Source organism: Mus musculus, chromosome 7 (assembly GCF_000001635.26).
Source record: "Mus musculus strain C57BL/6J chromosome 7, GRCm38.p6 C57BL/6J".
Classification (NCBI taxonomy): Eukaryota; Metazoa; Chordata; class Mammalia; order Rodentia; family Muridae; genus Mus; species Mus musculus.
The window spans coordinates 101,592,905-101,808,823 of record NC_000073.6 but is presented as its reverse complement, the minus strand read 5'-3'; the positions used below and the strand labels follow the sequence as shown (position 1 = coordinate 101,808,823).

Genomic DNA, 215,919 nt, shown 5'->3' with positions numbered 1-215,919 from the left:
AGGAGATACTCTTCTACAATACAAGTCCTGTGGATCAAATTCAGGTCATCAGGCCTGGTGATTGCAAGCACCCTTACTCACTAAAGCTGTCTTACCTCCCTTCCTGGGACATCTTTACTTTTCAAATTAGCTGTCTACCCATTTATTGGATTTTATTACCGTACACGCTCTTATCTATGTTTAATCTAGTTCAAGTTGGATTTCTGTCACTTCCAAACCAACGAATTCAAATAAAGAGTTGCTGTGGCGTTTAGGGATGCAAATGCAGAACCTAAACCATGGAACTGGATCTGTTGGTGGTGTGGATGGGATGCACTGAGGCCCTTCCATCAGAGCTAGGAAGTGAGCCATCCCTGTCAGGAGACAAAGAAGCAGCTAGGACAATGCTGCACACTGTCGTTTGGACTTGACCTCAGCCTTCCTCTCTTCTCTAGGGCAACTCTGAGGATTAAAGTGGAAAATGGTAAAATATTAGAGTGCACTTTGTGGAAACCTCAGAAGAGTTCTTGAAGAGAAGGACAAAGAGAAGGACAAAGGACAAAGCATTGTGAGGTCAAGGGAAGCAGAGAGTTCATGCACCGTGGTGGTCTGAATAAGGACGGCCCCCATAGGCTCATATATATGAATACTTAGTCACCAGGAGTGAATTGTTTGAAAGGATTAGAAGGATTATGAGATGTGGCTTGTTGGAGGAAGTGTGTCACTGGGGAAGGGCTTTGAGGTTTCAGATGCCCATGCCAGGTTCAGAGTCTCTCTCTCTGCCTACAGATCAGGATGGAAAACTCTCAGCTACTTCTCCAGCACCATGCCTATCTTCATGCCACCATGCTCCCTGCTATGATGGTAATAGACTAACATCTGAACTGTAAGCTAGTCCCAGTTAGATGCCTTTTATAAGAGTTTCCATGGCCATGATGTGTCGTCACAGCAATAGAACAGTGACTACAACATGCACTTGAGGCCATCCTGGGGTGTGTGGCAAGACAGAGTGGGGAGGGAAAGAGAGAGAGGAGAGGGCCAGGGAACAGGATCATTTGTGGTTCTGGGAAGGAACCCTCTCCTGGGCTGAAATCTGAGGTTGCTCAAGGAGAATGACAAGAGACACATGAGTCACAGAGTCACATAGTTTATAGATTAGCCAGAGTCAAATTCCTTGCCCCACGCTAGAGTGAAGTGTGGGTTAGGAACTGGAGATGTCTGAGACAATCTGGAGGGATGAGGGAAGGTGACCCTCTCTCTCAGCACGTTGGAGCTTTGGCCCGATGGAATGGAAGAGTTGACATTTCTTATTTCTCTTTTTAAAAAGAATTACTTATTTAGTATTTATTTGCCTGCATTTCTGTGCACTATGTGTATATAAAAGCCAAAAGAGGCCAGAAGAGGGCATTTGTCCCCTGGAGTGCTGGCAAAAGGCAGTTATAAGTTGCCATATGGGTGCTATGAACTGAACCCTGGGCCTCTGCAAGTACTCTTAAAAGCTGAGCCACCTTTCTAGCCCCAACAGTTATTATTCTTTGCTGGCATCTGAGTTAGGGAAAATTCTTGTCTCAGAAACCAGGTGTAGTGGCTATTCCTGGTTGTCAACTTGACTATATTTGGAATGAACTACAATCCAGAATTGGAAGACTCACCAGTGACCCTTATCTGGAGGCTTGGAGATCCTTATCTGGATCTTGGTATGGAGATCTTGAGCCATAATGGCTAAGGATTCCAGAAGATTAAATCTCCGAGTTTAAGGAACACACCTTTAATCTGGGCTACACCTTCTGCTGGAGACAATATAAGGACATTGGAAGAAGGAAGTCTAGCTCTTGCTCCTTTGCCTGCTTGCTGTGTGAGACTGAGTAACTGCTAGATCCAATGGACATATGTCTGCATAGGTTAGAACCCCACTCCTGGTACCAAGTTCTGTCTTAGTTAGGGTTTTACTGCTGTGAACATACACCATGACCAAGGCAAGTCTTATAAAAAAACAACATTTAATTGAGTCTGGCTTACAGGTTCAGAGGTTCAGTCCATTATCATCAAGGTGGGAGCATGGCAGTATCCAGGCAGGCATGGTGCAGGAGGAGCTGAGAGTTCTATGTCTTAATCCAAAGGCTGCTAGTGGAAGACTGACTTCTAGGCATCTAGGATGAGGATCTTATACCCATACCCACAGTGACACACCCATTCCAACCAGGTCACACCTATTCCAACAAGGCCACACCTTCAGATGGTGCCACTCCCTGGTCCAAGGATATACAAACCATCACACCAGGTATTCACTTTCTGGACTTCCCTCAGAAGTGGAGCTGACAGTGGATCTTGTGTCAGCCATCTGTGCAAGTGAGCCCAGAGTAAGCCCAGGAGCCTGTGGCTGAGGGAGTCAGAACTTTCCAGGCATGACAGCATACACTTCTCAAAGATTTATTTTATTATTTTATGTGTATGAATGTTTTGTCTGCATGTAAGTATGTGGACCACATGTGTGTTGGGTACCCAAGGACGTCAACAAAGGGCATCGGATCCTGGAGTTATGGATCGTTGTGTATTGTCATGTGGGTTCTGGGACTTGAATCCAGAATTTAGAAAATAAGATAAAATATTATTATTATTTATTTATTTTGAGATGGGGTCTCATTATATAACTCTGGCAGGCTTGGAACTCATATATAGTCCAGCCTGACCTCAAACAGCAGAGATCAACTGCCCCTGCCTCCTGACTACTAGGATTAAAGGCATCTAAATGACACTATGCTCAGCTACATCAATTTGTGTGTGTGTATGTATGTGCATATGTTTGTACATGTGTATGTGTGTGCATGTATGTATATGTGTGTATGTATGTGTGTGTATGTATACTTGTGTGTGTACATGTGTATGTGTGTGCATGTATGAATATGTGTATGTATACTTGTGTGTGTACATGTGTGTGTGTGTGCATGTATGTATATGTGTGTATTTATACTTGTGTGTGTACATGTGTATGTATGTGTGTGTATATATATGTGTGTATGTATACTTGTGTGTGTAGATGTGTATGTGTGTGCATGTATGTATATGTGTGTATGTATACTTGTGTGTGTACATGTGTGTGTACAAGTGCAACAAGTGCTCTGAAACACTGAGCCACCTCTCCGGCCGGTGACACATGCTCTTAATCCTAGCAGTAACAGGCAGATCTCTTTGAGTTCAAGGCCAGTCGGGTCTACATAGCAAATTCAGGTCAGGCAAGGCTATCTAGTGAGATCCTCAAACAAACAAAGTTAGACTGACTGCATGGACACAGACACATTAACTGGATAGCCAGACTCTGTGCGTCCATTCTATTAACAACTGCAGGTGGCAGGCACTCTGCCAACTCCCTGCTCTCTGATCTTTTCTCTATTTATTTATTTATTTATTTATTTATTTATTTATTTATTTTTTTATATTTGAATTGCTTCAGTAAAAGTATTGTAGCTTCATCTTCCCAGGGCTCGGAGACTGCCTTGGAAGCAAAGGAAGAAAGACTAAGATTGGGGTGGACCAGAGCCAAGCTTGCTTTCTGGCATGACAGGGCAGGGACACTCATGTACTCACAGCGGCCATGGTTGCCTGAACAAGATCTGCACAAGATCAAGCCAGTAAACATGGTAGCGTGGAACAAGTCAGTACACATAAGTCCCCAGTCCTAACTGAGGAGCACTTGATGGCTTCTGAGGGAGGGTATGGCTGCTGGCAGGCCAACCACACTCCAATGGATAACCCTACATGTGGACAGCACAAAGTGGAGTCTGTGAATTATTAACTAAAATGAAAAAGAGAAGATGAAATGGGAGGGTGGGTCTGGGAGGAGCTAAGGGTAAATGTGATCAAAATACATTGCATAAAATTCCCCAAGAATTATTAAAAATATTTTATTTAAAAAAAGATTGCAGCTTGATACAGTTAGTCTGTCAAATCATTGACAAACTTCATCAAACACACCAAATTCCAGCATCATAGCATCTTCTCTTCTCACCTCTCTCCCTCTCCCCTTCTCCCTTCCCTCCTTCCCTCCCTTCCTATCATTCTTTCCTCTCTGGACTGATAGACACAGAGGTGAGCTTTAGAACTCTCCTAGGTCCTTCTCATTCCAATCAAATTGATAAGCAAGATTAATCATCACAACATGTCACTGTGATTTGCTGTTCTTGATTGAGACAGGGTCTCATGTATTCCAGGCTGGCCTTGAACTCACTGTGTAGTCAAGGACACTGCTGAACTTCTTTTTAAATACTTTTTTTTGGGGCGGGGTGTTTCGAGACAGGGTTTCTTGTTTAGCCTTGGCTGTCCTGGAACTCACTCTGTAGACCAGGCTGGCCTCAAACTCAGAAATCTGCCTGCCTCTGCCTCCTAAGTGCTGGGATTAAAGACATGTGCCACCACTGCCCGGCTTAAATACATTAAAAAAAAAAAGAGACTTATTTATGTATTTTATGCGTAGGGTGTTTTGTCTGCACGTATACACACCAGAAGGCGGCTCTGGATCCCATGGAACTACAGTTATTGACAGTTACAGGTGCTGGGAATTGAACTCAGGACCTTTGGAAGAGTAGCCAGTGTTCTTAACTACTGAACCTTCATCTCTCCAGTTTTCAGCCTCTAGACCTGGAACTTGGGATCCACCTGCTTCCACCTTCCAAATGCTGGACTTACAAGCATGGAACTCTGTGTCTGTCTTCTCATTGTGGTTTCAAATTGCATTTCCCTTAGGCTAAACCTTAAGTGTATTTCCTGTGATGATGGGCCACTTATCTTCTTTGAATAAAGTGTATTCAGAACCTTTGTTCATTTTAAAAGTCAGGTTGTCCTTTTATTGTTGAGTTGTAATTTTTTTCAAGAAATATACTTTTTTAGATATTTCTTTCAGTCTGTGGGTTGATGATAACTTTTTTTCTGAGACAGAGTCTCACTATGTAGCTCTGGCTGTCCTGGAATTCACTATGTAGACCAGGGTGGCCTCGAACACCCAGAGATCCCTCTGCCCCTGCCATTTGAGTACTGGGATTAAAGATAAGTGCCACTATGCCTGGCTCACTTTCTTAATAATGCTATCTTTTGTTTAATATTTTGAGTATGGTCTTATGCTGCCCAGACAAGGCAGGCATTCTGCCAACTGAATTATACTCCTGTCCTGGAGAGAGTTCTTTACAAATGGTTATTTGTGTGTGTGTGTGTGTGAACGCACACGTGCATGTGCAGATTTAGGTTCAGGTGTTTGAAGAATCCAGAAGAGGGCATCAGATCCCCTGGAACTGTTGTTACAGGTGGTGCTAGGAATTAAACTCAAGAGTAGCCACCACTTATTTATTTGATGTATGTGTGTACACTGCAGCTGTCTTTAGACACACCAGAAGAGGGCATCAGATCCCATTACAGATGGTTGTGAGCCACCATGTGGTTGCTGGGAATTGAACTCAGGATCTCTGGAAGAGTAGTCAGTGCTCTTAACCTCTGAGCCATCTCTCCAGCCCCCAGCCACCACTCTTAATTGGTGAATATTCTCTCTGGCCCAAGTTTTTAAATTTTGATGAAGTTCAATTTCTTTCCTTAAAAAAAATTGTGTGTCTCTGTTTGTGTTTTCTTGTAGCACAGGCTGCTATTTAGCCTCACTGTGTTGTAGAGTATCAGTTCTCAACCTGTGGGTCAAGACTCCTTTGGGGGGGTTAAATAATCCTTTCACAGGGTTCACACATCAGATATTCTGCATATCTGATATTTATTAACAGTTGCAAAAGTATAGTTATGAAGTAGTAACAAAATACCTTCATGGTTGAGGGTCACCACAACATGAGGGACTGCATTAAAGGGTTGCAGTGTTAGGAAAGCTGAAAACCACTGCTTAGAGAATGACCTTGAACTCCTGATCTTCCTCCCTCCACCTCAGTGCTGTGATGAGAGGAAAGCAGCATTATGCCTACTTATAGCAAACCCAGGCTTTGCGCATTCAGGGCGATTGCCCTGACTGAGCTACACCCACAGCCGTTCCTCCTCCTCCTCTAGCTCCTCCTCTTCCTCTTCTTTCATTTTTTCCCCCCAAAGCTTGAGACAATTTTATGAGCATTTAAAAGATAAACCTCGGCGGGGGGAGGGGAGGGTGTAGGGGGCTTTGGGGATAGCATTCGAAATGTATATGAAGAAAATATCTAATAAAAAAATTAAATAGAAAAAAGAAAAAGATAAACCTCAGGGTAGGCAAATTGTAAATCTCAGCATCTGCCTGTAGGAGGAGAATGGGGAAGAGAAGGAATAAAAGCTATAGCATCTGAGTTAAGCTGGCACGGAGTCAGCCACAGGTGACTGGGCAGCCTGTGGGAGTGAGGGGCTCTAGGAAAGGAGCAAGGTGGTCCAAGTTCCAGGAATACATGCTTGGGCTCTGGCCAGGACCAGAGAGGGGGGGAGAGAGAAGAGGAGGAGGAGAAGGGAAGAGAAGAGAAGAGAAGAGAAGAGAAGAGAAGAGAAGAGAAGAGAAGAGGAGAGGAGACTCAGCAGAATTTGTGTTGGTGTGGGGAGAACCCACCTCCATGCTTCAGATTTGATATCCATGTCTAAGGCCATGGAAACTACATCTTTTAAAAATTATGGTTTATATACATATACATACAAACAGAGTCACCATTTAGACCACTCTAAAGTGTATTCCACTGGCCATTGGTGGTGGCATAAACTTTTAACCCTAGCACCTGGGCAGCAGAGGTAGGAAGCTCTCTCTGGGTTAAAGGCCAGTTAGGGTTTCTATTCCTATGAAGAGACCCATGTCCGTGATAACTCTTATAATGGAAAACATTTAATTGCAGCTGGCTTATAATTTCAGAGATTTAGTCCATCACAGTCATGGTGGGAAGCATGGTAGTGTCCAGGTACACATAGTGATTGAGAGGTCTACATCTGGATGGGCAGGCAGCAGGAAGAGACTAAAGCACTAGGTCTGGCTTGAGCATCTGAGACCTCAAAGCCCAGCCTCCAGTGACACATTTCCTCCAACAAGGCCAAACCTCCTAAAAGTGCCCCTCCTCATAGACTGAAGGGGCTGTTTTGTTCAAACCATCAAAATTACTTAGTATCATTTCATGCATTCACCATGTGGCAGGACATTATTTCTATCTAGTTCTGGAAGATCTTACATCCTTTAAACCATTGCTTCTGATTTTTCCTGTTTGCTGGTACCTGACAACCACTAACCTACCCGCTGTCTCTATTCTGGGTGTTTATGCAAATGGAATAATGGAATATGCCTTCTTTTGTGTCTGCATTCTTTCACTCAGCATGAGACTTTCAAGATTAGCTCATGTTGTAGCATGTGTTCATATAGTGTCACTTTTTATGACTGCATAATACTCATGACACATATGCTACACTTTGTACTTTGGTCAGTACACTTTGTACTGTGGGTTGTTTCTAAGAACTGCTGTTATAAATCATGTATAAGTTTTTGTTTGAATGCCTGCACTCTTTCACATTTCCACTAGTAATTATTAGGATTCCAACATCTAGATTCTTATCAATTGCCATTCTTTAAGTTTTACTTTAAAAATTAGAGTTTTCTTAACGAGTATGAATAGGATTATACTCATTGCATCCATTTGCATTTTGGTTTTGATTGTGCATTTGGTTTGCATTTCTCTCAGGCATAGTGATACTGTAGTACATTTTTGTTGGTGGTTGTCCTTTTGCATATCTTTGTGTACCTTTGTGTATATAGCTTTGTATATGAGTATGTGTCTTCATTACTTTTCTATTGCTGTGAAGAGATACCATGACCAAGACAACTTATAAATTGAGGGCTTGCTTACAGTTCCAGAGGGTGAATCCATGACCATCGTGGTGGAACTGTGGCAGCAGGAAAGTATGGCACTGGAACAGTAGCTGTGAGCTAATGTCCTGATCTTCAAGTTGGAGGAGGAGGGATGGGGGTGGGGTGGGGGGGAGGGGAACAGAGCATGTTAGGAATGGCTTAGGCTTCTGATATCTCAGAGCTTACTTTCAGCAGGCACACCTCCTAATCCTTCCCACACAGTTCCACCAACTGGAGAACAAACATTTGTGCCCATGAGAGGCATTCAAGACACCAGTGTGTAGTTGCTTGTAAGAGCCAGAGGGTAACATCAGCTGTTTCAGCTGTCTTTCTCTACCTCATTTTTGAGACAAGCTTTCTTTCTTTCTTTCTCTTTCTTTCTTTCTTTCTTTCTTTCTTTCTTTCTTTCTTTCTTTCTTTCTTTCTTTCTTTCTCCCTTTCTTCCTTTCTTTAAAGATTTATTTATTATTATACATAAGTACACTGTAGCTGACTTCAGACAAAGCAGAACAAGAAGAGGGCATCAGTTCTCATTACAGGTGGTTGTGAGCCACCATGTGGTTTCTGGGATTTGAACGCAGGATCTTCGGAAGAGCAGTCAGTGCTCTTACCCGCTGAGCCACCTCACCAGCCCAAAACAGAGTTTCTTACTGAAACCTGTGCTAGAATGAATGGCTGGCCAACAAGCCCTAGGAAAATACTAATACTCTTTTGTTGTTGTTGTTGTTGCTGCTGTTGGTTTAGTTTTGTTTTGTTTTTCTTTTCTGAGACAGGGTTTCTCTGCATAGCCATGGCTATCCTGAAACTTGATCTGTAAACCAGACTGCCCTCAAACTCATAAAACTCAAGAGATCTGCCTGCCTCTGCCTCCCAAGTGCTGGGGTTAAAGGAGTGTGCTACCACCCAGCTACAGCTTCAATCTTACAGTTAGGCCTTTCATCTATTGTGAGTTAATTTTTGTGTATGTTGTAAGAAACAAATCGAGATTCTTTCTTTGCACATGGATATCCAGCTGTCCCAATATTATTTTTGTTCTTTTGAATTGTAATTCATAAGTGTTGATTTAACATTGGACACTATGTGTGGGCAGCAGATGCTGTAACGGTATTTATGTCTGGATATGGGTATGGCCCTTTGTTGACTAGCAGCATGGGAAAATTAGGTAACTTTATGAAGACTGGATTTGGATATAGCATTTACTGTTGCTATGGTTACTGTAATAGAGGAGAAGAGCCAATAGAATCAATATATAATTATAAAGGGGGCTTATTAGATTGGCTTACACAATCAGAGGCTGGATAGTCCCACAACAGCCATCTGCAAGCCAGAGATCTAGGGAACCCAGTAGCTGCTCGGCCCAGGATTTGGAAGCCTCAGAGCGAGAAGGACCAATGAGGTAGCCCTGTCTGAGGCTGGAGGCCTGGAAACACCATGTGAGCTGCAGTCAGCTGTCTGTAGACAATAGCGGGGGCAGAGAACATGCAGTCTTAAGAAGAATTGGATTTGCTCTGGCAAGCAACCTCCTACTTATTGACTAATTGATTAATTGATGATTGGTTTATTGGTGCTAGGGATTCGGTATCCTATGACATCTCATACACTCTAAGCCAGTGCACTAACACTAAACTATATCTCTAGCCCTTGAAATGTCCATTTTCTCTTTTTCCCTCCTTCCTTCTTTAAAAATCTCTTATTTTGAAGTGCTGGATCCCTGGGGCTGGAGTTACAGACAAGTGGTTGTGAGCTATCCAACCTGGGTGTTGGGGGAATTGAACTTGGATCTCCAGACCCTTTAATCCTCTATAAATATATTATATATCAATATATTTATATGTATGTGTATGCACGTTTACCTGCTGGTATGTGTATGTATCCCATTTGTGCCTGGTGCCTGTGAAGACCAGAAGAGGGAGTCAGATCCCCTAGAATCGAGTGACAGACATCTGTAAGCTGCCACATAGGAGCTGGAAACTGAATCTTGGTCTTCTGGTAGAGTGGGAAGTGCTCTTAACTACTGAGCCACCTCTCTCTCCAGACTCCATTTTTTCCTTCAAAAAAATTTTTAACGTCAAGACATTACATTTCATCAGTTCTTTTTCTATTGGAAGTAAGAGGATCATGTGGGTTTCCTCCCTCTACCGCCTGTCAGTGTGGTATAGTGCACTGATAGATTCTTCTGTGAATTATCCTTGCACTCCAGAGATAAATCCTGCTTATAATAACATGTGATCCTTTTATAATATGCTACTGAATTTGATTTGCTAGTGTTTTGTTGAGGATTTCGGGCATCAGGTTCATAGGAGATGCTGACTGGAGCTTTATTCTGGTGTCTTGTCTTGCCTTTGGTCTCAGACTAGGAGAACACCTTCCTTTCAAGTTTTTGGCACTTTAGGACTCTTATTCTTCTTTAACTCTTTGGTGGAGTCACTAGTGAAGCTATCCTGACTAGGGATTTTGTACGGACATTTATTTTATCTTATCTTTTATGTGCATTCATTTTATCTGCCTGCCTGGATGTTTGTGTGAGGGTATTAGATCTCTTGGAACTGGAGTTACAGAGGAGGAGGAATTGTCCCAGGTCTAAGGCAAACCCTATGTGAGTTATCAAATGGGTGCTGGGAATTGAACCTGGCTCCTCTGGAAAAGGAACCGGTGTTCCTAACCACTGAGCCACCTCTTCAGTCCCTTGTCAGGACAGTTTTTGATTACTGATTTAGTCTTTTTCCTAGTTGCCATGGTTTAAAAGTTGATAATGACCTTATAATTTGCAAGTTGGGCACACCAAGGTTGTGGCATTGGGAAGTGCTGTGGACCCATGGGAAGCCCTTAGACCGTAGTCTTTTTCCAGATGTCAGTACTCACTCTAATATGTACCATGCCACCATCTGCCACTCTCACCAGAACGGCTTGTGCTATGCTTAGAGCTCCAACACAGAGTGAATAAACTTTTTTTTTTTTTTTTTTTTTTTTTTGGTTTTTGGAGACAGGGTTTCTCTGTACAGCCCTGGCTGTCCTGGAACTCACTTTGTAGACCAGGCTGTCCTCGAACTCAGAAATCCGCCTGCCTCTGCCTCCTGAGTGAATAAACTTTTTACAGAAGTGCCTCAGGGATTTTGATAATGAGAAATAGACTTATAGATTCATGATAGGTCTGCTTATGTTCCCCCCTCTGTTTATGTTTTCTTCCCCTCCTCAAATTTGATCTTAACAGATTTTAATTATCGTTTAAAATTTTATGTGTATGAGTGTTTTGCCTAAATGTATGTCTGTGCACCACATGGGTGCCTGGTGCTCCAAGAAGTCAGAAAAAGGCATCAGATCCCTGGAACTGAAGTTAAAGATGATGTTGAGCTACTGTGTGGGTGCTGGAATTGAACCCAGGTTCTCCGGAAGATTAAAAAGTGCTTTTAACTGTTGAGCCATCTCTAAGACCCCATCCATCTTGACAGGTTTTAAATTTCTAGGGATTTATTAATTTTCTTTTTTTTTTTTTTTTTTTTTTTAAGATTTATTTATTTATTATATGTAAGTTCACTGTAGCTGTCTTCAGACACTCCAGAAGAGGGAGTCAGATCTTGTTACAGATGGTTGTGAGCCACCATGTGGTTGCTGAGATTTGAACTCCGGACCTTCGGAAGAGCAGTCGGATGCTCTTACCCACTGAGCCATCTCACCAGCCCTATTAATTTTCTTTACGCTATCCATTTATTGGGGATATAGTTGTTCAGACTAGAAATACCCCACTTTCATTTTTGACTATAGGGCTGGTTTTGTTTGCTTGTTTGAGACATTTTCTCTGTAAACTCCTGACTGTCCAGGCTGACCCTGACCTCAGAGCTCTGCCCGCCTCTGCCTCCTGAGTGCTGGGATCAAAGGCCTGCACCACCACCCCGCTGACTTTAGTAATTTGAGCCTTCAGTCTTGTTGATCTTTTTTAGGAGCCTTTTTCTTTCTTTTTGGCTTTTTCATTTTCATACCACCCTCGTTTATGTTCTAATCTTTACTGTTTCCTTCCTTCTGGCAGCCCTGGGTTTAGTTTCCTTTGCTCGTTTCTTAAACTGCAAATTAGGGTTGTTTGTTTTTTGACAGGGCTTCTGTGTGTAACCCTGGCTGTCCTGGAACTCACTCTGTCTTAAACTTACAGGGATCTGCCTGCCTCTGCTTCCCAAGTGCTGGGATTAAAGATGTGCACCACCACCAGGTAGGGTTGATTTTTTTGAGACAGGTGCTCACCATATAGCCTGGCTGTCCTGCCTCTGGAGCTGGAATTAAGGTGCCACTATACTCAGCTCTTCATTTTTAAACTTAAAACAAAAACAAAAACATTTGCTGCTGCTGCTGCTGTTGTATGCATTCTGTCACTAGTATGTATAGATCCAAGGACCATTGTTGGAACTGGGTTTCCCCTTCCACAGTGACTAAACTTAAAAACCATCAGATTTGCCAGGACCACCTTTACTGACGTTGCTGCTGTTGTTGTTTAAAGCACACTGGGCTTATTAGCCCACTGCCTCCTGGTTAAATTTCTGACCAAAAATAAATCAATCTGCCCCAAGTGTTCTCTTTGGATCCTTACACACGAGCTACTTCTCCCTTTCAGAAGTTTGAGGGTAACATGTCCCGTTTTGCATCTCTGTTGCTATGATAAACATCATGACAGGAAACAAATGGAAAGAAACGGTTTGCTTCGAGCCCCAGGTCACAGTCCATCATCAGGGAAGCTGGAGGTGGGAAGCAGAGTGGAGACCTGGAGGGATTGCTGCTCACTCCCTACAACTTTCCTATGATCCAGTACCACCTTCCCACGGTTAGCACTGCCCACAACGGGCCAGTCCCTCTCACATCAACCATCAAACCAGAAAACACCCCGCAGCCCAATCAGATGGAGGCAAGACCTCACTTGGATCCCCTCTCCCCACTTGACACTGATTTGTGTCAAGTTGAGACAAAGTATAATTAGTTTTCAATGTTTACCTTACTTGCTAGGATTAAAGGTGTTCACTGAACTTTCCAGACATTTAAATTCATGTCTTTCCTCAAATTTGGGAAGTTTTCAGCTATTATGTTTTCTCTGTCTCTGTATCTCAATTTCTTTTTAGACAGGACTGAATGTAGCTCAGGGTGGCCTTGAACTCATGTAGTTGAGTGCACCTGGTTCTCCTGAGAGCGGGAATCACAGGTGTTCAGTATCACACTCTATTTATGTAGTTGGGTCAGGTCTTGAATCTTGACCTTCCTGCCTCAGCCTCTTGGCTACTGGGATTAAAGGCATGTGTTACCTGGAACTCCTGTGCACACTTGTGTGTGAGTGTGTGCATGTGTATATGAGTAAGTGTGTCTTTCATCCAGGAACTGAAATAGCAAAGGCAGGGTAGAAACCTCAGGCTGGGATTAAATAATCGCTACAACAGACTCGTCCTTCTGGAAGTGTAATAATTCCCAAGTAAACCTCTTGTACAAGCTGCCCTGCTCTTGGAACTTTATCACAACAACAGAAAAGTAATCAATACAATGGTACGATAAAGAGGTATATATATATATATATATTTTTTTTTTTTTTGTATACTGAGCTTTTATTTAGTCAGTCACCAAGTTAAGCTTTTACAACTGCCTTTGGGTTTTCTAAATGCACAATTGCACATCAGAATTTACTTTCCACAATTTGTTCCCATTTGGTATTCTCCTCTAGCTGCTTTCACAGTGATGTCCTGCCTTGTTCAGCCTTGAGAGGCAGCCAGCACTTACAAGTCAAACACTTTAGTTTCTTGGTGGTCGATCATATACATACAAATATGTTTTCTTGAACTTAGGGTTTTTATCAAATCCCACTCAAAACAACATACACTGATACATGTTTTATCTTTCACTTAAAGACCTTAATTTTAAAGTTGTTCTAAACTTAAAGTTGCAAACAGAATATAAAGAATTTCTGTACACTTTCCTGCAGATTTCCAAACAGTAATTGCAGCTTCTCCTCCTGTGTACATCACAAACTAAGATTCCTGGAACATCTCAAATTGTCTTTATATTTTCTAAAAATGAGGGCATTCTCTTCAACAATAATCGTAATTGTAAAGGTGAAACAGATATTCTCCTTCCAGAGGACTAGCTAGCACTCGCTGGTTTGATGGTATTGCTGACGCTGACTGCAGGTGCACAGCCTCATGAGAACAGTGCTTACAGTTCCGTTTACTTACTTGGAACTTCTACATAGTCAGAGGTGACACTGGGAGGATCTTTTGATCAGTCTTATCAAGTCTGAGCTCATTCCTTCCTTCCGCAGGGTCTCATGTAGGTCAGCTGGCCTCACAGTCACTACCCAGGGATGATTCTTCAGCCTCCACCTCCCAAGTGCTGGGACTACAAGAACGAGCCACCATGGACCACACCAACTACCTTTTTAAAAGACAAAGACTCATATAGTTCAGGCTGGCCTTGAACTCGTAGCTGAGGATGACTCTGGACTCCCAATCCCCCTGTAGCCATCTCCCAAGTGGTTTGTATAGAATGGACCATTAAGCCAGATTGATCTTTTTGGATTGGTCTAAAGCATTTAGAACTCATCCTCTAGTATTTGGGAGGGCAGTGATGCCTACGTGTGTGTATCTACACATATCATGCACACATATACACACATAGATGTATTTTAATTTACTCTATATTGTTGTAGTTACTTTTCTGTGTTAGTGTAGAACACTAACCAAAAGCAGCTTGGGTGAGTAGAGAGTTTATGGCTTATTGCGTACAGAAGTCCACTGAGGGAAGCCATCAGGAACTGAGCCAAGGCACTGAGGAACAGCGTCCAGGCTCTCCAATCCACTTTGACCACTAGCTAAGCCCACCTGCCCAGGGATAGCACTGCCCATACAAGGCTGGGCTCAAGTGGAAACTTAAGGGTTCTTTGGAAAGTCAGTTGTGTTGGATGGTGTTTTGCAGGAGCAAACATGAGAAGGAGTGTTTTCCTGGAGTGGACACAGGTGAAAGGCTAAGGCAGACTTGTGAAGAAACATTTTGCTGAAGCAGACAGATGAAAGGATGTTCTGCTAAAGAAAACACGTGAAAGGACATGTAATGAAGGATTCTTCACTAACGACACACATGTATTGATCAGCCTTACATGGCATAGTTGAGCTGCATCTGTCGGGACTCCATAGACAAAAACGCACCAAAAACCTGGTGGTGTGTCTTGCTGCTTCTGAGGACGCGGGCTGATTGGCACAGTGATGTCGGCTGAGACAGATGCACTTGCTAAGGCAAGACCGCTGGAGGACATGTGATGTTTGGAGGGAGCACAAAAAGGACTCGACGGACTGTGATGGAGGCTGAGCTTGGCTTGGTTACATAGCTAAACACTTCTTAGTCTCTTCCATCTTCACAGATCTCCACTTCGCTGAGAGGCACAGCAGAGAACTTCTCCTGGCGTTCCTCCAGGTCCCTCCTGCTGACTTGTGCTGAGGCTGAGGCCTGGCTGTCTCTGCTGGGCATTGCTACCGCTGCTGACCTGTGAACTGAACTGCTGATTTCCTGACAACGCAGATGGCAGTTGCTCCAAAGAACCATTTCTAAACCCGTCCACTTCCCCCGTAGTCTTTCTTTCCCACTACTTCCGGTGGGTGGTGGGCTACAAGTGAGGTTAAAACATTTAAGAACCATCATTAAAAGTAGTTTTTGTTTTTTTGTTTTTTTAAATTAAAGTATACTGGGCCCTCTTTCCTAAATTTGCCTTTAAAAAATGCCCACAGTCTTGCCCACCAGCCAACCAAATAGGACAGTTTCCTCAACTGAGTCCCTATTTTCCCAGGTGACGTGTCAAGCTGAAACTAATTGATTATATATATATATATTCCAAATCACAAGTTTAGTCCTGGGCTGGGGAGATGGCATAACTGGTAAAGGGCCTGCTCCACGAGCACCTACATGGAAAGCTCAGGGTGGCGCTCACTTGTACCCGGCACGAGAAGCATGGGAGTTGCTAGCTCAGCCTCTGACCCAGGCAAGTCCTGTCTCACAGACTACCAGCCAGTGGATGGTGCAGCAGGTGGAGCAGGTCCCCTGGCTCCAGACCGCCACAGCACGCCATGGCGTATGTGCCCTCCCCATCTCCATACACTAAGATGTAATACCACTAATACTGTGACATACTAACAACAAACGCACGGTGAATCCCGAGCCTGAGGCTGACCCCTGCCTGACCTTTACACACGCCCTCTCCACAGCACGAACACAGACTCACACCAGTGTAGCTTTGTGGTAGTGGGGAGGCAGAGGCAGGTGGATCTGTGTGGATTCAAGGCTAGCCTGGTCTACACAAAAAGATCCTAGCTCAAAAAAAAAAAAAAACAAAAAAAACAAAAAAAACAAAAAACAAAAAACATGCCCACAGCCAACAAAAACAAAACCAGTTTTTTGTTTATTATTTTTTTGAGGGTGGTGGTGGTGATGGACAGAGCCTCACACAGGTTAAGCAATTGCTCTATGACTAAGTTACCACCCTCCCCCAACAACAACACAACCAAGCCACATCTTCCGCGTCTTCATATTTGTTGCTGTGCAAGTCTAGAAATGATTTCCCCTCTCAGAACTACCTGTCATTTCTTACTCATCTTGTGTTTTCATTATTTGGCCTTTTCTTGACTCCCTTTTCCCTTGGCAGCTTCAGCAAATTTTACCTATTTAACTTACACTTTTAGCTGACCCACAAAGACCGGCCTGCTTCAGCCTCCTCAGCGCTGGGATCCTAGGAGTGGGTCACCGTATCTGGCTAGTTAAATTTTTAAAAATCGTTTTCTTAGGTGGAACAACAATATGAACTAACAGTGCCCCCAGAGCTCGTGTCTCTAGCTGCATATGTAGCAGAAGATGGCCTAGTTGGCCATCATTGGGAAGAGAGGCCCCTTGGTCTTGCAAACTTTATATGCCTCAGTACAGGGGAACACCAGGGCCAAGAAGTGAGAGTGGTTGGGTAGGGGAGCAGGGTGGGGAGGGTGGAGGGTATAGGGGACTTTCAGGATAACATTTGGAATGTAAATGAAGAAAATATCTAATAAAAAATTGAAAAAAAAAGAGTATCATTAATTTTTAATTTTATTTTAATGTGTTTGAGATCAGGTGTACCATGTATGCAGGAGCCCACAGAGGCCAGAAGGTGTTGGATCCCCTGGAACTGGAGCTACAGCTGTGCTCTGCCCAATGGGTGCTGAGAACTGACTCTAGGTCCTCTACGTAGGAGAGCAATCAGCACTCTGCCCAACCATCAATCCAGCCCCCAAGGTGTTATTTTTCCTCCTCACTAACTCTAAATCTAAAATAATCACCACATACTTTAAACTCACCCTCCTCCTGCCAGAGGCCCCTATCCCAACTGCAGGGATGACAGGTTTGTGCAAGCCCTGCTCAGCCATCTCTCTTTTGCACCACATCCAGGGGATGACAGGGCCTATATAAGTAGCCAGCTGTCACCTTGCTTTGCTTACGCAGTTCTCAGTCCTGGTTGGGTCCCACCTCCTGACTTCATGTTCCCAACAAGTCAAAGAATGCAGAGCAAATAAACAACTGTGTCCTGTCTTAGGGCCTCCCACCTAAATATTCCTGGAGCATCTGTTACACGCTGGACCAGGGCGGGCTCCCTGAATGTTGAGCCAGGCAGGTCAGCATGTCCTCCTGCAGCTTGTGTTCTAGTGCAGACCGATACCAGGACAAGTGGTACATGCACGCTGAGCAAAGCCCAGGAAGGGAGGGACTCAGGCACTGGACTAGTCCAGCATAACCAATGGGGTCCGGCCTCTTGATGGAGGCGACAACCCAAGTACCTCAGAGCCCAAGGACCTATTCTCCCCATCTTACAATCGGGAAGGTGGCTATGGGGTCTTCAGTCATAAAAATGATCTAGTTTTGAGTTAAATGGCAGCTGTCCCTGGCCACAGTTGAGGATCCAACAGGAAGGAGGCCTAGGGGATGGGCACTGACCCATTGACTTAAGTCTTTAGCGCAGCGGTTCTCAATCTTCCTGATGCTGTGACCCTTCTATATAGTGGTGACCCCCAAACACAAAATTATTTTTGTTGCTACCTCATAACTGTAATTTTGCTACTGTTGTGAATCATAATGCGAGCGTCTGTGTTTTCTTTCTTTTTTTTTTTTTTTGGCAGTTCTGCAACTTTGACATGAACAGGTTAGTTCTCATCCACATTGACCGTCTGTAGATTTTTGAATGTGGTAACAGGCACGTAAGTTACCAGCGTGTAAAGCTTGTTCCTTATTCCCTTGGCTCAGACGGCTTTATTGAGCCTGGTGTCAATGCACACATCTGGTGTCCCCATTTCCTTCATGGCAAACTTCCGAATTTCTTTGAGTGCCCGAGGAGCACGCTTCTTGAAGCCCACTCCATGGATGCACTTGTGAATGTTGATGGTGTATTCTCGGGTCACCACCTCGTTGATGGCAGAACGGCCATTCTTCTTCTCGCCACCCTTCTTTGCGGGAGCCATTCTGCTGGGCCCAAGTAGGAAACCCTCGCATCCGTGTTTTCTATGGACCTAGTGAAAGACTTGTTTGACCCCGAAAGGAATTGCTACCCACAGGTTGAGAACCACTGCTCTATGACAAACACAGGAGAAGGAAAGAAAGAGAAACAGGCAAGAAGAAGCAGAAAAGGATAGTAAGGTTCTAAGGCCACATGTGCTGGAGGTGGTCCAGTGGTTAAGAGCACTTACTGCTCTAGGTGGACCCAGGTTCGAACCCAACACCTACATGGTGGCACAACACTGAAACTCTAGTTCCAGGGTATCCACCACCCTCTTCTGGCCTCCTGAGGCACTGCACACATATGGCCAACAGACACACTCACACACATAATTCTTTAGAGCATCAAGAAGCCATTGGTTCACACAATAACAGGAAACAGGAAGGCCTTGGAGAAATGGGAGCTGTGGTGTGGAGGCTGTGAGTTGGCCCAGGACAGTCTACAGTGGCAGAACATGGAGGTGCAAGCAACGCCAAAGCATGAAGGAGCTCACATAGGCCCCACGTGGCTGCACGGAGCAACACACTTCCTACTACATCATAACCACAGAATACATGGGCATACATTCTGAGTAAATGAATGAGGTGAAAGGTTTCTTTGGAACAGAACACCAATTATTAAACACAGATGGATAAGGAACAACAAATCTGCACAAGTAAAACAGGAAATTCAACAGTAAAATGTCTCAGCTGAGATGGACACTTACTCTAAAAAATATAAGCACGTGGCATTTACACAGCTTTAAGTATCTTCCCAGAACATTATCATTACTTTAAAAGTATTATTACTGTCATGTATATGTCTGTGTGGGGCAGGAAGTCATGTCACCACGTGTGTGGTCAGAGAACCATTTTTTTTTTTGAGGTCCGTTCTCTACCTTCATTTTTATATGGGTTCAAGGAATTAACTCAAGTCATCAGGCTGGGTAAAAAGTGCCATAACCTGCTGGGCCATGGTAAAGGATTGCTGTTTTTTAAGACAAGGTCTCACTCTGCAGTCCTGGCTGGCCCGCAGCTCTCTCTGCAGACCAGGCCAGTCTCGACTTTATAGAGATGTATCCACTTGACTCTTGGAGATTGGGTTTTACTATGTAGCCTAGGCTGGCCTGGAACTTAGTATGCAGCACAAAGTAGCCTCAAACTTGTGACAATCCTACCTCAACCTCCCAATTGCTGGGAGTCCAGGCACAAACCAGTAAGTAGTCTGGCTTGATTTTAGTTCTAGGAAAAAATTATATTTATACACTTATTTATTTTTGTGGCACTGGGAATCAACCCGGGCCTCTGTGCATGCTAGCCAAGGTCTAATACTACACCCCAGCGTGAAACTTTCAATTTTACAGTAGGGGACCTTTTTCCAGACAATTCGAGCTTTGGGGTTACTGCCACGTGCTGTGAGGGAGGCAGCAGGGCATTGGTCTCTGTGGTCACCTTGCCAAAAACGCAGACCCCCAGACTCATCAGTGAGAGCATTAGATAGAGCTCGGCTGAAGGATATTCTACAAAAGAACTGGCCTGGACTCTTCAAAAGTGTCACGATCACCGAAGAGCAGGGAAGACACAGAAACTGCCTTGGGCGACACAGGGGAAGGCGATGGAAAGTAGAATGCACTGTGGGATGTCCAGGCTGGTGAAAGCCACAGCCTGCAGATGGGGCAGGAGTGTGTGGCAATGCTACTTTCCTGGTCCTGTCACTCCCCATGCGTCTATGCTGTGTGACAGGAGAGGCTGAGTTAAAGGTATAAGAGGTTTACTTTTTTTTTTCTTCATAATTTTCTGTAAGCCTAGAGAATTTCAAAGTAAAAAGAGGATACAGTTTTGAGGTAGTAAGGAGCAGGCAGCCTCTTAGGGGTGAGGTGGTGTCACTCAGAGCTGTGAGCATCTTGTCATGACAATCTATGAGTCATGGCACTGACTTCAGCCCTGTCTAAACATCTTGACAGAGGCTGGCTAACACACAGGAGGGCTCTACTCAGTCCTGTAGTGGTGATGGCTTCTGCAGATGATGCAGAGTGACTTGCCAGGCCCTGCTGTGTCCTGCTGTCCTTTATGGGTATGCTAGGCCCATGGAATTGCTACCTGGCTGGGACGGCAGTTAAGAGACAGGGCTAAGGCAGACCCGTGCCCACCTGTGTGGAGCCTGACTCCAGCCTTGCTCCCACAGCACCTTCTGTTATCTAGACTGCCAGCCTGCTGAATGAGCCCCATCTCAGAGCTGAGGTGTTCACCTGGGACCATGGTCCCACCCCAGAGGAAGGCAGGAAGAGGGACCAGTCAGACCTATGGGTGCTCTACACTGGCTCAGTCACAAGCCTTGACTCTGACAGTTGTAGGGCATGGGAAAGAGGTAGCTGTAGAATAAACTACAGAGCTACCTGTGCTTGGGGCTCCTGGCTTCCCCCCACTGCCACGGGGCCATCCTGAGGATGAGCCGCATCAGCACAAGCAGAGGTGGTGCACCACTGCCTGAGTCCTATCTTCTTCAGCCAGACTTGTTCTCCGCTGCATGTTTCTGAGCTTCTGGCCACACGTCAATGCTCTAGTGAGGACATGGAGTGGAGTGCACACTGAAGTGCAGACCAGGCTTCCTGTTCCTTGCCTTGGAGATCATAACAGACTATGAACCTCACAACCAAGAAAGGCAGGAGAGGGTGCTAGGCCTTGGAAAGGCATGAGGGCAAGGTGGATTGGTTGCCATGCCACAGCAAGGGGCCTTTATTAGATGTTCAGGGCACAGACAGGTGGATGCTAGATGGTGTAGCACACCTTCTCAGGGTGGAGTGGTGCCTGGATGTCCAGTTTGCGGGTCTTGCTGTCCTTATCAATGATCTCCAGTCGCAATGTAGGTGGACGCTTCTCAGCCTGGGGTGAGGGCAGCTCAGGGCTCTTGAGGAGGTGCTTGTCCGAATCCTCCACAGTGATACGCAGGGTGCAACCCCCTGGTAGCAGGTCCTGCTCATAGGCTGCCGCCAGTTGGTTTACCACACGCCGCTCTACCTGCAGGTGGTAGAAGATGACATGGCCATTATGCCTTGGCCTGTACCTGACCTGTGGCTGGAGCCAGGAGCTGGAGCTGGCCTCTGTCATGTGTTTGGGCGAGCCAGCATCTCGGAGTCTTAGTTCTTACTTGCAAACTGGGCTAAACAGCTACAAGCTCACAGGCTACTGCTAAAGGCTTCATGATGGTAGTTTTTGAGGCTCTCAGCCCAGGTTCTTCAAATGAGGGTTCATACTAACTCATCCAGTTTAAGAGACTATTTTTAAAAATTAATTTATTTATTCACTTTACATTCTGATCATCCTCCCCGACTCTGTCCCTCCTCTCCTCTCCTCTCCTCTCAGTCCCTTACAATTCCCTCCATTCCCCATTCCCCTTAGTTTCTCTCTCTCTCTCTTTTAAATGTACATTGGTGTTTTGATTGTATGTACCTGTGTGAGGGGTCAGATCCCTGGAACAGGAGTTACAGACAGTTGTGAACTGGCATGTGGGTGCTGGGAATAGAACCTGGGTTCTCAGGAAGAGCAGCCAGTGCTCCTAACCATTAAACATCTCTCCAACGCCCCCTCCCCACCACTTAGTTTTAATTGATTATCTTTTTTTTTTTTTTTTAGTTCTGAAAGGACTTCTGTTGGTATGGATAATTCTAGCAGCTAAACTACAGGGAGACTGGCTGAGCCTGAAAGGTAAGTTTGTGGTCACCAAGGAGAAAGGTATAAAGGTACCATGCTTGTTTCAGGCTTCTGTGCTCACCTCATGCTTAATGGAGCGGGCACCATAGTGGACGTTGTAGCCATCAACCAACACATCTGCCACCTCGCGGTCCCACAGTAGTGTGATGTTGTGCCTCTGCTTGGCCTGAGGTGGGTCAGAGAGAGGTCTGTCTGCATGTGGCCCAGTGCCTTCCAGCTCTAGGCACATTGGTCCAGGAGGGCCTTGAGACTGTGCCCCTTGGACAGCCGGACCCACATCACCTTGGGGTCGTTCTTTGAGTTCCAGATATCTTATCCCACCCATGGGCAGTCAGTTCTCTTACTTATCCCACCCATGGGCAGTCAGTTCTCTTACTTATCCCCACCCATGGGCAGCTCTCTTACTCTCTTGGCCCAGAAGTTCAGTTCCTTGTTGACCAGCTGGATGAGCTCTGAGTGGCAGAAAGGGAGGAAGTAGACGATCTCATTGATCCGTCCCAGAAACTCGTCTCTCCGGAAGTGAGCCTGCAGAGCCAGGTTAAGGGGCAGGTGTCAGTGATGTTAGGCAGGGACTTCCATATTTCATGTGTGGTTCCTCTGTCCTAAAGCCCCCACAGGAGGTCAGAAGAAAAACTCACTTTCAAGATGGGTCGGATCACATTCTCTTTAAAGTTCTTGGAGATGGTGATCTTGTCACTCATCTGGACATCCCCTGTGAAGACAGATCATAAAGTACTTACCTGCTACACTCAGAGAACTCTGGGCTGTGTTGGCTCTATGGAAGAGCCACGGGCTTTCTGCTGAGTGCATGCAGCCAGTCTAAGGTTCCTGGGCCTAGTATTGACCTCCTCAATAACTAGACACTTCTGAGGCCCTTTGGCTCACAGATGCCTGAAGCCACAACCTCAGGAGAGAATTGTTTGAGACAGGAGAAGATTCAGGATGAAGGCCTGAGCTCTGACTTAGCAAAGAGGCTCCAGGGCTCATCCTGAGGAGAAAGGCAGATGCAGCCTCTCTCTGATGCCATCTCTGAAACCTCATGTGAGGCCTTGCCCACTTCTATAATTTCTGACCTAGTATTTCTTCAGAGTCTGTTGAGTGTGTATCTCTCTAGTCCCATGACTGTGTGTGTGTGTGTGTGAGTTTCCGAAGCCCTCCTGTAAACCAGTAGGCCTGGGATTTACTGAGGGAGGAACATAATCTCTTGTCCTCGATACTCTCTGGTATGATGCCTGTTTCTGCTCTAAGAAGCTCAACTCCATTTCTGCCTCTAAGTATGCTAGTGGTCACATGACCTCCCTGAAACAGTCCAGGCCATACACCATACCAAGGTTTTCAGCGATTCGATTTCGGCTCATCTCCAAAGCTTCCTGTCTGAGCTGCAATGCATGCTGGGCGATCTCATCACTGGCTACATTGGAAGTCATGATGAAGATGGCATCCTTGCAGTCAATGGTCTTCCCTTTGCCATCTGTCAGGCGGCCCTGGTGAGGATGAGGGATGGTAATGTTTAGGAAGCTGGCAGCTGGACAAGCTCCACCAGACAGCTGTTTTCCAATGCTCTATGCTGATGCCCCTCACTCTAAGCTCTCTGGGCATGGGACTCACGTCCTAACAATAATAGCTTCACTGACTGATGCCTCCATGTGAGGTGGACCTGCTTTGGTCCTCAGGGCACCTAGCATCCCAGGGGCTTCCAGTAGTCAGATTTCCCACCAAGCACACTTCCTTTGGAGACCTACTCTGGGCTGGGACTTGTTGAGCCTTGTCATGATCCTGGTCTAGAGGGTCAGTGAGACCAGAAAACAATGACAATGATGAAGGGAAGCCTGGGTCGCTTGCTGTACCCGTGCAGGGTAGGATGTCTTAGAGGACCATTATGAGGAATAGAAGCTGTCACTGGTGAAGTGCTTTATGAAAGCCTGCTGGGCAAATGGTCAGACAGGTGTTATTCCTGTGGCCTAGTCAGACAGCACTCACTTCTACATCTTGGTTTTTGTTTTTTTTTTCTTGAGAAAGGTCTTACTATGTAGCTGAGAGTGTCCTGGGACTATGTAGACGAGCTGGCCACAAACTCACAAAGATCAACTTGCTTCTGCCTCCCAAGTGCTGGGATTCAAAGCTTTTACCACTATGCCCAGATTTTTTTTTTTCTTTTCTTGATCTATAGCATTATACCATGCAGGTGGGGTGCCTGCAGAGGTAATAGGACAGTACCATATCCTCTCGAGGTGGATTAATAGGTGGTTGTAAGTCACATGACATAGCTGCTAGGCTTTAACTGTAAGAAGCACTTTTAACCACTGAGCCATTGTCTCCTAGCTTGCTTTTTATCTACCTATCTATCTATCTATCTATCTATCTATCTATCTATCTATCTATCTATCTATCTATCTATCTATCTACCTACCTACCTACCTACCTACCTACCTACCTATCTATCTACCTACATATCTACCTACGCACATGCCTATTTATTTTCTGAGACAGGGTCTCATGTAGGCCAGCCTAGCTTCATACTTATTGTGTAACTCTTGAACTCTAGATCATCCTGCCTCTGCTTCCTTAGTGCTGGGACTATAGGTGTGTGCTACCATGTTCAGCCTATCTATCTTTAGAGCCATTCTTCATCCTGGCAAAGGGGGTGATGGCAAGGTTCCTTCTTTAAACACTTTAGGATGTTTCACGGAGTGACACCGAGGAAGCATCCCTTCTGGAGCAGGTATACAGCAGAATGAGAAAAGCAACAGCAGGAACAGAAGAGCAAGTGCAGTGCTCTAAAGTAACCAGGTCAAGGGGGACATCCCTGGGCACATAGCAAGCCTCAAGGGCATCTAGGCATGACAATGGACACATGTGACATGTTGAGCAGGGTCTCACTGAGAGGAATCAATGGACTGGCAGGTGTACACAGGCAGGGTACCACTGTCACCACAGTGCCTCCTCCATCCATCTCCAGAATGGAACAGCCCTGGGTAGAGGCCCGTGTCTGGCCTCGGTGTCCAGCACTCACTTGCTGACTGCTTAGATCTTTCCAATTACAGAGAACTCAAGCTCAGAGACTAGCTGCATGTTCATAGTCTTATAGCTAGAATACAGGACAACAGAGACAACCTGACCCCAGAGCTATGCCTTGCCCTCTGCACCAGGCTAGAGAGCATTCCAAGGGTACCTCATTATACCTGGCTTTCCTTCTAGGCCAAATTTAATTTGTATCCTTTATTCTTTCCTCCTAACCAGAGGTAGGAGAGATGGAGAGGGATAGAATCCCTGCCTGGGGTTGTCTGAGTCAGAGCTAGAGAACCTGGCCCTGGGGACAGATCACTGAACCATGGTGGGCTCCTGCCCCAGTTTAAGCCTGTCACCGTGCTTATGTCAAACTTCTGTTCCCTTTGCCTGATGACCCCAGGCTCAGTCAGGGCTTGTCTTTGCCTCTAAAGTCCATGTTCTGACAAGCACCAGAGTGCTAGGCATGGCTCCAGGCTTCTTTTGCTTAGCGTTTGGTCTAGGCCTCCAAGAAAGCATTAATTCCAAGGGGGCGTGGCACCCCACATCTTGGAGTTGGTCACCCTGCTGTCCCTGGTTTGGGGTGGGAAAAGGGAAGAAGGCTCAGCTCTTGCGCTGTTAACCCCCAGCTCTTTGCTTTGCTGACTGGCTCTCACACAGCCACATCAGAGGGGGTCAGCTTGAACTTGGGGTTGTCTGGGTGCTCATGTGACATGACCCAAGCATGTGTACACGGCACTTTGTGTGCTCCACACTGGCCTTCTGAGCTAATTCCTGAGGGCTGAGTTCATACATTGCTGTCCTGGACATAGTAATAACCTAGCAGTAATTGCAGTGTGAGACCAGAGCTCTGCTCATAACTGGGCCTCAGGACGGTCCACCAAGGGCCAGGGGAACAGGTACACTGCACAACTGATCCCAAGGGTGACTTTTAACATTCACATCTTAGTTTTCTTGTTAAGACATCCCAAAGACAGAACTGTCCTTGTCACTTATCCTGGCTGGGATGCAAATCTCACCCTTGACTTATGAGCTCTATCAGCCCTGCCTGTACTTAGGGTTAGAATTCTTATGAGTCTTTGAAGGGAAGAAGAGGGGGGTAGTGCCTGAGGGACCAGGCTTTTTCTGGGACTTCTATGTTGGGCTACAGACTCTCTTTCCTGGAGATGACCCAGTGTTCATGGTACTTTGGTGACAGCTAGAGAGTTTTTGATTTTCTCCATGCAGGGTTGGGAGGTCAGGCCTGGCAGGGTCCAGGGACTTCTGTCACCCCACACGCTGGATCACGTGCCCTTATAACCATTGTATTTGTTACTTTCCCCCCTTCCTCAGGGGCCCTGTCTACCAGCTCATCACTAACACACAGGGAGTGGCCCGTCTGCCTTGTACAATGCCTCAAGAATGAACACGTGTGCTACACTCTGTGGATCGCCTGTCGCTGTGGTGACTCCTCCTTGTACCTTTGATCTATGCTGGGCTTGCAGGCTAATCCCTCACTGCTTCTGGGCCACAGAATCCTCTTTAGATTGACAGGGGACATTCCTCTGGAAGCTTCTGTTAGCCTTTGAGCTGAAGGAATCATGAATTGTGACTTTTGGCCAGACTATTCCTAAATATTCCTAAATTGGAGCATCTCTGGGCTGGTCCATAGAAATCACATTCTCAGCACTGCCCCAGGGGTCCCTTCCTCCTTCTGCATCTGCTGCTTGGCCTGCAGATTTCCTTGCTTTAGCTCACGGCTCAGCCACTTGATTACTCAGGCTAGACATTGGCTCATGGTGCCAATACCTCTCTCCTCAAAGATGTCTAGGGCTCATGAAATTTGCTTTGGACCAGGTTGCTGCAGCTACAGATGGATTCTTCAGTTGAGTCTTCACTGGGTCTCCTCCTGTGAGGTCCCTCCTTTGCATAACTGCCTTCAGGGTCTTTGTAAAGTGAAAATCTGACACTGCTGCTTAAAGGTATTTCAAATATTTCTTATCCCCTGTAGGATAAATCTATATTCTTTGCCTGCTTTAAATATTATTTGGTGTACGTGTGTGTGTGTGTGTGTGTGTGTGTGTGTGTGTGTGTGACCAAGGATGGAACCTGGAACCATAGCATGCTCTGAGCTCTCCCCCTCGCCATCTCATCTGTACTGCTCTGCTCTCACTTTCTGAATGGCAGCCCTGGTAAAGAGCTGTAGACCCTGGAGCCTTGGTGCTGTCAATGTTCTTCTTCCAGCCCTGTGCCTGCCTCATAAGCACATGGTGGGCAGTGCACATCTTTAAACCCAGCACTGTGGAGACAGAAGCAGGTGGGTTTCTGAGTTTGAGGCTAGCCTGGTCTACAGAGAGTTCTAGGACAGCCAGGGCTACACAGGGAAGCCCTGTCTCAAAAATCAAATCAAATCAAATCAAATCAAATCAAATCAAATCAAATCAAATCAAATCAAGCAAACAAACAAGCAAACAAACAATCAGGTAAAATAAGAATCTGCAGTTAGTCAACCAAGCGTTTTCCAGCTTGGGCTTGGGGAATGGCTGGAGCGAGTGCGCCAGTCCAGAGCCCATCCTTAGCAAGCATGTGTGCTAAAATCTGAGTAAACTCAGACTGCAGCTTTGGTCAGTGGGATCAAGAGCTTCACAGACTAGCAGACTGGGCTGTGTGCTGCAGGAAGAAATTAGCATCAGCTTCCTAGAGGTCTCTAGTGGAACGGTGTGGCAGGACAGGGAGGTCACTGGCGTGCTCCAGTGGTCAGGTTGTCAGCAGCAGCTTTACTTTTTTCGGGGCCAAGGGGGACACCACAGTAATCTGTGGGAAGGCCACAGGCCAAACAGGCTGCCAGCTCAGCTCCCTAAGCAGAGCTCTCCCTCGAGTGCTTCCCTGCAGACTGGCCTCCTCTGGCCCTAGATGCCCCTGTAAGCTTTGGACTGGCCTGTAGTTTAAGCACCTTTAACTCAGCGTTCCTCTGAGGATGGGATGAATTGACTCATATGTGTTTCTTAGAATGGTGTGTGGTAGTGCCCAAAGTGCAAAACCTCCAGTTCTTATCTCTGTGTTTCTACCTGCTTCCTAGGTAGGTAGGGGTGGCTGTTGTCCACAGCCGAGCACCTGCATCTCCCCAAGTGGCCCTGAGAGGGAGGCTCAGAACACATGCATGACTGAATGGGAGCTCTGGAGGACAGGCCTTTCCTTCTGCAAGTCAGCTAACTGGGAAGATGGCAGCTAACTGGGGAAAAGGCAAAAAACACTGGGCCTGCTGGGAGGCTTGCAGCTGGTGGGGACAGTTGGATCCTGTCACTTGGCATCTACATTTTTATTTGCTCTGGGAGAGCCTCTCCCCATGCCTCATGTGACATGGGAAGCAAACAAGTCCTCAATTTCCCAAAACTGGAGGAGACAAAGACAAAAGTGGGCCAAACCCCACCTGGTACCTGGCGCAGCTAGTACAACCCTTAGCGAAGAGGTCCTCATCTCCACTCAGTCCTTGGTTCTCACATTCTAATGGCAGGGCAGCGACCCCAGGCCAGGCAGAGGCTATTCTCTGCTTGAGGCTAAGTTACCTCAGGTTCAAGGAGACAAGGTATAGAGGAGAGCTGGCTCTGGGACCACATGCATCCACACTCAGATCCTGTGTTCTACACTGAAGCTCTGCAGCTGTGCAGTTATCATTTATACCTTCTCTGAACTGTGGCATTTTCCCTTCTTCCTGATTATCACAGTGACCAGCAATGCTGTCTGTTAAATCTTTTATTTTTTGATTTTATGAGCATTGGTATTTTGCCTGCATGTATGTCAGATCTTGGAGTTACAGACAGCTGTGAGCTGCCTTGTGGGTGCTGGAAATTGAACCTGGGTCTTCTAGAAGAGCAGCCAGTGCCCTTAACTGCTGAGCCATCTCTCTAGCCCCTTCTGTTAAATCTTTACTGGAGGTAGATATTAAATGGACAGAGAAAAGCGAGTTGTCATCTGTAGCCCACCTTGACCAGTGGAGGGACTGCCCAATTTGTCAGGAGATGGGCATTATGAACCGCAGTAATACCATTTCATCAGTAATGATATGGTTTCCATTTAAAACAAGTTAGCGCAGACCAGTAGTGCTTGCAGTTAAGGGCACTGGCTTCTTGTCCAGAGGACCTAGGTTTAATTTCTAGCACCCACATGGTAGTTACCATCTATAACTCCAGCCCTGAGGGATCTGATGGCCTCTTCTGGTCTCTGTGGGCACCACACACATGGTATACACATGCAGGCCAAACACCATATACATAAAATGATATGTCCTTCTTTGTCCCTGGAGGCCTTTGATGTCTAGAGACGGGCTTGCTAAGGTTAAAAAGCCAGTTAGGAGCAGGGTTAGAACTAAGTTCTTGTCTCCCTCCTTGCTTGCCCCACTGCACCTCTACACGGGCCTACAAGGCCAGCAAGTCTAGCTGCTTTCAAGGGCTGCTCTTACTCACCTCATCAAACAGCTGCAGCATGATGGTGAGCACATCTGGATGGGCCTTGTCCACCTCATCAAAGAGGACTACTGCATTTGGGCACTGTTTCAGTTTCTTGGTCAGCTGGCCACCCTCTTCATGGCCGATGTAGCCTGGTGGAGAACCGATAAACTTGGCTACCTGGTGGAAGGCAAGAAGATGTTAGAAATGTCTGTTTGTCTTTATATGCCCCAGTACAGGGGAATGCCAGGGCCAAGAAGTGGGAGTGGGTGGGTAGGGGAGCAGGGCGGAGGGAGGGTATAGGGAACTTTCAGGATAGCATTTGAAATGTAATTGAAGAAAATATCTAATAAAAAAATATAAAAAAGATTTATTTGTGTATTTAGCCATTGAAAACAAATAAAAAAACCAAACAAACCAACCCAACCCCCTCCCCCAAAGAAATGTCTGTTTGTGTTTTTAGCCTACAATATGGGGCCAGTGTGGGAAAGATGGCTGTACACAGTTACTAAGAGGGCCAGTCTCATCAGTCAGGGATCCTGCCACTATGGGGGAGCAGATGGATCAGTTGCTTCGGAAATGTTGTGCAGAACATATCGTTGTGACCCTATTGTGTATCTACACCCCTCTCTGCCCTCAGGACAGATCCCAGGGTTGCTGAAGAATTATTGGAAGCCAAAGGTTCAAGTGACAAGACATACAAAAAACCCCAAGTAGTGATGATTTCAGGCCCTCTGAGACACACTTCCCCGAAGACTATCTCACCTCATGTCGCTCCTGGAACTCAGACATGTCGAGCCGGATGAAGCCCTGAATGGAAATAAAGTTTGTCAATATGAGACAGGAGGCAGGGAAAGGGCCCAGGCCAGACCCCTCAACTATCCTAGGCCTTCAGATGTGCCACATTATCAAACTCCACATTCTCCCTAGTCTTTGCCTTCTCTTACCCACTTTCCCACAGGATACTTTTATTTTCTACCTTAATAAGGCCAAATCACACCTCTGCCCTTATGAAAACGTTCAGACTGTCCCTTCTTCCTGGCAGCTTCTACAGGTCTTGTTATCACATTATCTACAGCTCCCACCCTACCCCCATTCCCAGAGGTTCCATGTGTGCCCAGCAATGAAGCCTTTGTCCTCAAGAAGTGGCAGCTTGGCAGTTTGAGTGGAGCCGGCAGGCATGGCCAAGGTCAGCACCACCAGTAGGGATGGTGAGGACATGAAGGGTGGGTCTCCACAGTGCTCCTCAGCTGTGCAAGGCTATGTCCCCTTGACTCTTCTTTATAGCTAGCACACAGCTATTATTTTACATTTTTCTTAGAAGGCATCTATGATGAGCCTATAGGTCTTCTTTTTCTACCATGGTCATGCGGATGATTGCCCAGAAAGCCCCTTAGGGAGAAGGCACAGTTAGTGCCAGGGAAAGAGGAACTGGAGTGTGTGATTTAACACAGACAGAGAAGCCCTTCTCGGTCATGGATTCCTGAAGCTATGAGGGCATTGTGGCTAACAAAAATTTCTGCTTCTCTCTCCTTACTGAGCTCTGGTGAAATGCATAAGCACTGTTGCTCCCAATAGGTGAGGCTGACATGGTACCAGCCATTCAGAAAGAGGCACCCACAGCTGAATTCTAGCCAGGCTACATTTCAGGTAGCTACACAATGAAGGAGACTGTGTTGTCTGCCCTGTCATTGCACAGGTATAGGCTGGAGGGATGAGTTAGCCCAGGAGCCAGGTGACAGGACCCAGTTCTTCCACTGACTGTGTGGTTTTAGCCCTCAAGCCAGGATCTCCCTGTGTAACATCAGGCTCTTGGTATGAAGAAAGACTTAAGCCAATAGGTAGGAAAGACATTAGAAAGGCTGTTAGCAAGGGTGTATGGTAGGCAATGGTGCTCTCAGTTAGTGGGTATAAGCAGCACTTCCAAGAGTCTATCAGCAGCTCATTTAGAGAAGTTTCTGGAAAGGAACAGGACAACTATGGGAAAGCTCAGAGGTAGCAAAAATCTGGAAGAGTCACAGACACATGTCTGGTAACAGTGGACATCTGCTGTGTTTATAACATGCCTTGCAATGTTCTGAGGAAGCTATTAAATGGCATAGAGTGAGCACAGCCTGTGGTAAGCTGGAGATGAAGAAACAAACCACACACTGCAGTTATCTTGTTCAAGGCTTTGCTGATAAGTTTTTGGTCATGACAAGTACTGCCTTTCATTTTCCCTGTCAATAGCTAGGTTCTCAGTAGTCTTCATTTGAAAGGTTCACAGTTTTGTGCTCAGGAGGGACCCGTAGGACCCAGAGGGTATAGAGTGGTGCTTTCTTATGACAAGTGACCTCACCCCAGTTTTTCTAGAGTCTATTCTAGAGTCTTGTTAAGCAGCTTGGACAAGTTTTTGGGCTTGATATTCTTGGTTGGAATCTTTTTGGTTTCATATGACTTTAATTTGGATACAAAGAGAAAACAGAAACTATGGTCACATCCAACATGTCCTGAGTGTGCATTATGGGTAATATGTAATACTAGGAGTAATGGAGTTTACCATTTTATACCATTGTCTTAGTAATCCAACGGGAGAGAAGCATTATAGAACCTACTACTTAGAAAATGGATGAAAACAGAGTCTCAGTCAATTCTACACAGAAGGAGACTCAAATAATTGCTCTTAATCTGCCATCATAGTGCCACTAAAACTTGAAAATCTTTTGGGCTCCAGTACCTGGCCTTATGGTGATGTCACAGGACAAAAGGTCCTTTCTCAAGGATTACTAACCCTGATGAGAGTTAGCGAGGCTGTCCAGTTGGGGGAACAGTACAGAAGCTGAGGGGAAGAAACCCAGGAAGTTCACAAATGGGTCTGGGAAGAAACTGTGTGGATACCCATAATGCCTTGTGAGGTGGTAAGCATCAATGTCTCTTAACAACCGTGATCAAGGATCAGAGAGGCAGACCCAAACAGGCCCCGACTCCCAGGCCAGTGCTTGGTTTATCTCATGGGCCCCCTTGGGAGGCACAGGAACGAAGTTCCCACTTGGGATGGGCCTTCGTGACACTGGACTCACACCTGATACTTTCTGCACTTTACTGACTGTCCTGGAGGTGTCAGGAACACTGGCTTGTCAGCTTAACAGTCCAAGGTTCTCTTGGATTCTGATGGCTTGCTTCAACCATGAGTGTCCCATGGCTAGGCAAAGTCTATGGAAACATTCTCTATAATGGTTGGCCCAGGGGGTGGGACCGATAAGGGGCTTTATAGAAGAATCACACATGATTCATTAAGTGTTTTCTGGGGGCCAGTTATGCATCTCATCTTCCTCTGAGAAACAGACGAGTCAACATGTTTCTAATCTCACCCCTAGAGCAGCTGAGAATAATGGTACTGACAGAAAAGTGGAAGGCTAGACTCTGGGCTCACGCCTCCTCCTAACAAATGACCTTGGGCAAGCCTCCTGCGACTCTAGGGCTTCAGCTCTCTCAACTAAAAAGCAGATGAAGTCAGCACTGCTTCTCATAGGATCAAGGAAGAGCGTACAGCAGGTGAGCACTGCTGGGATAGGCTAAGGAGAGTAGTGTCTATGACAGTGTGTGGGAGCCTGAGTAAGCCAATGCTCACAATCTCAGGAGAGGGATTGGAGGCAGGAAAGCTGATTTTTTTTTTGTGGGGAAGGACCACTTTAGGGCCAGGAAAAAACAGAAATGGAACTCCAGACAAGGGTCCATGGCTCTCGGGCTTAGGGCCCCATAGCACACTGCCACACAGCAGATGCAGGAAGGAGTGGGTGCTGCTTGTCTTAGGGAGGTGTGTACTGATTTCCATCCCACCCTGGAGACACACTGTGGTGGTGGTGGTGGGGTTTCTGTCCCCATTTAGATGTACCAACTAAAAGGTACCTGCATCAACAGTCTTTCTACAGCAGATACTCTCCTCCCACATCCACTGTGTATGAAGACATATTAAGACAGCATGGATAAGGAGATTATAATTTGTAATTAAATATTAACCTTTCTGACAGTATTAAAATTAAACCACTCAGAATTCTTCATCCCTAATCAGGTGGTTCCTGCCTGTAACTGCATCTTTCCTAATAGTCTTGCTAGTTTATGGCCCTTTCCAGAGTGCTAATTGTTTCAATCGCTGCCAACCTGATGAATTGTCTAAAGCCGCTATTTCGGTTGGAGCACATTAGCATGCCACACACTTCTTCTTGCCTGCTTGCCTGCCTGTCTAGTGGGTCTGCAGTGGGTCTGGCAGAGGTTGCACACAGCTGCTGGCAGAGACAGGTAAATTTAAGAGTTTTCTGCCAGTTGCTCCACAGCAGGGCTCAGGCAACCTGGGCTACTCTGCGTCTATGGATCCAAGGATCCTCAGGGAGGTGGCAAGGGAACAGGAGGCTACAAGGGGACGGGAGTTCAGGACTCTGCTCCTGGGCTATTTAGCTGGCAGGGCCTAAGCAACCCTTCCATGCCTCTGGGTGTGGGTGTGGGGAAGCGGGGAGGTGGCCATGAAACCTGGCAAGCACACTGGAGTCTTAGGGGCAAATAGGGGAACTTACTTAGCTTTAACTGAGTATTTTGTAGTGTCACCAAGGATTGCTTTCTCAAAAGCATCTCCTGTCATCCAAGGCCTTTAAAAGCAGGTGTGGATAAACATAGCTGGGGAGACTGCAAGGCTCTGGGCTCTGGTTAGAGGCAGAGTGAAAGCCTAGTTGAGGACATATGCTCGGTGGGGAAGCAGTTGACACCACGCCTGCTTGTTTCTCCAGAAGCCAGCGGTTCCTGGTAGCGCAGCCCTACCACACTGGGATACCTAGCTAGCCTGAGCTCCTGCAGAGAGCCCTCAGTAAACACTGAATTAGCTGTGAGTACATCCAGCTAATCCAGGACAGGGTGCTCAGCAATGTGCAGATGAATCTCATCTAGTTCTCCCAAGAGCCCTGACTCAGGCAGGCTAAAGATGATCATTGCTATTTCACAGCTGAAGAAACTGAGGCATGAAAAAGTTAGTTCTTAGAGCAATCTCTGGCTAGAGCAGAGGTCTGCTTCTGGGGCCAGGGTCCAGCTTTCTGATCGTCTGCTGCTTAGGTTTCAGGACAAGCATGAGTGGCTTACAGACTAGACCCTGGTCCTAATTCCTTACCTTTTTGGCATCTTTGTGCATATACTTTGCTGTCTGCTTGGCCAGCTCGGTTTTCCCTAGGAATAAGGTAGATGAGTTGGGTCAGTCCAGTTGACAATCTGTGGAGTAAAAGGACACTAGGGACAGCTATGGTGGTGCCCATCTTTGATCCCAGCAACTGGGAGGCAGAGGCAGGAGGATTTACATGGTGAGTTCCATAACAGTCAGGGCTATGTAAAGAGACCTTGTCTCAAAACAGTTAAAAACAACACTGGGATGTATGGACACTGATGAGCACTCCCTTTATGGATAGGAAGCTGAGGTCCAGAAACTTTTCTAAGGTGAAAATGAAACAACAACCAGTGCACTTCCAGTTTCCCTGTGATGAAGCCAAGGGCTTTCTCTGAAGCAGCACTCTAGGAGTGGAGGCAGGCAGTAGGACTCGTAACCCAACTAATCCTTTGAAATTTAGCACAAACTTCATCTCTTCTAGGAGTGCCTCCACTTCCTGCCTCATTCCCTACATCCCTCTTAAACACTTCACAGCTCTGGAACCTCAGGCCAGGAAAAGGCTAAAAGACAGAGGACTTGCCACTGGTTCCACAGATCTTGTGACAAAGAGAACAACCCCAAAGTGGTAGTTTGTTGGAAGGGCCATCTGGAATGATGGTAAAGCTACTATGTGGTACACAGAGCTTCTTTGTCAGGTCCATAAAGGCGCCGGGAGGTAAAAAGGTAGTGGCTATATCATGAAAGACCTATCAAGACCATGGAAGGAGGTAGGGGTGGAGGAAGGCAGAGGACACCTCAGCTGATATAGCCCGACCGAGTAGAAGGGTATCCGTGCCCCTTACTGCCCCGTGCACAGGAGTTCCCCAAGTCTACTGAAGGTAGGCTGCCTGAGTATAGCTGGTGTGCCAGCCAGTGAAGGTGGCTCTTTCCCAGAGGTGAGCCTATGGGATGCACAGGGGTAACATGGGACATGACTAAGAAGCTAAGGTCTAATTTCTTAGTGACTCTGTGATCTAGGGCAGCTGTTCCTGGAGCTGTCAGATCAGGCCAGAGGCTTCTCCAGCTCTGCTTCCCCAGTGGCTGATCTGCCCATGATTACCTATTCCAGACGATCCCAAGAAGAGGAAGACTAGAGGGTGCTCCTCATCGTACCAGCCGTTCTCCTTCCTCCGGATCGCTACAGCCAAACACACAACATGGGATGGGGAGGGAGACAGATAAATCAATGACACAAAAGGCAGGATAATTATCACTAAGTATACAATATGTTTTACTGCTCTGCGCCCACTCAAAGTCCTCACTACCATTAGTGCTGCCTAATCTGATTAGCTGGCAAGGCCCCTAGAGACACCTAATCAGGTTAGCATGGATTTGGAAAGCTGCCCAGAGCAGATTTCGGATAAAGTTTTCCAGGATGAGCACTCAGCGTTGCCAGGGAAACCAAAAGGCGGGTGGATGGTGAATGGAGGTGAGGGGGGTGGGGGACTGGTGAAGGAGAATCTGAGAGGGACGTTAACTCTCGCTGGTCACCCCTCTCCTCACCTGGAAAACTAGTAGAGAATGATACCCTGATACCTAGGGAGGTGTAAGAGGTGTGCTCTTTCCCATTTGGGGAAACCAAGGTCTGTTCTGATGTGTGGTTTAAGAAGTAGAACAGAGCCAAGAGCATTTTCTGGAAGCCCATCAAGGGCAGTGTACAGCCTGGGCTCTATCTCCTCTATGGCTTCTGGAGGGCTTGGGGTGAGGGGAGGGCAGATTTGTACTAGCTTTCTTGAGGCTCTTCTTTACAAAGTAAGTGGTCAAGGGCTATGCATGAAGGTGAAGATATCCAGTCTCAGCTACGGAGTGGATGAGGCAGAATCATGAGAAGAGTCACACATTGGACACCCTGGATACTAGGTATAACTAGAAGTCACTAACAATGTATTTAAGACCCACAGAAACACTGAAGGGAAAGTATTTGTAACTCCATCATCTGGGACAGGCAAGAGGCAACAGACAGAGACTTGTTAAGTTACATAGTTGGTAGATAGTATGTAAGAGTTGCTTCTTTCCCAAAACTTACTTTTACAAAACACAAAACAAGCAAACAAACAACCCCAAACCAACCAACCAGCCCCCCCAGCCCCATACAGCCGCTTTAAAGAAGAGAGTGCCAATTTGGGTGGCACTAATGGAAACACAGTGGTTAGGAGCAGGAAGAGGACAGAGCACTGTGCAATGTCAGGGTCTGTCTGCAAATGGAACAGTGTGTCTGGTCTGGTCTGGTCCCCAGAGTGTCACAGGACAGTAAGAAGGATATATGTCAGAGGACAAGGCCTGGAAACAAACTTAATGGAGAAGGAGTCAACAGTCCTAGGGATTGCCTGCCAATCTGGAGGAGGCAAGCTCCCAAATGTTATGCTGTTGGGCTTCAAAGCAGCCACAGGACTGATGACAGATCACAGGGCTGACAATCTGGAGAGGTGGCAGGCCCAAAGTGGTGGGGAGAAGAACTAACATAAGTGATAGGTAGGAGCAGGCTGAGCCTGGGCCACCCCATGCCTGCCTTCTTCCTCACCTTTTAGAAGCAGATGGAAACAGTGCAAGCTCAAGGACAGAGCAGCCACCTGTGCTGCCAGGAGTTGCTCCCTAAGAAGAGCTCGGGGAAATGGCTGATTCTCTCCTGGGCTGAATCTGGATCTTCTCTAACTAACTAGCTGGGGTTCTCTGAAAGGGCTGGTTAGGAGGGATACTCAGTCAGACACCTCATGGGCCTGAACACAGGGATAAAGGAGGAAACTCCAAGCCTGTTTGCCAATGGAAACAAGGAGTTAGGGAGAGAGTATTTGGGAACAGGTACAAGTAGTAAATTTTGGCAGAAGGTAAGACTTGGTGGTTGCTATGTGTAAACAAGTGTGTATGTGTACAGGCAGGGCTAACAGAGGCTCAGCCGAGAAGAGCCATATTCTTCCAAAGAGATGAAAATCTATGTTGAGAACAGAGGAAGCCTGAAGCAGGCTTAGGCTTTGAATATCTGGAAAGGCAGAGGTGAAGCCAGCATCACTCTGACAGGTGGAATGGCCCCTCAGGCAGGGTATCGCGTTTTTGAGGTTCTGCTCTTGGCTGTTCTTTTGGGGTAGTGTCCTAGCCCATTGAGAGCTGCACATAGCTGGGCTGTGCAGCACAAAAAAACACCATGGAGAATGTGGAATTGAATTACGCCTGGGGCCATCTTTCCCCTTCCTTTCTAATAATGCACCTGGGAAAGAGCTCTTTATAATGCCAGGCAGACTCCACTGCACAGCTGTCCCTGGTCAATTCTGCCAGACCCAGGGCAGGAGTCTGGGGTGGGCCTGCTCTGGGGTCCCTGCGAAACAGGCGAAATGCCAACCATTAAACAATTATAACTCTGGATATTTCTAATAATATCTGAAGAGAAAAACGGCCAAGCAGATGGAGTCCGACAGAATGAAAAATGAAGGCAGCTAGGAAAACCTGGGGAAGGCGAGCCCCAGGGTGTGTGGCTGGTCAGGGCTGAAGACTGAGGCGGGGGAGCCCGGAGAGCCCTGTCAGTCCAGGGTAAAGGTTAGGCCGATGGAGGCTGGAGGGGGCCCACATGCATGTGGCTATAAGTTCTGATGCTCTTACCGTGGCTCAGCAAATGTGCAACTTACTTTACTAGCACTTTATAAAGAATCTCTGTATCAGTAACGTCACATTGCCTCATTATGGTTATAATTATAGTTATATAAGGCAAGATGGGCAGGGAACTTGATTCCTGTTTTATAGATGAGAATATGTACGTAGACATTAGAAAACCTGCTCAGGTCCACAGGAACAGCCAGAAAAGCAGGGCTTTAATCCTACATTGTGTCAGGAGCATGGCAAAGGAGGGCAGCTCTGGAAGCCCCAATCCTGTCCTCACTCCTGACCTTGGCTCTCCAGTGTCAGGGGCCTTCTGCAAGTGCAGCTCAGCACCTCGCCCCCACAGATCCAGCTCTGCAAGTTCCAACTCTGCTCTTCTGCTCCCACACGCTGCACTAGCGCACATCTCGGCAGTCCCTCACCAGATGCTTCTCTTAGCCACGTCTGTTACTGCAGGACCACTGGGGGAAAAGGCTCTGTAGCAAGTCTTCATGATCAATTCCATCATAATGGCCCGAGCCTATCAGTTCTCTGGTTACGTATTCATTTATAGAGCAGTGTGGTGGAGATGATGTCTTAAGAGGAGCTTGCTTGGAGTCTTGTCTTCTGCCACTTCCTCCTTGGTTAAGTAAAATACCTATTCCTTTTTCGTCCTGGTTTCTTTACTTCTAAAATGGACAGAGGTTCATGTACTGTCAGCTCCCCATGGAGACAGGGCAATGATTGGGGTGAAAGTAATGGAAATCACCGTGGCAACAATGATGGCACTCAGTGTCTGTCTGTCCGCATTTCACATTTACATTTTTTTTAAAAATGTTTTTCAAGACAGTGTTTCTTGGGGAGCCCAGGCTGGCGGAACTCAGAAATCAGCTCGCCTCTGTCACTTGAGTGCTAGAATTACAGGTGTGAGTCACCACTACCTGGTTCAGTGTCAGCTTTTTAAATATCTCCTTAAACACTGTAATAATGCCAAGTGGTATACAATGCCTCTGTTTCACACAGGAGGAAACTAGGAACTAGCCAAGGGAAATCAATAAAGGGATTTCTTCTACCTGTGCCCTTATATGGGGCAGGAGGCTACAGGTACTAGGCACTAGTTTTTTACCGATCCCTGAGGCTAGCCTCTCACTGGTTTAATGTTTGACGACTAAATTAATTATTTTTTAAAAAGTGAAATACTACATTATCTTTTTTTTCAAATCTTAAGAAATTATTATATGTAGGTTTCTTTTAACCAGTTTTTAAAATTTATTTTATTGTGTATTTATCTCATTTACATTTTCAATGCTATCCCAAAAGTCCCCCACACGCTCCCCCACCCACTCCCCCTAACCAGTTTTTAAAATCTATTTGGAACACTAAACATGATATAAGTAGAAAAAAAATCTCTTATGAAGTCCTCTATGAAAGGAAATTATGATACGTTCCGGATTAGACAGAAACTGTTCCACCTCCAAGGGAGAACATACAGTGTAACTGGTGGCTGTGGCTTCATAGAATGATTGGGTAGTGCTCCTTCTAATTCTTGGTCTTCTTGGGGTTACACAAAGGCAGGCTGATTTTTATCCCCCTTTACAGAGGACAGTGTGTCTGGAAGAGACTCAGTGCTGCAGGTCGTTTCTGCCCCTCTGGGGAAAGGCTGCTGCTGGCCTCTTCGGAGCCCACTGGGGAACCTTCTGCATCTTCTCTGCAAACAAGCACTTGCTGCGTACTTGCCATGCACTGATGTAAGATGAGGGCTCCAGATGGGTGGATGTGCTGGGAGGATGCAGAACATTTGTACCTGGATGCTTGAAGCACAAGGTGTAACAGGGCGTTCTGGGAAGGCCTTGGTATGTGAAAAAAGCAAAGAGTGAAAAGAACTGCCTCTTCTCAACCCAGAGCTCTGCTTCTATCCAGCTGAAGCCCAGGGGCAGCCTGGCTCACAGTTCCTGATAAGTTCTTTTATTTTTAAATTTATTTTTACTTATGGGTGCATGCCATGCATGCAAGAAGCTGGAGGACATATGAGGGTGTCAGACCCTTGAAACTGGAGTTATAGGCAGTGTGAGCCACCCAATGTGGGTGCTGAGATCTGAACTCAGGACCTCTGGAAGAGTCACCAGTGCTCTTAAGTGCTGAGTCACCTGTCCACAGACCTTCCTGGTAAGTCCTTTTTTTTGGGGGTGGGGGTGGGATTTTTTTCTTTTTTGAGACAGGGTTTCTCTGTGTAGCCCTGGCTGTCCTGAAACTAACTCGGTAGACCAGGCTGGCCTTGAACTCAGAAATCTGCCTGCTTCTGCCTCCCTAGTGCTGGGATTAAAGGCATGCGCCACCACTGCCTGGCTCTTGGTAAATTCTAACGGTCTTGTGTGAGAAGAATTTATTCAATGCTGTGGCATCTCCAGGGGAACCAGCCATTTGGAGCAATGCTTGAGGTTGAAAGTCACCTTGTATTAACTAGTAGTGTCAAATGAGCTCTTGTAGCCAGATGGTGGGTGTGAACACCTTTAATCCCAGCACTCTGGAGGCAGAGACAGGTGGATCTCTGTGAGTTCAAGGTCAGCCTGGTCTACAGAGTGAGTTCTAGGACAGCCAGGGCTACACAGAGAAATCCTGTTTTGAAAAAAAAAAAAACAAAAAACCAAAACCAACCAACCAAACCACAACACACACACACACACATACACACACATACACACACACACACACACACACACACACACACAGAGAGAGAGAGAGCAAACAAACAAAGAAAAGAAAAGGAAAGGAAAGAAAAGAAAAAAGAAAAAAGGGCTGCCTTCATTTACCTCTGTACAGCTTTACTCAACCTTTGTACAGCTGGGGCCCAACCCTAGGAAACAGAGTTAACAGGAGTAGGTCCTGATCTCTGAGAGAAAATCACACAAACACAGCAGATACCAAACCACTCATGTAATGAGAGGTGTTCACAAGAAGCCCAGGGAACGGGCCTGAGAATGGGAAGCTATTCTGGGAAGGGCACGTGGGCAGGCCCTGCTGCGGAAGTGCAGTGGAAGGAGAGTTGTGTGAGGCAGGGCAGCGGATTCAGAGAATCTGCTGGAACCTGGGGCAATGTCTGTGAGGCCCATGTCCTTACACAGACACAGTTCTGAAGCTCCCAGGCATGTGCAGGCTCATCTATTGCCCACCCAGGAGATCAAAGGTGAAGGAATATGATGTAATTAACGACCTCATTGAGTTCCCTTTCAGTATGTTGTGAGCTACCAGAGGACAAGTGGTCATAGCACCTAAGTGAATTTTATAAACTACTTCAATGGGGATAACACAAACATGTCTGGCCTCTCACAACGAACCTCAATTGCTCCTGAATTGGGTTAGGCAGTGGTAGGGCTGGGGTCGAACCATGTTACAGGAAGGCCTGAAGAACTATAGGCTGATAGGGTGGCAGTGGCAGACTCAGATAGGAAGGCAAAGGTAGGCTGTTGTGGTTGGTGTGAATGTAGCGAGCAGGGGCAGCAACGCAGGCTGGCAGCCACCATGGCAGTAGGTCCTTTATGCCATGTTAGGACAAGGACCATTCGAAGGCTTCAACAAGGCAGTAATATTAGATTTGTGCTTTCTTTTCTCTTTTTACAGATTTATTTATGTGCACTGGTGTTTTGCCTGTATGTATATCTGTGTGAGGGTGTCAGATCCTCTCTAACTGGAGTTACAGACAGTTGTGAGCTGCCAAGGGGGTACCAGGAATTGAACTGGGGACCTCTGGAAGAGCAGCCAGTGCTCTTAAACACTGAGCCATCTGTGTTCTAAAGATCACTGCCCCAGCAGGAATACTAAGGGAAGGAAAGGAGGCCACTGCATGGCCAGTATCAGCATGTGATGGTTGGTTCTGTCAGCTTGACAGGTTCTAGACTCACCTAGGGGACAAGACTCTGGCCATGCCTGTGTGAGAGATCATCTACACTAGGTTAACTGTAGTGGGAAGACCCACCTCATCTGGGTGGCACCATTTCATGGGCAAGGGTCTCAGACTCAATAAAAGGAAGAAGTGAGCTAATACCAGCATTAACTACTCTATTCTGCCAAATGTATGAAGGTCCTGTCACCAAGATACCCTGCTATTATGAACTATATTCTTGAACTGTGAGTCCAAATAAAACCTTTTTTCTTTACATTTGCTTCTTGTAAGATATTTTCTCGCAGTAGTGAGGTAAGTAAATGTACAGGAAAAAGAAGAGAGACTAGGTTTGAGAACCACAGAAGATAATGACAGAACTTGATACCTGAACTGTATGGGGTGAAAGGAAGGATGGCAGAGCCAAGGAAATGTGCATGTTTCTATCTAGGAGTGCTGTGACTGGAGGCCTAGTTCTGCACATGCTAACCAGACAGCCTTTTTGAGGTGAGTGGAACTTGTACTTGGCTCCCAGAAAGTCTGACAGCTTGGACTGACATCTTTCATCACTTGCCCAAGACCAGCTCTGGGTTCTGGAAGGAGAAACTCACTTTCCAATACCCTTGTGATAGGTAGGCTGGCCTTGTGGGTCACGTGACCCTAACAGCCGAGCACAGCCATGGAGATCTGGTTTGTGGGCTGGTGCTTTAGCTCCTCCATTTGTAAGGCAGTAACTGTGCGCCATTCTTGCTAGAAGCCCCGCAGCTGGGGATCACACTGATAAATTCACTGTATTACTTTGCACAAATCAATATCCCAGCACTTACCAGGGGTTGATGTGACCGAAATTGGTTTCAGCCAATTCGTGAGGGTAATAAATGGCCATTTATCAAATCAATTCATTCTGTAGCACTTCTCTGGCTGCCCATCCTCATGGTACCCATGGGGTGCCAGGCTCTGTCCCCTCTAGGTAGTCCCTAACACACATGCAACACTAGTTTGGAGACTCCAGAGAAGCCTGACATAGCCTCTCCATCTGCCCCACCCTCCTGTGCCTGCTGGGGTTCCAGGGCACCGAGGTTCTGGGCATTGCCTGCTTACCACAGGTTCAGACCTAGAACGTGCCCGTGCTTTGACTAGGCCACTAGGCTGCTCATTCCTTCTTTTGGGGACCCAGAAGCTTTTGGGAGCTGGTCACAGGAATGAACACAGCGCAGGACAGTCTCCGTGTGAGCCCAGCTGCAGGGCTCCTCAGCAAGGCAGATACACAACAAATGAAAGCAAAAAAAAAAAAAAAAAAAAAAAAAAAAAAAAAAAAAGGCACAGCCCTAGACAATGTGAACCCCCAAAGGCACTATTTTGTGTAGGGTCACTAGAGCCTTGGCAGGGCCAATCTTTATACAATGGGGCAGGAGTGGGACTTCTGGCAGCCAGTTTACCACTTACCTAATGCAGAGCTTAGAAGACAGAAGAGGGTCTTTGAGGGAGGGGAGTTTCGCAGGATGCTTATTCTGATAGTTGTTAGAGGCAGAGAGCAGCGGATCACCCAGTCTGAGCCAGTTGCAAGGGATGGGATGACGCTAAGCCAGGCATCAGAGGTCAGCTCAGTGCTGGGGAACAGGCAAGCTGGGATTGGGTGCCCAGTTACAAGTGAAAGAAAATGGCTCTGGGTTTGACCTCAAAAGTACAGGGCCCAACCCAAGACAACATTTTGAGAATAAGGACTAGGTTGTATGTTGTGTGGCACAGATAGGAAAACATGAGCTTCCAAGTCAAGTTGATGTTGGTACCTTGATATAAAGGCAAGGAAGATGATGACAAAGAAGCTGGGGTGCACAGAGGAAAATGTAAAACACTTTCTGGGAAGCTTTTTGGCTTTTGGACTTGAGGGGCTGCTGAGAAGTGGAGGCCAGAGGTTAGGAGAATGCCTTTGGAAACAGGTATCTAAGAAACTGAGCCGTTCTGAGGGCAGCTATAGTCCAGACCAAGTGGATCTGAGACTTCAACAAGTAGTATATTCTGTTAGGCCTTCAGCTGGTATTCCCACCTCGTAGGTGGCAGCTGGAGACCAATATATATAACTAGAACCCAAGAGCATCCAGGTGCAGATTGGGCCCAAGTAGTGGCTCTTCCCAACATGTGCGTGACTCTGACTTGTAGATGGAATGGCAGCTTTGGTCCCTAAGTTCTATTCATGTGCTGAAAGTCAGGCCCTGAGTGAGGGGCTGGCTCGTGATCGCTCATGCTCCACGAGGATGTTGGAGGTAAGACAGCCTGGTGAGCCGAGCAGACACTGGGGAGCATGCAAGGGATGGGATGCTTAGGACTAGAGGGACCAGTCAGAAGGACTGGCAAAGACAGTTCAAAATAGAGGGTTTTCAACTCTAGCCGAGTGGCAGATAGCCTAAAGGGCCTGTTAAAAACATAAAAAATAGGCTCTGACTCTGCAGGAAGGTAAGTGAAGCCTAAAACTGTGGCCACTGGCCCAGAGAACATCCTTGGAGAGACACTTGTCTCAAGGGGAGACCTCCTTAGACAACTGTTTCCCTGCCTCAAGTCACCCTGAAACAGGTCTGAGTGGTAGAACAAGGTGAGGCTCCTGCCTTCAGTGGTACCCACTGTACACATCTGTTGAAAGAGAGCTGCGCTTGGCAGGGGGCCCTAGGATGGCAATAAGCCCTTCACCAGTGGGGAAGAAGGCATTTCTTGGGATGTTTTCTGTAAGATCCAGCCATGCAGCTATTGGCAAACCATTCTCAAAGTTTGGGAGTGAGTGCTGGCCTGGCTGGGATATAGAAACTGAAGTTCTGTTCTAGCTCAGCTCCCACCCCTCTGACCAGATGAAGACAGCAGTGGTATTTGATGGTGCCCACCTCACAGCACTGCTCTAAGGACTAAAAGACCTAAAATATGCATGAGCATAATAAGACAGTGGAGGCACTGTACTCACAGGCAGTTCTCAGCAAACAGTAACTCTGAATAGAGAGTGCATCTCTCTGGCTGTGGGGCAGCAAGATGTGCACATCAAGACAGCAGCTACGCCCGCCCCTCCTGACTGGCACTGAGGACAGGACTCACCAGCACCGACGGTGGCGATGGCACTCTCCTGGCCAATGATGTGCTCCTTCAGTCGCTGCTCCAGTGGGAAGCGGCGCCGCTCCTCTGCCTCCCGCTTCCTCTGCTTCTCCATGTACTGAGGGAAAAAGAGCAACAGTTCAGGGGCGCTGGCCTCAGCAGGACCTTGGTTTAATCTGTTTCTCAGTAGAGGGGAAAGCAGATGTTGGCGCTCTGAGGGTCCTGCCCTGCCTTATGACCACTGGAGAGCTATTTCAGGTCACCCCTACCCCTCTGCTTGGGAGGAGCATGAGTGGCAGGGCCTCACCACAAACAGTTCTTGGGCAGAACCAGCTACTGTTCTCATGGCTTGAGAGTGTTAAGTGCTTACTGTGTCTTTCACTAAAAACACTACTGGACAAGAGTTTGCTAAATGTCTGAGTGCCCATCCGCACTCCAGAGTGCTTCCTACGGGCAAGCTCTAGCTGTTTCTGGCATGGACTCTGGCCCAGCATCATCATCTGGTATATGTAAAAATATAGACACAAAAAAGGAGAGAATTAACAGCTAGTCAGGGTGCTGTAGACACACAGAAAGGGGAAGATACACAAATACAGAAGGAATGCTTGGGTGGGGCTTTCCAAGACACCAGAGACTGTAAGAAAATGGAGGATGGGTGACCACGTGGTTGGGGCTCTGGGTGAGCCTGATGAGGACATATTTACTGAGACAAAAGCAGACAGATCCTAAACTGAGCAGCAGATGCCAGGCCTTCAGGTGGCTTTTCTACCTAGGCCACAGTAACTCGGGCATCTTTCTTGGAAGAGAGCTGCCAAGGTAAGGCCCTGTCACAAAAGTTGTGTTTGCAGATTGTTCTTGCGGGCAGAGTGGATGAAAAATACCTGCTGCTTGGGTAGTGTTTTCCTGTTATAGTAGTGACCTTGACAGAAGTTAAAAAAAATAAATAGCAAACAATCCAATTTTGGCTGTTGCTATCAGTCTGTAACTGAAAGCTCCCATCAGTCCTCGGTTTCATATGGAGCAATAATTCGGCGCCGATCCCAGTGGAGTGACGCTTGCCGGCTGGAATCCAGAGTGTCACTGTGCAGCTCCCTCAGGCGCCACATACATCACCTGGCTCTGCCAACTCCAGCCATATATCTGCCTCTTCCTCCTCCCTGTCCACAAGCCCATTCAGCACTCAGGCCCACTGGGCTGGAAGGTGCTGACGACAAGTCTCAGTCTCTCTCTCTCTCTCTCTGCTTTCTCTGTCTCTCTCTCTCTCATACACACTCACTGGGAATGGTGCCAACTTGTTGGACAGACCCTGAAGGAAACTGAAGTTGAAGCTGGCTTGCCAGTTTGCTGGGCACATTTACACACTGCTGTGTGCCAGGCACTGGACTCAGCACTTCATTCAATGTCTCAATTTTTAGAGTCACCTCCCATCTGAAGCTGGGCTCTTCTGGCTCATAGTGAATCAATTATATGGCAGAATGAACAAGCTTCTCTATAGACAGACATGAACTCCAATGACCTCATCCATTTAAGAGCTAGAGACTGAAGTAGTAAGAACCTCCCAGGAACTTAAGTTTCCTCACCACAGCATGGAGATAGCGCTCATACCCACTCTCTAGGATGCTTGAGGAGGAATGAGAGAAACATCTGGCAGAGCCTGGCACGCAGGAAATGTGGGTTGGTAATAAGTGCTACTCCGGTGACTCAGATGTCTTCCAAATGCCTACCCTCATGAAATGCTGAGCATACTTCTCTCTCTTCCTTTCCTTTTCCTTCCAGGAGTGGCAACTGAGCCTAGGGTCCTTGCTCATGCTAGGCAAGCACTTTAACCTATATGTCAGCCCTTGGATAAATACTACTTCCCACCAGTTGGATCTCTGTGAGTTCAAGGCTAGCCTGGTCTATGAGTGAGTTCCAGGACAGTCAGGGCTACATAGAAAAACTCTGTATCAAAACAAACCACACACACACACACAACTACCTCCCTTTACTCCATTTGGTATCCAATTGGCTAATCTGTTTTTTTGGGGGTGGGATGGGGTAAAGTACAGAACTCCTTTTATTTAATTCAATCACAGGCAGAGATCCATAGACTAAAAGAAGAGGTATTATATCTTGAGTGCCAGAGAAAGCCAGTAACCAAGTCCACTTGGATGCCCACTGCCTTGGAAACACCTCCTAAGGGGTCCTCTCTTGGCACCTCAGTCTGCAGGTGCTGTCTCCACAGGGTCCATTTTCTGGAGACACCTTGACTTCTTGAGGCAGCCCTCTCTGGCCACTAGTTTTCCTTACATGGCATGGAATTCTGTCTCTGCAATATTTCCATCTATGGGGCCTCGTAGCACACACCTCTCCTGTTGTGCCAGGCAAAGCCTAATGAGACTTTGTATTCTACTTTGTTGAGTGAGGTATGACCATCATGGTCCCCCGAGTATTCTCCAGAAAACATTTCTTCTTCCTGTAACTCTTCTTTGGGGTCAAGATATTATGTTGCTTAGAGGTCTCATATATTTCTTGGACAAAGGGCAAGTGTTCTAATGACTATGGTGTGTGCATTGGGGAGGAGTCTGAAAGGAACTGGCTGGCTTCGGGAGCTTCCTGATGGTGTTGGGAAAGGTTCCATTAGAACTAACCTCTAAAATACAGCCAGATCCTCGCAATCCTCAAGTCTCAAATAGTTATTAATCAGAAAAATCTCTGAAACAGTAGCAGATTCCGTTGGTAAAAATGTACAGGAGGGCTGGCAAGATGGGTCAACAGTTTAAAGTGTTTGCTTGCGTTGCAGATCTGAGAACCTGACTTCAACTTCCAGATCCTGTAGCTAGGGGAGAGCACAGACTTCTGAAAGTTGTTCTTTGACTTCCGAAACACACATGTGCATCATGGAATACATATGTATCATACATGCACATACTGGGTATTAAATGAGGTCAAATGTAGTGCTTTCTGTTGTTTTGCCAAAGTGTAGAAGAAATCATCTTTTCGCTTGTACTGTTTTACACTACTAGGGATTGACCACTGGGTCTTTTCCATACTGGGCATGAGTCACTTTTTTTTTTTTTTTTTTGTTTTTGGAGACAGGGTTTCTCTGTATAGCCCTGGCTGTCCTGGAACTCACTTGTAGACCAGGCTGGCTTTGAACTCAGAAATCCGCCTGCCTCTGCCTCCCAAGTGCTGGGATTAAAGGCGTGTGCCACCACTGCCCGGCATGAGTCACTTTTTTTTTTTTTAATCAGATCTTATTACGGATGGTTGTGAGCCCTCTGGCCAGCCCCATGAGTCACTTTTTTTTTTCTTTTCAAGACAGGGTTTCTCTGTGTAGCCCTGGCTGTCCTGGCACTCACTTTGTAGACCAGGCTGGCCTCAAACTCAGAAATCCACCTGCCTCTGCCTCCCAAGTGCTGGGATTTAAGGCGTGCGCCACCACTGCCTGGCATGAGTCACTTTTTAAAGCAATTGTCCTGAGTCCAGCCTTGTGGAAAGCTAGTCCGTAGGAAAAACCAAACCAAACCAAACCAAGCCAAAAACTAGAGAAGGAAAACACGTGCTTTGTATTTGTCCAACCTGGGGGAGAGGAGGGGCTCAGAAGGGCTCTACGCTGCTGTTGCGCTTGGCTCTTGGAAGGCATATGGGGAAAGGCTACAGGACTGAGTTCAAGGCTCTGCTTTAGTGGGGTTCCACTTATCTCGAAGACATGGCAGGTAACAGGCAAAGGGCTGGATTGAGAGGTCCTGTAAGGGGGCAGCAGGTGTGGTGTGAAGGGGCAGCAGGTGTGGTGTAAAGGGGCAGCAGGTGTGGGGAGTGGCCATCCTCTTAATAAAAGCCTGGACCGATTAACTTCAGATGCTCTCACCTGGGGCTGGCAGTGGCCAGCTCCCATGCTGCATGTTGGCTGGCTGATGGAAGCTCCTGGTTTCCATCAGTCTTGATTTAATATGGCACTCCTTCTGGCTCTGAGTGCATTTACAGGAAAGGGCTGGGAGGCCTAGCTAAGCCGGCCTCCCTCAGAGATGAGTGGCGCAGCAAGGGAGGGCTTTGGGTAGAAGGTGTATGACATGCATCTTGATTACTGGGCAGCCTTAGGTATTGACAATGAAGCTGGAAAGGAGAGAGCCACTGTGGTGCTGGTGGTAGGTGGCCAGAATAAGTCCTTGAGCAAGAGTGGGGCTGTGAGGTGGAGAGGAACAGAAAGGTCAAGCAACTTTGCAAACTCCTGTATCCTCAGGTGTGCCTTATACTTCTGACCTTAAGTCCTGGTCAGGATGTCTGACTCCCTGAACTGTGGTGATAAGAAGAACTATGTAGGAAGGCCAACAAAGAGGACTAGCGGGTACAGAGACTGGGGTAGGAGTGACGACAGCACAAGAATCCAGGGTATCCAACACAAAGAAATTGCCTTATTGAAGCACCTCACATACACATGTAGCAGATGTGCAGCTTGGTCTTCATGCAGGTTCCCCAACAGCTGGAACGGGGGCTTACTCCGACTCTGTTGCTTGCCTGTGGAGCCTGTTCCCCTAACTGGGCTGTCTTGTCTGGCCTCAGTGGGAGAGGATGTACCTAGTCCTGTAGTCACTTTGAGGTACCAGAGTGGACTGGTTTCCCAGGAGGGACTTCCTCATTCTCAAGAGGTGAAGGGGAGAGGCCATGTGAGGGGGGACTGGGAGCAGATGTGGGAGCTTCGATCCGGATGTAAAGTGAATAAATTAACGGAAATAAAAAAGGAGCTATGGATGCCAACCAAATGGAACAGGAGACTATGGGGTGAGAGACGTAGGAAGGGATTTGAAAGCTTCTTGAACTAGCTCATAAAATACACTCTACATGAAGAGGGCTGGCCATAGGGCACCTACCAGAATCCATTCCCCACCTTTCCAGGCCCCTGTATTTGTGCTAGAGACACACGCACCTTTAATTCCAGCACTTAGGAGGCAGAGGCAGGCGGATGGATCTCTGTGAATTTGAGGCTAGCCTGGTCTACAAAGAGAGTTCCAGGAAAGCATAACAGCTCACACCTCCCTATGTCAACCCAGAGGCCGCCTGTCCCTAGTTGGGACGGGGCCTTCTTTTGCAGGCTCCAGGGTCATCCTGCAAGGGGTGGTTTCAACCGCTGCCAACAGACCTGGCTTAAAATTTTAAACTTTTGTGATTTTGACCTTGTGATGTACCTGTAAATAGCTGGGTTAGTTCAGAGACCGGGCCAGAGAGAAAGTTAAGATGGGAAGCAAGTGGCTAGGAAAGAGTTGGATGCTCTCAGATTCATTGACAATCCCCTGACTCCTGATCTTCCATCCACTGGACAAGGTTAACTGCCAGGTCTTCCCACTGCCACTCACTGCTTAGTCTTGTCTGATGTGGGGGTCAGTGATTTGATCTTCATAGGTCTAGGAAGGCTGACCATGTCACTGTCTCGGAGGAGGAAAGTGAATCCAAGCCAGGTCAGCTGGTGGCAGGAGACAAATCACTAACCCAGAAAGGCTGCCTCTGAGTCTGAACTTTCTACCTGGGGATGAGAAGCCCCATCTTCACTGAGTTTAAGGTCTATGGAGATGAGACTGAAAACACAAATTTGCTCTATTTGCTTCTACTACTGGGCTACACAGTAAAATAAACACCAGAGGGTATTCTGGCCAGAAATATCCAGTGAATTGAATCAGAAGGAGTCAGTAGAACATTCTACAAAATAGCAGCCTGTACCTGTGACAATGGCAAGATCGTGGAAAACGAGGGGAGGCTGAGAAACCAGTCCCTTTCAGAGGAACATGACGACTGAATCCAACTTAGAGCCCAGGCTGTCTTTCCTTGTAAAGAGAATAGCGGGGAGCTGGGGAATCGCAATACCACAAGAAGGTTATTTAGTATCAATGACTTTTGATATTTTGATTTTGGTAAACTATGCTCACATATGTAAAAACATGTGGGCTGAGTGTGTTGCTTGCCGCTACTGTACATGCTCAGTGCTCCTGAGGCTCCGAGCTCAGTTCCTAACTACAAGGGAAAAAAAGCAAACTCCAAAATTAAAAACAAAACCGGGCGATAATGGCGCATACATTTATTTAGTCCCAGCACTCTGGAAACAAGAGGCAGGTGGATCTCTGAATTCTGAGTTCAAGGCCAGCCTGGTCTACAAAGCAAGTTCCAAGACAGATAAGACTACACAGAGAAACCCTGATGGAACCCCCACTCCCAAATCTCGTTTTAAAACAAACAAGTAACAAAATCCCCATACACAGGAGAGTAAAAAAAAAATCACCGTGAGTATAACCTTAAAATATTTACTTTGTGTATAATTACATTAATTCTGTTTGTCCATCCATTCATAAACATAACCACTGTGTTAAAATGTCAACAGTTGGGCATCTAATTGAAAAGATTATTGGAACTTGTTACATGATTTCTGTAACTGGAACAAAACAAAGGGGAAAAGGTTAGCAATGGGCAGGCCTCTGAGATGATTTCTTTACCAGGAGCATTTGTTGGAGAAAGCATACAAGCTGTCTCTGATATGCATTCCTTCCTTATACAGATCTATTTTATCAACAAGTTCTTGAAGGTGGGAGGAGAGAACTCATAGAAGCTTGCTCCCAGGAAGTGCTCAGCACCTACGTGGCCACAGTGGGCTACAGAGACAGCACGCAGGTACCCGTGCTGAGGTGCAGCACAGGACATGGCACACTGGGCAGGGCACTGGCAGGAAGATGTGCCCTTCCTGCCCCAGGGGTGCTCCACCCAGAACTCCTGCTGTTTCACTCAGGTCTGCTGGGAGCACCCAGGCTCTCAGCCTGGAATGTGGGCCCAGGGGATCACCGCATCCCCAGCTACCCTGAAGCAAATGAAAAAATATAGAGCCAGAGCTTATGCTTGTGATGCTGCCACTGGGATATGCAAATAAAATATATAGGACGGGCCTATCTGCCTAATATTCCTGCCAATTCATTCTCTGGGTGTGATTAAAATGAGCAATAAATTCCTCGTGAGTCTCAGTGGAGTGAGGATCTGGAGAGGAGCTGCGGCTGGCATGCACGCATCCCCCTCAGCTGAATATTCATCATGGGATAGCTCCCCATATTTTTGTTTTATCTGCCATCATGTGCACAGAGATATATTTCTACCTCTCTCCCATCCCTTAGATAGGACATGAAGATGGGTCTAGGCGTTAGGTATTAAACTCTCTATGTACTGAAATCATTCAAAGTGAGGTCTAGGCTAACCCTCTATGAAGCCTGCCCTGCTCATCCTGCCAGGAGGAGGGCAAGCTTTCCTACAGTGCCCTAACCCCTGTGCGCCCCTCTGAGGCCCCTGTCATGTTTTGTTTGTTTGCTTGTTTGCTTTTTTTTTTTTTTAAATGCTTGTGTCTCCCACAGTAGGACAGCAAGCTAGGGTCAGTGGCTGGGTCTCTCTCACTTTGGATCTTCCTAGGAGGTAAAATAAACCAAGGCCTGGGGAATGTTGAGACCTAGAGAACCTGAGAAGTCATTTCAGGAAAATCATTTCGTCCAATTAAGGTGACAGATTCTGAGAGTCAATGATATATTTTAAGAGGAGGAATAAAGTAAAAAAAAAAAATCGGGCTTATGGATAATTTTAAACATGTGCGAATCACTAATAGTATGGGGAGGGCGAGCTTTCAGAATCACCTTCTGGTCAGGCAGGTGACACAAATGCCTGGCAGATGAGGACACAATACAGACATGGCAGCAGAGCCTGTCCTTTAGCCCGTCACCATCCCATTTGCCATCCGGTAATAGATGGAGAAAATTCAATGCCATGAGTCCCGTGTCACATTTGTGGAAGTCTGGGTTGGCATATAAGACATGGTTGCCAGTAGGTTTAGGCAGAAAGGGCACCTATGTAAAGAGATATAGCTATGGTCTGGAAAGAGTTACTACAGAACCACAGAGGCACACTTAAGACCCTCACCAACAACCTGGCTTCTGTGTGTCACATCTTCCTTCCTTGCCTAGTCGGGCTTCCCAGGACAGGTATTAAGAGCAGCTGCATGAGTTTGTTACAGGAATAGAGAAAGGAAATGCATGCACACATTGTGCCTCGATGGTCAGTAACGGTAGGAACGACATAGGAATAGCACGTATACACAGGCAGGTTAGCATACTTTTATGGGAGACTGGGCTGGGAGTTGACCTCTCTTCCAGGAAGCCTTTCTTGACTAGTCATACCACTGATTCATCTGCCTGTCCTCTTGCCAGGCAGTGAGCTCCTGGAGTGACTTACTCATCTGTTTTCAGCTATCTAGCCCACAGTCCAGCACAGAGCTGTCATTTATAAGTAGGTGAAATAACATGAATTCACCCCATCTTACTCCCAAACCTTCCATAAGCAGACTTATGATGCTAACACTCTTCCAAGGCGGAAGAGGCGTGGGTATTGGTGGAGTGCAGTACAGGAGGAACAGAATGGGCGCAAGATAAGATCACAGTAGTGACACTGTGCTGGACAGTTTGTGTCAACTGGACAGGTCATCTGAGAGGAGGGATCTCAATTAAGAAAATGCCTTCATAAGATTGGGCTATAGGGGGCTGGAGGGATGGCTCAGCGGTAAAGAGCACTGACTGCTCTTCCAAGGGTCCTGAGTTCAATTCTCAGCAACCACATGGTGGCTCACAAACATCTGTAATGGGATCCGATGACCTCTTCCGGTGTGTCTGAAGACAGCTACAGTGAACTCGTCATATATATAAAATAAATAAAACCTTAAAAAAAAGATTGGGCTATAGGCAAGCCTGTAAGGCATTTTTATAATTAATGATTGATGAGGGAGGGCCCAGCTCATTGTGGGCAGTGCCATACTTGGGCTGGTGTTTCTGGGTCTTTAAGAAAGCAGGCTGGGCCAGGCAGTAAGCATGGCCTGTGTATCAGCTCCTGGCTTAGGATTCTTGTCCTGTGTGAGTTCCTGCCCTCATTGCTTTTGATGGAACTGTGAACAAAATAAACCCATTCCTTCCCATGTTGATTTTGGTCACTACAGTGTTTTTCATTACAGCTACAGAAACCCTAAGACACTCACAAAAGTCACAGCCAGGAGGGACCTATTGCCAGACACAACCTGAGGCCAGGATCTCAGTGGCCTCCAAGTCTGAGTCACTGCAACTGACATAGGGCCTGAACTCTGAGGGGCAGCTCGGCTTACTAACTGGCAGTTGGCAATGGAGGCTAAGGCAGTGCTTTTCCCACAAAAATCTGCTGTAAAGAGCTAGATCTTGCAGTTTGGTGAAAACAAGCAGAAGAGAAAGGAGAGATGGAACAACCTACTCAAAGGCAACGCAGACAGCAGAGCAATGAGGAGGTGGAGAGTTCTTGGCCTTCAGGGTGATGGGGTCTCAAGTGGCTGAGAGCACAGAGCTGACACCAGAGAACAGACTTCCGGATGTGCAACTAGGGAACCTGGCTGCCTCTAAGTGGTATTCTGCCTCCCCGCAGAAGCAAGCCCTTCTGCTGTGGAAGAGCTCTGCCCTTGAATGTCTCCTCCTCACACTGAGAGCCACTCCTGCACTTTGGAGTGAGCAGTCTTTCCTTGTTAGCCAGATACTCCCATTGCCTTCCACTTTTTCAAGGCATTCTGGCCACCATACTGCCATCCTTGACAGACGGATTCTGAAGGCTCAACATTCGCTGAGCATGTACAGCCAACCTTGGAGCTTGAGCAGGGTCTGCCTTGCACAGGTGAATCTAGCCAGTAGGTTGATCACTCTGGTTCTAGCCTTGGTACTAGGCTAATACTGTGGCCACCTCCCTGAGGTAACCACACTTTGTTAAGTGGCTTTCAGTGGCTCTAACTACCTGTGCTGACACTAGATGCTTGTTCATTTTGAAAGAAATCTTTGCACAACCAGCCCCTGTCCTATGTCAGACCACCTGACACCCCACAGGTGTTCTTGGCAATGCAGTGTTGTCCTTCGTCTAAGAGGAGATGAGGGATACAGTGCGGAGGCTATTTGGAACCCACAGGGATGTTTCATCAGAGCATGTGGGGAAGTTGACTTGAATGGTGGTGCAGCTGTTCCAGGGCGTGCACAGTTCTAGGGCATGCAATCTGCACGCAGGGAGGGAAACAACAGACCCTTGAATTTGGTAGCACTTTTTGGTCCAAGGACCAATCTGAATGGGCTATGAAAAGCTAGCCACCATTCCTTAGCCCATCCTTTCTCTTGAGGAAATTCTCCTACGACAAGGAGTAAGTGAGGTTGATCACAGTGGTCCCAGCTCTCCTTGTCTTCAAGTATGGTAGGGCTATTTCTCTTGCCCCCTTTGATTTGATGGGATCCTACGGTTAGTTCTGCCAGTCCGTAGCAGGAAGGAAAGGGTCTTACTTCCAGGCTGAGTGGAGTGCTGCCACGTCGAGCAGATTCTCTCCTCCCACCTTAACGTGGGCTTTAGAGATCCAATTCAGGTTACCGGGCTTGGGAGGTGAGTGCTTACCTTGTCAGCTCTCAACAGAGGATGCTTTCCCTCTAGTAAGCAACCAGCAAATGGGGCTGAGGTAGGGGGAGGGACAGTGTGCTCTAAAGGTGGGGTCTGAGTGCCCTTGTTGAGCAGAGCTACCCCTATCCCCGAGCAACACTGCACATCAGCAAAAGGCAAAGCAAGCCTTTGTTGTTGAAAGCACTGACATTTTGGATGATTACAAGCAGCACAGTCCAGCTTACCCTGATGGATGTGCACTCATATGGCCAGCTGAGTCTTAGGACTCTGCAGTTCAGTGTTCTCTCCTGGAGCTCCATAGAGGTTTCAGTGAGGAAAGCACTTGTCCCAAGGTCACACAGGCAGAGTGACAGAGCCGGGATAAGAACCCAAGCCCTTGGTCTCAGACAGGCAGAGGATCTGCCAGTAGGCTGGACTTGTCACACTGGATTATCTCTTTGGACAAGACCTCAGTGTTAGAAAGAGCAAAGACAAGGGATCAGAAGCCTGGATTCCAGGCCAGGTCCTGCCTTGTGGTCAAGCACATTAGTTTCAGTTTTGATGCAAACTCAATGTGGGACCTACAGCATGTCACATCATAACCCTGGCTCCAGTATCTACAGGAGTAAAACAAGCCAGCAGATTCATGCTTCAGAAATTTATACTCATTCTATGACAGCGCCCTTTCTGCAGCTGGCAGGACGGAAGAGTGTGTGTGATGCATGGGTGAGACTTGGGACCATCTTCCCTTCAACCAGATCAGGGCCACTTCCCTCTGACTCATTTGTCTTGCTTTCCTAAGATTTCCCATCACAGATCTGATGACTGTCTAGGTTCCTGCCATGTCTGAGATTTCTGACTCTGGCTCTTGGATTCTACCCAAATGTGCCTAAATGCTAAGTTCTGTTGCTGCAGAAGGTAAGGGCCTTAGTCGTATTTTTTAGGGAGTTTGAAAGTTTGGTTGAGAAAATAGCATTAGGATGGAAGCATCTCTTACTTAGATTGTGTGCCAGGCTCTGGCATGTGGTGAAGGAGCTATGATGAGAAAGGATGTTGTTGGAGGCTGTAGGGTATGTGAGGCCTAAGGAACTCAAAACTTCATTTGGCTGGTAACTTCTGCTGAAAAAAAGCTGGGAGGCCATCACCTTAAAAATGAACATGACAGCTAGGCAGTGGTGATGCACACCTTTAATTCTAGCAATTGGGAGGCAGAGGCAGGTAGATCTCTGTGAATCTGAGGCTATTCTTGTCTACAGAGTGAGTTGCAGGATAGCCAGGGATACACAGAGAAACTCTCTCAAGAAACCAGAAAAAAAAAAAAAAGTTAATTTACAAATGGCTTGGGCCTCTCCTTCTCCACAGTCATGACCGGAAACTTTGTTCTTGGTAAGGCCAGGGGTAAGTGCAAATTCAGATAGACAATAATCAAGGGTTGGCTTGGTGATGCATGCATGCAATCCTAGCACTTGGGTTATCTTAAGGCACTTCAGCTTATCTGCAGGCTAGAAAAAGAACAAAGGATAAAGACTGACATGTATTCCAGGGTCATTCCTGCATAGAACCTACTATCTATCCTGTGGCTAACTGCATTTGCTTGGAGTGCCATGTAGTAAGACTAGTTGCCAGAAAATAAAAGATCACCTAAGAAGGTGTGGAACCTGAAGTAATTGAAAAAGTAGAAGGTCATGGGGCTGGAGAGATGGCTCAGCAGTTAAGAGCATTGGCTGTTCTTGCAGGGGACTTGGTTTCTATTCCCAGCACCCACATAGCTGCTACCAATAGTCTGAACTTTGGTTCCAGGGTATCTAATGCCCTTTGCAGCCTCTTTGGGGCACTGCATGCATATGGTACATAGCATACACACAGGTAAAATACTCATAGACCAAATTAAAAAAAAAAGGATAGAAGGTTAAATGATGCATGGAGTCCCCACAGCCTCCTCTCTATTCACCTTGGTCTCAGAAGTTTTCAGAAGCTTCATAACCTCCCCTTCCCGGGCATAATCCAGGGGTGTGTGTCCCATCTCATTCCTCTGAAGGGGGTTGGCTCCTGGCAGAAAAAGAAGGATAAATGGTCAGAGGTTATATGAATGATTAGTGGGTCCTCAGTGTTTACCTACAGGTGGCTTGGGCACCTCAATTTCAGTATGAATCTCCATGGACATTTATGAGATTGCAGAAGGAATGCAGGAAAAACATATCAAGTTACTCTGGAATGAGAGAATAAGTGGTTCTTCCTAATGAAGATCAAGATAGTAGGGCCTTCTACTACTACGACTATTACTACTACAACACACATACATACACACATACACACACACACACACACACACACACACACACACACCCATATAAAACATAACAAAATCCTGCAAATAAATTCATAAATTCATATACCCAACACAATGCCAGCACATGCATTCATATATATATTTATATACATTCACTGAAATGTTCCCATTTTCCAATATAACTGCATACAGAGGAACCCTGATTCACAGAGTCATATAAAAGGGTTCCTTTCCAACACAGAACAGCCTGAATAGGAACTTCAAGGTTTTATTCTGGTTCTTTTCTCCTTATCTTTTATATGTCTCTTTTGAGACAGTCTTCTTATACAGCCCTGGCACTTGTTATATAGAGTAAGCTTGCCTCAAACTCAAAGCAAGCCTCCTCTGTCAGCCTCCTTAGTGTGTGTGTGTGTGTGTGTTATAGGTGTGACTTACCACACCCAGCTCTTCCCTCTTTCCTGCCAACCTGAGTCAGCCAAGTCCTCTGGAAGTCATGGGCATCTCAGGACCTTGCCCTGCTTTCTGATAAAGAGGGTGTGTTCAGAGGACAAAGAGCTTGGGTATGAGAAAAAGGCTGGCTGAGAGCTACTTGACTGCCTTCTAATGCTGGCACACATCAGCCAGTATACGGTGTGTACTTGGCAAGATTCTTCTCACTCTCCGTGCTGCCAGACTCTCCTTCCCACAGCCCATCTCTGGGTAACTCTCTTCCCAACCCTAACCCTAATCAATGCCAGCTATCTTGCAAACTCCGAGCAGGCCTTGCCTCATAGGCACACGTTCCAATGTCATCTATAGCTGTGGTACTAAGTACTCAGCATTTCCTGTATTCCTTTCTTACTAGAGAAATGTATATAAGTTAGGGGGAGTTTAGAGTGGTCACTGCCATTAGAGCATAATGAGGACCCACTAGCGTGGGTACGGATCACTGTGGACAGGAACAAAAGCCAGTTTTTCCACATCTGCCTCACATTATAAAACTCCCCAGTGAAGTTCTGCTTCTTCAGATACCACAGCTTAGCAATGATAGTAAACATTCAGTAAGTGCTTGCATGTTTCGGGGGAGGAGGTGGGGCATTGGGAACTTTTAAATAAGAAAAACTAAGTCAGGCGTGGTGGCATATACCTTTAATGCCAGCACTTGGGTGGCTGAGACAGAAGATCCAGGGCACCCAAAGCTACACACTGAGATACTGTCTCAACAAAAACAAAACAATAATTACAACAACTTCTCCCCCCTCCCCCAGCAAAGATTATATATGATTTTGGTTTTGATTAGGAATAAATATTAATATTATTTTATTAATAGAATTCATATACCATAAATTACTGCCTCCTCTTTTTTTTTTTAACCAGTGCTGGGAGTAGGGCCTCACACATTCTAGGCAAGTGCTCTACTACTGAACGACATTCCCAGGACCCTAAGATCCTGGTGCCTGGTACTTGAAGAGGCTAGGAGAGGGTGCCACTAGAGTTGTGAGCCACAGCATGGATGCTAGGAATCAAACCCTCCCCTGCCCCAAATCCATTGTTTTAAAGCATATCATTTGGTGTTTAATCTCAGGTTGTATAACTATTACTAATATCTAATTTATCCCGTTTCCATGAAGAAAGCCCGTACCAAATATCAACTTCCCCCAAAACAAAACAAAAACAACAAAATAAACAAAGAACAAGACAAAACGGAAAGCCCAACAACCAACCCCTTCTCCCCCCAATGCTTGACTTTCTCCCTTCGTGGGTATTTCATATAACTAGGATTGTGTGATGTGTGGCCAATTATGTGTGGATTCTTTCATGGCACAATATTTTCAAGCTTCCTTCATGTGGTAGCATGGCTGGATAATATTCTGTTCTGTGAAGATACCATGTGTTATCTATTTCATAAACAGTACAAGTCTCTTGTATTTGTGTTTGCCTTTTGTTTTCCTGAGATTCTGTCTTGTTTTCTTGAGATACTGACTTGCTGTATAGCTCAGGCTGATCCTGAACTCTTCCTCATATAGCTCTCTGGGTGCTTAAAAGGTACGGGCTACTAAGTGGCCACACCTACCCACTCTCTCTCAAAATGGCCTTGAATACCAAGGCTCTACCGTTCCTGCTTCAGATGACTGGGACTAGCTGTGCACAACATGATGCCCAAGTCTGGTTTGTGTGCTTCACGGCTCTCTAGTCGGTGCCCTGGAGTGACAGGAACAAGAGGCTGCTGGACACTGCATGTGTTCTTGGCTTGACACTTAGCATGGTTTTCTTTTTTCATCTAACATTTTCAACCCTGGGGAATCAAAATCTCCAATACAGACATGGAAACTGGACTCAAGCGCAACCATTAGTTGCAGGCCTATTGTTCTGAGCCAGGAGTCCACCCTGGTCCCAGTTTTCCTAAATTCAACTCTCTAACACCTCAACAGAGGTGTTAGGTGAGCCGCTGCTGAAACCCCTCCAGGGAGGGGGAGTGTCTCCGGAGGTGCAAGGAGAGATCTTCCTACCTCAGCACCAACCCATAAGGCTGCCCTCTCCTGCAAAGCTCAGTGCAGTGAGTATGTGAATGTTTACCATCACTACTGTTTCTAGTCTTTTAAGACCTAGGATGCTCAAATGGAGCCTCATTCTTTCTCTTAGATCAGCTGACACTCATGGACACTGCAGTGGCACAGCAGCAGCTGCTGTGTGTGTAGGACGGGAACTGGCAAGGCCAATGGACAGTTTCTTCCTTATATACTCTGTGTGTGTGTGTGTGTGTGTGTGTGTGTGTGTATGTGTATGTGTGTGTGTGTAGGGAGGGAAGGAGGGAGCTGCCTATAGAGGTCAGAGGCATGGGAGCTGGTATTGAGTGGTTGTGAGCTGTCTGGCACGTCTGCTTTTAACCCTTGAGCTCTCTAGCCCTTTCTCCCAATGCTTATCTTGTTTTTGGCTTTTAGAGACAGCTAACCTTAAATCATTACATAGCCCACCTTATCCTTGAACTTGATTGAGCCTTGTTATCCTGAGTGCTGGGCATCTGTTTTGTTGTGGTGGTTTTAGCCCCTCCTTACTGTTCTGTGGTAATCTGTGATAACTTGCCCATGAGTTTTTTAAGACCTTTTCTCAAATCCTTACCTCAGTCATGTGACCAGTCTTTCTCTGTTTTTAAGAAGCAGGTCTCCTTTGAGTCTAACATAGATTCGGTTCTCCAAGAGCTATGGGGACACGAGCACATGACAGCACAGGTAGAAGCTGACCGCTGTGTTGAAGGATGGGCAGACAGACAACCATAGAACTCAAGAAGGACAAGACCGTGTGGATTTATTTTCTTAGCATGGTCCTGCTTCCTGGGTACTGGGTACTGAATGGGATTGGCAAGGTCTGAGGAGCCAGTGCCAGACAGCATTCCTCTCAGCCCTATAGCACGGCTTCCCAGGAGCCTCAAGGGAGTAATGGAGAAGCCTCCCCTGTCTCTCGATGCCAGGAGGGGAGTTCTGCTATCAAGGATGTGCTCTGTGCAATGGGGACTAGGAGATCTCCAGGAGGGGAAAGAACTAGAGAAAGGCAGGGGGGAGTAGGTGGGTGGGAGTCTGGGAGGCTGGAGGCGGGGGTGGGGGGGGGGATGAGAGTAGGTGAGAAGGCAGTGGAAGAAAGAAGAGAGTGTGAGATTAGCTGCTCCAAACAAGTGCTGTCAGTGATCTATATTTGCTTACAGAATGAAAAATGTGTGCCATAAACATTGGCCACTGAGTAATTTCTAGCAGGAGTCATGTCACTTCTTATAAAGCATGGGGTGGGGACAGGTGGGACATCTCTGCACCTGGGCCAGCCAGCACAGGGGCTCCCTTTACAGTGCTAGGCCTTGGCTCCAGTCCAGAAGACTCTTGGGTCAGGCTACTCACCAGGAGAAACCAGTCGGGTTCTCCAAGGTTCTCGAGCCTCAGGGCAGCACATGTGCCCCCACTTTAGGAAGGCTGAGGCGGGGGCACCTGGATAATGTCCATCCAATATTACTCCCCCAGCCTCATACCCTCCCTCTGACTTGACTAATTGCTCTAATAATTGATAGAACCTGACTTCTACCACTGATCGATTTCACCTTCACGACCAACGGCCACAAACCATTACACTCCAATAAATAACCATGCTGGGCCTCACCCGGCTGCCCTCTCCGGGAGCATCAGGATGGCCCGTGCCCTGGCCTGACCTCCCCTTGCCTCCCACCCAGGGCCCCTCCAGGCCAAGCAGCTGGTCTACAGGGTCAGGCCTCTGGGAGCAAGTGAGAGGGCTGGGAGGAGGTGGGAGCGCTAATCGCAGGCCATCCGTCACCTCCCACTGGCTGTCTGGGGCTGGGGCAAACACCTGGAGCACCCTAGGCAGTATGGTGCAGGACCCCTCCTTCCTCTCCTGCTCCAGATTAGTTGTCCCAGCTTATAATATTTGATAAATAGCAGCCCAGCTTCCTGGCAGCGCGGCTGCGCCTGCCCGCTACAGCTGTGGAAGGTCACTCATTGGGGAAATATGTTTCTGTCAGTGGTATTGAAAAAAGTTTAGTGGAGTGACAGGCCTCAATTTTTCAAATTTTATTAACTCCATCCTCTTAACCATTTGTCTTGAATTCCTTCAGATTCTGGGGGATCTGTCAATAGGAATCGGGCCCAGAAAGTAGGGTAGGGGTGGTTGGTCATGCATGGTGCTGGTGCTGGTTGGTACAGCTGTGGCTGGCTGAGATCTCTTCACCCAGGTGAAGATAGTGAAAGGGGTGTTGGTGAGAGAGGCCTGGTTCACTGGTGCCTAGGGAGTAGCTCTTCTTTGCTCTAGAATCCACCTTTGATTTAACATAATCACACATGCTCTGAATGGGAAAGACCCTCATATGAGCTCTTCCAATTCCCAAGAATTTCCCTCTCCTGCATCTGGAATAGGGAGTCCCCTGGCTCCACTGACTCCATCTTCTAAGTCTGAATCTGTCATCTTTTCCAGAAAGGTTTCCTGACTGCCCTCCCAAAGGCTGTTTTAGGATGGGCTAGTACTCAGCAAAAGGTGGGTACCACCATCTGTGCTCCCATAGCCTTCAGCCTGTCTTCCTGCAAGGATCCCCCCCACTGAAGGCTATCGTTACACACTGCCTCCACTTTGCTAACACCAGGAGAGGGCCCAGCACAGATGCACTTACTTGCCAGGAAAACCTGTCTTCTCAGGAGCTATATTTTGATGCTGACTGAAGAGAGCTGTTCGGTCTGCTGGAGGAGCCTTTCTGATGGCAAGTGTGTGATCATGCCCTTGTTCATGTAAGCAAGAGCCCCTAGACTCTTGGCTGGTCTTGACCCATCTTCACAGAAGTGAGAAGAGGAGAAGCACTTCCCCCCACTAGCTGGAGCAGGAGTATCATCTGTGGCTGGTTGCTACGTCTGCTGGTGGCTGCTGTACTACTGCCAACTGCTATGGATTTTATGAGGACTGAGTAAGACAGAAAGTTTGAATTCAGTTGAACAAAACATGACTGTGATCTCTGTAAAAGCTTTCTTATCTACTCTTCCTTTTCACATTTACCTCTGCCCCTGGCTCCTTTCGTCCTGACTTTCACAATGTTGGCAGTCTCATTACTATCTTCAGTGAGCGGTTTTGGTGACGATTAGAGATGTCCTCTATGACTAGGGGTGCCCATGTAGACTAGAATTTCTGGTAGTGAGCTCTCTATCAAGGAAGCTTTCAGAAAGATGGTGAGACAGTTATGTGCCTTCCCTGCCACTCTCTGACATGGTATCTGAACAGTTCCTTCAGCCCAGAGCCTTGTTCCTGCTCTTCCTGATTACCAAGGTCCTACATTCTTCAAGGCCAGTGGCCAGGAATCTACTTTCTGGGCTCTTGCTCTCCTGTGGCCTGCTACATATCATTTGTCACAGCCAGTCTCCTTAACTCCTGAGGCCAGACAGAGGCAGGATTTTGAGACTTGAGAGTGACAAAGGAGGAACAGTGAGGGGAACAAGAGAGTTCCATCTCCTGAGGCCTCATCTGGAGTGCCCCCTATTCACCACACGATGACCACTGCAACGCGCACACACAATGCAAACTCTTATAGGTAGGCATATATGTATATACACACACACACACACACACACACACACACATATATACATATATATACACACACACACACATACATACATACACACACACACACCCTTTAGTCAAGAGTAGCTTATAAGGCATGTGCTCCATATTGCATTTTCTACTGGCTACACATGGGTTTAATCCTTAGCAATTCAGTGAAGAAAGCAGAAGAGGTATTGTTTCCTCCCACTTTACAGACAGTCTGGTCTTCTGGAAGAGTGAGAGCAGGGGCTAACATTTGCTGGGCACACAGTCTCGTATTGTGCCTGAATAATTCATGATTTGAAGAGAAAACAGGCTCAGAGTTGAAATAATTTGCCTCTGGTCATATGGGAGGCAAACAGGGAAGCTAAGATTTAAAATAGGGATTCAAATCTCTTTCATAAATGTTTGAAAATTTTAAAAGTGTCACCAAAGGCCTGATGACTCAAAGACAGAAAGACATCTTTTTTCCCTTCCCTTCCAATGTGCTGAGATGCTTCAGGCCCCAGCAAGAGAGCTGAGTTTCTCAACGTGAGTTGGGGACAGACATTTCTGTAGAAATGCTGGTATGGCCCAGCATTTCCTTTCTTCCCATTCAGGGTTCCTGTTCTGGGCTAGGGAAATGGTGAACCACAATAACTCAACTTCCTTGACATCACCCAGAACCTCTCCTCGCTGCCCTGCATCATGGCCAGCCAGAGGGGCTCCACTGTCTTCTGGAGTTTGGGAGACTTTCCTCATGGCCTCCATCAGAAACTCCATTAAGTCCCATTTAACAAACAGGCCAAAGACTGGCACACAGTGGAAGCAGCAGGAGATCGACAGATGAGAGAGAAACTGATAACATTGGGCAGAGGATGAGGAGACGAACTGGTCCCCTTCCCTATGCACCACTGGTCTGGGAGAAGAGAAACTACAGTCCCAGCTGAGAGGAACAGAAGGCAAACTCAGCCCTCGGGTTCAGCAGGTTAAGGAACCTGCCACCAAGCTTGCTTATTAGCGTTTGAGCCCAGGGACTCATATGATGAAGGAGAGAACTAATTCCCACAAGTTGTCCTCTGTCCTCCATAAATATGTTGTGGCATGTGTATATATGTGTGCAAATGTGCATACATACACACTGCAAATAAATAAATGTAGTAAAATAAATAGTCTTTGAGTCATTTCCTTTTCTGAGTGATAAAAGCAATCGTCTGATCGTAAACTTTCCACAGGGTGCTTCATTTGCAGAAGCAAACCTATCAGGAGAGAGCTTTGTGAACCTCTAGAAAGAGGCGGTGACAGCTGGGCATCTGATGGGTCTCATCTGCATCGGGATTACCTGTGAGCTCAGTCAGGTAGTTAGGGCAAAGGGTGACTTCATCAGACATTTGATGGGATGTCTCTGGAAAAGCTTGTGGTCACAATGGAGTGTGGGCTGGATGCCAGTAACATATAGAATGTCAGTCAGGGACTAATTGGCACCCAGACCCAAGGGGGGTGGGGTAAAAGACAGAGCAGAAAAGTCTCCAGTGACAGTAAGCAGGTTTAGTCGTGTTCAGCATGTTTATTTCTGCTATGGACATCACGGGGCTGGGCTAACTCACTAAATCTGCAGATGTAATTAGGGTGGGAAGGGTACCAAATACTTCCGACAGAAGACTGACACTAAAGAGGTAAAGTATAAACGAGGAGTCATAGGTTTTGGAAGAGAGACAAGACACAGAGACTGTTCTGGGAAGTACAACTGGTGTAGAAAAGGCTTTAGAAGCCACAGGAGAAAAATGGCTCAAAGAACTGCTTGGTGGTTTGATCTGGAGGAAAAAAAAAAGAGTTCAGAGACCATGCTTGCTATAGTGCAGAAATGGGAGGCTAATAATAAGACCCTTGGCTACATTCCATGGCTGACCTGCTACGCATCAGAAAGTATGAAGAATAGAATATGGCCTAGCTAAATTCCATAGCACCAGAAGTGCTCATGCCCTGAATGGACAGCTACTTGCTAGGTGTACACTGATATGTCATAGTTTACTATTTTGTTTAGATTTTTATTTTATGTAGATGGGTATTTTGTTTGCATGTATGTCTATGTACCACATGTTTTCCTGGTGCCTATGTAGGTCAGAAGAGGTTGTCAGATCTCTTGGAAGTGGAGTTACAGATGGTTGTGAGCCACCATGTGGGTGTTGGAATTCAAACCCTGTCTTTCTCTCTGCAAGAGCAGCAGGTACTGATCCACCTCTCCAGCCAGGTCCTACTTTTCAATACTAACTAACATTAACGATTCACTCATTCACTCTAAGGCACTTTCTGAGAGTCCTTTTTATGTCTGTCACTGTGCTAGGTAGGTATGAGGGACACAGAAGTGAGTAAGATGATGTTTCTGCTCCTAAGGAGCTCCTGATCCTGCAAGGTGGAGAGTGGGCACCCTATCTTCTACAGTAGCCTGTGCCTTGATTGCAGGACTCAGTACAAGGAAGTCTAGCTTCAGTTCAGATTAAGTTGAAGAGTTCTGTTGCAAATTCACACACATCTGGCTGCTAGATTCCCCAAGTAGCTTAATCAGGACCAAATCACCCACGGAAACTAACCATCTTGTCTGTGGGACTAGGAGCATACAGTGAAACCAGATTGGTGAATTTTGTGCCTGATGTTTTACTCTTAGAGTTTGAGCTGTGGTCTTTGGCTGGGACTTGTTTGTGTACCTGCAGCTTGTCTTACAAGTTGCCGTGGTGTCAGGGTGAAGTGATTTAGCCAGCAGGGCTCCCCACCTCTCCATTTCTTACCCACCCTATGGGGACTGCTTCAGCACAGACATAAACATGCTCCTGCCGTTACCTTATTGCACTCGTCACACGGGGAGGCTAGAAGGCTTGATTCAGGGATATGATTGGATTTTAAATCCCAGTCTCACAGGATTTTAATTACTGGTCTGGGGCAGCAGGGATAGGCGCAGGCTGCCTTTGGATGGAGGAGGTCGATACACCAGTCCACAACATATTGAGCCACAATGCCTGCAGACTCTATTGCTCTATTTAATCATCTTTTGCAAAATTTACAGTGGAACAGAAGGGATCAATACGGAATTTATCACATTCTCTTGTAAATATGAGCCAGGAAAGAGTCCCAGGCAGTTTGTTACTGAGTAGGAGGGAACAGGTCTGTGTACAGCTGGGCATTAGGAGATGAGACAAAATCCATACTTCTTGGCATAAGCTACAGACACTCAGCCAAGTTTCTCTTAACCCTGAAGGCAAGTTCAAAGTGAAGAACACTGATCCATTCAACCAACCCATCAGCCAACCAACATTCTGGTACTCACTTTACCCCGTAGAAACTCTGGGGCTGTTGACTGTGGAATTTGGCTCATGAGAACTTAATCAAAATATAATACAATGATCCTGCTACTTATGAGGATGGACCTGGTGCAAGCTCCCGAGTGGTCTGGTGCCCTTCTTACACACGCGGGAAATGTAGATGATGGCTCAACCTTTTAGAGTTAGCTAGGTATTAGAAGAGATGAAAGCCTTGGCATGCAGTGAGACTTCAGTGAGTGACAGCTGCTGTTAGGTTTCCTTAATTGCCATTACAAAGCAACCTGACCTACACAAGTGCCCCTGTGAATATGTGTGGGTTTGGGGTGAGTGTCCCCTGGCTATATTACTTTCACAGCAGGCAGACAGGGGACAGGGTGGTCTTCCTTGGTTAGTAACCTGGCCAGTGCTACGGGTGGCAGCAGGATCGGAGGAGCCAAGAGGAGGGGTGCAAGGAGGAGGTGTATGGGGATTTGGTTTTCAAATATAATCTTTAAAACCAGTACTTTTATTTTTTGAGACAGGGTTTCTCTGTATCGCCCTGGCTGTCCTTGAATTCATTCTGTACACTAGACTCAAGGTCTGCTCTACATACTTCCCTGTCACATGACAGTAAGGCCTCAAACTCAGAGATCTTCCTGCCTCTGCCTCCAGAGCACTAGCACTAAAGTTAAAGGTATGCACCACCACCTGCCACTAAAACTATTGAACATTTTAAGCTTACAGAGGGTGCGGAATGGATTTCTTCATGTAAGCATACCAGGGAAAACCCGAGAGACAATGTAAGGAGCTGCCTCTTGAAGGACAAGCAGATCTGGATAGCAGGAGAAGTAGGGAAAAGTGAATGAGGAGGTATAGAGATGAAAGACTGCTAGAACATGAGTGGTTCCAAGGCCCTGCAGACAGCTCCTGGTTCCCAGGCAGCCTCCTAGGGCCCAGCAGGTACTAGCTCCAGGCTCAAAGCAAACCACCATCCCTGCATCTTCTCTTAGAGATAGTGTGGCAGAACACTCATGGTGAATTGCAGAGTGCAAGGATGCTGGGTGAGGCATCTGAGTTGCCCTGAAGGTTTTAGAGCATGGGAGCAAACAGTTTTGCAGGGCAGAGCCTGGGTTGAAGGAGATCCTAAAGAAGGGAGGCCAACAATACGGCTGCTATAGTGCTCTTGTTATAAAGTCTGAACTAGGGGGAGGGGGTGACAGTGGAGAGATGGCCCTGAAAGGAAATTCTCAGACAGACAGGGCTTGTTAAGCACTGAAGTAGTAGGCATTAGACTTCCTTACAGAGCCTTCCTGTTGAAGCTGGTGGATGGTGACAATGCCATCCAAACATGGAGTGTGGAGGACAATAGGAGGAGGGCAGGTTTGGACTCACCAGATATGAGTTGTTTACAGAATACTAACACAGCAGAGCTCCTGGCAACATGAAAATGTCTGGTCTGTGCTGAGAAAAATATATAGGCCAGTGTGGTCAGGAAAGGAGGTGCACAACCAAAGAAATGAGCGGCCAAACCCATGGCACATATGGAGTCAGCCAAGGCAAAGGAAAGCAGCCTGCCTCAGACTCTGCTCACGGCAAACCTGTGAGGCTCTCTCTGTACATGCAGATAAAGCTTTCACTAGCACACAATGGCACCAGGGGCCAGAAGCCCAGCTCATTCTTTTATTTGGGGCAAGTTTTCTGAAGTTGTGGGTTTCAGAGTAGCCCTATTCCTCCTCCTCCCCATAATCCAGCATACTTCCTCTAAAGGTGTCAGCAGGTTCTGGATACAGCAGAGCTCAGAGCAGACTACACAAGAGCCTTGAGTCCCCTCCCCTTCCCTCCCCCTCTTGCCAAGGACAGCTGAGACTGAGGAAGCCAAGCTCAGGTCTAGGCTAAATTCAGCAGTTGTAATTATACTGCTGACGTCTGGGGCAGAGCCACAGTCTGCAGGAGGCAGCAGCTTTTGTTCATGAACTAAGACCACAGCATCTTCAAACATGCTAATCACATGTCTGCTTCCATCTAACAACATTGGAGGAGGCTGAGGAAAGGGCACACAATGCCCACACATCTGGCTAATTCAGTTAGAAGGCCAATCAATCTTGATGGGTTGTCTATAAAACAGTGCTCCACCCCAAAGGGCACAGTTGACCAGATGTTTAAGCATCTGCTGACCAATCCCAGTTGAATGTCCACAGCAGCAAAGACAACTTATCAAGAGAAGGTTTCCACTCAAGTCTGTGCCCAAAAAGTCAGTCTAGACTTCTGCTTTGACAACTATCAGCAGTTAGGACAATGGCTGAAGCTGGCTGTGGGGGCTTATGGCTATCATCTTAACACTGGGAAGACTGAGGCAGGACTGTTGTTGTAAGTCTGAACCCACCTGGGTTTGACAACAATACATTGTCTCAAACAACAACCAAGTTACACCCCCAAAAGAAAACAAACAAAACAGCAGTGAGTGAGCCTCCAGATGAAGGCACACTTCTGTTCTACACTTTAGGAAGACAGGAGCTTGACTTTGCAAACAGTGTAGAAATAGCTGTGTGGGATTTTTCTTATTAACTTATCAGTATGAAGAGTCACAAATGCGGAAGAGGTGTAGTATCAAATGTTCTAAGCCTCCCATCAAGACTGAAGGAATTACTCATCTTCCTCATAAAACTGCTGCATTTTTCCAACATAGAGGCTGCTGCCAACAACTCTTTCAGTTTATGCTCCCTTCCTTTATCCTCAGCAGTTGTCAGTTGTTCACAAATAAACACAGGAGCTCAGGGGGAGAGAGGGGAGGAGAGACAGGAGGGTGGAGAACAGGTGCAGACATCAGCAGGACCACTTTGATGGAACTCCTTCCATGGGTTATATTATTTTTCTCAAAAGTGCTTTTCTCAGCCGGGCAGTGGTGGAGCACGCCTTTAAACCCAGCACTTGGGAGGCAGAGGCAGGTGGATTTCTGAGTTCAAGGCCAGCCTGGTCTACAGAGTGAGTTCCAGGACAGCCAGGGCTACACAGAGAAACCCTGTCTCGAAAACAACCCCCCCCAAACAAACAAACAAAACAAAACAACAACTAACAAGCAGAATCATACACCATCTCAGAGCTCTATTTGCAGTTTTCTTCAAAAGATTGATTGGGGGGTTGGAGAGATGGCTCAGAGGTTCTGAGTTCAATTCCCAGCAAAACAAAAAAGTGCTTTTCTCTAATGAGTTCTGAGAACTTTACCAAGTCTGCCTCACAATTGAGACTGCATGATGCACCAGATTTGTGGCACCGAATAAAGGACAAATTAAAAATGACACCTTCTAGCTTCACTGAGCAGCCAAGCACATACAGATAAATAATGGCCAGGAGAATGAATGGAAATATGCAACTGACAGGGGTGGGGAGGTAGGGGGCATCTCCAGAACCTGGGATAAGGGAGGCACTCAAGAATTAATGGGGGTGATCTTAGCTGTGACTCACTACACCGGGGATATGGAACCTGAAGAGGCCACCTCCTGTTTACAGGCAGAACCCCAGTGGAGCGATAGAGACACCAAGTTACTCAGAAAACTTTCAACTCGAAATTTATTCTGCCTACAAGAAATGCAGGCATGAGGGATGGAGCAGAGCTGAGGGAATGATCAACCAGCCAAACCTGAGACCCATTCCATGGGCAAGCACCAACCCCTGATATTATTAATGATACTCTGTTATGCTTGCAGACAGGGGCATGCTGGGCTCCACCCAATAGTTGACTCAGACAGATAAGGACACCCACGGCCAAAGAGTGGATAGAGCTGGGGAACTCTTATGGAAGAATTGGGGCCTGAAGGGAATAGGAACTCCATAGGAAGACCAACAGAGTTAACTAGCCTGGACCCTTGGGGCTCTCAGAGACTGAACCACCAACCACAGAACAAATACAGGCTGGACCTAAGCCTCCCAGCACACATATAGTAGATGTACAGCTCTGTCTTCATGAGGGTCCTGAACAACTGGAACAGGGGCTATTCCAAAAGCTGCTGCCTCTATGAGGGATATGTTCTCCTAGCTGGGCTGCCTTGTCTGGCCTCAGTGGGAGAGGAAGCACCTAGCCTCTCACAGACTTTTAAGTACCAGGGTTGGGGGATACTCAGGGGGGTTCCCTACCTGCTCAGAGGATTGGATGGAGGAGGATAGAAGGGGAGGGGGCATGGAGAAGGTCTGTGGGAGGGGGTGACCGGGAGGGGGCAGTGAGCAGGATGCAAAGTGAATAAGTTAAAATTTAATTAATTAATTGAAAAAAATTAAAAGACAGCAGGGTATTTTGGTGTCTACCATGATCCCAGCACTCAGAAGGCCGAGACAGGAGAATTACTATGAGTTTGAAACTAATCCTGGTTATATAGTGAGTGTCAGGCCAACTGGTACAGCATGGTAAGAAATGGCCACGCTATGAACAGATAGTTCCCAAAAGAAGATCAAAATGGTTCTTAAATCTATGAAATGATGTTCAAATCCATTTGTAATAAGAGAACCAAACTAAAAACTCTAAGTAACATAGATACTACTTTCCTTCTAAGACTGACAAAAATTCTCAGAGTTTGACAATCCAGTCTTTCAGGGGCTGGAAGCAGACACTCTTATGTAGGACAGTGGGAGTAGAAGGCAGTACAGGCTCTGTGGAAGAAAAACATCCAATACATAACCAAAAGGACATGTGCATTTGCCCTCCTACCTAAGCCTGCTACCTACAGGATATTACAGCAGACACACAGGCAGTAATAATAAAATGTACAACAGGTCATTATATAGTTGCTCTGTTTATGATTACAAAATATTCAAAAACCTTCACGTACATGTGTTGGTCAGGAACAGAATACTGTGCAGCTATAAAGAGGAAGGCAGATCTATATGAAATGCTTCCCAGGATCATACAGTACTAGTTCTTACATGGGAAGTGAAGCAAAATTAGAAAACATGACTGTTGGGGTTGGGGAAATGGCTTCATTGGTAAAGCAGTTGCTTTGCAAGCATGGGAACCTGAGTTTGATCTCTGGGACCCTTGTGGGAGCATGTGCCTGTGGTCCTAGTGATGGAGTGCAGGTTGGGATGGAGGAGGCTTGCTTGCTGATCAGTCAGTCTAGCTAATTGCTGGGCTTCAGGTCATTGAGAAATCCTCTTTCAAGGGAGGTTGGCTTTCTTGAGTAGCAAAACCCCAAGGTGATCCTCTGGCTTCCACATGTATGGATACAGAAAATCCCCATACATGTACCTGTACACACACCACACGCCAAGTGTGTACACACGTAAACAAACAAAACTCACCCTCTATTTCCTAAGTACTGGGATTACAGCTTTTACTATCACGCCTGGATTGTTGTGGTGCTGAGGATTGAATCCAAGGTCTTATGAATGCTGGGTGAGCACTCTACCAATTAAATACATCCCCAGCCTCCCTTTTACAGTTTTGAATTTTAGATACAAGCTAATGCTCTACATATTTAAATTGCAAACTTGTGCCAATAGGTTAAGTAGCGAGGAAAAACCCTACAGTGGAAAACAAATTGAAATATCAACCCATTGCATTCCAAATGAATAATGAATACACCAAAGGGGCGAACATGAACTTACACAGCTTCGGAGCTCAGTGTGCATGCAAAGATAACACGTGGGAATCACAGATCTCCCAAGGGATCAACTGAAACTGGAGTCACTGCTGTTCTTAGGAGTTCCACACTACGCATGTGTACAGGTTAACATTCATAATTCTGTAGACATGTATGCTCTTCTGTCTAAAATGTAACTAACTGGGGCGGAGGAGACGCTGTCTGTAAAGTACCTGCCAGGTAAGCGAGAGGACTTCAGCTTGGATCCTCAGACCCCATATAAAAGTGGAGCACAGTGGCACATTTGGAACCCCAGTGTTGGGGACAGAGACAAGGAGATTCCTTTAGCTTGGTGGCCCGTCAGTCTAGGCAATCAGTGAGCTCCTAGTTCAACATGAGGTCCTGTTTCAAAGCAGTCAGGAGGAGAATGATTGTGGAAAACACCTGCTGTCAACCTCTGCCCTTCACATACACACACACTCACACATCCTCCCCAACACCCCAACAGAAACACAAAAATGTTGGCTGTCAACAGAAAGGACAGAAAGCAAACCCAGGCCTTCTTCCTCCTGGCTGCCTGTAAGGTAGCTGTCATTTCCTTTGTGGAGCCATGGCTGTACTCTGATCTCTGGTGCAGAATAAGGTCATAAAACAACAACAACAACAACCCCCCAAACCCACAAGTCTTGTGCTTGCAGATGGAGATGTGAGCTCTCAGCTACTGCTCCAGAGCACCATGCCTGCATTTCTGTTGCCACGCTCCCTACCATGGTGGTCATGGGTTCTAACTTGCAACTATGAGCTCCAAATGCAACATTTTCTCGTATAAAATGCCTTGCTCACAGTATTTTGCCACGGCAATAGAAAGGTAACTAAGACCCTGGGCCGCGAGGTCAAAGAGCTGCCGTGCGGCCGCTGAGCTGCACAGCTTACGTGCTGCTGCTCCTTGTTTCCTCCTAACCTGCAGCACCTGAGTAAAAGAGCAGTGCAGCTGGCCATTAGTGCCACCGGTCCCAACACCGGCTGCACAGCGAAGGAACAAACAGCGTGCAGGCTGCAGGCATCTTTTTTTTTTTTTTTTAAAGTAAAAACCACAAAAACTGCAAAAGGAAGAAGAAAAGAAACCCAGTACTAGATTTCAGTCTCTAAGATAAGTGTTCACTAAAAAGTCCTAACACTTTTAGAATGCCAAGGCAGAAATAAGGCGGGCACATGATAAGCCTGAACCATTCCAGAAATAAGAAAATGTTAAAAGAATACAAGGATACACGGTGGCACATGTTAGTCCCAGTGCTCAGGAGGCAGAGGCAGGTGGATCTCTGAGTTTGAGGCCAGCCTGGTCTACAGATGGAGTTCCAGGATAGCCAGGAACTATCATAGAGAAACCCTGTCATGAAAAACAAAAACAAAACAAAATTTAAAAAACCAAAATCTTAAGAACCCCAAACATTCCTCTGAACGCCAACCCCCCAGCGGTGGGGGTGGGGAGAAGAACAGTAAAGCAAGAAAGAGACAGAAGAATATTACACCCTGGTAAAATCAGAGGCCATCTCAGCACTAACATAATTAAGGATGGTAATGAATTGCAAGCATTGAAACAGTGTGCATCTGTGAGTACACTCTGACGATAGATAGATAGATAGATAGATAGATAGATAGATAGATAGATAGATAGATGTGGGGAAGGGGTTTTGCATACCACAGAATACCACATGCCAACTGGTCACTGTGGATGAATGTTGGGGCTAGAAAATACAGAAAATATCCACCTTGCAAGTGTGTCATTTAGACTGGTTTTGGCAAGGGGAATGTCAGGTTCAAGGGTAAAGTTTGATAAAGCAGGTATTTTCTTGGGATTGAAAGTGTCTCTGATGATTAATTGGAAGGAGGTAAAAAAAAAATCAGAGAGAACGGATGAAATTGTGGTTAGAATTGGTGTGGGAGTAAGACTTCCTTACTGAAAACTCTAAGTTGTGCTATGTGCCAATAGTAACTGTTCAAAAACAAGAGTATAAAGGCATGCATCAAACATCTCTGAGTGTGTTCTAGGTAGAGTATGCCCACAAAGATGTTCCCAAGTCTTGGGAGCCTGTGAAAATGTCCTGGAGACAACGGGCGTGTGAAGAGACAATTAAGGTTGCTTACCAGCTGACTCTGAGACTCCCTGGGTTATTCAGATCGGCCCAACATAACACAGGGTCTTTATAAAGGGAGCAGGAAGGGAAAAGAGTGTCAGGTGATGAAAGAGGAAGGAGACTTGACTGGTCATTGCTTGCTCTGAGGATGGGTGGGGCTGCAAGGCATGGAACGAAGGCCTCTAGAAACTGGACATGGTGAACAGGTTCAGTATTACTTAGTCTCCAAAGCGAAGCGTTCTCTGAAAGCACCATGGTTTACCATAATGAGACACACTGCAGACTTACCCCTAAACTGCATGGTAACACATTCTTGTGTCCCCCACCACTCCCCACTGTACTAACTGCTAACAGAAGCCGTAAGGAGGATCATAAGAAAAGTCACAAGGCCTGCCTCTGAGGAGGACAAGAGATGTGGCAGGAACCCCTCTTTGCTGTGTATCTCCCCATAGATACCCCACTCTCCTAAAGCACTGCATGAATCTTTATATCTTTTTAAAAATAAAAATTATGGTCTCACACACCCGCCTCCCCCAATAACTTAAAAGTTATTTTGATTACAAATCTATCCTGTTTGTTTCATCCCAAAGGCTTTCTTTCCTCACTCAAGTCTCCTTCATAGTCCAGTGGGTGGCCATTTTCCTTCCTATAATCTCTGCATAGCATGCAGGTTCAGGGCTCACTTTGTTTCCACTTCACAGAGTAGCTTTGTTCTTTCCCTTCGCCTGCCTGAATTCTGAGGGGCCTGGGCCTGCAGTTCCACCTAATCCTCAATGCCTGCTCTAAGGCTAGTGTGGGTCTTCTGCCACCAATTACCAAGAAGGAAGACAAGAGAAGGCCTATAGCTCATCTTTTATTCCCTATATTGCCTGTGCCCACTGAGAGATTAACTTAGTCAATAAACACTTATTGTCACGTGCTGAGAGCAGTGTGAGATGCTGGGAAGATAGGCACCCAGCCCTTACTCTGCCTTCTGAGAATGTGGTTCAGTCCTGAATAAGGGCAGTAAGAAAATTAGACAGGATGTTTTAAGAGCACACAGAGAAGCCTAGAGCAGAGATGGTGGTGATCATTTGCAGAAAAAGAGTTAGTAGCTGCTGAATACATATGAAAATTTAGATTTGTATGCTCTTGGGTAAATCACAAGGCAACTGTTCATTCAATGTCACAAAACATCATAATGGAAGGTTTGGGTATCACAGGCTAACTTATTTTAGGGTGAGTAAACTGATAGGAAAAGACTCAAGTCAGATAGGGTCAGTGTCAGAATGATGCAAGTGTCAGGCCCCAATGCCCAGTCAGCACTTCCTACCACTCAGGGATCTATTAGTTCAAAGGGGGCTGGGGGGAGGGTCTCTGAAAGCTTTCTTAACAGCAAGCTCCCTTCTGTTATAATAAAAAGAATTCATCCCACATGCAATTCAAAAAGGCTAGAATCAAACTCCTTTTGGGGGAGGGAATCTTGGTTCTGATTCATTTACAGGCTGACCTTTGGCTGGAATTCTGTAGGCCCTGACCTTCAGGTTGCTACTGTCCTTTCCTAAAGCAGAGTCTCTTTTCCAGTCTAAGATCCATGCCTTAGAGGGCTATGAATAAGTTGGCATAGGACAGCTGGCCTGGAGTTGAGTCCTATTTAGCTGTTTCCAGGTACAGTGCAGGTGGAATACAGAATGACCTGCCTAGCCAATGCTGACCTCTCCTTTACCCAAGGGAGCCTGGGCTTCCAGGCTGCTACTGTTGGTGGTGATGAGCTCACACCGGATGCCAGCCAGGCTCATCTGAGGACTGCTTGGAGCCCATTAAAGCCTTGATGAAATGTGTGTGCCTGGATGGCAGGTGATTCTGGAAAGCATAGTGACCGGGCTCTCGTCTCTAATCACTCACTGATTACACAGGCATGGGGGTTTAGAAGTACCTCATCCTGGGGATGAGCAAGGGACGCTTCATTCTGAGCTGGATGAGTGCTGAGCACAGATCTCTGGATCATGGTGGGCCTACATCACACCTGATCTAAGGTGTGGATTATAATGACAATACCACAGAACAGTGGTTCTCAACCCCTCTGGGGGGCGCATATCAGATATCCTGCATATCAGATATTCACATTATGATCCATAACAGCAGAAAAATTAAACTTAAAAAGTCACAACAAAATATTTTTATGCTTGAGGGGGTCAGCACAGTATGAGGAATTGTACTAAAGGGTTGCAGCATTAGGAAGGTTGAGACCCACTGCCATAGAACATTCCTACTTCCTAGCATCGTTGGACCCAAGACTGCAGGTGCCTAAGGGTGACTAACGGCCATCTCTCTCCAAAGGCTGTCTTAGGTTAGATGATGGCCTAGCATCTGCATTTCAGCTGCTGGCAGAAATGGATTTGCTCAGAAGACTACCCTCAGCTCTCCTGGACTAGATTAGTCTCCATTATCCTCTCACAGTATCTTCTCTTCTGTAACAGTACTTGTATTATTATCTAATAACTTAATTATTTGTCTGATGTTTCTATTCTGAGATACTTTAAGCTTTGCAAGGGATGGAGTATGTAATAAATATTTGTTAAGATAATAAGACGAGGGACTGGAGAGATGGCTCAGTGGTTAAGTCAGCTCACTAGCTGTTCTTCCAGGACCTGGGTTCTATTCCCAGTACCCATATGACAGCTCTCAACTGTCTGTAACTTCAGTTCCAGAGGATCTGATAACCTCACACCAATGTACATAAAACAAAATTAAAATATTAAAAAAGGTAATAAGATTAAATGGATCAAAATATCATTAAGAGAATGTTTACAGACAAATTTTTACCACCATTCTTTAAAAACAAAAACAAAAAAAAAACTATTTGTGTGTGTATATCACATATTTATAGGTGACTGCAGAGGTCAGAAGAGAATGTTGGGTGCCCTGGAGCTGGAGTCATAGGTAGCTGTGGGCAGCCCAGACTGTGTGTGGGCAGGAGCTCAGTTCTCCAAGAGCAGCGCGTATTCTTAGGTGGAGAGCCATTTCTCCAGGCTCTCAACAGCACTCTTGAAAAAGAGGACACTGACTGATGCCACTGACAGCTCATCTCATCTGATCCAAGTTCTCCTGGCTTTCTGACTTGCATCCAAGCAACCAGTCACCCATTCAAGACAGTATTTTTCAGTCTGGAATGGCATGGAATATTTTCTTTTCAACAGCTTTATTCAAATATAATTTACATGCCATAAAGTTTACCCAAAGTATACAATTTAATGCTTTTTAGCATACAGACAGTACCATACAACCCTCACATAATCTACTTCAGAACATTCTCATGCAAACCTTGTGCCCATTAGCAATCTCTTCTCAGTACTTCCCTTAGATAGCTGCTAGCATAAAGCAAAAGAGAAGCTTTTTTGTCATCAACAAGGTCTCCTCATTGTATAGATGAAAAAGTGATGCCAGAGAGTGATTCCAAAGATGAGAGTGGCAGGGTAGGGGTGGGTCACAGTTCCTGATGCCTGCAGCCTCTGACCACCTGCCATGCATTATGACTGTGTGTGTGCTGAACTTGCGGGCAGAGGCGATCTTATCTTCTACTCCTCTGTCTCCTCTGTCTGCCCAGAGGACCAGCACAGCAGTGATGATTAATGGAGATCTTGTGAACGAGTGCCAGTCAGAGAGCCTCACTACCTGTCCTCTATCAGACACTTCCATAGTGACTTGCACGTCACTTTATGTCTATGGAAACTACTAACAAATTTGGGCATATAGATAGCATTTCCTTTGAAAAATCCCCTTTTCTAATAATTCATTTTGATTGTACTTAAGAAAGTATTGTTTCTCAGCCAAATTTTGGCTAAAATCTAGTATAGAAAATAATGGTTTGTGGTAAATTAGAGATTCAAACAGAGACGAACCTTTCATAGATAGTGAGGGATGCTCTGCCTTAGTTTGAGAACCTCCTCCTCCTCCCTGCCCCCACCCCCCCCAACTGCAGGAGTCTGGATGGTAAGCCATTTAGGGCTCTGGGAAGGAATCTGGCCTGTGGTGCTGCTTCAATACTGAGGTCAAAGGTTTTAAGTAGGAAACTTTTTTGTTTGTTCCTATTTTGCTATTTGAGACAAGGTTTCTCTGTTTAACAACCCTGGCTGTTCCAGAATTTGCTCTGTAACCAGGTTGGCCTCAAACTCAAATCCACCTGCCTGTCTCCGGAGTGCAGCAGCAGCAGCAGCAGCAGCAGCAGCTGGGGTGTGGCCTATTTTACAAAGAGCTCTTTGATTGCTCATTGGTGAAAGCCTTAAGAGGACCAGGAGGAGCAGAACAGAGAGAACATTCTTCTGAGGGCAGCCCAGGAGAGGGATGTCCATGGAGTGGGAGAGAAAAGAATTCAAGGATGATCTAGGTTTTAGGGTCTGACACTCACGGTGATGCTGGCCCTACTGAGGGTAACAGGAGAAGCTGAGGAAGCAGTGTGAGGGGTGGCAATCATTTCCTTGGAATTTTAGTTATTAAGACATGCAAGAAATGGGGTGAGTTCTAGAGTTGGCTACGAGGCTGTTTGTTGCTGTTGTTTCTAAATGCATGAGGTGAAGGTACACTATCAAACTCATGAGAATGAGAATCTATGGAAGGAGAAAGTAATACAGGAGAGAAAGGCTGGACTGTGTATGTGTGTAACAGAGTCCTTGAGAAAGCGGCAGGAAGGAGGAACCAGAGCCCTAGGCTGGTCTCAGGAACTGCTGTCATTGCTGGAGAATAGAAGGTGACATTCTGGGAAGGGCACAGGGCAGGCAGACAGGAGGAGACACAGGTAGAATGAGGAAGCTCCCTTCTAACTACAGTGCATCTTCTTTGTGAAATATTACAACAGCTTGGGAGCCGGCAAGGGATCTGAGGGGTGGAAAAAGTCTGAGAAGCTGTCTTGGTCTAGAATAAGAAAGTGATTTTCCTTATGAAGTTCAGTGCGTGTGACTTGGCACCATGGTGTGAGATTTATGGTCATGCACATGGAGTGGGAGGCAGGTCCCACACACAGGACTCAGAGAAAAAAGCAGAAGCACAGGAGGATGCAGCTGAGTACAGCTTCAAGGTAGGGAGCCTGCATAACTGTACAGTAGAACACCGTGGAAGTCCTGGGTGTCCTCTTCCAGTCACGCCCAGTGTTCTAGAGATTAGCCACTACTCTGACTTCTTACACCACTGGCTAGTTTTGCCTATTCTGAACTCTAAGCAGAGGCACACTGCTAAGGCATTTGGCCCATGCATGTTGACAGAGCACAGGTTCATTCATTCCCACTGTTATAAGAATTCTATAATTTATTCACCTATTGCAGAAGCAGATCAACATTTTATCAGTGTAAATACCATCCCCTACACTAAACTTTCCTTACCTTATTATTAGAGACTCAAAAACTTCTGGTTTGTGATAGGTTCTCATCTCAGATTGGCTTTGAACACGTGCTGGCCTCAAACTTAGTAATCTATTGCCTAGGCCCCTGAGGGCTCTGATTACTGTTTGTTTGTTTGTTTCTTTGAGGCAGGGTCTCCTATAGCTCCAGGTTGGCCTCAAACTCTGGATCTTCTGGCCTCTACCTCCTAAGTTCTGGGCTGACAGGTGTTTCACAACATGTAACTTAAGATATTTTCTCTGTGATCACACAGTACCTTCTCTAGATCTCCACTATCACATTATTATTATCATCACGTTACTAAAAGTCTTGGTTTATTGTAAACTATGAGTTCCTTAAGGGCAACACCCAGGCCTGTATCACATTTATTGGCCTGGAGCCTAGGCTGGAGCCTGTGATAGGAGAGGTGCTCAGCAGAGTGATGGCCAATCTTCACTGTCTCCTTGATTAGGCCCAAAAGCCCCTAGTAAGGGCTAAAGCATCCAGAGCTGTGTGAGTATGAGTTTCCAAAGAGAATTAGCTAAGCAGGGGAGGGGGCAGAGATGGATGGAGAGACGGACAACACAATACCCATTCTGGACGTGGGTAATACCATTACATATGCTGGGGACCTGGAAGGAATAAAAGGGGCGAGGAGAGAACGCCAGCTAGCACAGCCTCACTCTCCTCTCCTTCCTACATGCTGCTCTGCCACACCTTCCCCACCGTGATAATCTAACACCTCTGAAACTGTGAGCAAAATGACTCTGCTCCCTTTAATATTCATACTGGGTACAGTCACAGCAATAAAAAGTTTGACTACTACAGCAAATGCTTGATAAATGATGGAAGAGACTTGCTCAGAGGCTACACAGGACACCAGGGCTGGAAGAGGTTCTTGACATCTCTTCAGTAGCTGCTCTATTTTCTAAGAGAAAGGGTTTGCACAAAGGAGAATTTGTGGGTGCCAGAGCCACAACTCCTGACCCTTCTCTGTGCTGCTGGGTGTGAAGTTTCAACAGAGGGCAGACAGCCCCAGGCAAAGAAAGCTGACGGCACAACATCTGCTGATGTAGACAGATGGACAGACAGTGAAGTGGAACAAGAAACAGAACACTAAGTTTTGGCCCTAATGATGGGCTAACAACAGGCTGCTGCAGGGAGGATGGTAGCACTGGGCAGGCTTTGCCTCAGGCGGGGCAGCAGGAATTTAGGAACTCAGTGGATGCTGGCAGGTTAACACCGAGAGTTCATCCAGGCATTCAGAGAAGGGGTCAAAGAGGAACGTTCAAAGTAGGAAGGAAAGGCTGAGGGAGGCCCTGAGGAGGGGGATTAGATTTCAGAAGGGCCAAATGTTGCTGAGGTAAAGAGCACCAGTGATGAAACAGGAAACAGCAGTGGGAAGAAGAGATACAGAGGTGCTCAGATGGGAGGCAGCAGGATGCTGAGAGTGGGTGGGGTACTTCCAGACATGTGCTCAGTAGTGTGCCAAAGTGGAGCTAAGGAGGGGAGATGAAAGGAGAGATATTCCCTGGAATGTCATCCACTTAGTGTAGCAAGAGATGCTGTACCCTAGCCCCAGGGGTAGGAAAGATGCACAGCAGGAAGGTGGCCCAGGAACTGGGGATTGGCAGGTAGAAAGAAGCCTGCCAGCCTGAGAAGGCCTCAGTGGGAGGCAAATGGCAGAAAGAATTGCAGGAACAGAGGGGCAGCACTGGAAACACTGGGTGGGTGCTAAAGGCTGGCAGGAAGCACAGCTAAGTGTCAGGCTGATAAAAAATGATTTTATCACCTCTCCCTAGAGTGGCATTTACCTTGTACTATTTTAGATGCCTCAGAGAAAAGTGAGTTCCTTATATACAATAGATGCCTTGGGGCTTTAGAGCTTATTTCTCTGAAGGAACTGAGTCAAAAAAAAAAAAAAAAAGCCCACCATGTTTTAGGCAGACAGAGATGTTCATGGGAGCACATTCCTGAGAGGAAACTGTTAATGCAGCTCAACAGCCCTGGGTTACTGACATAAGGCGGCTGCAGCCACCCTTCCCTCGGCAGTCATTTTGCCCACCTGTCCTCCATGTTTTCTTCTACTTCCAAAGTCAAGTATGAAAGCAGAGCCTTCCTGCTCTAAGCCAACAACAGACAGAGGCAGCAGCATCAAGGATGAACAAACACGGTCAGTATACTACCTATAGTATACTTCAAGGACTGAGAGCAGTTAATTCAACCCTCTACAAGAGAATGTCTTCCTATTAGTCTTCCTGGAAAGAGGGCACCGTCCATTCACCCAGCAGTCTTCTTTCTGTAACTTACACCACACCTCCTTGCCCATCAGTGACAAGAGGCATGTTTCATGTCCACAGAGCCCCTTGTCCATCCTCCTGTGGGAACACTCACTCCACTGCCATGGCCTGTTTGCATATCTGTCACCATGAGAGTCTCAGGGTCAGACAGTGTGCCTGATCCTTAAGATGTCTTGAGGTGCATCATCTCAGAGATATCAAATAGTTTAACATAATGATTTAACAGAGACATATTTTAAAGCCAAATCTGTCTCCAAAGCTTGTACAGTTTACAGTTTTTGGGTTTCTTGAAATAGAAAAAAAAATGACCCTGAGCAGTCAGTGGTAAGCTCTGGGCCAACAATGTACACGTTCATAGGGGGACAAGTAGGAAAGGCTTCCCAATGGAGGGAGGTCTCTGAGTACATGTGGGTGAGAAGTGAGGAAATACAACAGCACTCTAAGCAGCATGCGGATGTGGAAGGCAGAGACAAAGGTTAAGAGAAATGGAGCTACAGCTGTCAACATTAGAGTGTGATTTCTGTATCTAAGTCATAATGATAACTGCTAATGACGAAAACATGTTTGTCCTTCAGCGTGGCCTGAGACCTCACATAGGCACATAAATCATTAATACATGTGGTAAAGGGAGAAGTGAGACTGAGGGTGTGAATCAAATAGAGGATAGCAGGAGGGGAGACTGGGGACAGATCTGGAAGGACAACAGGGGAGAGAGAGACACTGGGGGACTGTGATCAAAGTACAAAAAACTACTGTATACAATTAACATACCCCAGTAAAAATGAAAAGAAAAGGAACTACTTGTCACAACACATTTAACATGTGTCCACCAGGGAGTTTTACATCTATTATTCCTGTGAAGATGTCATGTGACACATAAAACAACCAAGACTGAGAGTTAGGATAACCTGTCCAAGGCAACCTGGTTAGCGGCTTCTGCCTGTGCTCTTTTCTATTACTCCATGCTGCCTCCTACAGGCTGGAGGGTGTCCACATCATCAGCATGATGCTGTTGCCTGAGCCTCTTTACAACTCAAAGGGAGAGCATGAGCGGCTGCTCCCTCTACCCCTCACCCATAGACCCAGGGGCCTAAACCTCTTGCCTTGGGTGTTGCTACGGCAAAGCTGGTGGCCAGAACACTCTGATAAAGCTGATGGGCAGGAAGGCAGACCCTTTGGAAAAGGTCAGCAGAGGTCAAAGACTTTGGAAATGTTACCGACAACAGCCCCTAGGACAAGAGAGCGGGCTCTGCCTCTCGGTTGGCTGGTCACATACACTAGTAGACTAAGGGAGGTCAAGAAGGGGAGAGGGGTCAGAAGTTGGCAGGCCTGCAGGCCCTGAGTGACAGCAACTTGTTCAGGTCTAGAAGGGAGAAACAAGTGGGCTGATAGTTTTGGCCCTCGAGGCTGGGAAACCAGGGCACGGTATAAATGGATGACTACTAAAAAGGCAGGTGGGGAGAAACGCAAAGGTGGGGGCTTAGGGCATCGGTTCCAAGTCACCGGACAGGAAAGCATGTCCCTGAAACAGCTCAAAGGGCTAGCCTTGGCCTGGGGGCCTGGCGTGGAGGGAATCTCATAAAGGCCCCGGCGTCCTCATTGTAAAGGTGTTCGATCTGGAAGAGAAGCGTGGGGGCTTCTTGTAGATGCACTCTTTCTGTTTGGTGGCTGGAGGAAGCAGGGATATGGAACCAGAAGGAAATGACTAGGCATATTGATTTTAAGGCATGGCAGAGAGACGCATGCTCTGATGCTTAGGTCTAAGTCTTGCCAGAGAGCTTTCCAAAGGACAGAATTGGAAGCAGTCCGCTTGAGGGTGTTTTTGAAGTCTCTGCTTCTGGGAGCTCTGAGTCCTTACTCTAAAAGTACCAGCCACTCAGGTAAAGTCACCATGCCACAGGGTCCAGTTATGAAACCCGTGTGCCTATGGCTGACAGGAGGTAACAAGACTGGGTTCCTGGGAAGTGTCCCCAGCCCGAGGACAGCACATATGCTGGAAGATAATTGGAAGGCAAAGGCTGCCGAACAGAACAAACTTCACAGGCTGATGTTAGAAAATGGTTAGATGGCAAAAATAGACAGTTGGTAGACATTACACAGTGGTCACAGCTTACTAAAAAGGGGTCCCCATGAGTCACTGTGAAGCAAAGTGGGACCACCTGAGCCAAGAGTGGATGCCTCAGCTCTTGACAGAACCCAAGGGGATGACCACCAATCTTGGAGAGACAAGACACTCATGTGAGTGATGCAGAGGCCCTAGAAAGAACCATCTAGTTCCTTTAGATCCCATGGAGAATGAACCGCACCTAGGAGGACCCAGGTCCCAGCCCCAAGAATGGGTCCCTGGCTTTCAAGAAGCAGCAGCTAACCGTAAACAGGCGTTCTTCCACTACTGTCACAGGGATCTGAGTCTCCCACATGCTGCCTCTACTCCCTGAGAAGCTGATGGGGGGAAGGGGACTAAGAAGGAAACGGCTGCCTGAAGGTGCCCGGCAGTGACCTGTGTGCCTGACTTGGATGGGACCAGGTCAGCCCAAGTCTGGTGCATATTACCTCTGTAACAACACTGACACTCCTGGCCGACGACTGGGGGGACATTTATCATTCAGCAAATATTTATAGAATATTTACTATGTGCCAAGAACCATGTGCGTACTAGGGATACTGAGTCAGTCAGTGTGGTTTGCAACCTCAGAAGGCCAGTCGGATGAGCAGCTCCCACTTTGCTACTGTTGGTTTTGTTTTGTTTTGTTTTGGAGATAGCATCTCAGCTATGTAGCTCAGGTTGGCCTGGAATTCACTCTGAAGTCCAGGCTGTCCTCAAACTTAACTTCCTCCTGTCCCAGCCACCTGAGTGCAAGTCCAGATGTGAACAGGACACCACAGCTCAGAGTAATGAGGAAGCATAAGTGACACTGCAGCAGGGCCAAGGTCCAGGAGAAGAACTCTGTGACAGGGGTTAGCAGGGTTAGCAGGGCCTGACATGACATCCCTTGCTCCCCTGGTCCTGTTCTGGAGGTCACAGGAGAAAAAGAGAACACTTTTGGGAAGAGCCATCAATTAAGAAAACTCTCACACTAGGGCAGAAGAAGGGCACTTCCTGTTCTGCCAGGACTCAGGCTCAGTTCCCCACAACCATGTTGCTTCTGCAACTCTAGCTCTAGAAAGACCTGATGCCTCGCACCTCCAAGGACACCTGCGCTCACACAGGTGTACATATCTACTTTACCAAATTAGTTTTTTTAAATGTTAAAAAAAACTTTACATCTTATTGCACAGTAGATAGTGTCCCCGTCCCCCTCCTCACCCCGCTTCCATCCCCAGGTTAAGAACATACACCAACCACCAGAGGACAAATCACACATTGACACTCATTCTTGGGAAACAGATCACTCTTTTAGCTCAAGGAGAGTAACATGGTGCCAGAAGAGTGGTGGCCTCTCCTGCCAGCCACTACATAGCTCTCACCTCTGTCCAGCAGCTCCTTGACGATGCTGTAGTCATCGGCCAGGACAGCATAGTGCAGGGCTGTGCAGCCTTTGAAGCTAGCACGGTGATTTAGCCGGTTGTTGAAGTCATCCTCTCGAGTGACTAGGACTGAGGAACAAAAAATCCAACCCTCCATTAGTAACACATCAGTCTGTGCTTGCTCAGGGTAGCCCCACCCCCTACTTTCCTTACCCATCTCCCTTTAGTTTAGGGCTTCACTATAAAGAGCAGGCTGGCTCAGAACTAGCAGAGATAGGCCTGCCTCTACCTCTTAGTGATAGGACTAAAGTGTGTTCCACCACATTTAGCTCTTTTTGGCCTGCCTCCAACCCTCTGAGACAGAGTCTCACCATGTAGACCACGCTAGCCTTGAACTCACAGATCCAAATGTCTCTGTCTTCTTAGTATTAGCAATAAAGGCCAGTGCCACCGTGTTGGGCTTCTTTGGTCTTTTAGACCAGCTATGGCTGGTCTTTAACTTGCAGTGATTCTCCTGCCTCTACCTCCCATGTGCTGGCATTCCAGGTGTGAGCCACTATGTCCAGTCTCATCTACTCTCTTTTGAATTTTTTTAAAAATGTTTTTGAGGTCAGGTTTTTCTCTATATACCTCAGGCTGGCCTCAAACTCACAATGGTCCTTTTGCTTCAACTGCTTAGCTCTTCAACATTTTAAGTTATCTATGTAATTCTAAATATATTACATATACTACAAAAATACTACATATTAAGTAGCACCTACACTGTGTGCTTGGCCATCTGGGCAGGGAAAGAGGAGGTAAAACAGTCTGGTTTGTTTCATGAGCGTTGGCTGACATGTAGGAGTCATTTTGGGGACATGAAGTGAATCAGTATGGTCTCTGACCTAATCTGACAAGAGAAGCAGATAAAACGCAGATGTTTAGAGTGTGCAGATAAAGTCTATGCTGGGTGCATTAGGATAACACAGAGCCAGGGGACAGGCGAGCTCAGCTTGAGCACAAAGAACAGGTTCAGGAAACACTGGGTAACTCAAAGAATAAGGAGTCTGGGTAAGAAGGTGGAGGTGGGCAGAGGACCAGGGGAGAGGGGTGGGGTCAGAGGCTGTCTGTGCAGAAGCCACAAACCTCTGCTGTTTACAGTTTGGTAAATGACTTAAAGCTTAAAATCTGATTTACAAAATCAAACAAAAATTAAAACTACAGAAGAGTACAAAGAAGAAAAAGGAGTCCATACCTCAGCAACCAGAGAAGGCACATTTAACCTTTCAGTCTGGCTGTGTGTACATTCCCTACAAAGGTGGGATTTACTGTTATCTGTAATTTACTTTTTGGTGGCACTGAGTATTGAACCTGTTGTTGAACACATCTTTGAGCATGACAGACAAGAGTTCTACCACTGAACTTCCCCGCTCCTGCAATCTGATTTTTGTTCCCCCTAGACAGGGTTTTTACATAGCTTCAGCTATCCTTGAACTTGCTCTGCCCGCCTCTCTCCCCCCAAGTGCTGGACTAACGGTGTGTACCACCACTGCCCAATGTCATCTGATTTTTTTTTTCACTCTTAAAAACATTTTCTGAAAGGTAAAGACAGACAAACCCTGCAAACCCTTGGCTCACTTCAGTCCTCCTACTTACACTCCTCTTTTCTCTCTCCAGCTCATTATAAACAAGCAAGCAAACAAACCTGAGACTGTTAGCACTTTTCAAGCCCTCTGGATTGGTGGACAGACATACATCTGCTTTATCAGACTGGCTATGGCTTATGCTGTTGCCTGGACACTTTCAGACAGGCTAATAACCTAGAAAGTTCTGAGGCGTCCCCTGAGAGGGAAGACCCCACAAAGCAGATGCTAGCCTGCTTTTGTGACGAGGTTTCTGTTTCCCTCATGCTGGAAATTAACCCAGAAACCAATTTTCTCTAATGTTCACTCTTGAGCTCAGTCTGTTGTGGGGAGAATCTAGGACCTAAGTCCTACCTCCCTGTGTCACGCCTCTCCTGTCCCCTGTGGACAAGGCAAGGTGGGACCTTGCCTAGATAGAGGTAAAAGGCAGGTAATTCCTAAGCGATTCCTTCTAAGAGCTTTTGGAATGAACTAATAGCATGCCCCCTCCTATAATACTAAAGACACTATATAAATAAAGTTCTAAAAGTCAGAAGGCCACTCAGTAGTCATAATTCAGTCCCATTTTTAAAGAAGAGAATATGAAAGCTCAGCTTACTTGGCTAGTTAAGTGGTTGTGTAAGAAGCGTGGGAGGCTGAGGTAGAAGGACTGCTGGAGTCTAGTAGTCAGACTCACCTCAGCACCAGCGAGTTCTTGCTCTTTGTGCCAATAAAAGAATCAAACACAGAGAAGGAAGCAGAGTGGGGATGTTGTGGTACCAGCCTTAGCTCCTTGTATTCCCTTCTTTTCTTTCTCAGACAATGCTGCAAGACATTCGGTGGAACCTAGCTATACCTTATGACAGCCTGAGGTGTGTAGCCAGCACCCTAACAAGCTTGCCTGGGTGGAAGCATTTCGAACCTCTAGCCAAAATGAAGATAGCGGAGCTCAGAGCTGGAGACCAGACCACACTGCTTGCCTTAGAGTGTTATGTGACTTTCTCTTGGGTATCAAGAACAGTAAGAAAATTTCTGAGCAGCAACAATTAGATGGGCCTCTGGGCACATCTGAGGGGAGTATCTAGATAACCTAGCCTCTAGACACATGAGGGGTATCATGCCTATTAGCCTGGGCCCATCTGAGGGGGGAGTACCTAGATTAGCCTAGCCTCTGGACACATGAGGGGTATTATGTATATTAGCCTGGGCGCATTTGAGGGGGGTACCTGTATTAGCCTGGCCTTGGGGCACATATGAGGGGGGTTATCCAGACTAGCATAGCCTCTAGGTACATGTAATGATATCTATACTTCTCCTGTACAAGCCCTTTAAGAACTCAGAGTGACCAGCCCTTAGTCACAGTCATGATAGTCACTTACTCTGTTATATCCCCTCATACTGGGAATCATGTTTCTAGCCCACTGCAGATTAGGAGAAGAAAATAAGGCTGGGAGGACAATTCAGAGTCAAGCAGATTGATCACAATCAAACACTAGCCAGGCAGGGAGGGAAAAGAACGGACAATGAAAAGCTGAAAAAGGATTCCAAGCGCAGCACCTCAAAAGGCCCTGAGGGCATCTCTGAACTGCCACACAGGACATTAACTGCTGGATGTAATGATAAACTGGAAGAAAAGTGATAGTTGGCTCAAGAAAGCAAGAAGGGTGTAATCCATTTTACAAAGGAAGCCTATCATTCATTCAACAAACAAGTGTAATGAGCACCAGCCCACAGTGGTAGATGTAATAATAAATGAATAGAGCCATTTCCAACTTTAAGAATTAACTGTCTGATTCGAGAATCAAACCAATATTGTGTTTTCACAAGTGCACGGACAAGGCTATGCATACAGGGGTCTTACCACAAAAAGCATGTGATTTCAAGAAACAGAGAGGGGGCTACTTCAGGTAAACACCAGCAGAGGACCAGTACCATAGGCCAGTGACAAGCACTATTCATGAAGAGTCCTGCTTGCTGAGACCTCACCTTTCTGAATCAACTGTTGTGCCAGCCCATCCTTTACCTGTCACCTGGTTGGCTAGTTCCTTTCTAGGCCTCTAACAAAGAGTCACTGTCCAGTGGTCCTTCCTGCATTTGAGGTAGGTATTGGTCCTGAGGTAGCATCTCCTCCCTCTCTCAAAGATATTCCACCGTACCCACATGTGGCTGTGGCTGTGGCTGTAGCTGTGCTTTCCTACCAGGCAGGGTCACTGTTTTCTTCACCATAGAAAGTGAGTCGAGCGCTCAGCACAGCCCAGCCCCAAACGATAGACAAGTGCTTGCCCAAATCAGCAAGTAGACATATAAACTGGTGCCTCTTTTATGAACACTAAAAATCTAGAATACTAAAAAATGTAAAACTCTTTTTTTCCCCAAAAATATTTTTCAATGTTGGCATCTTTCTGATTTTGATTGGGACTGGTGACAGGAGCAGAGGCAGGAGGATTACAAATGTGAAGCTATCCTAAGTGACACAGGAAGACCTTGTCTCAAAAAGTGTTCCTAATTTTGGAGCATTTAGAGTTTATACTTTTGGATTAGAGATGTTCAACCAATAAAACCTATACACAAACATTTCAAATTCCAAACAAGCTCCTAAATCTGAGATCCTTTTGGTGCCAAGCATTTTGTATAGATATATTCAACATCTCATATAATTAAAGTCCAGATATTTCTGTTTGTAGAAAACAATAACATCTACAAAGAAATCTTTAGTGAAGGCAGCAGAGAATGGCTAGGAACTGAGCAAGCTCTGGAGCCAGGTCACTTGTGTTTGAATCCTAAATGTACTGTGCAGGTTCACACCGTCTGCTTGACCTCTCTGTGCCAAACTTCTCTGTCTGTAATGGAAAAACCAGAAACCTTTTGGTGAATGGGTGTGGTATTACAACATTTCATACACACCTTGTCTCAGTGCCAGCCGTTATCCTTTCAACCTAGTCTCTCACAAAGGCCTTGCCTCACAAAGGGCATGGCAGGTATGAGGTAACTACCACCTGTTCCATGGATCATGGAACCAGCAGTGTCTGGGTAGAGCCCCACAATGCTGGTGCTCTCCAGAGTCACAAGGATTTTCATTTCAGAACTGCACTGGGAGCTATAAGTTTATGCTCCCATTTCATTGGGGAACTCTGTTCAGAAGGGTGACGTTTAGTATCTATTCCGTGCTTGGCATGACACATAGTGCCCAGTGTTAGCAGCCTGTGGTCCCCATGGGCTCATATTTGGAAAGTAGCTATGCTCATCACTATACCACTAACACAGGTCACAGGCTCATATTTGAAAGATGGGTCCCAAGCACCCTAACAAGCTAGCCTGGGTGGAAGCACTTCAAACCTGTAGTCAAAATGAAGATGGTAGAAGAATTTTGGGAAGGACTAGGAGGTGAGGCCTTTTTTGGAGAAGGGGTGTCACTGGGCATGGACTCTGAGGTTTCAAAAGCCCATACCTGGTCCAGTCTCTTTACCTCTACCTCTAACTTACAGTAAGCTGTGAGCTCTCAGCCTGTCTGTCTGCTCTCATGCTTCTTGCTATAGACTCAACCCCTGGAATTGTAACCAAGCTGCCTTGGTTATGATGTTTCTCCATAATAACAGAGAAGTAACTAAGGCACAGCCTCACTGCTAAGTGCTGAAAAGGCCCAATTCTGAGACCCCATACTCTTCTCAAGCCATAAGAGATGGATGGAGGTAGAACGGGGAGAAAAAAGGGAGAGCGTGGCCGCAGCCTTCTCTCTGCCTGAGTAAGTAAACTCATGCAAGGGAGGTATCAAGCCTGTCTCACCCTCGGGCCACCAAGGCGGTCTCCTGAGGCCCAGGATTTTGGGCCAGCTGGCCATTATCCAGTGAACCATCTCCTTTTCAACAAAGACATCTTCCCGATTGTCTCCAGCACAGGGGTGGCAGGCTCTTCTTCCAGAGAAGCTTTTCCTGTCCTTGTGGGAGGTCCCACACCCCTCTGCCCACAGTGGGAGCGACTGCCATGACTCTGCTCGCTTCTGCCCCACTCACCTGTGAATGTAAGTTACTTTATGCCTAAGGGGGCCACAGCCAGGGCCAGGACCACAGTAGCAGTTAAAAAGAATCTCCATGGCCTCCATGTAGCTCTGGCTACTTACTGCCACAAACAAACAAACAAACAAACAAACAAACAAACAAACAGCCTGCTTCCCATGCTGAAAAATATTTAAGGTGAAGATGTCACAGAGTCTGCCATCTTAGCTCTGTCACATACTAAGTTCTATGTAAAACGTGTGTGACAGATAGTAATATGAGGAATACCGAATAGTTAGTGTTATGGTACTGAACTACCATACTTACAATTAATTTTAAGCCTAAAATCTTACTATAATACAAAATAATTAAATATGACAGAGATTGAGGGTGTCACTATGTACCCCAGGTGGTACATAGCACTCAGGAGCAGAGGCAGGTCTATATCTGAGTTCAAGGCCAGTCTGGTCTATGTAGTAATTTCCAGGCCTGCCAGGCCTACAGCATTAGACCCTAGCTCAAATAATAAATAATTTTAAAAGTACACAGATACTTATAGCAATGTATTCATAAAAGTCAAAGGTAGAAACAACATAACATCTATAAACTGATGAATAAACATTTACAACAGCGTATTATTCAGCCATCGAAAGGAATGAAGTAATGATATTTGCCACAATGTGTATGAAACATAACGCTAAGTCAGTCAGTCAAAGATGATGATACAGGGTATGGTTCCATGTACAGAGAACGGCCACTTTAGGCCATCTATAGAGATGAGGTAGATTGTTAGTAGCTGGGAACTTGAGGGCAAATGAAGGATAGCTGGTAATATGCATGAGACTTTCTATGATGTGATGAAAATGTTCTAAAAATGGGTTGGGGTGACGATTGTATAACTTCTGAATATATTATAAATCAGTAAGTTATATATTTTACATGGTAAATTTTACCATATGTGAGCTAAGTAAAATAAAGATGATAGACTTAAAAGTATAAGCCAAAAAAAAAAAAAAGTGGTAAAGTGGTTATAAGGTTTAGTGGCATATGCCAATAATCTCAGCATTTTGAAGAAACAAGAGTCTTGGAGAGTTCAAGGCCAGCCCAGGGCACACAACAAACAAGTTCAAGGCCAGTCTGAGTTCCTATCTCAAAAACAAAGCAAAATGTGGGTAAGAAGAAGTGCATATTATCTGACATTATCTGAGTTCCTTTTTGTTGTTGTTTTTTTGTTTGTTTTTTGAGACAGGGTTTCTCTGTGTAGCCCTGGCTGTCCTGGAACTCACTCTGTAGACCAGGCTGGCCTCAAACTCAGAAATCACCTGCCTCTGCCTCCCGAGAGCTGGGATTGAAGGCATGCACTGCCTGGCATCTGAGTTCTTCTGATGTCATGCTGTTTGGTTGGAACCATCCCTAACATTAATAACGGGAAATGGCAGAAGCTTATTTCATGTTCAGTGTAGACTCACAAGTACTGTGGTAAGAAAATAATGGTTTATATTTACTGAATTGCCCCCACACTCCCAAGAGTTTCTGTGTAGCCCTGACTGTTCTCCAACTCACAGACAGTGACCCGCCTCTGCCTCCCAGAGTGTTGGGATTAAAGGTGTGTGCCACCACACCCAGCATATTGAACTCTCACTACGTGCGGCAGGCACTTGATCAACTATTTTCCTCACAAGAGGTACTAGGCTGCCATTTCATATGAGAAGAAACAGAGTCTCAGCTCAGGCAGACGGTTTAAAGTGGCACCATCAGTCCATGGCTGTCTGTTCAGCTCAGACACTTGTCTCCTTTTCGGTGTGATTATGACTTCCTTTTGGCCTCTTATTTACTTACAGTGGACTCACACTTTATGACTCAAGCAGCCTAAGGTCACGATTGCCCTTGCTCTGTGCATTCTAGTCATGCCTAGTTTCACACTACCTTAGTTGACATTTTCTCCTGCATGGACTGAGACTGTTTTATGCATACATTCTTGAATGTGGCAAGCACTCAAAAAATCCTTCTTTAGTGAGATGTTACACTTGCCTTGCCAAGAAGAAACTGGGTTCTTGAAGGATGGCTACTGTTTATCAGCTTTATCCTTTGCAGAATGTAGGAGCCCATGATAGTTGAGGCTGGCTTCAGGTCCAGCCTTTAGTTAAAAAACGGTATCACGGGTACCATGCTCTCAGTTAATGGACTTGAAACTTTCTCCTTAACAACAGGGTCCTTCTTGCCCCTATCCCCACCCCCACCCCAAGTATAACAAAAAGGCTGGCACATCCAGGCTCAGCAAAGGTGTGACAGATGCAAGGGAAGACTGGGCCAGCATCTTCTGACAGGAAGCACCTCTCATCTCTTCTAACCCAGTGAAAAGGAAGGGGAGAGCACAGGCTGGCAGGGAACTTGAAGTCTGCTTGTTGATTCTGGGTCTCGTCCTCTTGGGTCCAGGATTCCCTTACTAGAGAACCAGGTGAGGCTTTTCAGATCCAAGTCACACCCTCCCATCATCAAATGCAAATGAGGGCAAACACCAGAGAGTCTGTAATGGTCTGTAACAAACCTCAGCACTGCTTCGGTTTCTTTATTTCTTGCCTTTCCTGACTCTCACAGTAGCATGGTGCTCAGTGTCTCTGGACCCCTTTGCTTTGCTCTGTAATCATCCACTGCTTACCCGCTCCCATCTTAACCAAAGTGTAGGGACAAGCTGGCAGCAGAAGCAAGAAGCCTGCTTCTCAGCAGCTATGCAACCTGGCTGGTCCAACTTGGTCCCTCAGTGATCCCTGTCTCTGCACCTGCTTGCCTCTCTTCTGCCTTTTCTTCAAGATGTTAAAAACTCGCAATAAAAAACAAATACAAAACGCTGTAATTAATAGCCAATTCCAAGCCAACCAAGCATCTCTACTAATAAACCTCAACACTTGCAAAAAGAACAATAAATTCTGCCCCTCTCTGGTTCTGAGGTGGTCTCTTTTATATACTCTGTGTTGTGTGTATGCATGTGGGTAAGCGTGTCTACATATATATTTATTTCCCTTTATTTCCCATCCAGGGAGGGGCAGAATAATGAACTGCGTGCGTCAGGGAAGATGAATCTGGGATACTAGGGAGCAGTGCAGTAAAAAGATTAAAGTGTTATTATTGTTGGTTTTTTTCCCCCATGGTCCATTGTGACAGCTCGACCGTCATCTGTAAAAAATGTCTCAGCGAGAGATAATCATCGGAAACTCAATAAAGCGTCAGGGGGAGCCTCAGCCCCCATCAATCACTGGGTGCCTGGAAAATTTCAACCCTCTGTCTCCCTTCCTGCTATCCATATAAATGTCTCTAATATATTTTGTGTGGTGTGTGGGACCCAACCCTGATTTGGAACTTTTGATGAAAAAATATTTATACACAAAATATGTAAATCAGTTAAAAATCACAAGACTAGCTCTTTGCCACCCCATCATACTTTTTTTCTTATTTTTATAAATGCATCAAATTTATTCATTTTAATAAAACATGCCAACTACTCTCTCTCTCTCTTTCCTAGGAGAGAAAGATAATATATATATATACATATATATATATATATATATACATATATACACATGTAGGTTTGGAGGGCTAAAAGTAAGGAAACAATTAACCTAACTGACTAATATATTTCATCTTGAAGTTGGCCAAAATGCCAGAGTGGCAGACCTCTGTCCACCCTGCTGACTCTATGGCAGTGATGAGAAATGGCATACACAACTACTGGCCCTGGAGGGGCAATGAGACTCTTGAGTGGACCTGGACAAGGATGATGAAGAGTCAGGGCATTAATAAAACAACTTGCCTAAGAGCTTTTAGCCTGCTTGTTTCCCAAGCCTCTGGAGAAGCCTAAGGTCTTGGCACACTCAGCGAGAGGCACATGCAGCCTGGCAGAGCTCTATACAAGGCAAGAAAACAGTTTTGTTGGCATTGGACATCACTACTTAAAAAAAAAAAACCCAAAGATTCTGTGTGTGTGTGTGTGTGTGTGTGTGTGTGTGTGTATCCTCTAGAGCTAGAGTTACAAGATCCATCTGATATGAGTGCTGGGAACCAAATTCCAGTTCTCTGAAGGAGCAGCAGATGCTCCTCCATCTCTCAGGGTCTTGGACATCAGTGATTTTTGTTTTTTTGTTTTTTTGTTTTGCCTTGGTTTCCTTTAGTAAGCACATGTTGAACACCAGATCAATAAATGTCACTTGCGGCTGCCTTAGCGGTTCACATGGTGTGGCCTCATTAGAGAAGACGCTCCTCTTCTCTACCCTTCAAGTGGTCATTTCCTACAGCACACTCTCTTCAAGGACTTTGGAGGTGTCTGTGTTTTGATAATGAAATCCTGGTGTCTTGATCTACCTCAGTCTGTTAATGCTGTGCTGCTATGGCTCAGTGCTTACTTAAAGAAGATTTGCTGCATGGATGGTAGGTAGACCCTAACATGTTCATTCACCAGGACTTCTTTAAAAAAAAAATTATTTATTTATTTATGAGTACGCAGTAGCTGTCTTCAGACACACCAGAAGAGGGCATCAGATCCCACTACAGATGGTTGTGAGCCACCATGCGGTTGTTGGGAACTGAACTCAGGATCCGTCAGTGCTCTTACCTGATGAACCATCTCTCCATCTCTGAAACAGGACTTGGGCATTTCCCACCTCTAAGCGTTTTGGACATGGCATCTCCCTGCTGCACTTACATCTATCCACACTCATCTACCTGTCCTCTGGGAGCTGCCTCAAATCTTCCTAGACAGTGAGAAGGAGTCTAATTTTTTCTTTGACTACTTCAGGCCAACTTTTTAAAATTGAGCTCTGATGTGATCTGTACTAGTGAGTGGACTCTTGTCTAATGGTCTTGGTCTTAATCTTGATTATTATTAGCTGCCATTCTTAGCACATTATACTTCATGATATGATATCTTGTATTTTCTCAGGTGTTTTCATGTATGTCAACTGACCCCTTCCCCTGGGGGTTGAGAGCAAAGGAGCTCATAATGTAGCCCAGGCTAGCTTTCAATCTTCCTGCCTCAGCCTCCTGAGGGCTGGGATTATAGGTGTGCAACACCATACCAGAGATCAAGTGATTCTTATAACAAATCTGTCGTGTGAGAAATAGTCTCTATAGATGAGAAAACCAGCACAGAAACAGAATGAATTGCCTGAGGTCACATCATTAAGTAGTGGGCAACCCATTTCTTAGACTCAAATTAATATTTGGCTCTCTGAGACCCTGTAGTTTCTGGTCTCAAAGACCCTGTGGTTTCCTACAGACATAATGAGACTAATGATCATGATGAGGCACAAAGAGGTTTTCATTAATGGAATTCCTCCTACATCGCAGGCATAGGGGAGGGATAAATATATTACTTCTAGCTCTCTTAATCACTTTTACTTTACAAATTGAGAGAGAGAACATCTGAGAAGTCTAGGGGACTGCTCCAGGTGTAAAAGCTACTGAATGGTCAACAAACCCACCAGGGGCTGGGGGGAGGGGCTGGCACACGTGTGGGGTTGGGTCTTGAGGGGTAAGACTCAAACTCTTTCCTGGGAGCCTCTGTATTCCCGTTAGTCTGGATTCTCTGGGGTCATGCATTCTCTATTGTGCCAGGGGAGGCTTGAGACCATGGTGCTTAACTTATACACTAAGTGGTTAGCTTATTTGGAATAGAATTGGTGAGATCGCACCTCGCTTGGCCTAGGGGTGGGAATAACTATTATAGTATAGAGAGCAGTTCCATTACCGCCAACCGGGACTCCTAGCCACCTCCTGAACTCCAGGGCACTTGTCCACTGGTTTGTCATTCGCCAGCTTGCACAGTCTTGTCTCCCATCTGAAGGCAAGAGATGGGGAGGTCAGCTGGAGCAGGCCAGGACCTGATGCCCCTGTGGAAAGGGGTGCATGGGTAGGAGGGCTTGGCTCTGGCAAGTCCAGTCTGACAAACCTTTACCCCAGAAGAACTCCATGCCAGCCCAGTTCTTCAGGTCTCATCTTTATTCAGCTGCCACTCGGAGCTGAGAAGAGAACCTGACATATAGCCTGCTCTGGCCATGTTTCTACCGTGTTTTATTGTTTTAATTGTACATATGAGAGGCACTCGAAGTGCTCGCATGCATTTCTGACAGCACCAGACAGTGGATGTTTATAATCGTTACTTATAAGCAGCCTGCGGCATCCACAGCTGGGCGACTTGTTTACTGTTATCACTAATTTAATGTCTCCTCCACCTGAGGATTGGAGCCCACCACCCACCGTCCAGCCACAAGTGGAAGTCTCCTGGAATGAGCTGGTGGGCTGAGGCTATGAAGGGAATGTGGTCAAGACAGGGAAATAGCTGGCAGAGGTGGCTACAATCCCACCTGTCATGTCTGTCCTATCCGTATCCCCTCCTTTGAATATATTTGCTTCCCCCCTTCTCTTACCCCTGAAGCCTAGGCTCAATTCTCTCTTCCTTTGAGCTTATTACTTGTTCTATGTGGAGAGGAGTATTCAGAGCCATAGAAATCATACAATTGCAGAGACCTTTGGCCCATAAAATCCAGTGACCTGTGGCAAGAATCTTCCTCAAGAAAGCCTTGATGGGCAGACATCAAGCCTGCTAATGGCCCTTGATATATTGTTCACTACCTTCTAATCATGTGCCCTGACTTACACTGAGTCTAAACCTATCTACATAGAGAAACTTCATGAAATGCCGCTGACTTTTAGATACATATGGTTATTGCTCATCACTCTAACAGTCCTGTAACGATGGGTACTGTTATCATTGTATTACAGAAGTCTGAAAGTCAAAGACTTTATGTCACTGGTCAAGATTAGTCAATCAGTGACAGGACTTAGATGAACCATGGCTGCCTAGCAGTTATCTCTTGGGTTTTCCAGGACATCGTTATGACTCTAACGACACCACTCTGAGGGCTGCCAAGAATGGCAACAACAGTTAAGCCAAGGAAATTTCCACACCAAGTACTCCTGAGCAGTCACACAGCAAGCCGGTCCTCACCCACAAACATCAGCCTTGACAATGGGGCACGAGTTTGCAATGTACCTGCCTAAGCAGTCTTCCTCAAGGAGCCATCCTGGCATAGAAGGCAAAGAAAGGCTTTTCTATGCATGGCTGACCAATGACAGAGCCTCAGAAAGAAGAGCAAAGACCATTCTTCCCTCTTCAGGCTGGGATGTTCTGGGCAAGCAGTGTAGACATGAAGTGTCTCCTCTTTTTTAGGAGGAGGGTTCTCAGCCAATGTAGCAGTCTCCAACTCACCCTTAAGTTCCAATTCAAAGTCATTCATTCACCCAGTGACAAGTCCAAGAAAAAGACCATCAGTACCTCATTCTGTGCTGCTTGTGTTCTTATACAGCTAGCTACCTTTACCACTCTGTCGCGGTCTCCTTGCTGAGATCCATTTCTTACTTGGCTGGGAGAACTACTGAAGGGCCAGACCATGTGTATTCATTTAGATATTCCCAGCATCTGGCCGAGTGCCCAAGATGCTGTAAAAGCAAGTTGAATTATAAATAAATAGAACTAATAAGCAATTGTAACTGTAGAGAACTTTGTAATTCACACATCACATTATTTTAGATCTTGAGCAACACAGCAATACTGACAGGCAGACAAAGGGTATACTATTGGGGTTAGGGAAATCTGGCCAAGGTCACAAATTATAATCTACCATCTTCCTTAGTATCAAGAATAGGTCGAGACCCACAGAAATAACAATTATAAAATGTAGTGAACTTTGGTTCTGACTCTTGCTGAAGGTAAAGAACTGTCTAGCTGCCTTGGGCCTGTGGCTTTTTTGTGATATTGAGATTCACTGTTCTAAGTTCTTCCTCACATATCTTCCAGACACAAACTACAAGAGTACACATGCATGTGCATGTGTACACACACACACACACACACACACACGCACTCACACACGCACTCACGCATGCTGAGTCAGTCAAGAGAAAAGCGAACCTCAGGGATCTTACACTTCTATCTCTATCACGACTGAGGTGACCCAGAGCTGGGCAGTGCCCCGCTTACAGAGGTAGGCAATGAGTACTAATAGAAAGAAGGAAAGACAAAGTGTCTTTAAATGGAAAAAAAATGCTAAGGATTCCTGGGGCACCCAACATTTTGATATCAGAACCTGACGACGTGGTCTAAAATATGTTGGGCATCCTCAGTTAACCTTGCAGCTAGAGAAGAGCCCAAGATGACAGATATGAACTGTCGTCACCCTAGTCCTAGTCAGAAACAAAGAATAAAGTACATAAACAGAAATACCTTGGAAAATAAACTATGGTAGACAAAGGTATTCAATGAAGTGGGTGGGGATCTTATAAGCTATCAAAAGAGTATATTAATGATTCCTAAAAAACATTCTAGATTGTACATCAATAGCAACAGCTCTAGAGATGGAATTCAGGGCCTCTTGCCTACTAGCACATGCCATACCGCTGAGCAGTATCTCCAGCCCTAGAACGAATGTTTTCAAAAAGGTTCTTAAGCATTCTGATAGTTATTGAGTACCTATAGGTTCCCTGAAAACAAGGCATTAATGTACAGGAGTAGGCAAGGGTCATTAGGATAAGGAAGGAAAATAAATTTTTAATTTTAACCACAAATGGTGAAAAATTTTTCTTAATTTTGTGGACAAAATATTTAAATGGAAGATGGAAAAGAAGGAACCTATTGATGACAGTTGTGGATGTTGACAATACATCAGAACTGTCTTGCCATATGTTGGCCTTATGATCATTTGGTCTTAAAAGTGCATGATACAAAGTATGTCTGCCTATAACAGTGCTAGCACATAGAAATGTGATCAGTATGTAGTTCTGAATAACTACCCCATCTACAGAAAGCCTACTATTAATTGCAGACCATACAAAGTAAAAAGAAATAGTTAATACATTATCTTTCTTTCAAGGCAGGCTTTCCTAGTATTTTTATTTTTCTATCTACCTACCTATTTGTCTACGGGCAATGAAGGTTGGTTGGCATGACATTAAAAAGAACTCAGAGAGACTGGCCAAATTAATAAATGAATAAATGAATGAAGTCTCTTTACGCACCATCAAGTAGAGTAGTCACACCTAAGGCCAAATGGCCCATAAAGTTGAAATTGTACACAATTTGGCTATTCCTAGGAAAAAAAAAATGATTGACCACTATTGTACTGATCTAGAATGAATTTGAGCATCAGCCTACAGAGCATCAGCCTACAGAGCATTAGAACACAGCACACCTGGCTGCCAGCAAGCTGCTAAGATTCTGAGAGCAGAAGAGAAGACATTCAAAGAATCCCTACTCCCACTAGGCCCCAACATCTACTTCTTTGCTTTCTGGTGAGAGCACCAACCAGCAGATAGACCCAAACAGAAAGTTGTGCTTGAGTGACAGGAGGACAGCCCTTCAGCAGAGTCCATTCTAGGCAGCAAACAGAGGACAGGCTTTGTGCTCCAGAACTTCACTTCTGTAGAAGTATAAAGTACCACGTGGGTACCTGTCACCTCTTCCATCTCAGGGCAATTCACAGAGATATAAGTCATGGCTTGCACATGGAACTGTCAGCTGGGAAGGAGAGAAGACATATGGACAGGTGGTTTAAACACCTATAGAAGAGGTCAAGACTTAGAGAGCGTTCAGAAGGGTGGCTGAGGGCAGGGTGACGTCACACTTGATGTGGGCATAGTGCTTGGACACTCTCTTCATGCCACTGATCTGAGAAACTTTTCCCTGGGCCACCAGAGCCTCCTCAGTCTCTCTTCACTAATTCCGAGGGCTGAGCAAAGTGAGTTTCTCGTCTGCTAAATCTCCTCTGGTATACAAGAACTAACTTCTAAGGCAGTCAGCAGGGCTATTGTCCTGCTATTACTAGTACCAACTCTAAAGCAGCCAAGCTGTCCTGTCACCAAATCTCAAACAGAATCTGCCTGGATGACAGTGGACAATGTGCAGGAGGACAGCACAGCAGTTTCACAGGCAAAAGCCCACATATAAACATTTGTCTGCAGCCAGTGTAACCTGTGCTCTTCTCGGTTTCGTTTTTTGAAGAACTACTCACCAGAGACAATGCCTACTGATTTGGCCAGATGCTCTCCAACAGACAGGAGCCACAACACCTCTTTTGTCTCAGCAAACACCACATGGCAACCCACGTGGTACTAATAACAAGTCCATTTTTACAGTTCAGAACATTAAGACACAAAGAACTGTTTCTCACCCTAGGTCACAGCACAGCAAAGAGCCAGTCCCAGAGATAAGACCACACACTGAAAAGCAATATTCACAGTTGTACTTAGATAACTCTATGGCTAAGGGAATGATGACATTATGTTCTAGTACTGGAACAGGTAAGCCTGCAGGAAGTGAAGGAGCAAGCCCACAATCCATGCAGAACTCTCAACCATTTCACTGAATCTGGCCAACTGCTCGCTCCTCACAAGCTGCCCAGCGCCAGGAGACACCAGGTAGAGTGCGCTTCACCTCACTTAAGCCAGGAGCTTCGGCTCTTTCCCCAAACACTTTCGAAGTGAAGAGAACTGTGAAAAGCATGTACTCTAAGTCCTCTGGGAGACCTAAGAGTGGCTGTTGGCACTGATCAATGCTGGTGGGAGCCACAGGTGGAGACACCCAGAGCAGGGGGGTAGCCAAGCTTACCTTCCAGAGAATGGACTCCCTGTTCATTGGCAGTCTTGTAGACACTGCTGAACTCATCCCCAAGGTTTGGGTCAGCTCCAGCAGCAAGCAGGACCTGCACCACACTGGAAGCAATTAGAAAAGCAGATTATAGGGTCTGGTTTTCACAGGCAGAAGACAAACCATTCAACAACTACTTATAAAATGCCCACTACACTCTAGTCACTGGCTATGGGCTAGACTCCATGTGGCATAGAATTACACACTGCTAAGAGGGAAGCAAAGAAAAATAATACAAATAGATATGAAGTTGAGAGATTGGGGGTGGGGGTAAGAACAGTGGTGATAGGGATAAGGGAGGGGTGAAGGCTGAGAGGGTCAATATAATCCGTATTTATATAAAACTGTCTAAGGACAAATTTAATTACTAGAAACATACCCAGGAATTGAGCTTCTAAAGGAGGCTAAAAGCATTACAGCAAAGCGTTAGGATGGAGAAGTGCACAGGAGGGCACAGGAGGAGCTGGAGTAAGACAGAAACAGGACAAACACAACAGGAGTCTAAGAGGTCAGCACTTCACCCGAGGTATGACCGAGAGGAAGGACAGTAGGATGTAAGGAAAAGCAACTTGATCACATATGCTTTGTTCTACACATCCACACAGCCACAAATGCATGAATTCAGACAATATTAAAATAGTTTTAAAAACAGAGATATCGCCTTAGATCCACCTCCTTCACCCAAATTCTAAGAGTAACCATTATATAGAGTTTGGTATATTTTGTTCCAAACCTTTGCAATTAGGGAGATCACTTCAGAAGCTTTGTAAGAATGGACAGGAGGAGTAAGACTGCTGGCAGAGACTCTATGGAGCACAGGCGAATATGGGCATAGGGCATACTGTCCATGCATCCCTAGTTACATGCTCAGTGTCTGCTAGCTTCCCTTCTTTCTTCTATTATGTAATAGCCCCACTAATCCTCAACTTCAAAAAGGGTTTCAGAAAGACGATGCTATAGAACACAGGTTATCTGGCTGTTTGTTTTCAGTAAGCATGTATATAATTCACAGTAACTGGGGCATAGTTAAACACACATTTCCTTTCTATGCATCACAGTTGTAGAGTATTCTATATTTGTTTGCTTTGGCTTTATTTTTTTGAGTCAGGGTCTCTCTTATCCTGGGTGTCCTGGAACTTGCCATGGAGTCAAGGCTAGTCTTAAACTTACAGAGATTCTCCTGCATCCGCCTCTGTACTGCTGGGATTAAAAGCACGCACTACAGCCACTGATTCTGTCTTTTAACTAATCTTTTGTTGTAAAACAGAATGTCTAATATTTTGATGACAGTCAGACAAACTACCAGGAGATAAAGTTATAGGAGAAAGCCTGACAAGCTCTTTCTTTTCCCCACTGTGACAAGGACTTGTCTTGGCTATTCTTAAATTTGTGACAATCCTCCTGCTTCAGCTTCCTGAGTTTTGCAAGCCTTTGGCACCAAACATGGCTAGGATAAGCATTTCAAAGGACTTTGGTATTATTAAGCTGCCTTTCAGAGTTTTGACTGAGTTTTATTTCCAGTAGCCAAGCATAAGGCATGCAGTAACTCTGTGCTTCTCTGCCTCAGAAGTATTTTTTCTTCTTTCTTTTTTGGAGCAGAACATGGAGCCAAAAAGTTCTTTCACTTCTCTGATCCCTAGCCAAGTAGAATTTCTAAGAAACAAGGTTTAATAGTCAATTGTTCCCTGTTTCATGAATTCCTTATCAATATCCTTTGTCAGATTTTCTCTTAGTGAAAGGTAATTTTTCCTTTTTCCAAACTGACCTTCAAATACCTTGAAAGGCATAAGTGGCAGGTGTGTCAAACTATCCTGGGATTATCAGAACTGTTAAAAAAGCCAGCCTTCAGTTCCAGTGTTCTTCTCTAGCTCTCCAGTATTTTCAACCAGCAGTGCTGCTGGCTGTTTATGTATCTATTATCTCTCGATTGGCACAACATCTGAGTCAGTAAATTCTGGGACAAACTGGGCATGATTAAGTAAGTAATGATAATGGCTTATAACTTGTTATAATTATGGAGATATCTTTCTTTAAAGGAAGACTGCAGAGATGAGGCAAAGTTAGGAACTGGGAAAGAGTTTTTATTATAGGATGAACGTACACATCAGGTCAGTTGTGCTTGTAATATTTGTATGTCTGTATAAGATTCATATCAACTCATCAAATAAATATAATTCTATGAGTCCACATTTAATCCCAGCACTTGGTGGATGCAGAGTACAAGGTCATCCTCAGCTCTGTAGTGAACTCAAGGCTTGCCTGGGATGCAATGAATGATGTACGAGTAATGGCCCATGCCAGTAAACTCAATAGCGGGGAGGCTGAGACAGGAGGACTGCAAATCATTTTAGGCCAGCCTGTAAGTATGAGAACACGATTTTTTGAGCCAGGGTCTCTTGACTTGCTATACAGCCAAGACTGGCCTAGAACTGCTGAGACTGCTGCCTCTACGTCCTGAATACTGAGATTGCAAGTATGCCAGCCCTAGCTGGGCAAACTCCCACAAGGGACATTAACTAATAGTTGTTGAAGTTTCTTAAGTTAGAAATTTACCATTTAAGAATTTAAATTCCTTTATTTATTTGTGTTTGTGTGTGCAGTTGTGTTTGTGTCACAGCATGCGTATGGAGGTCAGGTAACAACTTTCAGGAGTCAGTTCTCTACCATGTGGGACCCAAAGATGGACCACAAATCATTTCGTTTGGTGGCAAGAGCCTTTATCTGCTGAGTTTTCTTGCTAACCCCAGGGGAAAAACACCCATTCTATAACCTTCAAGTCAACTTTGGGAACAACAGGGCTGTGTTAAATTCAGTCCTTGGGGCAGTCCTGAATAACAAATGAGCACCACTATGTACCTGACCTGTGTCTAGGCTTCGGGAAGCCCAGAGAAGTATGAGCTAAACACCTAACCTGAGTAGACAGTGTAGCACTTTCTACCATGCACTGAGACCTGGAGTCCAAATGCAGTTCTGTCATTTACAGATGGTGTCTTTGGACAAGACACTTGACCTAGAGCCTCCTTTTCCTTAACAGAATAACAAAAGATAGCAATGCTACCCAGCAGACTATGAGGGGAATAAACTCCATAGTGTCTCCAGGTGTACGGACAGACGTGAGTCTACTCACTTGGCTGACACATCACAGCAATAACTTGCATCTGGGCCTGATCTGACTATTCCCAGAATGAATGCCGACACAGTCCTACACAAAGTAGGCAGCTCGTGTACAGTCTGCACAAGCTGACATGTTTTTAAGTCCAAATGAGAAGGGTCTGTCAATCTAAATTCAAAGGGACATAATCTGGTTAATCGTCAGCTGCTGTGTCCAATCACTATTCAATCATACCCCCTCTCACGGCAGGCTGTCCCTCTAGGCAGCTAGTGTCACTAACTGCGCTACCTGCGCCTCTCTAGGTTCATGAGTATTGATTCCATCTGTCCAATTTGCAGGCTGCAGGACGTGTCCAGGCAACCGTGTATGCTGCCCTTGGCCCTGGAGGGCAGACAGTGGTCTGGCAGGATGGGGAGAGAAGAGTGGCTAGGATCGGCCCTAGGGCTGCTAACCCAATCAAAGAAATGGGCAATTCACTTCGAAAACTTGGAGACTAAAGAGGATAAGCAATCCAAGATAGTGACTCATCTGCAACCTTGAGAAAATTCCCTTCATTTCTGATAAAACTCAAAAGTCAGCAGCCCCACTGAGGAAGCAGGCCTAAAGAAACTGAGGGTGGTCTGTGCCAACTAGGGTTCCAAACAGCTTGCTAGAAGACTACGAAGTTTTCTCTCCATCAATGGTCACATTTTACAAAGCACCCAGCACAGAGCTCCAGATCTTTGGTCAGCGTCTTCTTGTAGAAGCCAGCCCAGCCTGGGTTAGAATGGCATTCACTTTTAGTTTGGATGACTAAAGATCCTCATTGCACTGTGGGCTACAGAACACAGACAGGCTAGAGAAAGCAACCACAAGGCTGTTGAGGACAAGCTTAGCTGTAAGCCAGGTACAAGAACTGCCAAGTTTACATCAGTGAAGGGATGCTGCTGGGAATAAAGTGATGTCTGCTTCTTTTCTCCTACAGGGAAAAGAAACTCCTTGGTCCAAGGCTCAAGTGGGAGGAGAGGTGGGCACAGGGAACGGTGGGTCAGCAAGTATGAACAGTAAGGACAAAGGCTGATGGCATGGTGGCAGGTGGGGTCTACCAAAGGTTAACTGGGACCACTCCTCTGTTCTGGTGCTGACATGCTGGCTGGCAGGTTGCAGGAGGCTCCACCACCATTGCCTTAGATGTAAGTAGCTACTACCGAACATAATGTGACCTAATACCAGATCTTAATCCCTTGATTAAAAGAGGCAGAGGACATCATTCAATTCAGCAGGTTTTTCTCTAACCTTTAGTCTCTATTCAAAAGAACTGTATTTATTGGCCTTAGAATATCAGCGATTCTCTTAGGCAGCTCAGGATCTGGCCCCTGGTGGTCTATAGAAAGATCTGCCTATCTCAAAGCTGGAGATCACCTCCAGATACCCTACTTGCTTACCAATGAGAAGACGCAGGGTGTCTATATAGCAGGAGGTATGCTACAGAGCCCTCACCTCCTCATACTTACTTTCAGCTATCAGTCTGGCAAACACCTGGCTTCAATTCAGATTGAATGGACAAGCTGTGAATGGGCAAGAGACAAAACAAACAAACAAACAAACAAAACCAAACAGGGCAAGGATACTAAGTCACTTTCCAGCAGAGGACATCAGAGAACAGATTAAGTAGCACATAAGAGTTCTTAAGTTCGGGAACTGAAGAGATAGCTCAGTGGTTAAGAGCACTGACTGCTCTTCCAGAGGTCCTGAGTTCAATTCCCAGCAACCATATGGTGGCTCACAACCATCTGTAATGGGATCAGATGTCCTCTTATGGTGTGTCTGAAGACAGCTACAGTGTACTCATATACATAAAATAAATAAATCTTAAAAAAAAAAGTTCTCAAGTTCATCTGTTATTAAAGCAATGCAAACTAAAAGCAATAACAAAAAACTCCTTTAAGTCCAACATATTGACAAAAATTAGAAAGCTAAAATATGACAAGTGCCAGTGACTACATGGGACTCTGAGATAGAGTAGAAGCCATGTTGTTCTGGAAGCTTCTCTTATAACACTTCATCAAATTAAAGAGCCTCATCCTGTGACCCAGTCAGTCTGCTCCGAGTATTATTTTCTACAGAAAATCTCATTCAGGTTCATAAAGGGCAATACAGGAGACTACAATACATTATATAATATATAATTTATACATTGAGCTTGGCTATTTGCTGCAAAGGTTATTCCATTTACTTATTTATTAATTATATGTAAGTACACTGTAGCTGTCTTTAGACACTCCAGAAGAGGGCATCAGATTTTGTTACAGATGGTTGTGAGCCACCATGTGGCTGCTGGGATTTGAGCTCAGGACCTTCGGAAGAGCAGTCGGCACTCTTAACCACTGAGCCATCTCACCAGCTCCAAGGTTATTATTCCTTTTAGGAAGTCTCCTCAACTATAGAATTTCTAACTCCTAACTTGCAGACTGAAGAAGACCTGCATCTTAACTTTAAGTGCCGGGTCCTTCCCAGCTGCAGACAATTCCTAGACAAAACTGAGATTATGCCTGGGGGAGAGGTCCCCAACTGGCAGTTCCTGGGATTCAGGGAATTCCCTTTGGAGCCACAGCTAATGAATTTGTTGATCGAGCAGTAATTAGATTAGAAGTGGGAGTGCTTGTCGAAAGTTGGCTCACTCTGACCCCAAGTGAGCTGTTGCTGTTAGGCTTCAGTGAGGGAGAGCACTTACGCTCTTAAAGCTTGCTTTCTGCTTTTAGAGGCTGCACTGGAGTGGGGAGAGAAGGGAAGACTGGTGTGAGCTGAGGCCAGCGCTGGACCAGATGTGTGCAAGACGGCTGCTGAGTAGCTGGAGTTGATGAACTAAAGAAGGCAGTGATCCCAAGATCCAGACCTTCCCCAAACAATGGTAAGCGTCACAGGACACCCCATGTCTCCCTCCTCTCCACATCCCACATCTGAAGCATACACAGGGCCACTGTGATAAGTGTCAAAAGCAGGAGAGGGCAAAGAGTGACCTGTTTTCAATCCAGTTCACACCTCAATGAAGAAGTCAAGAAGTCAGTTTGGGAGCTTGGCTGGACAGTCTACTGACTGCTCATGAGGCTAGGCAGCCTGGTCAGAGGCATTGATGGAGCCAACTCTAGAGGCTCTGCAGCATTGTGCATGAACTGGGGAGGCAAAGGTCAGGGAAAGAGAATTTTCTTTGTAAAACTACAAGGCTTTTTAATTTTTACAAACAAATTAAAAGGTAGTAAGTAAGGTACCCGTGAAAAATGTGTTCCAGTCTCTCACAATAATAAGTTTCTGCATAGTTACTATGAAACCAGTAACCACCCATTATAATAAGCTCCAGTGGACTAGATATCTCACAGAATCACTATTTCAGATCTTTATGCAACTTGCAAAGGACAGTAGATGTTGTTAAAGAGTAAACAGAGGCACAGCAAGAATCAAAAGTATACACTAAATAAGCCAAGATTTGTAAAAACGGGTCAGATTGAGTCTAAACCAAGGATGTATTCCTCAAGCCTCAATGGCTCTCATCTATTTCAGGCATAAGTTTGTACTATCTCTGTAGACTGGCCTTGAACTCAGAGGTTCACCTGCCTGTAACTCTCAAGTGCTGGGATTAAAGGTGTGCGCCACCACCATCTGGACTAGCTGCTGTACTATCTCCTAGTCTCAGATCCTTACTAGGTTACTGAAGACAGTTGTTATCTTCAGATCGCAGTTAAAGCAGAGCAGGTTACAGGGGCTAGCAGGAACAAGAGACAATGTGCCAAGATGGGTGACACATCTAGGTGTTCAAGGAAAGCAGGGCATAGAAAGGTGAGAATCGAGGAATCAAGATCACCCACCTTAGCCTTTCCAGGACAGTCCTTGACTAGTTCTAAAGATGACTCTATGACCTCCAGGCTGTGGCTCATAATATATGGTCACCAAACCTTATTGTCATAGCTTCTGAGTATAGCATGAGTCTAAACTAGGCTCTCTAGGCAAATGAGCCATCAGAGTACGACCGGGCACTTGAGACAGGTTTAGTCAGCACTTTAGTATTACCTGGATTTCACAGGGTTTGGTTCTAACTGCTGACCTATACATTCACCCCGCATGTGTGTTGATGTGTGTTGGTGTTTATCTGTGTGTTTGTATTGGTGTGTATGCACATGAGTATAGATGCCTCATTAACTACTGAGTCATTTCTCAAGTTCTCCTATTTATTTTTTGTTTTTGTTTTTTCTGAGACAGGATTTCTCTGCAAAGAGCTCTATCCTGGAACTCAAATTGTAGACCAGGCTGGCCTCAAACTCACAAAGCCACCTGCTTCTGCCTCCCAAGTGCTAGGATTAAAAGGCATGCACCACAACTTGCGGCTAATTTTTTAAAAATTAACAATAATTCTTAGGGGGCTGGAAGAATGACACAATGGTTAAGAAGAGTACTGGCTCCTCTTCCAGGCCCTCCTGGCTCCTATATGGTGGCTCACCACTATCTGTGTACTAGTGACTTTTCTACTGCTAAGACACCATGACTTAGGCAAATTATCAAAGAAAGTGTCTAACTGGGCTTATGGTTTCAGAGGGCTAAAATTCATCATGGCAGGGTGAAAAGCAAGCACGGCAGCAGGAACAGCTGAGGGATGGGCAGAGAGACACACCGGAAAACGCTTGAGTCTTTTAAAACCTCAAAGCCCACCCCCAATGACACATCTCCTCTCCTTCCCAAATAGTTCCACCAATGGGAAACCAACTATTCAAATGTATGAACTTGTGGGAGCCGTACTTATACAAACAATCATAGCCTGTAATTCAACTTCTAGGAGATCTGACACCCTCTGGCCTTTGTGGGCACTAGGTATACATGTAGACAAAATACCACACACACACACACACACACACACACACACACACACAAGCTTTTACAGTCAGGCAGTGGTGGCACACGCCCTTAATCCTGGCACTTGGAAGGCAGAGGCAGGCAGATCTCTGTGAGTTAGAGGCCAACTTGGTCTACAGAGCAAATTCCAACATGGCCAAGGCTATACAGAGACCTTGTCTCAAACAAGCAAATATCTTAAAAATAAATAAGAATTCTTGGGTTGGGAAGATGGCTCAGTCAGTCAGAAAAGAGCCTGCTGTGCAAGCAGAAGACTTGAGTTCATGCCTTCGCACTCACAGAGTCCAGTGAGGAAGCAGTGCCTGCACTCAGCACTGGAGGTGAGCAAATTCCTAATGCTCACTTCCAGTCAGTATAGCTAAATGGTGACCTCCAGGTTCAGTGAGAAACTGTGTCTCAAAAAACAATGTTTATAGCCACAGAGGAAGAGACCCAATGTTCATCTCTAGTCTTCACTTACACATACATGCACACACATAAATTCTTTTTGCAGCCCTGGGAACTGAATCCAAGACTATACGTGACATACAAACACTATAACCCTGAGCTATACCTCTGGCCCCATTAATTCTTACCAGCACCGATTTAACCATTACTATAACTCAGCGAGATAATGTCCTTCCACATAACCTATCAGTATGCCTTTGCACATCATTTAATCTGCCAATTTGGTTGGCCTCAATGAAATCAGTGACACAGCTACTGAACAGAACACAGCCCCATGGCTCATCACTTGACATTGACTCTGTAGCCTTACATTCATATATAAACAATTAACTAGGTCATTTCATCACTTATTAGTGTAAATATATTGTTTCCTACAACATATTTTATTCATGTAGATGTCACAAGAGATAACTAAATACAATGTTGAAACTTGAGTTGTGGCAGCCTTATCTAACTCAGACTCCTGCCCCTCCAGCCTTGGAGTCCTAGTCAGATAAGCAGCTTGTGGCACAGAGGCATTGGAAGATGTCTCTTAAGAGAGGTATGGGTCTGGACCATATCACAGACCGGAAAATAACTAGCCTTTCCTAACCACAGCTGAACCAGACGGCACTGGATACGTTCCTGCCCCAACTGACACTCTCCAGAAGCAAGCACTGAACACATAACCCCATGATAGGATACAGAATTGAAGGAGGAAGGGGGGAAGGGGCCAATACTTTAGGCAAATGAGCTGGCACGGCTTTCCATCGAGCAGTGTCTTGGGTTGCCTGAGGTCGAGGCATGCATCTGCCAAACTTGAAACGGGAGCATGCTGCAATTGGAATATCATTACTACAAAACAGGATTATCATGAACAACGATTCCAAATGGGATTAGAAATGATTCTTTGTTACTCAGAGGTAATCGGCAACAGCAGCAGCAGTGGAGAACCATCAAGCCCTGAACACTTTTCTGGGGGCATGGTACTGGCATTCCAGGCACTCGGCCAGCATCCTTGCCCACCCTCCTTGCTGGGAAATACTGGGCATTATCCTGCATTGGGCAGAGGGCCACCTGGGACAAAAGCCAGCTACATATCAAGGAATGCTACTCAAGGGTCCCCTAGTATAGGCCCAGTTTCTTAGAGGGAAAGGGGTGCAAAGAGAATCCCAGAGCCCAACTGACTCAGCCACCTAAGAGTTACTGAGACAGGTACCAATGCCATTACATCTCAGGCAGGCTTACCTGGGGTTGTTCTAGGGAAGTCAGTAATAATAAAGAAGGCACTTAACCTCACCACTGCTTACTACATGGGAGGCACTGTTCTAAACACTTTATACATTTGACCCTCACAGCTTTGTTTATTATCCTGTTTTACAGCTGGGGAAACAATCACCTAAAAGTCAAATAACTTGCCAATCATCTAATGAGTAAGAGGCACAGTTTGAATTTGAACACAGGTATCTGACTCTAGAGCCCACAACTGTTTACATACTAGCTAGGGATGTCCAACCTCTGTCACTGATGTTGCCATTTTCAAATGGCTTGGCTCTGCATTTGCAGATATCCTGAGATGAAGGCTGGACAGACCTGTGTTGGACAGGCAGTCACAGGCAGAGAGAAAGGTGCTCAATGCTTATAACTAGGGTATGTGTGCTGGGTTGTTTTATGTCAACTTCTCACAAATCGTTTTTAATCTATCTGACTAAAGTCATCTGAGAGAAGTGAACCTCAATTGAGAAAATGCCTCCATAAGATCCAGCTGTAGGGCATTTTAATTAATGAATGACGGGGAGGGCCCAGGCCATTTGTGGATGCTGCCACTTACGGAGCTAGCCACGGAGGAAGCCAGTAGTAAGCATCCCTCCATGCCCTCTTCATCAGCTCCTGGCTCCAGGTTCCTGCTCTGTTTGAGTTCCTGTCCTCATTTCCTTCAATGATGAACTAGATTAGAAGTGTAAGCCAAATAAATCCTTTCCTCTCTCAGTTGCTTTAATCATGGTGTTTCATCTCAGCAATGGAAACTATAACTAAGAGAGTCTTCCCTCAGAAGTCTCTGGTCGTAGATCCTGCCAGCTCCTCCTCCTAGCCTGGTCTACCTCTGATCCAGGCAGCAGCGATAGAGGCTGCCAGGGAAGCTGCCAGAAGTCCAGCAAGGGCAGCATCGGCTTCCTAGTACCAAGACCACCTGTGGGGCCTCTAGGTGCACAGGGGAGACTTACAGAGCCTCCCCTGTAGGACAGCAACCTGGCTGGTAGTGCTGGTTTCTTACAGACAGGACTTAATGGTCCCCTTCCCTGGGTGAGGTGGAGGGAAAATAAGCAAATGCTAAAAATAAATGACTGTTCTGAAAGAGAATTAAATGGTCGTCAGCCAAGGATGGCAGCATCTGAAAATTAACAAAGCCCAGGTACCACATCCAGGAAGGCCTTGGCAAATGCGTGTTATCCACTCATTAGCTCAGTTCCTCAGGGACGACAGCCAAGCAGGGCAGGCAGTGCCGGGAACCAGTCCTTCCGATGCTGATGAAGTGCACTTGGGGGTGGGGGTAGGCAAGGCAGGAGGAGGAGGGAAGTTCTCATGGGGAATTTCAAACAGTTCTGCTGGTGTCCTCTCTCTGCCTAGGATTCTCACCATCTCTGAGATATGGGCTTGCAGGGCAGGCCCAAGGAGACTCAAGTCTGAATGACTCTTTCAGGATCCTAGAAACAGCCTCACTATTTAGGGGTCTCACTGACCAGCAAGCCTAGGGGTAAGGAGCCCAACAATGGCGGGAGAAAGACAACACCAATAGCTCATACTTTCCCCTCACTGGAATGAAGCCATATGCCTTGTGAACCCAATTTGTGATGTGCCAAAGGTGACTCTCTCATGGTTCATCAGTAGCAATACTTCATGAAATCACTGATATTTATTTATTTATTTATTGCATATGAGTACACAACCACTGCTCTCTTCAGACACACAGAAGAGGGCACCAGACCCCATTACAGATGGTTGTGAGCCACCATGTGGTTGCTGGGAAATGAACTCAGGACCTCTGGAAGAGCAGTCAGTGCTCTCAACCTCTGAGCCATCTCTCCAGCCCCTGATCTCCATTCTCTACTAACTATGAGAACATAGTACTCTATTGCTGGATATCACCAACAGAAAGAATTAAAAACACTCCACCCATATGAAAGAACTCTGACACCACAAACATAAATTCTAAGTACATCACTGGTCACAGCTAATAATGAATATTAAAGAGAAGTGACACTTTCTTATGTACTTACTTATATATTTATCTAGCTATTTAACCTGTTTGTTTCTCACACAGGGCCTCAATATAAAGCCCCAGAGGGCCTCGAGCTTCCTGTGTAATCCTGCCTCTGCCTGAGTGCTAAGATTACAGGATTTATTGTGATTTTTTTTAAAGGACAGATTTCACTCTAGACCAGGATGGCCTGAAACTCATTATATAGCCCAGACTGGATTCCAACTCGTAGGAATTCTCCTGTCTCAGCCTTTCAAATGTTGGGATTGCAGATGTGAATCACCACATCCAACTCTGGAACAACAGCTTTTAACACTGCTTTTCTAAGTCAAGTTTCCTAAAGTATCATTTATCCTTTGATTATCATTTATCTTACATGCACCCTTTTAAAGACTATACACATACACACACACACACACACACACACACATACATATATAAAATATATAAATTTTTTTTTTAGTCAGGGTCTCAATAGAGACATAACCAAATTGGTCTTGACCTCACTTTGTAGCTGAGGACAACTTTTCAAGATGTATGACTTAATGCAATTTGATAGCTGTATAGATAAGCACCACAATCATTAAGACATAGAATATTTCCACCATCCTGAAAGGTCCTATGCCCCTTTATACTCCCAAGCTCAACAACTCATCTGATTATTGTCCCTAGAACACTACCTTTTCCAAAATATGACATAAATGGAATTTTACCATAGGTGGCTGTTGGTGTTGGCTTTCCTTTAAAATAAGGCTTTTGAAGACACCTTTTTTGTTGCATATGCAGAGTAGCTCCAGTTCTCCCTCTTTATGTGTGGAGGTGGAGATACTTATGGCTGCACATGCAGAGATGAGAGGAGAACTTGGGTGTCAGCTGTCATCCTCTGTCACACTCTGCTTTATTCCTTTGTGAGAGGGTCTCTTGTGGTACCTGAAGGTGGCATTTCAATTAAGTTGGCTAGCTAGCAAGTTCCAGGAATCTGCCTGTCTCTGACGCTTCAATATTGAGTTCTATATGGATATGTATTGCTAGAGGTATGGTGACGCACACCTTTAAAGGAAGCAAAGAAAACATCTCTGTGAGTTTGAAGCTGGATGGAACTATACCGTAAGACCCTATTTCAAAAAGCAGAATTATTTTGAATTATGTTACAGGGGAGGGGTAGGTGTAGATGCCTGTGGAGTTCAGAAGAGGGTGTCCAATCACCTGGAGCTGGTGTTACAGGTGTTTGTGAGCTGCCTGATGTTGGTGCTGGGAACTGAATGAACCCAGGTCCTCTGAGAAAGCAGTATGTGCTCTTAAACACTAAACCGTCTCTCCAGCTCCCTTGCTTTTGACTTCCTAAACTATGGAGTCCTGATTATATGGATGTACCACAATTTGTGGTGGACACGGGTGGTGCCCAGGTTTTAGCCGTTATACAAATAAAGCAGCTATGGGTATTTGCACTGAAGGCATATTCTCTAAGACAAATACCTTACTGCTCTAGGAATTGGTATTTCTGGGTTACACGGCAAACAACTGCTTTCCTTTTGTAAGAAACTGCTCAAGTGTTTTTGGATATGGCTGTATCATTATACAGTCCTATAAGCAATGCGTGGCAATTCTTTTTGCAACTTCGCCAGGACTTAGTACATACTATCATAATTTTAATTTCCACTTCCCAATGACTAAGGTTGTGTTTTTCATGTGCACATTTTCTACCTATCCCTTATTTAAGTGAAACATCTCAAGTCTTTTGCCCTCTTTAAAAAGAAATTAAGTTGCTTGTCTTTTAATTGATTTGTAAAAGTTCTTTATATATTCTAATACTACTTCCTTATTAGACAAGTTTTCACAACTTGTTTTTTGAGGAATTATAAACTAAAATGATTTAAATTATGCCTTTCCCCCCAAACCACTTCTCTCTGCACATATACTCTGATGAAGGGAATAAAAAGACTTAAACTTTCAATTTGCAAGTACCCTTGGCCTACTGGACCTTAAGAATAATCTGTACTTGGTGTGTGCTAATAGACTATTTTTATTTCCACTGCATGCTCCCAACCACCTCAGGGCTTTAAGGAAAGCTACATCTGGAGAAACGACTGTCCTAAAAACAGCTTTTGACGCGCGCGCGTGCACACACACACACACACACACCACACACCCGCCCACCCTGTACTTCCCAAAGCCCTGTTCTGGTTCGCCGGGCTTCTGGAATGGTCAACAGTCGTCACACTCCATCGGTGGTCATTGTCCACTGGGAAAGGTAGGAGGCTCCCAATCCATCCTTCAGTGAAAGAGCAAATAGTGGAGCCTGTGGCTTCTTGGACATCAAAGTTGTGCAAACAAGGCCTGGCAGACCTTGCCTCTCCGCCTACATATCCTGCAACTGCCATCTGAAGGGGTTTCTCCAAGCGGGTCACGACTTTCAGCTTGTCATCCCACACATCAAAGTTTCCACCACACACGAACTGGGTGCATGGGTTCGAATCAAGTCGCTCGACAGCGGATACTCAGACATTGTGTCTAGCTTTAATCTTGTGTTTTCCCAAGTAATTAAGCCTTCTTGCTTATGAACTTGTGACTAAGTAAAGCATCACTGAGAGGTTGTAACATCAAAGTGCTGTCCACCGTCTGTCCGTGTTTGGTAAAATTGGATTTCTTTTCCTTTTCAAAGAAAGACTAATTGAATTTCACTGAAAGCCCCATATATTTGGACTAGATGGTGAAGGCTATTGGAAACCGAAGTGATCGTCCCAGGACTGCGTGGCTTAGCCTTCTGTTTGATTGGGTCAGAGTGCAACACAGAATGGGGCACCCAGACTTAGGCTAAACAAGTGCCTTGCAGCAGGAGGCTCATCAGGGGCTCAGAAACAAACCAGGTACTGCTACTGTTAAAAGTCTGTCCAAGCTGCTACGGGGGCTGAGCAAAGAATGGTCCTGTAGAGTGTTAGTTAAGTCTTTGACTTTCAAGGACGATGGCCATTATATCACTCAAGTCCTCTTCGTGTGTGTGTGTGTGTGTGTGTGTGTGTGTGTGTGTGTGTGTGTGATGCACATGCATGCAAGTGTGCCATGTATTTGCAGGCACACGTGTGGAAGCTAGAGGCTGATGCTGGATGTCTTCTTCAATGTTCTCTACCTTAGTTTTTGAAACAGGATCACTCATTGAACTCTTAAGCTTGGTAGAGCAGGCCAGCCAAGGCCCTGAGACCTGCCCATTTTGCCTTAACATGGCTAGGATTAAAGGCAGGTGGGTACACTGTCCTGCCTTACTTTGTATGTGGGTCTTCTTATATAGCCAGACTTTACAAGCCAACCATTTTCCCGCTCCCTCAAGTGATGTTTTTATAGGACAAAGTTTGTGATTGCTTACTCTCTGAATCTTCATGCGACCCAGCATACCAGCATCTGACTCATCATGGTTAGATTTTGCTAGACATATGAAATAATATAAAAAGAACTTCAGAACATCAGAACAAACTTTTTCTCTCTAGAAAAACAAAACTCCGAATTATTATTTGGCTTCATTAGTTACCTAATTTACAAGCAGTACACCATATTCCCATTTACATAAAATTAGAACTCACTTAAGTGTGACTCAGGGACTAATCTCGAGATAGAAGAAATTCAGGAGGGCTGGAGAGATGGCTCAGCGGTTAAGAGCACTGGTTGCTCTTCCAGAGGTCCAGAGTTCAATTGTGAGCAACCACATGGTGGCTCACAACCATCTGTAATGGGATCAGATGCCCTCTTTGGTGTGTCTGAAGACAGCTACAGTGTACGCATATAAATAAAAAATAAATAAATTTAAAAAAAAGAAGAAGAAGAAGAAATTCAGGAGATTGTTACATTATCAATTTTTTGCACAAACAACCTACTTTTGAAAAAGAAAACCTTTGGTTCAATATCTATATACAATTCTTTTCTTTTAAAAATATTGCTTTGAAAAAATATTGCTTTGATCTCGACCCAGTTTTAAGTCTTATTTATTTATTTATTTATTTATTCATTTATTTAAGTCACTTGGAACCCTTTTTATAAATAAAGGAGTAAATCTTAAATTAAGCTTCTGTGCATACTTATAAAATTTACAGTGATAACACTGCATTTCCTATTCCAAACTAAATAAATACATTCAAAACTCTCAACTGGTAAGGAGTTAAGCTCCTTAAAGAGCTGAGGCGATTATGCACTAGATCCCTATGGACTTAACACGTTAAGCTGATGCCTGAGGGTGAACTGTGTTACTGGTCCACAAGCTGCAAACATCTAAAGGAAGCAGAGTCTTGAATGAATGGGCAGGACCTCTCTACTTTTCATTCATAGTTTTCTTCTATAAAGAATTCTATATGGCCAGAGATCTAATACTGATGCTATTTCAAATACCCAACAGAAAGTAGAGACCCCCAAATTTTTGTAATATTAATAAATAAACCCAACTAGACAAGTGTTCCATTTGGATAATGGAAGGAAGAGGATGACATAGAATGGATGCTTAAAAACCCAGTAGTTGTGGCCAGCTGGCTCGGGGGGTAAAGTACTTGCTGGGCAAACATGAGGCCTGAGTGTGAATCTTAGTGCCCATGTAACAGCTGGATATGGCACTGTGTCTATAACTCCTGTGCTGGAGATGAGCAGAGCCAGGTGGATCTGGGGGCCTGCTAGTCAGTCAGTCAAAGCAGCAAGTCCAATAAGGGACTGCATCTCAAAAAATACAGTGAAGAGTGAGATAGGAAAAATGTCCAACATTGATTTCTAGTCTCCATAAGTACGCAAATCAACGAGCACACCTACACACATGTGACTACTAGCCTTGTATGTAACCTTCTCACCTTCCACATTTAAAAATCAAAATGCTGGTAATTAGGCTGGACATAGTGGCACACACTTAAATCCCAGCACTCAGGAGGCTAAGGCAGGAGGACCAGGAGTCCAGAGTTAGCCTGAGCTACATGAGACCCTTCCTCAACCCCTACTTTCAAAGAAGACCTAGGTTCAATTTCCAGCACCAGTTAAAAAAACAAAACAACAGAAAGGGAGAGTTCAGAGTTATGCCCAATGTGTATATGGAAAAAAATCTTTAAAAAGGTAAAACATACAACAAAACAAAACCAACTAGTAATAGTCTTAGGAACCAAGGAAGCCAACACTCTCACAGGCATCACAGTTTTGCTAAGACCCCTGGGTAAGAACAGAGCAAACAGTTAAAGCAACAAAGAGCGGAGCTCAGACGGCACCGACCCCAAAGCACATCTCCAAGCTATCTGCTCACTAATGGAGAGTATTCTCAAGAAGAGTGTTACTTCCTATTTAGTCTCAACTCTGCAAACACCACACACAGAAGAAACACACCATTTGCTTCTTCACCACTGGCTCTTCCCGACATGTGGAAAAACATGCAAGCTGGGCAAGCCAACGGGGAGGTGAGTGGAGAACCAGTGGTGGCAAACAATGTGTATGTTAACATGTCTTTGTGTACACGGAGGTCTATCCTGGTTGCCAGTGAGAAACCACCCCCCACTTATATATTACCTGTAGCAGACAAGATTCTTACTTGACTCATAAGAAACAGTGAAACTCAGTCTGCTTCCAGACCCTTCACTCCTCTGCCTCACACCCTGCACCAAATCACTGACTGACCCATCTCATTCTCTCTCTCTCCTTTCCTGTCCACCCTTCTCAGGGTGTCTGGAGACGCCTTTTCTTTCCGTTACTGTTGACTTGACTTGTACTTCTTTCCCACATATGTTATAAGCTCCCTGAGGTCTGAGCCTTCAAAGACTAGCATACATAGTTACTGAATGTTGGGAAATTAACTTCTCATGGAGAGAATCAGGTACCCCCAGAGTTCTGAAATTCAATGAAGGATAAGAATCACAAACTGGATCTCTCCAAAGCAAAGTATACATAGTTCCTTCTTTTTCCTTTTGTTGTATAATGCTACAGACTGAATTCAGGGCCGCAAGCATGCCAGGCAAGCAAGCACTCTACCACTGAAGTACATCACCAGCATGTATCTATTACCTTTAAAAGATAAAGGCTTGGAGCTGAGGATGGCAAATAAGGAAACAGAGTCATTGGGACCAAGTTCATGATAAAAGCAAAGAGAGACCTATCTCAAGGAGAGCTACAGGTTCAGGTGATCTGAAGCAGATTGCCTCCTGAAAATTCCAGCTTGGTGGCTTTCCTCCACATTTCAGATTCTTCCAAAGTGGCCAGAACTAGCAGATAAGAGCTTTAAAGACCTGCTTGATGGGAGAATTAAAATTGGTTCCTCCAACTATCAATTTGAGTAGCTTCTACTGAAGGGTCCAGTAGTTCTCTGAAAGCACCCCTTTAAAGCTGGCGTGTCTCACTGGCTTGTCTTGCATGCCTGAAGCCCTAGGTTCAATTCCCAGTACTACATGAAAAAGTCTAAAAACATCTTTTTGTTGTATAATTTCTATCATACAATGACTATATACTTGGATCCATCAGACTTCTAAAGACCTTGGGGCAGAAACCAGAACAGCCTGGGCTGGAGCACTAGGCGGAAGTACTGACATACAGAACAGAATGCACACCACGGATGCTGGGTTAACCTAACTACCTAACTTCAGGTAAACCACTGTTTTCTCTCTGTGCTTCTGTTTCTTCAAAATTAGAGTAACAACATAGATTTTGGGGAGTGGCTCTGAAATTGACCTATGCTACTTCTGGTGTGTGTTGTGTGTGCCTGACCATGTGCTCATCCCTGGAGGAGGGGCAGCACTAGGGGCAAATGTGAGGTCCAATGATTTATTTATTTATTAAAGTTTTGAGACAGGGTCTCATTATATAACCCTAGTTGGCCTAGAACTAGCTATGTAGACCAGGCTAACTATAAACTCAGGAGATCTACCAGCCTCTGCCCTCCTGACTGCTGGGATTAAAGACCCATGCCACCATGCCTAGCCTAATTCACCTTATGTTTTACACATGGCCCTCATGGAACCTGGAACTCACTGACTGATCAGCTGGCTGCAGAGTCCTGGGATTCACTTGCCTCTGTTCCCACAACCCTCTCAGTGCTGGGGCTACAGATGCACTTGGCTTGTACACGGTGCTAGGGATCCCAACTCAGGTCCTCGTGCACCTTAGTGACCGAGCTCTCTCTCCAGTCCCTGCTTTTCAACTTTACACAATAGCTACAACCTCGAATGAAAGAAATAGTAGGTGGGAAAACATCACAGCTACCAATAGGTAGGAGGAACGAAGCCTCCAGACCCTTCAAATAAAAAGCCACTAGAACCCTCAATGGGGCAGTGACCAAAGGCATCTCAAGATGATAAAAACTCACACATGCACATGTAACCATTTATGATCTGCTCTTAAACAAGTGGCTACTGTGGTAACACCAATGACTTGCCTGAGGTCACAAAGCTAGTGATCAGTAAGTACTGCTGGGATCTGAAACCACATGTGGCTCTCTACAGCCACTATTCAGGCCCACCACCTTGGACGGCTCTGGATAGAAGGCGAGTCTTACCTCTCATTGTGGCTGATGGATGCCACCATCAGTGCTGTCCAGCCAAGTTTGTGTCTTGCATTGACATCTGCACCTTCTGATAACAGCCTGACAAGAGACAGAAGATATTTTCAGTGTGTGGCTTACAATGGACAGGAATATATTATAGAATGCACTAGAAAAAAAAATACAGGGCACAGAGTTAAGTGCAAGGCCAGGCTGGACAACATAGTGAGGACTTACCTCAGCAGATAAACACAAATATGGAAGCTAGACAATTCTGGAAACAGAGACCTTTGAGTACTAATCTCCAATCACAGCCACTGATCACTCCCTTCACCTGAGACTTCCCTTGCCCTTCTCCTTCTCCTTCCCAGATCTCTACTGTCACCCTCCCAAGTCATCTAAAAAGAACTTTGCCTTCTTATCTTAATAGTGTTACTATGACATTCCTATTTCCCTGGTCCAAGAACCTCTCAGTCCCTTTGCTGCCTAAAGTTCTGCTCTCAGGCTATGTGATACAAACCTGGTGCCTATATCCACTCCCTTAAAAGACCTGACAGATTTAGTCTTGTCTACATAGTTCCTTGTTTACAAAAGGAACATTACTCAACTGTATTTATTTTATCATGGCTGTTAGGAAAATACAAATCTTTCAACCCAAAGAAAGTAGGAAAGAACTTAAGAAATGCTAAGTTAGGTTCCCACTCGAGCCCACACAGAACTATTGGGACCTATATGCCAGGTGCTTAGTACACAGGAGGTCAGTGATTGTCAAGCAAACCAACAAATCCAAGGTCTAAAAGCTCATCACTGTAAATCTGAATCCTGGGTCCCGGTCCATATAACACAAGGCAGACAAAGACAGGTTGAACAAAGCTATGTCTTACTTATGGACTGCCCTCTTGGAACTTCAAGTTCCTGAGTTGATTTACTCTTCATAAGCTTAAGGAGCAGATAGTAATCTCTTTTAATGGACGAGGAGACAGGTGTAACAAGGAAAAATGACTTGTGAAGGGGTTACACAGCAGGTTGATAACCATTCTACAAATGGTCCCTCCTCACCTCATCTTACCAGTCTACCTCCAGTCAGTACCTCTCTTCATATAACACAAGGAAAAGACAGAAATTGATTTCAGTCAGCCAATGGCATGGTCCTGTGCTAGATTCTATATGTGGGCAAGACATGGCATCTACTCTAAAAGGAGGACTTAGGACAGCAGGATATCAAAGACCACAGTGTCAGAAATAGAGGACTAAGTCAAGAATTCAATTCAGCCAGACATGGTGGCTCCATCCTATAATCCTCAGGTCCAGGCAGGATGAGTCCCATGAGTCAGGCAGACCACACAATGAATTCTAGGACAGCCTGAAATGTAGCAAGACCTTGTCTAAACATGCATGCATGCAATTCCACAAAACATGGTCCAACCACTAGGCAGATGTCCAATGAGGAAAGGGCAAAGGATTTTCTCCATCTTGTCCTGATCTTCTATCCTATCTGGACTTCTATCCTATCTATCTAAGCTTCCTTCAGAATCACAGAAAGGACCAGAACTTCATCTACTGTTGTACTTCAGATACATCTACTTCAGAACCAAATGCTTCTATGATACCACAGAGTTTGTGCAAAAGCAGATTTTATTTCCCCACAGAAAATTTATACCCAGGTTTCTTACCTTCTTTATTATCCATGGCCATGAGAAGAGGGGACCAGAACAATCCATCACATTTTCCCCTATCCTCTCCCAGGGATACCCAGCTAGCCACCAAAAACAATGCTCAAAGGACATCCTCTCCATGTTCCTTGGGACCTATGAAACCATTTCCTTGGGAATGGAAGTTGTGTGGATCACAGGCATGCATGCGTGTATGTGGTGTGAACAACAGGGCCAGTATCCTTAGGATAATCTTGTTCTATTGACCTTTATACCAGCAAGAAAGGGGTCCTCTGTGCATGCCTTGTCTTGAGACACTTTGCAATACAAGACTTTTTATTTTTGTTTTGAAACAAAGTTTACTATGTTGCCTATATCAGCCTTGAACTTACTAAGCATCCCAAGCTGGCCTTGACTCATGAACCTCCTGTATTAGCCTCCTGGATGTTGGGATTACAAATCTAAGGAGTACAAAGGATATACTGCTGTTTTTAACTTGTGATAATGAAAAATTTGAACTACTTACATATATGGGTTTGTTTTTTCTGCAAAGACTCTTTTTTTTGTTAGTTTTAAGAAAAAACAAAAGAAAACTCTTGTAAGGCCAGTTCAGCATTGTAGTACATATCTTTCACTGGGAGGCTGAGGCATTAGAATTGCTGCAAGTTCAAGACCAGCCTGAAATATACACTAAAACCTTGTCTGGGAAGTCAGAAGCCCTGTGTCTAGTCTAGCGCAAAGCAAAGCTCTGCACTTACTATCCCAGCACCCTAAGCAGTCACACCCCTCAGTGAGCTTCACTGAGGTCAGTGAGGACTGCACTCTGCCATTTCCATATCCACACGTACATATCAGGGCAGGGCTCTGCAACCTGGGGCCAGTCACAGGAGGAGACCAGCCTCAAGCCCAGCTCGTGACTGACAATTACTCTCTGCAGCCTCTTGGGGCCAGGGTGTAATGGAAGACAGCAAGGATCCAGGCTCTGTGGTCACTTGCTGTGAAGGAGAGGATGCTAACCTCTCTCATGCAAGGTGGTTGTGGGGATTGAGAGACATAGCATACCTGTGGGGCTCTCTGTAACGTGAGGAAGAACCAGAGAAGTTCACTAGCACCACAGCAAACCCAACCACAAGTTATCCACTTGAGGTGCTGAGTTGGGGTGGGGAGGGCACTGTGTCTCCTCTGCTTTCCCTCAGAGCAGAGCATCCCCCAAAGTTAGGACTTCACAACCCACATCTCCCTAGTTCATTTTGCTGCTTTTTGTCAAGTAAATGCCCAGCAGGCACTCATTTCAAAGTCCTGAGCGGGCTGGGTATGGGGTGGGGCGGGGACTGCCTGCTGAGAGTAGTTGAAAGGGCCTCAGAGGCCAGAGAAAGCCACCCTTGCTCCCCCTGGTGATTTTCACCAATGGACAAAATGCGGCAAGTGAATTAATCTCTTTTAAAAAGAGCAATGCTTGTGACAGAGCACGGTGTCTCCGAAAAGGTTAGGATTCCATCATCCCTGAGATGATGAGTAGAATGCTTAATGCAGGCTGCCAGTCAGGGCCGAGCAGCCTGCGCTGCACTGGGGAGAGGGGGTGGGCACCGCAGGCTTTCCTGGGCTCAGACTTGTGGCCAGCTCTCTCTAATGAACTAACTCTTCTGCTTGGCGGGGCACTGGTGGGTGATACTAACTGGGGATGGCTCAGGGTAGCAGACAGGAGAACACAGCACACAGCTAGAGTTGAGTCCCAGCTTCTGCACAACTCCCAGGGTATACAAGGCAGAAAAAACCTCAGTTCAAACACATTCACTGCCAGCCATTTACTGAGGGGTGGCCCATGGATAAATGTATAACTTGGCTTTTCTCTGTTCCCTCCCACAACAGCTCCTGCTCACTGTTTCTGTTAGTGAAAGGACAGGACCTGGTTATGTATGGTGGTGCATGCCAGCACTCAGTAGGCTGGGGCAGGAGGATCACCATGAATCAAGGTCAACCAGAGCTATGTAACAGAACCTTGTCTTCCAGAGCTCGCCCCTCTCCCCGCCTTACTGTATATGTATATCATACATAGGGGTGTCAAGAGATAATAAGTCAAATAAATCAAGCCAGTTAAGACACTTGGTATATACTAAAGCACTATGAAAACAGCGATGCTTATGCCATTAGTATCATTGGCCATTTACACTAGTGATGGGAGAGGGCTGGGGGAAATGGCTCAGTGATAAGGGCTCCTTGCCACTACACCTGATGTCCTGAGTAAATCAGGATGGCATAAAAAATATAGCAATTACCCGAACATATCTGTGGATAGAAAATAAACTGCCACTGGGTGGGCAGTGGTGGCTCAAGCCTTTAATCTCAGCACTTTAGAGATAGGGGCAGGCAGATCTCTGAGTTCAAGGCCAGCCTGGTCTCAGAGCCAGTTCTAGGACAAGCAAGGGCTACATTGAGAAATCCTGTCTCGATAAGCAATCAAACAAACAAACAGACAAACAAAAAAATAAACTGCTTACCCCCGGTAAGGGAAGACAGTCAGTAGCAGAGCCTAAGAGCAAAGAAGGAAAAAAAGTCTTCTCTAGTAACCAGGGATGTGAGAGGCCAGCAGGCCAAAGGCCAAGAGGAGACGTCGCTCTTCTGGTGAGAGCCGGAGGGCAGCAGGCTGACCTCACTCTCTGCTCTGAGCACTTCCTTGCAGTTGCAAGTTCTATTGTTGTTTTCACAACAGTGACCACAGCATTGCTCATTTTTTCTTAATCATTTTCAAGTTTCATCCTCTAAGGTTTCCCTAAAATGGTCTGTTTCCTTCCCAGTCCCCCGTGCTAATCTGTATTAAAACAGTTAACATTTGGCTGCTTTGTCTAACTTCCTCAGTCACCAGTACCCTCCAGAAATGAACTGTTTTCATCTGCCCCACCTCCCACCCCATTCCTGCCCTGGCAGTTGGCACATGGGAGTTCTCAGGGTTGAGTCTCTCTATAGCACCTGCAAACACCAATCTGCCACCAATACTGCTCTGTCTTGTGGTGGAAAACCTGCGGCAGCAGTCTTTTTCAAAGTACTTAGGCTCCTGTGTATAAGTATGTTCGAGGCATCTCAGACTCAGGAGTGGGGACATGGTCTGGAGGGCTGATGGTCATGGGTTCTAACCACAGCTGTCAGGTACTTGATGTATTGCTCAGGATAAATCTACCTCTGTGGGCCTTATTTTTCTCTGCAGTCCCTATTACTTCTAAAACATTATCATTTTAAATGTGTGTAGCATCTAGAGCTGGAGAGACTGCTCAGCTGTTAAGTTATTCTCGCAGAGGACCTGGGTTTGGTTCCCAGAATCTATGTAGTGACTTCCAACTACCTGTTAACTCCAGTTCTAGGGAATTCAGTATCTTCTTCTGACCTCCAGAAGAAACACACACACACACACACACACACACACACAGGCAAAACAATCACATAATAAAGATAAATAAGCCTAAATTATTAAAAAAAAATACATATAGCACCAAAATAAAAACTGAGAAATAGATTCCCAGCAGACCTGACCCAGTAAGACATCTAAAAGGGTAATTCCTTCGGCTTGGGTGCTTGCAGGAAGGAAGAAGTCCTAGGCAGGCAGATGCACATTTAAGTCATTTAGGACTAGCTCTTCTCAGGGAAAGAAAGAAGACACCACCTCACTTTTCTTCCTTTTTCTTTATGACCAATCAATACAAAGCGGCCAGCGAACTTCAATCAAGCATTGTTCCAACTGATTTCCGGATCTTTTGCAGGAACTGGCCCTCAGCTGCAACCAGGGAGGGGCTGAAGAGTGGGGAGCTCTGTCCCACCTGCATCAGAGGCCTGGAAGCACTGAGCCATGCAGACCCAATCATGATCACTATCTGGGCAACAGGACCCTGGTTGGAGCCGCCCAGAAGGCCCTGTTTACAGTAATAACAGCACCAGGCCCTCTGTCTGAGCAGAGACAAGGCGCCTAGGGCTAGAATCCCCAGGCAGCCTCCATCTGTGCCTTATCTCTCAGCTAGCCAGGGACAGGGGGGTACGGAGAGGACAGCAAAGGCTGTTTGTTCTTAGACCCCAGTCTGGGCCTACAGATTTCAAGGTAAAGGTCTACATTATTTCTGACTGCACAGGCACAGAGCCCCTTTGGCCTCTTCTGCATTGCCTATTTAAATTGAGCACCAGCCTCTTAGGCTCAGCTCAGACCCTCTCCTCAAGGAAGCCCTCCAGGTGCCTTTGTTTTCACTCTTACACCTGGCAACCTCAGGAAAGCAAGTGAATAATGAGAGAATGGAGACTGGTATATGCAAAGCACCCACAACTCAGATGAGTGAATCTGCACACTTCATCCTGAGCCTTTCCTACTAGTTAGTTTCAGTGTTTTGGAAGGTAATGACTGCCCTGCAGAATCAACAGCCCAATCTTTAAACACACAGATGAGCTGCTTCACCAAGCCTCTCTGGGAAAGGACGGAACCAGATAGGAGCCTGACTCTACCTCTACCTCTGCCTCTGCCTGGCTGTGTGCTGTGGACAGGTCTTTTTAGAGCCTCTCTCATCTTACCTCCTTGGCCTGTCAGAGCCTCCTAACAAGAGTGGCCATATGACCACGGGAGGTGTGAGGGTGCAGGATGTTCTGCAATGGTAGCTGCTACTACACTATCTGTTCAAATGTTAAAGGCAAATGGTGAAGAATTTATCTGCAACCAAAATGACATTCGCTGGTCTAACTAAAGCTCAATGCTGGGTGGCCACTCTTTGTCCTATTCTTTGCAGACACCTGTTATGTATTAATGTGCGATTGCTATTTTTAAACTGTTAAACTTAGAAACCAGTTACAAAATTAGCACCAAAAAACCTTCACAGGTCCTTGACTTGGACCTACTTTAAACTCTGATTAATTTGGTTCCTATTTCTAATACATTTTACTTGCCCATGTGAGAATTAATTACAGACATTATGCCCCTTATCTCCAAATACTGTGGCATGTATTTCCTAGTACAAGGACGGACTTCTACAGAACCACCAGTCATAATGGCCAAAGTCTCAATGTGGCAAAGATTCAACCAAGTGCAGATCAAAAATAGAAAGAAACTCAGAAACTAAAAATCCCCTGCATCTATATTGAACATAACAGACATTTTTGTTGTCATTATTTCTAAAAAACAAAACAGAGTACAGCAACCCAGAGATGATTTAAGTGCACAAGGATATATATGTAGGCTTTCTGGAAATACTAGGACATAATATATAAAAGGCCTGAGCATGGAGGATCCTGACCCACTGATAGCACAGGCTGAGCATCTACCTCACATTCTGCCTATGGTCAAATGTCTCCCGTTATCCTAACAGTTTTCACAGTATTGTGATCCAGACGTAAGACAGAATCAATATAAAGATCAAACACTGTGTGTCTTCACTTCACCTGCAAGAGTTCTTCAACCTTTCTGTGACCTTCATGTTATTGGCATGTTTTGCATTGTAAGGCCAGTTCCTGTGTCTCCCTTTCAGCCTCGAGGTACCACTTCCTCCACTCATCAGCACCGTGTGAGCTCTTCCTGAGGACTGATGACTGCAGGGCTGAGCGGGTACTGATCCAGACCTCCAAGGCAGCCGTTGAACAAATGCATACTTGGCAAACAGCTAAGACAGAAGCAAGAACCCTGGAGGCCAGCGCCATGCGAGCAATGGTCAGGGCAACAGGGCAACAGGAATGACTTTATGGATGCAGAGTTCTTCTGTTAGAAGGGAAAAGCAGAGCATGGATTCCTCTAATAACCCCCTGGGGGTCCGCTAAAGCAAACACCTCTGCATCCTCAGGGAGCTGTGCCTGGCTGAGACTGGATAAATCACGAACATACAACCTGAAAAGGCAAAGAGCAACCCAGGACACTGCCATGTGGGCACCTAGGCCCTGTCACAGCCTTCGGGACTGCGGTCCAGGCAGTTGAGGTGTGGGAAAGGGCTATGGGCGCCACCTACTGGCCCCAAGGCAGGCCTCTAGGCTGCAGCCGAGGGCAGCTGGGTGCTTGCCTGCCTGGAAGCTTGTTACAATTAGCAATAAGAAGCAGTAGTGGGTCCGGCTCCTCAAACTCACTGACAACCACACAACTACTGCCAAGCCACATGAGACTTTCAGTGAGGAACCAGAATACCTGTCCCCACCAACGGGGGACAAAATACAAAACAGTTCTCCAAAGCCATCCATCCTCTGTACTGGGGACTAAGGGATGCAATGGACCAGTCACAGACCTTGTTCACACAGAGAGCACTCAGTCTGAGTTTGGAGAACAGGTCCCTTCACCCCCAGTAATGCATTATCATGGGTCCTCTGAGATGTTTGCACAGGAAAGCCAAAATAACATGTTGGCTCTTTGTATCTGGCAAACTCTTGAATGAAGTTTTTGGTTTTTTCCAGTACTGGAGATTGAACTCTGGGCCTCCTGCATGATATAGAAATAGCATGGCTTCCTCCTCCTCCTCTTCTTTATTATAAGTGTGTGTCTGTCTGAGTTTATGAGCTTACAGGATGTACAGATGTCTGGTGTGGGTGCTTGGAACTAGACTCAGGTCCTTTAGAAAGTAGCAGCACTCAACTGTTGAGCCATCTCTACTCGAGCCACTTCCCAACATCCTCCCCACTCTTTTTTTTTTTTAATTTTTGAGACAGGGTTCCTCTGTGTAGCCCTGGCTGTCCTACAATTTGCTCTCCAGACCAGAGGTGATCTCAAACTCACAGAGATCTACCTGCCTGTGTCTGTGCCTCCTGAATGCTGGAATTAAAGGTGTACACCATCACTACCCAACCCTCCCAAATATTTTTAACTTTCAAAAAGTTGCCCAAGCTGCCTATGAACTCACCCAGGTCTCTATGAACTCACTCAGGCAGGTCTTGAACTTGTGATCCTCCTGCCTCAGTGTCCTAGTGACTTCAGATGCCACGGCAGTGGGCGGCTGCCTAGAATTGTAGCCCTACTCACTCTGTGCTTCCCACAGCACACAGCCTGTTCTTCTGCACTTGGCACTGGACAGCATACCCTAGCTCTCTGATAGGACTATAGCTGACAGAAAATGATAAAGAAAAAGCCTCCAAGGAGCAGGTGATCCATTAGAGGCTTCTCCCCTAGAAAATGGGAGAGAGAGAGAGAGAGAGAGAGAGAGAGAGATAGAGAGAGAGAGAGAGAGAGAGAGACTTCTAGTCTCAGCATAAGAACAGCTGCAGATCACCTTATTTCTCGCCATAGCAGTCTCCCCACAACCTCCGACTTCACACACCTATAAGCAGTGTCTTCAGTGGCTGTGCCTTTGCTTCAAACCAAGCTAAGCAAACAGATGCAGTCAAATGTTTACAAAGTGCAAGTAGTCCTGATCCTCAGCTTGATCAAAGCTTAACAGACTGTAGAATACAATGAGACTGAGGCAAGAAAGCGGCCACATTAACAGAAGCACAGCATCTCTACTAAGGGCTGCCTTGCCCTCATAACAGTAATGCCGCACTGGAACTCAGAGAGGACAACAAAAGTTCATGGCCTTTCCATCATAAAATGGCCAGGATATGGCAACTTGAAACCATAGCTTAGGGAGCCAGCCTTGGGTAGACGGACATAAACTCCTAATATTTATTTCCTAGTACTACTATCTCATCATTTAAAGATCTGAACAAAGAAAGGGAGCCCGGTGAGGAGCCCTAGAGGACAGATCTGGGACCACACTGAAGGACGGATGAGCAGGTTGTGGCAACCCGCTGTGCCAAGTGTTATGGGAACTCCACCCATTTCATCATGGAAATAGTTACTTTGGGAAAAATGATCCAAAGAACAAAGAGATTAATGCAGCTGGAAAAAAATGTAAAGGGCAAGTTGGCCTTGTTCATAATAATATAACTGTTGATCATTTTCACACTGTGAAGGCATGTCTGTCAACTGACGGATAGATTAATCAAAATGTGTTTACTGTACATGGAATGTTATTCGGTTTTTAAAAGGCTTGAAGTATTGACAATGTGCTATAACACATGTGAACCTTGGAAAGTTAAGCTAAGCTGAAGAAGCCAGATACAAAATTCAGATTGTGAGATCTCATTCACATAAGTGTCCAGAATGGGCAAATCCACAGACAGGAAACAGACTAGTGGTTGCCAGGAGCGTGGGCTGGAAGGATGGAGATGACTCCTAATGAGATGGGGGTGGGGGGGCAGGGTCATGAAATGTTCTGGAGTTAGACATTAGTTGCACTATCTTATAAATGTATTAAAAGCCATGGAATTTTACACGTTAAAAGGGTGAATTTTCTCATAGTTATATTTTAAAAGGAGAGGGAGAAAGATTAGGTGTATGAGTCAATGCTTGATTGATCAAAACCTACCCCTGCTTCAGGAGCAGAGAGCACCTGAGACTTAGGGGTAGAGTAAAACTGCCTAAAACCCTGACTAAGCCAAGGACAGTGACTGAGCACACTCCGGCCTCAGCCTCAGCCTCAGAGATCAGGCTCTGCCTGCTGTATTCCAAGCCCAGAGTCCATGGAATTCCAGGGGCCTCTCAATTGTTGTATTTTAAAACCAGCCCCTGCTCACTGTCCATCTGGGAAGGCCGGTCAAACACACAGCCTTCTCGGGAGGCCAGGGTGCTAACCCCAAACAAAAGGCCATTGAGATGGAAGTTTCAGCCCAGCCTCTGAAGAGATTCTTATGCAGGCTGGCAGGGTCCCCCATCCACATGAATGGAGACTCCTGGAGACCAGTTAGCTGGCCCAGCTGCTGCCCAGGGCTGGGTTCTCCTACTGGGGAGTCTTTGGAGAATAAACAGTATTTTAATCAACTAATCAATCAACAGGCCAGACTATCTCTGCTCCTTTGGAGTGCTTAGACAACCACATGTGACTTGCTAAGGTGGAGGCAGGAGAAGCAGGTACCATGTAGCATACTCAGAGTTTACAGCCAGATGAAGAGAAACAAACAAAGCAACTGGAGACAAAAAGGAGGTGAGCCACTCAGCCTTAAGATCCAGTATCACTTGGTAAGAAAGAGATGAGCACTCAGTATGAGCTTCTGGGGAAAAAAAGCACAGGCTGTGGATGGACGTGGGCCTCGGTGTAAGCACAAGTATGCACTGGCTGTGAGGCCACCAGAAGGAACCAAGTCTGCCTAAGCACTGAGTTTTCTTATCTGGAAATGTACATAACAGTCTATTCTGTAACACAGTGGTAAGAGGCACACAGTATCAACTGCCTGCCTGCCACAGCATTCACAGGCAATGAACAAAAGCTGTGGATATCAGCCAGGATGAGCTTTCTGGAGGAAGAGCTTGAGGTGGGGGATGGAGGCAGAGGCAGGATTTAGACAGGTAAAACTAGAGAGAATGCTGCAAAGCCTGGGGGCGGTTTATTCTTAGGAACCTGTGGATTCCCAGCAAACCTGGCCGAAATGGTTTTCCCTTTGGCCAGCTTCCTAAGATGAAATGGGAACCCAGACCAGCCTCTCTTTGGCTTCCAGCCTCACTGGTAGATAAGGAGGAGGGTTACGTTCCAAGTGGGCAGCTTTGAGAGATTTACTTAAGCAGCCTGAACTTCTGTGTCATTATTTGTGAAGTGGGCTGTTGTTATTGGAAAGGTTGTGACATCTTAATGTCACACAGCTGGTTATTAACTATGACAAAAGCATACCCTAGGCTTTCTAATTCTGGAACACTTTCTTTCTTTCTGTAACGTTATGTTGCAATAAAAGCCCAGCATTCAGGATGCCTGTGCAGGTGACATTCAAAAACCTGGACTCCTCAGGAAGCACAAACTACCAGATTACAGAACGTGATGCTGCTGTTCAGGCTTTGACCTCCGCTGGCCTGAGATAAAGATTCCGCTTCAATCCACTGCAAGCCACAAAGACATTTACATATTTACTGATTAAAAGAGCTGACTGTTTTGGTTGCTCTGGTGCCATCATTAATATCTTCCCATCCAGCCAAAACGATACAATGATCGATAAACAGCCAGTCTTTCTGAGGCCCAGAGACAGGCAAATGCGTTTACCAGGCAGGTCTTCTGTTAATTGGATAAAATCCCCAGATCAATTCGTACAACAGTCACCTGTACGCTGTAGCTAAACACATTTGGGACACCTTGGTCCCGGCACACAGACAGCAAGTGCCTCAAGCTGGAGCATCGGGGGACAAGAGCCAAACCAGACCATCAGTGCAAAGTTAGAATAAATGTGTTTACCCCTCAACAAAGCCCAACCTGTTTTTCTTTCCTGAACTGTACAATTTTTCCCCCAAAGCCATCTAATAGACCAGTTTAATCCTTTATTTTCTAAAACCAGCAAACCAGAAACCAAAACAGTATGTCAAGAGAATTTCCAGATAACTGATAAATCTAGCATGCTTATTGATTAATTAGAGACCAGGTCTCATTGTATATACAGCTTTGACTGGCCTGGAGTGCTATATAAATCAGGCTGGCCGTGAACTCAGAGATCTGCCTGCCTCTTCTCCCAAGTGTAGGGAATTACAGGCATGTGTACATATGGCTAAGTCCAGCAAGCATGTCTAAAACAGACCTCCGGGGGGAAGATGTGTTAAGATCCATTTGCCGCTTGAGTTCAATTTCCAGAACCAACATTAGGTGGTTCACAATTGTCTGTGCTCCAGCTCAGCTCCATGGGACCCAACACTCTGACTTCCACCATTCATATATACATGTACCCATAATTAAATAAAATTCATAAAAACAAACCTTTAAGTGCATGCCTTTAATCTGGGCACTTTGGGAGGCAGAGGCAGGTGGATATCTGAGTTTAAGGCTAGCCTGGTATATATAGTGAGTTCCAGGACAGCCAGAGATACAAAGTAAGACCCTGTCTCAAACAAAACAGACTTCAATCTTTTTTTTCTGGCTCAAATCCTCCAAACCTCATTTCAGTGCAGGGCAACAGCATCTGTACAGGAGCTCCAGCCACAATCACTAACATTTCCTTCTGAAACTAAACACAGGTAGCCCTATTCATTCACTCAGCATTTATCTGTTGAATGTTTACTATGTATTAGACTCTGAATGAGGCATGAGCACTAGTCCAGGTAGTCTAGTTAACTGCCCTCATTTGTGCTATTATCATCTTAGCCCCCACCCCCACAATCTGTTTGGACTCTTCCAGTTGTTTTTTTTTTCTTTTCCTCTCCCCTTTCCCCCCTCTCTCTCTCTCCCTCTCCCTCTCCCCCCCTCCCCTCCCCTCTCCTCTCCTTTCCTTTTCTTTCTTTTCCTTTCTTCTCTGAAGCAGGGAATGAACCCAGCTTTACCAAAACCAGACAAGCGTTCCACCAATGACTGTATACAAGTTATAGCTATGTTTCAGGCTGTCTTCCTATACTACTATAGCAGCTGGCTGACATGTTTTCCACTAAGCAGCTAATCTTTTTTTTTTTTTTTAATTACCTACAAATCTATCTGCTAACATTTTTGCCTTTTATATATACACTGGCTTTAAACAGCTACAGATCCAGTGTGGATGGTCCTTCCTTACAGCTATCCAGCATCATTTCATAGCACCCATTCTTGCTCTCTAGAGTCCAGCTTCTCCTGCCCAATACAGGGTCAAACCACCGTAGCCCAGGTTGGCCTCAAATTCACCAACCTCCCTCCTTTAGAGTCCTGGGATTACAACTGGATAACAACCATCTCCAGCTCCATATCTTCTTCATCAAAGGAAAGGGTCATGATAGCTCAGGTGTCCCCTGTGCCAAGAAGTAACCCAGCAAATGGCAAGTACTCAGTAAATGTTTGTCAAATGGACACATGATCTGTGCAAAAAAAGGTCTCCCAGCCATTAAAGGTACCTGTCTGGACTGAGAAAGGACCAAGTTGGGTAGCAGTAACAGAGGCCCAGTTCTCAGTCCAGTGAAGGGAAAGAGCAGGCAGGATGCTGTCTATCAGCAGTGTGATCTGAAGGAAATGTGATCTACAGTGGAGGGCCAAAAATCTCCCAGTCCTGTCCTGAGTCCCCAGCCTAATAGGCCCCACATGGCTCTGCCTGAGCCCAGACATATGTGCTGCAGTCTGTCCAGTACCCCTTGGTCTTGGATGAGTGGCTCAGTGCATAAGCCAGACTGGGCTAAGAAGGGGAATCACCTGCTCTCACGGCTGCCAAGCAGGGCAGGGGCCAGCCTCCCAGCTCGAGTGAGAGCTGTGAGCTTGTGAGTTTGCAAAGTTGAAGCACTTCAAGGCAAAGGAAGGAAATGGCTGCTGCACAGAGAAGGGAAAGGAAAGGCAGAAGAACTCAGCCTTTCTATGCAGCAGTGGGACACTGGAACGGGCTCAGGACTGCCTGCTTGTTGAATTCTAGTCACATTGTATTTGGGATCAGTAAGAGAGGGACTGCAGACCCTGCCTGCCCTTGTCCTTGGGGAGGCATACAATCCAATGACTCACAAACTTTTGTTGTTTTGGTGTCTTGTGAGTTTATTTTTGTTTTGTTTGAAGACAGTCTTGCTGATCTCCAACTCACTGAGTAGCATAGGCAGGCCTTGAACTGGAGACCTTCCTGTTTCACCCTGAGTGCTAGGACTACAGGTTTGAACTAGTATGACCACGCCAAACTCTTTAATAGAAAGAATACCATGGAATCTGTGAGCTGGCTCAGCAGGTAAAAGTGCCTACCATCAAATTTGAGGACCTGAGTTCAACCCCAGGACGCACACACTGAAACAAAGAACTAATTTCCTTTGGCGAGCCTCTAACCTCTACATATATGCTACAGCATCTGTACACCCAAACACTTGGACACAAAATTAATAAAATGTAAAAAGAATAATGTGTGGCAGATGGTAGATCCTGGCTTGTCTTTTTAGCCAAACAGCCACCCCTCCTACAATTAGCCAGATCTTCATAAAGCAATAAACAGTCCCCATCAGTAGGAGCACTGTCCAGGGCTGCTGAGTTGCAGTCTGTGAGCACTGAGCTGTGCCTGCCTGGGTTCACACAAAAGGAGTCACTAGTTTTCCTGAGTTACTATCTGCATTCTTGACATTTAACCCTATTTCTCCAAACTGACCTCCAATTTCTCTTTCAGAAGATCCTCAGACTCTCTCACATCACAGGAAAGGATACAGTAGGAGGGGACAGGAGAGACATGGCAGCTAGGAGTCAGCAAAAGGCTCAAAGGGGCAGCATTCCCATTGAGCCTCAAAGATTGGCCCAAGGGAAGCAGTGGGTAGTGAATGGGTACAGAGTGCAGCGGGGTGAGGCAGAGGGTCCGTGACCTGTCCCAGGGAGCACAGATTCTGGGGTGAAGCTCCCTCCTTAAGCAGAAGAGCCCCAAGCATCAGTCCTTTCCTACCCTGAGTTTCCTGGGATTCTGGAAGGAAGACAGGAGCTAAGAGAGGGCGAGGCACAGGAATGACAGAGCCCCAGGACGGTAAGGGTAGAGTAATATGCTCACCGGAATCTGGAGCTTTAGTCACTAACCATACCAATTATACACGTGGCAAAATAACTGTAACCTGGGGGGAGGGGGGATTGAGACTGGGAGGGGATTGAGACTAGAAGTCAGTCTTACTACATGTGGCAGGCCTGATGGACAGGAGTAAAGGCTGGCACACATACAGGATCACGTAAGGAGCAGTATGTGGCAGCAGGAGGATGTAGGCTCTCCACTCCTGTCCCAGGCTAGCCTGCCAGCAGGAGACCTGCAACTGAGGGAGCACATATCTGTTTCCTCGAGGCCAGAGGCCAAGTCATCTCTCTTGATGCCTTCTACTATCTGCCCGGCCCAGATGAGGACATTCCTTCACTTTTCTGTTGTTTTTTCTGTTGTTGCTGTTTGGTTTTTTGAGACAAGGTTTCACTATGTGTAGCTTTGGCAAGCCTGGAACTTTCTTTGAAGACATGACTAGCCTGGAAAGAGCCTGCCTAACTCTGCTGGGATTAAAAGTGCACACTACCACTCGTAGCCACTTGTCCCTTCCTAAGAACTGCTTTCAGTGAGGAGGGAAGGGCATGCCAACCAATGAAGGCCTTCCTCAGCCTAGTTTCTTCCTGAGAGAGCCTCTCAAAATACTACCTTCAGCTTTTCCCCATTTATTCCAGCCTCCATCTACTGAAACAGTTTTTTTTTTTTTTTGGCTTTTCGAGACAGGGTTTCTCTGTATAGCCTTGGCTGTCCTGGAACTCACTTTGTAAAGCAGGCTAGCCTGGAACTCAGAAATCCGCCTGCCTCTGCCTCCCGAGTGCTGGGATTAAAGGTGTTCGCCCTACTAAAACAGTCTTACCTGGCTCAGTCCCATACTCAAAAGCCTCCTAGACCCCATTTATCTACCCCTCACAGAAGAGCACCCCAAACCTAGGGCAGGTCAGGCGAATTCCCCCATTTCAAGCCACCTTCACTTTTTCCTCACAGCCTGTGTAAGTCAGCCCACATTACCTGCCTCCCGCCTTGCCCGGCTTGTCCCACCCAGCTCTGTGGGATGGCATGAGAAGGGGTCTGAGGAGAGTCTGTGTGTGTCTCAACTGCTTCCTTACAGGGTGTGGTGGTTTGAATAGGAATGGCCCCCATGGACTCATGTGTTTGAATGCTTGGCCCATAAGGAGTGGGACTCCTAGGAGGTGTGGCCTTGTTGGAGGAAGTGTGTCACTGTGGGCATGGGCTCTGAAGTCTCAGAAGCTCAGGTTGTTCTCTGCCTGCTGCCTGAGGATCAAGACATAGAACTCTTCTCCAGCACCATGTCTCCTGCTGTGACGATAATGGACTAAACCTCTGGACTGTAAATCACCCCTAATTAAATGTTTTTCTTTATAAGAGTTGCCATGGTCACGTTGACTCTTCGCAGTAATTAAGTCCTAAGATGCAGGGTAAGGGAGATGCTAATAGAAGGGGTAAGGAGGGCAGGAGGGCCAGCTAAGGACTAGGGACACACTTGAAAAGTTCCCACAGATATTACCCATGGCATGAGATTGTCCCAACAATTCCGAGTCACATAGTAGGGATCCAATCACTTTCTGTACCCTGCTGGCAGGTATTTAGTTGCCATTACAAAAATATGTATTTAGGGACTGGAGAGATGACTTAACAGTTAAGGGCACTGACTGTTCTTCCAGGACCCAGGTTTAATTCCTAGCACCCACTTGGCAGCTCACAACTATCTGTAACCCCAGTTCCAGGGGGGTCTGGCATCCTCGCATAGATATACATCCTGGCAAAACACCAATGCACATAAAAAATAATAAATCTTTTTAAAAATATGCATTTGGGGTTAGATGACTCAGTAGTTAAAAGCACATACTGGTGGGGCGTGGTGGCACACGCCTTTAATCCCAGCAATCGGGAGGCAGAGGCAGGCGGATTTCTGAGTTCGAGGTCAGCCTGGTCTACAAAGTGAGTTATAGGACAGCCAGGGCTATACAGAGAAACCCTGTCTGGAAAAAAACCAAAACAAAGCAAAGCACATGCTGTTGTTCTTCAGGTCCTTCATTGCTGTTGTTCTTTCAGGTCTACCTGTAAACTCCAGCACCAGAAAAATCTAACAGCCGCTTTTGGCTTCTGTGGGCACCTGTATATATAGGAGTACACCCTTCTGCCCCTTAACATAGACATACACATATGTTTTAAAAATTTTAAAACAAAACAAAAGAAAACAAAAACAGGTTGTGGTGGTGAGCTCCTTTAATCCCAGCACTTGGGAGGCAGAGACCAGGTGGATCTCTGTGAGTTTGATGCCAGCCTGGTCTTCAGAGTAACTTCCAGAAGAGCCAGGGCTACACACAGAGAAACCCTGCTTTGAAAAACAAACAAACAAACCAAACGTATATGTATTTAACAGGATGTGTATACATATAATCCCAGTACTGGGGAAGCAGAGACAGAAGAAGGAAGGAAGGAAGGAAGGAAGGAAGGAAGGAAGGAAGAAAAGGAGTGAGTATATTTGCCAGGTATGGCAGCATCTGCCTATAATCATAGCACTTGGGAGGCCAAAGCAGAAAAATCATGAGTTTTTAGACCTATATCTGAACCAAATAGTAAGAACTACCTCAAGAACAAAACCAGCCGAGCGTGGTGGCGCACGCCTTTGATCCCAGCACTCGGGAGGCAAGGCAGTCGGATTTCTGAGTTCGAGGCCAGCCTGGTCTACAAAGTGAGTTCCAGGACTGCCAGGGCTGTACAGAGCGACCCTGTCTCACAAACCAAAAAAAAAAAAAAGAACAAAACCACCTCTCCCCACCCCCTAAACAAGACAACAAAACTGCCCAAACACCGAGGCTCAACTGGTAGGGTGCCTTTCCAGCATGCACATACTCCTAGGTTTGATCCTCAGCACCCCATAGAGTCGCTCAGGGTGGTGCACACTTGGAATCGCATCACTCAGAAGGTAGAGGCAGAAGGGTCAGAGGAAAGGCCACCCTTGGCTATGCATCTGAGGTCAACTTGGGCTACCTGAAACCTTGCCTCAAAAAGCAAAAAAAAAAAAAAAACCCTTATAAACTGCAGTCATCTGCCTTTGGATGGGACTTGAGGACATACGCTTCAGCTCAGCAAACCTGCTGCCTACTCTGGCCTGGGGGCCGGGGTGGACAGCGAGAAGCTGCAGCCTGGCAGCCTCTGGCAGCTACCAACAGGTGACTCCAGGGTCAGGAAGAGCCAATTTCACCTCCTCACTCCCCTGTAATGAGGCTCTAGAAAGCAAGGCACATGTCTGGGCATGAAGATGCTGCACGCAGCTCCGTTATGAATGGCTCTTATAACAACGAGATGACATCTGTGCTCGGTTTCTAAGATGCATCAACACATGTTTATTAAACTGTTGCTCCATCATATTTATTTGGCTACAAAACAACTCCCAGCCCATACTTCCAAAAGTGGTTTATTAAAAACTAAGCCTTGAACATTAATACTCAAAAGCACCCTTGAGAATCAATAATAATGCTGCAGATAAAATGAAGGAGAATCAAAGCAGTAAGTCTTGGTGGCGCCGCGGCCGCCTTTCTATGCTGTCTTACATGTTCAAGCATCTGGAGTGGGGAAGGGCACCCCAGGTCCATGGTAATGACCCCTAACACTGACTTCCTATCTAAAATGTGAACACAATACCAGACATGGTGGCCTATACCAGCACTCAGGAGGCTGAGACAAAAAGATTAAATGTTCAAAGCTAACCTGGATTACATAAAACAAAATCTATTCTTAAAAAAAACAGAACAAAAACAAACAAATCGTCATGGGGCTAGAGAGATGCTCCGAGGTTATGCATACTGGCTGCTCTTACAAAGGACCTGGGTTCGATTCCAGCACCCACATGTCACCTCACAGTCTGTAACTCCAGAACCAATGCCCTCTTCTTACCTCTAAGAGCACTGCAGGCACATCATGCACAAAAAATACAGTGGGCTGAGTGCCCATACACATAAAATGAAATAAAACTGGCTGGTCATGGTGGCACATGCCTTTAATCCCAGTACTCAGAGGTAGAGGCAGGAGAATCTCTGTAAGTGCAAGACCAGCCACAGAGAGTTCCAGGACAGCCAGGACTACATAGAGACTCTAACTCACACACACACACACACACACACTCTCTCTCTCTCTCTCTCTCTCTCTCTCTCAAAAAAACATAAAAAGCACTTGGGAGGCAGAGGGGCAGGTGGATTTCTGAGTTCGAGGCCAGCTTGGTCTACAAAGTGAGTTCCAGGACAGTCAGGGCTACACAGAGAAACCCTGTCTCGAAAAACAAAAACAAAAACAAAAAACCACAAACAAACAACCTAAAGCAAGTAAACAAAACAAACAACAACAAAATAAAACCAAGGATGAGAGCAATTGACAAGTACAATGTGCAAGACCTGTTCAGATCCAATATGGCAAAAATAAAAACAAAAAGTGAGGTAAGAAAAGGAAGGGCCCCTGGCCACTTAGATATATTTGAGGGCAGAAAGAGCAAGGTGAGGCCCCAGAGGATTGAATACTGCCTCTGAACAACAGCCTCTAACTGATGCTGCTCTGGCCAGGCCCCAGTCTCAGCATCCATCCCAGATGCACACTCTGCCCTGTCCCTAGACTAAGTCAATGTTTCCTTCCCTGCTCAAACTTCCCTCCACTCAGAAGCCCAAGAGCACAAGGTGAGCGGTTGAGCAACTGCAGGCTGCCTCAGCCCTGCATGCAGGCCTTCTTAGTCACAAAGAGCGTTTAGGAGCTTCCCAAGTCCAGGCATCAAACATTAATACACAGCCACTTCCACAGAGGAACAAGAACAAACTGGAAGATTCACAGGCTCCACAGACGCCAAGCCACTGCAACTGAACACTCGGGGGTTTGGGAACCTGCCTCCAAACCTAAAATACATAAAGTCTGACCTGGACCAAGGGAGCCTGTGTCTGTGGCTACAGGGAACTCTCAGGAAACAAGTCCAGGGCAGGGAAAGATTTCCTCTGGGCCAGGACGGCCACATTACACATTTACTGTATAAGATAGCAAGGCCCAGACACTTACCTTCTGACTTCCTGCACGTTATTGGCCCGGGCAGCTTCCATTAGAGCTGCATCTGAAAAGAGAGGGGTACTGGTCAGACACCAGCCCAGGGCCTGCCCTTCAGAGCCAAGAGAAGGCCTAGGAAGTCAGCTGAAGTTTCTCTAGAAGGTAAAGGTTGACAGGAGAAGGCTAACCAAATCTCCCCAGCTGGACTCCACCCCAACCCTGCTCTGGGAATGCAAGTAGATATCATGTGCCCACTCTTCCCAAGTAGTAAGGCTCGGGTATGTAGGTCTCCCCAAGAAAGGAAAGAAGTCATGGACACTTGGGATCCAAGCCACTCTATTACTCAGAGTGGCTGCTGTAGCCCTTCCTTCTCAACCAACTTCTTGTGATATTCAGCAGACAATAATCCTTGCCAGCCTCACAAGGAAGCTGAAAAGTCTCCCAATTCCATAGCCTAAGCTCAGAGACAGGAGACTCAAACTGTTCCGTTGGATTCCTGAGGACTCGGGCCTAGCTGAAGCCTGGGCTGGTTGTTGTCACCACCTTGTGGCCACTTGGAAAAACAAATCAACAGCGGATCACAACTGGTGCTCTGTGCCCAGCCTGGTTCTGAGCTGTACTGTAGGCCACTAGGCTGACTTCTACCCAGGCCTGCATTCAGTAGCCATGAGACCCCCTAGGTAAACATTAGAGCCATCACTAGCATCAGTGGCAAGCTAAGCCCTGATGTAGTCCTGGCAACTTACATGCCTTGGGCCCTGGATAACTCATCTAAGCTCCTGACCCTCAGCTTATATGAAGACAGGTAAGACACCAGCCTCATCCTGTGTATAAATCAAGTCTGTTCAGACCACAGTGCCTCCACTCACCTATTAGCCTCGGACTAGGAGCCAGGCCCGTCCTACTTAGCTTATGGACTGTCTGTTTTTTGTTTTATTATTATTATTATTATTATTATTATTATTATTATTAATGGTGGTTGTTTGTTGTGTGTACTTGTTTTAGTTTTCTTGGATAAGATCTCATTTTATATCCCTGGCTGTCCTGGAACTCAAGAGACCCACCTGCCTCGGCCTCCTGGGATTAAGGGTCATACCCAGCTCTTATGGATTGTTCTCATTCATATATTTAATTGGACCCAGATAAGCTCCAGCTGAAAAAAAAAGAGAATCATTCCTTATAGATACCTCTTATCTCTTCACTCCCCTTCCTTCTCAGAGGAGGGAGGAATGAGTGAGGCACCCTGGGCTCGCAAACTTTCCATGGTTTTCCATTACCAGAATTCCCTTTGGCTTCTAAAGAGACCCATTCCTCAGAACATTGCACTGAGGGACTCTGCTCAACACTTGTCTAGGCAAGTTGGCAAGACTGGAACCAGCCAGAGCTTTATGTCATCATCTCTTCTATTAGATGGACATCACTGAAATTGACATGCCATGAAGTCCAGTCTAGGGCTCCCAGTAACCTCTCAGGCCAGACTTCAGACACATTTATCCTCTTCTTCCAAACACACTGGCTGCTAGACAGTCTGTCCCTATGACCATGGCTCTTCACTGCTTACACAATTCCAAACGCCCCTGCCTGGCATGCAGGGCCATTTCATCTTCTCTCACCTTATTCCAAAGACCTTGTCTTCCAACCCTCACTGGCCAAACTGCTAGCCTGTCCACATGAGGCTAGCTGAAGTCTGGGAATGGAATCCAATCCAATCCAAGGACCACATGTGAATGTCTCCCTTCTCTGGGTCACACGCTGGTAGACAGATGCTTGGTATTAAGGAAATACTAACAGAGGTAAGATGGAGGTCCTGCCCTCGTGGGTTACACAGGCCCCCACCCTCTTTATGTTTCCTATGCTATCCTTCAGAAACCAAGCTCAAGCCCCACATCTTGCAAGGACTTCCAGTCCTCCAGGAAGGCTATCCTGACCCCAGTAGCTCTCTGATCCTCTGTAATACTCACTAGCCCTGCATGACCGGCTGCTGCACCCTCTCCCCTTAGCTGGCTAGGTTTTAAGTTGGGATTTTCTGAACACCTAGGTCCAAGCTAAGCACAGTGCCACCTTCATGTTTGCACAAGCGGAAACCATACAATTCCCGCATGCTTAAACTAGAAAGGCCCTACCTACTTCAACGCCCTCTTCAATAGAAAGGAAACGCAGGGCAGCAAAGAAGGATTAAGAGTCCAGATTTACAAAGACAGTACAAGATCCTCCGTGTCCTTGTTCCTCATCCAGAAGTCCTTTCTTTCCAAGCGGCCCCATCTTATTAAACAAACAAGGGAAGGTCAAGGCGGTCTCCAATCTTGTTCAACAATCTCAGAGTCTGGGGTGCATGGGACAGGCAGGCACTGACAACTGAAAACCTGAGAGGTTGGGCTCAGCCAGGCCACCCTTGCAGCTCCTGCTCAACTCTAAGCAACTGAGGTAAGAAGCCAATCTGAGTTAGCTACCTCCACCTCCTCCCTCCCTCCCCCACTGCTGTAAGTCTCCAGAGAGCAACTTTCAGCCAACTCCCTGTCCCCCAAGGCTTCACACACACACCCTCCACAGTATCCAGCTCATCTTAAACATGACACTAAGCAAAACTCTAAGCAACTAAACAGACTCTGAACTCCAGGAAAGGTCAAAATATTAGAGCACTGAGAGCTTGCCTTCATTAGACAGTGGGGAAACTAAGATTAGAGAGGAACATGGGGTCAGGCTAGCACCAGAACCAAGTGTCCTCCTTCCTTGGACCTATGTACGCAGAAAAACATGTAGAGGCGGTCCCTAAAGCTGTTGAGGCTTCCTGGAGACCTCTTGAAAGACTAATGGACAAGATATAATATTGGTACATAAAAGGACCGGGCTGTAATTAGTCAGTCCAATGTCCCCAATTATACTTGTATACAAACTGATCCCAAAGAGGGTGCTAGACCTACGATGGGAAATGATGTAACTTCAGTGAGTTTTCCATCTGCTGCTCCTGGCAGCAGAAGGTAACTGGGTTTCTTCAAGGTAAGGTTATGCGGGTTTAAATTTACAAATACCTTCAACCTTCCAAAGGAGTCATGACCCACCCACCCACCTCTCCCTTGAACCCAGTTTGACCCCATAATCACCCTTGTTGGATGGATTCTTGCTGTAGCACTGAACCACCAGCGCCATGGCCAAGGCCCACATGCCCAGACCCGTCTTGTTGGGGACCCCATTCCAGCTGTCTTGTCCCGGGAGTGTTTCTTCGGGGCTAGGACCGCGTTCCGACGAGGCGGCAGTCAGGTATGGGATCTCGGTGCGTTCTCCACGGCGCCCCCAGGTGGCTGCCCCCCGTCCGGGGACGAAGGTAGAAGATGCTCCAGGGCGCACCCAAGCGGCAGCTCTCAACCGCTGCGGCTCCCCGCGGTCTCCGGTGACAACGCCACGGCCGTAAGCACCTCCCCGGCTTTGGAGAGATGGAGATTTGATTAACCCTAGGAAGAGCCGAGGCGCTGGCGTGGTTCTCCTCAACACCGCGGACAACATCATGACACCTGCTTCTAAAACCCGCTGGTGCCGGCCCCTGTGCTAGCCACGATCAACATGGCTGCCGCGGCGCGTTCGAAGACGCCGCTTATAAGGTGGGACTGCGCACTACCTCACGGGAGTGGTAGTCCACAGCCCCAGATCTTTCTCTAGCTGGAGACTAAACAAACTACATTTCCCCGAGGGCTGTGGAATGACATCACAATGACCGCTGACAGCGGAGCTGGAAGAATGTTGGGAAATGCAGTTCGGGCAGAGGGGCGTGGCAAAAAGGAAAACTCTGGTGGGGCGTGGCAATTAGGATTCAAGATTCCAGAGCCCCGTATTTGTATTAACACAGAACTTTAAGCCCTGCCTTTGGAAGGTGGGAACCTGAAAGAACGGGAATTCAAGGTCTGGGTCAAAATCACATTCTTGGTCTAGGTCAGCCCCAACTGTGTAAGATATCAAATATCAAATCAAAATATCGAAAATCAAAATACAGGAATCCTAGAACAACTTCCCTAGTGTTTAAATAAAATTGCATTTTCGATGAAGACCTGTTAAGTAACTTGTACCCCTCCCCACTTTTATTCTGAGTTGCTATTGCTTTTCAAAAAGATGTTGAGTGTTGGGAAAGGTGGTGTGTGTCCTTAATCCCAGCATTCCAGGCAAAGGCAAGCAGATCTCTCTGAATTTGAGAAAGTCTAGTTTGCATAGTGAGTTTCAAGATAGTCAGGGTTATGAGCCAGAGAGACTCTGTCTCAAAAGACTTTAAGACTGTGTGTGTGTGTGTGTGTGTGTGTGTTTAAAGATGTGTGTGTGTGTGTGTGTGTGTGTGTGAGTGTGTGTGTGTGAGATCCTTAGGTTTGGCAGCAAGTGTCTTTTATAGTTGAGCCATCTTGTTTGTTACATAATAGTGAATCTATGAATTGTGTTTCAGTTGATTCCTTCTGTAGTTAGCTGACAATTAGCTACTCATATATCTGTGTCTGGCCCCTTGTGTCTCACAGAATTACAAAACTGGGTTTGGGATTGTCTGGGGTGTTGTTTTACCCTGGCTCAAAGCTGTACCTTCCATAGAGTTGCTCCTGATCTAGAGGATACAGAGAAAGCCTTGTAGGCGGAATGCTTCCTGCTCTTGCATTAGAGCCTCTTGAGCTAGATCGAGGGAACAGTTTGTCTGGGCTGCCAGGGCTTCTGACAGGCCCAGGTACTTTGCTGGTTGGTATCCAGTGGTGCCTAGCTGGCTTGTTTGAATTGTTAAAGCAGGTTTTGGGGCTTTCCATTAGCCTGTTGGCTGAGAATAGGTCTTAAGCCTTGGTTTGCATCTGTCCCACTCAAGTCTCATGCCTGCGTTTACCTGTACATGGAGCACTCTAGCTAACATCCATTTTCCTAAGAAAGGTCAGTACATGACACTTGCCCTATTCTTTGCTTTTTCCTTCTCCACTTCTGGAACTCTTCATAGGAAGTGGATTAGTCTGCATTAAAACTTGTGGGTGTTGGAGCTGGAGAAATGTCTCAGAGGTTAAGAGCACTGGCTGCTCTTCAAGAGGCCCCAGTTCAATTTCCAGCAACCACATGGTGGCTAACAACCATCTATAATGAGATCTGGTGCCCTCTACTGGCCTTCAGGCATACATGCAGGCAGAACACTGTACACATAATGCATAAATAAATCTAAAAAAATACTAAACCAGGCAATGGTGGCAGCACTTGGGAGGCAGAGTCAGGCAGATTTCTGATTTCGAGGCCAGTCTGGTCTCCAGAGTGAGTTCCAGGACAGCCAGGGATACACAGGGGAACCCTGTCTTGAAAAACAAAAGCAAAAACAAAAAAACACAAAACAAAACAAAAAAACCCAAACACACAAACAAACAAACTTAAAAAAAAAAAACCTTGCAGGTGTTTCTTTTCAATTTGCCACTTTGACATTACCTCTACTTCTATGGAATCTCTGACAGTATTTAGGAAGGATTTCTCATGCCCAGATCATGAAGCAATCACACACTCATGCATGACTTTACATTTTATTTCTGGTTATTGATCTCTTTTGAATTTACCCAATTGCACCAAGGACCCTCAGCAAAGCCTGTGTTGCTCTGGATGGAAATGCTATATTATTTAAACTCCTTTCATGATGTGGGTGTGTAGATGACCTTCTAGCCTCTTCCATATTTGGTTTCCTTTTGTAATAGTGTTACACTGTTAGGAATAGGTGGGCATTTGTACAAAAGATGAGGAAGTGTGTGTGTGTGTGTGTGTTATACATGTCTATATTTGCTCTGTGTGTATGGAGGAGCCCAAGGAGGCCAAAACAGGCTCTGGGATCTCCTGTAGCAGAGTTTCAGGAGGCTGTAAGCTACCATTTGGGTGCTGGGAACCAAATCATGCCTGGTCCTTTGTAAGAACAGAACATGTTCTTATACACTGAGTCATTTTTTTAGGCCCATTTATTTGTTTGTCTGTTTTTTTTTTTTGTTTTGTTTTTTTTTTGAGACAGGGTTTTTCTGTGTACCTTGGATGCCCTGGAATTCAATTTCTAGAACAGGCTGCTTGCTTCTTCCTACCAAGTATGGGATTAAAGACGTGTGCCGTCACGTGCACCCTTCAGCCCCTTGTTTTTAGTATTACATAGTAAGTTTGTTTGTTTGTGGTGCTGGGGATTAAACTCAGGACCTTGTGCACGCTGGGGAAACACTCTTCCATTGAGCTACATGGTCATCCCCCTTTAGAGTATTTTTAACCCCACACCTCTGCCATTGCTGATGGTTTCCAGGGCTCTCCTGACTCTTCCCATTTATGTTTTCATTTTTCATATGGACTTAGAATAAATGTACCTGTGTCCTGGAGGAGCAGAGAGCCCTCAGAGATTTCACTACTTTTCCGGTTGTCTAACTCGTCTCCCTAAGACATATTGACTTCTCCAACTTAGTTTTATGCTCTGTTCCCTGATGAATGAATTCTTGTTTTTCTTGGTCCCTTGCCTTGAGCTCGGCAGACCTGTGGTCTGTAATGGAGCCTCTTTCTTTCTTTCTTTCTTTCTTTCTTTCTTTCTTTCTTTCTTTCTTTCTTTCTTCCTTCCTTCCTTCCTTCCTTCCTTCCTTCCTTCCTTCCTTTCTTTCTTTCTTTCTTTCTTTCTTTCTTTCTTTCTTGTTAGTGTGTGTGTAGTCACCTTGGTAGGTCTCCCATGGGATCTTAAATGAGACGTGTGGTCACCTACTTTCATTCCTGTGCTTTGAATGCCAAACTGTGTACCACTATAGCACTGGCTCTTTCTGTTTGTCCCTACAGGTGAGGGGATCCTTCTTCTGTGTGTGGAGATGATGGTGGCATTTTTGCCCTTGGAAACTTTTGAAGTGTGCCCATGTGGAGCCTAGGGTTCAGGGAGCAGTCACACTTTTCCAATGGAATGAATCTGCAGAGGTTTCTTATATTTACTGGATTTATCTAAGTCATGGATCTTTTCACTTAGGGTTTCGAATGCTTGAGTCTGATCGACAGCAGTCACTTTCATATATTCTCTGTGTGCTCAGGAAGGGAGAAGCTATCATCTCTGTCTTCAGAGGTAGACTAGCTGTGGGGCTCCAGGACCACTGCAGGTGACCCTGCACTCGTGCCTGGGGTCCTCCTGAACCTGCCATTGGCTGGTTGGAGGACTGGGCACCTCCTGAGCTCGGGGGCTTGGCTCAGTAGCAGCTGTCCCTTCTGTGCATCACCTGCACCTCTGAGGCTCTGCCATGTGAAGAGTGAATGCAGTCGGCTATGCTTGACTCACTTAAGTCTGTCTTCTGCATCAGAAGATCACAATCTTTAATTTAAAAAAAAAAACTAACTTCCTAATTCAAAAGTTATGCACAATAAAAGGAGCCCATTCAGGTGTTTAGACAAGTTGAGGCCCTTTGGTGACACCCATCACAATCAGTAAGTGTTTGCATGAACCCGGAAGAAATCTATCCCCTTCCCAAGTGTTCTTCCATGTGCCAGCTAGCCAGAACTTCTGATGCTGTAGGTGAGTCCAGCCTGCTCGGCCTGCTCAAAGAGCTGAGTCTTAGAAGAGGCATATAGTGTGAATTCATCAGCCTGGATCCTGCCACCTGACAGAGCAGGGTCCCCAGGTCCAGCAGATGTCACAGGCGGCAGGATCCTGCTCCTTTTGTTGCCAAGCGGCAATGGTCTCTTGAGTCCTGTTCTGTCTGATGTAAACTCTTCTGAGCAGGTCTTGGCTTAGAACAATAGTCTCATTCTCTTGGAAAAGGTATGTGAGGGGAAAAAAAAACAAAAAACAAAAAACAACAACAACAAAAAACAACCAATCTGCGGGGATTGAAGCAGCATGGAAAGTTTCTCTTTAACTCTTGAAGAAGCCATTGGTTCTGGGCTTCTAATTGCAGCACTTAGGTAGTGGTGGCAGGCAGATCTTTGTGAGTTCAAAGCCAGCCTGTCTCAAAAATAAAATGAAAAAGAAGAAGAGGAGAAGGAGGAAGGAAGAGGAGGAGGAGGAGGAAGAGGAGGAGGAGGAAGAAGAGGAGGAGGAAGCCATTGTCATCATGGCTGCTGCTGCCAGCATTGAGTGTATGTTCTCTGTGTGTGGAGAGGGATGACTCAGAGGTTAAGAGCACTTGCTGCTCTCGCAGAGGCCGCAAGTTTGGTTCCCAGCACCTACATGTCTGCTCACAGCAGCCTGTAACTCTAGTTCCAGGGAATCTATACCCTCTTCTGACCTCCCTGGCATATGTGGTGCACATACAGATGTGAGAAAAGTTTTGTGGGTTTTTTTTCAGTTTTATTTGTTCTCTTTTCAAAAATTAATTATTTTATTTGTTTATATTCCAAGTGTTACTCCCCTTCCTGGTCCCCCCTCCCAGAGTTTCTTCACCTCACACCCCTACTCTTTGCCTCTCAGAGGGTGCTCCGTCTCCATCCCCTCAACCCCCACCCCCCAGCACCCCCCTTCCCAGGGGGCATCAAGTCTCTATAGAATTAGGGACATCCTCTCTGATTGAGGCCAGATAAAGCAGTCATCTGCTACATATGTGCTAGGGGCCATGAACCAGCCCATGTATACTCTTTGGTTGGTAGCTTAGTCTCTGGGAACTCTCAGGGGTCCAGATTAGTTGACACTACTAGTCTTGCAGTGAGGTTGCCATCCCCTTCAGCTCCTTCAGTCCTCCCCTAACTCTTCCATAGGGGTCCCTGACCTCAGTCAAGTGGTTGGCTGTAAGTATCTCTATCTGTCTCAGTCAGCTGATGGTAGAGCCTTTCAGAGGACAGCCATGCTAGGCTCCTGTCTGCAACCACAACATAGCATCAGTAATAGTGTCAGGGTTTGGTGCCCACCGATGGGATAGATTCCAAGTTGAGCCAGTCATTGGACTGCCTTTCCTTCAGTCTCTTCTCCATTTTTGTCTCTGCATTTCTTTTAGACAGGAACAATTCTGGGTCAAAAAAAAAATTTTAAGGTGGGTTGGTGACCCCATCCCTCCACCGGAGGCCCTGTCTATAAGCTGGAGGTGGTCTCTTCAGGTTCCATCTCTCCACTGTTGGGCATTTCAGCTAAGGTAATCCCCATTGAGTCCAGGGAACCTCTCACTTCCCAGGTCTCTAGGACTTTCTAGAGGTTTTCCTGCCCCAACCTCCCAGCAGCAGTCATTCCCCTGGCCCCTGGGCTCCTCTCCTGTTTCACCCCATATCTAATCCTGCCCTCCTTTCCCTTACCCCTCCCCTCTCCCATCCAGGTCCCTCCCTCCCTCTGCCTCCCATGATTATTTACCCCCACAGCTGACAAATCACTTCAGCAAAGTTGCAGGATATAAAATTAACCCAAACGAATCACTAGCATTCCTTTATACAAATGATAAATGGGCTGAGAAAGAAATTAGAGAAACAACACCTTTCTCAATAGTCACAAATAGTATAAACTATCTTAGGTAACTCTAAGCAAGTGAAAGACCTGTATGACAAGAACTTCAAGTTCCTGGAGAGAGAAATTGAAGACTTCAGAAGATGGAAAGATCTCTCATGCTCATGGATCAGTAGGATTAACATAGTAAAAATGGCCATCCTACCAAAAGCAATCTACAGGTTCATTGCAATCCCCATCAAAATTCCAACATAACACAGGGAAAGAGCAATTCTCAACTTCCTATGGAAAAATAAAAAACCCAGGATAGCAAAAATATTCTCAACAATAAAAGAACTTCTGGGAGAATCACCATCTCTGACCTCAAGCTGTACTACAGAGCAATAGTGAGAAAAAATATTTTCTCTCTCTCAAAGGGCCAAGGGCCAAAATTGCATGAAGTCCTCCTACCTCGTAAAACATTCATGGGAAGCTTGTAACCCTCCCTATCCGCTAAAGTCTTTATTGACGCAAAGGCCCCTAGTGACTAGGTGGCAGCCCCTCCCCATTTTTTTTTCATTTTCTGTGATGACTATAAATTAGCCAAGCAGGACAGATTGTGAGGTCTAGCAATGTTTTTTTAAACATTTTTATTTTATTACTGTTTTAATTATGCATGTGTTTATGTGTCTATGTGTGTGGGTGGAGGTGTCCAAAATGGCCAGAGGTGTTAGTCTCTCAGGAGCTAAAGTTATAGGTGGTTATGAGCCACCTGATGTGGGTACTGGAAATCAAACCACGGTCCTCTGATAGGAGTATATCCTCTTAACTGCTGAGCTATCTTTCCGGCCTTAAGTATACTCTTTTCCAACATAGACATGCAGGCAAAATACTTGCATATATAAACTTAAGAAAAAAGAAGAGAAAGAGGAGGAAGAGGAAGAGGAGAAGGAGAAGGAGGAAGAGAAGGAGGAGGAAGAGGAGGAGGAAGAAGAAGAGGAGGAGAAGGAAAAAGAGGAGGAAGAGGAAGAGGAGAAGGAGAAGGAGGAAGAGAAGGAGGAGGAAGAGGAGGAGGAAGAAGAAGAGGAGGAGAAGGAAAAAGAGGAGGAAGAGGAAGAGGAGAAGGAGAAGAGAAGCTATTTTCCAAAATGAGTGGTGCATATGACACTAGCTTCTCAGTGGCAGGCTTTCTAATCACAACCAACTGCAGGTGGTAGTGGTGGGGAGCTTGGGTTTCAGCTTTCCTTCCACTGATGGCCAGTGGGTAGAACTCTGGCTGTCTTCTTGCTGTCTTGGTTGTGATATGGCCTCTGGTGCATTTTTATTGTGCCATGTAGCTATCTCAAGCATGAAGTTGCATGGATGTCCCCGTTGTCTGAAGAGTTCCCTTGTCTAAAGAGTGTTCTACTTGGCTCTGGTCTCATGCTGCCTGTCCATAGCACAGAGTTCTAATATTGATGATGTAGAGCAGAGAGGATTAAAGGGGTTTGGAAAGTGTGCCTAGCTCATGGTACCAGAGAGGATGCCCATTTGCCTGGAATTTGGGCCCTGCAAACTGGGGACCATTTTAGGGACTAGGTAGTACTTAAGCAGCAGCTCCAGCCTGAGAAGAACTAAAGGGGAGCCACAGCCTCTGACCCATCAGACGGCAAGTCGGATAGTAGAAGGGGGTTGCACAGACCTAACATCCCCAGCACTGACAGATCTATCTTGAGACCATTCCCAGTAACTTGGTATGATTTGGTTGGATCTGGTTTGACTGAATTTAATCTGATTGGATGTTGTTTAAACTGGTTGGCTCTAGTACATTTTGGTTAGTCTTGTTTAATTGGTTTTGGGGAGAGGGAGAGAGATATGTCAGATCTGGTGAGATCAGGTCTGATCATACACACATACACTATTAATTTTTTAATGGAAATAAAGAGGAAAAAAAACTTTGTTTTTTGGGGGGGGTTGGTTTACTTAGTGTGTGTGTGTGTGTGTATACTCGAATGTGCTTGTAAGTGTCGTATGGTATCTGTGAGCACAGGTGTACATGTGCCCTAGTGCTCATGTGGAGTTCAGACGAACCGGTTCTCTCTTACCACTTCCTGGGCTCTAGATATTGCTCTCAGGTTCTCAGGCCTGCACACGAGCTCATCTACCTGCTGAGCCACCTGACTGGCCTCAATATTTACACTTTCAATGCGAAACTCATTTTATTTTGAAAGACTTTGAATTTTATTTTTTATTACATATATGTATGTGGGTGTATGAAGCGAGGTCCAGGGGCTGGAAGAAGATATCAGATCCTCTGGAGATGACGGATACAGGCAGCTGTGACCCACCATGTACTGGGAATAGAATCTGGGTCCTCTGCAAGAGCAGCAAGTGCTCTTAACCCCTGAGCCACTGATCCATCTCTAGACCTTGGATGTGAAATGTATTGTATGAAATGAATGTATTTCAATGACACTATTTTAAAAAACCATAAAAATGTGACATAGTTCAATTTTCATATTGGGAAATATATATAATATATATTGTAGTGTTGTGGGGCATCCACCAGAGAAGACTGCTTGGACACGGCTGTAAACCAATATAAAGTCTCTGTTAGCCAACTGGCGACTACAATGGTGTTTAGGACCCCAGTATCACACTAAGCCTTTCTCAGGATGAGCTTTTTAGCACAAAAACAAAAAACAAAACAAAACAAAACCCAAACATATTCTGGGTTGACATACTTCAGATAATAAGAACAGTTAGCCAGAAGCAGAACTACAGAGGCCAACAGCAAGGTTAGCACATTCAACGACCTTTCCAGACCTTTGATGGAGTTCCAGGGTTCTGGCAGGTGGTGCTGTCTGCCTGCTGAGTTTCATGGCCTGAACTGTTCTTGCATCATTGGCATCCCTTGTGCAAGGTCTCGGGGACTCCGAAGGGCTGGAGGCCTGTTACAGCAGCTGCATGGCCTGTGTGTAAAAACACTCTCTATGTATAAAATAACTGTGTAACAAGCTTGTGAAGAAAAGGACACTCACTGGTGAGAGTGTAAAAGAAAGAAACTCGGTAGTAGGCTAAGACACCACAGCAAAACATTGGAATTTAAATTATAGCTGCACTAACACATCCATAAAATAAGGAATTAAAAAAATATATATTTCTTTTTGGTTTTCTTTCTTTCCTTCTTTCCTTTTCCCTTTCTTTTCCCTTTCCCTTCTTTCCTTCTTTCCTTCCTTCCTTCCTTCCTTCCTTCCTTCCTTCCTTCCTTCCTTTCTTTTGCCAAGACAAGTCTCACTATGTAACTCTGATTGTCCTAGAACTCATTATGTAGATCAGGCTGGCCTCCAACTCACAGAGACTCCCTGTCTCTGCCTCCCAGTGCTAGAGCTAGGACTAAAGTCACTGTGCCTAGTTTTTTTTTTTTAAACTTTCTTTTCTTTTTTTTTTAAGATTTATTTATTTATTATATGTAAGTACACTGTAGCTGTCTTCAGACACCTCAGAAGAGGGCATCAGATTTCATTACGGATGGTTGTGAGCCACCATGTGGTTGCTGGGATTTGAACTCGGGAACCTCTGGAAGAGCAGTCGGTGCTCTTAACCACTGAGCCATCTCTCCAGCCCTAGTTTTTTTTTTTTGTTGTTGTTGTTTTTTTGTTTTCCCCAAATATTCCTAATAATAAAATATTTAAAATAGCCTACTGTTTGATATTTATTCACAGGGAAATTGGTTTAAATACATCAAGATACAATGAAATGGACAGACAATGGGGGCTTCTTTTTTTAAATAGCATTTCTGTGTAGCCCAGACTGGCCTTGCACTGTCTACACATTTAAGGATGATGACCTTGAACTCCTGATGCTCCTGCGCCTACCTCCCAAATGTTAGGATTACACTATGGCGGATGAAAATAGTTGTCCTTGCAATGGGCACAGTGCCCCTGGGACATTAGGATGACATGCAGAGAAAAAGGAGAGTTTACTTGTTCCAGTGAACTTGAAATCGCTCTCTCTCTCCCCCCACCCTGTGTGTGTGTGTGTGTGTGTGTGTGTGTGTGCGCGCGCACATACACACGCACGCGCTCGCACATGTGTATTATATAAGCTCTCTAACCAAATGAGGGAAAATGCTTTCAGTAACATCCAAACTGGCAATCAGTATTTTCTTTGTGTAGAAACACTGACATCTTGTGGACTTCTGTGTTAATACAGCTGGATACCTCTAAAATCAGAATTTTGTCCATTCCACTCTGTTCCATGCCTCTCAGTAAATATGTGCTGAGTATCCATCTTAGACTTTTGCCAACATTTAAAGCTTACACTGTTTTTTCAGGGTGTGATGGCACATGTCTTTAATCCCAGCACTCTGGAAGCAGAGTCAAGGTGATCACTGTGAGTTTGAGGGCAGCCTGGTCTTCATAGTGAATTCCGAGACAGCCAAGACTATGTAGAAAAGCCTTGTCTCAAACCAACCAACCAAACAACCAAACAACCAACCAACCAAACAAACAAACAAACAAAACTTACAAACTTTGGATAATATTTATCCTCATTTATGGAGCCCCAGAGAGCATGTAAAAACTGAAGCTATGTCATGAATAAGATAGGAGAGCTTTGCTGCAATCACCAGACAACACTGATACAGTGTTGAGTCGCCATGGAGACAGCTCAGCTTTCTCTGGGAGACCATGGAGGCTGAGTGTCAGGGAAGGCCTCCAGGAAGGAAGTATTTACTATCCGTTCTGTTCCTCTAGAGAACCCCCAGTGTTCCTTGAACCCCAAGTGTGAAGTAGATAGGCTATAGGGTAAGAAAATAGCTCAGCCCAGCAGGTCAGGCAGGTTATTAGGTTCTCTAAGCAATTTCCCAGTTACGGACTTTAGGCATTGAAGCCAAGGCTAAATTTGAACCCAGTGCTTCCTCTTATTCTGACCATGAACATCTTGCTCTGTTCTCTGGCCTGTGCCTGCTGCTCAACACATCACACACAAGAGAGAAGGCTCAGCAAATCAAAGCACTTTCCTATTCAATCTTCAAAGCCTTGATAGAAGAAAAGAATTGATTCTTGACAGTTGACCTCTGACCTCCACATGTGTGTTGTGACATGATATCCCTATCTCTATTCTCCCTCTGTGTGTGTGTGTGTGTGTGTGTGTGTGTCTGTCTCTCTGTCTCTGTCTCTGTCTGTCATACACATATACTACTACTACTACTAAATACTTTTTAAAAATAAGCAAGGGGGAGAGGGAATTTGTTTCTTCTGATGTTTTTAAAGGACTCAGTCCTTGGTCACTTGGACTATGTACTTGGGCAGAAACATGACAGTAGCAGGAGTGTGTGAGGGCAGACAAGAAGTAGAGAAATGGGACTAGAGGAACAGATCAGGGCCTGCCTCTAATCACCTACCTCCTCTAAGTAGGGCTCTGCCTCTTGGCTTCCACCAACTCCCAGTGACACCATCGTATTACAGCTCCATCAAGGGGCTAATCCCTTCATTAGGTCAGAGTCTTCACAATCTAATCGATTTTGAAAATACCATCATCAATGACATCCCCTGATGATTTACTAATCAAGCCACAAAGCCCAATCTTGTTGGTAAATATCACAGGCTTCAGCCTCTGGGCAGGGAAGAGGAAGCAAGATTGGGCAAGGGAAGACAATGAATGGTGAAGCAGACTTAGCCCACCCAGAGCTGTAAGAGTGGCCCAGGTCAGACTGAAATGATGTAGTCTTTGGATGCCCTGCCTGCTCAGTTACTCACTGAAAACGCCGGCATTTATTTTGTCCCTGGACTACACTCTGACTGTGGGTAGCAAGTCCTTGGTCAGGAGAACCTGTTAGCATAGTACCACAACTACCAAAACCCTGCGCACTGGTCCTTTATTGATCAATTTTCTAGTACACTCTGAGCTGGCTACTGTTGGGTTCTGGGAGATTGGAGCAGACACAGCGTTGGTGAAACACAAGATCTTGCTTTCCAGATTAGTGTAGAGTAGAGTGTTGCGTTCAGAGGATAGTGAGAGGTCCTAGACAGGGCCACTGCTCTAGTGTGGGCAGCCTTCACTAGGGGCTTCATCGCTGTTGACCTTTTAAAAAGAAATGATTGACATCCTGTCTCTCAATTCTTGCTTTCTTGCCCCTCACTCCATATCTTTTCCATGTCTCCTTGAGTAAGCGGCACCCTGCCACTCTCCGTCCACAGTGACACTCTGGGTACAACGTGATCTCCAAATGCCTGTTTGTTGGATTTTGTTATCTCCTTGAGCCAATGTGCTGGGATTATTATAATTTCTTAAATAAAATATTAGACATAAAGAGCCTACCGTGAGGTAGCTACTGAAGAAGACCACTTGGACATTGGTTCAAGCCAATAGAATATCTGTTACCCAGCTGGTGACTACATGGGATTTTTGGGACTAGAGTCCAGTCCCAACCCTTTCTCAGGGTGAACTTTCTCTCTCTCTCTTTTTTTTTTTTTTTTTGGTTTTTCAAGACAGGGTTTCTCTGTATAGCTCTGGCTATCCTGGAACTCACTTTGTAGACCAGGCTGGCCTCAAACTCAGAAATCCTCCTGCCTCTGCCTCCCGAGGGCTGGGATTAAAGGCATGTGCCACCACGCCCGGCCCCAGGGTGAACTTTCAAGCACAAAAATCACACCCTGGGCTGACACACCTCAGTTAGTAAGAACAGTTAGCCAGAAGCCAAAAAGCAAGGTTAGTACATCTGTGGACTTTCCCAGAACTGTGGACTTTGATGGATTAGGGCTTTGTTCTTGTTTTGGCGGATGTTACTACGTATGTGCTGGGAACCAAGACCTGAATGGTAGTACTCCTGTTGTGGCGTCAGTTTTGCTAAGATCTGGGGGCCTATTACAAGCCCACAAATCTAAGAAAGTAGACACAGGGGACCTTAAGGCAGGGAAGTGGGCTAGCCATACAAAAGAGCTCTTTAAGCTCTGGAGAGCAAGCAATAATTTAGAAATGACTTTAGTTTTTTGTTTTTTGTTCTTTTGGGTTTTTTTGACACAGGGTCTTCTTGTCTTGGTTAGCCTGGTACCCACTATGTAGTCCAGAGTTGCTGCAGCTTTTTGGGGAAGGGGATTTTATGGAGCAAACAATGTTGTATGACTGCATTAGTTCTTTTTCTTAAGGATTTATTTGTTTTCATTTCATGCAGATGTGTGTTTTGCCTGCACATCTGAGTTTGCACATGTAAGTGCAGTACTTGTGGAGACCAGAAGAGGGCGTTGGGTCCCTTGGAATGAATTACAAAGGTTATCAGCCACCAAATGAATGTTGGGAATCTAAGGTGGATCCTGTGGAATAGCGTCAGGTACTCTTAACTGCTGAGGCATCCCTCTATTCCCAGGGCACTAGGGTTTTGTTTTGTTGTTGTTGTTGTTGTTTGATTGATTGGTTGATTTCGTTGTTGTTCTGTTTTGAGATAGTGTCTCTCGATGTTACTCCAGCTGTGCTGGAACTCACTACATAGACCAGGAGTAGCCTCAAATCATAGATATCCATCTGCTTCTGCCTCCCAAGTGCTGAGTTCCAGGGCACTAGTTCTTGCCAGCCCAAACTGGGCAGCTGCTACATTAATGCGTCACTTAAGCAGACCTAAAAGAAATAGGAGCTGGACTGTCACTCTTGTTATTATTTTCTTTAGTGCTGGACATTGACCCAAGGACTTACACACACAGCAAGCACTCTATCCCAGAGCTGTATCTCCAACCCTCTGTCACTATTAATAGAGGAAAAAATAGCTTAAAATAAGAACATACATCCAGTTTCCAGCAGCTATGAATGAGTCAGCCGGCTGTACAGAAATCCTGAAAGATTAGAAAATTGGAGACAGGGTGGCCTAGGGAAGAATAATGTGGCCAGCTCTGTGGAAGTGGGACTTAGGGGCTTGTGTCACTTCTACTGTCTACTCTAGTGAAGAAGTTTGTCAACCAGGCGCTCAGAGCGACTCCTCTAAGACAACGTCTGTCTTTGTCAGCCATGATTTTCACAATAGGCCCAGGAACAGATTAGCTACTGTGATGGGGGGTGGGAGCTGTGTAAGAACCTAGTGTTGTAGGGATTGGACCATGCTGGGACCAATCGGATGAGGCCAGGGCCTGGAGCAGGATGGATGCAAGAGCGTCGATGGAAGATTCCGATGCGGAACACCATTCAGTATCGTTTCATGAGAGACAGGACAGGGAGGAAGCACATCTCTGTATGGCCTGACCTACTCCAACAACCTGTGTCCTCACAGGCTCTATCTATACATAAAATAATTTCCTCAGAAACTTTATTCATTGACTACACAGCTTTTCAAAATACACTTACTACTAAAGTCTTCCTTGATTACATAAGAATATTGAAAGAGGAACAAGCAAGCAAACAGCAATTTTATGAGAACTAAAAGTTAGCATTATGATAAAATCAATTTTCTTTCAATTAAATATCTTCTTCCTTAAGATTGGTGTCGTAAAGCCTTGTGGTTGCAGAATTGCTAGACAGGATAGCTCTATTTGAATTTGATTCTGTTTCAGTTCAGCACAAAACTGATAGACCAAAAGTTATTTCCTGCTACCTGTTATATCAGACTTGGCTTTCTACAAAAGTCCAGTCTCTCTGACCCCTGTTTAATTCTTCCTTCTCTTCCTCTGTATTTATTTATAGTTGGCATAAGACCACCATTCTTTTTCTTAGATTCTTAAAATACAGTACAGCCCCTTGCTTAAGCAAAGGCAGTCTGTTCTTTGTTTTTCTATATCAGGGAAGTTCTGGTCTGACAGGTCTGCTCAGGAAAGCAGGCAGTTCACTGAACCAAAATGTTTTTCTCTGTGTCTCTGTCATGAACCCTGCTCCAATATGATTCCTATCTTTATTACAATTCTGTAAAGAATAGAGGAACTGCTTGCTTTTGCCTTCAGCAAGGCACCAAAGCTTGTCATGAGCTGTATGATCACCATCTCTTCCTAGTCATACAGTTCCTTGTTTCTGAAACTGGACATAGAAAACTAGTGATTTAATTACAGTTTGTCAAGTCCTAGAACTTCCCTAAGTTTTTTTTCTTTAATAATTTTTCTCAAAACCTGTCTCATACTTACTAATAACATTCATTACTGATTTAAATGTTTATTTAAGTAATAAGTTCTGATGAAACACTCAATTTTCTGCATAACTGTTTTTCCCCCCAGGAAACTTTCATTCATTTCATTTCTTTCTTTCTTTCTTTCTTTCTTTCTTTCTTTCTTTCTTTCTTTCTTTCTTTCTTTCTTTCTTTCTTTTTTTTTTTGAGACAGGGTTTCTCTGTGTAGTCCTGGCTGTCCTGAAACCAGGCTGGTCTCGAACTCAGAAATCCGCCTCCTCTGCTTCCCAAGTGCCCGGCTCATTTCATTTCTTGTTTGCACCAGCTTTTTGCTAACTCAGCTCTAGCTTTCGGAGAGAGGCCTTTAATAGTAAAGAATATAAGTATAAGCAAAAGGTGTGCAGCAAATTTCCACCCAGGGCAGTGAAGGGTCAGTCTAGGTCATCCAAAGCACTGGGCCTTTGCCAAACAGCACCTTCAGGACACTTGGCACCGGCAGGACCATTCAGATGTGGTACTGCTATTGCTGAGTGCTTGATAGGTCAACAGAAGTGATTAGTGCTGAGCCCAGGGTGTGGTGGCACTCCTTTGGGGATGACCATGTCTGGTGGAGTGATGCTTAACCCTAGTTGTCAGCTTGACTACATCTGGAATCAACTAAAACCAAGCAGTTGGACATGTCCATGAGGAGTTTTATTGATTTATTTATGTCCTGGAACTCACTATGTAGGCCGGGCTGGCCTCAAACTCACAGAGATCTGCCTGCCTCCCAAATGCTAGGATCAAAGGTGTGCATCATTACTGCCCAGCTATAAACATACACACACACATATATATATGTGTATATATATGTATATATATATGTGTGTATATACATGTATATATGTGTGTGTGTGAGTGTATGTATATATGTACACACACACATATATATACATATATATATGTGTGTGTGTGTGAGTGAGTGTATGTATGTATATATATATATATATATATATATATATATATACATATATATATATATATATACACACACACACATACACTTACCCACACCCACACACACACACACACGATCAGCTCTGTTCCTTTAGAGAACCCTAACACAGGTGGCAAGGTTATTACAATTGCTTGGTGGAAAGGGAAGTGAGCCCCACTACAGACACTGTCACCTGCTCTAAAAGGGTTGCTGCTCCTGTCCTGCGTGCCTTTCACCACACTGCTGCCCACAAGAGCAGCTTGGACTTCAGTTGTCTGATCAACTGACATGGCATCTCAAATCATGTTGCCTTTGACCAAAAATGTGTCTTATGGCAACGGAAGTGCATAATAACGACCGTAAGGCCCACTGTCCTGCCATATTTTACGTATCTGAAGGCAGCAGGCAGGGCTGCTGGTGAAATGGCTCAGCTAAGCTGCCAAGTTGAGGGCAGTGCTCTGTGGATAAGACACTGCCCTCCAAGATGAATTGTGTTTATTATCTTCTAGCCAGCATATACAGTTGGAACAAGATGACCCCCTTTGGTTTTTTTTTGGCCAGGGGTGTAGCTCAGTGAACGAGCATTTACTGAACACAGGAAGCCCTCTGTGTGATCTGCAGCACTGCAGAGATGGGGGAGGGGGAGTAGGGTAGGGAAATTGGCTCCCCTCATCATCACTTCCAATAACCAACCCTAAATATTTATTCCTTTCCTCAATGTGTTCCCTGGGGGTGGGGGTGGAGAACTTTCCGCTGGAGGCACCATAAAGCCACTAGTCATTCTGAATCTGTATGTAGCAGCACAGATCTGGCCATTGTGCCTGTCATCTCGAAGGCCTTGAAAGCTCTACTGATGTAGGTTAGTTACCCTGATGATCATAACAAGCAGCGGCAGCTGAAGACACTGAGGAGGATGTTTGCAATTCAGAATTCACTGGTGTGTCTTGGCACTTCTACACTTAGAAATAATTGAAGGAGCAATGGTAGCAATCACAGTTGACAAGGTCAAGGAGACAAAGAGTTTCATACTTGAGCAGTGAAGGCCGGTGGCACCCTACCCGGCTGAGAACTAAACGAGATGATGTGCTAGAGTGGGTAGTGAGGATCTAGCTTCCTTTAAAAAACACAGGTATGGTATGGGAATATGTTTTGTTTTAATTCCAGGTGTGGGATATGGGGCTGCTTCAGATTGCCCATAGCATTTAACTATGATTTGTCTCGTGCTCTGGCAGGGGTGTGCTTTTGCCAGCTGTAGTTTACACTTGGGATTCTGGGGACTCTTGAGAGGATACATAAATGGTATAGCCCCCATAGAAATGGCTGATTGCCATCAATGCAGTTTTTCAAGTGGTTGTGCATAAAGAGACCAGAAGAAGGAATTGGATATCCTGACATGAAGATTGGACTTTTCCCAAGGACCTCGATGCCCCTAAATCAGCAGGAAGTAGTCTAACGATATCAATGCCCCCTTTTCCCTCATCCTTCTTTCTCTCCTACCTAGTGTTGGGGGGTTAGAAAGGTGGAGAAGGATGGTAAGAAAAAGAACCCAATAAAGTAGCCAAAAGTTCAGTTACAAGAATGGGATCAGGGGAGGACACAGTAGAGGGGAAGGAGTAATATCAGTTACTACTTGGGTTACAGCCAGGAAGATTGCTATTTGCTCTTGTTTTGTTTTTGTGTATGAGGGTTTTTGCCTGCTTGTATGTCTATGTGTATCTTGTGTCCAAGGAGGCCAGAAGAAGGTGTTGGATCTCTTGGATCTGGAGTTATGGATGGGTCCTGGAAATCAAACACAGATCCTCTAGAAGAGCAGCCAGTGCTTTTAACCACTGAGTCATTTCTCCATCCCTACAGCTTGTCTTTGCAATCTCTGTGTATTTACGTTCTTATGGAAGCTGTAGACAGCTACTGTCTTTAATAGGCTGGATTTAGAAAATTGGATATGAGATAAAAAGAAGAGCCTGGCCTGGCATGATGGTACTGCCTTTTATCCCAGTGCTTGGGAGGCAGAGGCAGGTGTATCTCACTCAGTTCATTGCTACCCTGGTCTACGTAGTAAGTTCTAGACCAGCCAGTACTATATAGTGAGACTCTGTTCCCCCCTCCCCCTCTCTCCCTGTCCCCCCTCCATCTGTTTGTTTGTTTGTTTTTTTTTTCAAAATAGGGTTTCTTTGTGTAGTCTTAACTGTTCTAGAATTAGATTGGTAGGCCTGGCTGGTCTTAAACTTGCAGACATCTGCCTGCCTCCCAAGTTCTGGGATTAAAGGCGTGTGCCACTACACTTGGCTCAGTTGATAATTTTTTATTATAGTGATTATAACTCATATGGACAGCATCCCAAAAGAGGCACCATCATTAAAGGTTTCATGCTTTCATATCTAAACTCTATCAGATCCATAGGGCTAGAGGGATGGCTCAATGGTTAAGAGCACTTGCTGTTCTTGTGGAGGACCTAGGTTCAATTCCCAGCACCTATGTTGGGTGGCTCAAACCAACTGTAACTCCAGTTCCAGAGGATCCAACACCCTCTTCTGGGTGCCCCAGGCACCAGCATAGACATGATGCAAATACATACAATCAAGCCCCACTATAGATTTCTAAGGTCTGCTTGTGTTTCTTCAGTGAGTGGGCAGGTAGCCTCCCTGCCCACCCTTACATGTTCTCTCTCTGTTGCATGACACTTCTCATATCAGACATCAAGTTACTTCAAGCAACTTAGACCTGCTACAGAGACTTTTCTTGCTGTGGGCTTCATTCAAAACTTCAAGTCTTATGCTTGTAAGTCAATTGGTTGATGCAACATACTCAAATGGTGTGTGTGTGTGTGTTTGTGTGTGTTTCCTCCAAAATCCTAACATGTGTCCAAGCTGTAGGCCTCTTTTCTCACAGTGGACAGTAGAGCAACCTGTTTTTTATTTTCAAAGCTGAATTTCAACATGTCCCAGGCTGTGAACTCCTTCAGTTGTTGAAGGGAACTTCTATGTCAGATTTTTAGTTGTATGCATTTATCTTTCATTTCCCAGAAGGCATGTGTTCTACCAAAGTACCTGAATGCCTGATACTTCTTGCTTATCAGATCCAATGAGCATAATGACATCACTAAAATGAGGTAGCCTTGTATTCTGTAGGCTATCAAGACAATTGAGGCCCCTTCTTAGCTATGTGATGCTGGAAATTGAAGGTTGATGTGGCCCTGAGGTGAATTAGTGAAGGAATACAACTGTCATGCCACATGAAAGCAGTTTGCTTTTAGGTTGAAAAGGAGACATTTTCCAGATGCCAGGGGCTGTATTGATTAGCTCCAATAAAGACACCATACCAAGGTTGCAGCTATAATCGGATTCCCTTCCCAATTATGTTGATAGTGATCTGTTGTCGGTCTTCAGGATTCATCAAGATTTTTCATCTGCCAAAAGCACAAATTAAATAAGAGCATGGCAGGATAATCACCAGGCATCTTTCAGACTCTGGCAATAGCACCAACCTTTGCAATTCCTTCTGTAGTTCATTACTGTTGTGGCACAGAGTGAGATGGGTTTGTCCCCCCAAATACCTACAATAAGTAGGTCCCAGAGGCTCCAAGTCGGTAGAAACACTGCTCTTGACCACCGTATTTCTCAATGACCCCCTTGTAGAATTTATGTTTCCAGTAACTTTCTATTTGATAAGTTGTGTGTGTGTGTGTGTGTGTGTGTGTGTGTGTGTGTGTGTTATGAAGTGGGAGCTGTGGTCATAGTTTGACTGCTCTGGACTCCTCTTGGCAGTGGATCATGATAATGAAAGACATGTCTGTGCTGGAGGGGTAGCTGGCACTCATTCTCATGAGTGACAATGATTGTCCTTTCATGATACAGAAAGAGTGTCTCTGAGATGCAGGGGATTCTGTGAAAGAAGCCTTGGCAGCAAGAAGTGAGAACCGCTGTAAGTGTGGCCTGATGAGAGCAAAGCAAGAGAGCTAAAGGTCTGGATTGTCCCACCAGGCTGACAACGTTCTCACCAAGCCCAGGACTGCTGGTAGATGAGGAGGTGGCAGACACCAACTATGGCCCCAGATATCAGGGACTGACGAAGGAGCTCTGTCGATAGTGTTCCCCCCAGAACTCCATAAAACCTGGCATAGTGGTGCTTGCCTACAATCGCAGCACCTGGGAGGTAGAGGCAGGAAGATCAGGAGTTCAAGGTCATCCTCAACTACACAGTGAATTTTAAGGTTAGCCTGGGCTACATGAAATCCTGTCTCAAAAACAACCAACCCCCCTCAAACAAAACAAAACAAAACAAAAACAAAACAAAGCAAAACAAACCACCCTGTCAGGCGCTATCAGCTCTAGTAATGTAGTCATTTGTTTTCTTAGTTCTCCTTTTGAAGATACTAAACGCAACTGGGCACAGACTTGGAGAATTGAATTAAAAAAAAAGATTTATTCATTATGTATATAGTGTTCTGCCTGCATGTATGCCTGCACACCAGAAGATGGCACCAGATCTCATTATAGATGGCTATGAGCCACCATGTGGTTGCTGGGAATTGAACTCAGGACCTCTGGATGAACAGCCACTACTTTTAACCTCTAAGCTATCTTTCCAGCCCTTGGAGGACTGAATATGAAAGCATTTTTTTTTTCTTGAGATCTAGTATGAAAGGGTAAGAGTATTGGAAATGTAAATGAAATAATACCTAATTTTAAAAAATGCAAACATTTAATTATAAAGAAAAAAAAAAGAATTATGGGCAGAGGAGTGGTGTAAGAAGACCAGGCATAAGATTGGGAATATATCATTTATATGTCTAAATATTTGTATTGGCTTTAGCAATGTGTTATAATGTGTATTTGCATAAACTTGGGCAGTTTATGTAAAAAAAAAAAAAAAAAAAGAGTAGTTGCTTAAACAAGTTCCAGGTGTGCCCAGCAGAGTGCCGGCCTGACTGGCTTACCTGCTTCTCCAGGTCTAGGCTCTTTATATTGTAGGTAGATTGGTTTCCAGAATGGCTCATTTCTTTCTGTCCTTTGGTCCAGGCTTCCCAGCTTTTCTGCAATAGAGTCTGTCACAGTTGCTAAATCTGGAACTCTAACTGCTCCAGCACCAGGGCTGAGCTGACTGGATCCATGAAGTTCTAGCCTCCTCAGGGGCTCTCCAGAGTGGTCAAATTGTGAGCCCTGTGGGATCGAGTTTGAGCCGTGGGAGGGAACACATGAGAAGACAGAGACAGGAGATAGATGGCCTTCTGCTTCCCTGTCAGACTGCTTTTCTACCATTCAGTGGCTCCATCTGGACTCTCAAGGGTTCCAGTGAGCAACCCAGCTAGATGTCCTGAAGATGCTATGGGTCGGATAAAGCATATCCCAAAGCAGTGTCTCAGCTTCCTTGCCTGACCGTCCCTTTCTCTCATTCTTGCTTTTGTCCACAGAGCATCAGCAAAATTGCTTTCCTCGGGCTTCCTGTTCTTCCTTACAAAAGAGGTGGGAACGGAGAAGGAGATTCTTGAAACTGACCATGCCTAGGAGCGGCTTGGGTAGAATGGATGACCTTTTCAGTGGAGAAGAGAATATCCGCGCAGGTGTCTGTTTTAATATGGGATTCAGATTCAACTCTCGGTACCCACATGGCAGCTCAAAACTGTTTATAGCATCAGTTTCAGGGAATCTGATCCTCTTGTGGTCTTCTTGGGCACCAGGTATGAAGCTCACAGATGTACATTCTGGCAAAATAAAGATTTTAGAAAGTTTAAAAAGTGTGTGTGTGTGTGTGTGTGTGTGTGTGTGTGTGTGTGTAAGAGAGAGAGGGGGGAGGGGGAGGGGGAGGAGGGGGAGGGGGAGGGAGAGGGAGAGGGAGAGGGAGAGGGAGAGGGAGAGAGAATGTGTATGTTTGGATACTTGAGCAGGCTAAAGTGTGTGTTGGATTCCCTGGAGCCTGGAGCTGGAGTTAAGGGCAGCTGTGAGCTGCCAGATATGGATGCTGGGAGCTGATTCTAAGTCACTGGCAAGCATGACAGGTGCTGTCAACCACAGAGCCATCTCTCCAGCCCCATGTCTACTTATTTTTAAGACATCATTGAACTTAGATAAACTTTCATGTCCTTTTATTTTTTTTCATTCCCTCATCTACTTTACGTAATTCTTACTCTTTATCTTCTTATAAAGAGTCTATTTTTACTTTCTGACATCTCCCTCATAACTATTGTTCTCTCTGATATGCTGTCTGCCTCTTTCACCTTAACTGACAGTGCTCCTTGGTGAGCTCTCCCAGCCTGACACAGCTGATGCAGAGGATCTCATGACCCACTCTTAGCCGGGTGGGAGGACTGAATGACCTGTACACAAAACACTAATTTATTAATTTGTGCATTTAATTTTTTATTTTATGTTTAGGTGTTTTGCCTGCATGTTTGTGTACCATGTGTGTGCCTGATGTCCAGGGAGACCAGAGAAAGGCATCAGTTCTCCTGGAATTGGGGTTACAGACAGCTAGAAGCTACTTTGCAGGTGCTAGGAACCAAGTCCAGCTCCTCTGCAAGACCAGCAGATGTTCTTAACTACAGAGCCTTCTTCCCAGGCCCCTAGTTTCCTCCCTTTTATTCTGTTACTTAAGCTTAGTGCCCTCCGTCACTCTAATGCAGGTTGCTTCCTACTCAGTTTGACCCCCATCTAATATATCATTCCTTTTTATTTACCTGTTCTCAGATGATGCAACCTCATCTGCAAAACCACCCTAGCTTTTTACAAATACCCAGCCACTGACAAGTTAGCTCTTACTTTTATAAATGTTTTTTCTTTGTCCATTTATTCATTCCTTTGAGACATGGTTTCACTATGTATCCCAGCTACCCTTGGCCTTGAAGTTGTTACTATGTTGCTCAAATTGGCCTCTAATTTGTAGCAATCCCCTTGGCTTACTCTTGTAAGTTTCCGGATTTACACCTCTGAACCATTACGCCCAGCTCTGATATATGTATGTGTCAAAGACAAGGCATCACTCTGCAGCCCTGGCTGGCTTCAACTTCAAAATCTTCCTGATTCACCCTCTTGGGTACTGAGATTATAGCTTCTAAACTCAGCTCCAAACCATGTATTTGAATCATAGTTTTATTCTCTGATTTATGTTTTCTTTCTTTTTCTGTATGTGTGTCGTATGTGCATATGCACATGGCTGTTGTATGTCCATGTAGAGAAGGACATACAAGATGCCTGGTTGCATTCTCTATTGCTCTCAGAGTTATCTCCTTGAAATATGAGCTTTTTCCTCTCTTTTCTCTTCTCCTCTCTTCTAACCTCTCCTCCTACCTCCCCCCCCCTTCCTTCTTTCTCTCCCACCCCTTTCTGGTTTTTTGTTTTTGTTTTGTTTTTTGAGACAGGGTTTCTCTGTGTAGTTCTGGCTGTCCTGGGACTCACTCTGTAGACCAGGCTGGCCTCGAACTCAGAAATTCGCCTGCCTCTGCCTCCCAAGTCCCTTTCTCTTTTTGAGATAGGATTTCACTATTTAGTACTGGTTAGTCTGGAACTAGCTATATAGATCAGGAAGACCTGAAATTCTCAGAGATCCAGCTACCTCTGCCTTCCTGAAGCTCACTGTTTTTGCAGGACTGGCTGGCTGGTGAGCCACTGGGATTCGCTTATCCCTGCCCTAGAATGTTGGCTTTACAGGAACACTCAGTCTTGCCTGACTTTTTTTTTTTTTTTCTGGGTAATTTTTGTGTGTTTGTTTTTTTAAGACAGGGTTTCTCTGTGTAGCCCCTGGCTGTTCTGGACCTCACTCTGTAGAGCAGGCTGGCTTTGAACTGCCTCTGGAGTGCTGGGATGAAAGGTATGCACTACCACTACCTGGAGTAAAATGACTTCTTATTCTTGCTACATCCTGAACCAAGAAATGCTTGTTGTGTAGATTCTGGTCTCTGTATCACAGAAGAGGAAAACATCTGGAAGAAAGTGCTCCAAGCAGAGGATGAAACCAGCCTCATTTTAAAAATGCAAACCTCAAGTGTGGGCGGCCATCAACAGGGATTCATGAAGGGATTGCATAAAGACTGTCAGTTCTCTTTTGCTTTTGTCTCATGACATAGCCTAGGCTGACTTTAAAGACCCAGCAGTCCTCTGGTCTCAGCCTCCCAAGTGTGGAGATCAGGGTGTGAGCCATCGTACTCAGCTAAGAGGGCTAGCTATTTGGACCCCAGCACCTGTCACATCATGGGTGCTTCTGTGGATGCTCTCAGGCTCCGTGAGTGTCCAACTAGAACTGTTTAATACCTTTGCCTCAGGTCAGGGTTCCCTCTAGGGGTGGGACTAGAGGCAGAGACTGGAACAGTGTACATCATTGGATGGACATGGAGTGCTGTGGAGAGATGCTCTAAGCATCAGGCAAGCTGGGAAATGCTGTTTAGGGCTTGGAAGAGGTAAAATGATCACAGTAGTTCACCTCCATTTTGAGTGTACTCTGCCGACTCTGGTTCTGAACTCATTGAAAAGGTCACTGTACACGGTGTTCATAGAACATTATTTTTAACAGTGGAAAGCCAGAACCAGTGTGAATGCCTAATGCTAGAAAAACAGCTAGTTGAGGGAATAATAATGTGGTCTTTTTAAAAATAGACTTGCCTTGCTAGAACAGTTTTAGATTCGCAGAAAAATGGGGAAGAATACAGAGAGTTTTCATGTGCTCTGGACCTAGTCTCCTCTGTTATCAACCTCTTACGTTGGTGTGACATTTGTGGCAAAGGGTGAACAATATTGACACCTTACTATTAAAGTCTGTCCTTTATTCAAATTTCCTTAGTTTTCACCTAACATCCTGTGTTCTTTGGGATTCCCCCCAGGATGCCACATTATATTTAATTGCTACGCCTCCTCAGGCTGCTTGTGGCTGTTATGGTAGTCATATAGTAGTCGTAAACAATGAATATCTTCTAATAACATGTAAGTATTTGGGGATAAGCACGTAATAAGAAATGTAAATAAATACAAATATCATGTAGGATTAATAAGGATATGGTTGAATTTACTTTATTAATTTAAAAATGGCTTTCTGAATGGTATTTTCTTCCTTTTTCTTTTTTCTTTCTTTTTTTTTTTTTTTGGTTTTATAAGACAGGGTTTCTTTGTATGGCCCTGGCTGTCCTGGAACTCACTTCGTAGACCAGGCTGGCCTCTAACTCAGAAATCTGCCTGCCTTTGCCTCCCAATTACTGGGATTAAAGGCGTGCGCCACCACTGCTGTATTTTATCTAGTTTTTTTTTTTTAAACATTGTACATAATTACTAATTATCCCAATGCCACCACCATCTCCTGCCTCTCTTACTCTCACCCTTGCTGGCTTCTGTCCTCCCCTGGAGCAGTCTCCCTTCTATGTTCTTATCCTATACACACACACACACACACACACACACACACACACACATGTATGTATGTATGTATGTATGTATGTATGTATGTATGTATGTATTATACATAGGAAAGAGAGCATGACATACTTTGACTCTTTTCTATCCCCCTTGTTTGTTCCCCTTACCCATCCCTTTATACTTCTTTGTACAGCTCCACATGTATGTTCATATCATATATGCATCAAATATAAATTCCACATATGGGAGAAAACATTTGTCTTTCTTTATCTGTCTTATTTTGCTTAACATGAAAAAGACAAAATTACTTAACTGAATAAAACTCTACTATGTATATATGCCATATTTAAACAAATTGTTTTACTATGTATGTGAGTATGTGTCTTGAATGCACATGAGTATGTGGATATATGTCCCTGTGCACATCTATGCAGATCCAGAGCAATACACCAAGCATCTTCTATTGTTTTCTGCCTTCTGCCTTGAGACAGTATCCCATACTGAACCATAAGCTCACTGGGCTGGGCTGATTTGCAAGTGATCTCTCGGGTTCAACTCCTCTGCCATCCAACCTGGGGTTATAGATACTCTCAGGCATGCTCCAATTTTCTTTTCTTTTCTCTTTCTCTTTCTCTCTCTCTCTCTCTCTCTCTCTCTCTCTCCCTCCCTCCCTCCCTCCCTCCCTCCCTTCCTCCCTTCCTTCTTTCTTTCTTCCTTTCTTCCTTTCTTTCTTTCTTCCTTCCTTTCTTTCTTTCTTTCTTTCTTTCTTTCTTTCTTTCTTTCTTTCTTTCTTTCTTTCTTCCTTCCTTCCTTCCTTCCTTTCTTTCTTTCTTTCTTTCTTTCTTTCTTTCTTTCTTTCTCTCTTTCTTTCCCTCTAGACACAGTTTCTCTGTGTTGTCTTAGCTGTCCTGATACTCACTCTGTAGACCAGGCTGCTGGCCTCAGACTCACAGAGATCCACCTGCTCCTGCCTCCCGAGTGCTGGGATTAAAGGCCTGCCCCACCACCACTCAGCCTTTTTTTTTTTTTCTTAACATGTGCTGTGAGGATTCAAACTCAGGTCTGCAGGCTTGCAGGGTATCTCCTGAGCCATCTCCTGACCCACACATTTCTTATTTACCCATCTGATGATGGCAATGTAGGTATAGAACATGTTTCTTGGCTGTAATGAATTTTTTACATGTCTTCTATTCTTTCTTTATCTGATATAAAGTCTCAGTCTGTAGTCCAGCTGTTGTGGATCTCATGGTCCTCATGCCACAGCTTCCTCAGTGCTCTGATTATAAAGTAAACAACAATGCCCACTTTGCATTATTTTCCATCAGAGCCTAATGTTCATTCAAGTATAAATGTCAGTCCTTTCCCTATCATATCCTTATATTGTTTTTGACTCTTGGATAAACAGTACCCTTACAACAACTAGCAAACAATGGTTGGAACCTATGGCGGACATTGGAAGCCTGTGGAATGCACACACACACACACACACACACACACACACACACACACACAGGAACACACACAAGCACGCTAGTATGAGTGCATGTGTGTGTTCCTATATATACATATGTATATGTATGTATATGAGAGTTTAGCTTCTGAGTAGAATGACATTTCTTCTGCTTTCTTCCTCTCATTTCATTTAGAGCTGGACAATAAGTACGTCTTTGGTGCTGCAGGTTTAGACAGCGAAGCTGCTTCTCCATTCTGAGCCTAGAGATTGTATGCATACTGTTGATTCTTTGGTGTAGCTGGGAAATACACGTTGTTTATTTTGTGATTCTTTACTTTTCCATTTGTGTTTCTTTTCTCTCTTTGAGTAGGAAGCTTACCCCTCTTTCCAGCAATGAACACCCCCCCCCCACTTCACTGCTGTGTAGAACCAGACCACAAACATAGACAAGGACAAGCAAGTTTTAGGCCTCCTGTGCCCAGGTTAGATCTAGGATTTTCTGGGGTACTGTTATCCAGAAGGGGGGAAATGGTGGACAGAGAACAGAGCTGGCTTTCTGGAATCCAAAGGATTTTGAAGCCATTTGGATAGAATCAAAGGCCTTGGTGGCAGAGAGTGGCCACATGTACACTGTCTTAGTTAGAGTCTCTATTGCTGTGAGTAGACCCAATGACGAAGGCAACTCTTGTAAAGGAACACATGGGGTTGGCTTACAGTTTCAGAAATTTAGTCTATTATTCTCATGGTGGGAAACATGGTGGCAGTTGGGCAGACATGGTGCTGGAGAAGGAGCTGAGATCTACATCTTGATCTGCAGGCAGATGAAGGGAACTGTGTGCCACACTAGGTCTCATTTGAACACATGAAACCTCAAAGTCTACCCTCAGTGACCCACTTCCTCCAACAAGGCCTAATAGTGCCACTCCCTGTGAAAAAGCATTCAAACACTAGAGTCTATGGGGGCCATTCTACTTAAACCGCCACATTCACCAAACCTCTTTCTTTGCCTTCCTGGCATATTCTGGGGCTCCCTCTCTATTCTTCCCGGCAGGAGTGTGTGGCCATAGGACTGGGTTCTGCCAGCAGAGTTTGAGAAGTAATGTTTGGCATCTCAAGATGTTCTCACATAAGGGAAATTGGTGAAACAGAAACAGTCACCCAGCCTGTTCACTACTGCCCAGGGCGCACACCTGTCGTCTCCTTCCTCTCCTTTTATGTATAATTTTAGGTGTCTCCACAGACACAAACCACACATTACTTCATGCTCACTTTGGAGTGACAATACAGTTACTTGTGTCCTCTGTGTCCAGCTCCCAGTTCAAGATTCCTAGCTACAACCTGCAGCCAGAGTTCATAGTATTTCTCATGATATGACTATTGACAGACTATCCAGCAGCTGCAAAGCAAAGTGTCTCCCTCTGACTCTCTCACAGTGCTTTTTCCCTACTACTGGGCACCCTCTCTGGGTGATAGAAATGTAAGGAGTTGGCAAAGTGAGATAAGGACAAGAGATAATTGTCTTGGTCTCTTTGGGTTGTGACCTCTGCAACACTGATGGAAGGGATTCGTGGGACAGTGGCATTTGCCATGCAGGCTGAGAGATAAAAGCTACCCTCAGGTTGTACTCCTTGTTGGGTTCAGTGAGAACTTTTGTGTTTTTCTAGTAAATCACTATCCCTTTCTGCTCATGCCCAAAATCTTCGTGTTTTGTTTATTTGATTTTTGAGACAAGACCTCATGTAACCTTGAATCTCTTATGTCACAGAGGATGACCTTGAACTACTGATCCTTTTACTGGAAAATGGGGGAAGGGTATCACTCTAGCATAGGCTGACCTGGAGTTTACCCTGTGGTCCAGGCTGCCTTGGAACTCATGGCACCTTCCTACCTCAGCATGAGTAGCAGGATTAATAGGTATATGTTACCTGTGATGGTTTGTATGTGCTCGGCCCAGAGAATGGCATTGTTAGACAGTGTGGCCCAGTTGGAGGAGTTGTGTCACTGTGGGTGTGGGCTTTATGACCCTCATCCTAGCTTCCTGGAAGGCAGTATTCTGCTAGCAAGCAGCCTTCAGATGAAGATGTTGAACTCTCAGCTCTTCCTGAACCATGCCTATCTGGATGCTGCCATGTTCTCACCTTGATAATGGACTGAAACTCTGAACCTGTAAGCCAGCCCCAATTAAATGTTGTCCTTTATTAAGAGTTGCCTTGGTCATGGTGTCTCTTCACAGCAGTAAAACCCTAACCAAGACAGCCCCTCATCATACCCTGGAATGGGACCCTGGAATAGGACTCCTGGCCAGAGACGGGCCTCCAACACCCTCATAAGCTGTCCTTCACCCTCACAAGCTGTCTTTCTCCCTCAAAGCTGGGCTGCCAGTCACTCAGCCCCTTTCACTTCCCTTGCTAACCACACCTGCCCCGACTAAAGCCACAGGAGCGCCTACATTTCAATTTTCGTTTTCTCTGCACCTTTGTGTGTTTCTTTTTCTCAACAAAGGTGGGGCCTGACACCCTGAGCTCTCTCATCAAGGCCTCTTTGCAGTTACCCCTGCCTGACCTCAACCACATACTCTGTCCTCTGCCTTCTTAGCTACCACACCTACTTTATCTACCTTCTTTACTCTAACTGGCCACCAGGTTCTGGGTAGCATTTGGGATGCTGAGGCAGGGGAATTGTCATGAATTTAAAGCCAGTCTATGCTATGTAGTGAGTTCCAGGACAGGAGGGGTTATAGAGTGAGATCCTGCCTCAAACAAATGAAAGGACTTCAAAACAAAACAACAACCGACAAACATGAGTTTTATGGCGATTAACTTAAGAACTATGTCTTCAGTTGATTGACGTTTCACTGGGTGAAGAGATTTCCCCTCTAGAAAGAAAATCTAATCCCTGAATTAGAGTTTTAGGTTAAAAACTCCCACCTCTCTGTGTTCTTAACACCCTCATCCCTGTGTCAAAGGGCCATGCTTCTGGAATATTAGTTTGGTGGCAGATGGGGAATATATTGGTGGTGTGAATGCAGTAATGAGAAGGGAATCTTTTTTTTTTTTTTTCCTGGACTGTGGTGAAGAGAAGAGATGAGGGAGGCACTCCGGGAGATATGCAGCTACAAGCTGATGGCTTTTTGAAGCTCGCTCAGTAGGTGTGAGACTCCAGGGAGCGGCCGAATCGATGAGCACTGACTCCATCTGCAACACTATCATGTGCCCATCTATGGCTCGGATTGAGAGAAGTATCACTTCTGTCCTTTAAGTTGGCAAAAATTAGAAAGCTAATTAATGCTAAGTGTTGGCAGGAAGGCAGTGATGTAGGGATACTCACACACTGCCAGTGGCAGGGAAGACTGGTATAGCATTCCTGCTAGCAACCTGGCAGAACTCATTAAAATGGAGAGCTCGTGTGTTCTGCCACCTAATTATTTTCCTCCTGGGTGCACATCCAAGGGAAATTCACACATGTCCAAATGGGAGATGTACGAGGGTGTGCATTGTGAGCTTTTGTTTGTATAGGAAGTGAGTTGCAGGCAATCTACTTACCTGTCACCAGGAAACTAAGTAGGCAAAATATGAGGTGTGGGACATTATCCATCAATTAGGAGCAGCAAATGGGGTGCATTATTCAGCACTGTGGTGAGGTCTTAGAAATAATGTAGGGAAACCAAAGGGCTAGAGATGTAGCTCAATTTGTAGAGTGCTGGTCGAGCATGCATGGTGCTTTGAGTTCAGTTCCCAGTGTGGCATAAATCAGGGACAGTGGCACACACCTGTAGTAGCAATCATTTGGAAGATAAGAAATTCAAGATCATCTTCATTGACGTGAGATCAAGGCTGGGAATACATGAATCCTGTCTCCAAAACAGAAAAAAAAAAAAAAAAAAAAGAAAAAGAAAGAAACACTGAATTATGGCACAGGTCATCTTATAAATAAATTAAAAAGTTCATAATTAAGCTAAGTACTTATGTACACAAGTACTTCCAGCACTCACGAGGTGGGAGCAGGTGGATCTGCAGGAGTTTGAGGCTAGGCTAAGCTGTATCTGAGCTATATGAGTCCCTATCTTAAAAAGAAACAAACCAACATACAATGAAAAGGATGGATACCCAATATATTAGACTGGGTGCTCACAGCTAGAAATGAGGGATGGCAATAAAGGTGAGTAAAAAAAAAACCAAACAAACAAATTAAACTGTATCCTCTTCTGAAAGTGAGAATTTAGGGGAAAAGGAGGAAAGGTTAATATCTAGGGAGAGAGAAGTAATTGGAAGGTTTGAATGAGAGTGGCCCTCATACGCTCATTCTGGAATACTTGGTCTCCAGTTGGTGGAACTGTTTGGGAAGGATTGTGAGGTGTGGCCTTGCTGGAAGACTATCACTGGGGATGGGCTTTGAGGCTTTAAAAGACTCGAGCCGTTTTGTGTGTGTGTGTGTGTGTGTGTGTGTGTGTGTGTGTGTCTATGAATCCTGTTTAAGATTATGATAGGAGCTCGCAGCTTTTCCTGCTGCCACTCCTTTGCTCCACCACCATGGACTCTGACCCTCTGAAACTGTAAACTCAATGAAATCCTTTCCTTCATAAGCTGCCTTGATCATGCTGCTTTGTCACAGCAGTAGAACAGTAACTAAGACAGCTGACAAGCAAGGATATTCCATTTTTCCTATCTCTCGTCATCTATTCACGTCAACCACTAATTTTTTTCTTCCTCAGATTTTTTTTTTTTTTTTTTGAGAAATGAAAAGAATGCAGTCAGGTCATTAAAATAGACTACCTGTCACTCACAGAACACGATCATGGTCTTGTATTTCTCAGTCCACTTAAGCTTTACACCTGGCTTGTTACTTTTGTAATGATTAGGTTTTCTAAGTTTCAGAACACTCAGAAACTTCAGGATAAGGCCAGTTGAGATGACTCAGTGAGGTGCTTGCTGAACAAGCCTGGAGACCAGAGTTCAATCCCCAGAGCCCATATAAAGGTTGAAAGAGAGAACCAACTCAACAAAGTTGTTCAACTCCATATGCGTTCTGTGGCCCTGTTCTCTGCTCTTGCTATGCTGGGACTAGAGCCTAGGACTGTGCATGCTAGGCAAACCCTCCACTAACTGAGGATAAGCTGCAGACCCTGCCCTGATTTTTACTTTATTTTAAAGGCAGAGTCTTACTAGATAGCCTTGGATAGCCTGGAATTTGTTATGTAGGCTGAGCGAACCTTGAACTTGTGACAATCCTCCTGCCTCTCCTTTCAAAGTGTGAAGGTTACATACAAGTATGCATTGCCATGCCCAGCTAATTTACGTTTTAATGTTTACAACTTTTAAACATTATTTATTTAGTGTGCATGCGCACACATGCGTGTTCATTTGTGCACATGTGTGTAGGTCAGAGAACAATCTTCAGGAGTTGGTTCTCTCCTTCTATCATGTGGGTCTTACAGATTTAATTCAGTCTCCTCTATCCACTAAACTATTCCACGAATCCCATATTCTAAGTCTTGACACAGCATCTAGCTATGAAAGAGAGAAGGATTCGATACAACAGTGAAGGAAAAGAAGATAATTTATTGGAGAGAAGAACTGGAGAAGCACAGACTTCCTGGCAGACACGAGATGTGAAAAATATTCTCAGGGCTCTGCCTAGACCCCTTCTAATCTACCGTCTCTGGGTTGGTAACATCATCGGTTCTGGGGGCTGTTTCAGAATGTGAACTCTGAACTTTGCGTGAAGGTGCTAAGGAAAAGACATTCCTCCAAGTTGGCCTCAGCCAATGAGTGTGGGTGGGAAATACTCAAATGCCCTGCTCTCAGCTGGCCTAACTCTGAGCAACTTGCACTGCCCCTTGAATTCCCTGTGCGGTCAACTCTCTTCACTGCTATCTCTGGCAGTTCCCTGAACACACCCTTTCTAGACCCTTCTCTCCTGCAGGTGGCCCTGTAGCTCCCAAAGAAACTTTCTGTGAGACAGAAATGATGTTGCAGGTTTGTAATCCCAGCATATAGAAACAGAGACGGGAGGATGGTAAATTCAAGGCCAGCCTGGGCTACAGAGTGAGTCTGAGGTTAGTTTAAGCATAGTGAGACCCTTTCTCAAAAATGAAACTGCCTGACTGCACTTGAACCTCTACAAATCGCCAGAGCTGGGATTGAGGGCGAAATGAATATATGGATGAGAGCAATTTCTGGAAAGGCTTAAGATTCAGCTTGAGAGTTTATTTAGACTTGATTTAGGAGTCAATGTACATGCTGGGAGAAATGCGACTGATGCTTAAAAACAAACAAACAAACAAACATATTAGGAGCTGGGCATGGTGGCGCACACCTTTAATCCCAGCACTTGGGAGGCAGAGGCAGGTGGATTTCTGAGTTCAAGGCCAGCCTGGTCTACAAAGTGAGTTCCAGGACAGCCAGGGCTATACAGAGAAACCCTGTCTCGAAAAACCAAAAAAAAAAAAAAAAAGAAAGAACATATTATTTTCACGTTCAAGTTATTAGTTCTTAGGTTTCTATGAACCTTGCATTATCCATGGAGTTCTGGCTGATAAAATCTTGCCTGAAGATAAAGACAGCAGCTTCCTTATCTCTCAGTTGTTAAAGGAGAAAAAATAAAAAAAATTCTAGGGAGAGAAGTGTTATTAAGGTGTAAGACAGATAGAATGCAGAGCTCTGAAGACAGTCCTAAGGCAAAAAAGATGAAGGGGAAAATAATCTGGAGATGGTAGCTGGCATGGAGAATTTTTATGTGTAGCCATTCTGATCAATATTTTATCTCCTTTTTTTTTATGTGTCTTTGTAAGATTATCTGAAAGTCTCCTCAAAAATATTAGGTCTTCAAAATTTTAACATTGTTTCCTATGGTAAGACATTTTGAATCTCAAAGCGTTGTGTAATAATTGGTTGTCAGGGGAACTGTGCGACTCTGCCCCGAGTCTGTAACTCCACAACATATATTATAAATAACCAAAGTCCTTTTGTTCTGCAGAAGACCCTGAATGCTCCACATGTGATTTGTCTCATTTAGTCCCAAGTCAAAATAATCAAGTCAGGAACTCTGGCAGGCTGCATCCCAAGATGAGACATCTCAGAGCTTTAGATCTGAAATGTGGCAAATGTGTCATGTTCCTTCGCCCTATAGGAGCCCAGAACAGTTCTTCAGAGAGGTTGTTTCTCTGCTGAGGATGTTCCGAAGCTTGTAATCATCTCTAATATGTAGACCCCACTAGCCAGTCACAGAGAATGATCCTAGAAATCCCAACAGCCAGACATGGCACATTTGTAATTCCACCAGTTGGTAGCCTGAGGCAGGAGGACTACCTGTTCAAGGCCAACCTGGGCTACCTACTGAGACTGTCTGTGGAAGAAAAAGGGGGAAATACCAGTTGCTGCAGGTTGGTCAGCTCGTACTGGGACTCCTTCTGCCAGAGGCATCCAGATCTTCCCTACTCAGTTTTGCCCTGTACACAGGCTCCCCGAGAAGACAAATTATAATCAGAAGTCTGTTTATTATGTGTCTTTGTCAGGGCTACTATGGCTGTGGTGGAACTCCATGACCAGAGCAACTTGTGGAGGAAAGTTATTTCAATGTACACTTCCATATCACAGCTCATTATCAAAGAAGGACAGGAACTCAAACAGAGAAGCAACCCGGAGGCAGGAGCTGATGCAGAGGCCATAGAGAGGTGCTGCTTACTGGCTTGCTTCCCATGGCTTGCTCAGCTATGGAACTACCTTATGGAACCCAGGACCACCAGACCAGGGGTAACACCACCCAAAATGGGCTGGGCTCTTCCACACAAATCACTAAGAAAACCTCCTACAACTGGATCTTATGGAGGCATTTTCCTAATTGAGGCTCCCTCCTTTCAGATGACCCTAGCTTGTGCCAAGTTGATATAAAGCTAGCTAGCACATTGCATGTGAAATCAAAGCAAAGGGATTTGACTATGTGAATGGTTGATGGGCTTAAGCCTCATGAACAGTGGTTCTCACTCTTAACATGGCCACCCTTTAACACAGTTCCTCATCCCGTGGTGAGTTCCAACCATAAAATTATCTTTACTGCTACTTTATAACTGTAATTTTGCTACTGTTGTGAGTCATAATGTAAATATCTGCATTTTCTGATGGTCTTATGTGACCCCTGTGAAAGGGTCATTTGATGCCCCAGAAGGGTCTTGACCTACATGTTGAGAACTGCTGCTCATAAGGGTGAAATTCCCAACCTATCCACTCCTGGGACCAGACAGCTGGTGCATTTTTCACTGTCTCTCAAATGGTTGACAACTGGACCCTGATGGTGCAGTGCAGTTCTTTGTGCATAGCCAACTGCCCTCTTCTGATGAACATTCTTTAAACATTTTCAATACATTGGACCAATCTTTTTCCTTTAAATGCTAGCTAAAAAAAATAGTAACAAAACCGCAGTGTTTCTAGAGGTTTTTCATAGTTTTCATCTGACTCACAATGGATTTGTTACCATTGACATAAACAAAGCCATGCTGGGCTTGCCTGGGTTCCTGCTTCTGTGAATGGCTTTCCTGTTCCTGCTGGGCTTCAGGATGCATTGTTCCAAAGCACCCTACTTCCCTCATCCGCAGATTAGGAGAACAGAGAGTTCCTCAGGGTAACAGTGAAAGGTTTGAGAACAAGAGGAGCTGTTGTTTTTAAAACAAAATCCAAAATGTTCTATGTACCACATAAAGACTTAGGAGTCAGATGCTGTGGTGAAAGCCTGCTAGATCAGAGATGCAGAGAAAGCCCCCAGATGACCTTTCCTACTCCACTGATGTCCCAGAAGGGAAAAACTCCCTTTCCATGCTGTCTTAAATACCCTTTAGCTCTAAGTCCCTCCTTTATTTCTCCTGGGTTTTCTTATGTTCATTCCTTATCAACTGGTTTCTTGCTCTGCCTCTTGACCTATGGTTGACTTTATTCATTCCTGTTCACAGTAAACAGAAAGCTATGGGTTAAATGTGTGTGTTAGGTTTGAGCTATACCACTACTAGAGACAGGTTTTTCCAGTATACAATCTCAGGGTTCACAGTGTGATCAAATATCCTGCAACAAGGATTGACTGACATATGCCTAAAGGCCCAAGGGACCTAGAGGTGCATGAAAAGTTTTACATGATAAGGTTGGCGTGCTGTGATGGCAAAATGCTTCCTACATAAATCTGGAGACCCAAGTTTGATTCCCAGACCCGTGTGAAGGTAGAAGGGGAGAACTGACTCTAAAAAGATGGCATCTGGCTTCCACAGGTGCACCACATAGTGATAATAAACAAAGCTTAAAAATAAGAATTTTGAAGAAAAAAAAGGAATTTTGTATCAGTTATTTTTAAAGTAATAAACATTTCTTTCTTTTTTTAGTCATTAGCCCGTGAGCTGATGCATGTCATCTAGGCAAGCTGGCAAGCATATGTGAAATGCATCAGACCGAAGAGGAGAACTTCTGAATTTGATTGGCTTAAAGTGATTGACAGGGGTATATTTATGGATATCAGCACTGTAGTATTTACCATGTAGTGTGCCCACAAGTGCCTTTGGCAGCTAACTTCTCAAGTCTTCAGAAAGAGACAGAGGTGACCTACAACCAATTAGACTGACAAATTGTCGCGGCTCTAAAATCAGGCGACAGGAAGCAGAATGGACCTAAGACTGCAGTTTCTGCGTTGCCCCCACTTACCACCCAGGGAGACTCTTCCCTTACTACAGAATTAATCTAGCATAATGCAGAGAAGCCCTGGGAAGCAATGCCAAAGGCAGCAGTGGGGGACGTACTGAGAACGAGGCTTTCAGGAAATAGCAGGATTCTGGATGAGCACAGGCCAGGTGGTGGCTCCTTAAGAATCAAGGTGGGCGGGGCTGGAGAGATGGCTCAGCTGTTAAGAGCACTGACTGCTCTTCCAAAGGTCCTGAGTTCAATTCCCAGCAACCACATGGTGGCTCACAACCATCTGCAATGTGTCTGAAGACAACTACAGTGTACTCATATATATAAAATAAATAAATCAATCTTTAAACAAGAATCAAGGTGGGCAAATTACATAATGTATTTCAGGCACAGAACCTACTTGAGTGTTTGGCTTCTAAAGCTTTGAGATAGACGCTAATCGGCTATGGGTTCCTTAGGCAGGAGCAGATGGGCAATCTACAAAGATGGCTTTGTCTTTATGACAATGTTCAGCACAGCAGGAATTCATTGCCTTACACCCAATTTCCAAAGGAGGGTCCCAGGCTACAGATTACTGACTGAAGTCAGGCTCAACCATTTAAAGAAGGACCCAGGATGTATAAGTATACCCCTAAAAGGCCTGCAGTACCTTGCTCAAGTGCCTGTTATATCTGGAGGGAAAACAGCTCTACCCTGGGGGAACTACCAGGCAATGGTTCTGTGCTCATCTCATTTACCAGTGGCACCAAAGAATGTGGATTTATGGAAGTCATGTGACACATGGATTTTAACCCTCTCTCTGTCTGCACAGTGGATTCAATGGATCTAGTTATTTCCTTATGTCCCACAAGTATAAGAGTAGATATCCTTATTAATTGGCTGCATTTCTTTATCCACTACACAATTCATTGTTTACTGTTCCTTCTTTGACTCTCCATTATGGGATTTATAGCTCATGACGGGAATGATCAGGAGAAGAGATATGTAGACGGGCCCATTGGAACAGACTTAGTGTATAAAGACAATCATGTCTCACCAAAATCTCCAACAGTGATCCATGGTAAACTCAAAGATCAGATGGACAGGATGATTTGGTACGTACATAGTGTCAGCTGGCTTCTCTTGCCAGCCATACCAGTGGTTGCTCATTGGAACAGATACAAATGAACACAATGCTCAAGCTAAACATGTAGAGTACATCAGCAAAGTTACTGCTACTTACTACCAGCTCTGGTGAGTACTCAGTGGCCACAGCATAAGCTGACACTGCCCCCAGTATGGCACCATTCCCTAGCGGGACTAGCCAGAGGAATCTGGTGGGAGGTTGGAGTGCTTCCTTCACTGGAAATAGAAATCACACTCGTGGGAATGGATCAATTTCCAGGCTTTTCTTTTCTGCTCCTGATATTTCTGTTGGAACCATTGTTTGGCGATTCACAAAGATATCATCTTTACCATAACTTGTAACTCATAACCAACAAGCTCATTTGATAGTGAAAGGAGCTTTATGCTATAAAATTCATTGGTTCTAAGATATATGTTATCATGCAGATATCACTGGCTTGGAAGTGCTGTGGAATGGTGTACTGGAGGCATACGTGTGTGTATACCTCTCCCACACTTAAAACACAAAATTAAAAAAAAAATCTTTGAGGGCCACAACTTTAATCCCAGCACTTGGGAGGCACATCTCTGCAAGTTCCAGGCCAACCTTGTCTACACAGCAAGCTCCAGACCAGCCAAGGCTACACAGTGAGATCCTGTCTAAACAAAATGATTACAATAAAAAAAATCTTTAAAAAGAAATCTTCATTAAACTCATAGACAATGTAGTAACTGATAAATGATATCATTAACTATAGATGACATAGATTAGGTTACAACTTGGTAGCTACTGGTACACACATAGTTTCCCATCTCTGGACCTTCATTTTTCTGAGAGTCTTTACGTCTAAAGAGAAGCCCTGGGGTAGCAAGTGGCCAGCATCTGCTGGAGATTGTGGATCTCAAATAAGACAACTGCTTTGAAATAATAAATAAAAGCCACAGCACTTTGTTTCTTCCCGTGTCAATCACCGGACAGTCACTGTCATCTCATACAAGAGCTCTGTGACAAGAAAATGTGCAACTTCAGGCTGAACAAGAGAGAAGTCCACGCTGAGGCCCCTGGGCAGCCTGCAGCACACACTGGATGGAGAAATGAGGTTAGCCATTCACAGGTAACCAGCCCGGCAGACCTAGGCATGGCTGATGACCTCGCAATCAGTCCATGGACTATACTGAAAAAATGGAAACATGTACCCCAGCTGTTAAAACAAAACAAAACAAAACAAAAACATGTACCCCAGCAATAGGAAGCAAATGAAAAAATTTTAAACTGAACTTGAAAGCTCCGAGGAAAAAAAGAAACAAACAAACCACAGCAGAATAAGCGACGCCGTCATTTCCTTGGATCAGCTCTGGCTGCAAGTGCTGAACGTAGTGAGACAGAATTAGCAGAGCTTCGAGAGAATTCCATCAAATCGCCCCACTCTTGCTTCAATGCCTCCCATTATGACTTGACAGGAGCTTTTCAGTTTCCCCCTCCAGGAAGGTGAGGCACAGTTTATCGAGTTTCATTACAGTGAGTGTGGAAATGTACATCTGGCGTGATTTACCTCGCATCTATTTTTCAGCAAATAGCGACTCACCCACCATAATTTGGTGGCCAGGCTCCGGCTTTGCCATCAGTTTTCTGAGGGGGGTTCTACTGAACAATGCCGTGAGGCAGTTTGGAATGTCAGCTTAAAGGCAAACAAACAAACGGCCAGGCAAAGGGAAATACAGTATTAACTTTGAAAAAGCAAAGCAGACAAACAAATGAAAAACTGGCAGTCATTTCTACTGCGTCTCCGGACTTCTACGGAGTCTGGATCTGTGTTGGAGATGGGGCTGGTGGAGATATCACTGAGTATAAGCGGGGCTGCTTCCTATCAGAAGCCCGCAGGACAGAGAACACTGAGCTGTCAGTGTGTTGATGGATGGGTAGTAGGTTTCTAAAAGGTGGCGCTGCTACAAGGGAATAGAGAAACTCAGACTGAGAGCTCATTTTGAGAGATGACAGGCCAAGCTGGGCATGGTGGTGCATACTTATAACCCTAGCACTGAAGAGGGGGCAAGATCCAGAGCTCAAGGGTATCCTTGGGTATATATCAAGTTCAAGGCCAGAATGGGCTATACAAGGTTCTTTCAGAACCAAACAAGACACGGGCCATTTCTAGTCCAGTAGAGCTCTAGCTAGATTCCCACTGTGCCGAAAGGGCAGAAAGATCTGCTGGATACCATTGAAATGAGCCATTGAAATGAGCCATTGAAATGGAGTGTATGTCTAGGGACATATGAAAGGGCCGTGGGAATCAGGAGATCTAGTTCTAGGCGGACTAGGGTGTGGCTGCTAGATATTTCTGGGCAAGTATCCAGGCATCTGAACTGAGCAGGGGGCCAGAGTGATGGTCAGATGTCCGGGTATCAAGCACCTCTAAGATGCTCTGGGATAAAGTAAGTGCAAGCTGGACAGTGTATGGTCAAAAACACAGGGTGGGAGTGGGAGTGGGGAGATGGCTCAGGGGTAAAAACACTTGCCACATATGCCTAAGGACCTGACTCTGGATCATTAAACCCATTTAAAAACCAGACTTAGCAGTGCAGGTGTCTGCAAACCTAGCATGCTTATGGGCAATAGAAGGTAAACAGGAGACTCTGTGGGCACTTAAGGACCAGATACCTTGGTTTATGCAGTGGCAGGGAGACCCTGTCTCAAACAAGGTGGAAAGATAAGGACTGACCCCTGAAAACATCTGGGTTTTATCTTCATGGCCTTTTTCTAAAAATTCTCTGGAAATTAGCAGCACTGTAGACACAGGAAACAAATATTCAAAAAGATGATTCCAGAGAGAGCTTTGAGCTTTTCCGAGGAACTTTTTGCAAGCTTTGAAAATTCCCGTCACGCCTTAGTGGAAATGGCAGGATCGGGTAAACAGGCAAGAAGAGGAAAGATGCCTCTCAGCCCAGCCTGAAGATCAAATGATTCCCACCAGATACAAAAAAGCAGCAAGGTCTCACTAGGCAGCAGCGGAACACCCATTAACATATGAATAGAACTCAAAGTAATATCCGTCAGCAAAAGTTTATTGATTTCCTCAGCTAGGAGCTGAGAATGAGAAGCCCAGAAAGCACGCGCCCATCCCCAGCCAGAGAAGGCTCCAGGTCTAGACAGGGAGGGCATCTCTCACCTCACACGGGGCTGCGCCAGGGTATCAAGGCTGCACAGAGACTAGGGCTCGGAGGCTGACCACAAACAGCAGTGGGGACAGCCACCCATACATCCGGCTGGACAGCTGAAGCCTTTACGGCCCCAAGACTTTCCAGGACTCACTGTAGTTAGAGGAGAGTCTCGCCAAGTGTCCATAGGATGGGTGTGGGGTGCTGCTCTGCCTGCTTGATTGACTACAGTGGCGCTGGAAACGTCTGAGCGGTCCATATTCTGAACCCATGTTCTGAAACTTTTATTCTCTTCCCAGCCTGACCATGCTGCATAGACAGTTCTCCCACCTTGCTTCTGGGTCCTCCCCATGGACCCTTTCCTGAACAGTCCTTGCCTATTTTCTTTAATGAAGAACAAATATAAAAGAAAAGAGAGATCTCGCTGCTTCCTAAATTTGTTACACAAGTATCAGAGAGCACAAGAAGTAGAATTTCTTTTTGGTTCATAGTGCCATGTTTTGTTTTTCTTGCATAGAAGGCTGTAGTTCTCATTATATATATCTATGATATGTATACCATATATATATAAATCATATAAAAATATATGATTTGTTTTTTTGATATATTGAGATTTGTTTTTTTATGTGTACAAGTGTTTAGCATGTGTATGTGTTTACAATGTACCTGCCTGGTGAGGGGTCAAAAGAAGGCATTAGATTCCTTAGAATTGCAGTTACAGATGGTTGTGAACCACCATGTGGGTGTTGGGAACTGTGATGGTTTGTATATCCTTGGACCAGGGAGTGGCACCATCTGAAGGTGTGGCCTTGTTGGAATAGGTGTGACCTGGTTGGAATGGGTGTGTCACTGTGGGTGTGGGTATAAGATCCTCACCCTAGTTGCCTGGAAGTCAATCTTCCACTAGCAGCCTTTGGATGAAGACATAGAACTCTCAGCTCCTCCTGTGCCATGCCTGCCTGGATACTGCCATGCTCCCACCTTGATGATAATGGACTGAACCTCTGAACCTGTAAGCCAGCCCCAATTAAATGTTGTTTTTTATAAAACTTGCCTTGTTCATGGTGTCTGTTCACAGCAGTAAAACCCTAACTAAGACAGGAACCAAACCTAAGTCCTCTGCTCTTAACTGCCGAGTCATCTCTCCTGCCCCACATAGATTTACTTTTGCTGGTGAACCTAATATCTTGGACTTGAGGCTAGAGAGATGACTCAGCAGTCTGGGCTGGTGAGATGGCTCAGTGGGTTAGAGCACCCGACTGCTCTTCCGAAGGTCCAGAGTTAAAATCCCAGCAACCACATGGTGGCTCACAACCATCCGTAACAAGATCTGACCCCCTCTTCTGGAGTGTCTGAAGACAGCTTCAATGTACTTACATATAATAAATAAATAAATAAATCTTTAAAAAAAAAAAAAAAAAAAAAAAAGCAGAGGACCTAGGTTTGGTACCCAACACCCACATGGTGGCTCATGTGGTTCCCATGGAACACAGCTCCAGGGAATCCAACACTTTTTCTGACCTCTGCAGGAACTGTACACACATGGTGCACATACATACACATAAGCAAACACTCATACACACACCATAAAGATAAGTAAATCTTGAAAACAAGATCTTAGACATACATGCTAAGCAACCGCCCTGCCACCACTGCTGCTCCCCAGTCTCAGGATCTCCTAATTAAGCCTGTGAGCTCATGATTTATTTGGGGACTTTCTGATTAACACATGTTCTGTGCATGTCTTCAGTGTGATAATGACTTTATACACTTTCAGTGATAACACTGAAGACATGCGCTGTAGCCCAGAAATATAAATGAAAGAAATGGTCTACAAGATGCTCTCCCATGTCTTGGAGAGTTCTGTAGGCTGTGTTAATTCCTAGCTAAGACATTCCTCCCACTTACATGAGATGGATGGAGAGAGAACTGGCAGCTCCCACTGACAGCACTTCCATGGCTTTTTATGATGCCCAGAATGCCCAGGGAGGTCCTAACAACCATCCTAGAGCTTGACCTTGGTCAAGTTTGAGACTAGATAATCTTTTTTAAAAAAATATTTGTTTTATGTATATGAATACACTTTAGCTGTCTTCAGATACACCAGAAGAGGGCATCAGATCTCATTATTACAGATGGTTGTGAGCCACCATGTATGTGGTTGCTGGGAATTGAACTCAGGACCTCTGGAAAAGCAGTCAGTATTCTTAACCTCTGAGCCAACTATCCAGCCCTAGATAATCTTTTATGAGGGATGTCTTGTGGGTTTTACAATACTTTACGGCATGCCTGGTCTGCAGACTATAGACACCATGCACCATGCCCCCTCAAGTTATGATAGCCAAAAAGTGTCTTTAGATATTCCCAAATGTCCTCTTATGGGCAAAATCACCCCTGGTTGGAAACCACTGTCTTTGGCAAACCTTTTCCTACTGGGATATGTAATTTATCACTAAGTTTTGTTGAATCCACCTTCCAGAATTAACTGTCAATTTCATTTCCTCTCTGATTCCAATGTCTCTGGTCTCCTAAGGAAATGTACAGGTAAGAGTATCCTTAAGGAATCAATGTAGCCGGGAAATTTTACCAGAAGCTGATGTGCAGTGGCAGATCTTAGCCACTGGGTGGCGTCTGTACATCACTAGCTCTGCAGAGCCAAACCGGATCTCCCCAGAAGCAGATAGACAAAACTCTGCCCAGACCAAAAAGATAAGATTGGGCCTCACCTATTTACAGAGTACTCTGTGCCAGGCATTGCAGAAGGTAAAACTAAGCAGATAACCTTTACTGAATATTTACTCTATGCCAGCCAGACCCTAAGTTCTATGTAATGTGCGTCATCACCTTGAATTCTAATAATAATCCTAAAATGTAAAATTAGTCATTCTTCTATGTTATAGACAAACAAATGAACAAAACCTAAGAAGTACAGCAGACTTGAGGGCTGGAATGTAGATCAGTGGTAAAATACTTGCCTACCATGCATAAGGCCCTGGGTTCAATCCCCCAGTACTGCAATAAACAAACAAATAATAAATAAATCAATACATATTAAAAATGACCTAATTATTGCAAAAATACTCAAGAAGGTCATGTAACTGTCGAATATCTAATGTATGCTAGATAACCTTGTAGATGTGAGATGCTATGTTTAACCCAGTTATTACAGAAAGGATCTCAGAATTATACCCCAAGCTTACACAGCTGGCCAAGTTCATGTATAAATGCAAGGGATATGTATCAGATTCCAGCACCATCTTCTTCATCATACTGGAACACAAAGAAAAAAACCTGAGTCCGTGTCTTCTCCCGGATCTCCCCGACAATCTGCTCTGTGTCGACAGGATCCTTGCATGTACCTGCTGTGTGGCAGAAATCACTTTGGTCGTCTGTCTGAAGGTGAACTGACACACCACACCTTGTTTTCATGGAGCCCACAGTTAAGGATATGGAAGGGAAGAGCTGACGAACAACCCATTCCAGAAGTCATGATGGATTTGTGCTGAGTGCTGGAAAGCGAGAGGAAGTGGGCAGAGAGCCTGGAAGTCTAGAAGGAAGAGAAGAGGAAGTGAGCAGGTGTGAGAAAGGAAGCCCATCGCTGAGATGACCACCACCAATGTTTTCACAGGGTATAGGCATGGGTTTTTGGTATTTATTCATTTATTTATTTACCAGCATGGAGTCTGAACCTGACTGCCTGGATTTGATCTCTATAACTACTGTATATTCGTGTGCCTTTGGTCAAGTTTACCATCTGTAAACTGGGAGCAAAATTACTCTATCCTTTCAGGCTATTGTGAGGATTAAATGAGTTAGCCAATCTAAAGGTTTAGAGCCGCTGTACACAGTGCTGCCTACACACAGTGTGATTATACTGCTGTATGCATTTATATTTGACTTTCTCCACTTTACAAGCAAACTTTTCTCCACATCACTAAAACCTGCTTTGTTAAATACGAACTGTGTGAGCATTTATGTCTGCTAATACATGGAGGGGAGATTAAATACCTCCCCAGAGGCCTTGTGGTCACCCCAGAGAGAGAAGGTGGGTGGACTTTATCAATGTCTCTTCTGTAGAGCTTTTTATTGCTGTTTTGAGAACACCACCACCACCACCAACAACAACAAAGAACAAAGCAACCTAAAAATAGGATAAAGAGCCCAGCAACAGATCCACATGTTATTTATGAGTGGGATTTATGACAGACTCCACTTCACTTTGTCAGGGCTATTTAAAAAATCGGGTCGATGAGATAACTGTGTTGGAAAAAGGAACCCTGACCCCACTTATACAGTCATTGAAAGTTAATTCAGAGCGGGCTACCGCCTTCAGTGTGGGGCTAGAATGAAGTAGCCGAGTTTCTTGGAGAATATAGATGGAGCAGATATACTAAGAAGAACATGGTGAGCTGAATTTCATCAACATGAAGAATTTCTGTACATCAAAAGACATCATTAACAGAGAAAAAGAGAGGCCACAGACAGGAGTATATATTTGTGGAACATGTACTGGCATGGTCATCCAGAAAGCTATATATCACATATATCAAGCTGTCAGTCAGCATTGCATTGCTGTAACACACACCCGAGGTAGTTAACTTACAAAGCAAAAAGGGGTTGGCTGTATATATAGGCAGAAGTAGAGCATGAGGTTGAGATAGAGAGAGGTTTATTTTAGTTCGAAGTTTCAGAGATTGCAGGCTGTGGTTGATTGGTTGGCCAGTGGTTTTGGGCTGATGATAGCACACCATGGTAGGAGCATGTGACAAAACGAAACTGCTTACCTCGTGCTCAGAAAACTAAAGTGAAAAAGAAAGGCCCAGATCCCACTGTTACCTTGGACAGTATAAACCCTCCCTCCCATAAGTCCCACTCCATAGAGGTCTACCGCCTCCCATGGTGCTACCTAGGGACCAGGCCTTCGGGGGTATACTTACAATGCAAACTACGGCAGGAATGTTAGTCATCAGTGAAGAATAATGAACAACTAATATATACAAAAAAACCCCCAGAAGAGTCTTAAAAACTTAGTGCAAAATGCAACTTGCTTCATTCTAGCCAAACATCAAAGAGAAAAGAGTCTGTGACTGCATCACCCATATGGCGGCAAAGGCTGAGTGGGATTGCGGATCCTACCCTCATCTGCAGTGAGGCACTGAGCTCCCTGCTGGGGGAACAGCGGGAAAGCTGAGTAAGGAGCTGGGACTCTCATCCCGCTGAGCCTTAATAAGACTCCCCCATACTGCAGAGACTGTGCAGGGAGCCTGGCCTGTCATTTCCTACAAGGCCCTCCCAGGGAGCCCTCCTCCTTTTGCACAGATGGAACCTGGCAGTTGGAGGCTGGGTGGAGAACTTGTCCTACCCACACTTGGCAACACTGAGGTGGAGCGTGGAGCCCCTCGTGTTGCTAGAACAGGTTTAAGTAAGACCCAGAGTCTCATCGCACAAACACCCACGATTTCTGGGTTTAAGTCACCCACTATTTTGATCATGCTGTGCTTGCCTGTTCAGGTTTTCATTCACCAGTACCCCTAGTCTGGGTGCCATGAACACCAGAATTTATGTCACAGCCATGGAGGCTGTAACATCTTCAGAACAAAGTACAAGGCAGTTTGGCTCCCCACGAGTCTCTCTCTTTTTTGGCAAGTAGATGCCCACTTCCTGCTGCATCCTCCATTACAGGCAACTCTGTGCTCACAGGAGGGCCAGAAAGAGAACACGTTTTTGATGTTCTGCCATGACCATTGAGGGTCCTGGAACCTTGACTGGGGCAGCAAAGGAATGAAGAAAGGACAGACACACATACAGAAAGCTGGGGTCCAATGGGTGTCTGGGCAGTGATGAATCTGCATCTATATATCCAGCAACCTGGAACCACAACCTGGAACCTCAGTGCATTTATTATGCACAGTACAGAGGGCCGGACTGGTTAGTCTAGGTAGGAGGTCTTCATAGATGAGCAGTCTCAGGCTATAAACATACTGGAAGAGGAAGCCACGGTTGCTAGTTTTTGTACACACTGCTCCATCCATTCTAACTGGGACCCCCAAGGAAGGGTTTGACATCCTTCTTTAGCCTAGCCACTAAGGGGAAATGCTCTTGCCCTGCCCACATCAGAACTTCACTCAGGACCTCCTCTGCTTCCTACAGTGTTCTGTCCTCTGTCTCTGTCTCTCAATACAGGGTTCTCCCTATGTAGCCCAGGCTGGCTTCAAAGTTGGGATCCTTCTGCTTCAGCCTCCTGAGTGAAGGACAGCCCAGTGTGTCACCATAGCTGCCTCTTCTTCAGAGAGTATTATTCTCAGCAGAGCACAGCTCTACCCTTTACAATTCCATCTAACCTAATTACCTCTCTAAGGCTCCAATTTCAAGTGACCTCACATAGGGCATTAGGGAATTAATAGATGAATTTAAGGGGAATCAAGCATTTGGTCTCTACAGGATCAACCAAGAACCAGGAAAACCCCAAACTGAACTTGAAAAAAAGACAACCTCTAGAGGAGCTGAGGAGATAGCTTAGTGGATAGTGTTTACTACCTACTGAGTTCAGAACATGAGTTCAGATTCCTAAGCACGCATGCCTGGAGTGTTTGTCCAGTGAGTTCATTAACCCAGAACTGAGATGTGGGGTCAGTGAAAGAAAGGTCTCTGACCACTTATTGTGCAAGCAAATGGCCTCGAATAGCTCTAGCTATCTTTATTATACAGAGTTTCAGAGCATTCACACAGTTTCAGATTTTCCTTAATCATTATTCGAGAATCCCAATCAGTACTTATGAAATTTCATCTTAAGTTCTCCTTACTTCCTTGTCGTCAGTGATAACCTTTTCCCATCTCTAAGCAGGATTGTAGTACAATTCAAATGATTATGGCATAGTTAAGCACACCTGAGTATTGCCAGCCAGAATGATTTAAGTACTGTGTTACAAGCCAAGTGAACGTATTTACCCAGGTACATCTAGTTTGTGCACAGGCCGGCAGCAGACATGCAAGTTTCAAAGTACAAGACAATTAGAATCCAAACTAACTTTAGCAGGATTAAACCTTTGTGTTTTATCACCTCCTAATTCAGTATGCTCACAATGCATTGTAGGTTGTCTTTATGCCACAATCTGTCTGTGTTTTACAGTGTGGTCCTGCCCTATACAACTTTCCTATGAAGAGCAGAGACTAACAACTAACACTTCTCCCTCCACTCATACTGTTCTTTCTTTTGTATAAGCCCTTACCCAAGGCAAAGATGACTCTATCCAACTTACATCTCTTTTAAGAGCACAGCACATTTTACTTACTAACTTATCCTAAGAATGAACTAACTTGTCCTGAGAATGAACACTACTGTAAACCTTTAGGTGCTATCTTCTCTACCTGAGTTTTGAACGTTCCTTCTCTTCAGTGTACTGGCATGCTTAGGTCCTCAGAGGAAGTAGTTGACCTTGCCAAGCCCCCTCCTTCTTCCTCATATATTCCAATCAATTTTGAGGTCATCCAATAAGGGATCTCTTTTAAAGGTCTTAGTCAGCCATGTCTTTACTTAACTTTTGAATAACCTTTTGAAATCATGGCTCCATTTCCAAAGGACTGGTGCAGTCGCGCTGGCATCATTCCCACTGGTCCTTGCCAAATGGGAGAAAAACTCCAAGAGGCCTTGCCTCAAGGAGGTCACGTACAGAACATTCACGCTCCTCCCCCAGGAGAGACAACATGGCTCCTGCCACGTGCACAGAAAAATCCAGGCATGGGAGCAGTACAGGGGAGGCAAGTCAGGCTCTGAAGGATTCTCTGGCCAGCCAGTTTAGCTGAGTTGACGAGCCACGTGTTCAACAAGAGACTATTCCAGAAAATGAACAAGAAAACAGAGAATGACTGAGAAAAACACCTGACAGTGACCTCTGGTCTCCTCCTCATAAGCATGCATGGTCATACGTGCACACACACCCACACCCACACACATGCACACATACATGCACACATACACACACACACCATACACAAAACACAGTCACACTCACGTACATTCGTACTTACACAGTCACATTCACATCCACTCACACTCATACACACAGACACACACATAACACACACTCTCACACATATAACATGTACAAATACACACAAACTCACATCTATACACACACACACAGGCACTTACATACATACACACACACACATACACCATTCACCTACCACACAGTCATACTCACATACACTCTCACACATAACACACACTCATACACATATAACACGCACACATGGATTATATCAATTTTAGAATTATCTGGCAAAGAATAAAGAAGAATGAAATCATGTCATTTGCAGGAAAATGGATAGACCAAAAAATGAGGGAAAATACAAACAAATATGTTTGTTTTGTTTTGTGTTTTGAGACAAAATTCCTCTTTATAGCCCAGGCTGTCCTTGAGCTTACTATGTAGTCCATCCTGACCTTGAACCTTCCCTGATACTCTGTCCTCAGCTTCTCAAAGTGCTGGGATTATAGGTGAGCTACCATGATTAGATCTGTCTTCCCTTGAGTTTTCTAAATTATATCTGATAGTTACAGAAAAATTTGTAATACTGTCTGATCTGATCTTAAATGCATAATGTGGGGGTCCCTGCTAGAATTCCTGTTTGGGCTCCAAATAGGTTAGTCTGAAAAAAAGCTAGCTGTAGCACTTATTGCCTAGTCTCTGTGTTTATCCAGTCTCTGCATTGTTTGTCCAGTTTATGTATTGTCTAGTCTCTGTTGGATTAATCATTAGGGATAATGATTAATAGTTTTTAATAGTTGATTTGCATGCATATTTTGGAGAAACCAGTAACTGGGATAGTTTGCTTGGAAAAGATATCCTTGTCTCAGGTGATAAGTGCTTTCCCCTGGTCAGATCTAATTTTTCTGCTTTAGGAAAACACTCCTTCACATGTCTGCCTCAGAAAAATACCACCCAAAGATACCATAAGTTTCCACTTCATCAGTAGACTACAATGTTATGGATAGACATATACAGTCTCCAGAAAAAACATCAAAAAAGCTATACAAAGGTATGGATGGACCCAAAACATTGTAGACAGGACTGGGGTATATCTCAGTGGGTAGAGTGCTTGCCTAGCATTCGTGAAAACCCGGTCAGTCTTCAGCACCAAGCTAACTAACTAGGTGTGGCAACTGCATACCTGCAATCCTAAGACTCAGGTGACAGGAACAGAAGGATTAAGAGTTTGTCATCCTTGGATACATTGCAAGTTTGAGGCCTGGCTGGAAACCCTGGCCCTAGACCACTTAAAATAAAATAAAAATAAAATAAAGCACTGTAAATAAATAAAAATAAATATCTAGGGCTGGAGAGTTAGCTCAGAGGTTAAGAGCACTGACTGAGCCAGGTGTGGTGGCACACGCCTTTAATCCCAGCACTCAGGAGGCAGAGGCAGGTGGATTTCTGAGTTCGAGGCCAGCCTGGTCTACAAAGTGAGTTCCAGAACAGCCAGGGCTATACAGAGAAACCCTGTCTCGAAAAACAAAACAAACAAATAAACAAAAAACAACAAAACAACAAAAAACAAAACCAACAAAAAACAAACGAACAAAAAGCACTGACTGCTCATCCAGAGGGCTTGAGTTCAATTCCCAGCAACCACATGGTGGCTCACAACCATCTGTAATGGGGATCTGATGCCCTCTTCTGGTGTGTCAAAAGACAGTGACAGTAAACTCACATAAATGAAATAAATAAATCATAAAAAAAAGTACCTGCACGCCTCTAATCCCAGCACTTGGGAGGCAGAGGCAGGCGGATTTCTCAGTTTGAGGCCAGCCTGGTCTACAGAGTGAGTTCCAGTACAGCCAGGGCTACACAGAGAAACCTTGTCTTGAAAAATCAAAACCAAAACCAAAACCAAACCAAACCAAACAAAACGATCTAAAAAGCATTTCAAGCCATCATAGGAAGGTAAGAAAAAAGAAGAGGGATAGGGGACAGAAAAGAAGAAACAAAATGGTAGTTTTAAGCCCTAATATGTTAATAACTATGATATGAAAATGATCTAAGACTAGCAGCTAAGATACATATCAGGGTAGGTGATAAAATACAACCCAATTGTATATTCTCTACAAGAAATCCACTGAAAGAAAATTAAAATTCAAGGTCCATGACTCATGCAGCTTGCTAGTTAGGAGGGCTTTTTGGGCCTAAAGCAAAGAACAAAGGCTGTTGCTGTTAAGTCATTCCAGGAACTGGCTAGCCATAAAAGATAGGGAAGACTTACCAGGATGTCCGGACTGGCATGGCACCTCCCTATCTCCCGCCCTTCTGACATGGGTTAAATGTTAACCAGATGCTCTGCTCTTACCTCGATCTGCACGTACAGTTTGCTGATGTTTAAACTGTCCAATTGTGTGAAGCCGCTCCAATTCTTCCCCTATCCCCACTCTTTTCCTATATAAACCCCTAACTTTTGAGCCTCGTGGTCGACACCTCTGTCTCCTGCGTGAGATACGTGTCAGCCTGGAGCTCCGTCATGATTCCTTGGGTGCACGCTGTCTTGGGACTTGAGTGGGGTCTCCCCACTAGGGTCTTTCACCACTTCAAATATAATGCTTTAGGCAAGTTAAAAGTAAATGGATGGGAGAATTATATATATATGAGAATAACATTTAAAAAGTAACAGGGCTGGAGAGATGGCTAAGAGCATTGCAGAGGATCTGGGTTCAATTCCCAGCACCCGCTTAGTGACTCACAATCATCCATAAGACAGAACAACAGACTATGGGGTGCCCGTCTCCAAATAATGCATCTGCAACTCAACATACCTAATGTTCAAGGAACATCTCAGAAGGGGTAGGGGTGGAAAAGACCATAAGAGCCAGAGAAACAGGAAGTGTGTTGTAAATCTGTCTTCTACTTTTTACAGGTAAGCTACATCCACAAAAATCTCAGCAATATGCCTAACCAAGACCCAAACAATAACACCAGCTGATGTGCCTCAGCGGGTGGGGAAATCTTATAAGGATCTATCCCTAAATGAAGAGCTACAGGCAATTAAATACTGCTGAGAGACAGAGTACTAATCATCCCCAGGATGAGACCTCTAAATGGTTAGCCAATTCCAAGTGATCAGCTCTAAAGATGTATACATACAAATAATACTCAATGGATTCAGCTGAAAATCGTGTGTGTGTGTGTGTGTGTGTGTGTGTGTGTGTGTGAGAGAGAGAGAGAGAGAGAGAGAGAGAGAGAGAGAGAGAGAGAGAGAGAGAGATATTTTGGAGGACATGGGTTGTAGGAAGAAGGAAGGGGCAAATGATGCAATTTTATTACCTTAAATGTGAGGAAGAAAATAATGACCGACTAAGGAGAATGGCCAAGAGAAACCTAAGAAGGCCAGCTAGCTGTGATGGTGGTGCCAACTTGATAGACTCTAGAAGACAAGTCTCTCCATAGCTCTGAAGACCATCTTAACTGAGATAATTGTGTTGGGAAGACCTAGTCCCGAGCTGTGTGGCTCCATCCCTGGGCCTAGGTCCTGGACTGAACAAAAAGGAGAAAGCACACACATTCATCACTCTCTGCCTCCTGAGTATGGAGGAAATGTCATCAGCCAGCCTCTTGTTCCTGCCTCTGTGTTCCCTGTCTGCTGCCATGTCTTTCCCACAATGGTGGACTGTATCTGGGACCATAAACCAAAATAAACTCTTTCTCCTTAGAGTTGTTCTTGTTAAGGTTTTCTGTTTGTTTTGGTAATGTTTTTGTCTTGATCATGGCAACAACAGTGACTTAAAACAACCACTAAGTGTTCTGGGTTGTCCTGAATGAGTTCTGACACATAAAAAGATTACTAGGTAGAAATTAGGGAAATGCAAATAAAATGGATTTGACTCCACCATAATGTAACAATATGGATTCATTACTTTTAACAAATCTTAACAAGAAACTTATGTAGAGAATACATGGTTCCCTAGGCTCTGTTCTATGTTTCTGTAAATCAATAATTGCTCCAAAAATCAATCCTATGGGTTAAAAAAGGAATGTTATTCTGTGGACATTAAGAAAATGGTGAGCATTAGCTTCTGCACCATGGACCCTCCTGCTTCAGGCTCACACTGGAGCTGGGCCACTGACTCCCCTGGATTTCTATCCCTGGCTTATTCTGAAGATCTTGAGATCTTAGGACTTGCCCACTTCTATAAACAAGTGAATTTCCATCTGTCTGTCTATCTGTCTATCTATCTATCTATCTATCTATCTATCTATCTATCTATCTATCTATCTTCTACCTCTCTAACATGTCTATGTATCTATGTATCTGTCATGTTTTCATGTATTCATGTGTCTAGGTATTTATGCATGCATCTATCATCTACTATCTATCTATCTATCTATCTATCTATCTATCTATCTATCTATCTATCATCTGCCTCTCTCTTATCTATCTACCACCCCTTTCCCCAACATTCTATTGGTTCTCTTTCTCTGGAAACTCCAACAGCTATACTTCTCTTGTGCATATACCCAAAAGATGCTCCACCATACCACAGGGGCAGGAACTCTTCTATGTTCATAGTGGCCTTATCAGTGATAGCAAGAAGCTGGAAACAACCCAGATGTCCCACAACAGAAGAATGGATACAGAAAATGTGGTTCATTTACACAATGGAATGCTACTCAGCCATTAAGAACGAGGACCCAATGAGTTTTGCAGGCAAATGGATAGAACTAGAAAATATCATCCTGAGTGAGGTAACTCAGACCCCAAAGGACATGCATAGTATGTACTCACTAATAAGTGGATTTTAGTAAAAAGTACAGAATACCCAGGATACAATTCATAGAACTCAGGAAGGTTAACAAGCGAAGTGCCCAAGTGAGGAAGCCTCAGTCCCATTTGGGAGAGAGAAGAAAGCAATCACAGGAGGTAAAGGGAGGGAGGGAAAGGTCTGGGTGGGGGAGGGGAAAAGTAAAACATGATCAGGTATTGGGGGGTGGTGGCAGGAGAGAAGCCCTGAGGGCCAGCAAAATGAATGGAAATATGCAACCTCGGGGGTGGGGGGACCCTCTAGAATGTACCAGAGACCTGGGAGGTAAGAGACTCTCAGAACTCAGAAGGAGGGACCTTAGATGAAATGCCCAACAGAGGGGAGAGGGAACTTGGAGAGTCTACCTCCAGTAGAAAGACAGGGCATCAAGTTGAGGGATGGGGTTGCCATCCCACAGTCAAAAACTCTGACCCAGAATTGTTCCTGTATAAAAGAACTGCAGGGACAAAAATGGAGAAGAGACTGGGAAAAAGGAGGCCCAGTGACAAGCCCAAATTGGGGTCCAGCTCAAGGGGAGGCACCGAGGCCTGATACTATTACTGATGCTTTCAGACAGGAGCCTAGCATGGCTGTCGTCCAAGAGGCTCAACAAGCAGCTTACTGAGACAGATGTGGATACTTACACCCAACCAATGGACTGAAGTCGGGGACCTCTGTGGTTGAATTAGGGAAAGGCTGGAAGAAGCTGAGGAGGAGGGCTACCCAGAGGAAGACCAGCAGTCTCAACTAACCCAGACTCTTGAGATTTCTCAGACACTGAGCCACCAACCAGGCAATATATACTAGCTGATCGGAGGCCACATATACAGCAGACGATTGCCTGGTCTGGCCTCAGTGAGAGAAGATGTGCCTAACTCTTGGGAGATGTGAGGCCCTATGGAGTGGGGAGGCCTGGCGGGTGGGGAGTGAGGCTGGGTGTGGGTGTGGGGGGTAGAGGACATCCTCTTGGAGACGGGGGAGGAAGAATGGGATAAGGAACTGTGGGAAGGTGGAAAAAAAACCCCGAAAAATAAAAGAAAAAAATTAAAAACATTTCTTCATATCTTATCTATTTAGTTGCTGCTTCTTTTTCTTTTCTTTGAGGTAGGGCCTCACTCCGGAGCTAAGGGTTTCTTGGAACTAACAGCGCTCTTCCTGCCTCAGCCTTTTAAGTGCTGAGATTACAGGCAAGAAACACCAAGTCTGGTTTAAAAAAGGAAAATTATAGGCGATTTCACTCATTAATATGAATTCCAAAACATATCTTTAAAGTATTAATTTAGTAGAGTAAAGCCAGGTATGAAGGAGGCAGGTGCCTGTAATACCAACACTTGAGAGAGAAGGCAGGAGGATTTGGAGCTGGCTAAACAATGCATTCAAGGCCAGCCTGGGCTACATGAGATCATTCTAAAAACAGTATATGCTGTGTGCAGGGAATGGAAAGATGGCTTATCTGTTAAATGTATGTTCTGCTGTTACAGAGGACCCAGTACCCATTTCAGGAGGCTCACATTAATCTAGAATTCTAGCTCCAGGGTGTCTGATGCCCTCTTCCAGCCTGGGAAGGCACCCCCACCCCATCCCTGCAATACAACACACATAATTTTTACAATATGCAAAAAATGCAAGCTTCATCCTAAATGGGGAAAAACAACCTCAGAAGCAGTCCTTCAAGGTCGGGGAAGGTGCCTGCGAAAGCTCGAGCTGCTGTTTCTAGTTAATATATTGAAGACTCTAGCTAGGACATCAGGACAAAGAAAAAGGATATTAGGGTCAAAATATTGATAAAGAAGACATGAAAATTCCATTTTCTGAGAACAACACGTGCAAACAAGGGTTGCTGCTAAGTCACTATAGATATTACAGTGTTTATAGATATCAGACAATCAAAGACAGTCTTCTCTCCTCAGCAGCAGCCAGAAAACACGATGGGAATAAAGAAACAGTACAGGCTCAACTGAGAACTTCAAGTCCTTGGGACTGGATAAATCTATAAAGAAGTCTTCAAGATTTCTGCTTCAGAAACTATAAAGAGGACAGTTCTCCCAAAACGAATCTTCAAACTTAATGTGATTTAAAATAATATCTCAACAGAGTTAGCACAGAACTTGTCAGATGCCATTAAAATATATATGGGAAAGTACAAGGCCAGACATGGTGGTGCATGCCTGTAATCTCAGCATCTGGGAGGTTAAGACAGGAAGACTGCTGTGAATCTAAGCCTAGCCTGGGCTACATAGAGAGTTCCGGGAGGGCTGGAACAACAGACAAACAAACAAACATCATCGAAGTGGAGGGCTAGGGCTCACCAGGGTGTTTCAGCAACTGGACTAAAGAAAGGGAAGCAGATCCCGAGAAAGGGAAGCAGAACTCGAGAAAGACCAAAGGAGGAGAGACCCACAGGGTCACAGAGTTCATCGACAAGTTCTGTAAGGAACTTCTCCTCTCAGCTGACCAATCAGCAGACTTCTGGGTTAGATACCAGAACATTTCCCTTTATACCATGGAGATACTAATTTTGATCTGAAGAATCAAGTTGGGGAAGGAAAAGAATAGGTCAGAAAGGTTATCCTTTACCCACAATTCAGAGTGTGCAAACCTCCGATGAACTCGACCTGTGGATTCTGTCTGTGGTTTACGGGTCAGGTATAGTTCAGACTTAAAGACAATTCATTCTTTCTTTCTTTCTTTCTTTCTTTCTTTCTTTCTTTCTTTCTTTCTTTCTTTCTCTCTCTCTCTCTCTCTCTCTCTCTCTCTCTCTCTTTCTTTTTTTCGACTGAACTAATACTTTATTGAATTTTTCCTTTTCCCCCCCTTTTTTAAAAAAAATAAATATTTTATCTTGGCATTTTATTTTTATTGAATATTCTATTTATTTACATTTCAAGTGTTATTCCCTTTCCCTAGAAGTCCCCACCCCATCGCCCCTTCTTCTGCTTCTATGAGAGTGTGCCTCCACCCACCCTCCCACCCACTCCTGCCTCCCCACCCTCAAATTCCCCTACACTGGGGTATCGAGCCTTCACAGGACCAAGGGCCTCTTCTCCCATTGATGCCCCACAAGGCCATTCTCCGCTACATATAAGCTGGAGCCATGAGTCCCTCCATGTGTACTCCTGGAGCTCTGGGGGCAGGGTCTGGTTGGTTGATATCTTTCTTCCTATGGGGTTGCAAACCCCTTCAGCTCCTTCAGTCCTTTCTCTAACTCTTCCATTGGGCACCCCATAGTCAGTTCAATGGTTGGCTGAGAGCATTAGGTTCTGGCAGAGTCTCCCAGGAGATAGCTATACGAAGCTCCTGTCACCAGACACTTCTTGGCATCCACAATAGTGTCTGCATTTGGTAACCATATATGGGATGGATCCCCAGGTGGGGCAGTCTCTGGATGGTTTTTCCTTCAGTCTCTGCTCTACACTTTGTCTCCATATTCGCTCCTGTGAGTATTTTGTTACCCCTTCTAATGACCAAAGCATCCACACTTTGGTCTTCCTTCTTATTGAGCTTCATGTAGTCTATGAATTATACCTTGGGTATTCTGAGTTTTTAGGCTAATGTCCAGTTATCAATGAGTGCATACCATGTGTGTTCTTTTGTGACTGGGTTACTTCACTTAGAATGATATTTTCAACTTCCATCCATTTGCCTAAGAATTTCATGAAGTCATTGTTTTTAATAGCTGAGTAGTACTCCGTTGTATAAATGTATCACATTTTCTGTATCCATTCTTCTGTTGAGGGACAATTGGGTTCTTTCCAGCTTCTGGCTATTATAAACAAGCCTGCTATGAACGTAGTGCAACATGTGTCCTTGTTATATGTTGGAGCATCTTTTGGGTGTATGCCCAGGAGTGGTATAGCTGGATCCTCAGGTAGTACTATGTCCAATTTTCTGAGGAACCACCAGACTGATTTCCAGAGTGGTTGTACCATCTTACAATCCCACCAGTAATGGAGAAGTTCCTCTTTCTCCACATCCTCACCAGCATCTGCTGTCATCTTAGTTTTTGATCTTAGCCATTCTGCTGGTGTGAGGTGGAATCTCAGGAAAATCAATCATTTTGATTTACATTTCCCTGATGACTAAGGATGGTGAACATTTCTTTAGGTGCTTCTTGACCATTAGAGTTTCCTCAGTTGAGAATTCTTTGTTTAGTTCTGTTCCCATTTTTAATAGAGTTATTTGATTGTATGGAATCTAATTTCTTGAGTTCTTTGTATACATTGGATATTAGCCCTCTATCAGATGTAGGATTGGTAAAGATCTTTTACCAATCTGTTGGTTGCCGTTTTGTCCTATAGACAGTGTCATTTGCCTTACAGAAGCTTTGCAATTTTATGAGGTCCATTTGTCAATTCTTGATCTTAGAGCACATGCCATTGGTGTTCTATTCAGGAATCTTCCCCCTGTGCCTATGTATTTGAGGCTCTTCCCCACTTTCTCTTCTACTAGTGTATCTGGTTTTATGTGAAAGTCCTTGATCCATTTGGACTTGAGCTTTGTACAGGGAGCTAGTAATGGATAAATTTGCATTATTCTACATGATGACCACCAGTTGAACTAGCACCATTTATTGAAAAAGTTGTCTTTTCCCCACTGGATGGATTTAGCTCCTTTGTCTCAACTCAAAGGCTCATTTCTAGGTCTTCAATTCTATTCCACTGATATTCTTGCCTGTCTCTGTACCAATAACATGCAGATTTTATCACTATTGCTCTGTAGTACAGCTTGAGGTCAGGAATAGTGATTCCCCCAGAAGTTCTTTTATTGTTGAGAAGAGTTTTTGCTATCCTGGGTTATTTGTTATTCCAAATGAATTTGAGAATTACTCTTTCTAACTCTATGAAGAATTGAGTTGGAATTTTGATGGGGATTGCATTGAATCTGTAGATTGCTTTTGACAAGATGGCCATTTTTACTATATTAATCCTGCCAATCCATGAGCTTGGGAGATCTTTCCATCTTTTTCGATTTCTTTCTTCAGAGACTTGAAATTCTTATCATACAGATCTTTAACTGACTTGGTTAGAGTCACACTGAGGTATTTTATATTATTTGTGACTAATGTAAAGGGTGTAGTCTCCCTAATTTCTTTCTCAGCCTGTTTATTCTTGGAGTAGAGGAAGTCTACCGATTTGTTTGAGTTAATTTTATATCCAGTCACTTTGCTGAAGTTGTTTATTAGGTTTAGGAGTTCCCTGGTGGAATTTTTAGGGTCACTTATATATACTATCATATCATCTGCAAATAGTGATATTTTGACTTCTTCCTTTCCAATTTTTATCCCCTTGATCTCCTTTTGTTGTCTAATTGCTCTGACTAGGACTTCAAGTACTCCAAGTACTCCCTATATTGAATAGGTAGGGAAAAAGTAGCCAGCCTTGTCTACTCCCTGATTTTAGTGGGATTGCTTCAAGTTTTCCTTCATTTAGTTTGATGTTGGCTACTGGTTTGCTGTATATTGCTTTTACTAAATTTAGGTATGGGTCTTGAATTCCTGATCTTTCTAAGACTTTTACCATGAAGGGGTTTTGAATTTTGTCAAATGCTTTCTCAGCATCTAATGAGATGGTCATGTGGTTTTTTTTCCTTTGATTTGGTTTATATAGTGGATTACATGGATGGATTTCCCTATATTGAACCATCCCTCCATCCCTGGGATGAAACCTACTTGATCATGATGGATGATGCTGGATTTGGTTTATGAGAAGTTTATTGAGTATTTTTGCATCGATATTCATAAGGAAAATTGGTCTGAAGTTCTCTTTATTTGTTGGATCTTTTTGTGGTTTATAAGCATAATTGTGTCTTCTTAGAACGAATTGGGTAGTGTTTCTTCTGTCTCTATTTTGTGGAATAGTTTGAAGAGAATTGGTATTAGGTCTTCTTTGAAAGTCTGATAGAATTCTGCACTACATATCTAGTCTGTTAGTCTATGTCTTTCTTAGGGAATTGAGTTCATTGATATTAAGAGATATTAAGGAAAAGTGATTGTTGCTTCCTGTTATTTTTGTTATTGGAGATGGAATTATGTTTGTGTAGCCATCTTCTTTTGGTTTGTTGGAAGATTACTGTCTTAGTCAGGGTCTCTATTCCTGCATAGACATCATGACCAAGAAGCAAGTTGGGGAGGAAAGGGTTTATTTGGTTTACACTTCCATACTGCTGTTCATCACCAAGGAAGTCAGGACTGGAACTCAAGCAGGTCAGGAAGCAGGAGCTGATGCAGAGGCCATGGAGGGATGTTCTTTACTGGCTTGCCTCACCTGGCTTGATCAGCCTGCTCTCTTATAGAACCCAAGATTACCAGCCCACAGATGGTCCCACCCACAAGGGGCCTTTCCCCCTTGATCACTAATTGAGAAAATGCCTTACAGTTGGATCTCATGGAGGCATTTCCTCAACTGAAGCTCCTTTCTCTGTGATAACTCCAGCTGTGTCAAGTTGACACAAAACTAGCCAGTACAATTACTGTCTTGCTTTTTCTAGGGTATAGTTTACCTCCTTGTGTTGGAGCTTTCCATCTATTATCCTTTGTAGGGCTGAATTTGTAGAAAGATATTGTGTAAATTTGTTTTTGTCATAGAATATCTTGGTTTCTCTAACTATGTTAGTTGAGAGTTTTGCTGAGTATAGTAGCCTAGACTGGCATTTGTGCTCTCTTAGGGTCTATATGACATCTGTCTAGGATCTTCTGGCTTTTATAGTCTCTGGTGAGAAGTTTGGTGCAATCCTGATAGGTCTGCCTTTATATGTTTCTTGACCTTTTTACCTTACTGCTTTTAATATTCTATCCTTTTTTTAGTGCATTTGGTGTTTTGATTATTATGTGACAGGAGGAATTTCTTTTCTGGTCTAGTCTATTTGGAGTTCTGTAGGCTTCTTGTATGTTCATGGGAATATATTCTTTAGGTTAGGGAAGTTTTCTTCTATAATTTTGTTGAAGATTTTTACTGGCCCTTTAAGTTGGGAATCTTTGCTCTCTTTTATACCTATTATCCTTAGGTTTGGTCTTCTCATTGTGTCCTGGATTCCCTGGATGTTTTGGGTTAAGAGCTTTTTGTATTTTGCATTTTCTTTGATTGTTGTGTCAATGTTTTCTATGGTATCCTCTGCACCTGAGATTCTTTCTTCTATCTCTTGTAGTGTGTTGGTGGTGCTTGCATCTATAACTCCTGATCTCTTTCCTAGGTTTTCTATCTCCAGGGTTGTCTCTCTTTGTGATTTCTTTATTGCTTCTACTTCCATTTTTAGATCCTGGATGGTTTTGTTTATTTCCTTCACCTGTTTGGATTTTTTTCTTGTAATTCTTTAAGGGTTTTTTGTGTTTCTTCTTTAAGGGCTTCTAGCTGTTTACCTGTGCTCTCCTGTATTTCTTTAAGGGAGTTATTTATGTCCTTCTTAAAGTCCTCTATCATCATCATGAGAAGTGATTTTTAGATCCGAATCTTACTTTTCCAGTGTGATGGGGTATCCAGGACTTGCAATGGTGGCAGAGCTGGGTTCTGATGATGTCAAGTTACCTTGGCTTCTGTTGCTTATATGCTTGCACTTGCTTCTCGACATCTAGTTATCTCTAGTGCTAACTGCACTCACTGTCTCTGACTGGAGCCTGTCCTTCCTGTTATCTTGGTTTTGTCAGAACTCCTCAGAGTCCAGCTGTCTCTGTGATTCTGTGATTCTGTGATTCTGTGATTCTGTGATTCTGTGATTCTGTGATTCTGTGATTCTGTGATCCTGGGTTTAAGAGCTCCCGGGAGTCAAGCTGCCTCTGGAATCCTGAAATCCTGGTGTGACCAACCTCCTGAGATCCTGTGATTCTATGATCCTATGATCCTGGGCATGTTGGAGCACCTGGGAGTCGAGCTTCCTCTGGGTTTTGTGGGACTTGGTGTGGAGCTAGCTCCCAAGGTCTGCTCAGGGCCCTGGCTCAGATCAGAGGGAACATGTGCTACTGGCCAGGCAGGGGTTCCTGTCTCCCTGGGTTGCCAAGGGTCCCACTCCTAATGTAGGGGTGGATGTTGTGGCCTCTTCACCTATGATGCTAGGTATGTCCAGTTTCCTCTGGGTGTTGTGGGATTGGGTGCAAAGCAAGTGCCCAAGGTCTGCTTAGGGCACCGGCTCACACCAGAAGAAAGACAATACTTTCAATATTTGTAAAAGAAGCAACTCAGGATACCATAGAAAAGAAAAACTTAAATTACACTCAGAAGTTCAAGCCCAAACAAATCAATATTTTTTTTTATCGCCAGCTTCCTTTGTCTCTCTTTCTCTATATAATAAACACACATTTGTTTGTGTGTTTGTTAGTTTTTGTGTAGTTGCCATTGTATTTATTTGTTTGGTGTTGGGAATTTAGCTGAGGGCTTCACACATGCTAGGCAAGTGTTCTACCACTGAACTAGAGCCTGAACCTATAATCTTCATGTTATTCTTCATTTTCAAGGTTTATTTTATTTAGCCAGGTATAGTGGCACATGCAGAGATAGGAGAATCTCCATGAGTTCGAGGATATCATCGAGCCTGATCTACACAGTGAGTTCCAGGACCCCCTCCATTACCCCCCCCCACAAAAGAACTAAAAAAGATTGACTTATTTAGTGTATATGAGTGTTTTCCTCTAATGTAAGTGCACCACGTGCATGAGATACCCACAGAGGCCAGAAGAGGGCGTCAGATCCTCCAGAGCTGGAGTTACAGATGGTTGTGAGTGGGAACCTAAACATGGGTCTTCTGCAAGAGCAGGCAGTGCTTTTAGCCGCTGAACCATCCCTCTTAACCCATAGTCATCATTTAATGACCATGTAATCTGGTTTAAACATTCATGATGCTTTGGATTTTTGATTTTCTATTTTGTTTTGTTTTTCAAGATAGGGTCTCTCTGTGTAGCCCTGGCTGTCCTGGAATTCATTATGTAGACCATGCCGGCCTTGAACTCACAGAGATCCACCTGCCTCTGCCTGCTGACTGCTAGGTTTTAAGGCATCATCACTACTACCCAGAGAATTTTTTTATTGTTATAAAAAACTGTCCTATGAGCATTTGGGGCAGTCTTTTTTTGTTTGTTTGTTTTAAATCATTCCAGAGCCATGGTCAGAGATGGATAGAGATGTATGCAAGGTTTCTAGTAAGTACTTTTTCTGTCTTCTGAAAGGTCTTCAAGGTTTCCAATTGTACCTATCCCACACACCACCGTCAACATGCCATGCTCTTTATTTTCTTTAAAGCAGTTTTGGACAACTGGAGAGGCATAGACACAAATACCTCATACACCTCAAAACCTTATCAAGTGGTCCTATTTCTCAAGCTCTCTAGACACCCTTTCCCTGCTGTCTGCTTAATGTTATCTGTATTAGTACAATTCCAGTTTCTACAAAGAACCCTGTCTACTCAGTGGAGTTATTTAAGCAGCTATTGGCCAATAATCTTTGATAAAACCAACATTAATGAAATCAGCTATGTGATGGGGAAAATATTACAGAGCATTTTCTTAATTAGTGATTGTTGTGGGAGTCTATTTTAGGTGGTTGTATCCCTGGGCTGGGGGTTTTGGTTTCTATAAGAAAGCAGGCTGAGTAAGCCACGAGGAGCAAGCCAGTAAGCAGCACCCCTCCATGGCCTCTGCATCAGCTCCTATCTCCAGATTCCTGACCTGTTTCAGTTCTTGTCCTGACTTCCTTTGAGGATGACCTATAATATGGAAATAAACCCTTTCCTCTCCAACTTGCTTTTTGGTCATGGTGTTTCATTGCATCAGTAGAACCCATAACTAAGACACCAATGTAGAATGATAACAGGATGTTGTATAAGACAGAAGAAGTGGGGGAGGTTCTCCGGGTATAGGGTTTTGAGGTTTATGGGGTGTTTGTGTCTATGCCTCTCCACTTGTCTGTGAAACCAAAACTGCTTTCAAGAAATAAAGAGTTTGACATGTTGATGGTGATGTATGGGATAGGTATAATTAGAAGCCTTGAAGGTGTTTTGGATTAAAAATATTTGTCAAAGGCTAGGGCTGTAGCTCTGTGGTAGAGTGTATACCTAGTATGAATGAGTTATTAGATTCAATTTCCTGTATAGCCCCAAATAAATTGCCAAGCTTTTAAAGACATAAGAGAACAAAAGGTAGATTTATGTGAATAGAACATAGAACAAAGACAAGGGATAACACAAGGTGCGCACACACACACACACACACACACACACACACACACACACACACACACTGGAGGCAGAGAAAACCAAGAACAAGATATGAAAGAAGATAATAGAAATAAAGCATTGACCCTAGAAGAACTTCTTCCAATAAAAGTAACTTCCTTAGAGAGAAAAGAAAACCAAACAAAAACAACAACATCAAAAACTAAACCAAAATAAAGAACTCATGACATGGTGGTACATGCTTTTAATTCCAGCACTTGGAAGGCAGACTCAGGCAGATTTCTAAGAGTTTAAGGTCACTAAGAGTCTAGGCCAGCCAGAGCTATGTAAGTGAGATCCTGACAGGGGTGGGAGAGAGAAAGAGAGGGAGGCTGGAAGAGAGGAAAAGAGAGGAAAATATAGTGGAAGAGTGTTTACCTGAGGCTCTGGGTTTGATTCTTAGCAACACACACACACACACACACACACACACACACACACACACACACACACACACACACACACGCACACACACACACGAAGAAAAACAAAAACAAGATATTATCAAATAACAAAGACAACTTCCCTTGATGTTAAAAAGTTGGTCTATAGGTTAAAAGGGCCCATCAGTTTCTCAGAACAAATAATTTAAAGGCTCATTAGCCTCAAGATATATCACTGTTAAAGTTCAGAAACCCAAAGAATATTCTGGAAGCTTTCAGAGGTTAATAGAGAAGGAGAAACCAAAATCTCTAAAGAATATAAACCTGACTGGATTTTTATACAGACTTTTTATAAACAGTGCTTAAAATAAAAAGGAAACTGAACACTTTGCAAACTTTCCTAAGGGGAAATTACTTTTGACCAATACTTTATACCCAACTAAATGATGTCATATGAGATCTAATAGAAACATTTTTCAGATGTAGAAAATACAATATTTTCAAACCTCTTCCGTTTGGAAATTACTTGAGATTATACTTAAATAAAATAAGCCAATCATTTAGCCAGGGTTCCTGAAAGTAGAGCTCAAAGCAAATATTTACATTCAAATAATTTATTTGTGGGTTTCATTCCAGAAAGCAAGGATTATGATAGAGAAAATACAAAGAATGAGGCAGGATTAGTGATGTCTTATTGACCTGGTCACTGTGAGTGATTAGTTGGCTATTTAATGAAAGAATATTAACCATCCAATATAAAAGGGTGAAAGCCCCCCCCCCCCCCTATCTGTTTTTTTGAGACAGGATTTCTTTGTGTAACCTTGGCTGTCCTGGAATTTATTTTATAGACCAGGCTGGTCTCAAACTCACAGAGATCCACATGTCCCTGCCTTCAGAGCGCTGAGATTAAAGGCATGCGCCACAATGCCCAGCTTGGGAAAGTGTTTATTACCAAGTGTTCTCTCCCATCATTCAGAGTTGTCCCGCGAGCACAGTGACTTTCTAGCACTTTTGTGTCACACATTTATGAGTGTGGGATCTACACATGCTGTGCTAAGAAGGCACCCTATTAACTGAGCTGTATTCTTAGGACAATTTTTTTTTTAAATCCAAGCTTCACTGTGTAGCTCTTGCTGGAGGGGAAGCACTTCAGCTCCTCTGACAGCCTCTGTTAAGTCAAATCCATCACAGGATCTTTGCAGCTGTCATCTCTGGAGTGAAAGGGGAGTCGGGGACAGAGCGACAATTCCTACTGTGCAGCTGGTCCCAGGGCCATAATTGATATTTATTGTTTCCCTTTAATACCCAACAATAGTGTTATAATTATTGTCTAATGCAATCTATGTCTTTCAGAAATGCTAAAGGGAGGACAAAATATATTTACATAGTCTGTTAAAATAAGCTACACATCTGCTGTTTCTAGGACCCTTCACTTCTCCTTTAGACTTGAGTTACCATCTAATGATATTTTCTTGCTTAAATACAGCTTCTTGTATTTGACTGTTTTGGTGTGATTGTTACATGTATCCTTTTATGTAAGGTTAGTTTCATATTGGTGGGTGGTTTTGCAACTGCTTTTTATTCACTGAGGAACGAAACATATTTTACTGATACTCTTTGTCTATTAAAATAGACATTGGCATGGTAGGATGCCTGTCATTTCAGCGCTGAAGTTTGAGGCCAGCATGTGATACATACTCCAAGTTCCAGTCTAGAGTGGGCTATAGAGTGAAACCTTGCAACAAATCAAAAACCAAGCCAAACAAACAAATGAAGAACAAACAGCCACAATAACAACAAAAAAGCAAACACTGAAAATAAAGCTGGGTCTGGTGATGAGCACCTGTAATCCCAGCACTCGGGTGGTGAGAGATCAGGAGTTTAAGGTCATCCTCAGGTACATAGTATGCTCAAGGCCAGCCTGGGCTAGGTTGAGACCTGTCGCCAAACAAACAAACAAACAAACACACCAACCAACCAACCAACAAGCAAACATTTATTCCTGTCCACTCTTTAGCTTCCTGGTCCTAGAGATCACTGTCTAGTGGATGTAGATGAGACACACTGCATATGCAGAAGCCAGGCAGAGGTTTGTGGTGCTAGGGACTGAACCCGAGCCTTGTGTTCCCCTATAGTTAGGTATAGCTATGTGACCAAGTTTCAGGTGTCACCCCCCAAGAGACTGGTTGCTCGTTCTTTTTTCTTGATTTTCTATGTTCCGTCATGCTTCTTGGAACATAGATGATCCCTGTGACCATGGAATAAACCCTTCCATAGGATGGAGGGGTCACGATGAGTAAGGAAGCCCAGGTCCCTACGATCTCTTAGAACAGTCAAAGCATGGTCCCTGGGTCTGAGGCAGACAAGTGTTGAAAAGTTTAGCAGCCAGGGCCCTTTTTCTGGTTCAGGCTACCTTTCCCAAGAACACACTTAGCAACCTGCAGCCCTCTGCATTGAACAGCCTAGACACCCCACTGCAAACAATGCAATAGGTCAGTAATCCTTGATAACTGTTCTTTTATGGCCAATCACACAGTAAAGCATAGTGTTACATGTATACACGGCACAACAAAGCTATCCCTTTGAACATTGTGTGTCTATGGTAAAATGTTTTCTTCTGGCTTTGTGAAACCTGCTGCACATTTTCATAGTATCGAATAATCCTCATTCATATTTAATTTAATTCGTTCTCTGTCTCTGTCTGTCTCTCTTTATCTCTCTCTGTGTGTGTATTCCCTGCACATGGAGATAGTGGTATCCACAGAGGCCAGAAGAAGACATCAGATCTTTATGAGATGGAGTATTAAAGGTGGGTATGAACTGTCCAACATGGGTGCTGGGAACCAAAGTTATGTTTCCTGATGAGCCATTTCTTCAGCCCCTCCTTTCATATGAGTTAAACTTTCCATTTTAGCCCTGTTAAAATAAATGAAGTTTAATGTTTATATTGAGAGTTTGATCTCTACAGGGCCTCAATGGGGTTTCTCCAGCTGATTTCTGGTGGATATTTTGAACATCCATTTTGATGATGTTTTTCTATATTTATCTTTCTATCTATTCTATCTATCTATCTATCTATCTATCTATCTATCTATCTATCTATCTATCTATCTATCATCTATCCACCCATCCACCCATCTACCTATCTACCTGACTGCCACTTGACATGTATTCTTTTACTTTGGCTTGCTGTATACTTAAAAACTTAATTAAGGTAATAAGAACACATGCTCCACTATGTTCATAGCAGCCTTATTTATAATAGCCAGAAGCTGGAAAGAACCCAGATGTCCCTCAACAGAAGAATGGATACAGAAAATGTGGTACATTTACACAATGGAGTACAACTCAGCAATTAAAAATAATGGATTTATGAAATTCTTGGACAAATGGATGTATCTAGAGGATATCATCCTTAGTGAGGTAACCCAATCACAAAAGAAGTCATTAGATATGCACTCATTGACAAGTGGATATTAGCCCAGAAACATAGAACACCCAAGATACAATTTGCAAAACACAAGAAAACCAAGAAGAAGGAAGACCAATGGGTAGATACTTCCATTCCTCCTTAGAATAGGGAACAAGATACCCATGAAAGGAGTTACAGAGACAAAGTTTGGAGCTAAGATGAAAGGATGGACTATCCAGAGACTACCCCACCAGGGGATCCATCCCATAATCAGCCACCAAACCCAGACACTATTGCACAATGCCAGAAAGATTTTGCTGACAGGACCCTGTTATAGCTGTCTCGTATGAGGCTATGCCAGTGCCTGGCAAATACAGAAGTGGATGCTCACGGTCATCTATAAGATAGAACACAGGGCCCCCAATGGAGAAGCTAGAGAAAGGAGCTGAAGGGGTCTGCAACCCCACAGGTGGAACAACAATATGAACTAACCAGTACCCCCAGAGCTCATATCTCTAGCTGCATATGTAGCAGAAGATGGCCTAGTCAGCCATCACTGGGAAGAGAGGCCCCTTGGTATTGCAAACTTATATGCCCCAATACAGGGGAATGCCAGGGCCAAGAAGCAGGAGTGGGCGGGTAGGGAAGCAGGGCGGAGGGAGGGTATAGGGAACCTTCGGGATAGCATTTGAAATGTATATAAAGAAAATATTTAATTAAAAGTTTAAAATTAATTAATTAATTAATTAATTAATTTTTAAAAACCTAATTCAAAACCTCAAACATGGCTATCATAGATGGTTCTCAAGACTATACAAATGAGCAATAATGAGCTAATTTTGTTTGGTTCAAAGAGGCAGAAAGCCATCTCTCTTTCCTACAGCATTTACCCATGCTCTCCCAAAGAGCCCAGTGGCCCAAGAGCAACACCTGTGGCTGAGGAGAGGTAGGGGCAAGCATGGGGCTTCATTCATTCAGGGGTGCTAGAGATTCTGGTCTGTTAGAGGAGTTGGTCTCTCCTGCACTCCTCCCTAAAAACGTACACATAACCTCCATAGATCATACAGCAAACAAAGGCCGTCTCAAAGGCTTAGTGACAGACTGGCTCAGGTAAATATAACGTGGGAAACAATAGACCTGACATTAGTCTCTGGCTTCCATATGCTCATGTGTCTGTGAGCATACTGTGCAAATAGAGGGACACAGCACACACACACACACACACACACACACACACACACACACACACACACAAATTGGCTCTGTAGATGAGGCATCCAGGAAGTGCTTCTGTGAAGGAAATGATAAAGGTAAAATAACAAGCTGTTTCAGAATGCAAAAGAGGAGAGAATAGGGTGCAACTGAGATATTTGTAGAAAGCAAAACAAAAGAAACACATAGGAAGAATTTATATGTCAGGAGTACAGTGAACTAAGTTGGGCGGGCTTATTTATAGAGTTGATAAGAGAGCTTTAGCTGAGACACACACCTAAGATGCCAGCACTTGAGAGGTGAAGGCAAGAAGACCAGGAACGTAGTTACTGCTCTCCATCCCACTACACTGTAATATCAAGGCCATCCTGGGCTACATAGACTTCATTTAAAAACAATCAGCCATTGTTAATGGTCTTTCCATTATTTATTCCATTATCAATTATGGATCATTGATATACATACACATTCTATCTTATCTTATAAAATGGAATTAAGTTTTGCTATGGGGCAATCGGTTTTGGTAACTGCCTATAAATTGGACTGGATCTTCGTAATATGCCCAAATTGTCTACTCTTTTTATCTTTTTGAGACATGGTCTCACTGTGTAGTCCTAGCTGGCTTGTAAGTGCTATGTAGACCAGGCAGGCCTAAAACCTAAAGAGATCTACCTGCCTCTGCCCTCCAAGTGCTGGCCTGTGCCACCACAACCTGACCTTCAACACTCACCAGATTTTCAGTTCTTCCAGTTTGCCTCAGTATCTGACCACAGTTCTTCAAATTCACTCTCTAGTATTTCCCCCTCTTTCTCAACTTACGTCCTTGACAACAAAGGTGACTACCCAGACAAAGGTGACTACCCAGATCTTCTTGATTCTAAGTTGCTTGGTCGTTGACTTTTTCTCTTAGGACCTGAAGAATCATTGCAAGTTTCAGTCTAAAGGCTCCATATACCTCAAAGGACCACCAGCGCTGTAGACAGATGAGATGGACTCCACCCGAACAGGCTGCCGTTTGGACCATTAGGTATAATGCTGGGATTGTGCATTTCCCACGCTAAAAGTAATCAAGAGAGTCTCTGGAGGGCTTCTACGTCTTAGCCTCAAGAAGCAAGCAGTGCTGTACAGCTGAAAGGCTTCCATCTAGCCAACTCTTAGAATCCCCTTTCTGGATTTCCTTGGGTTTCAACTCTTACTTTAATGGAACATTGATATTTCATGTTGATACATTTCATTTTAGTCGTCTTATATTTAAGAGGCTGGATCTGTAGGACCTCATGTAGTCCAGGCTAGTCTCAGCACATAAACAGATGCACCAACTGGTCCTCCAAGAACAGCACTACCAAGAGAAGCTCCTCTTTTAGATTCCTCTTTACCCCAAGTTATAAAAGGATGCCCTTCTGTGTAAGTCCAGAGCAAGAAGGTGCACAAGGCTGATCAAAAGTTCTGATAGTCAGACAGACTACGTTTGAGTCGAATTCGATGTAAACTTCTTACAAGTTGCCTGCACCATTGAAGAACCCGAATCCCACTCTCCTGTACCTAATCACCCACCACGTGGCTGGCTCCCATCATCAGTTAAAGTGTGTATGATACAGCCTGTTGAGTTTTAAAATACCCTCACCACATTTGTGTCACCTCCTCTTTACAACCACCTTCCTCTTCCTCACACCCTGGCTATCACATATGATAGTTTTGTCTATTCTGCCCCTGAGAGTTTTCTGATTTAGGCTTTGAGCATCTTCCTGCTATGATATCCTTTCTTAACATCCTTCCTACTTATTTTTCTATTTTTGAGATAGGGTCAAGGCTCTCCTTGAACTCCTGATCTACCTGCCTTCACCTCAAAAGTGATGAGCTACAGGCACATAAGCCACCACACCTGGGAACACTTGCACAGTTTTCAGGTTGGCATTTCTTTGCCGGGAGGATTTTGTGGCTTTCGTTCAATATCAATCATCAGGACCATACAGTGATATGTTCTGTCCAATATGTCATTATGAGATTATAGAATAGTGTTAGAACAAGCCAAGATACAGAATTCTGCTGAATCAAGATTGTCAGATAGGTCTAGAGCAAAGGGAGTGTTAGACCCAGGAGCAATGATATTATAGTCTCAGCCACTGAGGAGGCTTAAGAACAAGACTTTATGGCCAGCTTAGGTAACATAGCAAGACCCTGTCACCTAAAAGGACAAAGAAGAGGAGGAGGAGGTGTTGTAGCGGGGAGAATAGGGAAAAGAAAATAAGAGGAGGGAATTAGGTTTCTCACTCATAGGTTCTGAGAACCTAGTTCCCTCCAAATATACACTAGTACGAGCATACACTCTTCCAAGTTCTATTTA

At 45.0% G+C, this 215,919-nt stretch overlaps 1 protein-coding gene across 8 annotated transcripts; it reads right to left on the bottom strand.

Moving 5' to 3' along the window:
• Positions 1-13,363: 13,363 nt before the first annotated feature.
• Clpb (ClpB caseinolytic peptidase B) lies at positions 13,364-145,228 on the bottom strand. 8 transcript variants are annotated; one of them, XM_030242271.1, is made up of 18 exons: positions 144,611-144,660; positions 141,525-141,576; positions 121,450-121,536; positions 117,530-117,713; positions 102,238-102,341; positions 97,324-97,413; positions 85,991-86,119; positions 57,493-57,590; positions 45,129-45,243; positions 35,667-35,744; positions 34,577-34,632; positions 30,208-30,252; positions 29,461-29,622; positions 23,340-23,496; positions 22,651-22,724; positions 22,418-22,537; positions 22,074-22,178; positions 18,103-21,319 (listed from the first exon to the last, which is right to left on the bottom strand). In XM_030242271.1, exons 6-18 carry the CDS (start codon positions 97,382-97,384, stop codon positions 21,071-21,073), a joined length of 1,449 nt encoding a protein of 482 aa, XP_030098131.1. In that variant the 5' UTR covers positions 97,385-97,413; positions 102,238-102,341; positions 117,530-117,713; positions 121,450-121,536; positions 141,525-141,576; positions 144,611-144,660; the 3' UTR covers positions 18,103-21,070. The 8 variants fall into 8 exon arrangements, with proteins under 8 accessions (NP_001350920.1, XP_030098131.1, XP_006507551.1 ...); NM_001363991.1 differs by lacking the exons at positions 97,324-97,413; positions 117,530-117,713 and adding an exon at positions 13,364-15,422 and having other exon boundaries at positions 21,089-21,319; positions 144,611-145,073; XM_006507488.4 differs by lacking the exon at positions 117,530-117,713 and having other exon boundaries at positions 144,611-145,228.
• Positions 145,229-215,919: the final 70,691 nt, after the last annotated feature.

What these genes read in the sequence shown, in the direction of transcription:
- Clpb (XM_006507488.4), bottom strand. Translation starts at nt 145,013, where the DNA reads ATGATGTTGTCCGCGGTGTTGAGGAGAACCACGCCAGCGCCTCGGCTC. An exon ending in TGAAAACTTCTGAGACCAAG is followed by an intron (nt 45,244 to 57,492) that starts GTGAATAGAGAG and finishes TTTTTCCCTCAG; the next exon opens with TACATGGAGAAGCAGAGGAA. An exon ending in TGCTGCAGCTGTTTGATGAG is followed by an intron (nt 23,497 to 29,460) that starts GTGAGTAAGAGC and finishes CATCCTCACCAG; the next exon opens with GGCCGCCTGACAGATGGCAA.